At 32.0% G+C, this 208,932-nt stretch overlaps 2 protein-coding genes across 4 annotated transcripts; one reads left to right on the top strand and one right to left on the bottom strand.

Moving 5' to 3' along the window:
* The first annotated feature begins 7,249 nt into the window (after positions 1–7,249).
* LOC105249188 (neuronal acetylcholine receptor subunit alpha-7) lies at positions 7,250–190,043 on the top strand. 3 transcript variants are annotated; one of them, XM_025410176.1, is made up of 12 exons: positions 7,250–9,352; positions 65,190–65,332; positions 132,411–132,455; positions 151,735–151,844; positions 178,996–179,176; positions 181,605–181,680; positions 183,488–183,682; positions 185,871–185,957; positions 186,549–186,658; positions 187,776–187,884; positions 188,166–188,566; positions 188,935–190,043. In XM_025410176.1, the coding sequence occupies exons 1-12, from the start codon at positions 9,304–9,306 to the stop codon at positions 189,100–189,102; spliced, it is 1,674 nt and encodes a 557-aa protein (XP_025265961.1). In that variant the 5' UTR covers positions 7,250–9,303; the 3' UTR covers positions 189,103–190,043. The 3 variants fall into 3 exon arrangements, with proteins under 3 accessions (XP_025265961.1, XP_025265962.1, XP_025265963.1); XM_025410177.1 differs by lacking the exon at positions 65,190–65,332 and having other exon boundaries at positions 9,332–9,352; XM_025410178.1 differs by lacking the exons at positions 7,250–9,352; positions 65,190–65,332; positions 132,411–132,455; positions 151,735–151,844 and adding an exon at positions 169,893–169,937.
* A 12,247-nt stretch (positions 190,044–202,290) lies between these two features.
* On the bottom strand, positions 202,291–205,742 carry LOC105249189 (acetylcholine receptor subunit beta-like 1). Its single transcript, XM_011254478.3, has 7 exons — positions 205,685–205,742; positions 205,295–205,431; positions 204,918–205,072; positions 204,286–204,624; positions 203,739–204,116; positions 203,176–203,506; positions 202,291–203,020 (listed from the first exon to the last, which is right to left on the bottom strand). The coding sequence occupies exons 1-7, from the start codon at positions 205,740–205,742 to the stop codon at positions 202,856–202,858; spliced, it is 1,563 nt and encodes a 520-aa protein (XP_011252780.1). The 3' UTR covers positions 202,291–202,855.
* Positions 205,743–208,932: the final 3,190 nt, after the last annotated feature.

Below are 208,932 nucleotides of genomic sequence, written 5' to 3'. Positions count from 1 at the left end.
CTTATATCTTACAATTTTAATTACAAATCACACACATAGTCTTTAAACAATCTCAATAATTATTTTATTTATAACATTTCTAAGTAATTAATTATTAAAGTTATCACAGAAATAATTAATTATAAATTATACGATTTGCGAAAAGAGGATAAGAATAGATATAGTAGCGAATATGTCAGGGACAAACTTTTAGACAGGGTCATCTATGGTTGGCCAACTGATGACTTTGATATAATTATTCGATATAACGAAGCACGATCAAATTTCTCACATTAACGAACATCGCGAGTTTTCCAAGTTATATGTCTCGTGCTTACTTATGGAAGATGATATCGTTTTCGATACAGCTGACACTTGCATATATACATCATACAAGGGGATAGTTGATGTCAAAAATACGAGTCCTTGCCCCATTACTTTGCTGATAAATGCTCGTATCGTATCGCATAATAAATGTTTCCGCTGGTTCCATAAATTTCGGATAATTCTTCGATCCTATTCAAATGATAAAGAATCGTTCCAAGCATCGTTCGCGATTAGTTCATAATAAAAGTTGACATTTACTTTAATCTTATCATGATGACCGAAATTTCGCTAAAGCTTTTATACATTCAAAATTAATTAAAAATATTAGTTTTAATTCTTTTGAAAGTTAAATTTAAAAAAAACAGCAAATATTAAAAATATATTAAAAATATTTATAAAAATATGTTTAAAATATTAAAAATATATTAAAAATATATTAAAAATATTTAAAATTATGTAGTAAATTATGATTGTGTAGTAAATAATTGTTACATAACGTTATCTCAATTTTCTAAGATTTAGTCTAAATTTCTTGAGATTTTGACGCTTTCTAGATGCATATGTTATTGCAGCTACATACGAGATTGCATCATTGAAATGCTAAATAGTGACCATGTAAATGTACGCTAATTAAGCTTGAATATTGTTCAACACGAACATTGCTCGATGAATTTGATATTCGCCTTGTGTATCATTATTCCGCTTGATGGATTAATTACTGACAGCTCGTTGATGCCCGATAATGCATAAAATCTTACGCAATTCTTCTTGCATGTTTACTGTCGCAATATTTACGCCGTAAGAATCTACAACACATCTATTAATTATTTATTAATAACGAATAGCGATCAACTTTATCCCACAATAATTAATTGCACAGTAATTAATGTTTATTGGACGGTAGGATAAGAGAGACTAGAGAATATATTGCATTAATAATGCTATAAATGGTACACAATTTTATGCGTAGGCCGTAAAAGCTTATAAACATGTACACTATTAAAATTTTGCTTTATTTCATATATAATAGATCGTTTTAATTAAATTCAATATCGGGGAACTGTCGATTGAAATTCGCATGATAAATACAATAGTGAGATAAACTTTTGGAATTTTGCTGAGATACCGTAATTAATATAATTTTAGCTGATATATGGGAATCTAAATTTATGAGTTTTCATTGTTTCGTGATAGTAATAACCATCAATGAGATTGGCATTGAACGCTCGGAATTTAACGTTGACGACAGCCGTCAAAGCCGTTGCGAAACCTTTTAGACCAGACGTTATTAAATTACACTGACTTGACCCACATTCTACGTGCGCGTCCCTTTCTTTTTTACTTAAAAAGCCTGCCTACAAAACGTTCCGACGTCGTTCGGTAGTGACTTTTAAGTGCGGCACCTTGCTACGACGTTCGGTCTCAAACTTCTGAAAAACGGGGAGAACTGACTTCGGTAAGTCGATCGACGGGATGAAGTAAAAACCGACGGTGACCCGATTTCCGGCGTTTTCCGGCGCAAGTTAGGGGAGACTTGAGAGGGAATTGGGCACTGACTTCAATTTAAGATTTATTAATATGCAAACACGAAACTCACTCGCGGCATCAAACAAGAAGCTGATTTCCAGAGAATCTTGACTTCAAAATAAGCCATTGTCGAGTCGACGTTTACGGAAATTACACCATCCAATCTTGTTTTGGGTCAAAGTTTTAAGTCCAAGTGCTCAATTTCGTCGGACATGGAAATACACGTTAATTATCGGTCAGTCATTCTATGATAGGTCCATCCATAAGCTCTGTAACTTCTGACAAGGATTCGTCCGCATCTGCATCACCGAGCTAGCGTCTTAAAGCGAAAGATGCCATTAATTGAAACGCACGCATCAAGGGTAATTGCGGAAATAGAAGTTCCTTCCGGCCAAGTTCTGGTCGCGAGCATAGTACTATGGATTGTTAAAACAAAACCTTTGTAACGGGCGCGAGGTAATTCCGTTAATTGGACTTGGAGGTAGGAAGAGAGTGCAGGTGCGCAAATAGAATCTCGGCGCCGAAGTGAACGCGAATCTCCTTCCACTATTTGCACAATCGCGCGCAAAATCCAACGCTGACAAAGAAAAGGACCGATTATTTATTTAGCATCGAGGAGTTCGTCATCGGTGGGATAGCAAAATAGCGACGACAATAGAGAAGAAAGAAGCTGCATTAGTGGCGAGTAATGAGATTGCTACGTTACATTCTTGCTTTATTCTTTAAGCGGAGAAAATCTCTTAGTGACACCAGTTAAAATCGCACTGTTAAATTTTCAGATAATATAACATCAAAGTAATAGTTTATATTGGCAATGGGTGGGAACGCGTTATTCCTGTACTGAGAAAAAAATCTCGTTGCATTAATTAGAATTCTAGTAGATTCAACCAGTATATCTGTTGGAAAATGGACGAACCAAAATTCTTGTAGGAATTACCAGATGAATCTGATTAATTTCTTCCTGTTAAATTTATTAAATTTTTTAGTTAATAATACTAAACTCACCAGTACCAAGTCGTTTAAAATTTTTTCCGTCTAATCTCAAAAGTCTGTTTAATATTCTGAATTCCAACAAGATTATAAATTCAATCCAGATTATTGAATAAATTTTAAATTCAGTTTGTTAGAAATTAAACTGATAAACAGTGATGCAAGAAGAGGATGCAACTCAAACACACGCAATCAGCGAGCTAGCGTCCTCTTTCTGGCACTACTGCTTGTAAGAGAAAAAAAATATACTTTGAATTTAATGTTAATACTAGTTCTTTATACACATTTCATGGCAAATATTGAATACGAGTTAAGTTAAGAGTGGCAAGCAAAGAAATTAATGTAACAAGAAATTGTATAGATCCAACAAGAAAATACTAACCAAATCCTTACAGTAAAATCTATTAAACGTTTTAGTTATAAAAAATCGAGTTTTATATCATGATAACTAGAAATTCTTGTTTAATTTAACCAAAATGCCTTCAATCATATACGTCTTGTTGGTACAATCAAACGATTTTTCTCAGTGTGTGAAGAAACGTGATAAAGTTTAGTGAAGTTTCGAAAAATCAGTGATATAACTTTGATAATTCCTCAGGATTAAAAAAAACATTAAGTTACTGACTACGTCAGCAAGCAATTATTAAATAGTCTTGATTGATTAAACTTGCGATTCTCAAAACTTTGCAATCCCCTCAAATGATAAATGACTCTTCTTCCGTAGCTTCATCTCTTTCGTCATTCTTTCCGCCAGCGTATCTACCTTGAATGTAATTATTGATTTTATCGAAATTGAGATTGGAAAATAGATAATCTATTACTTTTTTTACAATGAAAGAAAACCTCTTTTTATTAAACTGGTTATACCACGTGAATTGCAGAGTACACGTAATTAAAACAATCGATCACATTCATGATTGAAATACACCTACACAAACGAGTATCTCTAATTATCTGAAACTTAGAGATTTAGAATATTTAATACATTTTTATTGTCTGTCTCTTTCTTTCTAATTAATATTTTTAATACGGTATTCAGTTAAAAGGAACAAATGAGAAACTCTTTATCCGCTTACTGTAAATCCTTCAAACGTACACGCTTCGTAGTTCACGAGAAGTTGACTACGTGCAGTAATTTATCATCTGTCTGCAGGTAATCTTGTACTCTCGAATTTACGAAGCATATAAGATGCGTTTTCATTTGCGGAAATACCAAATACGGAAATTTACGAAAATTCGACGTAATAATTCTCTCGTTAAATTTATTGTACACGACATATTTTTTATATATTAAATATGATTACGATAAAAATACATACACGAATATTCGACAACGCGTGTAAAATATTTCATTCATTTAAATTCTAATAGAGGCAAGCACTAAAGAGATCTCAATCAAATTTTTGCAGATTTATATATTAATCTCATTGAAAAAAATATCGAACATCGTTTGACGACCGTTACTTTAATTTATCGGTTCAAAGAATGAAATAAATTTTTAGTCGCGGCGTAGGAAGAGAATTATGAGTAATTAATGTGACCGCCAATTTCGTTAATCATGTCCGTTAATTGATTTAATTGAATGCCTTTTATCGCCAATGCACAATTGCTAAGGTTAAAGTGTGCTAAAATTTTCGCGAATATGATCTATACCGTGAATAGAAAGAATAAATCGGCAAAGAATCAACGTGATTCGCGAGATACAATATCTGCGTTTGGGAATCTTCAATCCTTGGTATTCGGGTTAATTAGCGTCTGATCGCGATGCAGATCTCGCGTGTTTCTCATGTCTATCAAGCGGGACGGAATGGATAATACTCAGGTAATAGCGACTAATCGATAATATTAATAATGTCGCGCCAATAATCGCCGATCGCTTACAGACGGGATGGCAAAGAAACAACGGAATGTTGGTCGACGACGTCACCGAACCGTGTAACTTATCGGAAGAACGTACAATAGCCGTTGTAAGTTACGCTGTTTTATTTTCAAATACTGTGGGATTATTTCTGTGTAATATGAAAAAAAAAGTGCAAAATATTTATTACTTCCTTATTTTCTTCGTTAAAATAAACACTTCATCCAAAAAAAATTTCCAACTTTATTAATTTAGATTCGTCTGACTTAAATTTGACTTATTCTACTTTCAAAGCGAGGGACTTTGACATTGTATAAACTTGAAGTTTCAATTTTTGCATATCGATTAATTTGTCTTACATTTACTGGCAAAAATTAAAGAAACCGTATATAATTATATTGAAAGAATATGTTTAATATATTTTTAGTATTTATTCATGTATTCACAACTTTTGCTTAAGAATTATATAATTCTTATTCTTTCCTTCTTGATAAAATACATATATATTTTCTGTATAATCAAGCATAACTAATTAAAGCATAATTAATTATCTACAACGTGAATGAATAAATATAAAATATATTAAATAATTCATAAAAATTCATTATGTTTCTTTGTTATTTTATTATTATTGGAGTAAGTATCTCTGACAATGTATTATCTATTTAGTTTGACTAACGATAAATCGTATATTTATAAAATGTATTCGCTCTAAATTTTTTAAAACTCGACATCATCGTAAATACTGAGACGTAACAATTATGACTCTAAGCACGTAGTTGAATCGCATAAAATATTCGAGTCGGCGCCAGATACAGCCAGGAGCGGAAACAAGAAGACTGCGAGTCGCACTGAAAAGCGGAAAAGTTACGTTGTTTTTTTACAGTCGATCGCAAACTAAGAGACGTCAAGCTCACACTGGTTATTCTTCGCGATTGGACGTCAAATAACTTGGATCGAAAAGTGTAAAGGACCGTTGAGGCGGAAACGCAACAGACAATCAGAAGCGGAAACGCGAGGAGATGTCGAAGAACGTTGGAGCATCGTGGCGGAAACTGTTCAAAAACTGCCCGAGAAATGTTGTAACTTTGACGCCGGCAGAGTGTATAAACTCGCGACTATTATCAGCGTAGAAATCGCAGAGGCGAAACTCTGAATGCCAGTAATGCAAAGTGTAAATACGGTGCGCTCAACGTGTTTACGGGTTATCAACGTCAAAGCATTATAGAATCGGATTTCTACCAACGAATTCTACGCAGACAATGTTTTATCATCTGACAATCACATAATGCTCAATTCGATAATAGTTGCATTTACATAGGGACTCTTTGCTTTTATCGTATTAAATTTTAAGCATCTTCAATCACATATTAAAATGTCAAATAATTTTTGAGTAAACAATCTTAAGGGAAAATTTTCTTCGCAAACTAATACTTTTTTGATAAGACTAAAAATCCTTATTGTTCATCCAATTTAAAAAATGATTTTTCCTTTTTTGGAATTTTAATGTTATCTTTAATGTTATCTTTAAAGTTGCGATGAATATTAATTTTCCTCGAGTTTTTCTCTAAGAAAAAATTTGCTTTGAAAATTTGCTATTTAAATTACAAATTATTATACGATAGCCTTTATCAAAATTGTTGCACGATAATCTTTATCAAGAGCGGAAGCGCAAGATTGTTTCAAACGCATATTGAAGGGAATGCGGTCACGTATTCCACGATCATGCGATTCGATGCATCGGAGTATCGTCGTGGCATGATCATCGTCATCGTTGTCGCGTGATACGCGAGTATGCGAGGGACGCGCAACGCGGAAAAGCCGAGCATAACATCGAGACGGAGAAAAGGCAAAGGAGAATCGGGCCATCGGAGCGTTAACCCTCGTCCGAGCAACCCCTTTTTCTAACTAGAAGAAAAAGCGAGAGCTTCTCTCTCTCTGTCGCCGGGATATTTTTTTACTTGTTCCATAAAAATCACTAGAAAAATAAAGATTAAAATAAAAATAAAGATTAAATAAAGATTAAAACATTTCGCGGAGACCAGTATGTAAACTTTCTCTTTAAAATGCGCAGACGACATTTATAATATTGCCCTGTGTTTTTTCCTTAAAATCCAGGGAAAAACAATTGTTTAAAAAAATTTAACAATGCATGTTATAATTTTATATTTTCTCTCGCTTTTATAATACCGTGATGTATTTATTATATATTATTCAGTTCATTTATTATGTATTACTCAGTTTAAAAAAACTCTTATTTGAGATAGTATTTTGACGCGCTTTGCAATGGCTATAACTGCATCACGCGGTCGGTTGCATATCGCGCATCTTGGCACACGCATAATGCATCGTCTTCCGCCAAGTGGTCAATTTTATTTTTCTCCTGCTTTCAGAAAATGTTAATTCAGCCATTTTTCTTACAAACACTACCTCTGCGAATGAAGTACATCACTCTATCTCGTTTTACTCTGATATGAAAATATTGATGATTACGATTCTGAACAGATCTGACGTTTGCAGCTTACATTGTTTCATTTCAACGTTACTTCTGTTTCATTCAAAGGAGAAAAGGAGAAGATCCCGGGGGTCGATCCGAACCGTAGAGGCCGGACGGTATCCTCCCGCATACGGCCCTCTGTTGACTGAACCGACTTAAGTCAACGCCGCCCACGGTCTGGCACGCGGCCTCCAGTACGCGCCAAGACGAAGAGGGATAACGGCGCGAGAAAACGGGAAATATGGGGGACGTCATCGGGGGACGTGGATCCCCGAGCGACGAAGACGAGATGAGAAAGGGCGAGATGAAGTGCGAGATGACGAGGCTGGATAATAATGTGCGACGATGATGGAACGAGCGGAACTACGCGAGAGAGAGACGCGGCGAAGAGAATGCGAGGTGGCGAGGGGTTCAAGTATAAGGATACCGAGGCATGCGCCGTTCTATCATATTGATCGCCATAGTAACGATTCTCTCTCCTCCAACGATGTTGGGATGCACTATAGCCCCGGGAGGAAGAGGGATGTCGGAGAGCGAGGAATCATGCGGGAGGAGATCGGGAGGAGAGAGAACAAGAGAGGGGAGAAAGGGGAGGTAGGTCGTACCGCATGGTGTACCACGCCACCCCACGATGCGCGGATGTGGGCCGCCGAGGGTTGAACGCGAGCGAGAATGCGAGACGAGGCGAGGCGCCAGTGGGACGAAGAGAAAGGAAGTCGTTGAGGGAGTCGTAGGGGGAGAAGGTATATATGTGACGAGAACAAGAACGAGTTGGAGAGGAAAGGAGGTAGAGAAACAGAGGGAGAGAACGGCGAGCGCGGGATGAGGAAGACTGCGAGAGACAAACAGCATCGGTGATCGAGATAGAATGATGATACGGGGGTGAAGAAGAGAAGAGGGATCGAGACGCGCACGGCGACTGGCAGGTGTACGTGCCGGGCTAGACGGAGAGAATGGTAGGAAGAAAGAGAGAGAAAGAGGAACGACAAAGATATCACGAGCGACGAAGAGCACCGGAGGTGGTGAACGGTGGCGGTTAGCTACTACAGAGCTAGCGCCAAAGCGGGCTGAAGCGGCAGTACCGCGCGGCGTTGCAGCCAAATGAATCTTAGTCCAGCGTTGGTCGCCGGCGAGGCCGCATCTGGCAAAGTACCCCTGCCGGGAGAGAGTGTTAGAATAGCCCCACGACCGAGATTTAGAAGGACAGCCCGCGCTACACGCGTCTCTCCATAACGGACGAGAAAAGTCAGAGGGATGTTCTCGCGATCCTGGCGATCGCGCGCGTTCCGAGGGTGAATCCCTGTCGTTCACCCTGACCCGATGCTGCGGCAGCTACCGAGCGAACGCGGGAAGCTCGACGAGCGGAACGAATCCATGATCGGACTGCGGATGCGTCCCTGAGCCTGTTTTGTACGTACACGCATACATACGCACATGCACACATACACATAGAAATCATACATCGAAATCCGCCAAGCCAGCCTCCCCCGTGATACCAGTTGCGATCGCGACGACCAGCTGGTGCTGTTGACGAGATTGGAGCTTAACCGAGTTATTCGTGCGACCGCGATCATCGTTCGCGGTGCGAATCGCGAGACTGGAGAGGAGTCCGAGAAGGTAAACGGTATCCGCGGGCGAACCCAACTCGCCGAGAGATGTTCGCGCTGCCCGATGATGCCGCGTCGTGGTGCGGACCGTCTGGACCATAGTGCGCACGGATTTTATCATCCGGTACGGGATAGCAGCGGACTATTACCGCACCGGAACATCGCTGCGTGGAAGCGATCACGTGCCCTCGACGGAGCACCTAGGACGATGCACCTGGCGAGCCCGGTGCAGATGCGGCCGGGCGAGCCCTGAGGATTCAGAACGATCGCTCCGTTTTTATCGCGCCGAGCGGACCGCCGAGGACAGCTGATCCTTCGAGGAGTCCAGGTCGAGGTTCGTTCTCGCTCGACGCAATTCGGCAGCCACGTGCGAGGACGAGCGGCGGTGAGGCGGCTGCGACGGCGACAACGGTGGCGAAAAAGAAGGTGGAGGAAATCGGCAACGTGGAGGTGGTGTTCCAAGTGATCCTCGACGAAGGAGGAGTGGCAGCCTCGCTCCGGCTACTCCGCGAGTAAACATGAGACGCTCGTGGACGCTCGTCGCGGCGATAGCCCTGGCAGCATCCGGTAAGTGATTTTTACTTTCAGGAGAATATCTCTACCGTTAGTCTGACGATGACCCTTACACATGAGCCTTAGTCGCGACGCGAACTCCGTCCACCGGTTGTCTCGCCGATCTGATTCTTTTTTCCCCTCGCTGAAAAAGAGAGATTGCTCTTCGAATTTGCGTGTGTTTCACTCCTATCCGTCCCTTCCACAAGTGTCCGTCGACGTCATGACGCGTCACCCGTTGCTCCAGGCTTCCGTCTCTCTTTCTGCCGACTCTGCGAACGCACGATAAAATCATGAAATGATGTTTCTTAAATATAATTTTGATCTCTTCTCTCTCAGCATCATTCTCGAGAATTAAAATCAGTTTATTATTCGGATCAGTGACATTCCTCTTACGTGGCTGATGATGTCACGATTTCGCTTCTCTCTCTCTCTCTTTCTCTCTCTCTTTTCTTTTTAATGATTCTTATTTTATGATACATAATAATATTAATAATATGTGATATGAAATATTACATCGATGTTCGAGTTCAAAGAATTTCAGTTTCTAGTAAATAAACTTTGCTTGGAAATCTTGTCATGCTTTCCTAGAACTTTACGAATCTTTATTAAACGAAAATAAGAAGAATCGATCAGCTTGAAAATTCCTTAAATTTGCAACTTTCAAATTTCGATCTCGCAGGAACGTTCGTTGTTATTAATCATCTCTTTTTGATATTGCAAACGTCAAATCTTGTTTCCGGACTTCACATGAGCCTTGTTCTCGTAAACAAATAAATTTCTTCGAGCTTGAAGGAATCGCAAGCAGCGAGTTTCGCTCAGACAAGTATGCTTGTCAATTCTTCATCTCTCTTTTGAGACATCTCTCGAAAAATCTCTTTAGCATTGTTGTCTGGATTACGGATGCGATTTTCTCTAGCTAGATACGCTTCTCCCAAAACTTCACCGTTTTGTTTACGTTACGAGGGAGTTTCTATTTCGCGAAAATGCTCGTCAAATCTATATCCGAACTCGAAAATCGCTGGCAGGCGGTTAAATTTCTTCAAGGTTGCCGTCTGGATTATAAGGGGGAGGTCGAATTTCGCTTTCGCGAGCGAGGGTGTTCCCTCATCTCTTGAACGTCGCTCTCTTGCTTTCGAAATCGGTGCTAGCTCGTTTCGAGCTTTGAATGGAACAGGCAGATGTAGAGCGCCGCAAACCCCCGGGAGGAGGAACAGGGAGGGTGGCAGAGATGGAGAGAAGAGGGAAGGACGCGGCATTTCAATATTGACGTCAACCCGCGACGCTTCCAGAGCGACGCGACGTCTCGTACCTCGTTAGCGGCACGTTGATGCCACCAGCTGGGGGTCGAAAATGTACGCGCATGCCGCCAAATCGGCGTTGCGTAAATATTTGTGCGCGACACTGATAGCATTCTTTTTGTTGGCTTATTTTGCATCCTCGACTAACGCGTAATCGCACGTCATCTTGACGTTCCTTTATGTCGTCTTCCTTTCCGCGTTTTCGAGGAAAACGACGGAAAAACAGAGATCATTGTTCGCCGAGATAGATTCATCCATTGATTGGTAGGAATATAAAAAACTGCTATCTCTTGAGATTTATCCATTGATGAGTGGAAAAATAAAGTTTGCAAAATTAAAAAACAGATTTTTCCAGATTGTTGTATGATTGATATAATGACTAATATAAAATAAATATCGAAAAAAATTCTTTCTCTAAAAATGCAGTGAAAAATTTTTATCATGTTTCAGATTTTTTATAGAGTATTTTTTTCATAAATACTTCTAGAATGCATTTATAAAATATAAATATTTATTAAATAATACAGATTTCTAGATACATTTAGAAAATGATTCAAAATTCATTTATCGTGTACGATTGTGTGATTTCTCTTTAAAGATATAACGCTAATTGTATTTCGAGATGACTTCAAAAAAAATGTTATTATATAAACAAAGCATTTAGTTACATCCATTTAAAAATAGCTGTTATTTTCCTTCAGTTTTAAAATGTGTTACGATAACTCATCAGAAACGGTTGCAATAAATTCAAGCGAATAGCCGTTTCCACTTGATGTTCACGCATCAGGAATGCCTCTTGTCGCATATTGCGCGCTAATTAATTAAAATGTGCCCGTTAAAAATATCGCTCAAACATGTCTCAATTGCGTTGCAATGCCAATGAATATTTCCATGCTCGCAAACAACACGAAAATTCCATTATGAGCGTTGTGTATTGACTGAGATCGAATGGAAACATTACCCGCTGCAGTCGCGGCACGTCAAAAGCTGTCTCGATTCGCGCTACCAAATTGTGCATGTTAGTCCCGTGTAAAATGTAAATTAGGAAGTTACCCATCTCGTCCACGCGTGTCGGGGGATCGTTCTGCCATGACGTATCGTGTTGATTAATTAGCATTCCACCACAGTTGTCGTCCGCGATGCATCCGGCGCCGTTGCAGACATCGCCAATCGGAATGGAAAATGATCGCAAAAATCGTAGTCATCCCACGCCGCAAGAAAGCACGGCAAGTGTTCTTCTCGGCAAGTGATTAATGTGAGCTTTCGTCTAGTCGGGGCGATCGATCGTTCCTCGAGAGAAATCTCTGGATGTAAAACGAGACATTTGTACGTGACATGAAAAGTTTCCCAAAGGAAATAAATAGAAACTTTGTCGATTATTATATTAAAATAAAATAATTAATAATTTTATTTCTCGCCGTTTTTTCACGCTTTCTTTCTGCTTTCTATAGAAAATATGTTAGAATGTACATATTTATTTTTTAGCAAAAAAATATGTTAATCTCTTTTAATATTTTTTTCTCTTTTTTCTGAAGAGTAAATATGTTAAAAAATAAAATACGTGTTGAAATTACACATTGCACATATATATATATATATATATATATATATATATATATAAAATAAATTTCTGTTTTAATATTACACATTTTTTTATTTAATGTCGCTATCAAAGATATGATTTCAAGAAAATTCCATGTTTGATTAATAATGTGTCTGATGATAAAAGAATCTTACATTTTAAGCATCTCGTTACATCGTATTGTGTTACTCGTTACTTCTTTTTTGTCTTTTTGGCCCATAATTACGCCTACTGAAATTTGTGGGAGAATTGCTGACGTGTCCACCTACCAGATCGTGCGTTCGTGACAATCGGCTAAGAAGAAAAGGAGATAGGAGACGTCAATCAAAACGTTTTCCTCGATCTTTCTTATATAAATCCTTTGACGACAATGTTTTTATACTGTAATCATCTCCATAATATTCTCATTTAGCGGGATTACCATATCATTCAAAGCAGAATTTTGAAAAGATGGTTTCGTAATGAGAAACTACTGCCTCCCAAAGGATTAATTTCATACAAAGTGTACTATCAATGTAGTTCCCTTTCATCTGGGTGCTGCGCAAGCAATTAAAGAGGATCGCATGTAAAGGAAATATTGCGAACATCATGTAACTTTTGGGCAATAAAGAGTCAACATCAATCATTCACGAATTCAATACGCATGAGAAAATATTATTTACCTTTTGCTGTATTCCATTTATATAGCATCATATTCGAATGCGAGACTAAAAATTTGGAATGTAAATATTCTTATATTTCCTGTATTGAAAAAAAAATGTGAAAAATTCATTAGAAAGAGAATTAACGTATATATTTATCCTTTTACTTACAATATTTTACAATATGATATGATATTTTCGCTTCGCGACAATCAATTATTACACTGATCACATCATTTGTATTAATTGTAAGAAATTTTATTAAGTAAAGATTGAACGATCCTAAAAGTTCAGTTAACTGCGTTATTTTTAACTTCAGAAAAGTTTATCGGTAATTCCAAGATTTTTGTGTAATCCGCTCTAAGAACCTCTGTGGGAGAAACCATGCTGTTGCTTGAAAATTTCAGACATTCTCAAAAGTCCGTTCAAGGAAAATCCCTGCGGAGAGATTCACTTCGCTTGACGAATCTCAGCGTTTCTTGGAAGAGTTTCTCTTAAAAAGTTGCGTATTTCAAAATGTTGCTCGTAACATTCTTTCCTCCCATTCGAAGCCACATCTTAAAAGTGTATCTCGGATACATTTTTGCAGAATATTTTCAAAGAAGATATAGATTTCTTCAAATAGTATTAAATATAAAACATGTTATAAAGAAATATAGTGTGCAATACATTTTATATATTACTTTGATTTTAAAAAATGAAGTTTTATTACATTTTTTGTACATGTGCGTGGGTGAAACATGCGATCGCTCTAATAAAATAACGAAGATAACTGATATATGTGTGTATCACATATATTAAATTTTTCGAAAACTGATTAAAGTTACTCTCAAAATCACCGGTGGACATATGTTCGCGTCGCAAAATATTCTTTTCGATTGATCTAATCTATTGATCATATTTCCGTTATATTGGAAATAAAGGGTTATAATATCTCGCAAGAATAACTTAGATTATAGTATTTTAAAAATAGGATATTCTCTTTATATCAAATGTGCATTAATGGAAAAGAATGTGATAAAGATGCTTCCTATCTTATCACCATTATAATATATAGATATTTTTTATCATGTGCATATATATTTATGTATATATAATATATATATATATATATATATATATATATATATAATAAATTTCTACAATATATTGAGAAAGTTAAGTGATTGAAAAAATTCCTATAAGCATTGACTGAAAAAATGCTTTATTAAAAATGATGAAAGAATTATAAATTCAGAGATTCTCAGTATGATTTAGGCATTTGTGATTTATTCTTTGTTGAATATTTTATGAATATAAGTTTCTCTGTTTACCGCATCAATGATTATTGAATTTTCTTGGGAATTTTTAAAGCGTTAAAAAAGTAATTACAAATTTCGAATACGATTTCAGAAATATTAAATATATTTTAATAAATTACTTCAACCAGATGTTTATTGGAAACTTTTTCCACTTACTCGATATTCTCTCTCTGTGTAGAAACTTTACCGTATATTTAATAAACGCGTTTTAAATTGAAATGGCAATATTTATACCATTATTGAAAAAAATTCGTCAGAAATCTCTCTTTACTACGAAAATGTAAGGAACTTTTGCGATTCATTGCGCATTGCGCGATGTCCGATCGCAGATTTACGTGTCGTTTGCCGTATCGCCTCGCGTCATGGCGCCTCCAGACGAATCTAGGGATGCTTGTGATTCATAAAATCATCATATTTTTTATATTTTCTCAGTCGATATCGGCTATATCAAGTATTGACGTTAATCCACATCCAGATTGATATTCTATTTTTAACGTCAAAGTAAATATTTAAAGATACTACGATGAAATAATACAACATAATCAGAATTATGAGCCAAATATCGATATTGCGATACTGTCTAGGTATCGTAAAGCATCCCTAGACGTCCCATGCCACGCGAGCTGTAGGGTGCACGCAAATGCGGGGGCATGCGAACGTGGGCGCACAGTGCTGGAGAGTATCGACCACATAGCGTAGCGTGGAAGCCGTGAGAAAGAGGACACTGCACGCTCGCACGTGCGTGACATACACGCTCGCACGCACTCGTAGATCCGTGCATTCGCACGTCCGCGTCGCGGGGTGTCCGCCAGCGAAAAAAAAAAAAAAAAAAAAAAAAAAAAAACTGGTCATCTCCCGCCAAAATCTTCAATTACGAGCAGCGAGATCATGAATGCACGATGTGATGTGCTGGAATTTCGCAGAATCTCGTGTCACGCTTTTTCGAGATATTTGACAAATTAAAAAAATAATTAATACATTCCGATTACGTTCATCTTAGGAATCTAATATTTAATCCGATGATTCGTCTACGACAATCATAGTGTTGCGGATACTTCAGATAAAATAATTGAAACTGGATTTCTGATTTATTTAAAACGCGTAATTTTAATCCTATTTATAATATAATGTCGAATGATAATTACTTATATTATTTATGTTAATCCATAGGCTGTTATTAATGATGGTAACGTCATGAATTTTAATGCGTTACTATTATTCAGTTTCATAAATATGAATATCAATCAGTAATTCCAAGTATTATATATAAATTAAAATTAAACGATTATTAGTTAGAACATAATTTCTATAAATCGCGCTGACAATTTTTTTACATTGTGATAAATATCTACTAAAAATGTTCTACATATCGCCGATTAATTCAAATCACCAACAATCAATACATTTATTTGATGACAAGATGACATACGCGTTTTATTACGATACGATACCGAAAATAAAAAGCTCGAGAGGTTGCGAAAAGAATACACAAATTTAATTCGGCGATTGCAATTTTCATTGTCTTTCGAACATTGAACTGGAAAAGAAAATAAGCCGGTCTCTGACGAAAATCATCCACTTAAATATTACATATTCCCTTTTATCTCTTCGTAAAAAAGTCCGAGTGAGAATCTGCGTCGACGAGCAAAAAGTTTGCGCAAAGTTTCGCGATGGAGATGGCCAGTTCCCAAACATCGAGCGGACAATTCCTTTCTCCCTTTGCCTCCTTTATCTTTCCGCTCCATGATATATCTTCGAGTGTGTTGTCTCTCTTTCCCTTTGTCTCTTTCTCTCTTTGTCTCTTTATATTTGTCTTACTCTTTCTCTCTTTCTCCCCCCTCCCACTCCCTCTTGACGAATTGCATGAACGACGCGCGATCGTGTACGTCTAAAACGAAAACTGTGCCAAACGCTGCCCCGACGAAATCAGCCCCTGGCTACTTGAGACGTTTTACGAACCTGTCCGTCGCAGTTTGTGACGAAAACGCGTGTGTCTAGCATTGTCAATAATACACACGCCCAAGTTACGCTTCTTTTCTCTTTTTCTCTCTCTTTCTGTCTCTTGGATTAGATGATGCCTGCGAGTGAGAAAAAGAAATAATTCGTTAGGGGGCCAGATCAAATATAATAATGACTTGGCCCCTCACCAGAATCCTGATGAAAGCCTAATGCTGATAAAGAACCGAAATGTGAAAATGTATGGCCGAGGGTTCAAATGTCCAAGGACCTTTGAATGAATAAACAAAAGGGTCAAAGGTCTAAGGGTCAAAACTACAAGGGCTCGAAATGAATGAGCCATAACGAAACAGAATCCAGGAAACAATTAAATTGTAACTCTAAGAAACTCTCAGGATGCACTGAATATTTAAAGTAATTAATTTGAATTATTTATTTAAACAATTATAAAGAAATTGAAAATATTAAACATGAGCGTTTTATATCATTGTGAAATATCTCTGCTTGCTATAAAGTTTGATATAATAAACTAAATAATTTCAAGTGTCTACTATGTATGCGCTTCTACTACTAGTTTCTTAGGTCTGACACGATATAGGGTTTATTACTCACCCAGTAATATAAAATAAAATATTATGTGCAATATACCTTTGAGAATGAAATAAAATTGCAACGGCAAGAGGGAAATTTTGCGACACAAGAGATGATAAATTTTTACGAGTTATTTTTAACAATAATCATATGTTTTTAATTAATGAAAGTGCTCAGCATTTTTAACGTTGACATGCTTTCATATTTTTTTAATTTTAAATTAAAATTTAATGTTAAATACCTAAATATAATAAAACAAATAGCTAAATGTAACGTCTTTAGTTTTTTTTTGTTTTAATTAATAAAAAAAGTTCTCAAACTATTTGATTTATTTTGTGGAAAAATATCAAACATAAGTATTAAGCTATATTAACTGATTAAACTATATTAAGGTATATATTGATTAAGCTCTCTCTTTCTTTCTCTCTTTCTCTTTTTTTATCATTTTTCTGTAAAAAATATACATCATTTGTTATTGTTACTAAATTTAATTAACGCTCAATAATATCTCTATTCTTAAAAAATATTAAAATTTTTATATTATCTACTCTTCTAAAAAACAAAATATTATTACTTTTTCTCTTTACATATCGATATGATATATTCACTAGAAATCGCGGCAAATAACTACGAGAAACTCGGTTCGCTTAACTGCGAATCTCATTTCCTATGCAATGGAACCATACAGAGCGTCATTATCATATTATACGGATGCATCCACCGCTTGCTCTGTAATGCATGACCATCTTCTAACGGAACAGACGCCGGTAGATCTGAGGAAACGAGCTGGGTTGACGATGGTCTCTGCCATCTTCGCGCCTCGATCATTTAATCTTCAAGTTCAAGCGATGCATTGTTAGTTCTTGTTTATATATGCATTTTCGATTTGTTTCATTATTTTCCATTTCTTAACTTTTTCCACTTCTTATTTTCCATTTCTTAACTTTTTATCGGAAATGCCCTACATCGAACACCGAGCATTATTCGGATAAAAAATTATTCTAAATAAGTATTCAAATATTTTACCTTTTATATATTTTAAGAGGTTACTTTTAAATAGAATTATTGATTCTGCGATTTAGTCTTATAATCCAGAAGAAAAGGTTATCGTTTATTGTTTTAGTTGAAACAGTTATATAATTTAAATAGAGAATTATTTTGAACGTTGTTATGCTATTTATTATATAGCATGTGCAATTTCTATTTCCAAATTATTTATAAAGTTCTATAATTCATTATCTTTAAATTAACTTTTTTATGATGCAGATAAGTAATAATATGAAATAGTAAATATTCGAATCTGCTGTGTGAATTTGCGATTTTTATTTCTCTCTTATCTCTCTCTCGCTCTTTCTCGCTTTTTGTCTTTCCATTGGCATTGTCGCAGAGAATGTCTCACGGCTTTTATCGACTTCGGATTAACAATGTTCTAAACTATTTCAACCGACGCAACATAGCGACTTGCTATTGTGTCGCAGCGCGCACTGCGACCTCGCTCCTCATCTGCCAGTAGAATCATTAGAACTTCGCCACTAATAACGACACTCTTGCCGTCGTTGTTGTCTCGCAAAAGCGATACGGTGATCTCGATATCAAGGAGATCTCGAATCACTTCGACGAGCGAGCGAAATTTTCCAAAGATATATAATATTACATTCGTTAAGTTTCTACTTCGCAAAAGACTTGTTGGAGGAATAACACACAATAGCTATATTAATACAATGTATATATATTTAGATAAAAAAATAAATCTTTGGATTTTAGAAAAATTCTGGAAAAAATAATCCTGTCACGCGATTAATACGTCAAATAGGATGCTATTTTAAGTAATTATAATAATTATTATACATTTATCACGCATTTATCTTATTTTTCGTAACGATATTAACTTCTCCCTCGCAGTTTTCACTGAATCTCGTTAGCCATAAAGTTGGCAATTGATTGATAAAACTTCTCTCACTTATTGAATGGTACACAATTCTTATTTCACTGTCTCAGTGATCACGTACTAATTTATTCTAAACAAAATAACATTTACGTTTATTGGGTTATATGAAGAGCGACATAAATACTACGAGAGATGTGCTATAAATATTATATAGCACCTGTACCTAACGATTCGTATCAACCTTGACATTGCATTAGTTGGATACTACATATATTTCGAATTTATTCATAAAATAAAAATTAATAATGGTAGAATATAAATAAATTGACACGTAAGATTCGATAGAATATAATAAATTGACACGACAATTCACTGGCAGTAATCGACTGACCACATTTTCTCTCAGTATTTGTACAAGATACACAGTAAAAAATAAAATGTTAATTTTATCATTTTTCACATGCCCCAGAAAGTCCACTCTAAATTTTAAATTAAAATAACTTATTCGTCGTATGTTACTTATTGGCAAACTAAAAATGTTAAATAATTGACACAATACTTTACATTTATTTTTGTTATTGTGGTTTTAAGTGTAATGTAAAAATAATATACAAATTAATTAAAAATTACATGAAAAATAGTTGCAATAACTCATAAGAATTGTTGTAGGACATTAATATATAATAGTAATTATTTTAACTTAAATTATTTGTAATAGAAACATTTGATTTTAGTAAATTTGATTATTTTGTATGTCAAAGTTCAAGATTATTTGAAGATGTACTTTTCTTAGAATGTTAAACTGACTTTGAGACATGTTGATTGTTTAAAATGTGATTATGTTAAAAATACTCAAAATAATATTCCAATTCTAAGAGACATATACAAAGTGTCAAGTTATGAAGTTGACATAAAAAATGTAACACATGAAAACGTTATAAACGTTATAAAAATAATAACATATAAATTGTATGTTAATTTTATATTAAAGTACTAATCAAAACGTGCTAACACAAGAAAATTTTAACATATGGACGCACAATTTTTTATTGTGTAGAATTATGATCACAGAACAAAGCTATTCAATCAGTTAGCTGAATATTTCAGTGAAACTGATTCCACGACATTAGGATTTTCTTTTTGAAACTGGCCATACTATAGTTGTGCATCATTATCCGCTACTTTTAGCAATCAGACCTGTAATCAGATGTTGTTATACGATGTTGTCGTAGAGCGGTTACACCAACGACCGCTTGATTGAACTCGGGAGTGATCGAGGCTTCCGTCTTAAACCGCGTGCCGACGATTTTGAACTGGATAATTGTGTATGTCGTGTTTCCTAAATGGCCTGTATCGCGAGTTACAGAGTAAACATGGTAAGAGGGCTTAGTGTAGAAACGACTCCAGTGTTTGCGGCAAACAATCTTACCGGGCAAATTAGTGCTCGAGTTAATTATCTTTCGCGATCAAACTGTTAGAGAGGACCAAAGTGCGCTGCTCCTTTTGCGCGATTATTTATACCGCCGGTAGAGATTAACTGGTAATGAAGATTAGATTACTTCCAGTGAAGATACAGTCGTCTAAAGTGATTTCCACATACATTTGTTTAAAGTGATATATATCTTACATAAGCTATAATGCATATAAAATTTTATATCTTCAAGTCGTATATTGAAAACATGACAAATTAAGTAAGTTTTATACAATAATTTTGAAGAACATTTCGTAATAATTTTAGAATTAATTTTTTTTGTATAAGTAGAAAATACATTTATTTGTCATATATATCGTTTGTAATTAATAGTCACAATTGTAACATATTTTGCAGCTTTGTTATAACATAAAATTTATTTTAAATTATCTAAGAATAGAAATATGTAATTACGAACATATTTTTCTTAAAATTGAAGTATGTGCACTTTCTAAAATTAAATATCTTTTTCTCTTTTTTTTCCTTTTTTTAGAGTATATTATTATCGCAAGAAAATTAATTGTTGATCCAGTCAGACTGCTGTTTTATTGGTACAGTCATTTTAATCTTTTATACCCCAACGATCCGGTGATAAAAATACTTCGATGCTAATTGCATAATAATTTTATAAGAACATTCGAACATTATAGGTCCATATAAAGCTACATTATAATCATGTAATCTCTGACTGTCTAACAACGTGAACGCAAATAAGCATCAGATAATTCGATCCGACAATTCTGTTAAACAATTCTAGGTCGAACGTTTGTTAATAATCTACATCACCTTGTCTGCCTTAACTGCAAGTACGAGAAAAGTATCCCTCGACAATGCAAGATCCGTATTATTTATACAAGAGACCATGATTTACTGATAATAGCAGTACAAAAAATCTTTTAATTTACATCGGTCTTTATCAAGGTATCGTTCTTGTTCTTTCAAAAATTTTAAACAATATTTTTTTTTGAAATATTAGTTTATTAGAATTCATTAGCAGATTTATTAGAGATTTTTAAATTATTATATATGGATTTTTTAATTTTTTTTCATTAGAAAGTAATTATTTAATCATAAAGATTTTTATAATAAATATAAGACTTCTCTATTTAAAATTTCATCTAGTAATGAAAAGTATTTAATTGTTCCTTTTATTCAGTTTAACGAAAATCATCCATCGTTTGGAAACAGATGCCTCTTCCCGAAGCACTCGCCAAAGTTCCACGTGGGAACTGGTAATGGAGAGCGATATAAGCAAACAGTTAGTTTTGGCGAGTTTTGGAAAAGGCTTTATCGTCGTTCAGGTGCAACAGCTTGCAATCTGACATCGTTCGATCTAAAGTCGTTCATAAATGGGTGTGAGAATGCGCGACTGGATATGGTTATAGGCATATATATGTTACATATAATTCTCTCTCTCTCTTTCTTTCTCATTCTCACCATCTCTCTGCCGCACATGTAAAAGTTGCGATATATTGGCGCGATATTTATCCATCGAATGTCACACATCATCATTTCGCTCCTCGCTTCCCTCGTTATTGACGTTTTTGCACGCGTCTTCCCGCTAGCGAATTTGACACTTAATATAACAGTCAAGTCCTTTGTAGAGAAAGTAAAGATGAATAACGTAGACCTGATTTACGATGAATTTAGAATTTTGGCAGAATTTTAAAAGATGTTTCCGTCCTTCTCTTTTAACACATAAATTTGATTTTTCATCATAATTTGCGCGATTTACATATCGAGAATTTGAGAGTGTCAAGCTCAAAAACCGATCATTTAATTATTCAAATCGCAAAGAAATCCGTGAGCCATCCGAGATAACTAACTCGAGTCTTTTTCTCAAATATATATCTTTTTTTGTATTACTAATGAAGCGGATAACGAAAAACAAGACGCTATTCTCGATGCCTCTCATCTGATTATAATTATAGAGAAACTATCTTTCATTAATTTTCTGGGAGTGTTAAAAAAAGAACGAATAATGGCACGCCTAAACATCTTTTACGCTGCCATTAATTGATGGAGCACCGCTCTTCCCGAAAATTAAATGGCAAATAATTAATTTAAGAAATATGAATCAATATCTGATTCTTGCAAGCCGGATCTCTCGGTTACTATTGATAAACGGTGTGAAATAAGTGAATGGATGTATGAGGGGATTAAAGGGGTAGTTGGGAACGAGAGGGATGGGACGGCGAGAGTGGGCAACCATCGGACGCCGTTCATCGACCGCCGAGCTCATACGAGAATTTAATTGTCAGCCATACGAAAGCGAACCGGTTATCGATTCTACGCCAACGTCTCTCTCTATCGAGTGAAACCGCCGAGTGGTTTGCACGTGTTGCGCCTGCATCCCTTCAGCTGCCGCCCTCTGCAATGCTTTCTCTCTCTATCTCTCTCTTCATCTCTTTCTCTCTCTCTTTCTCCGGCCTGCCTTCTCCATTCTCTTGCTGTCCCTCGCGCTCTTCTTTCCTCTGCTTCTCTTTTTATCGGTTCTTCAAATTAAAATGCATCCTCGCATATTTAAGTTAATGCATTTATCCCGATTCTCGTGTGCAATCGCCGTACGAAGCGATAAATTTATCTATATCAATTATTATGTGCATGGAATTTTTCTGAATGCCATTTCTTCAGATCAAATATTAATGGCATTAATGACAGTAAAATTAGCGATAAATTTTAAGTTGATTTTTTTTTAACGAATATAACAGAAAAAATCGTTATTTGTCATTAAATTCAATTTCAATTTTAAGATATTACTAAAATTAACAATTAAACTTTTGTTACAGAAGTAATCACTTGAAATAAAATACAAAATAAAATTGTAATATTTACTAATTGTAATTATGATTAATTTTTTCCTTGGGCTTAATTTGGGAAAGCTCTTAATTTTCTTGCTTTTAATTAAAAAATGTTCTGATATTAAAGTCTTTTCCTTTAACTTATTTCAGAAATTTGCTATTAATAATTGACTAGTAAAAAATGAGTCTGATATCTTATAAGAATATCTTGTGAGGAAAATTCAACGAAAAATATTCTTTGAGACAAAAAAAAAAAATAATTATCATACCCGATAAAATTATTACTATACCCAAAGAATTATAATTATTAAAATTATCTTAAAGTTCTCTAGAGATTTTATAATATTACATATATTTATTCACATTTCAAATATATGTACATATATTTTCATTTATTATTTCTAATTATTATTTAAAGGAATATTATATGCGCGGTCTTATATTACTGATTACGTTTATTTTATTTGTGTTAGATAAATAATAATTATTGTATAATAACATAGTGACGTTATCTTTTAGAAGTAAAACATAATTCTTTTTGTTCTTCATTTTAATGCATATAAATTAACCATATTGTTTATTCGTATCTTATCGTGTATCGCGTTGACGGTAATTTCACGCTGTTTATATAACCGAGGTATAGTGGGTAGCTTAGTGCTCTTAAGGGATCTGTCTCCCCGAGTACACAATAACATTCTCTTTATATTTATCTATCTTCATTTCTCTATTTATCTCTTTTCCTTCCTGTTCTCAATATTATAATTTTTTAAGCGATCGCAAAAGAAGATACTTAAACTTGAATCAATTATTCGTAACTAAACAAAACGTTTATATAATATAAATTTGTTAATAGGGTTGCTTCTATTCTGAATATCTAAATTATTCAATTTTGAAATCTAAATTTCAATTTTTTAATTTAAATCCGAATTAATCGATATTTCAGTTGTAAAATTTTTTATGTTTTTTAATTTATGTAGCTTTTACTGATTCTTACAGACCTAGAGTTACGAATATTCAGATTATTCTAGATTTTAACGGAATATATTTATTCATGAACTTTTATTAATGATTATGTTTCCGCCAATTTTGGAAATAATTCTCAAGTTGGAAGATTGTTTTTATATTATGAATTACCTTATAATATTTTGTTTGTAACACGTATATTTTTGAACAGAGATGGAGAGATTAAAAAGATTACCTAGAATTTTTTAAAGCCTGATAACCTGACGAATAATATTATGTAAAGTGATTATAATCTTCGCTTTTTCGTACCATCTAACCGCTGAATATACTTCATCTCTATTCCATCGTTAGGTGGAAAAAAAAGTAACACGCGAAGAATGAGGTCATCGCGGAATTCGAAAAAAGCTTACTGCAGCACCGATAAAATGCAACTATTTCTTCTCTGCTCATTTAGCGCTCTCCGAACTTGTACATCAAAGACACGAATTATATAAGACTCACGACAATGAATATCGATATGCCTGATATAAAGGCCGATTTGTAGTGGAATTTGGTTACTAGATTGATTACTTTATTGAAGTTCTATTCGAGTTTGTTGTATTGAAATTATGCCATTCGAATTGTCAAATTGAATCATTCTTGTTTCGGAATCGAAATCAGAATAGAACTGCAATTTTTCCTTTGCGTCTTCCCTAAGATAAGCAATCTCTGATAGACTTTGAAACTCTACTCGTAACATAGTTTTCCATCAGGAGCTAATAATCAGAATCGATTGACTTCAATTTTTTATAAAATTATATTTATATTTATAAAATATATTATATTTATAAAATATATTATATTTATAAAATATTAAAATAAAAATCTAAAAAATTTAATCAGTATTTAATTAAAAAAATTAAATAGAATGGTTCTGATGTACGATGAAAAGTATCAAAAAATAAATACGAAGGATTGATCTCACAGATCACTTTGTGATCATCGATAGACGGATCTCAGGAGACCGACTCTAATTCCGGCGTTCCTGGAGTCGCCTTGGCGAGATCGTGCGGTGGGAGTCGCAGCTGCATTCATAGCCGCAACGGAGGATGGCATTCCGTTTTGCCCGGGCGTGTATTCGACTGCAATCCGCGTGTCTGTCTGTCTATCCGTCCGTCTGTTTGAGCGCGCGATGCCCGCGATGCCGCGAACGATCGATCCGCGTGATGGCAGCGGACCGTCTTCGGAACGAGAGCGACTCTCGCCGGCTGCAGCGGCAGCAGCAGCAGCAGCAGCAACCGGGGAGTCAGCGACCCTTGACACCCTTGGAGACAGAAGCGAGTTTTCTACGCCCTCGCGCTCTCTTCCTCCTCATCGCTGTTTCAGCGCGAAAGGTGCGCGAAGGCCGCGCATCATTCATCTCCCGTTCTACCCGCATCTGAGAGATTGCGAGATTGCAGTTTGTCTTTCTCCTTTCTCTTTCCTTTTTTTTTTTTTGAGATTGAAACTCTCTCTCTTTCTCTGTGCAACTTTATGAATTTTGTCGAAGCTTCGTCTATTTCTATTCTACGTTTCCATTCTGCGTTAAAACGCATGGGAAAAGATTCGCTGATATTTGTTTTGTTCGTAGAAAATTTGTGGGAAATATTCTACGTCGCCTCTCGAAACATTATAACTCTATATTTTGAATCACACAGTCGTAAATTTACAATCTACAACCATCCATGCTTAATTTTTATTGCTTTTCTAACGAATACATTGTGAATTATTGTGTTTTATTTTAGCAATTCTAAATTTATTCGATTTTTCATTTTGTGTTGTATGCGTAATCAATTATTGTATCTTTCAATTTGAAAATAATAAAATCTAACTGTAAGATAAATCTCTCATATGCATCGATATATATTTCTGATCTACATTTTTAATAGTTTTAGCATTGTTTAGATATGTACGTATACAATTAATTTTTGTTTATTTTTTAATTATTAAGTCATTGTTTTTATTTTTTAATATTTTTAATTTTATTTTAATTTCCGGAAAAGTTAAAGTAAATTACGTAAATAAATAAATCATATATACAGAAATATTATTTCTTCAATTAAAAAAATCTTTCTAACAAGAAGAGTTTCAAATTTAGTGATTTATTTTATAAAAAGTACAAATGATTTTATAATTATTAAAAACTTTAAAAATATATAGACTACGATCAATGCGAATCATAGAAAAGAGATATTTCTCCTCCCTGTAAAATCAAATATACTTTTTACACAAGTTTTATTTTCTGAGAAATCAAATTAAAAAATTAAGAAATTGATAGTGTTTTTTTGTTAATTGGGAATATATATAAAATATTTTGTTTTTTAAAAGAATTTTTCGATTATGAGAAACGGATTAAGATGAAGATGTATTAAATACAATAATATTTTGTTAATATTATTTGTATGTATATTTCGTTTTATATAATGTAAAAGCAATTTTTTAAACGGCTTTGCGGCGGAAATTAATCTTTCTCCTTGATAATACTCTTCTCCAACTAAGTTTCTCCAATCTTAAATTTTTTATACTCAACTTCTTCCATCTATTTTTCAAATAACTCTAGTTGAAATTTATCATTATATAATTTATGATAAAAATTTCATAGTTAGATTTTGATGACGTGAAAGATATAGATAATATAAATAATGTAAAGATTGAAATAACGCAATTTATAGAATTTATTGTTAGATATAAAAATTTGCTAACTAGATATAAAAACAAAATTTTGATCTTTAATGTTATTTAACATTTTTAAAATAGCTTTAATTTTGCATTATTATTCCTCATTACAGAATTTATAATAGAATTTATATTATAGTTAGAATCTCGATAGAAAAAATAAATTGGTGTTTTCCTCGTGAGATATTGTATTGGTAGGTCGAAAAATTGGCTGTACTGTGAAGATGTTTTGATCTTAACCATTACATCGCGTTCTGGTTGGAAGTAGAAAAATCACATTTTTCGTTCATCTCGAGATATATAAAATCGATTGAAAATTCAATTGATCGTAATAATCGAAAAAAATAAGTTTATCATTCGAAACAAGATGCAAAAAAAATAAGTGCAAATTTGAATGATTGCTTTCTTGAATTAGATTTATGACATTTTACAAAAATATCGAATGTTGAAATTTTATGTTTGATAATCGAGAATTAATGTATCGTTGACGATTGATCGTTTCGATAAACATGTAGAATCCGTATTATTCGTTATAATATTTTATAAGTTGCTATCGCGCGTGATTTATGCAAAGTATTTTAAATAAATATACAAAACAAATGAGAAATAACTGGTAAAATAATGCAATATGCAATTAAGCGTTGCTAAATTATATCTCAATGATTATATCATCTCAATTCATATCACGTGTGATTAAACATAAATTCATTTCAATTCATTCGAAATATCCATTGCATATATAACAAGAATTCGTTTGTAAAACTTGATATAACAAAAAATTAAATTTTACGAAAAATTTGGCATATTAGAGCGAAAAAGAAAAACTTATATTCTCGAATACAGAAACCTTTATTATATCTTAATTAATAATTCATAATCTTTATTATTATATATCGCTTAAAATCACATGTATATATCAGTATCATAGTTTTTTCTGCTTTTTACCAAGTAGAATTAAGTGTAGGCGTTTTGCAATTTCATAATGCACTTCACGTAAACATCGGATAACGTTTTGCTTAGTAATTTCGGTAAAAGCCGAGTAATTTCCTGACGCATGAGTCGTTAGGAAGGTCGTTGACCAACCGGGGTTGTTTTTCTGACGGAGTCTTTCAAAGACATCCGTCTTGAATCGATCCGTTGCATTTTGATGTACCTGAGATTACAAATATTGTCAGTCAGTAGAAATAATAAGATAGCGACTCAAACACAAGAATCGAGTATGAGAGAGATGGAAACAAATATATTCTTTAATTTTGTCCGATATTAGAAATGCTTATTTTGTATCTTATTGTGCGTATAATGCAATATAAAGTTAATATTTTTAATTCAATTTCGAAATAAAAAATAATGCAAATAATTTATTTGAACCTATATCTATACAAGGGATTTCTTTGTTATCAGAAATCTGATGAGACAATGCAAGTGTGAAAAATGTAAGATTTTCTTTTTTGAACACGCCATAATTTGCATAATATATTATATTTGCAATGAGTTACATATTTATACTAAAAAAAATTATTAATTTACAATAAAGATTTTTCTCATGACATAGAGAAATTCCTATATTTTAGAATTTTTATATAAGTGTATTTTACATACTGGACCAGTTACACACATCTGCTCTTATATCAGCCACTGACTATATTTTCTTTCAAAATCTGAGACCGATTCACGGGTCGTCAGGATAAAATCCTGCTCAGTGGCCCTTTTAAAGGAGCTTTGTATTCACGGCTGAACACCGGTCAGCACTAAAAGGCCGGTGTCCACGTTACAAGTGGAGGACGTTACGTTCGTTCACACAATTTATTGCTATCAGGTGAAGAGGATACGTGATTGGAAAGGTCGCAAGAACGAAGGGTTTGCTCTATATAGACTGGCTTCTTTAAAGGCGAACGACTCTCATGTTCCTTACGAGCCGTTCGACGAGAAAATAGATCTTCTGTAACGAGGCCGGATTAAACATCGAACGTAAATCTAGATTTTAAACCGCGATCTTCTGAAAAATTCACGTTAATCTCGCGTCTTACGTCATGGAGACAAATTTTTCTTCCATTTCTCATCAAATCCCGAAGGTATTACTCTTGTGATTGAAAGATGAAGTTTAATTATAAAGCTTATCAATGATATAATACGCATGCTTTTATTTACAAATTTATTCTGTATTCTATAAAATGTGTCATGTCCTTGTAAATCACTGACAGATATGTGACAATTTTATCTTTATTCTAATTTTACATATTATAATTATATACAAGCAAATTTAAAATCTTTGCTACAGAATCAAGAGAGAAAAAAATGCATCGCGTGCAGAATTTACAAAATATTTAAGATCAGAATAAATGTTAAAGATGTTAAAAATGAAAAAGTTGTGAGAAAACAATACCCAATTAAATTTTTACTAAAATATTGCTTTTACATTGTTACATTAATCTTCACAAATTATGTAACATTAAAAAACTAACAACAAAACACTCATCACTCTAATTTGTCACATTTAATCAGTGCACGTCTCTCGTGCCGGTTTGTTTTACGAGATAATTTACCTCTCTAAAAACTCGTTATAAGAAGATGTATCTCGACTTGCCATTACCGGTACCGTACTAATTGGATTCAGATTAAAGCAGTAGCGTCTTCGTGTTGTTTTAAGGCTCTGAGCACTCGAGAAGACGTTGTCGTTTCTTCTCGACCGCATCGACCCGCTCGTCTTTTAGGAACTTGAATGGCAGCCTTTAAAAATTAAGGGATCCGATATGGGCTTAACACAAATATATTTCTTTTCTCACGTCGACCCTCTTTGCGGCGCCAATTCAATCCCTCGACACGTATAAAGTGAACGAGACTCGATAAGATAATTCTCGACCAAGATAATTTATCCCAATAGGGGCACTATTTATCGCGAGAGTCGAATTGTAAAAGCACAATAATCATTGATCGCACATTTGACTTGTAAAATATCGAGAACGTGGGATGAGAGAGGCAAACAGCTGTGCCAAATAATGCGCGTGAGTCACAATGAATTTAAATAAAATATGTAATGAAAAATAATACAGTTACGAAAAATCTTAATAAATTTTAAACAATATTAATCATACATTTTTCGGCGAAATGTGATTTGTGGACTTGAATTGTTAATGTTAAGATACATATCATAAAATATATTTATTATTTAATACACCATATAAATATATACACAAATGTACCTCTCTCTGTCTCTCTAGCTTCCCGCATTATCTTTATCTACACCGCTTTCCCCCCTCTTTCCCTCATAATTAATGTGACCTAATAAATTTTTATTAATAATTTAGATTTAAGAGAAATGCATCTTCTTCAAGGTATGTATAGCAATTGGAAAATAATGATATGCACGTTTCAGTGCATTTTCGAATTATTACTTATACAAATGCTGCTTTTAAGATAAAGGATCTTTAATTAACTCATCAAGCATATGACACCTTTAGCGTCTCTGCAGCATCTTTGCAGCTAATGTTGTATCTTGTAGCGGCTGCAGGACGTCGTGATGTATTAACTTGATATGCTATATGGCATGACATAGTCCCTACCTAGTTTCTACGTTAATGTCTTATATACCGGATGTCCTGTCGGACGCATGATTCCAACACGAGTTGCGGGTTTACTTTGAGTGACAGGTGTTGTGTTGCCGTTCTTAAGTCGGCTTTAACTAATTATAGCGACTTAAAGCGATGAATTCGTTCGGAGTGTGAATATCTACATGTATTCGGCGCGTCAAAGTTACTTTTATACTACTGAAAGTAGAGAAAGATACGTTTGTGAGTGCAACGCCGCGTTTGAATTTTGCGTGAAAGAAAATTCTTGCAAAAAATAAAAAATAGAAATCGAGCTGTAGCTTGCAGTTAACCGACACGTGTTCCTAAAGTCATTTTACTAAGCTCGTTAAAAGACCAATATTTTCCAAGCGAGAGGCCTAGGGAAGCCGCTCCATGTTCTTATTCTTAAATTTAGTCCTAGTTCCCGGCCGGTGAACGACGGCGACAAAAGAACCTGCCATCCTTGAAGGTGGTCGATCGAGCATGTGACTCGGAGAGACTGAACCCTTTCCCTGGCGGGAAAGCCGCTCCTCCTCCCTTATCGGATAACCATAAGTTCCAGCCAGATCAAAGCACTTAGTTCCTCTCGTCGCAGTTTTCACCTCTCGATAGCTACATGTGAGCATAATAACGATTTGCCGCGAAAGTCAGATTATTCGAGGAAAAGTTCGGCAACAACATGATGTAGCTACCGTTTTGCATACGTGACCGATGATGCATTATGCAGCTTCGTGCCGTTATATCCTTTTTGTCGCATTAATGTCATGATGCTTTGATATACAATATATATATATATATATGATCAAATAAAAGTTTGAAAGTAGATTATATTTTTCGATATAAAATTTCGATATACAACTTAAAGTATTTTTTGTTTGGAATTTATCCACAACTTCTCGATTATAATGTCGGTATCAATGGAACAAATCGAGACTGATAGTATCTCTTGCTAAACGTTTTGCAATAAACTATATATTTCGGTAATATTGGGGTGCTTTTCATGGATATTTTTATGATTTATGACTAGGGTAATATCTGTGGCTAGAAATTGCTTGCAAGATAAGATATCTAGAAGAAGCTTTGTGGAAACATTTTGTCGTATGAATCATTTTTATCTGTCATGTATGAAAGGCCTAGACATTTCTTGATTCATCTCGGAAGCTTTTCATTAAGTCGGAGCAGATTTGAATATTAGGACAACCAGAGTCTGTATAAACGTTACATATATGTCAAGGGATAGACAAATTCTCTCATAAGAATCGCTGGCGTGTGTATTTTTCGGACAAAAGTCCTATTCTTTTCACAACGAGTTTATTTTCGAAATGGCAACTATCTTTTGTAAACACGTTTCTCGAGAAAGATCGCAAAGAACGAATACATCTTGCGAGAAAGCACAACGATTCCTTCTTCTCAAATGGATATCGTATTTCTTCTCTCGTTTCAAAACCCACTGTGATTACAACAAGTCTTCTCAAAATTGGATTTGTCCGAGATGCTGTTAAACGTCAACGACAATGCGCGTTTTCAGAGACAAAGCAAAAATTTTAGTACGATATCTTATAGAAGAAATCTACTTTTTGCATTTGCTTTTAAATAGCTTTTAAAAAATAGAACATCTGATTAAGATTTATATAATTAATATTGGAATTAATATTGGGATTAATATTGGAAAACGTTAATAAATAACTAGCAAACTATAGCATTGCTTTCTTGTATAAATCTTGTTATAAAGATTTAATTATGTTCCATTAATATAATAATATATATGATATGTATATATATATATATATATATATATATATATATATATATATACATGATGTCCCAGTTATCTTCCGTCATCTTTCAAAGACTTCTTCTGAAGACTGAGATCTTTCATTTGAAGACGATTTTTCCTCAACGAAAATGTCGAGGCACTAATAATTTTCGAATTATAAGTGATTGGAAATAAGGGCTTTTTCATAAACTAAGCTTTGTAGAAATAAAATATTAACAAAACCACATTCTTTGATTAATTTTAAATAGAGTTTACTTTAGTTGAGTTTTAATTTAAGACTTAATTGCAAAGATATATGATGACAAAAATCGGAAACATGCAAAAATGATGGTCTTCATGACATTTTCGCTGAGGAAAAATCGTCTTCAAATGATCCCAGGAATCTGTCTTTGAAAGATGACGGAAGATAACTGGGACACCCTGTATATATATATTATTTTCCATTAATATAATAATATATATGATATATATATATATATATATATATATCATATATATGATAATGTGTGTAAGATAACACTTGGGGTCTTACGATATGGCCATAATCTAAAAAGCTAAAACATTTATTCGCCTTTACCTCCATTTTTCGTACCCACCATAAGAGGACTATATTATTTATGCGTTAACATGTTAAGATTAATTGTATCGTTTTGCGTGTTTGGAAAGCGTTTTTTCCGAGACGCAAGGGAAGAAACGCAATCCGATTCTATCGTAAGTGCTCATAAATCTCCATTTACTTTAAAGTGCGTTGTTTTCTGCCGTTTGCGGTAGGCAATGATCATTGGTACTTTTGGGGCTCTACGAAATTGAATTGTCTTGACAAACTGTTTAGATCGTCCCTTCTACGATTTTGGGCGTTGATAGACGATGTTACGGATCCTCCCAATCTCTCCGGTGATAGCTACCGCTTTTAGATTTCGAATCGAGAGATTGTAAACATATCGAACAATATTGGGTTAGTTATCTCTTAGACTGGAACCCAACTTTCTTTCAATAAATTATCGGTCTGAAGAAAAAGTTTCTAGAGATAAGGGAGAGAAAGAGAGAAACTGATCTAGAATTTAACTATTTTACATACAATGACAGTTTCTTTAAGATTGATATGTAACTTTTTATTCTATTTCTAATTTTATTTTCTACTTTTCTATTTTATTTCTATTTCTTTTATTCTATTATTTTATCTTGCAGTTTTATTTAAAACTGTTCGTCAGGTTATTGATTTAATAATTGCACACAACACACATTGTATTTTAAATCTTAGGATCATTTATAAATCTCGAAAAAAGATTTATTATTCAATTAAGATATTTTTAATTTATTATATTATATTAGAACCGTTTATTTATATAACTGTTTCTTTAGATCTATTTATTTAATTAATATATTTTTAATTTGTTATGTTAGAATTGTTTTCCTTGCAAATATAACATACATATATATACATTCTATAATTGATTTGTTACTACATCTTTCTGTTTTGTTGTTTAATTGATCATTAACGTATTGTTTAACTAATGCAAGCGATATCTTTGGTGTGAGTTTGTAGAATAGATGACTATTGTCGGATTAATTATCTTAGAAGTTTCTCAGACTGAATCTTGGGCTTTATGCCGAGTGGTACCTCGGTAAGGGAAAGCTAAACAATCTGTCTGATGAAACATATTCTGCTGACATTGGCGTTAAAATTAATCACGTTATATAAACCTTCTTTCCCTTGCGTGTATTTGTTCTTATTCATCGCATCAGTCCCACATTTCTTCGATTGCTGAAATAACGAAATGTCGAAATGGTATCTTTTTTTTGCGCCATCAGCGATCGACGATCTCTCACACTCTTTTGGTCGCATAACGTCGGCAATTCAGTAGGGTTCAGTGGTTGCGCTCAGAAAGCTATTCTAAGGGACCGACGAGGGTGGCATAAGCGAAAGCGACACTCATGTGATACGTGACAAGCGTTCACAATCAATTCCACTAATATGGCAGATAGCGGCGCCGAGAGTTGACATTACTTCGTTGTTTCAGATCGTTAACTTCTGCTGCCGCTCGTCTTTTAGGATTCATTTGAAAGTCTAAATCAGAAGTGTCTTTTATTTTGATCTATTTACTTAATAAATATATTTTTTCACTTAATTAAGAAATTTATTAAAACTATTTTTATTGCCAATAAAGTCTAAATCAGGCAAAAAAAGAAGAAGTGTCTTTTATTTTGATCTATTTACTTAACAAATTTAATTTTTTTACTAAATTAAGAAATTTATTAAAACTGTTTTTATTGCAAATATACATATGCACATACACATTCTTGTACAGTTGATTAATTTATTATAATAGTTAGATAAGAGCTTGTATAATTCCATCGCTGAGAAATTACCGAGTCGGTTAATCAATACCGAAAATACTCAGCATTTTTGGAGCAAGTTATGGAGATGTCTTATATACGTAACACTTAATAACAGACGTGTTAATATTCTCTCTATTCTCAACATATCTCTGCACATTAACACCTCTATATCTCAATGTTTCGTTAAAGAATCGATAATATTGACACTTTTTTTATTCTATATATCGAGACGTTTCAACATATACTCGTTTCACTCGACTCGCTCTATATGTTTGGCCTTCGGCTGCTAAAAACAGGTTCTCCGTGCACCAGCGAGAAACGGGGATGGCGCGGTGTTGATATCTGCGTTTCTCCGGTCGACAGTGCCGGCCACGAAGTCCGTCTTTGTCAGGGAGAAGCATTGATGTGTCTGTTATGCCGTGATGAGGTAACTGAGGGAGTTGCGCGCAACTTTGCATCCCCGTTACATCGCGCACACCGGATGGCCTCGTTTGCGACAGCGTCATAAATCGCTACGATTTTCGAGTCGATCAATTCGCAACGAGTATTTGTAAAAAGAGTATTTCATATATCGTTGAGATTCTCTATTTCTAGATTCTTTTTTTTTTCGTATTTTATTATTATCTTAAAAATTCTTAAATGTCTCATATTTATTATCCATATGATATAAATGATATTCTTAATTAAATATTATTAATAAATGAAAAAGAGGAAAATGTTTTTTTATCCATTGTATATAATAATTTTGAAATAATCGATCAATTCTTATTCTTTCTCTAATAAACTGCTCGCCCCCAAGCTATCAATGTTCTTACGTATTTTCCTTTACATCAAACCCTTCCTCATCGAGTACGGGAAGAAATTCACTCTTTTATCCTTACATTGAACTCTTTCTCTCTACCTTTTATGAAGAAGAAAGATTCTGACGCTTTTATCCTTACTTTTCCTATCGAGAAGGGGAAAGGTTTTCATGCTTTTATCCTTATGACGTATCCTTCTTTCTCAAGCGAGAAGTAAGGATCCTCATGCTTTTACCTGAACGTCAAAGCCTTCTTTAGTGCGAAGGTAATGTCCGCGTTGCAGGGAAACGTAGGAGGAAGGAGAGAGAAACCGGAAGAGCGGGAAAGAAAAGACTTTGGCACAGTTTTCCATGCCGACGTGACCTACTGGACTATCGATTCGTCGCGTGGCGGTTTTTGGCGACTGGCACAACGATGTGCTTGATTTCGAAACCGTATGTCTTTCTGTCGTAGCGTCTCGGTCTCATATCGAATACAAAAAAAAGGCAGAAATCTATCGGGGAATAAACGTGGAAGAGGCCAGGGAAGGATGATTGAAGACCGATATTTTTCCGCTCGTTCGTCTATATTGTTTGCGATATATACTTTCACGCTCTTTCTCTCTTTTTCTCTTGCTCTGTTTCTCTTTGCCTCTGTGTTGCCGTTCTTCACGTGTGTTTCTTCCGTCTTCCTGTCTTGTCTCTCTCTCTCTCTCTCTCTCTCTCTCTTTCTCGCTCGGCTGTCATCACTTCTTTTTATCTCCTATCTTCTCCGCCACTTGTTAACGTCTTACAGTTATCTCTCTCTCTCTCTCTTTCTCTCTCTCTCTCTCTCTCTCACGATTCTTCCCCTATTTTCATTTATTCGCTTTTTGTCAACTGTCACTGTGAGAATTGCGCCGCTTCTCTCGCTTTCCATTCCATTTTCATTTTCATCGCTACTGTTTTTTATTTTTCGTTCGCGTCACCTTCTTCTATCCAATCTTTTTTGCGACTGTTCTTATTTTCATGTCTTTTTTGCTTTCTTACGTGAATATTTTATCGTCTCTTCCTCTTCTTTTATTTTCTCAAAATTTCCTTCTTTTACCACTTTTTACAATTATTTTACCATTTCTTGTCTTTCATTTTTTTTTTCTTCCGAGAGCTGTGATTATATTTTTATGTTGTTTTCTCCTTCTGTTTAATTTTTTCCTTATTTTTTCTCTTTTTATTTGTCTCACTTTCTGCGGAATTTCTCATTCTCTCCAGCTGGTCTGTCTTTTTTTTCCAAGAGCACGATCTTTTCCTCGACATTGCTCGAGACTCGCGTATTGTTTCGCGTTATCCGCGTCCCATGGTTGTGCGAAACAAAGGGCCGATAATGCTGCTGCTGCTGCTGCTGCTGCAGCAGCAGCAGCAGCCGCGTCCTACCCTTCTTACCTTCGACCCGACGCTCGTCCTCCAACATTCTAAAGTTTATCCTACATATGAATACCCGAAATTAGATATCGATTTTATTTTATAGCAGGATAGATAATTTTCTTTCCTTTTGTTTAATAATGCTTTTAGTTGGTATGTCCATGGAATCTACTAAGTACATGAATACATTCGAAATGCAAAGAAAACATTCGCATAAGTAAAAATTTCTACTCTTATCTAATAACGCTTTTAATTGGTTTGCCTATAGAATCTGCCAAGTACGTGAATACATTTGAAACGTAAAGAAAAATCGCATAACTATAAATCTCTTCATTTTCATTGTCTATTTTTTTATTTTTTGTATTTTGTATTTTTTATAAATCGTTTAATTTATATAATTCGAATTGATTAAATTCGGATAGCTTTTACATTTTTCATATAGATACAATTTATAGATATGTAAAAGATTTATTAATTATCTTGCGTTTCTTTCTCGATATTCTTACGACAAGCAAACGACAGCTGACACGCTGTCGGATATAAATATATAGGAGTTAGAAGACGTGAAACGGGAAATACACAAATTCGATTTCCCGGACCAACGCACACACGAAACATTCTTGAAAATTACCGGTCGGAAAACCTGCTTTATATGGAAGCATGGTTTCTTACATGATGTTCCGGTTACGTTGTACAAGCCTGAAAGTGGAGCGGGCGAGAGTCTTGGGTGAGGAAAATGATTTGATCTGATGCAACAACGCGGAAGACGCAACGACGTGAGACGCATCGAGTCTGTCGACGTCGACGAGACTTAAGAAATGGCGTAAGGAAGCAGGGGGCTTGTATTCCACGTTACCTCTTGTATTCCTGTACGTGCCTTGCCTTAAATCGTGCGACATCTAAGTGCCGGAAAAAATTGTTCGACTTAGCGCCAAAATTTTTTCACGTCATGTATAACGCGTCCGTTGCATGCTTACGAGAAAAACACCTAATCCGTATATAATAATTTCAGAATTTTCGACAGAATTATTCACGTAAAGTATTCTATTTTTATTCATGTTATATTATGAAACATCGTTTTCGTAAAAAATGAAATATTCTATTTTGTAAAAATGAATATTAGAGACTTAGAATTTTTTTCAGAATTTTTTCCCTGATATCGCTTGTTGTTTCGGACGCTAAATAAAATCTAAAAACATTTAATCATAGCGTTCTTTTAGTTTCTGTATTCGACAATATAGGATAAATGTCACTTTGAAAAGTCGTTGAAAAATTAAGACGATTTACAGAATTATATATTTTTAAACTTTGTTTCGCGTCCAAAGTACCAGTCCAAATTATAAAAAATTAATTTTATTATAATTAATTTTATTATAACTGACTTTATTTATAACTTTTGTAATAAGCAACTAGAATGACGGCTAACATTTTTTAAACGTTCAGGATCATGATCTTGATTACATTCTTCAAGATCATTGTAATCAAAATCATCCATAATATTTAATTTTATTTTTTATCTTATTTGCATGAAAAGAAATAATATCAAAAAGTGAAAGTTGAATGTACATATATATTTCGCGTTATTTTAAATAAAATACTTCTTGAGAAACACTTGCGTTCAAAATAATGTACAGATATAATGTGTGAGAGTTGTAATCGCGGCTTCCCTTAATGGAAGATCAAGGTTTATTAGACAGAGAATTACCGGCATAATTATTTTTAATTGGTGACATCATTTACTAGCGACTGTCAGAAAGAGCCTTTAATTAAGTGCCTAAAAGCTGCGGTCGAAGGTACTTTTAATAATAAGGTTTGCATTTTCGCACGAATCCGGCTTTTGTCATCATTAAGGGTAACTCGAGAGTTATACTAATTTAGGAGTCACGTAGAGCGAAATAAAATTCATTTATATCTTTCTTCCTCGCTGATTTAAAAATCATATTTTATGTATATTAATAATGTAAATCTAAATTTAAGAAAATACAAATTAACTATAAATTATTTCTTAAATAAATGAAATAATTTGTTAACAATTTATTATTATCGAATGTGATAATTTTATTTTGTTTTCAATTTTTTAACATTTTAAAATGATTTCGTAGGTAGAAATAATGAAAAAACCTGACAGAAATGTTAATGTAGTTTTATTCTTGAAATTTTGCATGTATTAAAGTATTTTAATTAGGACTCTTCATGCTTTTCTAAAAATATCATAAACAACCAAAATGATATTTGAAAGAATAAAAAGAGACTATTCAATAATTCTTGAATAATTTTAAATCTTGAATAGTTTAAATCTGCTCAATGTGGATGGATTTGATAAGTTTTTCTTTATAAAATATGTGTGTATAAAACACGCGAGTATAATTTTTTAATAATATAACATAAATTTAATATAACATAAATTTCTATATATATATCTCGAAATGTGTGTGTGTTTTTAAAGTAAATAGATAGCTCTAAAAAAACATCTATTTCAAATTGCACGAAGAATACGTTTCTTCAAGTCGTATCTATTTATTTTAGAGATGGTTTGCATATAAGACACAATCTCTCGATCAACTTGGAACGCTATTTGCTCTTTCCATGATTTCCTGGGAAATGTATTCCACCTAGAGCATGGGAGACACAACATTTAGAAATGTTCTGGTTGGGTGCGAGAGTTAAGAAGAAGATAGAGAAAGAACAAGACGTACAAAAAGAAAAAGCCATCGTGGCTTTTCGAGATCGCCGCGGTCATCGGGACGGGATCGCGAGTTGAAGTCGACGAGGGAAAATCGATTTGTGTTGGATGCAACGACGCGAAAGAAACGACGAAGTGAAACGTACCGTGCTCACTTCTTTCCACCCCTCTCGGCACCCTTTTCTCTGGAGCTTTACGACTCCACGAGGCAAGACCGTGATGCCACAGTTGTGAAATTGAAGCCGATACGATTACGCGTTCGGTTCGATGTCGCGATTTACTCTCGCATAAGCTCGGTAAATAATATTGTTTAATGTCCGAGAGTACGCGCGTGTTTCGCGATATTCGTTTTTCGTTATTTCACGCATGTTACGTAAATCTTTTTCATTAAATGCACGATAGAAATACGAAACACAAACAGTATTATATAATCTTGAAATAAAGAATTAAAAATATGTATGCAACTTTCTGAATATCCACAAGTACAAAATTTATATATTTCCCTGCTAAAAAAACTTTTTCATTGAAAATAACTGTATTTGTAATAAGAAATATTTTTTATAATACAAAAATTATTAAGGCGTCTAATTTTGTTTAAGATTAAAATTAATTAAAATTAATTAAAATTACAAAATTCAAAAAATAATGTCCAAAATCCAACGAAACAAATTTTTTTGCTATAAAATTGAGTCATTTAAATAACAAACTAATATAAATATGTATTTATGCCATTTTTATCGGAGATTGATACTCGGATTAATAGCATAAACAGCTTTTTCGTTCGACCGTTTATCCTGTTTTCAGAGGACTTGAGCCAGAATCTTCACCGCGAAATCTTTATTGTAGCTGCGAAGTCTCGCAATCGTTGCATTGGATGTGCTACAGAAAAACGTAACATTATGCTTCCTTTGTATTCGCGTGTTTATCTCGTCATGCATCGCTGGGAGATTTGTCCGGGACCGACCCAGATTCGCTCGCGAACTTTGAGCTTCCTTTCGTCGGATCTTCACTATTCTAACGTGATGATAGAACACAGATCGATGGAGCAGCGTACACTGTTGAAGAGATTTCGATACTTAAATGTATTTTTAGACAAAGATATAATGTATCAATTAAAATACAATTAAATCACAAAGTTAATTAACTTCTTCCTAAGGCACACACACAGCAGATTCCTTCGATATTTTGTAAAAATAAGATTTAAAATCAATGTGTCTTTTTCTTAAATACTTGATATTTTTAGTCATCTTAAATATTTAGTATTTTTAGTCATTTTATGGGGATTGTTAGTTCTATTTGACGAAATATATTATTATAACATACTATTATTATTATAAAAATATTATGACAAGTAAAAATATTTTCAATATATTCTTGAAGAGGTAATTATATATTTTTGGGATATACATAATTACTTCAAGTAAAGAGGGAAATGCAATTAAGAATCATCAATCTCCCTTTCGTAGTTAAAAGAATTTTCTGAGCGGCAGTAATAAAGTCGGCACAACGATAGTTAATCTCCTCTTTTAAGGCGAAAGATAGCCTCCTTTTCTTTTTGCATCACGGTGCAAAAGCGACACAACGATTACATGAAGCTTACCGAGAGACTGATTTCACGACTCGAGAAAGTATAGTGACTTTCATGAGACCTCTTTCCTTGTGAAAGAGAGAGAGAGAGAGAGAAAAAAATGCACTTCTACATTTTTATCTTGTCATAGATATGCGAAATATTTGTCTTTTTGGCTGTCCTAAATCCTCATACGACGAGATTCCCAGTTATTTCTATTCATTTTATTTTCTTGCGCTTTTAGTTGCTTGTTTAATTAGAAGAGAATGATCTGACATATAACAAAGAACAATCTCAATAAATAGTATCAAACGTAATCTCTTGGGGATTACATAATTAAGGGATTAAGATTGTATAGATACCAATACATAAATTATAGTAACCAATGCTAAATAGTCCTATTATTTATGCATTGTATATTATTATATAAACTTCAGTGTTCTTCGATTCATTTAGAAATAATTTTTTTTTCTTTCGAAATCACAAATAAAATCAATTTTTAATTATTATAGAATCAAACACTAATTATTGGCTGTGGTTTTTAAATTTTATTTTGTATAAAAAAAGAATTCAGATATTTTTAAAAAACTTTAAATTCTCTCTCTCTCTCTTTAAATATTTTTCAAAAACTTACAAAATGGCGAATACATACTTGATTAGAAGTGCTTTATCACAACATCATATCTTTCGATAAGAAATGGAGATTGATCTTAAATTCGAAACAATCAGGTGATCCTCGCAAAGTTTGCCGACAATATCTGCGACGTGAGCAAACTTTGAATTATCGTACACTGAATCTCTTGAAATTGGTAAAAATATGAAGGATAAATATTATATTCATGAAAGAACATCATCTCCTTGATTCTTCAGCGAAGATCATTCAAAAATTTGTCTTTGTCTAGACTTAAATTCCGACCAACCTCAACCGGAGAACAAAATCTTTTAGTTTTCTTTATCGTTTAATTTAGACATGGCGTAGTCTTGTAAGTTAACGAAAATTGGTGGCGGTTGGCTTACCCAGTAATAGCGTGTAACAGTAGGGATTAGTTTCCCGCAATTTCGGGAAACCGGATTTCAATTTACGTACAATAAAACAAACCCGGATTATCCTGAAATAATACTAATTTCCAACCGAGCGAATAGGCGAGAACTTTTCCCCTCTTCAATTATTTCCTCCCAATTTTGAAAGTAATCTTTTGTACAATTAAAAATTTACATCGATTAAAAAATTAAATTTGTTCATTCTTTGATTGATATAATTCCATTTAATCACGCATATAATAAAAGCAGGAAAAATTATGTTTGCAATATGTGCAATGTGTAATTTTTAATCAATTAATTTGAGTTAATTATATCTTTTGTAAATACTACTTTTGTTAATTATATCTTTTGTAAATACTACTTTTGTAAATATACTTTTATTGAAATTTCTAAAGTGATGGAAAAATGTCATTCCACAATTGCGCGTGTGTTAGCACATCAATCTATCTTTTGTTTTTGAGGCGTAGTCACCGCTTTATACGCGCATTAATGGATTATAGCCACGTAATGTGGTTCTCGTTAAATTCATTAACAATATTATTTTGTATATTATATGTCTGATAATAAAATAGAATGTCCATAATTATACGTGCGTGTAAATGCGACTATTATGTTGCTAATGATTATAATTGAAATAGGTGCGCTCATTTGCAGAAATATATACAATCATTACACGATATCTAAGTGTAAGAGCTTTATTTTTTCATATTTTAAAATATATAAAAGATGCATTATCTCTCTCTTGCGTTAACAAATTAATATTTCAATATCATAAATTTAATTACGCAAGAAACTGCCATTTCGCGTTTGTACGTGTGTTAAAAACACATCAATCTATATTTTGTTTTTGAGGCGTGATCATCATTTTACACGTACATTAATAGATTATAGTCACGTAATACGATTCTTGTTAAATTCATTAACAATATTACTTTGTATAAATATGTCTTATAATAAAATAGAGTGCCCGTAATTACACGTGTGTGTAAATATGGCTATTATGTTGCTAATGATTATAATCGCAATTTATAGGCGTTTATTTGTAGAGGCGTATATATCATCATGACTCGATTAAAGTGTAAAAGTTTTATTTTGTTATATTTTTTAAAATATGACAAAAGACGCATTACTCTGGCGTAAAATATTAATTTTAATATCATAAATTTAATTACGTAAAGATTTAAAAATATTTTATATTCAAAAAACGTGAAATTTCAGCACTAATAAAATATTTTTGTAATTTATTTTTGTAATTTATTTTACTAAATATCGCGCATAATGAAGATGAAGTTGCATCAACAAAATATAGAAATAACTTTAAATCGCAAAAATTTTTTAATATCTGAACAAGTAATTCATATGCTTTACGTTGATTGTTGATTACATTTGCTTGTTGATTATTCTTTTTCGATGTTGGATTTAATAATTCTAAATTTTTTTAATGGATCAATGACTCACAATGATTTGTTTCCAATGAAATTTAATAAAGTTCTTGATAAAACTGCATATATATCTCTCAAAAATAAATGTAGTTATAAATTAAAGAAATGTTAAAGGAAATTTGAAGAAGCTAATATACTTTATGTAACTATATTTGATATCGTTATACGAATTGCAGATGTAATCATATAATTGATTGCAGTCTCACTGATCAACCAACTGACTAAATTATCAGCAAATCATATAAACTCTCTCCTGGCATCTCTTAGGGAAATCTAAGATGCAATTAACTATCGTGCTGCAACGATTATATTAACTTAATGCAATTCATCAATTTATGTAAGATCAAGTATCAATTATTTTTCGAATATTTTAAAAAAACAACAGTAAATCTTAAATTTAGTAGAATAACGTTTTGAAATATAAGTAACAAGGTATAAAGGTATTTCATTTGTGTGATTTACGATCGTTTTATGACGACGTGTATACGTTTGCATAAATGAAGAAAAAGCACGCCGCGATTGGGGACACGAAAGGGTTAAATCCATGCGAACAACATGTTCTGCAACGTACTAGGAACATGGAGAGCTCGCTATATATCACAGTCTCAGTCCCGGCGCACCGGAAGTAGCGAGAGAGCCCACTGTGCAACTTTGGGCATTAATGTCGGGCGCAGTCTGGGCAATCCGTTTACATTTCGCACGCCACCCGGCCACTTCGCCGGTACTTTTTCACGAGAAAACGACGAACGCGACTGAAAACTGCGAAAGGATAACGGATCTTGTCCGAACTACCATCCGTTCGCGCCGCTTCGACGTCGGTGGAGAGTAAACGTCACGACAGCACTCCGAAGCCAAATGAAGAAGTACTTCGTACAAAATCATGCGAGTCACAGATTTGTGAATATTAGATAATCGAAGAAGGGATAAATTATTTCGACAAAAATTATATTAATAAATTGACATAATTAGCAATAAGCATGAATAAATATATTAGAATATTTATAAAAATCTCAAATGTCTCGCCAAGTGAAAAAGTACTTCGAACAAAGTCATGCGAGTCATTTGTGAATATTAGATAATCGAAGAAGGGATAAATTATTTCGACAAAAATTATATTAATAAATTGACATAATTAGCAATAAGCATGAATAAATATATTAGAATATATATAAAAATCAAATGTCTCCCTAATATTTCTTAAAGATCAATTTTACATTAAAAAGTATTTATCTTAGATTTTATGCTGAAATTAAAAGACAGAGAGGATGTTCCCTTTTCAACTTTATTTCGAAAATCATGGGTCGCAAGGACTTGAAATCGTTATTTTTAGCATTAATTTGCATTTTTGAGAAAAACATTTTCCATGCCAATATTATCAGAAACATCTCCTCCATCATCAAGCAATGTCAATCGCGCCATTAATCATCTGCTTTCGGCGGGTCGACACGATCTCGCTGGCCCTGCTTTGTTTCAACGAAAAAAGCGATATTTTTCTCGGACAGCCTTAATAATCTCACACCAACGGTCGCAAATGTTTGCCATCGAAACGTTAGCGGTGAGCAATATTGCTGTGGATTTACCGAAACGTCGACTATTTTTTTTCTCCCGAACGTATAATCATCATAAATATTTACATAAAAGAGACTTGACGTAAATTTTATGCAGTATTTTTTATGTTAAATATTTCTAAGTTTTCTATTGTTTTTTTATTTAAGAAGAACCTAGAATCCTTTGGACAGTTCGAGTATGTTGGATTCATTATTTCCATATTCATTGTAGTAAATCCCTGAAGAGAAAAGCCTAAAAGCTCTGTTAGAGTATAGACATTTATAATGTGCAGTTATACATATGAAGCATAAAGACCGCAAAATCGATTCGCCTCGACGGTTCGTGACTGTTTCAGAGCGTGCAGTAAAATATGATATTAACGTTCACGTTATCCTCAGGGCTGTTTCTTGCAGTAGCACACGTGTCGAGGCTCTTGCTGTGACATGTTAAGCCGCGTGGAGCAAGCGATTGCGAAAGATCATAAATCATTAACCAATCCGATTAGCACCAGAATTGCTGTAACGGAACCAGAAAATATTATGTTGCCTTGAAATATTATCGTCTTTTCAGTAAATTGATTGTATCCGGAAGCTGTAATTTCCCCAGTATGGGAAAACTCGTTAATGCTTTAATTGAAAATACGCTTTCGTCGCAGAAATGACTTGAGCAAAATGATCATTGCAAGTAATTATCGCATTCACGAAAAGAAGTATGTATTATTTCTATACATATTTTATAATATTATATGTATAAATAATTATATTATAAAAATATATTGATTTTTTCTCTCTTCTTATTTCTTAAATAAATGTTGAAGGTTTTCGATTTGAAATCAAGGTATTTAAAAAACCGTATTCAAAATATATAAAACGTTATATTCCAATAATCTATAACTGCTTATTTTTAGACTGTGTTGAAAAAAAAATTAAACTTTTACGAAGAGAAATGTATTCTTTGTAAAAAATGGAAAAGCGATCATTAATAATAATATATGGTTTCTTTTACTTTCACGAAAAGAAGTATATATTATTTCTATACATATTTTATAATATTATATGTATAAATAATTATATTATAAAAATATATTAATGTTTTCTCTCTTCTTATTTCTTAAATAAATGTTGAAGATTTTCGATTTGAAATCAAGGTATTTAAAAAACTGCATTCAAAATATATAAAACGTTATATTCCAAATAATCTATAACTGCATATTTTTAGATTCTGTTGAAAAAAAAAATTAAAGTTTTACGAAGAGAAATTTATTCTTTGTAAAAAATGGAAAAGCGATCATTAATAATAATATATGGTTTCTCTTACTTTTAGAGCATTAAAAGTTTAGATACGATAACTCTTGCTTATGACATTTAACATACGCTAAAAGAGGAATGTTTTAAAAAACAGTGATAAATTGTAGATAAGGTGAGATTGTTTGAGTGAAAAATCCCAGCGCATTGGATGAGTTCCGTAGTTGCACGTTCATGCGAAGGGCATAAACTTTTTACGATATAAACGTAGCAAGGGAACACGACCCGAAGAACGTGGAGAATGCAGGTCGGTGATACCATATAAGCATATATTCCTGTTTCTAGGAAGATACTTCCCGCTATTCTGCCGGAATACTTCGTTTTACGCAGGATGTAACCTTAACGTGCATCTACTTTTGCATACTTGTGAAATTAACGTAACATCGCTGCAGATAATGGCTCTCGAAGGAATAATAGATTTTTATGATAATCGAAAGATGAAGAAAGTAATGTACAGGATCATATAAGGGATGAAACTTGTTTTAAATGCGGTTTTTTCTGACGAGTTTTGAGTCAATTTTTTCTTTATCTAAAGCTAGTTCCATTGAATGCAGCATGCAATGCATTGAATTATGCAATTAAAAATAATATGTATATACATATAATTGTCGATAAAAATATGGACAAATATTGAACAACAAAAGTGAACGGATTGAATTATGCAAACAATGTCGAAAAATTATTGAGAAATTATTGACAAGAATGAAAAATAGACTTAGTAAAATACACTGATTGTCTGAACGTGGCCGGCGGGATTTCTTGAAGAATGTAAAACGTTAAATGTGAATTATGCTCTAATTTGTGACGTGAATAAATCGGTGCATTTAAAATAATACCCTTCTATGGTAATGTCATAAATCGGAATTCTAATAATTTATCGTTTTACGATTATATGGGACGGCTTAAAATAAATAAAGGATATTTCTGTCGTGGAAATCTGTTATTTAATTGAGTCTCTCGTCAAATTATAACGCCGAAATATGTTATTATCTATTTCCTTATTAAGTTTCGGACATTAAGAGTATTTATAGGATTGTCATTTATACTATATCAGTCCTATCTCGATATTGGATCGAGGTTAAGATACCGCCGGGAATAATGGTCGGCGGACTATAAATTGCAGACGGACACCGCGAGTTCGAAAATAAAATACCGAGGCGAAGTAGAGTCGCTCGATGATAGGTGCAGACATGGTTAATCTCTTCAATTACAATCTTTCTTTCATAAATGCAAATTAAACAAGATAAATTATCTTTCGTTTTTATAAATTAAATTAAATATTAAATTTTACAGATTGCTGAGAGAAATAATGTAAAAAAATTTTAAATTTTACTTTGTTATAAATATGCAATTTTTTGAAGAAAGATTTTTAAATGAATTTATACCAATTTATGATCATGAATGTTTCTGAAAAAATTAGTGAAATTATAGTGTGACATTTGTATTCTATATTTATGATATGCGGTAAATTTGAGAAAAATACTTTTAAATATCACAATGTCGACTTAAAGCCACAAATTTTTCTTATATTTTAATTGAAATAAAGAGAGAGTCAAGTGTACTTATGTAGTCTATTATGGCGAAGAAATAAGTGGAATTAAAATATAAGATCCAGTGTAACTATCTATTATTACAAGAAAAAGATCGAAAATATACAAGATCTTTTTATTTCGCTTTATAGAATAACTTCTTTTTTTTAAATAAGTAATGTTATTATTTTTTTTATCAAGATTATTGAATACTTATAGAACAGAAATTATTTCAATAATAATTTAAAAAATTCTAAATAGATGTATATAATCTAAACGTATTTTTAGATATCTAAAGAAATTTTAAGATATAATATAAGATATAATATATAAGATATAATATAAGACAAAAAAATTGTCTTTTATAAGATCTATCAATTTAATTAATTTAATAAACTTACAAAGTTAGATTAGGGTAAAATAAGAAATAATAATTTTTAAATATTTTAAAAAATGTTAAATATTTTAAATATTTTAAAATAATATTTTTAAATGTTAAATTTTTTTTAAACGCTTATAGAGGAATGTATATACTCGGATTTAGTTACTCGCTACGCTTCAACATTGAGATATATGTTTGCAAAGAGTATTTCTAGCAGATGGTACACAACTCAAAGAAAGTAACTTCGCCAGATGGCTGTTAAGTTAGTGGTCACATATTCCAAGTTTTCCCTTTGGGAATCACAAGTTTGTACTATAACTATGTATTGTCGCCGGACAGCAACAGAGATTTCCCACATCACTTATATATAAACGTGGAACTCATTTATATTGTCGAAATACAGTTTTAATATAGTTAGTTTCCATGATTGTAAAAGAGACAGTTCACTGTAGGAAATTTCAAATTAAATAATAGTAATTTACAAAAATAAGTGACAAATATTTATGTTAAAGATATATTTGCGAATTAATAACTCATAACACGTTCAAGGAAGATATTGAAGAACATTATGCAAATATATAAAATATACTTTATATGGATAAAAATATAAATGCATCGTTCCATTTTTGATAATTGCAAGTAGAAATAAATGCTCGCAATAGGAAGAATAATGTTTTGAAATAATTAGATGGAATCTTGAGCAATTATAGCATTTATTAATATAGATAAATCTCTATTAACCCATTCAGACCTGAATTTTTTCTGTAATATAAAAAATTATTGAATTAATTTTTATTGATACTACGGCTTTAAAACGACGAGATATATATATATTTTTTTTCGAGATATATTTTTTTTCCATCGAGAGATCGCAGGGAAACTAATTCTAAAAAATAACTATTTCACATGATTTTAAAGTTTTTGTGCATAATTGTGTACATAGGGTCTGAATGGGTTATAATAATAATTCACAAAATCTATCAAGATAATCAATTACAGAGCGCTATATAATCCGAGATATCATATAATGACTCTTGTAACTTTACTGTGAAAGCATATTAATCAAAATCTTCTTATCGATGAAAACGTAAAAATTCTCTTTCATCGCACGCCGTAAACCGTTTATGGTTCCCTATCAACGACTATCAACCACAATGTAGTGACGGTTATTGATTTAGTATGCCGCGTAATCAATACTTCGGATTATGGCGGTAATTATAGTGCAAGTTTATGTCCTGGCGAACGTTCACGTAGGAAATCGCGCCTACGAAGCAGCTGTTACGCTTCGGATGTAATCGCATTAATAAGAAAGCAAAGCAATATTCAGCAAACACGAGGTGTTTTTAAAGTAAAAAAAAAAACGAAATGAGAATCGATCGATCGCTTATGTATTCGTTAAAAGATAGAACAGTGTTTAGTCCCGAAAAAAAATTTGGGAAAGATATTTAACGTCGCGGTCTTTGAAACGCGAAAAATTAATACACAGTGCAAATATTGCAAGAGGGTACGTCGTATTGTTGTCTTTACACATGGCGTCACCGCGTGACATAATTAACAGCTTTCTGTAACGTTACGATGGAGAAGCGGCGGGAAAAAAATTTATCAACCTTCGATGGGTTTATTTTTACTTATAATGCGCAGTAGCTTTCTCCGCGATATTCTTTTTCCTCAAAGTAATATTACCGTGTAATCGAGCGTACACACGCCAAGTCTTCCGTAATGTACAAGTGTACTACTCGCGGTACGTGATATAATCTCGAGAGTCTCAGATAATATTTTTCTAGCGTTTCCTCGGTCATTGTTGCACGTTCGTAGCGTTAGATATTGCGTTGCAATATGTTTCAAAGTATCGATAAGTCGTATATTAATTAATCCCGTTATATAATGAGAAACGCAGATGTTTATATCGACACCATTAATCGAATTTATCGAATAGATTAGCCGTTATATTTTATATTACATTATTTCATAAAACAGCAAATAATAAATTTTGAAAGTTTCTTTCAATTTGCGAAATACGCCATGAAATTTCTCATTTGCAACTTGTAACATAGGAAAACAAATAATTTATGAGTGTACCCTAAAAAGGAAATTGTGTCCATACGCATCTTTTGGCTAAAGATCTTTGCGTTGAACATTTTTTCCAAGATTTGGCACGCTTCCCTAAAATTTCTGGATGCTCATCCGGAATGGATAGAACAGCGACTTTCTCTGCATTTTTACGCGACGATCTTCTCTCGTTGCAAAATACTGCGCAACTCTTCGGCTTCTTATTTGCAAAAAATATCTAGCGCAACTATTTATAGAGCTACGTGCTATTACTCGTGGTTACATAGGGCGATATCGCGGCCACGTTTACGGTATCGCAGCGGGATGTAACCGTGCATGTAACGGGACGTGTAGCATCTCATGGCACATACGCTGCAAGATTCAATCTTGTTTCCGGAATTAAACTGCGCGTCCCCGTTTTACGCCTGTACCGTCTTCTCGAGCGAAAACTTCTCATTTTCGACCGGCTACGCTGATCGTTGTGGCAAACTGTTTCTTGTAACACGCTAAAAGGTTTTCTTGTAAGTGCATATTGGAAAATTAGCGAGTCCCGCTAGAAACTATCTCTGCGCTTCTTTTCTAATCATCTTATATTTTTTAACAAAAGAATTAAGAGAGTAATTTTATTTATCACGTAATATATTTATATTTTATACGGTGATACATGCACTGAAAAAAAAACTTGGTTTGAAAAAGGCAAAATTTGTTTTGCCCAATTAAATATATTGTCCGATACGTTCATAAATATAACTAAAATATTCCGAAATAATTTGTTGATGTAAAAAAAGCTTATTCAAATCATCAAAGCAGAGAGTTCAACGATGTACAGTTACTACAACAGAATATTTTTTTGGCGATATTGAACAAAATTTTTTTTTCAGTGTGTACGCGAGTTTGAATCTAATTTCCGTACGAGAGATATTAGTATTTTCGCACATATATTTGTAGAAATTTTATACGAGAAGAATACACTTTAATTCGAGCGTGCAATCATTTTATATATGTGGTCTACATTTTATAATAGATGTATTTGCGAGCTAGCAAATTTTTATGTATTATTTTTTGAACTTTCGAGGAGAGAGATTCGAGAAAATATTTCTTGATGTCAAAATTTACAAAAGTTTATCACTTATTAATTATAATATCGATTTGCAACTGTATTGAAGAGCATCGAGTGCAATTATTTTTTATAGATAGATATTATCCGTCGTGCTATTAATACTTGCAGCATTAAATTTTTTGAGGACATCCAATAACTTATAAGATGCGGCACGCTAATTTTTTTTTGGTAAGGTAAATTACAACTTTTTTTCCTGAATATTATCGATAAAGAGTGTTTTCCGTGTTATTCGTGCGATGCAAATGCAAATATGATGAAAGAACCTGAGTATAGCCTTCTTTTTATAAAAGTTGAGCATATGATAAAGGAGTAAATAAGTAAAACAGTACAAACTTGTTGGAAGTAAACAAAACTAAAATTAAGTCCTAAGATTTTTTCTCATATAAGATAATTAAAAATTAACTCGTTAAACTTTACAGGAACATTCTTTGATTAATCTAGAATCGATTGTTTCACAGGTCACAGGTTTTAAAATCAATCTTTGTATATATATGTTACTAACGAAGTAGAATATTAATTGCATTGTGTGCCAATTAAGCATACTTTACTTTCTTGACTTATTAGTGACACTTTAAACATTCAAGAACGCTTTCGAATAGAGCCGCGAATGAAGTTTTGTGAACACAACGTTAACTATGATCAATGCTTGCTATAACGCGATTGAAGGGACAAACTTATTGTCAATAGCGGAATTTCGAAGTAATTCGGTCGAAGCTCGTCCGATGTTGAAAACCGATGATTTATTGCCGAAGATAGACATACATCCGGAAATCATTGTGAAGTGAAATTTTGGGGTTATCGAGTCGATAAAATATTTGATCGTTCTCCACTGCGTATTCGATTGAACGGATAATTTATACTGACTGAAACATCCCCCTCAAAAGTTCTCAATGTGTGAAATATACAGCAATATTTAACTCATGCTATAGGTAAAATTTTTACTTATCACACTGAGGAAAAAATTATCTTGAAATAAAAAAATTTTAGTTAATTCAAGAAAGCTATTCAAGAAAGCTATTTATTCGATGGGTACTAATCACGTATTTACTTGTATTCAAAACGTCTGTTTGCTGAAGTTAAGTATTTATTTACATATGTTTAAAAAAATATATATGCTTAAAAAAATATAATTTTTAATTAAATATTTTATATTTTAATTTTACAAAATATTTATTAAAATGCATTTTTGTTCCCAAAAATTTTAAATTTTTTAATTTAAAAAAATAATATATTTAATAAATTATAGTATATATTTTACGAAAATAGTATTTAAATATAAAAAATATATAAATGAAAATAATGTACTTAATATAACATGCATATTTAATTAAAATTAAATGCTTTTGCTTAAATGAAATAAACAATTCCTTCTATTTAAAGCAAAAGTTTCAAGAAAACAAATTTATTTGATTTAAAAAAATGTTTCCCTCAGTGCAAGAATGATATCATGGAAGTGAAGCTGTACGAAATAATAAATTATACATATCACGTTAAATAATATCGATACTCACATGTGTACTCACATATAAGTCGCAGGTATTCTTTTGATAGACCTAAAAATAGTTTTCGCGTGGAATGTTCCAAGTACATAAGTGAGCCTTGTCGTAAGAACTTAGGGATCTTTTATGATCTCTTTAAGAGCCGTGTAGATAGGTACAATGCTATTACTATCATACTATCATACTATCGCGTGATAAAACGCACGTATTGTAATAAAATCGAATCTCCCGATTGTATCTTTCGTTGATTCAATTTGATTGCTTTCAAAAAAAAATGTCGCGAGAGGATTGTCTTTTCCATTCGAGCCAAATTCGACGCGAATATTATCATAGCCGCTGCAAATAAACATTTTCTCGATTACATCGACCGATGAAAATGTAATGGTTTTTTGCAATACACACATACACACGCGCACGCGAAATCTTATCCATCGTAATGACGTTACATTAGGTAATTATAATTCTTTTCCTCCCTTTACGAAATTAAATAAATATATTATATAATAATATTATATAATAATAATTATTATTATTATATAATAATATTATATAATAATAAATCTGTAAAGCTATTTCTATTATAAAGTATGATCACTTGTAATCCGCTGTCACGAACACGATTTCCATGAATGTAAAGTACTGTGACGGATTTAGAAGCAAAACTGTAAACATTCTCTAATAAATTAAGTTATGAGTGCAATCTTATTTTACCGCGTATTATATTTTCCATTAAAAATATTCAGCAAAATTAATATTTTTAATCAAATTTTAAATAATAAAATAATTTAGGCAATTAATCAAACAAGATATGTACGGGCTAAAGTCCTTTAGCACAAATCTCAAAAAGCAAAGAATGCGAGCTTTGCTTTAATCTTCAACATTTTAATTCCCCTATCTTAGATATCTCGGCATTCGTGTCCGAAATTAGTTTCGTATAACGTTCGCCTAGGGAGAATAATTCGCGTGCGCTTTACCGGAAGCCTGGAATTCTCGACGGAATTGTTGAACTCGTTAAAAATCAATTACCGGTGGACGGCAACCGGAAACTGATCAAGTTCGACCGGCGCTCATAATTGCAGTCGGTAATTTCGTCAAGTATGGCATACAATACCCGTAGCGATGAATAAGCGTTCCGGCTGGGTTATTTAACGGCTAGATACCTATCGTAAGCGGTGGCGCACCGCTGCTGTATTTAACGTCTAAATCCCGCGGGATTTTCAGGACGAAGGTCTCCGGAGCCGCTCTTCAGATCGTCACGCGTCACTGAAGACGTAAATTACGTTTATGCTCCCCCGCTGGACAAGATAAGCTCCAGTTATTGAATTATCAAAGGCATGAGTGTATCTTCCTCGCTCGACATGACGACGATTTCATTATCGCAGAGGCGTTAAACGAAAGAATAAATCAGAAAAAAACGAGCTATTACCTGATTCTTCAAATTAACTTTTGATTAAATTAATTTTGAAATTGGCTTTTGATTAACCAATTATTGTATGATATTTATGATAGCCAGGAGCGAATTAAAAGAAGAAACAATGTAAAATTAGTATGTAATAAAGACGGAACAATATTATTTTTGAATACGTTTATATAAGCAAAGGATCATCGTGTATATTTCTATCATTTTAGAATTCTTCTTCTTCCTTAATTTATTCCATCTTCGCAGACCCGTAAACGCAAAATGTACGACTTGCCATTATGCTAAGAATAATGCACCATCGTCTGCTTGTTTCATTAGCCGCTGACTTCAGAATCGCGCCCCATGTTCGACAATCGAAACTATCAGCCCCGGAAGTAATTAAACGGCAATGAAGCCGATCGGTTTCTGATCGCAAACCACCCATGCAAACACTACGCTAACGAGAACGGAATTAATTTGGTACAAACGTGCTCTTTTCCAGCTCTGAAAGATGGGTAAAGTAGTAAAAAATTAATTAAAGAAAATTTAAATATATTTTTCCCGATAATTAATAACAAACACAGTTTTGTTACAATTATGGAATACTGAATTTATAAAGAACATATGCGACATTTTTATAATGAAGATAAATTTAAATATGAAATGACGATAAAACGTAACAGCGAGAAAAATATAATATGCGTATCTTATATTTGTGTAGCGCGATAAAAAAATTATAACATTTTTTTGTCGCGCGATCGTTTTATGACTATATCATTAGACTTTACCTCTTTTGTTGTGTAATGAATAATGTTACAACTATGAGTTGTTAAACTCATGTGGATAATTGGACAAAAGCGAATCACAAAGAAAAATGTGTGTTATAAAATTTGCAAAATTTGTAACTAACGTCGTTTTTAATTATTTTGTCTTTGTTGTCTTTTCTCTTTTGATTCACCACAAACAGTTTACCGTGAAAATAAAATTATTCGTATAAAATAATATAGATGAAAGATAGTAGATTTACATTACACCTTCCATCGCTAAGCTTGATTAAAGAACAAAATATATTATACGATTCGTTGCGGAATTGAATTGCTTAAAATGCGATATATCTCCTCAGGTCAGTTCGAATTAAATCGCACTGCTTTCGTTTATGAATGGAACTAATTAATTGAAAAGTTTGAACTTGATTAGATGATTCGAATTGCCTGATGAGTCTTGCAATATATAATATAGAGTTCAACCATAATATTTGTTCAACCAAATATTTGTAATAAATGTTTGCGTGCTCCATCAATTAATTCAAAATTGCTAGAACTCGATTTGTTAGAGTAATATTACACAAAAGTTCGAAAGAGCTGCCGAATGGTTCCATGAAAATTCGATTCGCAAATATATTGATAGAGAGCATTAATTAAAATCAAAAGAGCATGCGCGAGTGCGCGTCAAGTTGTAATTATAATTGGCATCGACGATGGGTGACGTGTAGCTTATAATTAAAACAACGTACTGATTGCTTGGATTTGTTTAATTGCAAAGCTCTCTTTCTACACGATTGGAATTAAATTAGTTGTTAATTGCTCCATCAAACTCGAAATCTCGCGGAAGTCGTACGAGCCGATGAATCGCTAATGTTTATCCATCGTTTATGATTTCGACGAAATAAACGTATATTATCATAAATAAAACCTTCTGCAAAGCAGAAATTGAGAATATATGATATTTTCTCAATATGAGGAAAGGAACAATACAGAAAATTTGTTTTATCATCAGCAAAGAAATAATTATATATTTTATATTATAATTTAATCAAATTAAATTAATACAAAATATACAATTAATTCTTCAAACATTAAATTATTTAAATAAGAATGTAATTTTTCAAATCAAATAAAATATTCCAAAATTTTTTCTAAAAAATTAAGTTAAATTAATTAGACTAGAGAATAATTTTTCGAGAGAAAGTGCATATATTATATATTTTTTGTATTTATATGTTTGCTAAATAGAATTTTTTAACATTTTTTAAAAATTGTATTTAATTAAATGTTAAATATTTTTCGATAAGTTTTGATATTTTGAAAATTAAAATAATAATACATTTTTTGGAGTACGAAAATATAATATTGTCCTGACCGTTTCTCGCGTTTTACTCGTTTTTACTATTCTCTTTCTCAGATTTCTAATTAAATTCTATGTCGGAACATCATTATTCTCACGTTTTCTCAAACGTAATCATGAGCTTAAGAATCTTGGCAAATTCGCATCTCAGTTTCTAAGTGAACTACTTCTCCACTTGCTTATTCACATCTCGACGCTAGTCATCTGATTCTAACTATCTAGAGGTCGATAGCTAGAAATCCACTTTGGAGAATATTCACGTTTTTTAAACACGATCTCGTCGTCAAGAAGTGAACTCGATCGTAATACACAAGCGGCATATAGTGAAGGTTCGAGTTTACTGGCAAGAATTCCGTACACGAGCCACGAACTTAGTTGAAAAAGTATCTGGAAGTGCCTATGCTTACTAAGAAGATAATCTACGACGACTTTCAACTATCATGAGAAAGATCCAAGTCAAATTTATCTATGTTATCTCTCTCCCACTTCAGATACTTCCAGCTTGCATATCGAAATCTTGTAAAAAAATTCAAACCCTGAAAGGAGGCTTATCTTAACCATTTTTATCATAATTATTGCAAAAAAAGAAACGCATAATTTTTAAAAACAGTCCAACGATTCAATATTTCCGTTCAGCTTTTAAATTATTATTAGCCCAGTTGATCCTTTTTGATTGTGTATATAATATTACAATTCGCATTCCAAGAATGCAAATCTCGGAATGCAGCCCTCGAAAGGTAACTCTAGGAATCAACATAGGAGTCAACATAGCGCCCAGAGTGAGAAAAGTTTTTAATCGATTTTACTCGCGGACGTGACTTCCGCTCGGCAACGGAGCTTGTGGATTCACAACCAGTTTAAGTGCACTGGGAAGAGAAATTGACAGTTCGTGCGGAGGCTTTGAGAGCGATTGCATTATGGCATGGTGGTTTCTTTTAGAGTCATAGCTCTTGTCTAGAAAGGTAACGTTTTTATTCCGTGAAATATGACTTCTGTCTTTATATAACTTCGGCAGTAAACACTGTAATTATTTTCGATCTTTATTTAGGTTGACTGATTTTGAAAGATATAAAAAGAGTTTGTAAAAATTTTATAAAGATTTTAATCGGTCTAATTTAATTTAAATAGTATAAAAGTAGCATTTATCGGGTAAAAATATATGAATTTAAATACTCTTGCAATTAGATAGACTTAATTTTCGTAAAATCAACCGAGGAAGAGGGTCGCTGATACACGAGCGACGTTAACAATACGGGCATTAAACCAGTAGATAAATTCACCACGCGTAGTGACGAGATTAAAAAGTAATAATCGAATTAATTAGTAATCGGTAACAAACAACGTAGAGAGGAGCTGTGTCACGTAACAAGCTTTTATTGTATCCTGCTTTCGTATTGCAGACATATGACACGTTCGCTCGATGACGACACGTGTTGATCTGTGAACAAGCGGATGCGCCGAAAACATAGGTTTCGCGGGGGAAAATACACTCCTGGAAATTCAATTATTGTAGGCTCATTATAGATGTTTGCGAGAGAGTAATGAGATGCTAATGCAATCGCGCAAGCTCGTCCGGCGAGTTCGAAATTGGCGATTGTGATTTATTAAACGAATCGACCGCAATCGCGACAATTAAGCGTGTAACTGGACGATGAGATTAATCGAGATCTAGCTGACGCAGTGTCCCGAAACTCGAGCTATTTTACAGTTGCTATCGAATCTTTCCGATATTAAACATCGCTTTCGATGGACGATTCAGCCGGTTTAAAGCTGTGTTGTCGTCGCAAGCTTATTATTTTTGAATATTAAACCTTATTTTATTTAATAGATAAATTGAAAATATATATTTATTTTATTATAAATAGAAATAAACTACATAAAATATATTTTTGAAATATTTGATATTAAACTTTGCTTTCGTTGGACGATTTAGCCGGATTTAAAGTTGTATTGTCGTCGCAAGCTTATTATTTAATGTTAAATATTAAATATATTATTGAATATTAAATCTATTTTACTGGAAAAATAAATAGAAAATATATATTTATTTTTTTATAAATAGAAATAAATTAGGTAAAATATTTTTTTGAAATATCGCGAAATCTCTCTCAATGCGAGACTAATGTTGTAACTTATTGGATTAATATGTGAATTTACGGCGCTGGCGACACGGTGCTTGTTGATGTCTCTGGTGAAAATTGTACATTGTTGTGCATTATAATGCATATAAAAGATGTTAGTGAAACATCGAGCAAACTTCAGGAATAAGTTCTCTAGAGCAAGTAAAAAGATTCATCGATATATGTCAGCACACTTTTAGTTTTCCAAGTGCGATTCAATAACAGATCGCCCCGTTCACTTAACATTATTTACGCTTAAAAACTCAATGTAGGACAACTGTTCGCGGATAACATCGGTTATCTTTTAATCCTGTGAACCATTCGCAATTACATTGTGTTCTTTTGGTGCGATAAATTTATACTTATAGTTTGTACAAGCATTTCAGCATTTTATGCTTCTTTTTAGCGCTTTCAACTGACAATGAGTCATTAAATATTAGACATTAAATATTAGAGAGAAAGAATAATATATTTATATATTAATAATTATATTTCTGTAATTATAGTGCAATAATTCTTTCAATTGCGAAACTGGTATCAAAAAATCATTTAATTAGATTAGAAATGAATATATTCAGATATTTCAGAGCGCTCATAATTAGAATTAAACCGAAGGGAGCCTCTTATCTTGTAATTCTGTTTATAATGGCATAGTTATACGCATAAACGCAACATTTGTCTCGCCACATAATCGTTTGTGACGTTTACTATAACGACCATAATCTACGTCGGCCGACGCAGCTGAGCACCAACGACGACTATGTCCCGATGGCGAATTTGCGTGCGAATTAACCGCAAAATCAGGCCCAAATGTCGAGGTAAACTCTGCGGGACACGAGCACCCGGGACACGAAATCACCAACAGTCATTGTCATAAGATCGATTTGCATTGACCGTTATCTGCCGCGATCGCAATGCACAACGCCCATTGTGATATTTCAATTATTCGGTGTATTCTGCGGTATTTGCCGAGATCGCGTTCACGAAGTCCCAGATATTCCATAGTTCGTGTAAATTTCATATATGCATCCTATACATACATGTCATATAATGTGCATGTGTGTGTATATGGAATGCATCAAAGAATTAATTGTATTCTTCTCTACAGTCAAATTATCTTCAATTGGAATTCACATCTTTTCATTCTTCTTTTTAAATCTTTCTCCTTAAATATTTCGGTGATTGTAGTCTATAAAACTAGGGTTTCGCTTTAAAAGAATAAGCTTATAACAAAGTTTTATGTGAAGTTAAAATGACGAGATAACTTGGAAGCGATCTTTCATTCGTTTAACTTGTTAAATAAATTTTTGGCGCAACGAATTCATATCAAGATAGCGCATAGTTCTTATGCAACGTCAACAAAAACATCCCATGTATGGCACGTTCCAAAGTGTATAGTACATCTATTCCAAAATGTGACGGGAGTCTAACGAGAAAAAAAATCTGGCAATTTCATGATATTTTATTGCTCACCGTCTTATCAGAGATTTTACAGCAGTGTAGATTTATGGCAAAAATCCGGTATGAATAAGGTACAGACATAGATGTTTTATAGCTTCAGATTTATCTCACGTACCATGACGATGTCTCCTCTTATCGACGGGAATAAAAGTCAATATTTCAAGAATTCGTCAAACTGTCGATTGTGTTTGGCTGTGTAAAATAATAAAAAAGGGATCATTTGTTTTGCAAAACGTTAAAAATTGCTTTGTGTTCGACTTTCGATATATTGGACATTTGATAATTTTTGCAGCAGTACGCAAAACAATGCACGCTATAGAATCGTAATATTCGGTCGAAAATGTGACACTACTTTTGAAAATTTCTCACAAAGTCATTATTGTTATTCATTGTTGTCAAACAAAGAGTTTTTCACGTGAGTTTTCTCTTGATATTCATCAATTACATGGCATAACATACACCGTGTCATGTGTAACGAAGCGTTCTATGAGCAAATATAACATTTTTATTCACGAATGATACCGTGTGTGTCCGGTGAAGAAATATTTCCGAATCTATTTTCTAAATCTTCCATCTGGTAATCCTGGCAAGGTTTGCGACATAATCTTTATTTATACCTCGAGGAATACTGAATCCTGCACTTACCACAATTCAAATCCCAATAAGAATTGTATGGAAGCCGACCATAAAAAGTTTCAGTTTCCATACACGTAGGAATATTATTAATATCCTTTATGTAAATTTCCGCGAACTTTTGCATAGGATTTTATCGGTAAAAAATCTGCATAAATCTCTTTTAGAAGAAAATCAATTTCTTCAATAATATGCACACACACATATAATCATATATAAAATTTTCTTATATAACACTGGTTAACAAAAAAAATAATTTTAACTTTTTCCTCTTATAATTTTGCAGTTTTGGGCTTATTTAAGTGTGCTGATTTCGAGTACAACAGTAGTTTTTTTTAACAGTTCTTGTTTTTTAATATTTTTAGACTACCCTCTTTAGACATCATGTGCAGTTTTTTTGAGTTTTACTCGACTCAAAATTATTATTTTTTTAACTTTCGATATAATCTTCGACTCGGAGACGTTGTTTACATAATCCAGATATTTTTTGTTATATTTGTGGCGAATATATCTTTCAAAAATATCGAAAACCTATTTCAGAATTTGTTAATTGTAATATCTTATAAATAAAAAAAGTAGATACAAGTAAGAGCTGATACAACTACACTAGTATTTTTTTCGTAATCAGTGCCTTAGATATAACCGATAATACATGTTAAATGTCAGGAAACAATTTGAGTGTTGACCAGTGTAATTAATAAATATTTTCTTCAATTATATATTAATTCTAACAGTATACTCATTGTATAAAATTTATTGTAAAAATTTTATGTTGTTATATAAGAATATAAAAAGATTTTGGAACAACTCGCATCAAAATATTATTCATATATAATCTTTATAGTTTTACTTCTACAAAAAGATGACGAACTTTTTGATTAGAAGTTTGATTTGAAGTTGTTATTAATAGATGGATGAAAGTTTCTTTTTTTTTCTTCTTCTTTCTACAAAAAATGAAAATGTTTAAGACACTCGTTTTATTTATGATATTTTTTTTATATGGCTCACATTACATATTTATCGACAAAAAAATTTCTCGATGATCATTTTTACTGGTTGAAATTAATTTTCTCCGGAATAAAAATATCATACGATGTTCGGGCGCGTCAGCGATTTCTTTCTTCATTTTATAATTAATAAATATTTTCTTCAATTATATATTAATTCTAACAGTATATACTCATTGTATAAAATTTATTGTAAAAGTTTTATGTTGTTATATAAGAATATAAAAAGATTTTGGAATAACTCGCATCAAAATATTATTCATATATAATCTTTATAGTTTTACTTCTACAAAAAGATGACGAATTTTTTGATTAGAAGTTTGATTTGAAGTTGTTATTAATAATAGATGGATGAACGTTTCTTCTCTTTCTTCTTTCTTCTATAAAAAATGAAAATGTCTAAGACACTCGTTTCATTTACGATATTTTTTTTATCGAGATATCTATGGCTCACATGTTTATCGGCAAAAAAATTTCTCGATGATCATTTTTACTGGTTGAAATTAATTTTCCCCGGAATAAAAATATCATACGATGTTCGAGCGCGTCAGCGATTCCTTTCTTCGTTTCATGCGCGCTCGACGTTATAAAACCATCCGATCTTCCGCGAAGAAAGAGGAATAAAATGCACCGCAGAACCGTAACTGCAGAATTCCGTGTGAATGGCCGTGTATGAAACTTAAAACTCTTACTCTACCGGAAGATAAAATGTTATCGTTAAGCCACAGCCTCAACGCGGAACTCGGAATGTCGAGACGTTACTCCAATGATTAGAGTACGCTAGAATGTCTCCTAGCTTTCAAGATTTTAATGCCTTGTATTTTCAAAAATAAGTTTTAAACTAGTTTATCGATTGACGTAAAGAGTGTTTCCGCAACAAATACAATTCTATTTTAATGGACAATTTAATTGCGTTTATACTATTTTAAGAATTTCGAATATTTATATAAAAATTATATTTATATAAAAATTATATTCTGTCCGTTCTATCATTATATTCCGAATTAAATAATTGATATAACACTTAAATGTAAATAATTAACGCAGAATATTATTTTCTAACTCGATTGTTACGCGGTCCTATGAGTCTTGAAATCGCATTTATCCCATTCTTCTCTTTCTTTAACATTCATGAATTCAATTATCCATCGTATTTCCCAAGGATGTCGTATGTCTAGGAGTTTTACAATTTGGCTTACGTTGTGGCGTGGTTTTCTTTACATGTGCGACAGAAATGGAGCGATGCCGCGCAGATAACGAGAATTTCTCGAAAGCGCCGGGAAGAAACTGGCACGTGCATTTTTCATCATTCTGCGCAAGGATGCGACGAGATGCCGCCAGTCGCAAGGAAATGTACTCGTATCTAATACTTTGCATTCGTGAAACTTAGGTGTATTGGTAAAAATAGAGAAAACAAGAGAATGCTATTTACTCAAATATATTAAACTTTGCTCCGATCATTTATTACATAATTTTTTTAGTTTTCAAAATATAAGAGAGAGAGAGAGAGAGAACAAAATGTTTAATTGATAAAAATATTATAGTCTAAAGTGACACTTTATATTATGTAATTATTATGCAAAAATTAGTTTTTTTTTATACGGTACTTCAATAGTATTTTATAGATTAGATTAATGTAAGAAAGACGCTTGTCTCAAAACGCGATTATTATCATAGGATTATCGCGCTCTTTGCAAAGGAATTTATACAGCAGGGATGTGTTTGTGCTTTAATTACGCATATTTTTTCTCGACTGTAGGTTGACCTCATGCCGCTTAAATTCGTATTCTTGCACCTTTGTTTCGACTTTTGTGGGCGGGTTACAATGTAAATGCGTATACGTAATGCAAATTTCGTTCGTCCTCCAACGGAAACGCAAATGCTAACGATACCAAGTACAAGCCCGGATTTTATAGTTGTCGATGAAATTCTAGCAACGAGAATAAAACTTTGCATTAATTATATCACTTCTCGTTATTCGTACGAAGTATATTGCAAGTATTTTCTTTTTGCTTTTTGTATATCACAAGTCAAATAAGAAAGAATGAGAAAGAAAGAATTCTTAATAGAAATTCAATAAGAAAGAATTCTTAATAGGAATTCAATAAGAAAGAATTCTTTCTTATTGAAATTTCTTATCCTTTCTTTATTTCAATGTCAAGATAAGATTGGTAATTTTCGATTTACAAGCAAATTAAAATGAAAGATTTCGATTTAATATTTTATCGTTATATATTTTAATTATTTTATTTCGAAATTTTACTATCGAGCTATTTATAAGAAACTGATTATTGAATTCAATTATCAATAATTACAAACTTGACAAAAAAAATTAAATAAAATTAGAAAATATATATGATACACGTTTACTATATATAAATGTGTTTTCTACTAATAAAAATATAGAAATAAATCAATGTTATATTGCAAACAATTATGTAATATCATTAAATATTTGAATGTAAATATTTTTGACATTACTTTTCGTTTCGGATTATGATTGATGAAAGGTTATATTTGTTCGGCTTTAAGCTAGTTAAACTTTACGGTATCTTACTTCCTGAGATGTCGATAAGTGTCGATAAACTCTCAGCCGCAATATGAAACTTTGGTCCAAGTATCAGATCCTTGATACATCGATATAGCTATTTACAATGCCGAATATTTCACTAATTTATGCTTTAATCCGTTGAATACGCTCAGCCTAGAATGTATTAACTATAGAGCGCAAATTCCTAGCGCATCCAGTTAAATCTTGTATTTTTATATCAACTTGTTTTAGCATATTTAGCGTATTTTTGAGATAACAATAATAAGGATATTTTACCTTTTGAATAAATTCAATATTCCACAAATATATAACAATATTAAATAAAAATATATAAATAAACAGATTTTATATAAATAAAAATATTGTATTTATTCTCTATAAGAATAATTATATTAAATGCATCGAGTTTATTTAGTATATAATAAACACGTTAAGATGTAAAAACTTTAAATTTATTAGTACTTGAATTATCTGAAACTTACTAAACTTTATGAACTATAAATTTTCGCATACTTTAATTGAACAAAACGTTTCGTTATTGGTAACATAATGAAATACGTAGAAAGGAAGAGAGAGAGAGATAGATAGATAGATAGAGAAAGAGAGAGAGAGGAAGAGAGCAGGAGGAAGGAAAGGGGGAGAGATGGAGGAAAAAGAGAGAGAGAGAGAGAAGTAAGTTACACGTAAATAAAAAAAGTAGAGGAAAGCAAAAGAATAAGTAGACAAAGAGGAAAAGCCGTCTAATAAAAAGCGAGGGGTGGTATAAAGGAAGAAAGACAAAGGAGTGATTTATTCAAGAAAGATAAACTGCAGGTCGTAATGGTAGGAAGCAAGCGAGAAAGGGGGAAGAAGACAGAGATTTACAGAGGAAAAGACAGCAAGCGACGAAGAACTAACGAAAGAGGAGGAGTAGAGACGAGAGACGAGAATTGGAAGAGAGAGAGAGAGAGAGAGAGAAGGAGAGTACTCGCGAAGTTATGTATTCGCGAAAAGTAGTCCAGAACTTTGGATCGGGTGGTTACGGTAGTGTCGGGGATGGGTAGATACTAAATAGCTGGGGTAGGTCTGGGCTCACACAGCCCTAAGAAGATAAACTCTGCTCGGACACCGGCAGAAAAATAGAGAAAAGAACAGAGAGAGAGAAAGAGAGAAAGAGAGAGAGAGAGAGAGAGAGAGAGAGAGAGAAAGAGAGAGACGATTATTAATCATTCCTATGCTTTCCCGCTCCCATTTCTTGCATTTTTATTTCCCGAAGCGAGGCGATGCGACATCGGCGACAAGGACGGGCGATCGTTGCGACTGATTGCGCGCAACTTGTCATTGACTACTGATTGTGATTGGGCAGGGCTGGTAAGTGGCGGTTTACACGAGAAGCGGCTGCTGAACGATCTGCTGGACTCGTACAATGTGCTGGAGCGACCGGTGGGCAACGAGTCCGAACCCCTTGTGCTGAGCTTCGGCCTCACGCTCATGCAAATAATCGACGTCGTAAGTGTCCAACACTATTTTCTTCAACATTTTTCATTCGGCATCAGATTGATTTTTCTTCGGGTCCTTAAAAATGCGCCTCAAAACATTTTTCGCGTCATAAATTACATATCGCATATACATTTTGATCGTAATAATTATAAAATCTCTTCTTCTTTTGTTACTTATATGTGATTTATATTTCTGTATTTCATTTTAACATCAAATTAAGGGTGTATAAAAAAAGTATCTTTATATATTCTTCAGATATTTTCTGTATTTTTGTATTATTTTTGGAAATTTTTCCAGTCTCTTTTCTTTCTAAAAAGCCATTGCAAACTTTTTTCGAGTACATTTTTATGATGACCAATTTGATTAGCTATTGTTTAATTGTTATCCGATTACATAAAAGCTTTCATATGAGATCACTATCAATTTTTGAAATTTAAAGAAGAATGTCAAGTAATCAAAAAATTAGTTCCTAATAACGTATTATTTTAGAGACGTAAATGTATTTTATCGTGTCACGATTTCGCGCAGTTATTAATATTAACAACTAATAATACACATTTAATTTAAACGTTAAGTAGGTGTATCATAAGAGAGAGAATATACACTCTACATACATATAAACATGTTTCGCGTCATCATAATATGACACTCACGTATTAGAAATCTTGAATAATGTTTTTGAGCATGTTAAAATAATAAGGCGTGTATAGTTGACGTTTACGATTTTTGTTATAAAAATAACTATGTTTGTAGTAAAATTTTCTTACTTTTCACAATTGATTAAACTCGCCCTCGATGAAAAGTTCTCAGATTGTTTAACATATGTGAAGAGTTTTATTAATATCACCTTATGTTTTATTAATATCACTTTATTAATAACAATTATAAGATTTAAAAAGAGATTGAAGGATTTATTTTCTTTAATTTGCGCGATACTCTATGATTTCGTAGATTCTATTATTAAGAAAGTGTGTGGTTGTATGTCTTTATGTGATTATATATACTATACTTTATATATAGTAGATTTGAGCACATACGTCACTGACGTATGCGCATTATATGTTTTTATAAGCAATGCATGTGTTTATAGCAAAAATGACATTTAAGCAAATTAAGCTTGGTTATCGCAATCCTACGATTCGTAGACACGTCAGTGTAATAAATAGCGTACAGACCATCGAATTCCAAAGTTTCGGCCCCAAGTTAGTCGTAGATGAATCGCGTGCACCAATCAACGTCACAGATCGACATTCAAGTCTCGCTTAGTTCGGCAGACTTATAAATCGGGATAATAGCGTCGAAATCGCCTTTAGATAATTGCTAATCTCGACTGTTCTGTGCTCTTTTGATTAATTTGATTGAAGTACGTTTCTATAACCGCAATTTTTTTTAAATCCCTATTGTATAACTTCTTTTATAAAGGGTGTCCCAGTTATCTTCCGTCATCTTTCAAAGACAGATTCCTGGGATCATCTGAAGACGATTTTTTCTCAACGAAAATGTCGAGGCACTAAAAATTTTTGAATTATAAATGATTGAAAATAAGGGGTTTTTCGTAAACTAAGCTTTGTAGAAATAAAATATTAACAAAACCACATTCGATTAATTTTAAATAGAGTTTACTTTAGTTGAGTTTTAATTTAAGACTTAATTGCAAAGATATATGATGACAAAAATCGGGAGCATGCAAAAAATGATCCTTCATTGACATTTTCGCTGAGGAAAAATCGTCTTCAAATGATCCCAGGAATCTGTCTTTGAAAGATGACGGAAGATAATTGGGACACCCTGTATATTGAACACATGACGTATAAAATGATAAGAAATTGAACTTTTCATTTTACTAATTATATATAAAAATCTTTAGAAGCATATTTTAAGAGGAAATCAGAAAATCAATCTTAAATTAATTTAAATATTCGCGGACAAAAATATCGTTATTTATCATATATATGTATAATATTCTTAATTTTTTAAATTATTTTTTAATGGCAAGAACCATTGCACGCTTTTATTAATTATATTAATATCTCTATAATAATACGTTACAATTAAATAATATTACCTTTTATTTAAATGGGAAATTAAATTTATTTTAATAATGCATTATTTTAATTTTTTTCTAAATGAGATTTAAATTGATATTGTATAGTTGATGTAGTTATATCGAAATAATTCAAAGCGCTGGAATAGCTATCTTTAACACTCGTTAAATCCTATCATTTTTCTCTCCATTTCCGCGGTTCATGCCGATTCGGTGGTGAGAGGTCAAACGGCGGTGGTGAAGCACGACTTCCCCAAAGAAACAACGACCAAATCCTCTTCTCGTATGCGCGAAACAGGAAGCTTTTAATTTCCGAAATCCGTATAGTCGTCTGGCGCCACGGTGGCTAGCCTCGCTGCACCCCCGGCTACCCCCCTGTTTCAATCGGGAAAGGCAATATTGCCAGCCTCGCGGTGCATGCGTGCATCCCGAATATAAATAGCGTACTAACGTACACGAGCGTGCACGTGTTTGTGTGCATCTCTTGCACCGCCGTTTATCTTCGACGTTGCACGCTGCAATTTTCGACGCAACGCCGGGGGATGCGCGATAAACTACCGAGAAGGATATCGAGTGGCAAGAGGTGGCGAGCGCGTGGCATTGTGCTCGTATTAGAATCTAATAATAATGTTTCGGCGAATATATCGAGGGGAACAATATCGCTAATTTATCCTTGAAAAATTCAAAATCATCATTTCTACGACAAATGATATATTCTCTTAGAAAAAAACCTATTTTATATCTTATAATATAAATTAATTAATAAATATCAATTAAATATAAATGTAAATTATTTTATATCTTATAATATTTTATGCAATTATTTTTCGGCAAAATAAAAGTAGTCACTCTAGTCACTCTCTTATCTTAGCGTTATGTTTTCTCCACATATGCAAATGTAAAATTTCGCGGTAACATTATTTGAAATCGTCGCACGTTTACACGCCTCCGAGTGCATAGCGCAGTGATTATTAAAATATGTTATGTCCTTATATGATTCAAAAGATATTCGCATCGCGGAATATAAATCAGCGTGTGTGTGTATCTATGCACGTACTGCATCCAGACCGCGTACCGTTGCGTCTACGTTATTGCATCTGCATTCGGGTATCACGTATCACTGCGTATTCCTTCTGCGTACTTCGGATATATTTCGTGTATCATTGCATATTGTCGCAAATATTTGTAAAGCCTAGTGAGATAAAAAGTGCACATGCGAAATAGCAATTTATTCTATTATTTGGAAAGTCGCATAGTCGAGGTAGACAAATATTCATATATAATACGCGATCTAAGGGGCTCGTTTATAAAATGTAAAATCATCTTAAGATTGCTGTAATTGCTTGTAATTACCATAAATGTAGTAGAAAGCACTTTTTAATTTTCAACATTAAGTATTTCAATACGCGAGCCCCAAATTAAAATTCTGTTAAAACAATTCTGATAAAAAATACGGTTCTTTGATTGTAATTTTGTGGCTAAAATTATTAGAAGGCTTCTAGAAATATTTATTTTATACGCGAAATGTGTTTAATGTGAAAAATATATGTATCTAAAATATTGCCGATCATTTATTTAGATTAATTTAATAAATGTGTGTTTAAAAAAAAAACTTAGCCGCACACATTTTTTTTTTATCGTAAAAAATCCTTTAGAGCCTGCATATACTATGATAATGCACGTACTTTAACTTTATTTTCAAACAATCAATAAGAAGTTTTTAATGTCATCGCACACTGAATTAATTGGCGGAAATTTAATTGTAGGGAGTTGACGTGGCGCGCGATATTGCACCTCATTTTTCTCTAGTCTGACAAGTAGAAAAAAGCGTTGCAGTCTATTTTTTTCATAAAGATTCAGACATATCTTATATGTACGTCATTGCATATAAAAACATCATTATCAATAAATAAATATATGCAAAAACCACATATAATTCTCGTTATTGAGATATCGTTTATTGAAATTATCTTCAGACGAATATCGATCAAATCAGCTTCAGAGATCTCATTTCTCTTTTATATTCATAGATATTCATAAATTAGAATATATTTTTATTTATGTCTTATTGCATTTCAAAAAGCAATGGATCTGTAAAATGTTATATTTAGACTTATTTATTCTCATTACGTTTAACTCAGACGAACAATTATATCTTTTAATTTAATAATATTTGTAAACATAAAAAAATAAATTTTTAGATATGTTAAATGATTTAACTATTGTTATTTATTATTTATAAATATAACTAATATTTATTTTATCATTGCATCGGTTATTTTATTGCAAACTCAAATTTTTATTTATTGACAAGGAAAAGGTTCTCTTTGAAAAGGAAATTCTTTTGACTCTCCTTTTCTTTTTCTATATTTCTCTTATGTTATTATATTTTTTATTCGCGTCTTATATAATAGATTTTTAATAAAAAAAAAAGTATTTTATTTTTAGATATAGATTTTTATAAAACACGATAAGTAAAAATTTAATTTTTTATTGAATCATTTAAATAATTAAAAATAAATCTCTCTAAACAATATTGTAACATTTTGTATATCTGTAGGAAAATATTACAATATATAACCTTTTTATATTTTATATTTTATGATAAATATAATTAATTTAATTTTTAATTGACAATTTGATTTTTGATTATTTAAAAATGAACATGCATAGAATATTTTATATATTATATCACAAGAAAAATGGACAATTATTGCGCGAAATTAAATAAAATTAATTAATTTCTTACAAACAATAAATAAAACTTATAACTCACCTCATTTGTGCGATGCCTCCCTGGCTTCCTCCTTTTAAGTTGTCATCAGGGTGGTCATCAGCGATGAGAACTTTCGTTGCACTCGCGCACTGATATTGACAATGTTCAAAGTTCCGTCCGTAAAAATATGATTATATTTACGTTATCCTTAATTGAGTTTATTAATTTCCACAATTTTTAAGCTAATCAATCACAGTTAATTCTTTAAAAAAATGGAATGGCAGCAATTGACCAATCTTAGATGTACGGATAATATTCGATTAAGGATGATGTATAAACGTAATCTATAACTTTCATCGCGCGTAAATTGTTTGTGGCACACTGAAAACGAATGTGTTATACTTCGCACGGCACTCCCGAATTAATTAAAACATGATGAACCATGGGATTCGATAAAAACAGACATATGACACTTTGCACGGCACTCTCGAATTAATTAAAATGCGATGAATTATTTGCGATTCGAAAACGCGTGATACTTTGCATGGCACTCCCGAATTAAGGCGTGACAAACTATTCATGATGCGCTAAAAACAGGCATTTCTTTATTATACTCTCATGGCATTTGTAAAAAATAATTAACGATTTTAATTACGATCTTTTCGACACGCTTATAAATCGCTTATAAATGAATAGTTAATTATAATGAAAGTAAAAAATAATCACGTTTCTTCAAAACTAATCTCATGACATATAAATCTGGAACCTTTCTGTTCAAGTTTCGTCGCGCGAATGAACAGGTAATATACGCCATACATTACTTGGTAACACTTTATTACATGTATACGTGTCCTCTACGTCACCAAATGTGAGGATATCCAACGTAGAGGACACGTTATCAATAAACGCGCCCCGAAATGTTTTAGAACAAAAAAAAAGTTAAAGAAAATGTTTATTAAATGTTTCAGAATATATAAATTCATACTAAATTTATATCTTATATTTTGAATTAATTTTGATAAGAGAGCTGTCATCGATTATTCACGTGATAGATTTCGAGCGAATAAAACACATTTAATACGCGTTTTTATAAATCACTGTTTTTATAAACATCGAATTTTTACTGTAAGATTGAATATTAAAATGTGTACTTAGATATGACTTGGATAATTAAACGTTCCTATCCTCGATTCTAAAATCAAACCTTTCTATATCGTTCTATGTCCGTGACATTTTAATATTAATAACTATTATTACATGAGTCTTATTATACATTATTATGAGTATTATTACATTACGCGAGTCGAGTTAATGGTTAGTTAAGAGATGAACCGTCCTAAAGTATACTATTAAAAATCAATATTATTTTACGCAATATGATACGCATATACATTATTCTTGTAATCTCTATATTATTCCTTTCCACTTCAAATCGCGTTTCGATAAATAGTCGTCGCTTACGAATAATACGTATGAATGTTAATTATAATAATTGTAAGGAATAATCGCGTTTAAAGTTTTGTATTTATCGCGAGGATACTTTACGAAATAATAAGATACCATAATAAAATGATTTGTACCACTACCTTCTTGGTCGACTGACACAACACGAATGACAACAAGGCTATCGAATGTAGATAATAGTGTACACGTAAAGAATAAGTGGATTTGTTCTCTACGCGATTAATAATTATTAAGATACGCTTTTTTAAATAATTATTAAGATACGCTTTTATTGTATTTATTTAAATTAATTAAACACGTTTTACAATATCAATTAGATCGAATTTTTGTTTAGTATTCATTAAATGGATTATCTAGTGTTTTATTAAAATTCATTAATAATTTTAAAATTCTAAAATATAGCATGCAATTTTATACGTTCGATATTTTTCGATATTATACAAATCAAATTAATAATCAAATTAATAATATTAATAACTAAATAAAAGACAATATATTGCGTAATACTATCTATCACGATCTGTCGCATTTCAGATACTGTGACATACGCACGAAGAATAAATATCGCAAAAAATAAAATGCCACGTTTTGCAATATGACATATTATTGTTTATACACACAGTCTTGTTTGTCTTGTTTTCATCTTGTTTTGCCATTTTTAAACTCGCTTCATATGATTTTTATGCGACAAAAGAAGAAGTTAATTTCTAACTTTATCGCAGAAATACATTCCGCTTTGCGCGACGTAATTCTTTTCAAGAAAATTAAGGGAAATTGATTACTTATTCGCAGTACTCTCCTTTTCATGGTGTTCGCGCAGCCATGGCGCACAAAATCGTGAACAATTTCGCTCACGGAACCGGTACGCCTGTTCAAGACTAAGTTTCAATAGTGTTCTGCAGCGGAATAGTACTTAGTCTGGAGATTAGCCGAGTTTCAGAGCTCACTTGCAATGGCACCGACTATCTCGTTTCTTCGACGGTGAGTGCACGTGCGGCGGTTCCAGCACCGACCGACGTTTCTCCAGCGACGAACGGGAAGGAAATTCGTAGCGTTATCGTCAATGTGCGCAATATATTTCGACACACATTCCCTTAGGGCTGCTTAGCCTTATCTCGCGATGAGTTTGTCTTGTAAATAAGTGTAGCTTAGCAAATTGGCTCTGAGGGAATGTATACTACTTTAGATGTGAAAATAACTAGCTTTCGCAATTTGTCCCGAGAATCACGCAGCATCGTAATTTATTCTTAGGCCATTGTAAATTTTACCTCGTGTTTGTCTCTTTAGTTACGTGTTTATGAGAGAACGAAGCTTGCGGAGTCGCCAACGATATAATAAAATAAATACGGACTTGTCGTTTTACTAAAAACATATTTCTTATTTAAATCTAACAATGAAATAGTAAGCCTTAAGGAATAGCGAAAGAAGTCATTTCTTATTTTTTAATTGGCGACATTAAATCTCTTCGTAACTAAGTCTCGAATTTAAATCGTATCAAAGTTCGCTTGAAGTTTAATGAAGCATAAGTTTACTTACTCTATTTATATCCATTTCTCTACTTTAATTTTTTCCATCATTTCAAGCTCGAAAAACTATTAATATTTTGATATTTATTTATCTAAAATCTATCTTATTGCCAAATTTGAATAAGGGATTTGCGTTTAACAAGGCTTGCATTTATATTTTATAAATATATTTATTTTATAATTGTGAATATAATATGACAATACTATATAAATTCATAAACTGTAATAAGAATTTTTCTAAATGGAATTATATATCTTGCGTAACTCGTGGGTAATAAAGAGAATAATAAAAAATTGTTTTCTATATTATATTTTTCATAAATATGAAAAGTTTCAATCTTTTTCACATTTTTCTTCACCTTCCTTATAACCAAGTTTTACCAATAATGAATCGTTCTTTTTTCATCGACCCTTCTTTACAATCCTAAGCCAGGGCTTAAATAACCAATTGCAATTGCGGAATCGATAATAACTCAAAGTCTTAGTGGAATCGAATTGGAAATGAAGGTAGAATAAGAATTACTTTCGCAACATATATAGATTCATTTCTGAAATGATACAATTGATTTCCTTTTTTTATCCTTACCAGACGCATTATTGCGAATTTTACTTTAGAGTAATGACGCGGGAGTCTTAGCTTTTCTTTATTGAATTGGTGAGGGAATCTGTTTCTAATAACGGACTTAGAATCGTATATAGCATGTTCTTTTGCAAACAAATTTACAATGCAATTTTGTGGAGAGTTTTGGCATAACTGGAAGCAATACACGGATATTAGAAAAATGACATCTTGAATGAAAAATACATGAAAAAATAAAATCGTTTTGCAAATTTCAATCTTGTACCAGATAGTATATGTATTTCAATTGTTCTCCAAACTTTATCAGCTATAAATCGCATATTTTCCAGAGAAATTATATATATTATAAATTATCAAAATTAATACATCGGTTATTTTTTCAGAAATAAATGATCTCTTCTTATCCGTCATAATTACATTTATTGAATGTAACGAAGGCATCTCACATAACTGCAAAATTACGCGCATACGTTAAACATACATGATTCACGATGCATCATTACGACAGATCCAGATTCCGTGGCACGTCCTCGCATTAATACTCCGTGCATTTACGTCATCCACACTCGGCAACCGACGCTTTCTTCACGAAGAGCTTCTGAAATACTGCCGTATTGGTTATACTTTACGAAGCGATTCTCGAAACGGCGGTGATCTAAGTTATAGCTTTCCCCGTGCACGGAACACATCGGAGAAATTGCACATACGCTACATTGGTTCGCGTGTTCGCAAGAAATTTTATTCCGACCGTGTATCTAGTTTCCTATAGTAACATCTTGTTTTCGCGGTTTGATTAAAAAGATTTGTACCAACGATTATACATCAACGAGAAATTGCGATTAAAACTCTCAAGATTGTTTTTTTTTTTTTACTCTTAATCGAATATTTTCGCCATTTACGGCTCCATTTTTCAATATAAAATACATATTATTATTCAATTTTATGATAAGCTGCAAAATACTTCATTTAATTCGTTATTCGCGATTGAAAAGTTTAACACAATACTGTGCAAGTGTAATCGTCTGAAAATTCAGAACACCGTATCATGCATCCTGCGTTTTATTATGTGCAGTATTATTTATGGGCGCGCGATTTATCGATCCCTCCTCCTCTTGAAGCGTATGCGATAAATTTTTGGCAAGCGCAAAAATTGTTTCGCCGGATAATCTAGATTGATTTTTGCATGACCTTTGACCCGCTTCCATCTGTGGTCTTATATTATGAATGCTTTGCAATTTCGCGGATTACACATGTCAAACAAACATGAAATAATACATCAATAAGAATATTCACTCTCTTTGAATTCGGCAGAAAATCAAATCGAAAATTATATATTACATCTTTGCTCTAAATATGAGAACGAGTAAATACTTGCCATTCTAAATTTATGATTGCAGGTTTCAAGTTAATATGTTAAATTTAATTTTTGCATGTATATGTAATTTCTGCATATTTTTATCTATAAAAAAGTTATCGTTAAATGACAAAATCCTTGCTATACATTTTGGTTATTGTTATACAAAATTATATTTAGTTATAATTTTAAATTTTAGTTATATTTAGTTATAATTTAATTATAATTTTAAATACACTGAAATTGTTACATTTCTGTTTAATTAATATGTTTTATCATTTTTAAAAAAAACGACAATAATTATAATGAGTATATATATATATATATATATATATTTTTTTTTTATTTTTTTTTTCAAAATAAGAATGATGCATAATAAATCCGCATTACAAAAACTTGACATATAATCTATAACAATTTCGAATATATCGTAGCATAAAATACGTGTCAGGAATAATATTTTGTTTGAAGATTTAAGCGTAAAAAGTGCTGGTTTTGTTGTTTGTGATACGCGCATTGGTTTTCAAATGGGTAGATTCTGATTCTCATGAATTATTCACGAAATAAGACAAAAATAATCACGCAGAAGGAAAAAAGAGAACGATTCAATTTACGAAGATAAATCGTTCTTTTTGTTAATTGAATTAAAATATCATGTATCTTTTATGCATATAATCTATGATTAATAATCTTATGATTGTTATTCTTAAAAAAAAAGTGCAGCATAGTGACTTTGTGCGTGGCATAAAACTTAAAATCAGGTCAATATAATAATTTGCATTTATTTTATTGTTAGGTGACTATTATTGATTTATTGACTATTTTGTTTTTTGATATTTTAACATATTGAAACAGCATTCAAGAATCGATATAAAGATTTCTTATTAGTTATACAAACTGCAAAGTTATTCATACTGATTTATCGAATTCCTTGTCGCAATTTAAATGGTCGTTGAAAGTGCTTAATTAAAATAATTTTCAAAGTCCATCACGATCCTGCGGCATAGTTTATCAAAGTTAAAGCATTTTCCAACATCCATTTTCTGTCAGACAACTTCTTCTTGCTTCCGTGGAATTTCAAAGTTAGGAACAAAAATGAGTTTCTATAATCAATGTTAGAGATAAAGCGATAGTCTTTTAACTCCCGACTCTTTTACACTTTGCGTATATACATACATTTTTTAATATATGAAAAAGTATTTTAACAATATAATATAATAAGTGTTGTAATAGTATAATGTAATAAGTAAAACGCGAGACTTTCGTCTCTTTAGAGAGAGAACACAGTTTCAATTTTTCATCTTATCATTTAACTATTTTTCTAAACTTATCTTAATGTTATTTCTATAGTTCTAAGAAAGCTCAACATGAAAAGAAAAAGTAATTTAAAAGGCACATTTTGAGTGGAAAATGGAAAATATTTAAATATATTTATGTTTGATTAAAACTTCTTTATTGTTAGATTTTTAAAACAGTTGTGTGATAAATGTAATAATTTTATTTCCAATTATGGCAACAGCTGTGGAAAATGTTAGGGCAAATAAACCGATATTACATTAATTATTCAAGCTAAATAATTGAGCACCCCGAATAGAAAGCTTAAGTAGTTAAAGCCAGTTTGACCGGTCGGTTTAGAGAAATTCGAGGGATTTTAAGGAAGAAGGGCTATTCCCAAGGGCACTAGGGTTCAAACCTTGGCAAAGTAGGCTGCGGAAGTATCTGCCAAAAGAGGGTTTTGCGATCTGTAAATCCTTGGTTAAGCCGGGACGTGCTAAACGCGATTGGGCAAAAATAAGAGCGAGTGGCTCGATGAAATTTGCATAGTAGATGCAAATTTGCATGCGCATTGCATAAGCTTTTTAGAAATAACGCAAGATATAACATAGATGGCTTAAATATTCCGGATGATAATATGACAAATAAATATGTAAAAAGAAAAGGAAAAATTGTAAAAATTCCCGATTAATTACAAATTGTCTTGAGATAAATCGTATATGTAATTCTGATTATTATACAGGGTATTTCAGTCCACCCGTACCACTCATTTAAAGAAGTGGTTATTTCAAAAAAGTAAAAACATTTTCTTCATAAATCGGGCGCTCTATCGAATGGTGATATTTTCAACTTCTAGTTCCGGCCGGAAATAGGCGATTCAGATCGGAAGTGCATTTTATTAAATGGAACTCCATATTTTTCATTGCATATTTTTGTAACTTACCTCGAGAGTTTTTCAAAACACTATAATAAATTATTTTTCCATAAAGTACTTTTCGAATTATGAGGTTTGAAATCATTTCTTAATTTTACATAAACCATAAAATATTCTTGTAAAATATTCATTTTTCGATTATCTTACCTTAATATTTTTATGTACCATTATGAGAGGAATCAATTGGTGTAAAGAAAACATAGTTGTTTTAAAAAAAAAATATGGAATTGTTAATTGCAAATTACATATTTTTTCTTAGAAACAACTATGTGTTTTCTTTACATCAATTGATTCCTCTCATTATTTGGTACATAAAAGTATATTGGTAAGATAATCGAAAAATGAATATTTTACAAGATGTTTTATGCTTTATGTAAAATTAAGAAGGGTAAGCTACAAGAATATGCAATGAAAAATAGGAGGTTCCATTTAAAAAAATGCATTTCCGGTCTGAATCGCCTATTTCCGGCCGGAACCAGAAGTTGAAAATATCACCATTCGATAGAGCGCACCCGATTTATAAAAAAAATGTTACTTTTTTTAAATAACCACTTCTCTAGTTTTTAAATGGGTAGTACGGCCGATCCGAAACACTGTATATTTATTACCATATTTTAAAATATAACTTTCAGATCGTTGCTTCACAAATTTCGTCAGAAAATTTTATACAATAAATATTGGATTATTTGCTTGCTCAAAAAATATAAACTTTACTCATATTATCACATATATTTTTGCAGAATAATAATATTGTTTTGAAATCGCAAATTGGAATAAATTAAAGCTTATTGCGTTAAATGCGATTTACGAGATTTTTCTTGCGGTTTTCGTTATTTCACTCGTTTACCATAAAATTTGATAGAAGAGCTCTCGAGGAGTACGCGTGCCGCAATTCGATTTCGCATACGGCGTGATGCAATTCGCAAGTGGAAGAAAGCCGGCTAATGGGACCGGGGTGCAACGACGACGACGACGACGACGGCAGGAGGAAGCTGCGGGGTTTCCGTCGACTCTCATATTCAATTCGCCTCGTCGTCGTATCCGCAGTAGTGGCGAATGACGCATAGCGTCAAAGACGCGCCGGAGGCCGTAAACTGGATCTGTTATATTTGACAGAGAAATACGAGGCATTTGTGCGAGCTTTGCGAGCCATATTACCGTTTCCTATAGCAGGTCACGTGCCGCGAAAAGTTTCCCCGTCCTCGTCGTTGCACGTTGAATTAACTGTCCGCGTGCAATAATTCATCACTATCACGCAACCGCGTCAAACTATCGCGAACAAGATAAATGAATGGTTAACGTAGGAACACGCTATTATCACATCGTGACAGATCGCGCGGTTTATCATATTCTATTATAAATAACAGTGGCAATAAAGTTAACGTCGATTAGTTCCCTTTTTTTTCGCTCTTTTATTCATTACAGGTTACCTTTTAATAGATTAATCTGCACTTTGATTTTTTCATCGGGTGTTACGTAAACGTGTAACGATCCTTTTACCGGCATGCAATATGGAATTTCCAAAAAATTGCTTGTGGCGGAAAAAACGGAGGATGTAGTATCACATATGTCGGTGATATTCTTCAATAGACTTCATCACTTGAATCGTTATTAAATGACTGGGATTACGAATACAAATTATCATGTAATATATTTTCACATTTTTATATTAATTTCTGTTTGCTTTCTTTTTTTCTAAAAAAAAAATCACGATGATATTCAGACGTTTAATACTTATATTATGATAAAGCACACAAAACGTGAGTTAGCGTGAGTTAGCGTGAGATAATAATGACGTATTCTTATTTTTAGTCACGCGAATGTAATAAATGAGTTTATTCATCATGAGCGCTACGGGGCTCTTATCTCTTTGATGATGGTCTCGTTTCTTATTCTTCTCTTTGATATATACGTTGCGGCGAAGAATTATGAAAAATAGATTAAAAATCTTTAATAAAAAAATGCATATTTATAAGATTTAATATCTATAAAATGCATACATATTTATATAAATTTTTATTGATTTTATAATAATTATTATCACATATTGTTTTAAAATTCATTATTGCTATATTTTATACATTGTTATTTTTTTATACATTGTTTAAGGTAATAAATTATCATTGATTGCCGTCACATATATGCATGCACATATTAAAACACACGCATAATAAATAAAGATAATAATATTTCCAAAAATTTAATTCAACATTTGAGCGGAAAAATACATAAACACCCATAAATCGAACACAATTATGCAAAAAGTCGTTTTATATGCCATGTCACGTACTGGAAGAGATTTTCCCTAGCTGCCAGTTAAATATTTGCAAATGTGTATGTGTATGGCAAATATATTTGATTTTTTTTTAGGAGCATGAAAAATTATATAACGGGATTTTAAAAGAAAAATGCATTTATTGTAAAATAGTATATGATAAAATAGTTTAATGTTTTTATATGTATTATGAAGTGATTACCTTGCAACATTGCATTATATTATGAAAATTTATTACGGAATAGTGAAATTTTTGATGCCATCAGAATAATAATTTTATTTTAATTTTGACAATATAGTGAGAAATGTAATTTCTACAAAATGTAAATTATCAACAACTGTAATTAATAACGCAAAATCCAAACTAAAGAGATCTTAACTATCTGAATATTTTTATATCATTTTTTCCCTGTTTTTGCGCTGGTAAATATGTTTGATTTTTTCCTGAATAAAATTGCTCTCTAAGAGAAGCAGGCAAAAGAGAGATGCCAAATACATTTGCTGAAAAAAAAACATCTTTCGCGAGCGGAAATTTCGGAAGTTATTTCGTCGGAAATTGAAACGGTGCGCAAATCACTGTCCGTTTGTATAGAGACGAATCGTCAACTGTGCTAGGATCATGATACACGATACCTATCTCTACGTGCACTATGTACCAAATGATATTGCTTTCAAATAAAAGTTGATCGTGTCACAATTTTGCCGTGGAAATATGATGAAACATTCGGCACGAACACTTATTCAATTCTTTCGATAGTCGTTGGGTAACACCTGCAACGAATTTGTACTCAATAAACAATTTCCGAAACTGTAACATCTATTCTTGACAAATATTTCACCGTTGCATTCAAATGACGTTTTATCGATAAAAAGGAAAAAAATTAATGAAATAAAATTAGAATGAAGGAAATTTATGTATACAGGGTGTCCCAGTTATCTTCCGTCATCTTTCAAAGACAGATTCCTGGAATCATTTGAAGACGATTTTTCCTCAACGAAAATGTCGAGGCACTAATAATTTTCGAATTATAAGTGATTGGAAATAAGGGGTTTTTCGTAAATTAAACTTTGTAGAAATAAAATATTAACAAAACCACATTCTTTGATTAATTTTAAATAGAGTTTACTTTAGTTGAGTTTTAATTTAAGACTTAATTGCAAAGATATATACCTGTATAGTTGAATCACACAGTGACAAAGTACCCAATGTCTGTAGACATTAGCGTCTCGAGAATTAATCTAATGATTTGTATTGTTTTGCTTAATTGCGAGATCGCATTAAACGTCGAAAATTGGCGGCGCGACGTCGTTCCCTCTTCGCATTCAGAAAAGTCAGCGTGCTCGCAACTGGTTTATATTATTTGTAGCGACATAAATTAGCTCGCGCGGACGGAAAGCGAATCGTGAAAACTTGATTCGCCCGTTTCGAGGGTGGTCGCGCACGTGATCTGTGTGTATCACGGCTTTTCCACTGCGACGGCAGCTTATCCCGTTTCTGAAGGGATCGTGAACGTGTGACCTGCAGCCGTCGCATGGAATCCATTCTTCGACGGATATGAGAAAACGAGCTCTCCAAATGTCCGCCGATATGGCTTCATGCGCGAGAATAAAAAGCGAGAATTATTAATCGTCTGGCGTACAAGAGAAAAATGCGAGCAAAAGTACGGAACGCGCGTCTCTTAGATTCTCTCTCAATCACGTCATCTTTGAATAATAGTACAAATAGTTTGAAAAAAATTGCTATGTAGTAAAGGAAGTATGCAATTTGTCGCGAAATTTCTAGTTAAAAATTTATCTTCTGCGAGTATTTCTTGTCAAGTATCTTCCTTAATGAAAACATCCGACAATGATAGACAATGAGTGATTGATTGCTAACGAAATTACATGTGGTTTCTGTTTCTGATTCGATTTTCGACGATTGCTGTGGATAACTTCTTTGGAGAAAGTTTTCGCATTTTAGGCGAGAGAGAGAGAGAAGAGAGTTTATTTCCGTAAATCAGTTCTTCGCTTACTATATAAACTTTACGTTCTTTCGTACAACAGCAGCTATTTTTTAAACTCGTTGAGAAAAATCGTAACGATTTTATAACTGCGTCCCTAAAAAGTACTTTTGTGCCTCGATAGATTTTTATTTTATCAAAAACATTCTTTCGAGAATAAGTTTAATATAAATAAACTTCGATTGATATAACTGATTTTAAATGTCAATTCACTATTGGATATTAGATAGCAAGAGAATAATATTGATTTTATATAAGTTTATATGGTAGTGATATAAAAGTTTGTCTGTGAGAAAACTTTTTATTTTAGATGTTTTCAAAAATAATATATACAGGAAAAAAAAAATATAATATTCAAATATAATATTATACAGGAAAAGAAGCTACACTTCTCGAGTCACTATTATTCTGTACAATAAGAATAAATTAAAATTATATTATGATTAAATTTGGCAATATTATAAATACAAAAATTTAATAAAATATTAAAAGAAAAGTAGACCCTTTTTTAAATTTTATTTTATTTTTTTAAATGTCTTTATAATTTTATTATTATTTATATTGAACATAATATGCAATTGTTTTCTGTTTAGATGAGTAATAAAAAATCAAATTCTTTCTTATTAATTAAAATTGTACATATATAAAATGAGCTTGTAATAATAGTTATATTATGCAAATTTAATTAAAATTAACATTAGCATACATTAAAAATAATGAGAAATTAAATGATTGTTTTATAGTCTTTATTATGATTCTATGATAAAATGCGAAAGAATCGCAGTCATATCGATTGGATGAATATACTCGCTTCACAAATATTTACTCTAACAATAAACGGTTCTATCATGATTTTCTCGATCTAAGCTGAGATCGTAAAACCATTTGCGGTTTTATCGACTGACCGATGCACGTGATATGTTGCAACCTGTTGCTTTTGACGGACAGTCTTGAGCCTCCACTATCCGGTGTCTTTTCAATCATTATTTGAATTAATTGTACGAGAGAAGTTTTTAAATTTATATCGTAAAATTCAGTTAAAGCGATTTCTCTTGCTTCTCTTATTGTAACAAATAATTTATAATGAATGAATTTAAGAAAAACCTAATCATTAACGGAATAACCATAATTCATATAAATTTGTCTTTAATTTAGTAACATAATTATTCACTATTCTTCTCAAAAAGAGATTGCGTATGTATTATACGACTAGCATAATTTGTAATAATTTATTGAAATAACTTAAAATTTTCCATGTTGAACCGATTTTTGATGAGTTTTGATTCACGCTGCAAGTAAGTTATTTACTCCATTTCACTAATAATTTTGTTTGTAACATATATTACATATACATGTTTTTATATAAGTCTCCAAATATTACTGTTATCAAAAAAGTATAACATTTAAAGTATTTTATAAAACAAAACAAAAATTAAGCAAATAAAAGAATATGCGCACATAACATGTGGTTTTATGAAAATGATTTCTACATGTGGTTTTTATGAAAATGATTTCTATAAAATGAACAAAAATAAATTGTGTAACCATTGTAATTATTTTGTAAATATATATGTGCGTATATCTGTTTTATATATTCATACATACCATATATCTTCCATTTATCTCTCTTATATTTATTTTTTAGAATTTATATTTGAAAATGTTGAAAAATGTTGAATTTATATTTGTAAATGTTGAATAAATATTATTATGATATAATTTCTTAATTACATATTATATGATTGTTAATTTTATTAGAATTAATAATTATGTAGTAATATGTAATTAAAAAATTATATCATAATAATGTTTATTATTAACATTTTATTAGAATTTGTAAATAGATTAATAAATAGATTAATAATCTTGATATACAAAATAATAGTTTTGAGACAAAGAGAATATTTAAGAAGCAGATTATATGGAACATATTGATTTGTAAAATAGTAATATTTAAACGTATCGATACATAATTTTATAAAAAATTTATAATAATTTTACTTTTAATAGTAAGAAAATTATCAGACTAGACGGAAAACGTATGCGAGTCATGCGACAAGAAATGTGTATATAAATTGATTATTTATGTACCGATGATAGTGGAATGCACTTATTGTTTCTTAGACTCACTGTGTTTTATTTTTCAATCAATTATTGGGCAATGTTTGTGCTAATTAGCACAATCAGCAACGTAATACCATAGAACGCGAATTCAATTCCATCCTTGTTAAGCCGAAGTTATATTGCAATGTGAAAAATGGTCGTCCGTTTATCAATTTCACGGGCTGAACAATGCGCATTAGTTTACGAGTTCGCCGAGTGTACCGTTTGTACGCGTGCATAATAATTATCGTGCCGCGAATCTTCTGGCTGCAGTAAAGTTACGCGTTTCACCTCGTTACGCCGCAGTTTCTGCATTGAAGTCCGCAGTACGCGTTGTACTGTGAACCACGACAAAAGAATGCACGGGTCAAAAATTGCTCCCTCAGACGGAAAAAAGAGCTTCGCAATTATTAGATTACAATTTAATGTAAAAATTCAAAAAATATAATAATTTTATAATAAAGATAATTTGAAAATTACAAGAAAAAAACAAGAAAATTTCGCCCACGCGAGAATTTATCCCCCGTTACGTTGTGGGTTTAGTACATATTTCGTGTACGCGAGATACGCTTTCTTTCTCGAAAGATATGTGCCGTCAACGGGTATCGAGCAGAGATTTCCCCGCGGAGCCTCATATGTTGTTCCCGCAGCATATCCTTCTTTTCCATGCAAATTTCATCACATAATACGTAACACGCCGTGCACTTTATATGCCAAAGACGCGCGATGATAAATTTCTAACCGTGCAAAATGGACAAGCGATTCATGTGACTAACGATATGTGTCGTTGCTCTAGCTAAGCGAAATTAAGACGGACAGGAATTAGATTTCGATCTTGTCTATAATCGAAACTGTCATGGATTTCCGGCGAAACTGATGCGATCGGAAACGCTGCGCAAAATTTACTTATTTAAGAGAAAGGTATTCCCGTCAATAATTTAAAAAACTTTGAAAGTTTCATCAATGAAAGAAGCGAATATATTTTTAACGATAATTTTTTTTATTATAAATTTCGAGCTATTAGATCAGATTGGATAAGTTTTCCAATTTTCCTTTAGATAGGATTATATTTTGATTTTAATGCATTATACTTGACGTAATATTTTTTAAGGGATTTCATGATAGATTTCTTTTTTTTTCGAAATTTGTTTCGAATAATTATAGAGACGTTATCATGATTTTTATAGTCAGAGAATCATTTACCATCATTTGCTATAAAAATATTTGAATAATAAAATATTTGCTGTTATAATAGTTTTTATATTATCGAAATATTTCCACTTTTATAGATTATTAAAATTATATATATTTATGAGGAACACTAAGACACACACATACATGGTGTCCCAGTTATCTTCCGTCATCTTTCAAAGACAGATTCCTGGGATCATTTGAAGACCAATTTTTGCCATCATATATCTTTGCAATTAAGTCTTAAATTAAAACTCAACTGAAGTAAATTCTATTTAAAATTAATCAAAGAATATGATTTTGTTAATATTTTATTTCTACAAAGCTTAGTCTACGAAAAAGTCCTTATTTCCAATCACTTATTATTCGAAAATTATTAGTGCCTCGACATTTTCGTTGAGGAAAAATCGTCTTCATGATCCCAGGAATTTGTTTTTGAAAGATGACGGAAGATAACTGGGACACTCTGTATATATTTTGGAATCGTTATTGCGATCGGGATCGTTACAGTAGTTCGGATCGCGCTCACACACAAACAAGAGAGCAGCTATCAATCAGTGCAATCATCGAAATGGCGGCGGCAGTGAGATCAATCGCCACTGTCGATGAAACAACTCTACACCACGTTACGACCCTCTCGATTCCACTTAGCCTTCACTATCGCGTTGCAATCGATTCGAGCGCAGCTTCCGTTCACATATAGAAGTACATCCGCCGTTGCTGTGAGTACAAAATGCATGTCGTTAAAGTCGACGATAAACACGAAAATGCCATTGGAACCATCGGAAACATATTCGCATCCTTTATTTCTTTATGCGTGCTTTCTGTCTTTGTTATTAAATAAAAATGTTTTTTAAATCAATTGTATGGAAAACATAAGAAACAAAATTGCAGAAAGAAACACTTTTTTTTATAAGTAATATTTCAATAAATATACCATATATTCCTTTCGTTATTCATTATTGTAAATGCTAACGCAATTTATTCACTTTAGCGTTTGTTGCATGTGAAATCGAATCGTGCTCGGTTTGCGCTTATATATTGGACAGCACCTACCATTCTCGTGCGAGAAATGTGTGTCATTAAAGTCGACAGGCTCGACGCGAAAACACGCGTTCCATCGAAAGCATCCCGATGTAATCGAACCAAATTATGCATCGAATGGGTTGATACGCATTTAACGGTCTTTTGAATGTTCAATTATTCGGCGTATTTATCAAAAATAATACAATTCTGCGTTCCAATTTACAGAAATAACAAATAAGCAAAATTTAAGTAATAATGCTGCTACTAAAATAAACTGCCCGACAAATAATTGTATCAAAATAATTGTTTTAATTTTTTAAGCGGTTAAGAATTATCATTTAATATATTATATTGTGCAATATATTATATTTATTCAATATATTATGTTTACTCAATATATTTATCTACTATATTTAATATATTTATTTACGATATTTCTTAGATTTCTTGTTTCCGCAAACTTTTCAAAGAATTATCTTGCAAATTCAGAGAAATACACACATGAGGAGATATATAAAATTAATCCACGTCAAAATGAAACTAAAATAAATATTTTTAATAAAGAAAAATGTTGTGTGTTTATTTATATATATAATAAAAAAGAATGGTACGTCTAATGCAAACTATACGACAGCAATTTCATATCTGATGTCTGCAAACTTGATGAAAACAGCGAGTGAACTGGCTTTTGAATTGTTAAAGCAAAGAATTAAATGTCGATAGATGTACAGTTCAGATATTGATATTTTTACAAATTTTTTTTTCGAAAGGATTTGCGGTAAAAATAGACGGATGTCGTTGTTGTCGTCCTATTTTTGTTATACAGCGTTATTGCCGCAGCTTTCGTTCGTTGCGGACTGCTGTCATCCTATATTATATACCTTTCGATATCGCTGTAAGCCAACAATTTGACCAAATGCGGTCCGCTCGTCCCGTAACGACACGTGACAATAGACGTTTTCTTCTCGTTTATATCCTTTTTTATTACTTCCAGGGCTTTTTCATTTTTGCGTCGCCACGTTGCCAAATGTAACCGACCATTATGTGACCTTCTTACCGCAAGAAATTGCGGAAAGTTCTTTAGACGGTGGACTAACATCTTATGAGAACGTGACCGCGCTGTACAACTCACAATTAGTCGCATTTTGGATTTTTGGTAGAAAATGGAAAAAAAATCCGCGAAAAAAGACGAGGTCGCACGTGCCGTGAAATTTCACGAGTAGGTGAGATTATTGCTTTCCGTTCTGATAGACTTTCTATAATCTCGTGCAATTGATTACGAAAGTCGAAGCACGTTCAAGAAGATTACAAGAAGGCATCGAAAGTAATGAAAAAGATCCTCTGTAAATTGCGATGACACCACGATTGTCTCCGACACAAATAGTTTGAAACGTCGACGAGCAAATTTTCCGCACGTGCACACTGAGAAAAATCATTTGATTGCACCAACAAGACGTATATGATTGAAGGCATTTTGATTAAATCAAACAAGAATTTCTAGTTATCATAAGACTCGATTTTTTATAACTAAAACGTTTAATAGATTTTATTATAAAGATTTGGTTAATATTTTCTGATTAGATCTATAAAATTTCTTGTTACATTAATTTCTTTGCTTGCCACTCTTAACTTAACTCGTGTTCAATATTTGCCATGAAATGTATATAAAGAACTAGTATTAACATTAAATCCAAAGTATATTTTTTTTCTTTTACGAGCAGTAGTGCCAGAAAGAGGACGCTAGCTCTATGATTGCGTGTGTTTGAGCTGCATCTTCTTCTTGCATCACTGTTTATCAATTTAATTTCTAACAAATTGAATTTAAAATAATTTATTCAATAATCTGAATTGAATTTATCCAATAATGTTGTTGGAATTCAAAATATTAAACAGACTTTTGAAATTAGATGGAAAAAATTTTAGACGACTTGGTGCTGGGGAGTTTAGTATTATTAATCAGAAAATTTGGTAAATTTAACAGGAAGAAATTAATTAGATGCATCTGATAATTTCTACAAGAATTCTAGTTCGTCCATTTTCCAACAGACATACTGGTTGAATCTACCAGAATTCTAATTAATACAACCAAATTTTTTCTCAGTGCAAGAGCGCGATCGAAAATGACAAGACTGATCGGTACCTTTCATTTAATGTGTGACGACCCTAATATATTGACGGCCAAAAGTAGTAGTCGCGATGAAAGACGGCTATATCCTAATCAACAAAACAATGTGTGATCAAGATGATTGATCGACATCCATTGTTGTCTAATACTAGTCGTCGTCGATGTATCAATGAGTCTCGCGAAAGTTGTGACACTTTTATTTTTTCAGCCAAAAATAAATAAAAATAAATAATTGGACGCGATATATCGATCGATGACATAATGAAAGGGTTAAGAGACAGGGCTCGAGTGGCGGTCAAGTGACACACAAAGAATCGAACTTTCTTCTTTTATAAAGTTTGTTCCGATCCTTTCTTCTCATTCAGTCTCTCTCGCAACGACAGCGGACTATTTAATATTGTTTTAAAAAATTGAAAACAGTTGTCGATAAATCAAGAAATAGTACCATGATCGAATATAATGGCGAGAATATTATAGTAACAAATGCACATTGTGTTTCTAATCTTTTCCAATATTGAATTGAAAGTATTATTCTATATCTTAATACGCTCCATTTCAAGTAAAATAGACATTTAATATTTCTAACTCGTTTTTAAAATAAAAAGCTTTAATTTATCTGAATCTACAAGAATGTGATTTTTCCAATCTTACCACAAATCATATAAAAAAATATAGTATGTAAAAAAATTCTACGTTTTCAACTTTATAGTTACAATGAATATGTATAACTCTCTGTTTTGCATATTATTGCATAATATTATACCAATTACACGAGTACCATTTGTAAATTGATTTAATATCGGAGAGTTAGCTTGAAAATATTTTAGTATCGCGATAATATCGCGAGATTTATTATTCCGCTGCTATCGTTACCGACTTCCATACGCCAGTATTCTTGACTCTAACTTCGAAATTGCACTTGTAGTTGCGCTTCTCTGAAATTATACATTCGCTTGGCGCGATTGTTTGACTTCACATACAGTCTGTTTGTTCTTCTAAAACTCAATATCGTCCACGCTGTGTCCGCTATCAAATACAAATGCTATGAACTCCCCCTTGACAATGATGAATATCTGGTAAACACGTGTCAGCGGGAAGTACTTTGCACGCTCGTCTTTGTGCCACGTGACCTTCGTGAAATACATTATTTCGCTTTTCCTTTGTACATGCTAAAATTAATGACACTATTAAAGTGTGGTAGTGAGCACATAAATGCGCTCTACCACCGCGTGTAATGAGCTGCGGTTGCAAAATACACTTTTTATGACTATTTTGCTTCCAATATACGCTCACAACGGCAACATACTGTTCAATCGTTTAATGAATCAATTAAATTTCAATTCTTTACGGCAAAAACGAACATGATAATCGATAGTATATCTGATTGAACAGATTTCCACTGCGTTTTGTAGCTTTTTTTTCGCCAGTGATCGTTTGCAGCCTCGAAAATTGTTTCCAATGCATCTGTTATTAGAGGAAACACATCGTGTATCTGTTCATTAATATATTTTTGTGTGTAAAGTTACACTGAGAAAAATCGTTTGATTGTATCAACAAGACGTATGTGATTGAAGGCATTTTAGCTAAATTAAACAAGAATTTCATCCTCTTCTTGCATAACTGTTTATCAGTTTAATTTCTAACAAACTGAATTTAAAATAATTTATTCAATAATCTGGATTGAATTTATCCAATAATCTTGTTGGAATTGAAAATATTAAACAGACTTTTGAGATTAGATGGAAAAATTTTTAGACGATTTGGTATTAGTGAGTTTAGTATTATTAACCAGAAAATTTGGTAAATTTAACAGGAAGAAATTAATCAGATTCATCTGGTAATTCCTACAAGAATTCTGGTTCGTCCATTTTCCAACAGACATACTGGTTGAATCTACCAGAATTCTAATTAACGCAACCAGATTTTTTTCTCAGTGTATGCATATAAGAATATCATGTATAACAAATATAAAACATACGTAATCTAAAAAATCTATCGTATCTAAAAAAGGATCTTTGATCGTAAGATATTTCTTAAATTCTCTCTCTGTAAAAAACGTAGGTAAATATAAAACAAAGATAAATTACATTAGAAATTAATTGTAACTGAGAAGCATCGTTTATATTATTTTATCTCGTGCTATATACCCACAACCCTCTTGCTTTCTCGTACATTAAAGCATCCCACCGTGAAGGATCGATAGTACACCACAGCCATGATCAAACACGACCATTTAGGTGGCCATTAACCCGATTTTCGCGCTACGTTTCGCTACTCATTCCTGGTAGACAATGCCAGAATGTTTTCCGGATAATCGTTGCAAGTGAAGAAAACCAGTAAAAATTTACCTGTGATATGTATATGTGTGTATGTATGGGTTACCTGCACCGCAATGGCGCAATAAAAGCGATCTGGTTAATGTTTATCTAACAACCGGTTCGTTTGTGGGCGCAAAAAGAACTCTTTTGCTCGTAAACTCCTCGTTTATTTTTCCAAGTTTTCTAACAAAACCTATTTTTTACATATTCGCTAAGAATTAAAAGAGCATAGTATTTAGAATAACTGCATATCATTACAATGCAACAAAATATCTTTTATAAATTAAAATTATATATGCATTTTGATTTAGTGATAATAAATATATTGTAATAAGATGAGAGAGAACGATAGGGACGAGAGATAGAGAGAGAATGATACAGAAACTTAATTTCAATGTGCAATATTGACTAATATATAAATATTTTTAAACAAGTTAAAGTTTTAATAAAAAAGAAAATTCTGTTGCATGTAAACTCAAATATACAGTTTTAAAATTACATTGTTTTGATAAATGTAATTAATTAAAATTAACAAAAAGAATTAATTTTAAAAATTATTATTTAAAATTAAAGAAACTTTAATGTAGAGGAAAAGCCAAAAAGCAATGAGAACTGCTTTTTACTCAGTATATTCGCAATTCTCTATAAACGTTTACAAATTAATGACTGCTACTGTAATTATCGTAAAAAAGTTTGGTTTTGAGGTTGATATTTCGCGAGTTTAATCGTGCTGTACTATCCGACAATTTATCCAGGGAATTCAGAAGTTTCCTACCCAACAGTTAATCCGGTCGTGCGAGGACGTCGCTTCTGTTAAATATCGGTTGAGAGTTGACAACAGTTTTATCGTTTATTTGCTTTATCAATTTAAACAGAACTCAATGTTTTCGGCAGTTACACGAAAGAATTGAATTTCCTCGGGATACATGTGTTACATTATTATATATATTCCTCTTAATTCAATTTAAAACTTAACCGAAGCACGTTTTCCGCAATTTTAAGTCGGTTTGCAATTTATATCAAACACTGCAGTTTGCAACATAAACTGCAATGCAGTAAAAATATCTGCCGACTCCGTATTTTTAATTTTGATAAATAAAGTAAAGAATATAGGATAGTATTAAAAATAACTGCTGCTAAGCAGTAATTAATAATCTAATAATTACGTTCACAAAGGAATAAAATAATTTGTAAAAGTTAGGCAACGTGCAATCTTCAGCCAAATATTTTCCTAAAGACAATTTTCTTCAAGATTACTTAAAATAATGTTTTATCTACTGTAAAAGTTAATTTTTCAAAAACGTATTAATAATATATTAACAATATAATGATGCAAACTTTAAGATAAATAAATTTTGTTTTAGAATTGAATTTATTCCACTGTTCATTTTAACTGATTATAAATTAAACATATTTTAATAACAAACTTTATCGTAATTTCTAAAATTTGCAGATAATTTAGACATTGTTGTATCGCATATTACGTTGCTATTATTACTGACAAGTATTGTTTAGCCTTTTCAGTCCACAATTATTACGTTTTGCCATCTAATAAACCGAGTGAGATACTTGACAGGAGCGTAGAAGAATCTTCGCTCACGTAAAACTATAAAGCACTTTATAACCCGTCAAAATTGCGCCGAGACGTGCATATACATATATATACCTCCACTGACTATCATAATCCATCCGAGCATGAGCAGGCACGGTTGTTCCTCGGAGATTAGGACCACCTTTCCCAAACTAACTCTCTACGGATCGATACTTTCTTCATTTACTTTAATCCACGAGAGAGCAAGAATAGGATAGAAAAATTAAATTTCACTTTATTATTCGTTTTTCATATCAAGCTTAACTCGATTGTAACCGCTTTATATTGATTCGCCTAATCGAACTGCCTCAAGATGACTAAAAATCTGCACAGTAATAGTTAGATACAAACTAAATCTATATCTGGCATGCCGTGAAAAGTGCATCGCGTTCACGCCTATGCTTTGATCAGCCTCGCATAAACGATATGATATTATCAAAAATAAAAAAAAATAACATTAAAATTAGATACGTGATATTTAACATTTATGCAAGCTATGACATTATATGGAAAAGAGTAACTTCAATGAAAAGTTTTGTTAAAATATATAAGCTTTCTGAAATTAACTGTTAAAAAATTAAGATAATTTTGTCAAAAATCATTTTTATGATTAATTGCTAATTATTTCAGAACTCGAGAATAATAAATATTTTGAAAAGGAAAATATATTTTGGAATAAATATTTTGTTATTCCGTTAAACAAAAATCAAATCCAAATAAATTGGCGAAAGATCTGTTATTATAACAATAAAATGTGCAATGAAGATGGTGTGTACATTAGTTTTGTAAATATACATAAGACATATACATGAATTGTTAACGAAAAAAACAGAATATGACAATCACGTAAAGAGCTAAGAGATTAACAAGTTGCGTAGGTGTGTTGGGAAATGTGATGTGGTGATACGTCGTAGTCAGAATTTAAAGTTAAAGTGGATTTACGCTTTTAGAACGCTAGAATGAAATTCTACATAATTCTATTTCCCCGAGAAGGGACGTCAAGTTCCATTTGTCACAATTCATGCACTTTTTCTAACGAGCAAATTCGCTTTGCGAAAGTTTTTGGCGAGGAACACGGTCGTCGTGGGATTCTCGCAATTACGTGCGCCAAGCGGCAAAATTGTAATTGTCAAGCACGATTTACTGAATAGACAAGTATTTGCGGAATCTAATTTAATGAGTTTGACCAACATTTTTTTTAAATATTTATCGTCCATTTGCGCGTGATGTAATAGCTGGTCCTCTTGGTTATTGTCATTACAGCAATAGCTATATCAACATAGATATTGATGCAACGGCGCGGAAATGAAAGCGTTTTAATTTTAATTAAATTTTTATACGTTCATAAATATTATGCAATGTTAATTTATTAAAAGCCAGGAAAAATGTCAACACTTTAATAAAAGCTTCGCAGAAAACGAGAAAGTTACGTTATTCTTATTATTAAAACAACGAGCACATTTTTCCCGTGTCAATTTAATTAACTAAATATATTTATTTAACATGCCAACAATTGCTTTTTTATCTTATTTGCTTGACGGAGAAACAATCGTGTGAGGTTTTATCGTATCGCGCTACACAATTCGTGTAACATATGGACCAACACGCAACATTCTACGACCTACATAGACCAGACTGTAAAACCTTTTTATGGACTCTTGAAACCCTTAGGTCTCTCTCACCTAGTCGTTGCTACACCGCGGTCATTTATGAACTTTCGGAATCATACACAATGTTCTTCAAGCGTTCCGCCCTTTCGCTTTTCGAGAAGCGAGATTATATTCCTACACAAACGATAATAGTTATCTAAATCACATAATGCATGATATATGATTTCACATTATTGCATACAATAATTAGTCAATTCTAGCATATAATCTATCTTGAAAGCTGCTTAATGTTTTACATGAATAATAATAATACCTAAATTTGCCTGTATTTATCTCATCTAGATTTTATCGAATTTTCTGACAATAATGTTGAATATAAATGATTAAGTCTTATCGCGTTTAATACAATATAATACAAAGTAACATATATGCGGTTTCCTCTCATATTTCGTACTGTCTATATTTGTGCAAAACAATTATGCATACGCAGATTATTAGAAATTTATCAAAATAAATGCATTGGTGATAAATTTATATAATTTATATATCCTTTATCAGAATGATTTGACATTTCGGGATGAAAGGAGTGAACAAATACAACTCGCCTTTTCTTTACATGGATTTTTACAAAAACGTAATCCTACCGAGAGGATTTATTATTTATTTAACTCTTACTTAACCCTTTCGCTTTTTGAAAGACAAATATACGCACATCCAACAAATTAAAAATTTTGTAATAAAAAGGAAGAAATTTCATGATTATTTATTTACTTTAAGAAATTAGAGGACTTGTAATAATCTTATTTAATTAATTTTATTTATATTGCAATCTCGTAAACTTGCATCAAGATTAAATAGTATAATATACTATTTTGTTTGCTATAGATAGCTTATGTCTGAAATATAAAAATATTACATGCAATATTTACATAGAAAATGAATCAATAATAGTAATTTCGATGGAAAACATGGAATAAAACATGAAATATTAATCATTCATGCATCAAATACAATATAAAAACTATCTAATTTTAAAGTATAAAAGCGTGTGTTACACGTGTACTATTGTATATTCATCGTTTTGCCATAGAAAGAAAAAATAAGTTTTTAAAATCGTTTAACATAATAATGAAGGAAAAACGTGATAAACGTATTTTGACATAAATCAATTTTGATATATAAACGATTACAGATTAAAAGTCTATTCTATGAAAAATAAGATTGTATATTACAGAAAAGATTGTATATTACATTAGTAAGTTTATATAGAGTTATGTACAAAGTGTCTCATTTTAATTTTCACACTCGAATATCTTGAAACCATGGCGGTTTCGGTGAAAATGTTTTAAACAAAAATTGTATGGTTTTAAGGGGGCCATAATATGGTGTCATTGATTTTACTTTGAAAAGTCGCTTGAAGATCACCTCCAACTTTTTAAATGGGACACTTTATATACTTTCGCATATTCTTGTAGCTTGCCTTGATAGCTTTCCAAAACACTATAATTAAACATTTTTTCATTAAGTACTTTTCAAGTTATGAGGCTTGAAATAATTTCTTAATTTTACATAAAAATAAACCATAAAAAAATATCTAGTAAATATTCATTTTTTGATTATCTTAATACTTTTATGTACAAAATAATGAGAGTAATCAATTGGTGTAAAGAAAACATATAGTTGTTTTTTCTTTACACCAATTCATTTTTCGAAAAATGAATATTTTACTAGATATTTTATGGTTTATGTAAAATTAAGAAATGATTTCAAGCCTCATAACTCGAAAAGAACTCAAGAAGAAATACTTTATTATAGTGTTTTTTGGAAAGCTCTCAAGCTACAAGAATAAGTAATAAAAAATAGGGGGTTCCATTTAAAAAATTGAAGGTGATTTTTACGTGACTTTCAAACGACTTTTCAAGATAAAATCAATGACACCATCTTATGGTACCCTTAAAACCATACAATTTTGGTGTAAAACATTTTCACCGAAACCGTCATGGTTCCGAAATATTCGAGTGTGAAAGTTAAAATGGGATACCCTGTATACAGGGTGTTCCAGTTATCTTCCGTCATTTTTCAAAGACAGATTCCTGGGATCATTTGAAGATGATTTTTCCTCAGCGAAAATGTCAATGAAGGCTATCATTTTTTGCATGTTCCCGATTTTTGTCATCATATATCTTTGCAATTAAGTCTTAAATTAAAACTCAACTAAAGTAAACTCTATTTAAAATTAATCGAAGAATGTGGTTTTGTTAATATTTTATTTCTATAAAGCTTAGTTTATGAAAAATATAATTCGAAAATTATTAGCCTCGACATTTTCGTTGAGGAAAAATCGTTTTCAGATGATCCCAGGATCTGTCTTTGAAAGATGACGGAAGATAACCGGGACACCCTGTATGTATAATGCGATACACACATACGCATCGTGAACAGGCCATAGCGATAACGCGGCGCCGTCAAAGAATTAAGATTAAGCATTTTCTGTCCGACGAGGTGGAAAAAAAATGTCAAGTCAGAGAGCGGAGACCGCGTCTGTAACGCGTTGGCGTAAGGCACGATATGTGAGCCTATAAAAATCCGCCCCCGCGTACCGACGAGAGTAACCGGCGATTTCTCACGTACGTATGCACGACAATGCGGATTCCGCGAATCGCGATTGTACACGGTAACGTGTTCTCCGCGGCTTTGAATCACTTCTACGACTCGACAATGCGAGCAGAATTGGAAATGCCAAATCCGCCTGTTCCCCCGACGGTATACATATATACATATGGCGCATATGTACGGTCCCCGTTGTATGTTTATATCTACATGCATACCGTATAAGCATACTTATACAGGGTGATCGGCTCGACACCGTTAAGAGTATCCTCTCGCGATGATACTTTTGTTTGAGTCATGCCAGCGACTGCTTCGGGATGATTGTATTTTCATCATAATTTTAGCGTTAAATATTCTTGACACGGTATAGAAATTTAAATATAAAATTTATATATACATATATAATTCTTTTGCCATCTTCTCGTAGAAACTTACGGTTAAAAAGCGGAATTTGGTATCACGTATGCGGCAGAAATACTGATGGAAATGGGAAATAGGGTGAAGTTTAAGAGATCGAAAACAAATCGGCCACCTTATACCCCTTAATACGTAGTATATACCGTTAATATATAGTATATAGCGACGGATATCTCGATCGACGAGCGGGTTTGACGTTTGGGATAGCATGAGGTATATCTTGCTAGGAGATCTGAACCAAGCGAGGATCCGTTCACGCGATGCGAGTAATTAGTAGGCAGTATCCATAGTTCACTCACATCCGCGTATCGATTTATTCGAAATAATCCAAACTTAGAGTTGGCATTAATAATATGTAAAAATTAAATCGAAGACGAAAAATCTGAGTACAAACAGCGTTTTGTACATATTTTATAGGAAAAACCGGACGTGCAGAGCTTTGCAAGTCGAGTGTGCTTTAATTTCCTTCAATATGTGCATCTCTAATTGATAATCCTTTTTTTACCTACTCTTTATTTATTTTAAATTTGACGAAAAATATAGCTGCAATATTTTATTGACGTATATAATTAATCTAATATCAATAATCATCCACGAATGCATACCCATGAATATTTTACGTACATTTATGGAAATAGAGATGTTTAAAGTCGATAATGTGACAAAAGTATATTTTATGCACATATGCATTTCGGGCATAGTATTTAGAGAATTTGACGAAATCGATACTGCAGCACGAATAAGCGCCGGATGAACAGACATCATATGCATGCATATTCACGTGCACTTTCATTCACGCCACAAAATATGTGCAGCTGCCACGGGCGTGCAGAATATGCGATCTCAAATTGAATCTATTCAAGCTCCGGCATAAAAAGTGATGCATTTATTCAGCACTATCTTGAATCAGCGAATCGATTGCATATGCTCTATATATTCTATAGATATCGCAGATACACGGGAGATAGAAACAATTACATGGTCATCAATCCAACGGAGATACGGTGAGAAAAATAGAGATTATGAATGAAATCATTCTATGAAGAATTGCTAGAAAAAGCTGGAAAAATACACGGGAATGTGATAAAGACCTTCGACTCGACGTTACTTTAACGACGTGCAAGATTTGTGAAAAGGTACGAGAGGAATACGAGCCTTTTCACTCGCAAAACTTACGATTACGGGCAGAAAAATCGAACAATCCCCACATTTCTTACAGAAATGCAGGTGTGTAAACACATAAATACACGCGTACAAAAACTCCCTTTTTACTGAACGCTCTATTATGCTCGATTAATCCTAAAGATTTAATGGCGCTTCTTGTTGACATTTTTCTGTAATAATTTTTCCTCGTAATAGTCGTAAAAAGAGCAACATTAATATTCTACATATAATAATATGTGATAAAAAATATCTGTCGAGTTGATATTAACGTCATCCTTTTTATGATTATTTGACATGAAAATTGTATTTTTAAGTGACATGTAATAATATTGTTAAAATCCAACAAATTTATGAATGGATTATTTTCGACAGTCATTTCTAAATTTGTCTTTATTATAATTTCAAAAATTCATAAAAGAAAACGAATTTCAATCTACATATAATTTATAATAATTAATATAATTGTAAATTGTAAATTATAAAATTAATATACTTGTGAATTATAAATTATATATATAATATAATTGTAAATTACAAATTATGAATAAATGTAAACATTTTTTTATAATGATTGGATAAGTTTTTCATTATCAGGCATAATATTAAAATATTATTTAAATGTATCGTTTATAAAAAATTATATTTGCTTTAATAAGGAATCCGATACATGTTTTACGTTTTATAAACGAATACATGACGTTTTACATTTGCAAATTTCAATGTTCCCTATTATTATAATTTTTGTAAATTCGCTGCATTCCGCGAGTGAGAACATTGTTTCGTGGTAAAAGCTTTCAAGCTCTTACTAGATTATACTTTACTTGCCAGTAAAAATTTCCTACATTTACGTGATACTAACAATAAGTGATAGGTTTTTTCCATCTGGAAACATAGAATTATAAATTTATATTATTTAAATGCATTGTAAATATTTTGATTTATCTGAACAATATAAATTTTAATTTTAGACAAATTTATAAGTATTACATGACAATAATTTATATCTATATATTATTGTTTGGAATTATTATGAACCTCAAATCATTATTAATTTTAAAGTATTGTTTGTACGAAAATATTTTATTGTGCTTGGATTTTTCAAAGATATCTGCATATACTTTGTCCTTAGAAATTCTCTCTAGATTGTTTTCACCACTTTATTTCCATTCGATCATTAAACGGATTTAAACAAGATGGCAACGTTTAACGAGCGTGGATGGCTCAATGCCTTTACTCGGAATTACTGAAGTTGTCGTCTCGGATTCTGACTGCTTCCCATTCAAGAAATATCGTTACTGTTTAATGATCCTTACTAAAATCTTACGTTCTATGTTTCTTCACATTGCAAGTTATCAACACTTCTTGAAGATTTAATAGCACAACTTTGTCGACAATTGGAATGTTCAATGAAATCCTTAGTAATTTGAATAAAAATTTTTCTTCTACTTTTGATTTTAATTTTCTCATCTTTATGAATGTAAAAGAACTTTGATAATTTATATATGAATTAAGCTCTTATTTTATATCTCAAATAAACAGTAAACAATTTTCCAGTTAAAAATTTAAAAGAGAACTAAATAAATAGTTGTAAATTAAGTAGTTTCAAGGGAGAGTGATTTGACTTTTCGAAACATCAAAGGTGTTAAATATGAGATTAAAAATTAGATTCGAGGGTAGAGCAATTTTTTCATCATTAAAATAATAAGAAGAAATATTATAAACTGAATCGTGGAGATTAATATGCCGGTTAAATCAAAGCTCGAGTATGCTCGAAGTATGCAGAAATTTAAATGCTCTGTCTCTATGCGCTTGCAGACACATGCTGTTACAGCGAATTTCGATGAGTAAACGTGCGTCTCAGAGGTCCCGGTTTATCCCGCTAACCTGAAGTTCAAACGTCACCATGACGCATGTGAGCATTGCACGGCAGTATGCACGATTAATTGATGTCCTCAAGCGGTCACGAGCCGTCCGAAGGAGATATCCTTCGTCGCCAGCTTTCGTCGCCGAAATCCGAAATGGGTCACGAGGGAATTGATGGTTGGTGTGTAATAGACGATGAAAAATCGGCCTTGTTCGAAATTAATCGTTCCCCTCCCGAGAGATGTAACACGACGTTTTTACGAAAAACGTTTTCACGGGACACTAATGGCATTTTGATATTTCAGATATATCTTGATTTATGTTTATAATTAATATATAATATCTACGCAATCGCCAGCGATACAGTTCGATTTAAAGATAAATAGTGAAGTCTCGCACATTAAATAGAATGGAAACAATATCATTCGTCCTGGAAAAACTAACTGAATAAATAATAACTGCTGAATTTTGCTATAAGTGATATGTCAATATATTAATTGTATACATTAATTATATATTATATTTGACATTTTCATTAATAAAACGAATAATTTTCCACTCAGAGACTTAAAAGAAAAGCTTTCGACTAAATAACTATAAATTAAATAGTTTCAAGTAAAAGTGATTTGATTCCTTGAAATATCAAAGATATTAAATGTTAAATTAAAATTAAAATCGAAACAGGAAAAATATGTCGATTCTTAATCAATTTTTTCATTATTAAAAACAATGAGAATTTACCAACGCAATTGCTCGGACACTCGTTCAATTAACTACAAAACTCATTGAAATGGCGGTGTAATGAAAAAAAAAATGCTGTATACAATTGAAAAGTCGCTGCAGTTAACGAGCTGTGTAGGCGGCTATTTCTTCGCCCTTTCTCGCAGCACATTTCGATACAGTTTATTAAAAAATAAATAAATTAAAAAAAAAACATAGCCGCGCGGAGCTTTTCTTCGGCGGAGTGCAGCGGAAGTCCAGTGCTTGCGAGGGATTTCAGATCGCTTTCCGATAACACGTGCGCGACCAAACCGGTCACGTCGGCAGATTTAAGACGTCGATAATCGCTCGCCTCCGACTGCCGGTCGAACGATAAATCGATCGCGGCTCATAAATCTCTCGCGACGAGGGGTAAGTTTTCCCGCCGCGATTTAGTGCGCCGCGTCAGCGAATTCCACGTCCGCGAAACTTTTCGTTTATACGCAGAATTAAATTCGCATCACACGACATCCGCGCGACTTTTTCATCGATTTCGCGCGCGCGAATTCCTTTCGGTCCGTGAACACTTTCGAACTCGTCTATTTCTATATTTCGACCCTTCTTTTTTCGGCGAACGATATGCGCGACAGATGGTCGCCGCTTCTTGTAGCTTGACGTTACGCGAATCCATAATTGCGGATACATTGCGCGAATAGGTAGACAGATATCGGAGTTCTATTCGATTCAAATTACCGCAAACCATGCGACGTGATATTCGATATTTCTGCAGAAGCATCCGGTAATATACTATTCGAATGCTTACCTTCCCTCGATTCTAGCAATTAATCTTAGCTATGATACATGATTAATGACATTTTAGGCCAACTTTTTTTTTTAAAGAGCTGATTCGTATTTATTACACATATTTGTTATAATCAATTCTGGATATAACTAAAACAAAGATTTGCGATGAAATTAGAAACAATTGTCAATTGTGAAATAATAGTTAATTTGAAAAACGCATATATGTTTTAATCTTGTTTTAAAATTACTCTGAAAAATACGCATGAAAATTCATAAATTGCCATCTATCCCAATAAATTGTTTTTCAATCATTAATCAAATTTATTTAAAATAATTTAGAGAAATATTTACAAAAAATAACAATCATGAATAAAAAATTGGTATAATGAAAAAGTTATACATATAAATATATAATCTTTTTTTTAAATTTTCTTGACACAGTACAGTAATGTAAAAATGTACATTATTTTAGCGAAACAAATCTTTGACAGGTACTCAATGTAAGCCTACCACGTAATGCTCTAAGGGAAGTTTTGAGGTCTCACAATCAGTATTGTTATTTACGAGCCTCTTACGGCAAAGTGGCCGCTATAGGGCACAAAAAGTCATTAAAGTTTCAACGGAATTTCGCTGCAGTTTCGCCACACAATGTATATATATATATATGTATGTGTGTGTGTGTGTGTGTGTGTGTGTGTGTGTGTGTGTGTGTGTGTGTGTGTATGTGTGTATAGTATGTATATATATATATATATATATATATATATATACATGGTTGTATGTAAGCGGTCGTATACCTGTCCTGTTTCACCGCAGATTTGATACGCAGAGATCATGTGAGAATATATAACGTACACCACATGAATAATAAACAGATGGAGAAATCTGATTTTGATATAATAATTGTCCTATGTATCATTCTTCAAAAATGCAACAATCAGAGGAATTAAAAGACTACGACGAGAGATTATTTCCAACCAAGTTTTTTATCTTGATTGAAATAATAGCGAGTATTTACCATTGTATGTAGCTGCTCTATTATTTCAATCAAGATAAAAAGCTTACTTAGAAATAATCTCTCGTTATAATCTTTTAATTCCTTCGCTACAGTCTTTTAATTCCTAATATATATATATATATATATATATATATATATATATATAAAATAGTATTGCTTAATATAAAAAATAATACTTCTCTTCTCGCATGAGGTGTTCGTTTGTTAACAATACCCAATCCATGTATTTTTACTTTTATTCTATATGTGTCTTCAACGCTATATATCATTTAATTTATACATATGCGATACGATTGTATTGTTACAGTTTTATTATCCGACGAAAAATGTAGCGTTCCAAATACACGTCTGTTTCTGTGGGATTAAAATTTGCATATCGCTTTAAAGCTCTGTCCCACCAAAATTGAGCGACCACTACAGGGCGAAGTAAAGATTAACGTTAAATTTCCCAACTGAATAATGGCGGGCTCACCGCTTGTGACCGTGATTTTCTGCCGTGTAAGCGTTGCTCGTGTGATATTTTCCACGGGATTTTTCTACAGCAGCGGTTTTTCCTGATTTCAATAAAACGATGGATACAGATTCGAATATTTGTAAGTCGGTTAACGCAGTCAAGATGTTACGGTAAAATATTCAACGAATTCCGCGTCACCATTCGCGCGTTTCTAGTTCTTTCTTATATCTTAGAAATGCTAAAATATCTCGTCGAATATTTTATGCTCAGATAAGTCACCTTGCCGAATTCAACAACTATTTATTGATTAAAATGTTTTCGCTTATTTTTATATCCATTATTGGATTCTTTGCAATGATATTAAACTTTTGCCTATTTAAGCAGATTATTAAACTGATGATTTTCACTAATTTTATCTTACAAAAGAAATTTGCAATTTTTTGAATTTTTTTTTTAAATTTTTATACTATTCTTTCTGTATTATTATCGTGCACAGTGATGTATTTTGAAAGAAAAATTATATATAGTATTTATATATAATAATTCTAAGTCAATTTTATTTAAGATTTGTACGAAAAATAGAAATATTATTAAATTTTATATAGTTACTAATAAATATAGTATAACTATAATATATATGCTGTAATATAATACATATATAATTAATACATAATAAATATTTATTCTATCTTGTTATAAAATTTATATCCTACATTCGTTGTAACAAACTTTAAATATAAAGATGTTAATAAATCTAAGATTTGAGTAAAATTTGAAAAATTTGATTAACATTAATTAATTTCTTTTACAGAAAAGTGCATTACATAAACAATTAATATCATAAAACATAATAACTAAAAGTACAATGGACTAGAATAAACTGAAATAATTAGTGTTAATCCATGCTGAGTATGCGAAATGTATTTTGTCTGTTAAGCTTTAACCACATTAAACATTGCTCATTTTGCGAAAATTGCGCAAAACAAATGCATTATATGCGCCATAATTTTCTACAAATATAAATAACCAATCTGAATATTCCAGCAATTAACCTCCTATTTCGAGATAAACGGAACAATTTGGTCCCTGTAAAAGCGAACACTTTACGATCATTTTTATATTATTTCTAATAGATCACATTTTTTTAACCATAATTGAAAAATATTCTACATATCCTATATATTTGAATTACGATAAAATTATCACAGTCTTGACGAGCGATTCTTTAAGCTGTTACAATCGGTGCGCGCGAATATTTTCTCTATTTTTAAGTTAGTCATCTATCTTGCAACATCATAGAAGATGAAGATTGCTTAAGCAAAAAAGGAAAACAAAGTATCACGGAAAAACAAGATTAAATGTAAAAGACTGTGGTTGCATGTTAAAAAAAATCGCAAGCAAACGTGTTCTCAGATTCAAGTGAGCATTATTGTTACTAAAAGAACAGATAAATATAACTTTTACGGATTAATTAGTGACGTAATTAATTAGTTACGATCCCCTTTACATTGCATTCTTTAAAGTAGTATTTAAAGCAATTAAGCATTATTTATAGTATTTTTTGCAAATCTAATTTTATTCAAAAATCGTTATCTATTTTCTCATAAATAGCGACTGTTATGGAATTTATTATTTGTAATAATAAAAACATTTAATTATATTATTATTTGATTAATATGATATTTATTATCTTTGAAATTGAATTGAGTAAAGTTCTCGTTATTTTATCCGAATAATAGAAGATTAGAAGTCTCGAGTGATGAAATAAAAATTTTTGTTAAACTGCCCTGCTTCCTTCATTATTTAAAGCAATTAAGTATTATTTATAGTATTTTTGCAAATCTACTTTTATTCAAAAATCGTTATCTATTTTCTCATAAATATCGACTGTTATGGAATTTATTATTTGTAATAATAAAAACATTTAATTATATTATCATTTGATATATTTATTATCTTTGAAATTAAATTGAGTAAAGTTCTCGTCATTTTATCCGAACGGTAGAAGATTAGAAATCTCGAGTGACGAAATAGAAATTTTTGTTAAACTGTCCTGCTTCCTTCTTCGAGAAAGGATAAAATACGTGAGGGAAAACAGCAGCCGCGTGTCGAAAAAACGGGGAAACTCGAGGATTAGTTATATCTTCTCGACTCTAGCGCGTTTCTTAGTGCGACGCCTTAGACACCTGCTCGTTAACCCGGAGAGACTGGAAAAGGTTATAAAAGAAGGATGGTGGACCATGAGAGGTGGGAACGGGGTTGTCCTGGAAAAGTCCCCGGCGTGTAATTACTCCCCCGACTTCTTATTACTCGCCGAGTCCTCCCCACAGGGCTGTTCTCGCGTTCTCGTCTTCCTCATCCTTTTTCTCTTCGTTCTCATAGTCCTCCCCTACCCCTCTCTTTTCTTTATCTATCCTTGTGACGATCTATCGTCGACTGCAAGTTGCGATTCGCCAGGGATTCATTTAACGACGGTAATGGTACGCGTCTGGCCTGTCACGATCTATAACTACTTGCGCGTCGAAATAAGTATTCAGAACGATGCGTCGCAAACAGCGTGTAATGGTTTTAGCCTTCAAGCAGTTTATATTTAGGTAGGTTATATTGAGACTAGCGAACTGTAATGCTGGGGATCACGATAATTTTCTCGTTAAAAATTTAAAAGATAATGCTAAAAGAAATTGCGCGGTTTTCGTACAAAAGAGATCAAATGCTGTATTTTTGATAAAGCTCGTTTTTAAAAGTCTTCACTCCGAAATAAACTCGAAATAATTCTAGAACGATCCATTTCAATAACTATACTGTTGTCTGCTAATATGTGTAATTTAGCTTGCGCTGAAGCATTATCCAACGGATAACTACCATGGATTCTAATTAATCCGCCAAAGTTTGTGCAATGTGTATTATAAATGTACGTTTTTTCAAAAAAATAAGTTTATATACCAACGTCTTATATTGTTACTGTGTTACTTATTGTGTCTTTTTTTATATAATCATATATATTAAGATGATTATTTTTATTAGAAATAATAAATAATTAAACAGTTTAATTGCTTTGTTTTTGTTTATTATGATATTATTAACGTTATATTAATATATTATTAAAGTATAATTATATTATTAAAGTTTATATTAATATAATTATGTTATGCAATCATATTATGTATATAATTATATTATTAAAGTTATATTATTAAAGTAAATAGCATTTGCAAAATTGAAATGAAGCATTAAAAATTATAATCATGTGACAATAATAATATTTCTATCAAAAAAATTAATTGTACAGCTTAGTAAAAAATAAGATAATTATTTTTAATTAAATTAATTGAATTATTAACAATAAATCTCATGCTTTCATTTCGTCAAGAATGGATGTAAGAAGTGAAGTAAGATGATGGGAAAATTTCTGTTGTATAATTGATCTCGAAACTCTTATTACTCAGCGCGCGCGTTTTCCCAACGGATCTGTCAGCGCTTTTCCGTTTCGTTCCTTCATAGAATGCGAAACTATAAGAACGTATATCGCAGTAGATGCAGCGTGATTACTCAAGAAGCGTCCAATCTCGCCGCGCGCATTCTCTTACGTTTTTTCCAATTTTCCTTAATACTTGCACACTTTTTAGATATTGATCTTTAATTTGAATCTTGTGAGATATGACAGTCAGAGCAAAATCCATTTCGATTCAAAACTAATCTGTCTCGTGATATATGACGTAAATTGTTAAAGAAATATTTTACAAGATCGCGGAAGTGTAAATAATGAATTATATAATTAAGAAAAATGAGAATTCTAGTGGCACACAATTGTTGAAATTAATCCTTTCTTAAAAGACTTGATGAGAATTATTTTTTTATCCTTACAGTTTTACTTTGCCCAACTTTTGTAATAAAAGCTCATAAAAAGTTTCTTGGGTTAATTAAAGAATAATGATCTTTAAATCTTGTATGAAAAGCATGATTTTTAAATTTCACACGTTGATTTAAGCGCGATCCTTTAGAGGCATAGCTGCCTAACGAAAGTCCAATTCAATATCGTAATGTAATACAACAGCTCTTCAAGAGAAGAAGAAAACAGCTTTTCCGGATATTCAAATCAGAACAAATGGAAATTTTATTCGCAGTCGGCAACGAGTGGCAAGCCGCGTAATATCGGCATATATTGTGTGCATCGCGAAATTAAATTTTTAATCGAGCTTTTGCGCCGAGTTCGAGCTTACGAATCGCGAGTTTCCGATTCGCTGCCGAGATTGCTTCCGCATTCACTTCGAAACACTCCCAGATAGGAATGCACAAAAACACTGAATAATCATAGTTTTACTTGTTCGCAACTTCAAGAATCCGTATCGATGACGTACGAGGGATATAAAAGGGATTTCTTTCATAAAAAAATATATAGATATATTTTCATTATAAATTATTCTAGTGTAATATACGACGGATTAAAATTTTACATTTTCTCATCGTTTCGATAGAATGCTGGTGAAATTCGTTACGTTAATAAAATGCATAGTTACTTTGAGCTTGATGTATTTTCAAAGGTAAAATGAGTGAAAGCAATTTCTTTGCAGCGAGTGAGTTTTTAGTACGTGTAATTCTCTTTTCAAGAGAAAATCATTTTCTGCCTTGTAGCCAGATACATTAAAGATCGGATGTACGAATCCCAATGAAACTTTGCACTCGTCTCACGTCACGTACAGTCCATCGTGAAAACGGAAGACTGAGGATGTCCTCACGAAATATATTTCCTCGCAAAAGGTGCCGCTCGTACAACATATGTGCTCGTAAAAAAAAAGTAGTCGATCCGAAAACTTCGCACCGTGAAATATATCGCTGCCAACCTATCTCCCGCAAATATGGCGTAAGAGTTTCTCGGATGTAAATATTACATATGGGTTCCCATTTGCGCTTAACTTTATTTCCCATTATTTATGTCGTCTACCGTAAAATTCTAGCAGTTCAGATAAACCCGAATTTCTGATATCACTCTCTCTCTCTTTTTCTGATTTGTTATCAAAATCTTCTTCAATCTCTTCTTCTCTTTCTCTTCCGGTTTGAAAAAATTTTCTATTAAATTTTATTAAAAACTAAAAATTAATTCTTTAGTAAGAAAATTTAATAGGAAATCTCCATTTTTATTATCTTTTTTCGATTTTACAACATATTTTATACATATATATCATATACCTGATAAGATAAAAGTTTTAATTGTTACTAAATGATAATTATCTGTCACAACTTTTCAGTACATTTAATAGTCAAATTAAATTTTCATTAATATAAAATTAAACGAAGAAAATCTTGTTTGATCTTATATTAAGATGACACTCTTGTACAATTTAAAGAGAGAGCTATTTCATCTAAATATTTTCTTAACACCTACAATTATACAAGCATGTAAATTCCTCAGAGCGAATAATTTTATTTATTAGTTAACCTATTTAACAATTTTAGTTAAACTAAACTTATACACTATACTATAAATCACTATAGTTGTCTTGACCAGATAAATCGTTTCGAAGACAAGGGGGCATTGAAGGAAGAGTTTCGCCGCAGTTCAGCTGAAAAGCCCAGCAATGCGATTCAACCTCATCTATTTCTTCTTCGCCGTCGACTTTTCAATTTTAACTCCAACCTTCTTTGTTCTTTGATTGTTCATGTATGATAGTACCTCTATTCCTTTGCTTTTTCTTAGTCGTCGAGCTACTGCGCGAGGCAGAGGGAAAAAAATGACGAAAAGTCAAGCAACGAGCAAAAGAAAAGACAAACTTGACACGCCTTCTCTCTCTTAATACTCTATACAAAAGAAAAGCTATTCCACATATGTTTTCCATCCCAAGAATTTCGATTACGTACGATTTTAAACAATGTACTTGGACTTTTTTTGTATAGAGATTGAAAAAATAAGATTTCTATTTGCATGTGAAAATTATATTCTTTTAAAACTTTTAAAACATTTATGCGCGACAAATTAAATTAACGCGATATTTATTCTTATTTTGTCAAGATAAAAATTTTCCTCTTTCCTCTTTTTTCCACATATGTTTTCAATCCCAAGAATTTCGATTACATACGATTTTAAACAATGTACTTGTGGACTTTTTTTTACAGAGATTAAAAAAAATAAGATTTCTATTTGCATATGAAAATTATATTCTTTTAAAACTTTTAAAACATTTATACGCGAAATTAAATTAATGCGATATTTTTATTTGTCAAGATAAAAATTTTCCTCTTTCGTCCTTTTTATAGTTATTCAATATATTTGGCCAAGCGATTCTTTTTTGTAATGTCCATTATTGGAACAATGCTAGTTTCTTGCATCATGCGAGAAGCTGTTCGCAGGACAGGTCTCTGCAAGGACGGTAAATTGTGTTTGTTACGGCGGAAACCAGTAAAAACGTGTGACGAGACTGCGGTGAAATGAAATTTTGCTACAGGATACCAGCTGTGCCAACCGGTGAGATAATGGCGGTCGGCAATGTAATACTCAACAGCTGTTCGATTTACACTATACTTTTACTTATCTAACGGAATCGGGGACAATTTCTTTAGAATTGTAACAATGCAGCCAGCGCATTCAACGTATTGAATGTACTTGAAAAGATCCGTATACAAAAGTGTATGTGTGTGTGTTTAAAACAATACGTGTCTTATATAATTTTATATGAGAATAAAGATATTAAATATTTAAGATATTTAATCGACTTGTATATTTTTTCATAGTACAATTTTTAACTTTAATCAGGTATTTCAGGTCCAAAATTCTATTATTGAAGAATTTATATAAGATTAAGTTAAAGATAAAAATAGATTATTTACAAATTTATACATTCTAAAAATATTTAATTCCTTAAAACTCCTACTTTTCTATTATTTTACAGCTTGAGAAACGTTTGAAAACTTGACTTGAGCTTGAAAACTATTTTTATGTCTAATTCTATATTTTTGAGAAAAGACTCTCAGTTTTCAGCAAAATTACAAACATACCTGCAGCTATTCGCAAGTATAACGTGATGAAAACAGCTTTAATATTTTTGCAACGAAACAATGAGAAGTAACTCGGTCCTTTCTAAATTTAATTTCGCGTAGCTCCGAGAGGACATGATCCTCGTGGAAAACATGTATCACGTTCCGAAACTCCCCTCACAAATCTCATTCTCCGAACTTGCCGGTGCGCTTTTCAGTCGCTTCCCTGCGCAAGTTAAGACAGTTACATTCCGCGATCTCACCGCGAAAGTAAGACGACATCCGGGAGCGTAGCAGTTGCACGTAATTTCGAGTTGCGCGACACAAAAGTGTCATCGGCGAGAACATGCCGGAAGCAAGCAGCCCGCACGTTTGTGAAACATTCTTAATCGTGTCAGATCGCGTTCCATCTGTGAAAAGTCTCGGGCTGTAAACTTAATCATGGTTGTTTTCGGTCGCGCAGTCCTCGAGTTATTTCGAGCGGCTCGAGTGGAAGTAATCGCGATGTACTCCGACGGCGCGGCTGAGTAATTCGCGACTGTACTACTTGTATCCTACGCGCGCTCGGTTACTTTGATCTATATTTTCACTATATACATATTTAACTCTAAGCCGCGGCTATGGCTGTGGATGATTCTGACTTTTATTTAACTATAATATACGTTCCATACTCTCTTGTCTCTCGTTATATTTTCCAACAAGCGCACGTCAAATGAAATATCAACGAATTTCGTATATTTAAATAAGGAGATGTTATATAAATAATTTTATTTTTTTTTTAATTTTAGAAATTTTAGAAACAAAATTTTAAAAATCATTTTATTTAATAAAAATTTTTCACTTACGCGAAACGTAGAGCATAATAAGAAGCAAAAAATGGTTATATATTCTTTTTTTATTGTATTTATATATTTCACATTTCTAGCAAATCTGTCTAATATTTAGAATGTATATTTGATATATCTAGATAGGAAATTGAATTACATTTCATCGCATCAAAACTTGCGTATACGGAATGTATTTCATATTTTGTCTTAATTATATCGCTCAAATCAATTAAGCAAATGTGTTAGCCGTAACAGACATATTCAAGTAAAGTTGCTCGAACAACAAAGTCTTGACAGCGCACTATATGGCTTGAAATTTTGGATTGGTACCGATAGTAGCAGCTTGTTTATAGTTGCATCTTTCGGTGTTCGAAGCCGATATTTTATGTCGTTTACAGGAAGCGACTAATCAAAAGACCACGAATTTTATCATTGCACTCGCGTTCCCGACTGCTAATGCGTCCGTTTGCATGTTTCATTAAGCTATTAATTGGCCTGTAACAATGGACTATTAAGTTTATCCAACCACGATCGTATCGATCCTGTCGATAGCACCATCCGATATTCTGTTATGTCGCACACTGCAAATCTGCGGATTTACATCGAAGAAATTAATTATGCACGCTAAGTCGTTCTACATGTGTGAGTGACATTACGTGACAACACAATTATACAAACACATCTTGATTTAATACTTTACTTAAACAAATCCGGAATATAATCTCTTTTGGAGTATCTTAAAATTCAACGGAGATTATTATCCCGATGCTGCTATCGCGACCGAATGATAAATATTGTAAATTGCAAGTGAGTAGGTATCAATTAAGGATTAAATTACATCACCTCGTCCTCCCCGTTTCGCGATATTCGTTATGAGTCACGTCAATCCACGAGAGACGAGATTTGTATTCCTGTACTCCTTTAATGTTGACATAACACCCACGATGTACCGACGCTATCTTCCTCGACGCCCACTCGATACGCGGTCTCTCTCCTTTCTCGTCGCAAATTTTTAATCGCGTCGTGGTAAATGTCGGAATGTACGGCCCCAGACACATTTATTATTGCTGATCTAAACGAGAACCGATGCACCATGTTAACCGGCATGTTTGCGCGACCGATACTGATTTTCCGTGAGATTCGAAATCGATCCCGGCGCGGTTTTAATCTCGAAATTGCGGATATCGCATCGCTTCTCGATAAAACCCTGCTGCGCGAAAGATCGATTAATTACGTCGTAAATTGGCTATTGAAAAATATTTCGTTTGAAAAATATGACGTTTCTCGGATTTCTATATATCTTACTTATGAGATCCATTGTGTGTGTGATCTCAATATATTCCTCGGTTCATATAAAATTAATTAATAGCAACATGATATTTAAATTATAAAAATATTGAATGTATATGTGTGTAATATATTGTTTATTAATAATATAAGTAAGATAAATATTTTCACTTATTAATAATATTAACGATAGAAAACTTATTGTTTATAACATAATTTTTGTAAATTCCTATTGAATTAAACATGTGTATTTAAAAGATTGTAAAATTATAATTTATGCATAAATTCTTTATGGAATAAATGGAACGTCGCAAACTAGCGCTTTTCGAATCAATCTCTTTTCATGGGCTTTGTCAAAGTATAGCGCTCATCTTGTTCAATCTCTTTTTCCTTTAATTTCATCGACAAGTGATTTCCTCTCTACGAAGGTACTAATGCAGTTTGCACTTTTATAGTCACGAGACAGAGATAAAATGTTTATGGACACCCCATAGTTATCGAATTACCTTATACGTCGATGTGGAATCGAGATGTTGTAAAGGGAGATGCAGCATTGGAATATTATCGATTGTCGTATCTCTCGCTGCACGTAATTGAATTCGAGTATCGAGCTCGTAGTCGGCTGAGAAATCAGTTTCACGGGAACGCGATTGTGAATAAGCGTAAATAATAAACATTCGCTCCTCGCATCGGCGGTCGCGGATGAAGAATTAGCGTATTTAATTGTATTATATTAATGCTGGGATGCTACGATTCTTCGCTATCTCCGCAAATTGAAGTGTTGGCTGGTATAAATCACACAGAGAAATGAACCACGATTCGTTAATCAATTTCACACAATATATTGCACGCGACATTTTGCCAGATTTTTTCAAGATTTTCTTTAACCTGCTAGTTTTTTAAATTCTTTATTAAGTGTGTTATTGAAAAAATTATTAGAAATAATTAGAATTGGTAGAGATTGTTAGAAAAATGCCGAGCAAATGATAATCCAATGGATACTTCATTATAATTCATTCGATGCGCTATCAACATCAAACGTTTCTATTGCCTCATTGAAATTTTGAATCCATCTCTCAACATCTTCGTTATTTTCCATTTTTAGTCATATATTAGCACGCCGTTATATAGGGTACTTCAAGCGTATCAGAGATCAACAACGCGGACGTGTTTCCCTTCGGCTTGGATGTAGACGCAATCCTCATATACCACGTTGCACAGCCACCCTCGCCTTTCCCCTTCCAGCCTTCGACTCCCGTCGTTGGTTCACGCGATCGAATCGGAATTGAAACCCTACCCCTTTTATACCACGAAGAGAGAACCGCCATCACTTGGCGAACCAATCGGCGTATGGCTCTTTTCAACTCAAAAGCAAATAAAAAGCTTGCGGACAGGGAACGGATAAGGTAAGTCAAGGGAGAGAAAAAAAAAAGAATTAAAAAAATAAAATAAAATATCAAGAAAGGATCTTTTCTCAGCAATTTACTCCACTGAGAATTTTCCACAAATGTGTCATGTGCAGTTTTATGTAAATGAACAAGCTTTTTTTTGGATCAAACGCACGAAAAATGAAAAATAGGATAAACCTAAATATTTAACGAAGTCTCCAATAATCGTCAAAATTATACTAAAACTATTGTTATGGGTGATTTGTAAATGCTACGTAAGTAAATAATAGAAAGGAACAATATAATATTTGATAGGATAGTATAGATGATTGTATATTATAAATTGAGAAGAAATCTAATAATAAGTGCGAAGAGAAGAAGAAGGAGAGAAAAAAAAGACAGAGACAGAAAAGGAAAGCAAGTTGGAGAGAGAATTATATTTAAATAAAGAAACTAGTCTTTTTTTCCGCGATGCTTCTCAACACTGTAATTATAACGCTTTTCTCATGGATTAGGGGTCCATTAAGCTAAGTAATAAAATTGTGTAGAGGATCGTGGAACGTGCGGTAGAATGAGATTCTTGTTTAAGTTGCTCATTATACTTACAGCACATGCCATACCATCCCGTTAGGTAAAGCAAACAATATTTACATAGCGATGTATTCGGAAATTCCTGTAAGTCTCATGTAATTTAAAAGATTTTTACGTAGGCAGAAGAAAAGATCAGAAAAAAACTTCGACTATTAATGGCCTAATAAGTATAAAATGGTAATCGTGCTCAATATCGCATAGAACATAATGAACTATATTTATCGTTCGTTTACGGTTTTAATAATTGTATAAAAAAAGGTTCGAGTTTATTTTTGGCTTTTTTCTACTATCGTTTTTTTACCGTTTTGCTTTGATTGTAAAGTGCCTTTAAAAATATACTTATGGTTTACGGCAAAATAATTACAGCATCTTTGTGAAAAACCATTTGAATTTGCTTTGATACAATCTCAAAATATTCTAAATATTATATATATATATATATTATATTATATTATTCTTATTAATTTCCTTATTAATAATTGTTTTCATCAATAATTATTTCTATAATCATTCTAATAATTCTCTATAAAGTATATAAAAATAACTGAAAATACAAATTCTGTGAAAATACATATCAGCTTATATTTTATTAATATTTAATTTATACACATTTTTAAATTATCATTGTGAACAAAGCTCTAAGATGTATTGTCTGTTGTAACACTTGTTTCAATTATACCCCAATAATTATAAGATCTTAATGCTTCAAGTGATTTCACAAGAGTAATAATTTCTATTGTGTTTTGTAAAGTGCAAAGCAGCTTTAAAGTGCATGTTACATGCTTTCGCAAGTCACTAATTATGTCTGATTGTACTCAGCAGTTAGGTATTATCTTTATTATTTACTTTCTCGAACGTGATGCTACCGCTAGTATGGTAAATGCAATTAGCAGTTACGCCGGGGAACTCATTTTGGGGAACAGGATCTGCATCAAGCTTACACGCTCTTATTACGCGGCTTATTTCACTGCGAATTATGCAGGCAAAACGCACTCTCAAACGCAGACGCGACGAAAATTAGATCAGCGCTAAAGGCGCAGAATTAAGGAGCTGGAAAGTTAACGCTTTGCATCTTCCGCCTTCTTCCACGCAAACACAAGTTAACTTTGAATCCGACTTGGATTAGACATAATGAATCAAGCAGAGTGTTTTCTAAAATGATAATATTCATGAAACTCGAAGGGAGGATATGTAGAATACTTAGTATGTAATTAGTATAAGTCTGAAGTAATTTATTAAGATAGAGGCAGCCGATAGAGAGGAAACTTGATATGACATATGCATTTTAATCGAATTTCCAACAATTTATTACGTGCAATTTTCGTGATATTCAGCATTAGTGAAGTAAATTTTTCACGTGTAGAAATTCCGCATAAATTCGCAAGCCTGGTAGTGCGCGATAATTATACAAAACGTGAAAAAAACGACGAATGCTTCTCACAAGCCAGAAGGTAAAGAAACAGGATTACGCTGCTATCCCGTTTTGGAAGATAAAGGCGTCATTTTTATGAGCTTCCTTCCATTGTATGCGGTTTAACTTGCGGAATAATTTCTGAGAAATAAATGGAGGGTGTAAAATTACGTAGATACGAATAGTGGGTAGAATCTAATATCTGATTATTTATATTCCTTTATACGAGAATATTGTGAAAGGAAATAAAGCATGTTATTTTTTTCGTCAAATTCTTGAGGAGGAAAAAAAAATTATGAGCACCATAATTTTTATTACACTTATTATTTTTTATGCTATTGTAACTTTGATTATTTACTTGTGTAAATTTATTGTGAAACTTATATGAAATTTATCATAATTATGTCATATTAATCTATTTAGTTAAATTTGTAGATTACATTCTATACATTGTTAACATTTTTTATAATTTACAATCGCTCAAACTTATACGAAAATACAGATTTGTCATTTTAAACAATTTTGTTAATTCTGGAATTATTCCGCATAATTCTCAACTAGAAAAACACGTCATTCTTTCTGTCATCTCAGGCTTCAGGTCTTGGCTTATCTTTGTATGGCACGTACGGGTACTCATTGTCAGAATTGCGAACTTTTAATTAGCATCCCGAAATGAACCAAAGAACAAGGAATTACGAAGGATGGCAGAAAGAGACTGCAAATAGAAAAACTTCCTTGTTCGTTTAACAGAAATCACGTTCACGGCTCGTTTACGGTGAGAAATGCCTCTTCTTTTCTTCCATTATCCGACTTTTTTTCGACCATATCATAACGCGGCGCTTCCTATTGCATCTTCGCGAACGATATTTTCGCATCGCCACACTTTGCAAAAGTTTGCGCGAAATCGCAAAAAGAGTTAAAAAGCACTCTGTCTAACATGCGAAAATAATTTCGCGGTTCGCGTGGTTTATGATAAGACACGCTGCGAATGTTTGTTATTTGCAGGAAAATACACCGAGAAGATACATATTTAAAAAAAATTCATTTATAAGGTATAAACTTTAGAAATAGACGATAAAAAGTTAAAATAATATTTGCTTATTTAAGAGAAATGTAACTAGAATATTAAGATGTTCCTCAAATTGTAATAAAATCTAATTCACAAGATTTATAACGTTTATGTGGAAGGAAAAAAAATTTATCATGAAGAACAATAGCCGATAACTACAGACTGCTTACGTAAGCAGAATATTTAGCTAACTGTCTGATCATTCGATGAAGAGCAATTCGCTGATGGATATTTCGGCTTCAGCATAACAAACGGCTTGCCAGAAGTTATCCGACTTAGCAGCTGCACCTATCTGAATTTGCGGACGTCATGAAGGCGACGACATTGATTGACGTATAGTTTTCGCGTCTGCTAAGTTAGGAAGTCTATTGGCGTAGAAACTTAGGACACGAGACAGAGCATAATGTAGTTAAAATTAATTTCAAGTTGATTTTTCTTTATCAAAGATTTCAAGATATTTATCTCTATAGTTTTATTATAAATTTTTTTAAAGATTTAAATATTTTCGTGAATAATGGTTAAATTTGGATTTCGAAAAAATATCTAAAATTTATTTATGATATTAAATACAAAAAATAATATTAAATAATATTAAATAAAATTAAAAATAATATTAAATATAATGAAAAATATTAGTTAATAATATTAAAATAATATTAAATACAATGAAAAATATTAGTTTTTTGTATGCATTGTATGTAATATTATAATTTTTAAAATAGATAAAAGCTGAGAGATTTTTCATTATTAGATCAGCAAAAAATTGGATTTATAAAAATCTTGAAATTTTTCACGGTCATATAATTCGCATAACTATTATTATCACTTTTATCATTATTATACTTTTATACGATGTAGAAGAGATCGTAAATCTTCATTGAAAAGTTAAGGAAAAAAGTGACTATTATATTTCTTCATCTTCACTTACGTTAAATTTATACTGTCGCATTTATTTAATCTTATTAAACTATACTGTGACTTTGAGCAGTATGATTTATATTAATAGCAGTTGCGGTTGTGGAAGCATCTTAAAGTCTTCTTAAAAGAAGCATTGGGTCCCTCTGCGCAATGGTATTGCGGAGATGTAAGCGGAATTTACTTCGTCGCCAAGTCCGAACTCAAGTGGTGAAACCACCGATCGGACTCTCATGTCTAACCGGAAGTTACACTTGTTCTCGGCCGTGAGTCGCGTTCACTCTCGTCTTCCTATCTCTCCCTTTCACGTTCTTACTCCTGTTTGCAATCCCTTTGTTCCATGCGGTTTTGCCTCGCACCTGTGGAGTTTTACTTGTTCTTGATGACATCCAGTTGCCATATTGAATCTGATATTCCAACGTTAATAGACGTGTAAAGAAAAAGAATTTTCACAATTGAATATTACAGCAGAAAAAAATATTTTGCTAGAAAATGAATTTATTTCTTTTCTCTCTATCTCAAAAGGTATATTTTTAAGTTTGAAAATTAATAACTTTTGAATTTCTTGATAGAAGAAGAAAAAATTATTAAAATTTTTATATTAGAAGACATTGATTTATGATAAATATTCTTCCTTCTTGAATATTCAAATACATAATTCTCTTTGTCAAATATTAAATCAAAATATGTTATTTCTATACATAAAATTTGTAGTATATTTTTATAAAATTTGTAGTACATTTTTATAAAATAAGAAAATTATCTTTTATAAATTATCAAAATTTATTTCTTGTATTTTCTTGTATTGTTCTTAAATTGCAGATAGATAATTTTATAATTATTTGTATCTTTGAAAATTGTTTAAATGTTCTAACACTAGAGAGGCTCCTAATTTTGACATTTATCAAAAATTATTTTATTTTAATTTATTTTCTTTTTCAAAATCCAATCTATTTTTTTATCTTTCCAATCATTAGACTTTTATTTGTTATTAATAGCAATACCATTTATGTTATTTACATACGATGATCTTTTAAATGAATTTCCAATAATTCGTTAAATTCAAATGTAAATTAAATTTCATTCTTCTATAAGCACAAGGTAACTTATTTCAATTTTATTGAATCCTCTCTATAGATTAAAATTTATTTTCACAGCTTTATAGTACTTTTAAGATTATATCAAGTAGCCTGTATAATATGAAATATATATTATTATAATCACGAAACTTCTGCGATATTTTGTAAGTATACAGAAAGATATTTCTATCGTCGAGAATAGAAATTCCTGTTCTCACTGCTTAAATGTAGTAGATACTATTTCGTATTTTGAGCAAATATATTTTTTTTGCGACAAGGCATTTAACGATTACGAGAATGATTGCAAAATGATCATCACTTTTAATACCGTATTTGCTGCACGAATGCTTACGAAATTTCCAAAGCATCTAAGAAATTTTAATTAGTTTTTTATTTCGCGTGTCTCGAATGATCAAGAGGTGAATGTTAATTTTTGGTCGAAGTTTATCGGCGCGGGACAAATGAAATTACCGTAGCAATTTCCCTGGAGCAACGTAAAAGTCTTGTAACAGAGCCAGGAATTCGAGAAATTCTTTTTTATTGATGCTGTGGAATGTTGAATGCATCGAATCCCGAATAGTGCAATAACGTCATCCCATGTGACATATCACATTTCGATATCATCGAGATTCTCTTCGATGCTTGATTTGAATATAATTACCATTTTCGATGTAATTCAACAGCTGCCTGACATTTTTCTGCAAATTCTATTCCACGTTTGTAATTTTATTTTGAAATTCAGTTCGAAATATTTTCAATAAAATATTTAAATTAGTATTGGTTTATTATACACATATCCGATTACTTGTTATATTTGTTCTTATAATTGTTCTTATAAAGCAATGCATACGAATCATTTTGCGGATTACTGTGAGTTTTACTTATTATTTTTCTAACTTTATTAACTTAATTAAAGAACGTTTTAAATTCTAAATTTATGATAATTCTAAATTTAATTCATTTCTTTCGCTTCGAACGACTCATATTTTACGTAGATAGCGTTTTCAAGCATTCCGCAAGATTTAACCTCGCGAGCTTAAATCAGAATCAGTTGCCAGGGACGCGCTTAAGCTACGTCTTCGGCAAAACGCATTTCTAGACAGTCGAATAATTTTTGTTTTTCTGATGAATAATCAGGAGATTGTCGCAAATTTATAACCGAGATTCGAAGTGGAAAACACAAAATATTTCATTGTTCTACGAACTACTATATCAAACTATTAAACTGCAATTACAGATACATATCATTCATATTAAATAATTACAAAAGATTATTCCAGTGAATTCCACAAACCGAAATTCTAATATTCTTTCAAAATAAAAGTAAAAAGTAAAAGTATAAAAGAAAAAAATAAAAAGTATCAAAGTTTGCATTTGATATTTTTAAATAAATTTAAGTTAAATATCTTTAAATTTTAACATTTTAATATTTCGTGGTTAAAAGAGTACATGAATGCGATTTTTTTAATTAATCTAAATAATGAACAAAATATCACTGCGATATTTATGGTTCTTCTGTTTGTTTACATACGCACATGCAAATGTGAGATGTGCACATAAAGATTAAGTATAAATGTTAAGGATTTAACATAACAAGTGATGTGACCATTATTCGATAGCCATTTATGATATTCAATAGCGTGAGAAGCTAATACTCGTCGTTACATTTTCTAAAGACATAGGGAAAAAATAAAATGGGCATCGAAAGGTCGTCTTTTTCATTCGCCAAATCCCACAGCTCTCGAATCGCGTAACACCATATTAAAAAATATCCGAAGATACTTTTCTATGCCTTCTCGGGCGTTGAAAGGCGCATAATCCCGGCATTTACATGAAAATCGTCAGACTTCGAGTCTATATCCGCCGTTTCCATCGCCACGATAAATAACACGTGCGAAAGACGAAAAGAGAACCAACGCGATGAGAGTAGCTTTGGTTTATTCCGCTTGGAAATCGCGCCATTTTTACGCCGAGCGAGAGAGAAAAACGCACGTGAAATACTCGATGAACGGGATATCTCTGTTTTCTCTCTTGTCGAGAACGAAATTGCCGGATTTACTGAGTCTCAACTAACGCAGACTGATAAAAAGACGCCATTGGACGCGCTTTTGTTATTCTTTCATGCGTTGCTTTAATTTAGTTATTTTAACTATATGAGAGCATTTTTAAAATATTAAATACTGTGTAAGAATTTTAAGATAAAATCAAATTAGCGTAAATAAAGTTCAACATTGTTAAAAGCAATATTGAATTAATTCAAATCTTCTTCTAAAATAAAGCTGCGCATGCTATAATCTTTTGATTTAACAATTGTGGTTTTGGTTCTGGTGGATAAAGGTATAATATTTAAAAAATAATTTTGATTTTAAATTCAAATCGTTAAATATTCCCAGCTAACGGCTGCTGATGTTGCGTTTGTTCCGCATTGAAACGCGACCGATCGCAAAACCACAATACAATGTTTGTAACAGCCGTTTATTGACGGTCGTTAATACACGCAACTGACATAACACTTGCATATATCAGTGATATCCAGTTCCGATACCGTGGGACCGCCGGAATTAATCCATCTGTCGGATGTCGCGCTTAATTCTCACCGGGCGTACTTTGACAGTTCACTCTAAAACGTCTACAAATCTCGATTGAATCAGAAATTAGCATTGCTTGCTTGCGACGCAATTAAGAATGTGTCTCTTGATTTAGTTCAAAAGTTCACTTAATCGGCGTGCGTATGCAATTTAATGTAGCGCACAATTGATCACATTACAATTTTAATATTTTATGATGCAATTTCTTCGTTGATGTACAACAATAATTAATTTTTATTAAAACCATATTCAAATAAATTTTAAATATCCTAAGACTTTTATATAGAATTTTGATTTGTGAATTATAGGAACTGCAGTGGATCGATTATATATATATATATATATATATATATATAATAAAATCCGGTAATTGATTTCTCAAGGCGAAAGTTAGTTACTTCACATCTGAACCCGCCAATTAATTAGCACGACTTGCGTTCTTTTCGTGTTTCTCGAGTTTCCTTCGCGGCAATGGTTTGAATAATTGAATGGCTAACTTTGGCCAATGCTAATCTAGATCCCGTCGATAGTGACCCAACCGTGTCGAAACCTTCGACATTATTCCGATCGGTGATAGAGTCTCTCATCGCCAAAGTTACAGCGAAGTTTACCGAGCCAATGCCAATTAAAAACCGTGCTCTACCGAGAATACAATGGAGTCCTTCGATTCGGCGATGGAAAATAAGATTAATCGGTGAGCCATGGTGCCTGGCAAGGAACAAAATATCAGGACGAATTAATTACTGGAAAAGTTCGCACCCCCGATACCTAGTAATTTGAATATAAACCTGCCGCTGTAATAGATTGTGTACACACGCGAAAGGAATTCGCTCGGATATTCCGATCTGCTGAAATCTCTCGTTTCCCCCTTTTTCAACCAACTTGCCTTAATTGAGCCAGACTGTGCTTACTCGCGCCGCGCGAATTCGCTTCCAGGATTTACATTCGATACGTTCCGTAGTAAATTGAATTTACCCTCGAAATGAATAAAATTCAGAAATCTGGAAACGTGAAAATTTTTTTACCATTGTTCCATTTGATAAAAAAGGATTATAAAAGTGTGGCCCAAATTATGATATGTCAAATTGATGTATGCAAAATACTATATTTGTATTATTAAAATTGTTTTTATAATCCACGCATTTTATCTTGATTTAAAATTGTATAAATTGTCTTTGAGGAAAGAAGCTTCTATATTTTGTTTAAAAAGAATATCTTAAAAATTTAACAAATCGTAAGCACTTTATGTGTCTTATTATAAAAATGAGGTGTTATTTTCAAAATTATCTAATTTTTAATTGTTAATAAGATAATATTAAATTTCGCATTGTTAAATAACGAAAATTAGAAGCAAAAGAGGGAGAAATTAATTTTTAAATTTTATATTATTTCTTATTGAGAGAGAGAAAAATAATTTTTGAAGAATATCTGTTATTATCAAATCATCAAATGTGTTGGTCTTTATTCATTTCCCAATATTATTATTGTACAAATGTCACACATGATAATGTCCAATATTTAATTATACATTTTATGATATTAATATCACGGTATCACATCCTGCCAATGCCGTGCAATTATATTCAGTATCTAATTACTTTCCAACGCCATCGACGCACGACACGTATATCAGATTGTTCAACACGAGGATTTATTTCATACAAATATTGAATGACTCTGTATCGCAGCGACATCAATTTGTATCGCTTTAATTAACGATTCAAGCATGATCTTACTAGTATTAATTAGCGGCTGCGCTTTTAGACCATGGTTATTGGCGATCTAATTTAGGCGTTAGTCGAACCAAACCATCGAACCTTTCGTCGGAAGTTGAATATGGATAAGAAACCTTTTCCGAATAGACATGATAAATTGCAAGACCCATACCAAGTTTCCATCGTGATAGGATTAAATAAAAAGGGGCAACATCGTTAAGCCGTAAAGCATCGTAACACGCAAGAAGAAATGAAGATTCGAAAGCGAAAGCGGTATAAGTCGTTATTTTTACCGTACTAACTTATGACTCTCATAAAATAGTAAAATGTATCATCCGTCATGCGACACACTGACGCTTGCTATATCTAAATATAATAGCAATGTATTAATACGAGAATTTTTTATAATACTTCACTCCGTTTCGCAATATTCGAGATGAAAATATATGAAATGTTTCAGTCCTTATCATACTTGTACCATTTTTATTTTCGATCTCTCATGGATGATATGCAATATATAGAATGCAAACATAAATTGGGATGTTATTTTAACAGAATATTCCTGAGGCTAAATCAGAAAAAAGTTATGAAGGACTTTTCAGCTCGATTTAATCCGATATACTGTGCTAAAATAATGCCGTAATTTTTCTTTGCGCTCAATATTCACATTGATAAATTAATTATAAAATATTTTTTTTAATTTACTGCTATGTGTGAGTATGATTCTTAATAACAAACTTAATAAATAATTCTTGGGTAGGTGTACAGATTGATAATGTCAAGAAATTTATGTCTATTTTTCAGTTTCATTATTTAATAATAATTTTTAATCCAATAATAAAATTTTAATGCATATTCATTTAAATAAATATTCACATCTGGACCTATATTTTTATCGGTCTATTGATTTAATTTTGTTGGAAAGAGGAGGAAATTATATCTCTTGCTATTTAATGCTTATTTAATTTTAGTAATCAATAAATGAATGAAATCCTTATATTTTCGGACAGTTATTATTAATAATAAAATTTCTCGATAGAAATTAAACGATCATTTAAAGTATTTTTCATCCTTCGAAAAATTTTTATTTTTGATATCTATGATAATAGTTATCGCTAACGATTAATATTGACTCTTCATATATTTATTTCTATAATTTTCAATAATAAAACTTAATAACATGCACAATTTAAAATAATTCTTACAGACAAACGTCTGTTTGACATTTTTATTAGGCATTTTTTGTGCCAATTATTTTGGAAAACTTTCATAAGAGGATTTGAGAATGATCTCTTCAATACATGTACGTTCACTTGATATCAAATTAAAATCACTTGAAAGAGAAAATACTCGTATCTCTTGTCGTTTACCTAGTTGTCTGTTCTATTTGACGTTTTAGCAATCAACGAATGACCTTTCGGATGTAATGAAAACCGCTTGGTTTCCCCTGCAAATTCTCCAATAAAACTCTTGTGCGGAAGTATCGTTTATCGAAAAAATAGTATGTTACATGCATATCGTCTACCTACACAAAATGCCTTAAAAAAACATATGTATGTACAATAATAGTAGCATTCCATTCGCGAGAATACTTGGAACATATTTCTTTTATGTTTATCTACGCTAATTCATCGTATATACTCAATATATCGATGATTAAATTTTCCAATTATATTTTTAAAAATAAAAACATTCTGTAAATTATTCAGATAAAATTTTAGCAATGAATTATCTCTTGATAACATAAATAGATGATTTAAATTGCCAATAAGCGTGCAATTAAATATAATTTTAATAGAGAATTTAAATATTATGCATGGAAAGATATGCTATCGATTTATATCTTAAAACTTGAAATTGATTGATAATTATCGATTAATATATAATTGACCACTCTGCTAAAAAATAGCGATCGAGCTACAATGCTTTATCTGATAGAAGCAACGTGTATTGTTTCGACGTATTACTGCCCACTTAGCATTTAATCGCGCGTGTGTGTGACGTGCGGCGTATAATGAGCTGCGATTGCGTATTCGTAACCAGAATGTGGAATTTTGCCCTTTTCAATTATAATGTACCTTTCTCTGATTGTTTCTATTAAATACATTAGTAATGTTTTCTTTATTATTGTTGATGATATCTGATAAATGTTTATATATTCTAATAAATTTTTTGGTAAAATAAATTATTTTAAAAAGTGATAAGCAATATTTAAATCAAGAACGATTATAAAGATCTTATAAAGTAATATTTTTTTGCAGAGATTTTTTTGTTAAAAAGTTAAAAGGTTTTTAATATTTTAATAAAAATGTATAATTACTAGAATGCAACAGTTTTTCGAATTAAAAAAAGTTTGCGCAATATATCTAATCTAACGTTTTACTCCAGTTTTCTCTAATCTTTCTGTCGTCATGTGTCCATTCGCAATATCGTTATCAATGATCTTTTGGACATTTCCGATCTGTCTGTTTAACTCGATACATCCGTTCGATTGCATTGTTACAGCAATCGACAGGTGACCTTTTCATCGCAATGGAGGTCACTTGAGGGTTTGTGATTCCTCGAAACATAGCCGAGACGCAAATTGGCCACGTGACATTATGGCATTCCCCAAATGACTGTAACACGTTATGGCATTGCTCCCAACCGTTACATGCATGCACACATAACATCCCACGTCCCTCCCCTCTTCCCCCATCTTGATTTGCCGAACAATGCGTTCAGACCAATGATGAGCTTTCGGAGAACGCTTTCCATGCATCGTACTCGGGGACATGAGTTCACCAGCATGCTTTCGTGTGAGTTTTTCGTCTACCCGTACATGATATTATACATGTATGCGTATCCTGTAATCTAGGAAATGCAAATGTCAACCGTATCAATACGACATGATATCCTCTCCCGACAGTGATTAAGATAACTAAATGTTTGAATAGAAAATAACAGTAATGTATAACGATGATATATGACCACTTTCATTTACACTAATCCATTCAATAACAAGTTTATATTTGCAGAACATGCATTCGTATGTGTGTGTGAATTATTTATACATTGTGTGTTTGCACAGTATATTTTACAATAATATTTTAAAAATGTTTTAAAACATTTCGAAATTTTTTATAAATTATAGATTCAAGGATTGAAGAAAATAATTTTAAAAGTTTTATTAATGAAGCAAAAAAATATGAAAAGTAAATAGAGTAAAAAAATTAATTTAAAAAATTATTAATGGTTTATTATCTATCATTGTTATGAAGTCTTTTGATTCATATATATTATTTAAATAAAAAGTATCTATCATTTTTTAGTGTTTGAACAATACAAATATTTTTGTATCAGATTATTATGTATGTCTATGTCTCTCAGACTGACGAAATACTAGCTAACTTCGTCTTTCGTTGATAATACAAACAAGTCATGGAACTTGCATATAAAAATTCCTAGAAATAATTTATTTAATGGAAAATTTAATATGCTGGATAATGCAATTATTCGACTTTCAACTTTCTGAAGAGTACGTATCCTGGTAAGAGATTGCATATGAGCGCGATTCCGCGGATAGTTTGAGATGCTGTAGAATATATGTAGCAAAATGATATCCCTGGAGACGATTTCGTTACATCGTATCTACATCCGGATGTAGTATAACTCGTTGGTGATGCACTATCGCGTAGAGGACGAATTTGCGATTCATGTTCCCACCGGGATAGCTGAGAATTCGAACACGCAAATTCCTAGCCAAGACGTTCGAAGGGCTTCGCTATCGCAATACCTATTGATTTGGAAATTACTTGGGTCCTGATCGCGCGTCTGTATATTTTAAAGTAAATCTATTCTGAGAGAGTGCATCAACAATTCACATCTAACATCGAACCGATTCCGCAGAATACAGTTGTAATTGACGGTGTGACGTAAATATTCGTTGGATACAAAACGTTAGATGATGAAAGTGTAATAAAATGTGTTACAGCCATAGAAAATACATCACCATATTGATTACTATTAACAGTAATGTGTAAGTATAATGTATAATATATAATCAAGTATATGATATATGTATAAACAAGTATATAATATACATAATAAATTTTTTTTATAATTTTAATTAAAAGTATAAGATAATTTCAACAAGTTATACTCGTTAATAAAATAAAACTCTCTGCGTGGTCAGCGTAGAAAGTTTTTTATTTTACAATATACAATAAATTTTTTTTACATTAATTAAATACGAGTATATTTATGTAACAAATATATAAAAAAATATTCTCAATATTCGAAAAATTTACAAAGTATTTTAATTTATGTAAAAATCGAATACTTATTTATTTGTTTCATTAAAGTATCTAATTAAAAGTTGTGATAAACAAAGCGGAAAATACGTCACATTTAGGCGAAGCATTTAGAAAAGGATAAAACTTTCCAATCAGAATTAATTAATTCTGATCAGATAGGATAAACAATTCATACTTTATATTATACAAAAACGTAGTAAAAACATTTCTTGTTTGCAATTTAATGTTAGAGAAGAGAGAGAATTCGTGTAAAACAAATTTTCATAAACTAGAAGACTCAACTTTGTTGGGATAAAGTTACATAAATATCCCATTGCGAAACTTTATACGAAGCAATATTGCGCTATATTCTATGCCACATAATGCCATGTCCGTCATAACTTATTTGCTTCTACACTTCTTTTCTCTTTCTCTCTTCTCTCCTTCTATCCCCCTCCTCCCCCCTTTCTTTGTCTATCGTTTTTATCTCTTTTTTAAAAAGATTTTAAAGTTGTTTCATTTCCTTCATCCATGCAAAGAATTCGAATTTAAAATTACGATTGCAACTTTTATCGAATTTTTTCGAATTTCAACGTTTACATTTTTGAAAATAACATAGAATTATCGCGAGTGTGATGTTGTCTTAGCAGCCTTTTAATATTTTACTGCAGTTAGAGCGAGCGTTAATATTTCTGGTACACTTGGCTTAAAACCACTGACCCGAAAAGAATATCCACCATCTTTCATACACATACATTTCGCATGATAATTTTATTTATTTTGCCATAAATGTTTCTGCACTTTTTCTTCGATGAAATTGTCAAATGTTTTCCACATGTATGAGTGAAAAATCGATAGCATTTTACTATGATTTATCAAGACGATAGCAATTTCTTTCATTATTTTGTTATTCGATATATTTCTACAATTGTTGACTAACATTGATAGTTCTATCGTATTGACATGATTCTATCGAAAAACAGAATTTGTCTTAAATAATTTCGCTAATCAAAAAGAATAACTATATTTAAAATAAAAACTTTTCTGTTAAATTATATGTTAATCGAAATAATTTTATATGTTTCATTTCATTTCAAATCAATTACAACAAATTTTTAATTTGAGTTTCTATTATAAAGACATCAAATATAGAATAAAATTAAAGTAAAAAGATTTTTAATTTTAACAAAACAACTTGAGTTGCATTAACATTCGATCATATGGCAAAATAGTTAAACTTATCGAGAACATACTTTCAAATTTATCGAGTTTAAATTACACTCTACTTCACGATAATTTTATTTATATAATTAATGTTATGTTAAATGTGTTAAGTTTTGAGAACATTTTAACGATTTCTCGGAAATTGGCATAATTGTAGTTAATCGATTATTGGGTCCTTCAAAATATCAATCAAAGCATTATCATTGATCCGATTAGTGGCTACGTTAATTTCTCATCTAAAGAATAATAATCGAGGTCATGATGGGGCTTCAATGTAAGTATCATCGGATAAGATAGCTAGATACACGTGTCAAGTGGAGATACTGAGAGATATCTTGTTTATAGATGCAATTGAGCTTGTGGGCGGTTGACTGAAGTGACCGCAATAGTCTGCGGCGGTGTTCAGTTTGTCGGGGCAGGTTCTGAACATTCTCTTTGGTCACATAAAATCTGTACAATCGCGGCTAAACCGTATCGCAAGCGAGCCTGAAACGATCCTCGGCATAGTTTCCTAATCAGTATCCGGAATATCTGCAAGCAGTTGCGTGTATGCGGTTATGAAAACGCTACATCAAAGCCCGAGTTGCTGTTAATTAATTTAAATGAACGCGGAACTTTTGATAGTAACGTGTAATTTTTGATTAGCAATTGATGAACGCTATATCGAATTAAATGTTTTGTAATTAAATGTTTTGTAATTAAAATCTGGAAGTATCACATTCTTATAAACACATTACGATAAATTAAGAGTTAATAATCATTTGCTAGGACGATTATTCATTAAGTGCGCTTATTCGATTTTCTCTGGAATAATCTGTGTTTTGTAAGAAACAAAATGAAATGATAAAAAAGACAAATACGTGCGTGTGTGAGATTTTTGGTTCCTAAAAGATTTTGTTTCTAACATATTTTTGGCTCCTAAAAGATTTTGTTTCTAACAATCCTAGTGAGCGTTTTGCGGTAAAACACTTTTTTGCGCTTTTTTCCGCTTTCTTTTTCGTTTAACTGCATGGTGGACGATAGCTTGTTAAACCTCTAAATATTTGCTCCAAGCTGTTCGAAAATTCTGGCTGAGAATTCGAGGCCCAGAAAAACAGAGCATGTTGGAACAGATCCAGGCAATAACATGGCTGGGAGATCGACAGTCATCCAGAGAAACAAAGTGCCATTATTTTTGGCGAAGAATGAAAATTTCTCTGAATTCAAGATTTGATTACTGTTACAGTTCGTGAAGCAGAATGGAACTTTTATTTAGTTTCTTGTTTTGTGTATTTATGTTTCTTTTTTTAAGTTTACTTAAACTGATTTTTTATTTTAACTGAAATTTTTATAATTTAAGAGATTTTATTATATGCGCGTATTATATTTATAAAACTGAAAATTAAAAGATAACACATAAAAGATTAAATAAAATAACGGATCTTAAAATTCATGCTAACAAAAAATTGACTGTAAATATTAAATATTAAATATTAAGTTTAAAATTTTTTTATATATCCTGTATATATAATTTCTCACTTTTACACTGCAGTTAAATTAGCGAAACATGATTGTCCGATCATGCGCAACTATGGTCCCATTAGCCTACAAGATCGACGAATCTTTAGAGAACTCGGTCGGCAGTGAAAAGTTTCAACGAGACGTTAAATTATGCAAGAGAATGCGGCAAAGTAATGACCGTGTGGATTAACCTCGACCTTAGATGGGGATTTTGAGTGGTAGTTTTTGAAAGGGGCTAGGTTAAACGATAAGATCCAATTATCGAGAAACAGTTTATCTCGCGGACGCGAACGAAAGGATAAGCCGGCGGAAAATTCAGAGCTCACTTTTCTCTGCGGAATGGACCGGGACTCCGAAAACATCCGATATATGTCGCGAGGGAAGAAAAGCCGATTGTTAACTTCATTGATGTACGAGCGGTTTAGAAAATCGAGCTATCCAGATAAGAGTAATTATAGGATTGTCGGCGATAAGCGTGAGTAAAATAGCATCTGTATCTTGTATTTTACTTTTAAACAAGTCTGATAAGAGATATATTTCTCAAAGATATATTTCGTATCGTATAAGATCGTATTATTACGAAGATGTGTGTGCGATTATTATGTCAGGATATTTTTTAATATACTTTATATTAGAAAATATGTAGAAAATTACCCTATATAATACAGAATCACTCTCGACAATTACGAAATATTTGTTGATTAACTTTTTCAACACTGAATTGACTTGAAAATCTTTCCTTAACACGGTGTAAAGTTCGTATTGTAGTACAACATGATATATTATTTCCTTGTTCCTACCGGCGCTTTTCCCTCACGTGCTTTCCGGATACAAGGATCGATATCCATGTCTCGTATTGCTATACGTTTCGAGGATATATCGAAGCTCATCATCGCGAATGCGAGCCTCTCTTGGGACAGGGGAATGCAGCTTCTCGGGAGGTGAGCATTCCTCCTGTAAGACGCGCTTGTAATCAGGATAAGAACGCGGTTTGAACACTGGGAAACCCGAAAGCCAATGCCTTACGTGACGAGGCTGACAATGCGCGAAACGAACGAACGAGCAAAACCTAAAAAATTCCTATTGCGACAGTAGTAAAAATGGCAACAATATAGTTAACTAAGTAAGCATTATATTAGAAACATTTTATCTTGTATGTCAAGAAGTCGCGAGGATGGTTGCATGCATCCGCTCGTCGGATATGCACCATATTTGTCTTCGGAATATTTTTCTTGACATGCGGATACGATATAAAACAATACCCGCCGAAACTACACTATATTTTGTTTTCGATATTTTCCCAAAGTTTTTTATATTTCTTATTTTTCATAAACTCGAGTGCTTCTATTTTTTATTCATGGCAAACAGCTTTTTGTTTAATATAATTTTAAATACAATATTAATTACAATTTTTAAAGACAAATGCAAATGTGAAAATTCTAGATAATATTTTTCTAGTAATATTTCTTTAAAAATTTTATTACAAAGAATAAAAAATTACAATTTATGTTGCAATAGAATTTGCAATATAAACTTTTTAATAGCTTTCTATATTCATTTATCACACAATTGTAATAAATTTTTCAAATTAAAAAATTTTATATAATATATATATATATATATATATATATTTATTATAATTATATTTAATTTCTAATTTATTATGATTTCGTTATTCATGGACTTTTATTTTTTTGCATTTTGTAAACATTGTACTTTCAATAGTCGATGTAAAATAAGTTTACAATTATTTAGTTAATTATAATATATATTTGCTCATAAATGCATATTCATGCATATAAATTCTTTTTGTTTATATGTTTATGTTTTAAAAGTTATATTGAATTTTTGTATTCATTGATTGAATACTTTTATAGTTGGTTGTAAATCAAATTTCTCGTTCAGACTTCAGTAACGAATTGGTTGAAACAATCTACGTTTTTATAAGAGTTGACAGCTTTAATTGATATATAAAAACTGATGAGAACTGACAGAATAGGATTATTCCAGCTTTAACTATAGTAATAATTAAAGTTTCAAATCATTGTACTTGTGTGAGGCATCTCATAAAGAGATTTAAAAAAAAAATATTGCAAGTATTATTTTCATGACAATAAAATTTCAATAGAAATTTTGTTACAAATAGCATCATCTATACATAAATAATTTTTACATAACAATAATAATTTAAAATAAATTACAATATAAAATATATTATGTAATATAAAATATATTCCTAAAGATTAATTTTTTATTATATATACATCCTGTAATATATTTACAAATAGCATCTTTTTTGTAACATTTTTTCCAAGGATTCCTTCTCTTGTTTCTTTTTATATACAAATTTATAAATAAAGAAAATTTTCTAAAAATTCCAACGAGAAAAATAGGATATCATATTTATCATGTCTGTGTGCAACATCGCGTAATTTATAGTGTTTCTCGGCCATCTTTTGCCATCCGTTCTCTGACACCTAAAAAAGCTTGTACGCTCTCAGAAATTTATTATACTAAATTTGTAATTGTGAAAATATGCGCAAATAATTTACTTCGCCAACAGTATGCAATTAATTAAATCACGCACTTGCCATTTTATTATGCAACCTGCAGACACCCTGAGCTATGAAAGTCCTTCGTCTTCACAAGCCTTGTTAAATGCATATGCGCTTTTCTACAGCAATTTTTAATTGCGATATGAAACTGGATAATGAGTTACGCGACCGCTTCTGCCGCGTTAATTCATCTTGTGTCGCATGAATGTCAAACACGCGTTCGTGTCTACTTTTACAAAAAATAAATAAAAATTGTGTATATTTATAATGCTATCACGCAATATTACAAATTTACTTTTCTTTTATTCATCATTTCATCTAGTTTGTAAATTGGAGTTTAAAATCTGTTTAAATTAAATATTAAATCTATTATTATATTTCATAAAATTTTTTTGAATAACTATGCAATAGTATTGTTATATGCTATTTTTTAAATAATTATTAGTAATTTTTGTTCAAAGATTAAAATCATGCTTGATACGAAAAAACAATTGTTTAATATATGTTTTATTTAATATTTAATCTTTGTTTCAGGACGAGAAGAACCAATTGCTCATCACGAATCTTTGGTTAAAATTGGTAAGTTTTTCTGATCTATTCAAAGTTTCCAATTCGCGAAAAATAAAACTAATCGCGACTTCCAACTGATTGTTGTCAACAGCACGAAACTCCTCGAAACTATATATATCTCAATCATTTTTTTTTTTTGAAAAATCTTCAGTATTCCATTAATTGGAACATCAGTCTTGATTGATCTGAAGTTGTTCCGAGTGTATTTGGGAGTGATCCAATTACCATGTTTCACATCATCCAGTTTTATCCGACATTTCAAATCGTTTTTGCGAAATAGTTGCGACATGTAAATCGGACAGTTATCGGTGCAAACAGATGGGGGACAAAAATATCGCGATAAACTGCATATGGCGTACTTTATTTACATATGGTTGCATTTTATTCGTGCAATCTGTTAGTATTGTGTTTTTATCCGCTAAAAATCGATAAGTCAAAAACAAATATACGACTGCTATTGTGTCATCAATAAAAGAGGGTATAAATGTTTTATAATTCAAAATCTATTATGTAAAAATATTTTACATTGTTTCTAAACCATAATTGTCGCGCATTTGCAAATTTATCATTAGATCATCAATACGCTTCAAAATGTATGATAGAAAAGAGTTGGAGTAAAACCGCGGCGAGACATCAGATCGGATTTTTATCGGCACCCCCAAACTATTAATGGAGTAGCCGCAACAGGTTACTTTCAAGAAGACGATGCGCCCTTATTAAGATTGCGGCAATGTTTTCTTTCAGAGAATAGATTTCGATCCGTTCACAGAGCTAGAAAACGAGACTCGTTTATTTTTCGCGATTTATTGAATGGTTTGAAATCAATTCTGCATAAGTTCGCGCATAACAATAATTCAAATTCGAATATTGTCGATTTATGAATGACCATTTTTGACTGTTAATTGACGAATCGTACTGCATCCAATTCGCGATATTCTTCATCGCGATTAACAACATTGAAACGACGATATCAAGCGTGAAAATCATTATCGTTATATTCGATTCGTAGCTAATTTTGCTCGAGGCGACTTGAAACTTTTGCAACTTATATTCTGGATTCACTCGATGAAGCAAATTTTATTAAGTTTATTTTATCATCTGTTATCGCGTTATTATTTCTATAATATATAGATTCTACTGCACTTTCTTCAATAATTATCTTGTTTCAATTATGAAACTATTTCACATTGTAACATCTGACAAGTTAATTTGATATTTGCAATTTCGAAAGTACCATTATAGATATAGAAGCGTCAGCTTCTATGTCACGCTATTTCTAATCTTCCTCTATGTCTCATGACGGCCAATGCATACGGAAGTAACACGCAGCTGCATTTGACTCAGAAAACCGATACGTTTGCAAATATAAATCATGTAGATATTCAAGGAACATTCGACGTCCGCGTAGTATCGATATGTTGTTATATGTAACGTCGCTATCAAATGCACTTGCGTCGAAAGCAAGAAAAGAAACCGAAATTAAATCCGTGTCTCGAAGAAGGACCTACATGTTCAAAATGAAAAAATCGTATATTCAAAAAAAAGATTTAGTTAAATATATTTGATACATTTTAAATATATAAGATAGTTAAATATATTTTATATATTTAAAATGTATTTAAAATATATTTTTATTGTATATTTTAAATATTTTATTTATTTTCCTATAAATGATAATCTGTGAAATAATTTTATCTTTCGCAAGCTTTTGGAGAACTGTATTGCACACGTATAATATGTATCAAAATTTAACTTGCAATGTTAATTCAATGCCAATAACTAATGCACGACATATTTGCATAGTTCGCGTCAATATTGCAAATATATTTGATATTACGGCCACACACTAGAAATTATCAACTTAATCCTTGCAGGTCGATCATTAAATCACACGCAACAAGCGATATTCCATTTCCAGATCTATGTCGTGAGTGACGTGACATTATCTCATATATAAATTAAAAAAATATAAGGTTAAAAAATGCATTTATACCATAGAAACTCTTCAATATTACTCTCAATACTCGTGCTCGCTCATCAAGCAATACCAATTCGTCCGTATCGGTATTGAATAGACTGACGCTCGTTTTACTAATATTTGATTTACAAACTGAACGATGAATTAATTTGGGAAAAATCATTGATTTTTTTCGAGTGGAAAGTTATAAATAAAAATCACGATGCGTTTGTAATACATCAATAAAAAGAACGAAAGAGAGAGAGAGATAATATAATATTCAATTTATTCTTTTACGTTAATCCTGTCATCAATTTTATAATCCATCGTTCTTATATTATTCTAATCATTTAATATCTAATTATTATTTACAATCACCGACAACTATCTAATACCCTTATATACCGAATTGATACAAATTATTTCCGATCAGCTGTTTATACACCGATTATATAATTATTATACAATTATTATCGATTATATAATGATTATATAATTATTGATTTATACCTATGAATCTGTTTTTAAATTAAATTTATTTATATAATTATTGTCGATATATTTATACATAAAGTGCATCTCGCTTTCTCTTAAATTAACTGAACATCGAGATGATCGCTAAAATTTATGTAAAAATTGGAGCGGAACTCGCGGAGAAACGCAGCGCGATCCGACGCGAAACTGACGTAACGATGAGACAAGACGAGACGAGACGAGACGGCGCTACATAAAGTTTCGTTACTTCGGTTCCATCGCCTCTATGCACTGGGACGAAAGAAGGGAATGTATTTACATAATTTTCGCTGATGGAACAGGAAATGCAACTAGCGCGACGATACCGCAAGCCGCCGGCGATAGCACGTGCGAAATATATGAGCGAGCGAGCGTGGAACGTATACCGGGTGTCTCGTAACCTACACTGTCCCTAGATGTGTGGCAATTTCTTCCAATGGATAGACGATGGTTACGCGGAACCGACAAAATGGCTACCTAGGGATCCTATAGACTATCGGATAATGGAGATACCGTGTTCGGATCATTTAGGTATCTTCCTCTGGACGAGTATAGTATATATATTTTCGAAAGGCGAGCGCCCACCATACCGTTGGATTACACATGGGATCTTTTCCGGTTTTCAGAAATCTTCTCTTTCATTTTTGTGTGATTATCTACGAGTTTATTTCAAAATTACTTTTTTAATACTTGTCGGGCGACTTTTATGGATATCTGAAAAACTCCTTGTACATACTTCTTGTTAGACAGGTTTCGCGAGTTCCATTACTACCGCAGAAGCGATAAATCTCATGGAGCGAAAATAATATATAGATGCGTGTATGGGAAAGTTTCCGGACGGTGGTGTGCTTTACTACGTGCTAAGGATGGAAACCAGTGCAACTCTTGCGCGACATAAAATATAAAACTCCGCGCCAAGAACGATGTATTACGTACAAGTGCATTAGTATGTGAATTACACCTAAGGCGTGACTAATGCGATTTTTTATAGATGTTACAACGTGTATGAAAAACGATCCGCTTTCAAAACAATCTTAAAACTTAATAATTATTATTTTAAGACAAGCAGTCTCTCCCAATATGAATTTATATGGCTAGACTTTTTAAAAATTTAATATTTTAATTCGTGACCCAGATTCGAAAGGTTTTAAAAGAAAATCATTTTTCTCGAATTTTAAAGAATTTTTAGGTCTTTAATTATGTGCATCTATTTCTTAATTATCGTCTATTTCAATTTATTCACGTCATAAATGGAACTGAATTGGCAAATTTTCTAACGCTTTTTTAAGTTGAACAAACTTTTGCTTCGCGTGAGAACATCTTCACAATCATGATGAAGAAATGTTCTATGTCCGATGTAATTTGTTGGTTTTTTCTTCGATCTTAGAAAAGAGAACACTCGAGGAGGTAGAACACAAGCGAAACTCAACGAGTTTTAATGGGCTAACTGATATTATGACCGACAAGCCGCGGAGTTTCGTTTCTTTTCATAATAGAACCTGTTTCTTTTTCCACTTTCTTCCTTATGTACTATATCTTTTTATTCTCCACCTTTACTCGCATCTCGACGTTTCTCTATTTGGTACGTGCACTTAGAGGCGAGCTCATCCACTCAATATATCTCACAGAGTTCGCGAATATAGAAGAAAATGATTTGCAGATGCAGGATATAAAAATTTGGATTGAAATTTGTATTTAATTTTAGAAATAATCGCAAAGTAAAGCAGTATATATGTATATTCTTTGAACGGCAGGGATTTTATCAAACTAACGTTATATCCAGCTTAGCTAAGTAAGCAAGCTGGATTTTTCGATATATTTACTTTCTATATCAAATATTTATAATTGAAAAATTGGAATCAAATCGAAAAAAATTGCTTGACCATGCAACAATATACACTTAATGCAAATTTTTTTCAACATAAAATAAAACAATATTCAAATGCTTAAGTAAAAAAATGTACAAACTAGAAATTTCATCTAAAATATTTTGATGTTAAGATATGTTTCAAGAAAATCGCATCGATACCGATAATTTACATTTCGCGAAATTTGCGACTAATTTTTTTTTTATACCAAAAACTTTTAATGACAAACTTCAAATAAAGATTAAAAATATCCGGAAAAAGAAACTCAGATAAGTTTTCGATTAAAGTTCGATTTAACAGGCACTCCACACTTGAAAAGTCCAAATGGTAAATAATTCAACCAGTGTATTTATCGAATAAAGTTTCCAGCATCTTAATTAAGTGTACTAAATTACAATACTTTTGCGCGTTAATTACTCAAATCGAGAACTCTCGATTTTAAGTGCCACTATTTATCCGTTAAATTCAATTGCTCAATTAGCTGTGTAGTAAAAAAATTAAACGATCATAGGCGATATTAATTTCATGCCGATTTAATTTTCAATGTTTCTTCGATATCCTACACCTTATCTTTTTTCCTCGCGTGAACAAGGATCCTTTTATGAAGGAGTGTAATGTCATCATTATTAAAAGATTGTCTGGGAAGAAAGCAGCAATATATTATAAAAGCGCCTACACGCGGGTTGCTTTCAATAACTTTCGCATACTGATTAAAAATAGATTTCCGTTACCAAGTAAATACAGCTGTCAAGCCAACAATCATGGAAAATTACATTATTTCGATTGGGACACGAGCGTCTTCTGATGTGGAGAAAGTTCCGAGAACGTATCTAAAATAATGCCAATACCATTTAAATCGTTTCAATCGGCATTTCATGAATTGCGAACGGCCGTCACGTATCGACTTACTTTTAATTCCACCACTACCTTAATCAATACCATGCCATATCCCCCACAGAATTAATTGCAGCGCTCACAGCATCAGGGGGCGCCGCTTTAATTGCACTTTTTTCTCCGCGTTCCTTCATATCGGCAGGAAAAAATAGCTTGATATTAAAAGGTACGCGTCTATTATTGAATCAGTAATTAGGTCACTGTAAAATTCATCACAAATGAATGAGTACTCTCATTCGCTGTTCAGAGCTTGAAAATTCAAAGAAACATAATCATATCTCGATTTGAAATTTTAAGAATTAAGATTAAATTCATGTAATTAAATTTACCAAGATAAATTATAATACATATAGTATATTTTCTTAAAAATAAAATAAAATTTCATGATAATTTTTTTGGAATTTATAACAAGAGTGAAATTAATATCAGTGTTTAATTTATGACGAAGTAATTATTTGAATAGCTTATCCACACTTGTATGAAATAAGTAGGAAGTGACCGATGTTTGTTTACTTATATTTCATATTCAATATTTATCTAAAACTTTCCAAATTTTAAACTTTGAGTCGATCTTGTAGACAAATTTCCCGAGAGATATATAAATCTTCGCTAAATATGAAAATCTTAAGCTCGGCTTTATGCATTCCTTTCGCTTTGTACCATGGATAATAACTATAACAGGATTTTCGCCTAAGGGAATTAAGACTGAATAAAAAGATCAAAGATATAAATCCGGAAAGTTTAATGGTTAGACTGTCTATTAAATGAAAGATTAAAGCTACGTTACCAATTTCGTATTTCTCGCGGCTCTTCAGAATTCCAACACGTTCAATTTTATTTGTTAGAAAACCCATTTTGGAAAATCTAATTTAGGACAGCACTTAGGACACGCGAAAGTTCTCTTTATAACTTTATATATAATTAACTTAAAAAAGAGAGATACATATCAATATTATATATGGAAACATAAATAAAATTTTTATGTTATCACAAATTGTAAATCATCTAAAATCTAAAGTACACTTAAAATCAAACGCAAAATTGTGTTTATTTTCATTTTAATCAAATATCGCAAAATTTATATGTAAGGCCAATTTATTTATATATATTTAATGACAATTTGAAAAATTAACATTTGTTTATTAAAAAAGAATAATTATTAATAATTTTATTATTATTTTTCTCTTATTATATTATTCTCTTTTTATATAATCTATTATTATATTATTCTCTTTTATATAATATATATATTACTATCATATATTCAACAATGTTTGTTTGAATTTGATATATTATATATTTTATTTGATATTGACTAAAATAATCTAGTAAGATTGCTAAATTATTCAACAATATATCTTTAAATTATTCATTAATACTTGTATATACAATTGAGCACATTTTTCTCAATTTTCTCTAAAATACGTTCTTTGCATTTTTATCTTCTTCAAGTACAAAAGTATATAAATTGCAGGATAAGCGCTATTTCTCTCTCCTCATTCAACATTCATCATTCAGCAATTAACCATACTTTCGTCGACAAGATCGTGCTCTCTTAAGCGGAGACATTTTCATGTTTGGACAATGGACGTGCATACGTTTCCTCAAATTCCTGTGTAAATCCGCCGTATCTGGAAACGACGCTTCTCCGTCACAAGCTTTGAGCACACTGGAACGAGCGGAATATTTGCTGAAGTCGGCGGGTATACGCCCAACTATAATGTTTCGGCTATCCTGTATCCCACGCGAACAATTTCAATTATCTTTTGTGCGGAATTTGCGAGTAACAATCTGAGAAGGTCTCTCGAAAAAACGCTTCAAACAAAACTATACCCTTTAAAAAAAGCTAGCATTTTTTTAATTGAAACGTTATAAGGATAGCTTTCTTTTTTTATAACTGCACAAATATATTGCGTTCGATTAAAATATTTTTCAATACTGTTATTTTGTTACTTTGTATCTTTAGATTAAAAAAGATCAAATTATATGCTACCAATTTGTATAAAAATAAGAGTAAATAGAGAAAAAAGAGAGACATCTTTATTTATTAAGGATGTAAGAACCTTTTACTTTTTTTATAAATTACGATTGAATTGTCACGCAATACGCTATTACAGTGATTCAATATCAGTTTGCTATCGATTGTGTTGATTGTCGATTTGTGATTTTTATTCATTTGTTCATGCAAGACATAAGAATTTGAAGCGAGCACTTTTAACAGCGTTTGACATACAATACATAAAATATGTATATAAAGAAAAGAAAGAAGTTGATATTTTTTATTTCTTTAGTAGGAATGTAAAGTTACAATATATATGTCTTGTTGTACATAAGATATTTTATAACTACGGGAAATCAGAACAGTTTGTGGAGCATAGAAATCGCGAAAGTACGCGATGAATCTTTCCGCTTCATTTCTTGACAGAATGAATCTCGAAAAATATTCTCTCTCGTAAATATTTTTCTGAAAGACGTATTCACGATTAAGGATAAATTAGCCAACTTTTTCAAGAGTTGCGTTGCTTCTTCGAAAGATTCTTGTTAAAAGCTCGCGATGTAACGGCATACTTTATGTGTGATATGAATTATTTAGATTCCATGTTGAATAAATTAGATCTACAACGATGTAGTTGCTCGTAAATATTTTCTCAACTTACTTAAAAGTGTCTAAGTGCTTAAACATACGCAAAAATGTCTAAATCATTATCTGTCTTATAAATCGAGTATAAACCATATGGCAGAAAATCATAAACAGAAAATCATGATAAACAGTGATGTCAATTTGCAAAATATTTGTGTAAGACAGAATAAAAGGAATTCTATTTGAATTATAAGATTTCAACGAATTTTAACAAAGAGACTTTATCATTAACAATTTTTCTCCAAGCATTTAGACAATTAATTACAATTATGTTTCCGTCAATTATTTACTTTTCATTATTTTCTACTATTACTTGATGAACGAGGTCGGTCGATGAAATAAAGAAGTTGCATTTTGCGCAAATATCAAAAGTGGTTCATTAAAAGAAAGGAAAGGATAAGAAATGAAGTTCTTTCTTATCCCTGAAAGCTCTCTTTTATACTACGCGTAACGAACTGAGGAGATTAAAGAAAAAGATACGAGCGATACAAAATACGAATCTGCTAATGAAATATAATCAGTCTTGAAAACATGTTTTCGAGAAAGATCAAGCCTGGCGATGGAAAGCTGCCTTCAGCCAAGTTATATTTTTCTTACTGAAATTACCAACAGCTTTTTTATTTTTGTTAATATAAGTTCATTCATTATCTCGTAGAGTTGAATTGAAATAAAACATTTCGATTTGCTTGAGATCTCTGAAAAATTTGCGAAATGAAATCAGTATTATTAAAATGTCACAGACACGAATGTAAAGTGCGAAATCAATTTCGTTACGCGAAGATTATGAAATAATTGCTGAAATTATAATCCTCACACTAACCCGTTGAATATTAATACGGACACAATCTAAACTTTACAGACATTAGAACGTATGAATGCGAAATTTACACGTACGTGTCATGCAGATCCCGGGACAGAAACGTTGATTATGGCGTTATCGCTGTGGTCACAATTACATGCAATCCGGGTTACTATCACGGATTCAACTCGCACGTCCGTTGGGGACAAGAAAGGGCTCCTTACACGGGGGTGTCGTTTTCCGATAAATTCAGGTCGCTTGAGTAATCGAGGGTGCATTAACTGGCTCCCGCCGAAAATTGAGTTACGGCACTAGCTGCTGGTACCTCTCTGATCAAAGCACATCAATGTGTTATAAGCTGTGGGTGTAAAATCTCGCTGGCTTTGGCGCAAACCCGACGTTGTCACGCCTTGTGACGAATATCCGAAGTTCATCGGGCATCTTTGATTATCCTCACGTATCGAAATCGGGGATCTCGTGTATTTGCTCCGAAACGACGGCAGATAAATAAGGAAAGAGCCCTCGCGTGGGCGGAAACGTTGGGGAGGACGAGAAAGAATGGTATTAACCGTCGTTTTAGAAATACTAGGAAAAAGGAATTCAGGTGATTCTCAGACTACTTGATTCCCAAGGCCGAAGGCCAAATAGAACAGTCGACCCACTCGATTCGAGCAAATTCCGCAGCCATTCGTCAAGGTCTAGCTCTGACAGGCTGTAAACTCGGGGCGCGAAGCGCTCGATCTTCACGTGCCAAGCTCGATTTCACTTTGGCGTGCTTTATATTGGCCTCGAGTTATTCAGCACTTTTATGAGTCTCCATTTCTTTTCTCTCCTTTGCGTCTTTCGCTTTTTTTCCTCTTTTTACTATGCCTCTCGCGAGTATTCGCGCGCGTACAACGTTATAAGTCTCTTCCTCGTCTATCCGCAGGGCGAGTCGTTCATCTTGATTGCTCTGAATAACTGCTTCGTTGTTTGCATGCGATCGAAGCTTTTTTGCAGGCATACGCGATGCGAGCCTGAGCGCGTAAAAAAGATCTAATAAAGTTTCTTCTTTGCTGGTGCTCCGATGGCATGAGTTGCACGAGATACGCAGGTACTTTGACGAGTTTTACAGCTTCAGTTATATAGAAACGATGAGTTGCGTAACTTTAAAGGATATTAACTTTAAATTGATGCAATTAAAAATTCGATAATGTAACCATTATAAAAAGTTATTCTAAAAACTCGAGATAAATAAATAATATTATATAATTTATGTACAACCTATTCCCTTATTTATAAAGAAATAAATAAATAATTATACATATATATTATAAGGAATTAAAATGATACAAAACGATAAAAATACTTTTGTAACATTTGTGAATAATTATAATAATTCATAATTTTTTAAAAATTAATGTTCGCAAATACGCATTTATTCTACTTGATATAACAGATTAAAAAGGATATGATTATTTATGCATAAAGGTATTATAGAAATCATTAAAATGATAAATAAAATATTTTTAATTATATTTTTAATTATAATAAAATATTTTTAATTATATGATTCAAGTTATTAAATATTTTTTACATTAATCACGCTGTTGATCGAAAAATATGAAAAGATTGGATGAGAATGTCACGAGAATCACGAGACACTATTATAAGACTGACAAAAATCCTGCGGGAAACTTCGAGCGACCCAGTTTCGTTCATCCTCTAATCGCGATTAATGGGCATATCCTATGCGCCCCGTGCATCAGTACGCGTTATGCACTAAGGCGTATTTACTATGAAGGTAAATATACGATACGTGCACTGCGAACGTGATTAAGGCGCTGCCGTGATAGCGTAGCCTTCGAGCCCTGCACACGTTATCTTCGTAAATACACTTTTCTGTTTGCTGGCCTAATTTACTGCAGAGAATTGCACGATTCGCAACTGCGAATGCGGCGAGTTCGCTGACGCTGCGAATTTCGGAGAAATGATGAAAAGGATTAACGCTCAAGAGATTCATGGCCCGCATCTAGAGAGAAAAAACTCGCATACGTAAGGGTTAATCCTTGCAATAGGTTGCTTGGAAAACCGTAATTTAAATTACTGTGCCTTTATCTCTTTTTACTTCTTTTGGAGTTTTCTATGTAACTTTTATCTCGCCATCACTCTCTTTTTTTCGTCGCGCAGCTTCGCTTCCCATTTCTCACCTCGCGTTCTTCATGTTCTTAACAACAATGAAACGACTTTCCCGTAGGTTTAATTAAGCAGCAATGAAAGGCGGACGCAACGGGCGACGTTCCGAGTATTAAAATTAAAGTAGAGCCTCGATGCCTCTTAATTACCTGCGACTTTTTAACTCGCCGAATTACAGGAATTGCCACGCTATAATAACGACGCCAACAATTAAAAGCGGTCCAGCTTTAAACGGAGATAAACGCGATCGGACGCACGTTCTTTAAACGTAAATAATAGTTGGCTAACAATTTCTTCGCGTAATTAATTAGCGACGTCTAATGAAACTTCGTAACTTCAGTTTCTGTAACGCGAAGCGTTTTATTAACGCTGCATGAGATATTATACTGTTACTATATTATTTATCGAACAAGCTTGATGATCATGTGATAAATGAGTGGCATTAACGTCATTTTGTTCTAAATACCATTGAAAAATGTTTGCGCAAGTTATGAATAAGCGACTCAGAGACAAGAGTCTTTCTCATATATTTCTCGAGTGATATCTACATAAAGAGATTTTTCCTTGTGTTTCTCGTATGATCTCATCTCAAAATCAGTATTTTGCTATATTTATTGCTTCCAATCATATTTTTATTAAATAAATTTGTTTCTTTAATTGAATTTATTTATATTTAGTTGAATTTATTTATATTTCTTTATTTTTATTTATACATTATTTTATATTATTATATTTTATATTATATTATTATATTTTATTTAATTATTGATTTTTTCAAAATATTTTTACTTATAATTATATTTTAATAAAAGAATATATATTTGCATTATTTCTGTGAATAAACTCTATTAATCAGTTTTAAGCGAAAATTGGTTTAAGTAAAATGTTAAGAATAATATTTATGTAAATGTGACTATGTGACTACATTATATATGTATAATAATGTAAAAATAATAAAAGAGAAGAAATAATAAAAATAATGAAAAGAAATAATAAAAGAAGACAGAAAAAATAACGATGATCACAGGTTTATAAATTTTTTAAATTAATATAATAATATTTATAAAAGCCATTTGATTGATTATTATCTAATATTTAATACAATTTGTCAAATTTTTTATTAAATATTAAATTTTATCAGGCATTATAATACATATAGTAACAAACTTGTGCTTTTTCATACACTCTCTACTCTACTTCTGGATGTAATCTAATCTGTGAAGTATATCGATCATTTTTAGATCCCGGAATATGCAATATACTCCACTCTTCCTCTTCCTCTGCGAAGACAGAATTAAGGTAACATTAGAAAGATAATTGAGGTCGAACTGCGATATAGCAAGAGGTTATAAGCTCGAGGGAGGAGTGAACTTGGCGCTTCGTTTGTCAAGCGTAGCTTGAATTTCAGCGTCTCGTTAAATTAAATCCACGTCCAAGGGGGATCTTGATGGATAGGTAGGACATAGGATAAAAGAGTCTGCGTCTCCCCGAGGGTGACTCGTGCCGAAATGGTCGTGTCGTGGTAAATTGTTGTTGGCCATGACAGCTATCAACCAGTGGCGAAAATATGATACAAAAACAGCCCTCTTATTTACTTCTCCTGGGCAAAACTCTTATTGATCTAACAATTATCATTTCGAGCATCAAGCTACTTATGTATGTGTGTGTTTGATGATTAAATATATAATACATATAAATATATCCCGCGTGAAAAAATTTATATGTGTACTTTATTTTATTAGTACTATTATATATCACTTTAATTTATTAGAAGGATACAGCGCCAACAGTATGTTTTCTTATTCTGGTTTATGATGTATATCGTTCTGCCGGCTGTATATGGAATGTATGGCTGAGTGCAAGACAAGTAAATTAAAAAAAATATATATATAAAAAGAACTGAAATGGAACTTCCGCAAAGAATAAGCCGGCACTGCATTTCTTCAAGGAGCTTCTCTTCTCAAGCTTTTACTACTAATGCATCTTTGAGATACATTGTATTGCCTTTTTCTCTACCGATCTAGAACGCTGTCAGTTACAATGTAACAAGAGCTCGTTGCAGTCTTTTTGATAAAAGTGCCTCGATGCGAACACATACCATATAGTGCAGTTTACGCATCGCGACAACATCGTATCGTAACATAACGCTCTCTTCCATCATCCTTTGCTGTTCACCTTTTGTACAAGGCGCTGTAATTGCGTCTTTCATGAGAAGAGAATGAAGACTTGCTATTAGTTGCACAGCCGACAATCCGTCTTCCTCTTAAGAACATTCTCACAAAGCGAGAAGGCGATGTCAGTTTAATTTAGTGCAATAAAATGTGCTAAATTGCATTTTATAATTATTTTGTTACTGCAAATAATTGAGATTTAATTGGATTTTAATTTAATTGAATCTCAATTTAATTGAGATTTTGACAATAATATTAGGCACTTTTCAAAATTGTATTAATAATATTCTCAAGTATTTTGAATCTTAATTTTATTTATTATATCAATAATTTTTTAATGAAGTCAGTTATAAAATTCATTTTGCTGTAATTGTTTAATATTAAATATTCATTTTCTCTTTAAATTATTATTATTTTTTAACATGTGTGATACATGATATATAAAAAAATAAAGATAATACATACACATTCTTTTTGTCATTCATATGTATCTTTTGACAATATTTATTTTATTTATTTACAAATATTTCATATTAAATGTATTTTTTACAGCACAATTTTGTGGCATTTAATGGAAATTTCGCTATCTCTCCGTTTCTACAGTATAAATACGTGTTGGAAACACTAAAATAGATTGTCATGATTTGGTTTGCAATGCACGTAAACACTTTAAGAGGTTTCTGGTCGGACAACAATGTAGTCATTAACTCTATTAACATCTCGCGAATTTAAATCGAAATGATTGCGGTTTCAAGCACTAGAGTTATATTTCCCCAATAATTTGCACAAAGTTTCAATATTTCAATATTAATAAAGGCAATATTGAATAACATTCTCCATTTTAATATCATATAATATTAATAAAATATTTAATCATTTCTTGTGTATTTAAGATTTTTTGAAACTGATAAAAAATAAAGTTTGTGTAATGCTTTATGAATCGACTTTCGTTCGCAAGAATTCATGTTAATATTTTCAGCAAAAAAGTAAAAATCAATATAATAACTTTTTTATTTGTAGATATTTGTTGTGAAAAGAAAGCAGTGATTGCAAAAAAAGATAATATTCAACTGCAACTTTTTCTTTTCTTCCCTCTTAATCTTAATTCACAGAGGATACGTTTGAATAATCCCATCTGACGAAAAAGTTTATTACTTTTTCGGTCGGTCGTCCGTTACTTTAATCGACAACTTTGTAGATGGGAAAGGAAGCGTAAAAAGGAAGACGACGATGCGGCGCCATAGATCGGCCTTCTCGTGACAACCACCAAAGTACCCCGTTCCCTTATTCACTTCCCGATTTTATGCGATAAAATGGCGGTCGAGATTCCGCGAATCTGAGCAGCGATGGTAATCGAAATTATTCGAATTCCCGGTTTGCGAATTTAAAACATGAATGCCTCGTCCCTTAGTTCTTCGTTAAAATCGTTCGGCTGAGAAAAAAGCGCGGATTCCTGACAGAAGGAATTCGTGATTGGCTGGCGATTCGATTAAGCTTCCTGATTTGTCTCGATCTCCCGGAAATGTTTCGCGCGATAATGTCTCGCTGTGTTTCGTCCTGCGGGTGGCAGCATATATCCTCCAGATACGTAATTGTCGTTATAGAAAGAATGACCGGTAGTATTTTATACTTGATTTTTACAGCGTCGTGCGCTGGAACGCTCTTTCCAAGACAGAGTGTAGCTGTCTCGAGCAAATGGACTGGTAATGGATGTGAACTCATAAAAGGAATTTCCTTTAAACTCATAAAACGCATTTATATGTTTGCATTTCCTGAATAAGGACAAAAGTCGCTCCGATATAATATAACCCATGAAAAAGAAAATAAATTTTTGTATCAGTGAAATATGTTATGATATACAACCAGCTTGTATATAAACACACATATTTTAGTATTGTTTTCTGATGATTAGTATTGATAAATAAATTATGTACATACATAAATAACGGCGTATTAAGTTATTGGCAAACGTAAATTACATGTTGCTATAAGAATTATTTATAATTATGTGGAAAAAGAAAAATATTACGAATTGATTTTAAATTGTTTATTTTAAATTTGCAAATTTTTTTAAAAATTCGCAATAATAATAGAAATAAAATTAAACGCGTTAAAGTTTTAACACAATTTAGGTAACAACAAGGAGATAAATAATGAATTCTTCAATCGTGACATAAATTTATAATTCCAAAGATAGTATTTGACAGATATATATTTCAAGTTTATGAATATCCCATCATACAGTTACAGGAATTATGGTGCGCACAGGGATATATTAGGCTGCGTTTTCTCTCGGAAGTTATGCTAACTAAGACCGGATTAGACATGCAAATCACTGAACTACACGAGAGTTCCCACTTTTCGCTCGATGCATAATTATCGTGCAGAGAAACGCACACTTGATAGATATATTCTCTCTCTTGACTTTAATGAAACATAAATTGTGTTTCACATAGAACACTATATATTTTATAGCTTTCTCTCGTTTTAAGTATAAATATATATTAAATATATATTAATAAAATATTAAATATATATATATATATATATATAAAATTAAATATATATATTAAATATATATTAAATATTATATATATATATATATATAATAGATACGTATATGGAAACACTTAGATACATATTAGAGAACATTTATATTGTTGTTTTTGAAAATATGATGTTATTATTTTTAAACATAAGTCATGTTTTAAATGTGACAAATTAAAATTATTTCATTACATTTCATTTAACATAAGAAAAGTTTTTTATTCTTCTTCAAAGAGTTTGGAAAAAAAGATTTTTCTTTATGAAAATTACTAAATATATATTGTATGGATTACTAATTCACTTCAATTTATTTACTATAATTATTTATATAGTCACACGAATAATATCAATAACTAATATTCTTACTTCTCTGTTCTTTTGCCTCATTTTTTATCTTATACATATATAACAATTCTATCTGCTTTACTACTTTTTTTCTATATTCGTCGATTGTGAAATAGCATAAACAGTGCTGAAATTGTAAGATGAAAACACGTGCTTGCGATGTCGTTAAGTTTTATAGTTTTTCGTCGTTAACATCGTCGCGCCGTTTTACGCTCATCTTTTACTGAGCCACTCCTGTTTTAAAAAGCGCGATTTAACGGGTCGGCCACAAACAATCAATTTTCTTACAAAACAATTAGAGTGACTCGAACATTATTGCGTACAATTGTCCTCCTCTTGTAATTATATCACACAAATAGAGATTAAAATATAATACAATGCAATTAAAAAAATAATAAAGATATATAAAACAAGCAAACAAATCACGGAATCATGCAATAATACGAATATTTTTATCTAGAAAAAAAAAATAAATTGGGGAATTTTCTTTTGCCATAAAGATACCGTCTTAAAGAATAGGGGTCGCGTTTCTAAAGTCGCGACTTGTAAATGGCATTTATCTCGAAAGTCGTCCGGCTCGGAATCCGTGTGACTTGCAAAATTGCATAGCACTTTGCAACGGAATTCCATTCCGCTCCCATTCCGTGACTTTTATCCTGTGTATCCGGTTACTTTTGCATCCGGTTCATCGGCTTGTGCATCACTAGAGCGTATTTTTCAAGAGAATTTTTCGTAAAACGAGCGTGCGAAACAAGATTGCCGGTATTTGTCTCCTCTGTGGAAGACGGACGGATCATTGCTCGCGTTCAGGGGATCTCGCTTTTCATAGAACGGGACTATAAGGAGCGATATCGCGTGTAAAAAGACGCAGCCGAGGTAGGGTCGGATCGCTTTTGGCTCTGGGAAAACGCGAACAAGCTTTATCCTACGATCCAAGATGGCTTTCTGCAAAAGAAAGATTTATCTTCAATAGCTACATCCGATGACTCAATTAGTTTTTCTCCCGCAAAAATTTGAGAGTATATTGAGACAAGAGAACGATAATACTTTTCATGGATATAATGTGAACAGGATTTTCACTGAACGAAAATTAGAACTCTAAAGAGTTTTCGGACAAACAAATAAACATTTAAAACGCTATATAACTTTTCTCATGGGAAGAGCTTTAAAATATATATATTGTATATATTTTGTATATATTTATTTTAAACATCAGTTAAATAAGTGTTATATAAAGCTGATAAATATATTTTAAAAATGATTAATCGAATAATATATTAAAAGACGAAGTTCCTTGTTTATAAAAGGAATCTAAAAAAGACTTTTCTATATCAAGAGTTCAATTATGGCAACAATTAGTAGCGTCAGCTTTCGACCTACGTGCAAGATGATTATACAATAATAATTGCCTACGCACGGCGACTCCATAAACCGACGTGCAGTGTTGAACAACGTGCGCCATTATTAATTATCTCGTAGCGCACTCCATCAGCAGCTAATCAATCAGGGTCAGTGACTAATCGGCGTGAGTACGACAATCGAGGTGACGAAATTTGAACTTGCTACACGAGTTCAAGTTTGTTATCAAAAATATCTCAAGAATTGTCATTTTCAAAAAGAGACTTTTTAAAAAGTCTCAAAAAATTTTTTCCTGTATTTTTCTTAATGTGACTTTATGATGTTTTTCTCACTTTACATATATATATGTAATAATAAATTGTCAATAAGATGAGAATAATTAAGAGAAATTAATGATGAAATATAGATAAGTATATTACATATAGCCACACTATTATATGGATTGATTTAAATGAAAAATAAGTTCAAAAAATCTATATAATTTCTGTCAATTTTTTGGATATTCAAATATAAATAAAGATAAGAGAAATATAGATGGAATGTTGTTTGAAGTATCAATGATAACGAAACATAAATATTTTATTATTTAAGATTTCATATTCATATTATCATGTTTTTTTGTTATATTTTATTGTCATTTTTTGTATTTTATATTTTTTATATTTATATTTTATTGTTATTTTTTATTACATTTTTTTATTTTGTCACATGGAATATCTTCTTGATAAAATCCGGTCAAAAATATACGTATGGCAATCTACTACGATTACGTTAGTCAGATCGATTCTGTCTATTTCATTTTTGCTCTGCCAAAGAAAGGAAGGACTACAGATCCAAAGTGAAGAGTTCCTGAACCACAAGTATCTCAAAGTTTCTAAATCGCTTCGGAAGAGTCATGAAAACTCGCAAGGAAAGTTTGGAAAATGTTCTTGAAAACTACGGGGAAAGTATTAGCGGGCACGTAGTACCGTAATACTCAGTGTCCAACTAAATGTACTATCTCTGCTATGATAGTCTTTTGCATAATTTCAGAGGTATACTTTGACTACATAGACTAACATTGTACATAGTATTAGACTGCAAAAATTTTAACTAAAATTTATGTCGAATAATTATTGGCAGATATTGAACTTCACTGCCATAAGAGATAATGATAAAAAATTTTGTTAGAAGCTTTCAACATTAATTTATTCTTTCTCTTTCTACGATGATAGCCAACATAATTTTATTAAAAATCTACATGCCGAAATTACGAATTCAAGGAAATCAAACAAATAGCGAAAGATACTAGAAGTAATTTATTGAATTTATTTGCACATGAACTACGAGCTCGTAATGTGGTTTCCCAAAGGTGCGCTTTGTACATTACAGAAGTAAAAGGACAAGACTTTCCTCGCAAAGTTGTACATTCGTAAATTCCCTGAACGAGAATTAAATTGAAATGCTGTAGTGTTTACTTGACATATACGATGTAGTCTAAAATATTTGCGCGAAAAGCGAAGGTCGACACTTGCCGTTTGAAAAATCGATAGTGTCAACATCGCTTTAAAAAAAATACAGTGAGTGAGTTAAACGTGATTTATATATATATATATATATATATATATATATATATGATATACGTGATTTATATATATGGTATATATATAATGATATTTCGAATATTTCTTATAAATGGCTGTTAACTATAATATTTTGCAATATATCTTATAAGATCTCGTATGCAACTTTTTGCATTTTTTAAATTTAAAACCAAGTAAATAAATATGAGTGTTTACGAATTAATATCAGTAAATTAGCATTATTTAACTAATAATTCTATGACAAATTATTTTACGTTTATAAAAAGTTTATAAAAAAAGTTATTTTACAAATATTGAAAGAGGTTAATAATTATAATGCTAATTTGTATTTATTCACTTGGTTTGAGATTTGAAAATGCTTTTTTGTATTTATCTTTTTGCTAACTCTCGCAATTTCTTTTGCCTACAATTATGGGTAACTTTCATCCAATTACAGGAATGGAACGACGTAAATATGAGATGGAACGTCTCGGAATATGGAGGCGTACGAGATCTCAGAATCCCGCCGCATCGGCTATGGAAACCTGATGTCCTCATGTATAACAGGTAATGTAAAAAATGATATTTTCCTATTTATACATACGTACATCTCCTTTATATTCCTTTGTATCTCAAATAACATATCTTTGAAATAAGAACTGACGTATTCTTAAAATTAAGATTGGCATTATTTGAATGTAACATCTTTCTATGAATTTATTTTACATTTTAAAAAATTCTTGTTCTAGAATATTACTTTAAGATAAAAAGCGATAGTTTATATATTCTGTAAAAATCAGAAATATTGGAAATCGGAAACTCAAAAATATCGTTCTTTATTGTACGCATATAATTATGATCTGTTTCTAATTTTCAATTATATATTATGTAAAATTGTATTAATAATATTCTATCAAAATTATATATAATACAATAATTTATGATGATACTTTTATATATATCTTCGAAATTATATTCGTGATACGTAGCGCGTTCAAATCACGTTAAATATAAAATATAGAGACCGGTTATGTGCGAAAGTCAACTTTGCCATTATTTATCAACTTTTTAAAGTATTTTCGCGATAGAAAAGAAATTTCTTCGATCACATAACAAATGCCACCTTTAAAAATTGAAAAATATCATTTTATATCTATATCGAGTCATTTGCTTTTCAACCGTGCATTACAATATCTAAAACGGTCTCGCTTACTTATGAAAATACATATGATTTCCATTATCGTCCATTAAACATCGTAATATTTTAAAATTGCCTGAAAAACATATATTTGCTACATGAAGGACTAAGCGATGAAATATTTCAATAATTTTGCGTACCATATATTATTCATGTTGGAATTTACTGGATGCAATTTAACGAGGATACGTATTCAATTTGCATATCCTTTTGATTGGTAAAATTCTGGAAATGTAAACACAAAATATTCAATTATATACCATTTTTCAGAGCATCATATTCAAAGTTTTTATAATGCAATTTAAGCGTTTATATATTGTGTATATATATATTATTTCACGAGTTACTGTAATACATAATGTAAATACAATATAAAATACATAAAAGCATCAGGAAAAATATAAAATAAAAATAAATAAAATAAAATAAAAGAATTAATAAAACAAATAACTAATTTTAAAAAGAAACGAAAAATACATACATATTATATTATTATCGTAATTACGTAGTGAGTTTAATATCCCCAAGATATTTCATATGTTTAAATATAAAGTTGAATTATATTAACTTTAAGAACATTCTGTTTATTATTGAAATATTTTATTTATTAGAAATCTCGTTATTATTTGATTTTATATACGTGGACAAAAATTTTATCAATTTTATTAATTATATATCTATGCACACACACATAAATACACACACACACACACACACACACACACACACATATATTTATATTTATATCAATAATAAACAAAATATTCTTAAATTAATATAATTCAATTTTATATTTAAACATATGAAATATCTTGGTGATATTAAGCTCATTACGTAATCACAATCCTCAATAATCGTGATCCTCAATATTTTATCGATTTCATCCGCGAATATTAAAATATAATTGTATAACAACAATGTGTATTATATATTTTTTGTGAAATTTCCAACTTTTAATGAAGGGTATAATGTCAGCACAAATTATTGTCCAAGAAAAGATATATATATATATATATATATATATATATATATATATATTACACATACACACATATATGCTTTACACTGCTAATATGCCAAAATCGCATATATCGATTATGTTTAACATAGTTACTCTTGCACGGTTGTAACCACATAATATAATATTAAATTGCCGGTTTGGCGCGAAACAGTAATATATAGTCACGATGCACCATGATTTAATCGATTAATCAGTTTATGGTAATTAATTTAAAAAATTTTATTAAAAAAAGCAAACCTCTTTCTAAAACGTATACCACGATATGCAGTTTAAAATATAACGCAATTATCGTGGGAAAAAAAAGAAAAAAAGCATTTATGTTTTGCCATGCAACTTAATAAGTGATTTTATACAAAGCCATAATTTAGTATATTTGTTTTTTATTAAATTTTAACATAAAATATATTTATTTTATGTAATAATATTATGTAATAATATGAGAAAGGTGATACATTTATTTTTTATGGGACTTGTAATATTTTACTAGTTTCATGAATATTTATTTGTTTTACATAGTAATTTTAGTAATTTTATCATGATTTAGGAAATTTTTGTATTGTTTAGAAAATGTAACCTAATAAATTAAAAGTATAAAAAAACTAACACAATGCACGCAATCCTAAAATAAAATTGAAAATTTTACATTAATAATAGTAATATTTTTAAATAAAAATCGATCAATTTTTGGACAAGTTATCATGGTATATCATTGTTACATAATATTATTACACAAGTGTTACTATATTTTAAAATGAAAAAAATTTTTCTAAACTTATGATGAAGAAATAAAAGGAACAGAGTACATCCTTTTGCGCTATTCCGTATTTATTTTTCAATAAACGTGTCGTTACAATATACGTGTCGTTACAATATACGTTAATTAGCGTGAAGGGTTAGTCACGTGGTAACGTTATCATCGCTGTACCATTTTTCATTATTTTGTATGCAATCTATTCGCGACAACGGCTTGCATTGTATGCGTGCATGCGTGAGAAAGTTTATAAACGCACCATCGTATACAATACTATCACATTGTTGCGTTTATGTGTCGTACCAACGTCAACGTGCGACCATATAATGTACTGCAGGTCATCGGGTCAGTTACAAAGACGGCTTACGCTCGAAGTGAGTTGCAAATTGATCGATAAAACAATGTCGTTGAATTATTTTAGAGCGAGCCTCGCCGTGTTTTCTCACAGTGCGAATTTACTCGCTATGAATTATTTACACGCCGGATGAGGAGAATTTCCGCTATTTAATTTTCGCTCTTTGCGTTCACTGACAGAGAGATAATGAAAACTTTCATTAAAAAACTTCACTTAACAAAAAGTAAACGGAGAAAATACAAAATATAATCATTTCACTATATTTCCGTTATACACCGTTCTCATTTTCTTCGTTTAAATTGCAAACAGCTCGACACTGTACACATTTTTTTGTTCGCAGTAAATCCGTTGATTGTGTCGCACTTGGTAAATATTATTAACGAAAATATTTTAGTATAATTATATTAAAGAATATTTTACAGGTCGTGCATTTTTCTTTCGATTTTATATAATTATTTGTCTGCGCGGGGAAAATGCTGCTTTAATAAAAAATTATGTTTTAATTGGATAGTTATTTTTCATAACTTTATAATTTTCAATATTAGATATCTCATACCGCATTTTAATCACGATGCAATTTATATTAAAGTTTAAAATTATAAAAACTATGGAGAATATAAAATTTTATTATTTGCAGTGACCTAATTTTTACCGAAACCATACGAGTTTGATGTGAGATGAGCGCATGATGCATCGTCGGTTGCAATGAACGAAGTCGAGTATGTGAACTCTTTTTATATACACGCCGCAGCGTGTGTTTTGTCGGGCATGCACCTAGTCATAATCGGTCTCTGTCGCGTCAACGACGCCTTTATACGATGCATCCGACGTTATTATGTAGCACGGACACCACGTAATATACATATAACGGCGGCCTGAAAGGGGGGGCTTCGCGGGGGGTCAATCGCAAAGATGGTGCACACGCCTAAGGACTGATCGATCACTTAACTGCTTTGTCGCTCCGTCACGGCGCAATTCTCCCGTGTTCCACTTTTCATCCAGGTCCGTACAGATTTCCACGTGCATATCGCCGAGGCAATTTTATCGTGCATATTCCGCGTATAACGTCATACATAGGCAAATCGCCATTTTTCTTGGCTTCGCTTCTAACATTTATGGCGCTAAAAGAAATGCGCGATAGATACTATGTATATTTCCAAGTTAACCGAAGAACGTACTTTAACTCGAAGGGAGAAAGATGTGTATACAAAAATGATACGTGAATCCTTTTTTGACGATAAAGATGTAGATATTACGATTTAAATTTCACTTATAAAAAATGCCGTACATTAAATTTACAAAGTAAATATTAAATAAACGCACTCTGTTAAACGACGCCAATATTATACACCATGTAGTGTGTCGCACGATGCAAACTTGCCGTCATCTTTCGAATACGTCTGAGATGTCGCTAATTAGTGAACAAGCCTTCCGTAGCGTTGTCGCATATCGAGTTTCGAAAAGCGCGACGGTAAATTTCGAAGGGTGATTTACGCGAAAGCTCTAATTGAATGCTAAGTCTGTTCATGTACCTTGAACGCTCGTTATATATTTCTCGCGTTTTCTTATTAACTTATAACCACGTCGCTAACTGTAACGCGATAATTTATTACCCGATACGTAATGTAATGTAAGAAAAACGGGATTCGCCGGAGGCATTCCTTTCTAATGATTCATCCAGAATGATCATCACGAATGCACCGCGTAAATTCGTTTTAAACTATCGGAGGTGGATGCAACGTGCAATGGGTAAAGTGGAGCGCTGGGCCAACTGGGTCACGCGCATTAAAAACAAAGCCACCGCCACCATTTAAAGGGAATCAGGGAAAGTATCTCCACCCGGCGGGATAATACATTGTCGGAAAACGCTTGCGGCCACACCATTGTCTTTAAGTAGGTAATGCATCGGGTGTCCGTCGCCATCGTCGTCGTATTTGTCGAATTAAAACTTCGCCTTGCGATGCATTAGTAGGAACGAATGGCTGGCAAACTTGCCGGCGAAGTAAAACGCTTAATGGTACGATCTCTACGCGGTCGTCGGACAAAAACTTTGTCCGTCGATTTGCGACTTTGATTGCCCGGCTTTCGTTTTTGTCGGATTAATCGGACAATATAAGACTAATTCAATGATAAAGATATCTATTAGTTCTTCATGATAGCCGACATATCGATCAATTTAAATGCGATTTCAGAATCTATTAACACGTAAAATAAATCACAGTTACATTAGAGCAGCTCTAATAAACAAAATCTTTGATTTTTATCTGGCTATTATCGTATACGGGGTTTCTTATTCACTATAGACACCCCTAGGTCTTAGGCCTTTAGGAATATTTATGACAGACTACACCAAAAGAAAAAAAAGTGACATTTCGTATTTGAATATTTTAAGTGTTTGAATATGTCCATTGGAAGTTAATAGAAAAATTCCTTGACATGCCTACGGGTCATCGAATACACTATACGAGTGGTGCATTAAAAATTGTGCACATTCACATTTTTTCGTATTCAGTTCACGCCGCGTTCTCTACGCTTCGATTATTTATTCAAATATTTCGACGCTCTTGAGCTCTTCGTATATTTAGTTTAGTTTAGTTTGTTAACGATGACCCCGCTGAATGTCACACGTTAACCTTTCATCGAGTATCTTCGCAAAAAGGATCAGCAAACATTATTATAAAGTGAAATTTTACCTTACTTTAAGCTTACCTCAAGCTTACTTTAAACTAAATCTCAAGTTTACCTGTGTAAGTTTAACACATGATAATGTCATTGTTAGTAATGGGGAAACTTGCAAAATTAAATTACAGCAGTGCAACTACGTTGTACGAATTAAATTTTAATACAAATATAAGAATGTCTATTTTAGAAGGTTATTATACATTACAATATTTGACAAAAATATGCAAATCAGAGAATGAATTAACTACTTTAAATTACTCTTCTTTGAACACTGATGAAAAAGATATCTTTAAAAACTGTGCAAAAAAAACAGTTCTAATTCTTATGTCATTTTAACCGTCAATCACCTCGATATTGCTTAAAGGAAGAACAATCTGTCTGCAGTGACAGTTTCCGATGCTTTTGCAATTCCTCTTACAGGCTGTCGCCAAGAAGAAGAGTAGACCGTTGTTTGATATTACGCTTACTTACTCGTCCGTCAATCTATCAAACCGGTAATTTTTCATAGACCACTCGTGAACGCGGTGAGGGATGGCGGCAAAAATTCATTTCGCGGCGAATAGCCCAAGCGAAGAGAATCCGTGCTGATGGTTTTTTTTTTCGGAAAATTGCCGTAAACGTGAAAACAACGAGCCAGGTGAAGTTCCAACAAAACAAGCAAGGTTCTACGTAGAAAAATATAACGAATCACTCGGTCGCATATCAATTGTGATAAATGCGTGCATTTATTCTCCGGGAATGTCTGTCGGGATGTCAAAAGTATATTCATTCGCAAAATATGATATGATATTGGTGACGTGCTTATTGCTATATTTAAAATTTATTTTATCGCGAGAAAAATGATGGAGAATAAGATCTCTTATATATGAATTGTAAATTTATAAACTATGATACAAATTTTTTACATGATGAAAATTAATATGATTTTCTTCTAATACTTCTTAATTTTATCTTACTTTCGAATCAAAGCTATATAAAAAAAATATTTATAAAATCAATCAACTATGAAAAGACAATTAATTATATATAAATGTAGGATGTGAATGAAGTATTAGCACGATAAATAAATGAAGAGTAAGAAAATGAAAATGAACAATAATTTACCAGTGCCATATCATGTTGTCATATTAATTCATAAATTAAAAAGAATGCGAATATGCATGGAACAGTAAATCATAAAACATTGCATGACGATGAGTTAATTCCGCGGATAACGGAAACGGATTTTGCAGTGGCGCATAAACGCAAATGGGAGCGTATCGGTTTACATACTGTAAGCTACGCTTGAATAATGTACAAAAATTAAGTTGTTTCTGCAAACAACATTTTGCACATTTTGACGTTTTTTTATAAATGCAACACTCTTTAAGTGCTGATGACGCAAAAAAATCCAGTGCGGTTAGCTCCTATGTCAATATAAACATTTTACGTATTCAACATCAAAAAATAAGATTAACTTCTTCCTTTAGATTATAGTATTGTTACATATGTATGTAATATAAATAAATGAATAATTCTCTCTATTAAGAGAAAAAACATGAATATATTAATTATGAAAACCGAAAAACTATATAAATAAAAAATTTTTTTAACTCATATACTTCACAAGAATTCATATATTCCGGATAAATTAAATTCTTTTGCAGTTTCAGAAATGTGAAAATTATTAAATTCGTATTTTGATTATTTTTTTGATAAAGTTCAAAAAAGATATATTTTTAAAAAATGATTAATGTTATAATTATTGCGAAATCGGCAGTTTTTTTCTTCCAAGATAAATATTATTTATTTGCATGAATAATATATTTTTGCGTTGCGTTAGTACCAGATATAGTCGCGAAAAAGCTTTACAGCTTGTCATAGTGATTGACGTCATTCAAATAATTTTTTAGGCCGAATGCTCACGGGATAGTGCGTTTCGCGTTTTAAGCGACGATTTATTGCCGCTTTATATTTAAAGATTAATCGCGATCCCATCCGCGGAGTATATCTAACGTTTCGCACGAATACAACCATATTTTACTCCCACATGGGATCAAAGGAAAGGAATAGTTTAGTAGACGTATTACTTGCGCGATCGTCGTGAATTAATATTTCAGGTAATCACATACTCTCGTTTTCATGCTTCGTCGATGACTTCGGGGCAAGTTTACGAAGCATCGCGTATCCCAAGTTCATGCGCAAATGTAAATCATTATTAGTGTAATCCGCGAGAGAACGCAATGCTCGCGGCGACATTTCTGTTAAAGGAAAATTACGTGATAATGATATGGCATGTGTTATAAGCAAATTGGTAACACTTTAGGCGACGTTATATCGATAATAGCAATTGGAAAGAGATTGAAAACGCACTCAATTATGAGACAATACATCGAAAAATTATCTCGAATGGAAAATCCTCTTTGTATATTGTATATTTATAATATTCTTTCGTATAATGAAATATAATAAATTAAATTTTTCAAATAAGTAACGCAATTTTATTCTTTTGCTAATGTAATAAATTATATGTATAATAGTATATTAAAATATTCTATTGTAAGAGAGAGAGAAAGATAATAAACGAAGCAAAAAGAATAAAATCTACATAAAATATAAGATATTTTATCGAAGCATTGTTGTTATAGAAACATTGAACAAAACAAACGTTAAACAAAAAATTACAAGTATGAAATATATATTAGTCGGCAAAGTCATTATATAGCATTACCATTATCACATATCTTTTACGGTATTTATCACTTATTCTTACAAAATTTTGGGTATAAGTATTTTATTATATATTTTTTTATTTGTGTGTAACTTCGTTATAATATAAAATATCTATAATTGATTATATATAATCGATTGCTTTTGTAGGTTTTTTCATTTATAGATACATAGTTCACAGAATTATTTTATCATTTGATAAAAAAACTATTTTATTTAAGGGATGAGAACTTTTCAAAATTTAATAATTTAATTTTTTATTTTAACGATGCTCTTGATTCTACAAATACTGTTAATTGTTGGTTTAATTAACAATTCTTTGATTTTGTAATTATTGTCAAAATACATCTTTTTTTAATTAATCTAAGTAATGCGAGTAAGAAATTTCACTTGGATTCTCTTATAATAATGGATGAATCCTTCTAAATTCTGTGATTGTCACTAATTAAGAGTAATTCATTGTGGGAGGGCAAAATAATTCACTGACGACCAATACTATCAATCGACGAATTACGCGTGCGCTTAGCTAAATGATTTTTGTTCCACTTTCACACGCATTTTTCATCCACTGATTCTTATGTCGAGCACAAGATATCCTATTTGTTAACGCTTGAAGAATAAATAGAATGCGTATTATAAATTTTCTTATATTAATTATTTAAAAATTAAAACATGCAAAAAACATTTTAGCGATTTTAATTCTTTAATTTTTAATTTTATCTTTATTTTTTAATTTTTAATAGATTAATATAGCATATTTCGAAATTAATATTTTTATTTTTTAACGAAAATATTTTTTCTTAATTTACAGTCAACTGAAATCTACAGAAAAAAAGTTAGAAAATATATAACAAATCAATTTATTTTACAGAAAAATTCGTTACTTAAAATGTTTATTTCCACTTAATTGATTTTTCTTCAGGATTTTCCAGTATATATTTTTCATGTAAAATTCATTTATTTCACAATTCGTAACGAAATTCAGAAGAGTTCAATTTATAATTTAATCGCGCAATGCAGAAATTAAATTTGAAGATTGTATAAAACATGCATACAGAAATATATCAACATGTATACATATTGAAGATATAGAATATGAAGTTTATAAAATTATAAGTAAATTTCTCTATCTTGATTATCTTGATTATCTTGATTATAAGTGAATTTATCTCTATTTTGAATTATATAGTTTATTATAGAAAAATGAAACTAAGTTATCAATTGTAAAAGAATGCTTTTTGTTTGAAATACATTTTTTAACATTTCTTACGTGCGCTGCATTCAATCACCCGCGATAATTTTAAAGTTTTAAAGTAGTATAGAAATATACTGCGTTTTAGAAGGAAAAATCGTCAAAGGGCAATCCGGGAAACTGAATGTTGGCCGCGATAGAATGTCTGTTTCTTAGTGCACTTACTGAAATCTCGTTGACTATGAGTGAGAACAGACTATCCAGCTGACAATAAAAAAGAGCCAGCTTCGCTGTTCAAAAACACCGAAAGGAACGTTTGTTCCTTTTAGCTTTAAGATCCTGATACATCATAAAATACGCGAAGACGGAGAATGGGGTTTCCTTCCTAAAAATTTTATGACCCTCGCGCAATTGACCGTTTATTCCTGTCATGACCGGCTGTTCGCATATATGTATGTACATTATTAAAGTACATTTATTTTCTGGGCAATCAAAAAAGAAAGAAATATTTTTTGTGATATTCTTTAATAATTTAATTGACTCCAATAAAATAAACTCATAATCGTATTATTAGAATAAATTCATCTACAATATTTCAATTAAATTATATCAGTTTAATTTATTTTTTATTCTAAATTAATTTAAATTCGCGCAATCTTAAACTTGTGTACAAAACGCATCATTTTGAAAACATGACTGTAAAAATATAATTTCGCGTTTAATTGTTCTTTATTGCGATAATTATAAGTTTAATTAATTGCGTGCAATATTTTACATAATTTAATAGAAAAAAAAATTATTTTTTTGTACGACATAGTTGGAAGCAGAAGCGAAATAACAGAGCATCGGCTGACGTTTGTCGGATGAATGTGCATGCGAAAAAGCAATTTTCGACCATTTTCCGGACGGGAATAAGCCGTGATGAGACTGATTCGGATTGCTAATCGGAGCAGTGGAACAAGCGATCCTAAGTATATTAAGCGCATTTCATTCGTTTCGATACGATACTATGGGATCGTCAGTAATCGAATCTCTTCTCGTTTGCGCAATTTTCTGCCTTCCGCCAATTCGCATCCTTTCAATTAGATGTTAATGGCCGAGTTATCGAAATTATCCTAGACTGCGGTAATATCACGCAAGATGTATATGCGTGTGAATATGCACAAAGAATATTGATTCGCCGATTTTGCTACGTTATGTTACATTATATTATACATCGTTAAAAATAAATAATTATCATATATAAATAATTATTAAAAAAGTGAAAATATAAAAATGTAAAAATTATTCAAATGATCAAATCAAATAAGAAGCAAAAGAAGACTAAAACATGGTGCGCAGGTAATGGTGCGTGATACTAATAATATATCATGATAGAAATTTTATAAAATTATTTATCTTACATACAATGAGAAGCGCAAAAATATATTTAAAATGTACTATCGACGACGATTCAACCCTGCTCTGGATCTTTTTCAAAGTCAAATAGGAAAAATATAATCTTATATTAGAGCAGGGTCGAAAGTACATTTTAAACATATATTTTTCTTATTGTATGTAAAATAAATAACTTTACAAAATTTCTATTATAATGTATTATTAATATCCCGCACCATTACCAGCGTCTTTGGTTCCTAGCCTTTTTTTACTTCTTAAATAATTATTATATAAATAAATATTTCTATTTAATATATATGTTTTATTTATCCGTTATATTATATTTATTTATTCGTTACATCCGTTATAGAAATAAATATAAGAAATTAATATAAGATTAAGATTCATAAAATTTCATTCAAAATGAACGTACAATTCTCTGTGAAAATTCAAATAATTCAGCTTTTTATTCCGAAGGACTGCTTTTGTTCATTTCTTTTATTATTATCGAGATTTATTTTAATAATGTAATGGCATGAAAATACTAATAGAAACTCAATACTGATATTACAGCTAGTTGCACTAAATTTAATAAGCGACCGCACCGATCCATATACACGTACACGAGTCGATCATCAATGACCCGCGCCAAGATTCACCGCCACACAAGCGACCGCCGGGATTGGTTGCAGGCAAACGCGAGGTCGTCCGCAATTTCAGGCCACCGTCACAGGACACGGCAACGAGAGAAGTATATAGGAGGAAGTACATAGTTCAGAAAAGGAAAGGAGGATGCATGCGCATATAAAGGAGATATCCGATTAATATGGCATAAATAACGTTTGAGGAAACGAGGGATGAGAGAGATGGAGGGATGCAGATATAGGCATATCGATGGATAGCGAGAAATTGTGAGAGGGGTAGGAGGGAGCGACATTTCGCGGCATTTAATGCATAACAAAATGAGTTTACATTGGCCGCGAAGGGATGGCAACGGGGTTAGTATAGTAGGGCACACATATAATGAACAGTTTGGTAGAGGAACGGATGTGTACGAGGGGTCAGGAGGATCGTTGCGAACGAGGTCGGGAGGGGGTTCGACTGCATAGGCGACTTGGAGTTGCGCCAAAGGCAATATGCATTAGCTATCGCGTATTTTGAAATTCAAGCCAAAGCAGATTAAACACTATGGCGATCCTGTGACTGGTCTGTCAATCGCTTCTTATATTATTCTTTTGCCCCGCCAGCCTTTTCATCTCTGTGTATCCACTGCATCCTAAATTGTTCGTGTCGTGTTTTCCCATGCATAATGAATGTCAATTCGATATGCTTAAGCTTTTAGGCACTTCGATCGACGAACACGTTCCGGAATGCGGTCGGATTTTGGTTGCGGGTAATGTGCGCGTAAATTCACCGAATCGCAGCCCGATTGAGAGAGAAAGAGAGACAGAGAAAGAGAGAGAGGCCCGTATTAAAGATTAATTGTCGAAATGACCGAAATTATTGTCTCTTATAGCATTCGTAGAGGGCAGTTTGTCGCAAATGAATGCGATCACAGATTTCACCTCAGCCTGGTGAAATTATGAAGCAATATAATAATACATGTGTGGACATTTTTTTTTAATTTTTTAGCTTTTTATAAAATACATTATTCCTATTAAAAATAAATTTAAATGGAAATTGATCATAAATATTTCTCGGTTTTATAAAAGTGAATTAAAGTATTGTTATTTTCTTATTTTATTAATCTACTTTTCTTTTATATCTAGTTTTCATAATAGTTTCTCATTATAAATTTCTTCATAATTACACTAATATTCTTACATCCATTATACATATTTTTTTAAAATCAGGTTTATATCTAGAAAATTTTATATATCTGAAAAAATCTTCTAATTTATAAGAGTAATAGCACACATAATTTTAGGTGCTCTTAAAATATTTTTAATGTACCTAATATTTTAGCATCTTTAATATATCATATGATAATAATTTAAAAGACATATAATATATAATCGATGTATTATTTAAATATTTGTACAAGATATAGATACTTTTTCATCAATTCTTAGAACTAGAAAATTAATAGACTTTTTTATACATGACTTTCATGAATTTGCAGGATTAAACGCCTTTCTCTATTCTGTTCCTTAATGAATATCACACAATTATTCAATCTGGAAGTTTCTTAATTAAGTTGAAAGTCAATCTAAGACCTTTAGAATTGAGTAGGTTATAGAAATTCGTGGAGATTTACTGCTACTTAATAAATAAAAAAGAGAATAATATCGTGCAAAAGATTTGTATTTCCTGCAAATACAATATTTTACATATTTTCCTTAATTTCTCCTATATCTGTGATAATTATAAAATTCTAAATGCATCAAAAATTAACAAAATAATCTTCGAAATAGAAATAAATTAAATATATGTATAATTAATATTCGAAAATTTTATGTCACAAAAGTCTTCGTTTATCTTAATACTTTTATATGTCTGATTATTAAAAAAAATAATCTTAATTTAATATTATAATTATTAATTTTAAAAAGTTAATAAAGTTTAAATAAATTTAATGACGATAATAGTCAATTTCTTTCAATTTCAATTATTCGTTTATGCTTTGCCAAGCAAATATCTTTATTCAGCGTCAATAAGATTACTTCAACGAGACTGTCCACAATGCTGCATTGCCAAGACTTGCGATTAAACCAACGAGCATACCGACGTCTTTCATGATATTTCAATTATCTAACCAGCCCAAGTGCGGTTATCTATTCGCATAAAGGAAGGGTGAGGTTTCAGTTGTTCTATCATAGTCGGCTATTATAACCAGATCAATTTGCTCAAACGTAATAGTTGCATTTCAAGCAATTAACGCCAACCGCGTTTCTAGTTTCTCTCTTCTAGTTTCTCTTCTCCACAAAGGTTGATTTGGTTAAATAACAATATACAGATATAATTACAACAGATAATATTACTGATAGTTAACATTTATCACATTTAATCTTTATATACTTCTAAAATATTAATCAACATTTAATCTTTATGTATATCTGTATAAAATATTAAAATAGAAATAAATCTAAAATTTAACTGCTAATTATCTGTGAAATTAAATTAAAAAGTGCAAAATTAATCGTGATATTAAGTAACTATATATTAATAAATATGTTTCTATGCATATGATGCTGGACTAACATATTTACTATTTATGATATATATTCATAGAAATTTCCCATTTCATGTTGAAGCTGGTTCTCTGTTAGTTCATTCTTTAGACTAATTTGCAATGTTAGCCTTTGATATTTATGATGTATAAACGTATTATGAAAATATTTAAAAAAGTCAGTACTCGCGGTAGCGTATCATCATATTGAATTAGCATATCTTAATTAACAACGAACGCTTTAAAACAAGCTTTTACAATGAGCAATCGATCAATTATACAAAAAGATCTTCGCGATTACTGTCATCAACGAGCGCTTCTTTTGTCGAACGGAATGCGGCTGACTATTTGTGCCGATTTTACTCATTTTGGTCGCTGGTATTGGGATCTAAATCACTTTGGTCGGGCCATTTGATTTACTAGTAATTACATATTGAGAGAACAGATCGCGCTTCCAGAACGGTTGACAATATATTGGCGGCAGCTTGTGCCCGAAAGTCCGATCCGCCAATATGCAATTCCGAGTGCAACTGCTACCTCTCATTCCTCCTCCCTCCACTCTGTCTCCCCTTCTATTTCTCACAAAATCCACCCGCCTATCTCGCTTTCCCTCATTCTATTTGACGAATATTAAGTGGTTTTCGGCTCTCGCAAGCGCGAACAGTATCGGAGATACCGTGGATATAATCGAGTAGCTAGAATTTATTCTGCATGCAGAATGAATGTGATAGATATATGATTCACGATAAATTATAGCACAAGAGTGACATCACAGTTGATGCAGGTGTACGATTTCACTTTGCTGCCAGTATTTTTGTCATAGCGAGTAGTTCGATTTGTTAAATTCAGTTTTGTAAGTTATGTTTGAACAGAACAATACAAAATAACGATACAAATAGAGAGATCAAAAAAAATTTTTTTAATAATGGTGTATATTAATTTATCCATATACATATCTTATCATTTTAGAATTTTTAACATTTAAAAATGCATTAAAAAATTTAAAAAATGATTTTTCAATGTCTATTTCTTAAATCTCTTTTTATTTAAAAATGCATTATTTATTGAAAGAAGTCTCTTAGAAGTCTCTTAGAAAAAAAAGATTATCAAAAATTTTTATTGTGCATGTCAAGAAAAGAATAGATAATATCACAAAGAAATCTATCTTTTTCTAAAAATTCTCTCTTTTTATATCTTATTAAATATTCTTCTTATATATCTATTAAAAATTAAATTAAAAATTAAATTAAAAAATATATATTATATATATTATTGTTTTCAATTATTAAACATTAATAATTTTAAATTATAATAGTGAATAATCGAAAACTATACATTTAATAAAATTTAATTCATTAATAATTTATCACCTAACAATAATTAATTTCTTATAACTACTGGCATATGAAATTTATATTTATAATTTTATTCAAAAATAATGTGAAACATTTTCTTATTATAAATATAAATATTGTACTTACGTAATCATCTTCTTGAGAATGTATTATTTTTGTTTCATTTCACATTTATCGCTTCTTTCATATAATATATTAAATTTTCCATCCTTCTTTATATATATCTTTGTGACTATATAATTTTATACCAATATTAATATATTAAGCTGCTTTTTTATAAATGTTAAATTTTGAATGTATTTCTATAAAAAATTATATTTAAAAAATAAAAACATAAAATATTTGAAATATAATATGTTAATGGAATATATGAAATATAATATGTTGACCGTATTAAATTGTAAATAAATGTAATTATATATTAAAACACAAATAAATGTAAATCTATTGCTTTTAATGTAATTATATTTATACAATAATTTAATAAAAAATTGAGATATGATCTTAATATATTAAATATTATATATATATATTATATATCAAATATTTTTAATTAATTTTAAAAATTTGATAATTGAATATAATTATTAAATCAATTTTAGAGATTTTTATCAATATCAAATGTTTTATCAATCGATCAAACTTCTGCGATCAACTTTTCATGTTTTAAGATAAATTTTGGAATTTCTGATTTCGAAGTCAACATTAATTATTTTTAATCACTATTTATACCGGCGATTAATATCATTTTAAAATATAATACAATAATGTAACAAAACGATAATATATCGAATATAAGCTAGTTTTATCACTGACGTCTGAAAAAAAATGATATGACATCTAAAATAAAAAACTTCCCACGCAATCAGTATTATTCAATATGAATTTTTCATGTTCTTGATATATAATTTTATGAATTATTTGTCTACATAAAAATATCTCATTATAATATTCTATCATTATTTTCAATGTAATATTTATTATTTCAATAACGTTTCAATATCTGACATATAACTGACATAAACTTTGACTAATTTATATGTTTAAATTAAAATTAAATTAATTAATTGAAAGTTTTTTATTTCGCCAAGTATTTATTAGATCTCACGTCATTTAATTTTATTCCGAATAATATAAAATAGATAATAATAATGAAATGAGTGAATAAGCTATAAAAAATTAGCATAAAATGATCGCACATTAAGACTAAAAATAATGAATGAAAGTTTTTATGAAATAAATTAATTTCTAATTAATAAACGCTCTACTAACTACAAACAAAACTATAATATGCTATGCGAATTGAAATATTTCCTTTCTATTATCTTTCATATCTATACAAAAACACATTTAAATATATTTTCTTGTATGTAATAATTTAATATTTAACTCTTAAAACAATTTTGTAAGAAGAGAACAAAATATATATTTTAAATTTTATTATTTTCAATTTAAAAGAAGAAAGAAAATTAAAATATATCATTAATATTTAAATATTACAATTTTTATAGCACATGTTCCACATGTATTAATTTGTTTTTACTTCATACAATACAATCATAAGCCATCTTATTCTGATCTGCATTGTTTATAATAGATAAACATTATGAAAAATTTATTATGAATTTATTATTATATTTATTGTTAAAAAAATTTAGACAAACCCTTAATATATAAATATGTTTTATTTTACACTTATTATAATTATATAGTATTATTGTGCTGTACAACTATATCGCGGAAGCAAAAACAATTAATTTGGCAAGTAATACATAAATAATAAAATTACCTTTAATTACAGTTGCTTCGATGTCTTCTTAACCTCCTCCTCCTCTCTCATCCCTTTGTCGCTGTTCCTTCGTAGCACTCGTAAAAACACATTAATTATTGTCCCGCGCATCACTGAAATACGACGAACGCGCGATACTTTAATCGGCACTCCCGACGTTATTACAGACACGATACGCATTTTATTATACTATAAAAAAAGAATAATGCGGGAAATATCCTTGCACGATCCGATATACGCGTCGTCTCGCGAGTTAACGGAAAATGACGAATTTCAAGCGGAAGGAACACGCGGCCAAATTCACACACGCGCCTCATCACCCAGCGGCGTCGCTACACCTGTTGCTCCTAGGTACATTTTCTTCATATTTTGACTAACAAATAATATGTGCTCGTGCGTTTTACAAAGCATCCTTGTTACCTCTAGTGTTATATGTAAGATTCAAAACCTCAATTCGATAACTAAAGGTAAATATCCATCCATAATACGATAAAAATATAGCCTTTCCGATTGTCGCGCTTTAGACTTTGACTTTGAATAAACCTCGTGAAATGTGTCTTCAATTAATAGCGGACAAATATTAGATTTGTATTTCAAAATTAATCAAGATTGCGTTTATACGTATTAATCATAATTGACCGACACTCCGAAGTCCATTCTTTTCGTATTTATTTAATATTTATTTAATAGCGAGTATTTATTGAATAGTTATCGACTGTAAATGAGTGCCGGCAACTACGCACGATACGACGTATTATTGTCAGACGCACTAGTTCGTTAATTACGCATATTTTGATAAGAAATAATCGTATCTCGCGTCGCATGATACTTCTCGCGATCACATTCCGAAGGATAATACGTACCTACTCGCTCCCTCTACTCTATCCCCTCTACCGCACGAACCGGCAACACACCGGTGGAATGTAAACAGCGCGCATACGTCACAGGTCAAAAAAACTCGCTCGGCGGCACAAAATATTTCTCGTATTATCAATGTGTGTCAGTATCAATGTGTATACGAGAAACTTCGATTTCGAAGCGAATGATGTCTACATATTATCAGTACGTATAGTCACGAAATTATGTATATGTATAATTTATATTTTAATTTATTAATTAATTTCTTTATTATTAATTAATTTATTAATTGTGTAATAAGTAACTGTTTGCCATGAATATTTCTTTACCTAATCTAACCTACTTTTTCAAAATAACTTTACAATAACTTTGATAAATGGGTTATTTTTGCATATGTATTGTGTTTTATTTTGTAAATTAATGCCACTCGATTGAGAGTTATACATACATGCATATCAAAGCTTAATAGAGATACTGTTACTTGAATTGTTTTAATGCCCATACTCCAATATAAATACATGTATGTATATATATTTTTAGATCTATGTATCTATGTATGCGTGCGTGAGTACGTAATGTATGTTGGTGTATGGGTATGTGTCTATAAAGATATTTTTTGTCTCTTTATATTTAAACTGATTTATGTATCATCCAGTTTCTTTTTGTTCCGTAACTATATATATTCCAAAAATGGGTCATAGTAAGGAGCTCGCCGGAAATCGATAAATTTTTCGCAAGTAGGTTAAATGCTTTATGCTTTATTAGAGTACTCTTGTGGTTTTCATCATATTGTACCTTCCTCGGTGATACGCATTACGCGCAATATGCAATTATGTGCCTTTACTGTGAACGTAACTGCATAACTACTACCGAGATTAAAGTGCTCATCAAGAGATATAACTTGTCACAATTGCAGTGTGCAATGTACGTAGGTTGATGAGATCTTCACATATAAATACTTGTTTAAGAAATAAAGTTATCTCATAAAACATTGACATTTTTAAGAATTTTAAATTTATTACATCTAAGAAACAAAGTTGTCTCGAAGTAGCACTTTATATGAAAACTAAAACTTATATTTATGTAATCAATATAAATTATTGAGTTTCTATCATTTCGTGTTTATTTTTCTTGTACGAAAAGTTTCACTTTAACGTAGTCAAATCTTTGATACAAAAATCGAACGAATAAAAAATTGACGTTTCTATCGATACTAATAATAATAGTGGAAAACCGGAATATCGTTCACAACGTACAATTCAGTTTATGGAACGAAACAGAAATTGGCGGTTGTGGTAATTGCGAGATATTGAAAATAGGTTGTTTCCGATAGTCTGACAAGAATTATATCATATTAATCTGTCGGGAAATGCAATTGCCAATCTACTGGTTTCGCTTTGATTAAGGCATAGAATAAACCATGGTCTTATTCACATCAAGAGAAAATAAACTTTTTATATAAAATTGCTCTTTAAGATTATATATACATATATTTATGCAATATTAATAAAATAATATTACATATTATAAAAAAAATAGTGTTATAATATAAAGAATTATTAGATATTTAGAATTAATTACAATAGTATCCAAGAAATTTCTCACAGTAAGAAGAATGCTGTTACATTAATGGTTATTTAAACTTTGTAACTTTGTTGCTAATAAAAGCATGAATCTCGTTAAACATTAAACGGTAACTATATTTCTTTTGCGTAACTATGCATTAAATTCACAAAGACATATAAGTCTTTTCCACGCTATTTTTTATCGCTTTTCTATGCTTATTTTTTATATCTCCACTAAAGAGTTAATTTTCCGAAAGGGAAGAATTCGAATATATGTAAAGTCATTTCTCACCTTAAGACGTCGACAGAATCTCGGTCACGAGATGATACTGCGAATATCTTTGCGAATTATCTGAGGAAAGACTGTGCCAAATGTCAGGCAATAACGGGATAATGCGATTACATCCGCAAAGGTAACATCGTACGAGTGAGTCTCAAATCGACAATGGCTTCATTGCCATCAGACGAAATGGCAATTTAATTCAGAATGCCGCGAGACGATAATTGCTGCAATTGCGGGAAATTTCTAATTATCGCCAGGACGCCGACAAATCAAGTAAAGTACAAGAATCAATAAAGTGCAGCAAAAACGTAATAAAACTTTATCGAATACAAAAATTCGAGAATTTTTTGGAATCACTAATGTGTTAATTTCTGTTCTAATCAACAATTGCAAATTTATCGGTTTATAATTAACAATGATAATTAACAATGATAATCAATGGGTCTTGTTTCAGTATGATTTGTCTCGTTAGCGAATATTATGATTCACGAATTATTTAGATTTGAACAGAACATAACTTTTATTAATACTATATTAATAATATATCGATACATTTTGATCACAGAAATCCATTAAAAAAATAAAATAAAATTTGGTAACAAAAACATGTGTTGATAAAAAGAATAATCCTGATAATCCTGTTTTTCTGTTCTTTGTAGAACATTTGCAGTAATTAAAAATTAATTTAATAATGATACAATATATATACTAAATATATTTTGCAACCATTAATTTTATCTCATAGTAATTGAAAAAGTACTTTCAATAGTCATTCATCACTTTACTCTATTTTCATTTCTTCGTCACATTACTCTATTTTCATGTCTTCGTAAGATGCTTCATCAGATTTCAAGATTTGCACTATTTGTAATTTATTGATAAAAAGTTCAAAAATATTTAAAAAAGGTATATATACGAGATTATAAAGTGCAAAAAATATTGAGATAGATGATGATAAATAAGATTTGAAATTAAATTTGTACGATTTAAGTTTTCTTCTTTTAAAAACTTTAGTATTTTTGAAATGTGCTATTAATCAATTTACAGAACACAAAAAATTCTCCAATTCTATCAAAATATAACTTCCGTAATACTGTAATATACATGTGGTATTAAATGTAGAACCGGCAAGATTGATCGTGTGGATGAGCTGAACGAGTATAACGCTTACATTGCTTGCAAAATCAATATGCTCGCGTGGTCTTTTACCTCATACGTTCATTTATTACTCTCTTGTTTGCCGGTATCTCACGAGCGTGCACGTTAAACGAACGTTCGCACAAAGTAACGCATAAACGGTCGACCCATTTTTCTGTTTCTCAACATTTTTTCGCATACGTAACTTTTGTGCGAAAATGAAAACGATAGAACTGTGATAAAGCAATGCAAAAACAGAAAGCGGAAGATAATAACGTATCGTAGCATTTTGCGAGCTTTAATAATGGATCTTCTTATAGGCTGACGATATTCGGTTAAAATGTTTCAACGCATGTGATAAATCTTTATTATTTTTTTTCATCTCCAATAAAAAAAGTCATATAGACGCAAAAGAATTTAATTAAATCAAAAGTAAAAGAATGTAAATTAAAATTAATTTTTAAATTTTAAAATTAAATTCATGAAAATCGTGTACTATGTGATAATGATATAAATAGTGATTTATTAATAAGATTTTTTTATAACGAGAGCAGTTGAAGAATGTATATATATATATATATATATATATATATATATATGTATAAAAATAATATTTAATATATGTATATGATATATAATATATGTATATAATATATAATATATAATATGTAATATTTAATATATATATATAATATATAATATATACATATAATATATGTATAGGAGAGAATTAAAAAAGATCTGGACATACCATAAAAAATAGCTAAAGTGCGATAATAATATTGCTAAAATAAAATTGTGTACTTGAAAAAGGAAAAAAAAACAATATTCAAAACTCATCTATATTTTCATAATCTTCATACTTATGTTTACTTCCTAAAATGCGAATTTGTGCAAAATTGCACATTACATTACAGAAATCTGTTATCGATAAAAAATGATAAAAAATCGAAGCAAAAATTCATCCGAGCAAAAACCATCCAGTACGTTCTTTGGCGCGATTTATTGGGTGACACAAAACAAACGAAAGAGAGATGAAACACCCTTCGTTATCGATGACGATGGTAATGGTGGGTGTGGCACTGGGTACTGCACGGGATGCACTCGAGATGATTTTGCGGGGTAGTGAGTACGAGACGAGTGGTATAGAGGGTAGATCCGAAAAGAATGAAATAACGGACTGGGTTGTGGCCAACTGGCCGCGTTCCAACCAATCCTTTGTCGTTCGGATGCGACTGAGACTGTATTATGTATACCGTTCAACCGCCTTATATTCGTAGAATTGCCCCGTTGCATCCCATTCAAAATCATATTTCTCTGCGAGATTGCGAGCAACTAAGGGCGAGAAAGGAATAAGGCGTGTAGAATGAGCGTGAATCGATCCGAACGAGAGTCTCGTGACGTTTTACGTCGAGCGTTTGCAGCTCGAGAAATTATGTTCGCTCCAACTAGAAATACAATTACGCGAACGAAAAAGTTTCGATAGCATATTTTGTAACTTCAATGCTAGAATCGAGTATCTCTTAAGCATATATTTGCTTTTGTGATTTTCGTCAAGAATCATGACTAGAGATAAAATTCAGGATGAAACTTCTTTTCAATGATCCATATATATAGACTTCTCTTGCAACTTTTACAATTCGCAAATAATATTCTTGAAGTTATATATTTTTGCATCTCGAGATATTCGAACTTTCAAATATTAAAAATACAAAAATGTTCTATGGACTTTAACGCCATTCAACAGTTAGTATAACTTTTGCACTGATTCAATACTTTATTGCCGCATTCTCGAGTACATATATTCATAATCGCACGTCTGAGCGATTTTCATTCACGATTATGCTTTCTCCTCAGACGGTAGCTCCCAAAGGAGCGATTAAGAAACGGAAAGAATGAAGAATGATGTTTTATATATATATATATATATATATATATATATATATATATATACACTTGAGAGAGTGGGTGAATCGATTTGTAGAAACTTCGAGACCATTTCATTAAGAATTCCAGAACGGTATTCGAAACGTTGCTATTGTGATAACGGGTTCATCTTTACGATAAGTAATACGATGCACGTGGGAGTATCGAGTGAACTCGATGTAAATGAAGGAAATTTGATAGTTAATTTTATTGGGAAAAGTTGTATCATATAATTTCAAAAAATGTACATTGTATATAATAATATACATTCCTATAAATTTTATATACATTTCTATAATTAGATATAAAACAGTTTTTATATTTATAATCTTTTATTATAATTTATAGTATTATTGTGTACAATTGCATAAATATATTAATCACATTTTTAATTACAAGACAAAAGTATTTACGTACAGAATCTATGTATAATATTTATGTAAAACATAAATGTATCTGTTATTAATTAATTGATTTTTTGCGATGTCATCATTATTATTTAATTAATTTAAATCATAAATCAATTTTATGAATGAAACTTAAAAAAAATTTGAAACTTTTATGACAACAGAATAACATATAATACATACATATAATACATACATATTATTATTGCTGCATAAATGTTAATTAAATAAGTATCCATTCGCAAGAGGCAAAATTATCAAATAATTAATATTAAACCGCAAGCTTTAAAAATTTAGGAATTAATTGGCAATGATTATAATAATAAGAAATAAGAAAATAAGTTATCAACAATTTGCAAATAAATATTATAAAAGTATTTACAAAAAAATGGAAATGTTCATGATCATAAATAAATATGCTTTCTTGTTGAAAGTCGTATTACTCATTGATGTACTATTCTCGCGGGAGAGATAAGGATGGGATAGTAATGCCTCGAGAATGAACGATCCACCTCGATTCATGGAAATCTCGTGACGATTTCATTAAGTATTCGAGAGGGAGAACCTGAGGTTACCTCTTCTCATTATTAAGTGGAGCACATCCGGAATTGTCAGAGAATATAGTCAAAGCGCTGACAAAAATCTTTTCTGTAATATTTTAGAAAACAGCGTTGTCATTTTATTCTTAAATTATAGGATATATGTAATAATTATTCCGTATCATAATTATAAATTTTTTTATACTAAAGAAAATGAGTTTTATATATGTCCTTAAAACTTTCGGTAGATATTAAACAAATCTAGGATTTAACAATACTTTTAAATTAAATATCGCACGGAATTACATTTGTTATTTTTCCAGATAAAAAATGATAATTAAGTGAAAATGTAATCTAGTGTAAAAGAATCTTAAATTAAAATCTCACGGTGTGTTGTTCTCATAATATTCGCGCTGTCGCACGAAATAAACAATAAACTTACGAAGAATTTCCGACCAAGACGATTTTATTAACTGAATGGCGAAATATTTTTTTGTTCTTATTATTTCCTGGAATAAGTTGCAGTTCATTTTAAGATTACATAAAAATAATGCAACAAAATGCGGTGATGCTACAAAGATGTAGCCCCAAGAATTCCGCAAGCGAACTTCTCTTAGACCGTTCTTGTTATCATACAAGGCACGCACTCAAGGTAGAATACTCTATTTTGTACAATGTAATGCGGTTTGAGTGCGCCGACCTTTTCCTACTAATATTTTCTCGCCAAGTGAGCTCGTATACGCCTGATTAAATAAAGAAAACCTAATATACGGCGCGTATTATTAAGAAACTAAGTCTATAGTATAATAGAATTTTTAATAGTATAATAGAATTTTTCTTCCGAGGCCGATACTCTACAAAATGATTTATTTTTAATGCATAGATCAAGCATATAATAAAGTCAATATATTAAAATTAATTTGCATTTTAACATTACTCATTTGTATTTACATATTTTAATTATTACTTTAAACTGGTTTATTTGAATTATCTAAAGTAAATGTTTTGATCGACGATTCCAAATGCAAAAATAATCTCTCGTATTCGTTAATAGGCTTCAATTAAAAGTAAATAAATCAAGGTGCATTAATTGAGAGTTTCTTTATTAATTATTACATTAATTTAAATATTCGCTCGAATAGACAATTATCTTTCTTATTTACACTCTTTTTCCAATTCTGTGCACATTATTAAGTGAAAAGAAAGCCAGTCATCATGAGAGATCGTTAGGAAATTAAAAATTTCTGTATAATTCTAAATTAACGGGGTAATCAAGACAAGAACAAAGTGGCATATGATGAAAAGAAATTTAATTAAACTATCTTACTTTACGTATTTTATGCGATTTGCTCTAGTAATGAAAACTGTTGAGTATTTTTTCTATAGCGCAAACATATAAAAAAAACACATAAAAAAATCAATTCTCTCTGGTGGAAACTGCAAAAATAATTGCGTCAATTGACGTCCGACTATATAGGAAAACTTGGCGGTTGTCCTGTTAGTTAACGCAAATGGAACAGAATCGAAAGGGGTGTAGGACAAGCGAGGTAGGACGTCAAAGGCCTGGGGTAGATTCGTCCATAATTAGCTCCTGCTAGTCTATTCGAGTCTGCTTTAACGTGACGCCGTCTGGAAGTTTAACCGTACGTCGTCGTAAGTTGCGGTAAATCCAAGTAGAGAAGGGACGAGAATTTGTTTCTAGTAGACATCTTAAGACATCTTAAATGTATAATGAAATCAAAGGAGAAGATATACTTTCCTTTGAGAAGGAGATTTCCGTGATACATTCTTCCCACTTTTTGAATTTTAATTAAATATTAATTGTCGTTAACGGTAATCTACACGAATAAACTAGAAATTTTATTTGACTAGTCATATATTTTCATAATTATAGTTAAATTTATTGATTATATATAAACGCTGATAGTTTTTGTGTATATTATAGGATTATAAATAACATGTTTAATTAATCTCACTATTTTTGTGAAGAAAATGTTACATCAGTAAAAAGTATAAATGTTGCATCAGTCTGTAAATATTTAAAATGTTGCCTAATACCACAATTTATTCAAAATTATATTTGCATTTTCAATCTTGCAATTGTGCGACATGAAAACTCATTCTTAAGCTTTTGTACGAGAAACTGAATTTTCTATAAAAATTCTCCTCCACAATCTAAATTTTGAAGAATATTCCGCAAAAGTAATGTTTGCTTTCGCAGTAATTTATTTTACTCTCTCTGCACAAGATGTCAGGATATATTGCACACTTAAATGCCACTCTATAGTTACGATGGCGGCTCGTTTTTACAACGACTATTTATTATCAACATATTTTCTGAACATGTATAGCGAAATTTCAGAGCAATTGGTCATCGATAGCACAACATTTAATGAATCTAAATTGATATGTCAATATATATAAAAATATAACATACATAATAAAATGTTATAAATTTGTCTTTATATAGAAAATTTGAATAGAAAAAATCTATTTGAATTTATTGTAACTTGCAAAGTTATATTTATAATTGAGATTATTGTTATATTGCATTATTTATCTACAATAATTGTTTATTAATTTATTTATTACAAAAATTGCAAAAAAATTATGCTTTTTGTGAGTTTAATAAACTAGAATTGGTCATGTAGAATTAGAAATATGTCATTATTTTTCACATCAGTAAGTAATTTTGCGAATAGACATTAACATACAAGATTGAATTAATTGCATCGTATATTAATTATAAAAGAGTAGAGGTAGTCGTTGCTTCCCTTCGTAACGGAGTAGCATTAAGGACAATTGAATTATCCCTAAATTATTGCAGAGAAGGGATAAACCGACGGGGACATCAGTGCTGATATTAGGTTTTACGTTCACATGTTCTGCAATATTGTTTAGTCTCTTGAGTAAAGAAAAACAAATGTTTCACACGTGTTCAGGAATTATCTTAATCACAAAAAATGCGCGCGTTTGATATAATAAAATTAAACAAAGAATTACTGTAACTAGCGCCGTTGTAATGTAACGAGTTTACATTAATAATAAGGAGGATTTCTCTCTCTTCATAATAAATAATAAAGGCAATAAAAAAATATAAAATAAGAAAGAGACAATTTTCATCACAATATAATAAATGTAATAAAAAATATATTTTTTTCATGGTCCATTTTTATGCCTTATATTTTTCAATGTAAGAAAATTATATGGTCCAATTTTTATTGAACATATATAGCAATAATTAAATACATGCAACTTTATTTTCTTAAATGAAACAAATGTCTAAAATTCTTGAAAATCTACAAATTGATTTAATTAGTTTTCTTTACCGAAATCGAATCAAGCGATTAAAAATCTGCTACATTTGATCAATGAAAGATTAACGTGAATCGTTGTTTCTTATAGCGCCGACGAGGGCTTTGACGGCACTTATCCGACGAACGTCGTCGTAAAGGACAATGGGACCTGCTTGTACGTGCCGCCCGGTATATTCAAGAGCACTTGCAAGATAGACATTACCTGGTTTCCCTTTGATGATCAGCGCTGCGAGATGAAATTCGGCTCCTGGACGTACGACGGCTTTCAGGTGAGCATAGGGGATAGGCATTACCGGAATTGGGTCAGCCAATCGTCGTTCCCTGATATGTTCGCCCGACATTGACGTCGAACTTACGAATTTTCCAATCTGTCGGAAGCACGTCGGCACTTCTCGTCGATACGCGAGACGCGGAAATAATTTAAAGCGACGGCGTCGAAGAGTTTGATTAGCACTCGAGAACAGGCGGGAGAGGGAAAGAGAAGGAGAAGAGAGAATCTTCACTGTTTGCCAATGCAAGATTTGTTCGTGAGAACATTCCATGAAATTCCTAAGAACGGAACGGAAGTAAAGTACTCCGATCGCGCAACGGCTGTGCATTTTCCGCCATCCCCGACAAGTTGAGTTAGCGTTCTTGAAAGCGTTCTTGCTCCCGTTTCTCTCAAGTATATCGAATGATTATTTATTTCGATCAAAAATATGATGTGCGATCTTCTATACGGAATGATAAATATATAAAGAAAGAGACAGAGAAAAAGAGAGCGTAATAAATAATTTCTTTCTACAATGTAATTGAACGAGATGAAGTTAATTTATATTTTGACATTTTTGTTTTAGAAAAAAAAATTATCTTGCTTTTTTTAATTATTATCTCAGCCACGCGACAAAAAATATCAGTATGATGTAAATTTTTTCATTTTTATATCTTGTTATTTTTTTTATCGGAATGTAAATTTCTTTATATCAGATGTAAATTTTTTCATTTTTATATCTTGTTAATTTCTTTTTATCGGAATTTTTCGTGAGAACATCAATATACACGCATATTCTGGAGCATTTCTGGAAAATGTTCAAGAAATATGGCTATTCCTACGCATTCTAGGAATACCGCAACGGGCGTAAAATGCATTTGGCATTTCGTCGAAACATCACTAACAGCGTGGGCAGCAAACGCCATTTCGGGGTAAATTGCAGGAAATTTGAGAATTGTGGAAGATATGTTTAGAGGACAATGAATGTGAGAACAATATCCAAAATTTCCACCTTTTATTATCGCTAATTTATTCTTACAGTTCAATATATATAAAGAAAACATATTTTTAATGTTTTTAAATTTTAAATAAATATCATGAAAATAATTATAATATATTATTTCAAAGAATTTTGTAAAAAATGAAAGAATTTATATAATAATTTTTAAACCATAATTCGTGTGTAAAAAATGTTAAATTAAAACAAATTGATAAAGGAAATATAAATAATTAGATAATTAATAATAAATAATTAAACATTAATAATTTATAAAATTACATTTTATAAAAGGATAATATTTTTCGATTTATATGTTAATATTTTTTATAAAAGAGATACGAAATTGATGATGAAGAATCTCTCCTTCTCTCTCTTTCTCTCTCTCTCTCTCTCTTTATACTTAAAAATATATATTTAATTTCTTAAAAAATGATTGCTGTACAGCTGAATAATATGATGATATTATCTGATTATGATAATTATAATATTGCTATTATAATGACAAAAGTTTAACACCATTTCTCGTGGTAACATGTGTTTCTACCATACGACTAATGCACGCGGCGAGTTTAATTGTTGAGCATGCAACTTCGGAATAATTAAAATTCAAGATGCGAATTACACGGTGCTGGGCAATTCGAGAACGCTCGGGGGTTCATTAAGAAAGACAATAAGCAGAACGTAATTGAAGCGCGACGCAAAAGCAAGAGAGACAGCGAAATTCGCCATGATTTTCCCGAGCTCGGTTCGATCAATTGAATACGAACGAAATGCAAAACAGACTTTTCGATTTAATCGTCCATTCTCACTTAACAATTCGCACCCAGATATTAATTCACCGTAAATTGCGCCCAAACGTCAACGAGAAAAAAAATTTCGCTTCAATATTCAAACGCGCAGAAATTGCGAAAGATTGCTAGAGCTTCATATTGGCCAACGTAAATATGCATAAATTCATATGAGTTACATCAACAAAACTGTACAAAGTTGACTATATGAAATGAAAATCCTGACAGGGCAATTTTATCACAAATAACAATATTATTTAGATACATTATATATTATATATATTTTTTTTCATTCTGAATCTTTCTCTTTCTTTCATTTAATGAAGCAAATTTTTTCAATTGATTACATATATGTACTTGGTGCAAATAAATAAGAATATTTTCAAATAGTTTTAGAAATAAGATATAATTTAATTAAAAAATATCTCAGAAGTGATACGGTTAATATTAATGACAAATTAATTTTAAACTCTGTAAACATCCAAACACCCAATTCTTATCCGTTTTAATAAATTTTATGACGTTTCTTTTAAAGAATAAATTGCCGTATCTGAATCATTCATCAGATTTTTCCGTCGCTTTTGAGGCAAAACAATTGTCTTATATGCAGTGCGATTGCAATAAGTTTTCTCTAATCGACCGTCATAAATTGTCGACAGTTGGATCTGCAGCTGCAGGACGAGAACGGGGGTGACATCAGTAGTTTCATCACTAACGGCGAGTGGGATCTGTTGGGTGAGTTAGTTTTTACAGTCCTTATCGAAGGGGACTGTCGCCACGCCCGGATAGTTTGCACCGAAAGTGATTCCCGGCCGATTAGCAATTCTAAAGTCTTGCACGGCCACGGGCGGATGATCAATCGTTTCGCAAATCGGAAACGGTATTGATCCTCGCTTTGTCCCTGTCAAAATTGCCTGTATCTGGGTCAAACGGGGAGGAGGAGAAGAGACACGGCGCGATTCCCTTCGCGCGCGCCCCAAGTTTAGTGTTTTCGTTGGTGAATACACACGGGCGATCGGTAAAGTGTCGGAATTACAACGAAGCGTCTCATTTGAAAAGCGAATATTAGTTTGTCACAATCCTTGAATAATTACCTGACAATTTATTGAAAATTAAAGTTTAAGTTATAGTTTTCCATTCGCAAATATTTATTTCGTATTTTCCATCATGAATATTTATTTTAACATAGGTAGATATGCATATATACAATTTACGCGAATTTTTTTTTTCAATCCGTAAATAAAATATTCCTTTGTATTAATTTTATTCTAATGTCAATAATTCAAAAATTAGTTTTCGCATATATCAAAAATCAACTTGTGCTTAAATTAACATTTACATGCTGTCGATTACAATCATACAATCTAGACAATAAATTTTATTTTTTCGGAATCCGCTTTCAATGGACATTTGATCCCTGTCAAATTTCAAAATTTACTAGACTATATATTTTAGTACGATTTAATAAAAAGATATAAAATTTAATTTTGGTTATTGACAACTTTCGATTAATAATATTTATAATAAATAAAAATTATAATTATTTTCTATTGTTTAATTACATATGTAGATTATCAAAATGTATGTTTAAAAATAAACTCGTGTTTGTATGAAATGCATGTAGTACAACTTTATATTGGAAATGTAGCACAAAAATAGAAACATTTGGTTTATTTTTCGAGAAGAGAACATCATAATTATGATGTATTGTTCGATCCATATGTCACTTGATAAATTCGTTATGGATGATTTCGAGAGATGCACCGATACGTAGGATCTTTATCGTTACTCTAATGCAAGAGCAAGAACATTTGCTTCCCATATCTCGTGTATCTCTCGAAAAATTGTACGATGCATTACGCGTGGGAATAGCGTAGGTCGGTGTACACGTGTAATGTATGTGCCCAAGTTATGAGACTCGCGGTAGAAATGTATCTTAAGTAACTACGGCTGCAGCAGAGCGCACCGTTTTGTACCCGGAGGAATAGCGTAAGATAGAATCCGTTTTTCTCTGCCCTGTTACACGAGATAATTCAAGGGAGTAGAGGAATTTTTCGCTTCCGGCAATCTTTTGTTACGCTCGACAGCGCATTTCGTTTTATTGACAGTATCGATTATTTCTACACGTGTGCGCGATGTCATAAGTGTAAGCGCTAAATTGAATATCCGTTTGAGAATTTTAATTTGAATAAAAATTTCAAGTGTATTCGCTATTGAGAGCCATTCACGAAGCGATAAAAAAATTATTCGCTTGAAATGTTCGTTGGATATTGCTATCCATTAGCTTTTCGATCTTAAAGTGATATCCACTTCTCAATTTCGAAATTGCGAAATAGCGAGCTTCTGTTTCAATATTTAACAATATATAAGCTCTGTAATATGCATGATTTTTATATATTTCTATCTAGAAAAATATGGAAAGATTATTACATTTTTTTTTCTCATAACTCTGGCTATTTGTTTTCACAATTAAAAGTTACGTTAACATAAAAAAAATAATATATTGATATAATATTAATGTCCATTTCTCTGTCTCGCTTAGGGGTACCTGGTAAGAGGAACGAAATCTACTACAATTGCTGCCCGGAACCGTACATAGACATCACTTTTGTCGTCATCATCAGAAGACGCACACTCTACTACTTTTTCAACCTGATCGTGCCGTGCGTTTTAATTGCCAGCATGGCCGTCCTCGGGTTCACCCTGCCGCCCGATTCCGGCGAGAAGCTCTCCCTCGGCAAGTTTCAACTCGATGCAAAACTCGCACTATTCCCTTCCCGACAGTTCGTAAATTCGAGCTCTCGCGATTAGGCACGTCCCTGTTTGTTAAGAACATCTGACATTTACGCGATTAGGTTCGACCTACTTCCGGCGGATTCCCCCGCATCCGAATGCCGCGCCGGGAAGAAACTATTCTCCGCGTCGTCGTGAGTTTCTTCCGCAATCAAATACCGCGGGGACTTTATCGAGTTTCGACGTGGAAATTAGAACCGGTAAAATTCCGTATGTACTATACGAAAACTCGAGTCCAAACTTTACGCGAATACGATTTCGCATCACCGCGCAATTCAATAAAGAACGATCGAATATCGATTGTACGAGTTCTGTATCAAATTGAGATGAACAAGTTGGGATTCACTTCTGTAACATTAATTTTATTTATATATGCAAATTTATATCTCTTATACAGCACGTTTGTAACATTAACTCTCTTAGGACAAATTTCCTCGAATATGAAAAATTTTTTTAATTCCGTTTCTTGTTAAATATAAAAATTAATTTTTATATAATTAATTTAAATTTATGTTTATATTTGTATGATTTTCACCAGCACTTTTTATTAAATTTTTCAACAATTTTCTATTTTCTCTAAAAATAACTAAGAAGTTTATCGAATTAAATCAAAATGAAAAATCTATAATGGCAAATAATCGATTGGTGGCGATTAATTTGATAGAGAATTTCCCAACAGAAAAAGTATAAATAATAGCTTTATTGCCGACATGCTTAAACATGCAATAAAGTGATTCTAGACTTTCTCTTGCACGCGTAGTTGTAATGTCATTATGGATGTAGAAGCGCGGATAGAAAATGATTACGTTAGCGCATCCATGACACAATTTATTTCATTGTTATCTTGTAAGTGTGGTAGTCCTGGAATTCACCGAGAAGCCGGATGCTCGGTAGAAATTTTGCCTCCTACAGCTTGAATCCACTCAGCTGCATAATTCCGATTCCTTACCTCCCCTCACCTCGCACTACCGTGTAAACGCTCCCGTGATTAGAGTCATGCACTGGAGTTTGCTAAGCGCATCGAGCGTTTACGCGATTAGATTTCCCCTCGATCCCGATTGAAACGACGTCCCGGCGCGCGAACTTCGGCGAGCCTTCTATTCAGGATGTCGAGTTTCTTCGAGCGTGGAAGCCCGTTACTGTGAATCTCCATCGAATTCGGAAGCGATCGCGACAATCACCGTCGCCGACGCGGAGATACGGCGACAATGGAATGACAATGTCGAGCAATTGCAATCGTCTCCGTTGCGAATTCCTTCGAAGCTCGTAGCTATTCATAGATCGAGATATGATAATAACGTCTCTCCACAACAATGTCGCCCTATAGCGATCATCTTAACATTTATAAATAGAACGATATGAAATTTTTCCAATAATAATCTTTTTTCAGAATTAATTATTGATTTAGAAATTAATTAAAAATAAATATATATCATTTTATTAGCCAAATTGTCTTAGTGACCTCAGTGTAATGCAAATTCTCGGATATAATAGAAGAAATGAAAACGTTCCATTCTGAGAAAATAATGAAACAAGCAGGAAAAAACAATATTCTTTAACCGCAATTGATCTCCGCGTCTCTAAGGGATTTGAGAGCACTTTTCAACGCGTTATATCACGAGCTTCGAGAAAACTCGAGTAACATCTGATATTTAGATGAGGCACCTGCCGCGACGTTTTGAAAGTCTAAATAATTTGAAAGCGCCTCCTTAACGCGACGTCGTAGTTCGCGAATGAGTTCAAAGCCCGAGCACAGTGACGGATTAAGATACTTTAGATTCTGCATGAGCACGTCATTTTCAAAGGCTTTTATTTAAGATGCTTAATAAAATAAAAAAAAAGTGTTATACTATTTATTTTTAATTTACATTACTTTTATACCAAAATTTTTAATGATTATTTTCTCAAGAAATTACAAACTAGAAATGTGAGGAGTATTTTTGCGACTGTCTGTTACTGCGTTCGTGGCGACGAGGTCGGAGACACTTTGAGATGAAACTCGAAGCACCTTCAACATGGTGTTGTTACGCATTGAAGGCTCTTCGAGCGTTCAAGGGCCGAGAGTTAATCTCGCTTGGCCACCTCTTCGAAGCACTCGATAATTAATCGAAGCCAACGAACCTCTTTTATAGGAGTAACCATCCTCTTGTCCCTCACTGTGTTCCTGAATATGGTTGCCGAGACAATGCCGGCGACATCTGACGCTGTACCGCTTTTAGGTAAGCTCGATTTAATTGATTTTCAATATGATTAATTTTTCAATATGAGAAAGCAGAGCGTGACTGATCACCTATATCGTGAAAATCGTTCGAGTGGAAAAATATAGGGAAAGAAGGAACGAAGGGTTTATCTTTGCACTCTTCTGGGATGTGCTCCCCGATTGTGAAACACCTGAGGCAAGACATGCAATTAAATTTCATTGACTTATTATTGGAATTAATATGTTTTTCTAATTATCATATCATCATGTTATGTAATATATACCGTTTTATAATTTATAATTATAAAATAATTAAGACTAATTGAAAATTAATATAAATGTGATATTATTATCTATAATATTCGGATATTATTATCGCAATAAATCATTGAGAGAGAATATAATTATATTTATTTGATATATATAAAGAGAAACGCGTGAATTCAACTAGTTTACTTAATACTTAAAGAGATACATCATGTCAAAATAACTAACAAGCTTTGAATTTTACACTAATCGGGCAATATTTAATATTAGAATTATCGCCTGCTTGGTAATTTGGCTCATTTTCAAATCATGTTCTTATACTATGTACTCTCATACTTTTCAGGAACGTATTTCAATTGCATCATGTTTATGGTAGCCAGCAGCGTGGTCAGCACAATTCTCATCTTAAACTATCATCATCGGAATTCTGACTCCCACGAAATGTCTGAATGGGTAATTTACTTTGATTGATATCAAAGCGGACACTAACAACACTGCAGCCAGTATTTACTTAGTTGGCTAGCATTACAATGTGAAAATATAAGAAGCAAAGCATTGCAAGCTAGTTAATAACAAGTTAACTTATAGTTTTTTATTATTATGTACAAGAAATATAAAAAATATAATTTATAAAAAGCACACACACATACACACACACACACACACACACACACACACACACACACACACACACATATATATATATATATATACATAATTTATTTATAAGATATTCTAAATTTAAAAATACAATTCATCGAGAATCGTATAAATTATCAATAGCAAAATTGATGATAATAACTGAATAAAAATAATGAGACGAGGCGAATAACTAAATTACAATACTTTATTGTTATAAGATAAATCGGTTAAATTCATGTTAATATAACTTGTCAATGCAAAATCGATAGCTAACACAATAACTTACACACAATTTTATTAAAGGTCTCTGACCTTGTTTGGCTAAATTTGATTTATCCGAGTACATTTTTTAATTATTTTTAGAATTAATTAATATTATGTATTTTCTGGATTTATGTTTATAAAATGTACTAGCCAAACAATTTATTAATGTTACTTTTATTCGCGCAAGAGACACGACAAAAACAATATTTTATTAAAATTCAATTTAATTCATTGCCGGTGCTGTACGACTTCAACAGATATCGGCAGATAATTATGGTTTTAATTAAAATACAACGCCATCGCTGGGACCGATACATCGCTCTCTTTACATTCCGGATAAATCGGGAATTTTATAGGCGAATAATTAAGGGCCATTCTGCCGAATGGGCGCTGCGGTACTAAATCACGTTGCATTATCGAATTTCTCGTCAGACGTCATTTTAATTAGGATGTAAATTTTGGAGATTGATTACTTGCGCGATTAGATTTCCGCAAGCGGAAGTTAACTTACGCGCGCAAGTTAACTTGAATTAGTAAATGTAGCTTCCCTCTTGAAAGTCGGCATTTTTGCGATTTTGGAAATTTGATCACATTATTATAGTAACGCCAATAAATAATTATGCATATTGAATTATTTCATTAATTAAAATGCATTAAATTACAGATTAGGGTAGTTTTCCTGTACTGGCTGCCCTGTCTACTTCGTATGTCGAGGCCAGGACAAGAAGAAGAAAAGGAAGTACAAAAATCTCAAAAGCCATCTCCGGTAACGGGTAAGATCATCGTAAAAGTAGAAAAAAAATTCCTTTTTAAATAGAAGCATGTTAATTAATTAAATTTAGACAATTTATGCCGATCACAATATCATTTGTGAATATAATTTAATTTTTTTTATGACTGTCTTCTCATCAAAAGTGTACTTAAATGCATTTTCTTTTTAATAATTAATCCCCCCCTCTCCTCTCCCTCCACTGTATTAATAATTACATAATTACTATAATTATATAATTCGGCTCTATATTAACGACTAACAATTTTTCTTTGGATATGCCAGGTGCGAGCAAGTCATATGGCGATTTGGAGCTTCATCAGAGAAGTAGTAAGTCCCTGTTGGCAAACGTCCTGGACCTGGACGACAACGCGTTGGCGTCTCACAATAATCTGCTGAACAACGTGTATAGCACGCCCGGGCCGCATCACGCGCACGCGATGGGTCACGGTCACAGTCACATACACACGACGCCCCATCATCATCACAGCCACGCACCTACGACGCCGCACCATCAGCACGCGACGCCGCTGCCGCATTCATCGTACCCCGGCCACCAGATCTCGCATACGCCGCACCATCACCCACATCCCCAAGACGCGTCAGGGCCGCAGGTCGAAACGATACTCCAGAACGCGTGCTTCTGCGCTCGTTACGAGCTTGTGCTAATCCTGAAGGAAATTAAGGTTCGATCCAACGATTTGACGAGTGACCTGAAACATCTTCAGGAGTTATTTCTTTTAAATATATTTTGAGATTATTTAATTAATTTTATTTTGTGGTCTAAAGACTCTAAAATTGTATAGTCGCAAAGTGAATAGACTGCAAAGCTTCAAACTTTCAGCAAGTTATAAGAACCTAACTGAATCTCTCTAAATTTTAAAGATTGTTATAATTTAAGATATCAAAATAATTTTATAGATTCAAACCCAAAATCTTTCAAAACTCTGAGCAGTTGGACGTATCAAATATCTAAAGTTGGAAACAGAATTGTAAAAAGATGAATGCGAGCGGATCGTTGCATTCTCGACGAAAAAGCAATGTCTCGTTTCAGATAATAACGAATCAGCTAAAGGCCGAGGATGAGAACACGAAGATCACGAACGATTGGAAGTTCGCGGCGATGGTGATCGATAGGATGTGCCTAATCATTTTTACTCTGTTCACCATCATCGCTACCATCACCGTCCTGCTATCGGCGCCGCACATTATCGTCACGTGATTCAGAAAAGCCAGTCTGCCGCCGGTGGTTCCGGGGCTGACGAGGATCTCGCCGACGGGCATCTTCGCGCCAGCGAAGCACCCGCCCTTCCCGTTAACCGGATTCCGCCGGGTCGGCCACGAGGGTGCTCGCCTTCGGGTTCGCATGCCGCTTCGTTTCGGAGACCTGCGCGTTAGGAAGAAAGCAATACGGGGAGTAACTTCGTTTCTTTATGATATATATACTAATACCAGTAAAAATGAAAATAATAACGCTATCGATAATGAGAATAACGATAATAGTATTAATAATAATTACGTAATAATAACGGTAAAAAACTTTATCGTATAATTATCCCACGAGGACGCCTTAGCGAAACACGTTGACACACCGTTTTCAAGACAGCGCGAGCTCGCGCGCGCGCGCAAGAGCAAAGAGACACGTACACTGGGACACGCGGGAAAACGAGACACACGTACGCGAAGACATGTACATTGGTTTGTTACACGCATCCCTGAGAGCAGTCGAACAAGGTGCCCGAACGCCTTGTATAGCTGAAATGGTACATTTTCTCGAGCGAGAGATTAAACGATTATATAGTTCTGTACAGAATTCAATTACGTTTTCATCGAGGTAAAAACGTAATCGGTTGAATCGAGACGAGTCTGTCCTCCGCGACTACTACTTAGGGATGTATCACACATACACATATATACACATATGCACGTAACATCATACGAGCGACGATACGTATGGAAGCGTGATTTGCCAATGTGTTAAAAATACTCGGATGCAGCCCAAGGTTAATACGATGTAGAAATCTCCGAATGTACACAAGAATCAGTTAGGATTAATCAGTTAAGATCCTTGTAACAGTCTAAATGAATTTCGTAATATTATTACGAATCAATGTAAAGATTCGAGAGTCTCTCGAAAAACTTTGAAAAAAGTATAAATCCTAAATGATATACATGATTATATAAAATAAATAAGAAATATTATAAATGGTAGTATGTTTAAAAATTGATATAAAGTCAAAGTTTTCAAATACTTTGATTTCGAAATTCGCAAAAATATATAATAAATAGCACACACAAATAATAAAATTCGGGGATTACTATATGCAAGTTGACATTGGTTCTCGTCTAAAACTAGATGCGAAGAGAAGCAATTAAAAATACGAGCGATGATCACCACTTATTTCGAGTTGTGTAGAAATAATGGATGAAAAAAAGCAGAAAAGAAAGCGAGAAAAAAAATAAAAAAAAAGGTAAACGAGACGAAGGAGAAAAAGGAATGGGCTTTAGAGGTAAAACGCACACGCATACACTCTCAGAATACACATGATGAACTGCCAAGGTGATTCAAATAATGCCAGTGAATTTTCTTATTCGTATCATTAGTATGTAAAAATCGACGACGACTTAATAAACGGGGGATTTGTACTACGATTTAAAAGCGGCGGTCATATAACATAAATACTCTCTCGGGGGAGACAGGAGAAAGAAGAGAGAGAAAAATCCGAAGGACACTGTGGAAGGATGCACAAAGCGGGCGCGGGAGAAAAATGTGAAGGATGATTGTGTGGTTGTTCGATAATTTCCGCTTGAACTGATCTAGTGTTTCGAGCGCAACGCACTTTCTTTCTCTGATGTCCGCAACGCGTGCGAATTGTTTGTATCATCGATCTGCATCTTCATCGCACATTTAACGCTCATAAGTGGTTTATATCTTGAATCAGAAATTCCACCAAAATATTAAATAAATTAATTAATAATATTTTGTTATATTTAAACCTTGTATTTAGTTGAACGTTTCAAGAAAGAAACACAACTGTCGACTTGTTTAACAAATTGCTATTTTAAATTGAAAAAAACAAGGCAAATATATTGTTGAATGTGCACTGGGAAAGCAGATCATTATCTCTCGCCTTACACGTAGGTAGAACACAGACTTACGCAGACACACACTTTCTAGAGTACACGGTAAATAGAAACTCATGTACCTTTTTGTCTGACGTGCATCAATCTTTCTCTTTCCCATAAGAATTCCATTACGCGGATCATTATCGCGGAAACAATGTACCTTCTTTCTGACATCGAAAAACCCTTTAAGAACGCAAAAGTTGAAAACGTGGAATTTTTATTTCTCTTATATTAGAGAAGAAATGTGATTTCAACGTTCCTTGTTTTGTTACCGCATCTTGAGGAAGACCGCAGCGCGCTTCCGCTGATAAACATTAAGCATCGCGCGATTGCAAAAATTGAAAAATTGTTCTATACAGACAGATATCAGCATCGCAACGTGAAATATTAAGATTAATGTGTGTCGCTTTGCGACAAATATTTCTTTCATCCGCAAACAATAGAGGGACATGACTTTACTTTTAAGTGCGTTCACAAAAAATTAACACGCATCACGTTCTCTATTAATTCACAAGCCGCTCGAGAGTTGTGGTAGAAAATCGCGGAAGCGACGAAGTCGATTAGTCACGATTAGTCAGGAAAAGGAAGAAGCAACGTGGGATGGCGATAAAGAAAGGAAGTTGCTCTTGTTGGATAGACACGTAGGCGGACGCCGTCTCGACGAGACATCGGGGAGACGAACTCAAGTAATGTACATTTTTCAGCTATCGGCACTGGATACGCGACAACCAATCACGTTATCTTTTAAATATGTACTATTAAAGGTTATTAAAGTAATGAACGTTGTTGATCATGTTGCGTTGCGGGCAGGATTACGCGTAGAAGTACGATAAAAACTATAAAACGGTGTGTTTTGATCTCTAGCGCGCGAACGATTAAAAAATAAATGATATAAACAGAATAACGTCGAATTGTATTAACACTCGTAAGGAAGGTAGAGAGTACATTACATTATGTAGATGAGAGAAACGCGGTTAATCACTATAAGTTTATCACTATAATCACTAGTTAACAAGAAATTAAAGAAATAATTCGCCAAAAAAAATGCATAGAGAGTTCGAGACATCGACACATACATTTTAATGCCGGAAAAGTCATTCTTTATGCGATAAAAATTAACATGCTTTAATATCAGTTTTTTATTAACTTGATAACATAACACAAATTAGATTAAGTTGCTCAAATATACGATGAAAAAAATATTTATTAATTAAATAGAAAAACATTTATTTTTATTTAAGCTACACAATTGTAAGCGTGTTGTTTTTAAAGGAGGATGTAAAATAGATTCTCGATGCTCTGATAATTTTTATCGCAAGGAAAATGTCCGGCCCCATCGTTCCTTTTTACGTGCGTTTGCTGTAGTTCAAGTTGGTGGAAAGGTGATTAATAATGCCAATTTATTGCAATTAAGAGTAGGAGGATGCGCCATCAATTTTTACAAGATAGGGAGATGTGGCTAAACTTTATGTCCCGTTCTGTCTAGTTACTTCTTTCTTTGAAATGACGATTATCTTTAAGATCGCAACACAAAGGCTGTTTCTTATTACATGTAATCAATTTTTTTATATTTATTATTAGTAAGATGTGTATGCGTTCTTAAAATATTGCCACATTGTTTCAAGTCACTCAGTACATTAAAGATGAGTAATCTCATTGCTATCGCAAAAGTCGAAAGTAGGGCTTCCTAATTAATGAAGCCTTCGCTTGTTCGCTCTAAAACCGCGAGTATAATCGCAATTGTTATACGCAAAAAAATAATACGCGTATCAGACCGAGATTAATTATACTGGCATTGCGGTTAATTATGTCGCAAGTGTAAAATTAATCTAGAAGCAGCGATATATATATGGATTACGAGTCCTAGAACATTACGGGTATCAAAAAGTCGTGTTAGCGAAGCAAACGCGTGATTTTAATGTATAATCAAGATTTAACGATTAGATAGTAAAAAAAAAAAGAAAATAATACGTTTTACCACGGTACGCGATACTGTACGACGATACTTGTCCTATAATTATACTTGTAAATGTGTATTATCACATATCGTAATGAGATTTACGTCGAAGACAGAAAATTGCTCACTGTAATTCGTCGCTAACGACTGCTGATTTATTTTCCTATAAATTAATAAGCGCACCGCGAGCGACGGTAGGAACAACCGTTTTTTCCCTTTACGCGGAAGTAGCTAGAAAATTTTGACGATAAAAAATATAGGTAAAAACGAAACAACGCGAGATTTCTTGGTAACGTGGAATGGTGCAACTTTGTATCAAGGAAGGATAAGGTTTTGAATCTACAATGCACAATAACGAATAACGGAGATTAAAATCGAAGCTATGGCTAAGTTAAATAAAACCGATACGATATTATGCCAGATTCTGAAAACCTTTCTTCACACCGTGATGCATAGTTCAGTTTTATGGCATATAAAATTCGAACCGCATACGATTACATTGTTATACAATTTAATGGGCTTCTTCCCGCGATTTCCGCGACGAGGAATCGAAAGAAGAACTATTGCCGATGATCTTTCTTGCTGAAAGAGATTCGGGAATCAACAAATTCCCGAACATCGCAAATTCGCATAAAAGTGGATTTTAAATTCAGGCGGAACGTGACACACTTCGCGCGAAAAGTTTCCACCTCCTTGAACTCGATATAGACAGTTTTCCGAAGATAACGCAGCAAACGTACTCAGGCATGGTGTGATTCGCCTACGTCTTGGTAGGCGAGAATAATGGACGGTCATAAGTCTGAAAAATTTATTATTCATTTGATGAGCTAGATTAAAAAGATATTAATCGTATGATTTATTATTATTAGTTTATTTTAAGCTTTTATAAGTAAAAAGTAAAACTTTTCAATTTCAAAAGTTTTAATTAGCTTTTATGATGTCGTGTCATATTTGATAAATTAAATATATACATATATTGCTATGTGTTCTTAAATAAATAATTACATGGCGAAATTAATTCTTGAACGCATATTTAATGCTTGTTTGATTTAATTCAATGTATTTAAACTTTAATTCTCTTCGATTCTATTAGAGTTAAAAAAGTAATATTTCTTCATATAACTTTCTTTTTCTTGGAGATGAGAACTCCAACATAAAATGTTTCAATTATTTTTAAACTTGTGTAACTGTTTTTTTGTTAAATTAAATTGTAAAAGTTAAACGAGAGCGGTAAATAAGGAAATTTCCGTACAAATTGACCATTTTAAGTAAACGACTGAATAAGAGATGACTGATTAAAAGAAAAGAGGGTAGAGTATGAGAAAAGATGAATAAGATAAGCGGCATTAACGTGACTTGCGCCTTTAAAATCGACAACTCAGCTTAATACGCGCGGGGCTGTTATATATAAACTGTAATCTTGTAAAAAAAAGAATATTAATAATGATAACGAGTTAGTGCTAACGATTAACGATAACGATAAATAATAATATTATTATTAATAATAACAATAATAATATTAAAACGTATTAGCTATGAGACTCTTTGCCTGTACGAAATGTTGAAATCTCCTTTCTACAACGTTAATGTACGATTTCCGCGAATCGAATCGTTCCCGATTAATGAGTAGTTGCGGCGGACAGAAAGATGGATAAAAAAAAAAGAAATTGAATAAATATGTGAATTAACTGAACAAAGATTAATAGACTCGTAGGATATTGTAGTAGCGCAGATGTACAGGGTGATGCGAGAAAAAAGAAAATCCGGCAGTGCGACGTGAGCGATTTTTTGAACGTCTCGTCCATCGATCGACATGAAAGGCAAGGAATAATCGGAATAAAATCGAAAGCAAATCAGAAAACGTACCAAATATATAATAAGGAATCGTTATTACTTTAAAAATTAATAATCCAATTCCGAAATTACGGCGAGCTTCGTTTCATCGAGCCGATGTGACGCTCCCGTCGTGACGTGGAAATTAACCCGTTATACCCAAAAGCGTAAATTTTGCTTCAATTTAGATAATAAAAAATCTATATATAAATACACAATACTCTGTATTTTTTTTTATTACGGGTTATAACGAGTTAAATCATACACGAGTTTCGTAGCACTTCTTCTTCTCACTTGACTCCTATATTAATTACTCGAGCGTTTTAAAGACTTACCTAAGGACTTATTACGATAGAGATAATTACGATTGCTCATCGATTATGCCTGTCGTTTAAGTGTCAAGACAATCCCCCGATGACTCCAAGCGGCTGACGACGAAAACTATACTTCTCGATATATATATATAATACTACCTCTAATTAACACGAGAGATTAATTCGACGGACGCATTATCTGTCGTGTGTAATTTATTGTAAGGTCTATTATACTATAGCATGCCAAAGTCTTCCGCCATTAGTCGCCTAGTATAGCTGAAGAGTTTTCTCGGTTGCGAAACTCTCGCGAGATCATCACCGTAAATCGCGCTCGCGTGAATTGATCCCGTTTGCACTAATGTCGTTCAAGGGGATAATTAAGATTCTGGAGAACGCTCGCGAAAGTCGTTGCAACTGCTCGTTCAGCTATTCAGCGTTAGTAGCTCGCTGTGATGTAAGTAGTCGAAGCTCTAGCGACAAATTTTACGCTCGTAGATCTAACATTGAAACTAGCCGCACGACGGGAAGCGAAAGGCGATGAAATGAGACGAAACTACCAGGATTTTCCTTGTCCGGATATTTAGAATAATCGATCGTATAATTTTATCCTACGAGTAAACGCATGTATTTGCATTTATGCATTTTACATGAATATGTCAGAATCGCGATCGCAACTTTCCCAACGCGAAACGCAAATCAAATATGATCGGATAAATCTTGCGTGCGTAGACAAAGGAAATTAAAATAAAATTATATATTGGCTCACGTAATCAATCTTTGAAATTTTAAACCTCGACACTTTATGATTTAATTGATCTTGCGATAATGATAGGATCAATCGTAATATTTCTCAAATATGCGAAGCTTTGCTGATTTTGGAGACAGTGTGAATTTTTCATAATAAATAATTCACACGCATGCTTTCGATGAAGGAAGAAGTGATATTAGCAAAGATAATTTTTATTAATCTGTATCACAGAGAACGAAATGTCAAAGTTGTCGAAGAAAATAGAAACACGCAGTCACGTTACTACTTTTTAAATACTATGTCTTTGGAAAGAAGCCATATTCTTTGGATTGGTGGAGACGTTCGGAAGATCGATGATCCCTTGCCTGTTCTTTTATTAGACCGCTCTTTATATACACACATACACATGTATTATATATTATACATACGCGACAGAGATTTAATTATATCGACGACACGTAGCGTGTAAATCGTTGCTCGCGCTCAGCCCCGTTGTTAAATTAAGCGAAACGAGATATCGTCCGCGTAGGATTTCGCTGCTCGTTATGAATCGCGTCGTTCTGCTCACCGTCGATCATAATATGAAATCCTTGAAGAAAATCTCTCTGTAAAAAATAATTTGATTAGACGAAGAAAACAATTGTCGTAAAAATCAGAGATTAAAATTGTTACGTAATAATTACGATCATAAATATTTTGCAAAAGTCTTAAGAAAATGTTACGAATATCAAGATGTGCAACAAGCAAGAGATTTTCGAATTTTCGAGGATGAAAGACTTAACGATCGACTCTAAAAAGAATTCCTTCGATACTCTTTCGAGTGTAAAGAAAAAAGTTTACAATCTTCAATCTCGAGTTAAATCGTTGTTGGAGAACGATTGTTCGGAGAGATGGAGGATGTTTCTGCTATAAAAAAAAACTGCGCTACCATATTTACGTCTATTTGATGACTTGTGGAGCTATCACGACAGAATTGGAAAAGCAAAACGACGCTTTTCGTGCCATCATACGCAGCAACGCAAGATTTCGAGTGTCACGTTATCGTGGAATCGTTTTGCCGACACGATTCGGGGCAAGATTTTGTGTGTAAATTCCACTGTGCCATTGTTTGTACAGAATTACAATGATTAATTGTCCGGATTAATCGATCGATTAGCGCGAACGAGCGAGCGAAAGCGCGGAAACAAGGAAAAGAGGAGAAATATTTAAGGTAGGCTCGTGCGCGTATCTTTTTTCACGACGATGGCGAGTTAATTAATTAGATTAACTGATTAGGTGAAGCGTAAGTTCAAGTGCCAAATTTGTAGCTAATCCTTAAAGCGTAAACGAGCGCACTGCGGAGCGAACGTCTTACGCGATAGGGCTGAATAGGAATGTAATTAACGTGAGAAAGATCAAAGGCGGCGCGGAAATCGCGTGTAATTAGGATCGATTGTGAATTAATCCGTTACGAGAGGATCGGGGAGAGTCTGCGAAATTACTCCGCGTAATTTGTTACAAATCTGTATAGAAAAATGTCCCGTCGATTTATTTCGCATTCGATTTAATAACATGTATTCTGGAAACAAAATTAAATAATTGTAATGATAATAATTCTCTATATCAAGATTAAATTTCATTTCAGTAAAAAAAAGATATCGATTACATCTTTATAAGTTAAAATAAATTATATATAACATTCTCTTCGATTAGATGAACAACAACAAATATAATAACAAAATATAATAATAAAAATATTAATTTCGTTTAGCTTTACATTTCTCTTAAATTTCTTATGTCAAACGCAGAATGTTAGTGTCAAGTAATACTCGAATTTATTGCACTGAGATGAGAGTGGGAGGACAAATTCCTGAGTTCGATTCGAACGAATATACATATTTTGCGTCGGAATTCCGCAGTAAAAGAAAGACGCACAGAAAAATGTCTTTATAAAAAGAAAAAACAGATAAGAGAGATAAACACGTCACAGCCAAATGAATTTAAAAATGAATTTTTACACAAGTGAAACTCAGTTATTTCCAGGCAATACTCGTTTCCTTCCGTACTGGATCCTCGTTCGGCTAATTTACCATGCGCGATTTCATAAGAAGCTGCATTATCTTATAAAAAAAAAATATATATATATATATATATATATATACATATATAAAAGTATTCGCGCTGGATGATTAGCGAAATAGCGAGGAAGAAAAGTAATCATCAAAAATTACCGCAAGAGAAATAATGATAATGATAACAAACAAAATAAATAAATAAATAAAAGCGAAACTATTAAAAAAAATCACATGTACCACTAAACATAAACTATATATATATATTTAAACTATTGAATGCTAAAGTCATATTCGTAATAATGAATAAAAAGAAATGATTAATAATCGATTAACTGAATATTAAAAGCTAGCCTGTAATCAATAGCGACGTAGTTATACTCTGACAGTAATTATAGGGGATGATTCAGAGATAGTCTATTAGCAGTTAGGGTCGAACTTTATCGAGATCACTTTCTCTCTAAACTAACGATGAAGAAAGAAGGAGTTATACCTAATTATCTCTCAATGCTAACCTATTGAATTTAACAGAAACGTAAAAGCCGCGCTGATGCGATTTCAGAAGACCGATTATATATAGAACGCGATCTAACTCTCTTCGTTATCTACCTACACCTATATCTCTTTATTCCCTATGTACTTTAAAAGAAGAAAAGGTATCGTCACACGTATTGTCCACCGTTACAATCAATCGTTAAGATCGACAATGGTGTGCATTATTGATCGCCATCGAGAATACGAATGGGAGGATAGAGAAGACGCGAGAATGTATGAAAAGAGTTACTATATTTCCGTAGACCCTGGTGGGAACGATGCAATTGAACTGAACTCACCCGATCTCACTTGACTTTTAATTATGCCTCTGAACAACAGCCTGGTCCGATAATAGTAAATCCATACCACGGAGGAGATATAAGAGAGCGTGAATAAAAATTTGTTATATTTCTACGCTGGGCTCCTTTTCGAGGCAACGTTGATCGATATGAGAATCCCTGTTAACTGGTGAGCACTGTAATCGCCGCATTGTAATATTATTAACATTATTACGTTATTATGAAATTGTTGAAATAAATGAAATGAAAATAAACGTCTTCCATTCTCTCCTCTTTTCAGTTTCTTTCGGCCAAAAACGTCTCACTTATCATGATGGATTCTCATCGGTAATTCGGGAAAGCAATATTATTTTTTTTGTTTTATATATATATATATATATATATATATATATATATATATATGAAGTGTTATCTTTAAATCATGTATCAGTCAAGACACGTGAAGGTATGAAATTTGATGATTTTATTGATGTGTTATTTCATTATAAAAAGGATTTAGCTATTTTACGCGTTAAAGTTCTCTTTTACCTACCAACATACAGTAATGAACGAATATATAGTCACTATTATTTATCATGCATAATAAAGTACAAACTTGGTAGGTCAACAATAACGATTTCTTGTTTCATGCGCAGAAGTAAATTATAAAATATTATATTCGCTAATGCGGTAATTATTCTTGTCGCAGTAGATAAATAACGCATGTATACCGGCTGAAATGTACACTTTTTTACTGTCATTGTTTATATTAAATCGCGCTCAATAAATTAGATAAAACCCATCAACGTAAAAAAGCTAAAATAAAATAAAATACACACAATATATCTGGTCTCTAAAAACTTTAATTATTGTATTTTTGTGGAGGAAGACACGTCATACGCTATCAACGCATTGTAAGAGAGATAAATTATTCTAGTTATATCCATTATGAACATACAGTAATTTTTTCAATGAATTATTGCAACATAATATTGTTTATAAAAGTAAAATTTATACATAAAATAAATTATTGTTAACTTATCATAATCGAGAAAAAGATTTATATTATAAATTTTGGAAATTATATAAAGCTGTATTCCCTTCTTCCCCTTCATACAATTTGCTAAAATTGACATAAAGAGTTATAATCAAAGATATATTCTTTCGTTAAAGATTCCGCATCAACTATTGCTATATCAAGCATCTTTGGGTAAGAAACTTATTTTGCTTAAACAAACATAACGATTAATTTACATACTAACAGACATAAATACTTTTGAAAAATCATTACAACAGCTACAACATTATTATTCATCAAATAGAATAAAATATTTATGTACGTATAATAACTACTTATCATATTAAAAAATTCTGTGAGACTGATCAATTGATAATTGAAAATCTCGATATAATCGAATAAATTGCCATGTACGAGTTTCGCTACAAATGTAAAGTCCATAGAATTTATAAATACTAAATTTGCAATTATCTATATATTGAGAGATACGATAAAAAATGATAAAAAATGCATAAAATTATAGAATAATATGAAGAGATTACATTTTTTTCGTTTGTTTCGCTACTTGCATAAGAATCCTCATTAATCAACAATCGATTGCAACTTTTTCTCTCAGCTGAACGCTCTATCAGAGAACACATGACCGTTTGACAGCCTCTCTGTACAATATACGCAATATAATACGATAAGCATGATTATGATGTTCTATTAACGCATAATAATTCTACGTTCTTATGACGATGAACGTGGAATTTGCGTTTTTTTTCTAATATGCGCATTTATAGTTATTAGCGCAAATACATTGGCTCATTTCGCATTTAACTAAACATATTTGTCTAAACAACTAAACGTTATCTATTTTTGCTTTGTTTACTTATTTCGTATATTAAGACGAAACTCTTTTAAATTCTATCACGTAGCATACAAGTTAATTGTAATAATGAAAGCTATTCACCACATATTTTTATGTTTGTAAAATAAAAATATAATAAAATTTGTGGAAATATCTAATGAAGAAAAATTTAAACAATAGGAAAGCATCGTATCTATATGTATATATTCTACAATGTATTCAGTAATAATTATTCAGATAAATATGTGGTATGAGTCATTTTATTTTTAATCTTTGGAAGGCCAACTTCAGAGTCAACACATTCTGAAAGTAATTTATAATTTCTATTTAAATAATTTCGATAAAAATGCAAGTGATAATGAAATAGATTTATTTTATCATTCCAATGAACGAAATCTATTTATTTATTTAATTATACCTTGACTTGTATTGGTCTTCCAATGCTAAACTCATCGTATTTAGATACGAGAAAAAAATCTCTTCATAATTTATATTAATTTAATTTATAATCTTTCATGCTCGCATGAAATTTGTTACTAGAAACTCGTCGATGCGAATATTTGATGAGCGTGAGTTGAAATCGTCGCAATTCTATCAATACGTATAATCAACACGATACGACGATGAGTATCAAACGCGAGCTCAGCTAAATTACAATGTGGCAACGATAATTTGCACGATTATTATCAAAATTATTTCAAATCTATATCTAAGCCATCGTCGCAAAATTGATTTCGCATATCTATTCGCACGTAGATGCGCATTGTTAAAAATGTTTCGACCTTATTTTACAAGGAAATTTTTAACTTTGATATTTGAGACTTTGATCGATACTGGTCGAAACTGATCGCCAAAATTGCGATCAAGAAATCAGATAAAGGACCGTTTTTTCATCATACACTTAACACTAAAGTTGTTAACGTACATATTATTATGTACGTACGTTAAACATGCATACTTTTGGCAACTCAGATTCAAAAACAAAAAATATACATTTAATGATAGATTTATTAATAAATGATGAAACTACGGTCCTAGGAAAATGCGCGACAATTTTACACAACTTTACATAATTTTTAATGTTAAACGTGAATTCCTTGTAAGTTTGAATTATTTTATAATATAAATAATATTTTTCGTTATATATTTGCTAACTTACCAGACTATTGGATTATTTGTATTCTAATTAAGAGATATCGATATAGTTGACTAAACATGTGTTTGTGCGTACCATCGTTATATTAATATATTATAATAATCTTGCCAAAGTTCGATTAATTAATCCCACATTTTTTTCTAATTACGGACTCTATATTACATAAGCGGATTTCATCGTTTAACATTAAGTCTATTACATTTGATAGTTACATTTGAAGGAGCAAACATGATATTTCCAATAAGATATCTATACAATATATAAATAGATAAAACTATTTGTATTATATTCTAACAAAATATATCTCTTAAATAATTAAAAGTCAAATTCTTTTTAACAAAAATTTATAATATATATTAACAAAGCAATATATTAACAAAGACAATTTAGTCTATGTATATTTTTTCTTTCTCTTTCTTTTTCTTAAAACAAAGTTTCTAAATTTTTTTAAGCAATGGATTCTTAATTTAAGTACCATAAATATAAATTTCTCTTTGGTTATGTAAATGATATTATTTCGAAACAATTAAAAAAATTAGCAAGTGATTTCTTATAATATATAATGTGCTTAATAATTTTGGAAATATCTATTTACTCCGATAAAATGAAAGACGAGATCCATTCGATGTTTGCTTCGCAAACCCTTCGTCTAAGCACATCGCGATAGAGCTATCGGAAGTTAATGGCATTGGGGAAGACAACAATCGCAGAGGCAGCCTGGATTAATGCTAGTGGAATTATTACCTAAATAATGTATGCCATATCGATCGCCCGAACTTTGTAACTAAGAACATTTGCGAATAAAAAATTTTACTAATCTTGAATAAAAAAAATATACATACACACAATGGCAGCAGATTGAGTTGAAACTTTCATTAAATAAATTTGTACTTTGCATAAGATTTGATAGAAATTTGTATAAAAAATAATTACTTGTGTGATTTGAATAACTGCTTTTGAGCTGTAAACGTTGTACGTTTTAAAACTGACATGGCAAGATCATTCACATGACGTTGTACAAAATCGATTTCGAAAAGGACGAAATGAGAACGGTCGGTAACGATGGCACATTATTTGTAATTGCGATTCGTTAAGACAAATCAGATTTTATTTTCCGCGATAAATTTCTATGATACGATCCTGGTCCACGTACTCGAAAATGTGAGGCGCGTCCATTAGGATCCCGACGGTACCCGCGGTCGTCACTATAAAGAAGATATAAAGTTGCAGTCGATCGATCACCATTGCAACGTATTTCCAGTCCTCCCTTGTCTATAAAAGAATGACGTCGGAGAAAAGGAAGATTTAGTAAAACGAAATGTTGGTTACACAAATCTAAGAGGTCTTTCATTTCATGCATAAGACGTATAACCAACTTTCTTACAGTATTTATTGAGAAAGATGAGAAAGATGAGGAAGATTTTCACCTGTATATACAAGTCCTCGTTCCTGAGATGCTCCGCTATAAACTCCACTGCCTCGGTAGCCTTGCTGGCTTCCGGGCTGAGCAACACGGAATCCGAACTCTCGGATCCTCTTCTATCCCCCATGCCCTCCCCTCCCCCAGCAGCGCTGGAGCTGCTCGTGGTGTGGTGCACCTTACGATTGATCTTACAATTAGGATGATGCAGATCGGATAGCTCCATTACTTCCATCTTTGACTTGGCCAAAGAGGCTGGCAGGTGTTTCGGCACCTCGGTCGGGCTCCCCGAATATGTGGAAGCTGGCAGTGTTACATTCGGTATCTCCATCATCCATCTGACAAAGAAATATCCCTTTATTCGAGTAGCGATGTGGCGTTGGATGGAAAAATGTATCACATGTTTAATTAATTAAATTTGTATCACATATATCTTTATGAGATTTATGTCTAGTTGGATTAATTTTTTTATTATAATAATTATTAATTTTTTAGTTAACAAGAAAATCTTGAATTATATAATTATATATTCTTTGTTAATAATATATTTCTTAAAAAATAATCTCTTACCTCAATCGCGTTTTCTTTGGCCGCCTCATAAATAGAATTGTTGGCAGATATTTAAGAAAGATCTTGCGTATGAGCTGAGGCATTCTGTGAGTCCTCGGTCCACGAAAGTTCCAATTGATGATGATAACAGTTACTAAGATACTGACAGTATTCATGATGAAAGTGAAGAGCAGATATTTAGCTATTAATGGCAGCACAAGAGATGTAGGCGGCAGAATTTTGCTGACTAACAGAAGAAACACGACCAGAGATAGAAGAATGCTGATACCTAAAGTGACCTTTTCACCGGCTTCTGCAGGAAGATAGAAAACGAGAACGCAGAGGAAAGAGATCAGAACTGTTGGCAGTATCAAGTTGACTGTGTAGAAGAGAGTCTTCCTGCAAAAATAATATAAATATTTTAGGATTTGATAAGATATGTGTGGCTAATATTTTTTTTCTTAAAGTCTTGACTTATAATTATAATGAGGCAAAATAATACATCATATTGTAGACAAAAGTCGAAGCAATATTCAAGATGAAACTGATACAATTCCAAACTATGTACCTGCGGATAATTATGTAGAAAGTGATGTCCGTTTCCGTGGGAAAATCACCCTGATAAGTATTAAGATACGCCGGGACGCTGATGATGTCCCATGTGCCGCTTTTCCAATAATCGGACAGGTCAACGAAGTTTTTATCGTTGTAGAGCGCGAGAGAGACTTGATCACCGTTGAAGGTCCACGAGCCGAATTTCATGATGCATGTCTGCTGATCGAAGGGGAAATACGTGACGTCGATCGTGCACGAGCTTTGATAGATCGCTGGCGGCACCCAGAGCACCTCGCCGTTCGGATATATTAATACGTTACTCTTGTAACGAACCTCATAGTTGCCATCAGCACTGTAAACAAAGTAAATATAATTTTAGTACAAATATAATCAATTAAAAGAACAAATTTTATTTTACACTAGCAGCTAAATCACATTTTAATCATTTCACTGTCAAAATGTCTGACGAACAAATGCAAACATTGTTCTTATTTACGGCTAATTCGTTTTAGTTTAAAATAATTGAATTTTTTTTAATAATTTATTTTAGACATATGTACATCAATACTGATACATTTCGATTCGAATAAAAAAAATGATTAATATGTAAATTTCTAATAAAACATGCAAATAAGGTTCTCATACTTATTGAATAATACTATGTCCGGTTTCCACACTTTGTCGGGTGGTAATCTCAGGACACCGATTCCGCCATAATCTGCTTCGTCCCATTGCAATTGATAATCCATCCATACGAATCTCAACCATACGTTCGATTTCATAATCTGGTTCTTTTCATTCTAAAAAATTTCAAAAATCTATGTAAAAATTTTGAAGATTTTTTGAAATGACAATAATTTTATACTATTATTTGTATAATTTAATTTTTTTGTAAAAAGTATAATTAATATTATTTTGTAAAAAGTATAATTAATATTATTTTGTAAAAAATATAATTAATATTTATTAATATTATCAATATTTCAATTGCGCGAAAAAGAAGTGGAATAAGGGAATCTCACCACATTGATCAATTGCACGAAGGCGAGGCCGAACCTCACGTGTACCTTCTCCGTCATATTTTGCACTGGTCGGATGAGTTTATTGTACCCTCTGAACAAATCTCGCACCAGTCTCTCCTCATCTTCGGAGCACAGACCTGCAAGTAAAGCGATTATCGCAATTAACGAAATTGATCGAGATTCGACGAATAAAGCTGTGAATCGTGCGAAAAAATTCGTATAAAATTAAAAACTCGCACGCCGACTTTATTTTCGCCGCCTCGCACTTCACTCCTTTCGTTCTCTCGTCGTGTCGGGAAGTTTACACATCCAAGCATCCCTGCACTTTTCTTAAAGCACGCGAGCTTTTCCTCAAGTTTCAATTCGTCGCTCCGGAAATGGCACACTTACCGACGCACAGAATCGCCGAGATCAGAAAGAGCCGCGCGAGACGCAGGCAGAAATACATTTTGGGCGGGTTCGTTGTGGGGTTGATTGTGGTCCCACCCGAACGCGCCGCGAGAACAGTCACCACCGCCGCCACCGCCGCCGCCACGGATCAATATAGAAGCGCAGACGCTGGCCAATAATTGCATTTCCTTCCTTGCAACCCGACACACCGAAGCCACCCTCGACGGGCGATTGCAACTCTCGTCATCGCGCACTTTCTCACAATCTCTGGTGATTCATTGCCGAAGATCACCGCCGAAACTGCCGTGACTTTATTCGGCGAAAAGGAATGTCACCAGGGGGATGTGACGAAACACCATCGACTATAGCGAAATTTTCAATTCGCCGGAATAAATTGTGCTATTTGAGGGGTTGGCAACTAAGGGTTGTTGGCCGTCCTTGATGCAGAAACACTGCTTTACCGAGGGATTCTGGACAAGCCGCGGAAGATGGAATTGCATAGAGGGGAATAAACGAATCCAGTATAGGTTTTTTGGATCGCTATTAAATAGAACTCTACATAAAAATAATCAAATAAAAATTTTAAGAAAAAATAAAAATCCTTTGGATTTATTATATACAATTGTATATTATAATTTTATATATGTATAAATATTATTATATAATAATTATAATTATTATTATATGTAATTATATTTTCTAATATTTATTTTAATATTTTTTTTTTTTCATCTGTAACATTTCAAGGATGAAAATAATTAAAGCATATCGGCAATTTGCGTATTTTCAAGTTATGGTAAAGGGTTGATTTGCATATTAAATAATCATTATACATAGATGTATCTTAAATGATTATAAAGTAATTATTGAAATCTCCTATATTGTGTATATTGTACAAAAACCTTCGACCGTACAGTTCGAAACTCGTTGTATGTAGCGAAAGCTATGCCAAAGTTATATATAATTATAGATTATTTCGAAACGCTTCCTAACTTTCCGGTGACATATAGGCCGCGTTGCAGCGAAATGGCAATTTATTACGCACAACTTCCAAATTGTTTGGAAAACACACACATTCGAAACTTTCCTTACATATTATCCCTCATTATTATGTCAGCGCAGGTGCAACGCGATAACTGTCGCATAATAGACAGTGAGTGTATAATTACGTATTATCGCGAAATATAATATCGTCAGTATTTTCTGCGAAAAATTTAAACGCCTTGCGCCGCAGTGTTTTCGCAGAGTTTTTCAAATTGAATTTTAAATTTATCATCATTTACATTTCTATTAGCTCGTTATCCATACATTACGTTTTCATAAAATATGATAATTAGATGATAGCTGACACATCACGAAGAAATATAATTTTATAGTGGCGGTCAAAAAAAGTTCTAAACAAAATCTAAAATAATTTATCGATATTTTTAGCTTATTGAAAATTTCGCGCGATTTTTTCACTTTATAGAAACTTTTTCTTTGCAATTTTATTTTAAATATGCAAAATAATATTTATTTATTTATTTATTATTTTTGTCGTGTACTTCATTTTGAAAATATAACAAATAATTTGTAAATTACAATTAATTCTAATGCGTTGCAATATCTTATCTGAAGATCTAGGATTTGCTTATTACATGTTTTTGCAAGTCATTTCATATCAGTTGTCAGCTTGCGCCAGTTAAGTTTGACCGGAGAGTGTAACATCATTTTGTGGTAACGCTGTTATTGGCACAACATTGCTAAGATACGACAATGCTGTACAGTTGAGCTAGTATTTCGACAGTTACTAGTGCAGTTAGCACTGGCCGATATTGGCTCGCATCAGTTTAATTGTAGACATAGTAGCAAGATTATACACGTTTCTCTCAAGATTCCACTGTAATATGTTGAATTATAATTACAACATTTCTATGTATTTCTTTCTATAAATTTCTTATTGGAGCATATATTTAAATATTATCATTGTTGTATTTTTAGCTATCTTAATATTTCATTTTAGATTCATCGGAATTTATTCTAAAATAGAACATCAAATTTCAATTATTAGATAGAAATAAATTATTATCGGATCGATATTGTCCGTCTATATTTACTCATCATCGCTAAGCTAGTCTTGAGTCTATTTAACAATATTGATGAGCTTTGCAGAAATACCACACTAGAAAGATTTCAATAACTGCAGACAGATCTAAGTCACAGCGTCACATCAGAAGCAATCAGTGGCTTGGTTGACCAGAAACAATAAACTCCGGAAACACCGAATGGACTAGATCGGGTAATAACGGCGCGCTTTGTAAAATAACAACGAGATTTGCAGAGTCTATCGTGCCCTGCACACAGGGAACAAAGCCGTCGTGCCGCTTGTATGCACGAACTGGTCCAGCTTCGCAAAGCTGCATGTGCGCATCGACCGTCCATGTATACATTGGTATGCGTTATTGTTTGATTAAGCGCCATCCACGTGCGATACAACTGCATCGGAGCAAGGCGGTTCATATATGATGAAGCACAAAACTTGGCCCGAACTGCAACGAAACCGCAGTCCCCGTCCGCTTTTCACCGACAACTTTTTCGCGGAAAATATTTGCAGTCGCGGGCGCAATCCGCTTTCTGCGGTCGTGCATGCGTTCGTCGCCTCCGGAGGGAACTCTTCAAAGACTATAGTATTTCGAACAACACGAAACAAATTTTCGAACTTTGTTGTAAGCTCGGCTGAATTATTTGTGTTTTAATTTTATTTGACCGATTGTGAAGATGTATATTTCTAACTCTCAAGAATTTATTCTTAATTAAAAATGAAAAAGCTATTTGCCAAATATGTGTATATAACATATATATCTTTGATAAAAATTATTAATAGTATATATTTTTTATAAAAAGTAAATAAATAATTTAAAAATAAAAAGTAATATAAAATAATTTAAATAATACGATTAAATAGAAGAACGTCTATTATTTTTAATTGCATTTTTGGAAAATAAAATGTTAAATATATTTATCAATTAACCGAGAAAAAATTATAACCGCTCGAATTAAATTGCGGAAAACACAAAGCAGAAAATCCAAGCACTTATCTATACTTGGAAGAACTTAATCTTCTTTAAGGGATCATTACCGTACGTTACTAGAGAGCCACTTCTCGGCATTAATAATTTGGTTTTTTAATAAACATACATAATCATGCGCGGACGAATCTTTTTTTTCGGTCATGTATTTAAAGCGACCGCAGTCGTTGGTTGAAAGCC

Source organism: Camponotus floridanus, unplaced genomic scaffold (genome assembly GCF_003227725.1).
Source record: "Camponotus floridanus strain SB8 unplaced genomic scaffold, Cflo_v7.5 scaffold3, whole genome shotgun sequence".
Lineage (NCBI taxonomy): Eukaryota > Metazoa > Arthropoda > Insecta > Hymenoptera > Formicidae > Camponotus > Camponotus floridanus.
Note: the sequence above shows the minus strand (reverse complement) of the source record. Positions and strands in the feature narration are given on the sequence as shown.

What these genes read in the sequence shown, in the direction of transcription:
- LOC105249188 (XM_025410176.1), top strand. Translation starts at nt 9,304, where the DNA reads ATGAGACGCTCGTGGACGCTCGTCGCGGCGATAGCCCTGGCAGCATCC. An exon ending in GATAGCCCTGGCAGCATCCG is followed by an intron (nt 9,353 to 65,189) that starts GTAAGTGATTTT and finishes GTGATTGGGCAG; the next exon opens with GGCTGGTAAGTGGCGGTTTA. An exon ending in CGGCGAGTGGGATCTGTTGG is followed by an intron (nt 181,681 to 183,487) that starts GTGAGTTAGTTT and finishes TGTCTCGCTTAG; the next exon opens with GGGTACCTGGTAAGAGGAAC.
- LOC105249189 (XM_011254478.3), bottom strand. Translation starts at nt 205,742, where the DNA reads ATGTATTTCTGCCTGCGTCTCGCGCGGCTCTTTCTGATCTCGGCGATT. An exon ending in CTCGGCGATTCTGTGCGTCG is followed by an intron (nt 205,432 to 205,684) that starts GTAAGTGTGCCA and finishes CTTTACTTGCAG; the next exon opens with GTCTGTGCTCCGAAGATGAG. An exon ending in TCGTGCAATTGATCAATGTG is followed by an intron (nt 205,073 to 205,294) that starts GTGAGATTCCCT and finishes GAAATTTTTTAG; the next exon opens with AATGAAAAGAACCAGATTAT.